The sequence below is a fragment of the Diabrotica virgifera genome, chromosome 10 (assembly GCF_917563875.1).
Source record: "Diabrotica virgifera virgifera chromosome 10, PGI_DIABVI_V3a".
Lineage (NCBI taxonomy): Eukaryota > Metazoa > Arthropoda > Insecta > Coleoptera > Chrysomelidae > Diabrotica > Diabrotica virgifera.
The window spans coordinates 110,255,184-110,531,931 of record NC_065452.1 but is presented as its reverse complement, the minus strand read 5'-3'; the positions used below and the strand labels follow the sequence as shown (position 1 = coordinate 110,531,931).

The following is a 276,748-nucleotide window of genomic DNA, read 5'->3' as shown; positions in this document are numbered from 1 at the left end:
ACAAAACTAGCCAAACTAGACAATCTAGAATCTTCGTCAAAAGTCGTGTTCCTCAAGTAGTTTTTGATTATTTTCAACAAGCTGAATGATCTTTCTCCAGATGCATTAGATGTCATCATGCATAGTAGAATGCGCAAAGCCGTGTCCATATTCAGAAATAATGTTGTTAACTGTTTTTGATGAATTAGTTTCAGATACTCCAAAAGTGTATTCCTCGGAGGCTTGGTAATATTGTTATCATGAGTTTCTCTTTCTTCATCAAATATACCTTCAACAAAGTCTGTGCACTGTACACACACACCCTTTTCCAAAGTCACCATCTATATCGATTCGATACTTTTTAGTCAAAATAGAAACTTTTACCCTGATTTCTTCATTGGAAATTGAACGATAAGTTGTTTAAAAATCAAAGTTCTTCATTAAGACTGAAATAAACTTCGGAGCTTTCATTAAATTCTGAATAAAGCGTGTCAATTACAACATTGAATGTATTAATCTTTAAGTTTTCTTTGCCATTAAAGTGGGGTTCAGTGGATTCACCTTCTTTGTTTTCGCCTTTTCTTTTCGGGGTTCTGTTTATTTCAAGAATATAGGTTTCATTTTTAGACAACTCTTCTCCTCATTTTTCATAGGAATCAAAGTTGTTTCTCAGACTCGATGCGTACTCCTTTAGAGATTTGTATGTTGCAATCACATTAAAGTAGCAGTTTTTGCAATGTTTTGCTACTCTTGTCAAAACGTTGTAAAATATTGTACCACGTGTTTAGTAGAATAGCCATTCTCTTATTTGAAAAATTGTTTCAATTAGTAAAAAATTTTTTACCAAAAATGTTTTTTTTTACAAAATGCTGCGGCCCCCTTTTGCTTGCGGCCCTAGGCCGCGGCCTAATCGGCCTAGTGCCTAGTGGTAAATCCGGCACTGAGAACTACTCACCCTTCGCTCAAGATATAACAATATTTGGCTGAGCGAGGCCATGCCATAAAAAATAGTTTATCACAAAGTGTCATCTTTCGGCCGACCGCAGCCGTCCAGTTGTCTGCCCGTGGTTAGGTATATTATTTTATTTTTAAATTGCGACAGCGAAGCAGATTTTGCGAAACAAGAAACTGAGTTAAATTCAAATAGTGCACTGCAAGTGAATTTAATTGTGACTTCATCAGTGTTTTTTCTAAATTTCTTTTAACATTTTATGAAGACACTTTCCAAATGTGGCATCTGTGGTGCAATAATAATTCTGCAGCTGAAGAGCCACTGGAACCCTCTAATCAATTGGAAGATTTACAAAGCTGTGTAATAAAACGTAAGCGACATTTTCAATAACTCTATGATGATGTCAAACAATACTTCGATTAATTCTTAAAGCCAATAATTTTAAGTACAAAACTATATAGGTCTGGATCCCGCGTATGAAAAAAATTTGATTAATAGCAAGCTGAAAATTTGTTAATAGCTTAAGGGTGTCTAGTCGGATAAACTTTGATATATGGGAACACTGGAATAGGGGCAGTTTTAATTGTGGAACAGGTTAAAAATTTGGAACGGTCAGACCACGAAAACGGCACATTTATTTTGTCCGACAGAAAGACTTAAACTCTCCGAACAGAGATTAAACTCTCATGCAAAAATCAGACTGCTATTTATCACCTGTCATAATTCCTGTCATTTGACATATTCTACATGTTCCACTCATTAAACGCCTATTTGGTGATAAATAGCAGTCTGATTTTTGCATGAGAGTTTAGTCTCTGTTCGGAGAGTTTAAGTCTGTTCTGTCGGAAAAAATACATGTGCCGTTTTCGTGGTCTGACCGTTCCAAATTTTTAACCTGTTCCACAATTTAAACTTCCCTGTTCCAGTGTTCCCATATATTTCAAAGTTGTCCAACTAGACACCCTTAAGCTATTAACAAATTTTCAGCTTGCTATTAATCAACTTTTTTTTCATACGCGGGATCCAGATACTAATAGATAAGCACCAGACTATTGAAAAGTATTACTAAGCTTTGTTTTTAAACCAAGGGGAGTACACTAAACAGACATATTCACACCCAAGAAAGTCACTAGAAATATCACCAAACACATCTTCTTTTTTGGTTAATCATATCGGCCTTCGACGGTTATCCATAAATATTATATTATGTATACTAATACGTCGCTAAAGCGTTACAATCTAAAGGTCGATAAAGGTATATCTATCAATGGAGAATTTTGGAACAACTTACGTGTTGCAGATGATACAGTAAAGGCCGGGACACACATATCCGCACCGAGCCCACACCGAGCACAGACAGCATGGCCAGCCTTGCTGTCTCTGCTCGGTGCGGGCGCGGTGCGGACACGGTGCTGGTTCGGTGCGGATATGTGTGTCCCGGCCTTAACAATAACGGATTAAGACAATGATTCAGAGAACGTAATGCAACACCTTAGTGAACGCTGTCATGAGTACGGACTGAAGATTAATTTAAAGAAAACTAAATGCATGACCATGACTAAATTAGCACACGCAAACATCCAATTGACTATTGAATATACTGTAATTGAGAGTGTGGATACTACAAATAATTAGGAACATGGATAACATCAAATGTGGACCAATGCAAAGAAATTAGGGAGCGTTCAAGTATTACGTAACGCGGTTTTTGAAGATTTTTGTCCCCCCCCTCCCCCTTCGTAACGCACCTTAATGGGGCGTTCACGTATTACGTAACGCAATTTTTGAAGGTTTTTAACCCTCCCCCCTTACGTAATATTTGAACGGCCCCTTACGACACGTATTGAAATAGTACGTGCATCATTCATTAAACTTAAAAAGTTTCTTTGTTATTAGGATATAAGGTTAGAACTACGCCTAAGGATACTTCGGTGTTACGTGTTCTCTACTTTTCTTTATGGCTTGGAAGCGTGGACACTAACAAGTCCATCAATTAGTCAAAAGATTACAATACCATGAAAGTTATCAGAGATAAAACAGGAAGGTTTACTACTTATGAGCAGTTGTATTACTAAAACGTATAAATTTGATCATACTTACTGTTTAATTATATGTAATAATTATTAATGTTATTGAGAATTTTTTATACAGATATTATTATTTTACAATAAGTTCAGTTCAGTCGAGTCGATTAGTGTTATCACTATGTACCTAGGTATATTACAGATGTTGATAACACCGATATTTTTTTATTTAAACTTTTTCGTAAAATAAAATATTTACTGATACCCACATAATTTGAGGAGATGCGATGGTCTCATTTACAATTTACACTTAAAATCAAATGTTTGCAAAATAATAACTTTTATTTAATTTAAATTAGATACCTACGCTACTGTTCACTAAATTGTCACCCTGGTCAATCTTAACAGTGTTGCCATTTTGCTAGTACAGTAGAGCGTCGATTATCCGAACGTCGATCAACCGAACGACCGCTTATCCGAACACGCAACTCCGTGCTCGCAATTTTATCAAGACTTGTTAGTTAGTTACTTCCGAGTAGCCGCTAGGCAATAAAATAAATTTTGTCTCATAAAAGTAAACACTGGATTGAAATTGCCAAACATAAGCGTGTTGTCCTTTCTATGAAAGATAATATGAGAGATTACAGGAAGGTAATCTGCAACTAAGGTATCCAATGAATACCAAATTGTTAATCTACCATTATGGATATAAATATAACAAGGGACGAGCAAGTAACTTTATGTCCCACTGTAAACTTGCCTCACACACGGGGTTAGATGATGCTGTATGTAAATGGCTTACCCAAGAAAACTGTTTTTCTGTTTGAAAAACCAGTTCAATTCAACGGAAAACTCGGAGATTCGTCAAATTTTCAAACAAGCACGATCGCCTTATTTTCGTAAATATTGTATCTAAAATAAAATATGTTTTGTTACAAAAATTAAACTTTTTTGTTTAATTCCTATTTGTCATTAAAAATATATATACATATATATAGTTTTGTTATTTCCTGACCGTGAATTTTTAAATAAAAACTTTTTAATTCCTGGGTTTTTCGGTCTTATAAATGAAATACTTTGTTATGGCTTAAACGTTTCGGCTACACGCCATTTTCAATAAGCACTTTAATTATTAATAATAAAGATTACATAAGTAGAGCACTAAAATTAACATTGCACTTGTTGGCTTGTCGTTTTGTTGTGGAATGTGAGCTTGGCTCTTGAAAACATATGGCAGAATTCAAATTGCCGTCCATTAAGGACCGTATTCCAAATGTTTGCCAAAGGTACATTTACAAAAATAGAATCAAATTATTAAATTAAGATATATATTGGAGAGATCCTTGATGTCAGTTCTGTTGTTTATACAACGTTGATCTTTCTTTATATGGATCATCTCCAATATACATCTTTTGTTATAGTTTTGTTCTTTTTCTAAAATCTGTACATTTTCAAAATCAAAAGCATGGTTATTTTCTATGGAATGTTTGGCTAATGCTGTAGTGTTAACTTTGTTGGTTTGTACACTATGTTTGTGTGCAACAATCCTTCTATTTATATATTGATGTGTTTGCCCAATGTATGTCGAATTGCAGTCTTTACAATTTACTTTATAAACAACATCTGACTGCTGGCCCTTAGTAACAATGGGTTTAAATTTTGAAAAACATTGCCATGATCTTTTAGACGCTTTATGTCCAACATTGATATATATCTTCTTTATTTATAAAATATCATCAACAACCAATCAAACTCCAATACCACTCCAAATCAAATCCAAACTTCACCTAACATTATCAATAGTAATATCACCAACCCAAATAAACACTACATATCTCTTCCATATATCAGTGGATTTTCCGAACAAATGTCGAGAATGTTTGCAAAATATGATATCAATGCTGGACATAAAGCGTCTAAAACATCGGGGCAATGTTTTTCAAAATTTAAACCCATTGTTACTAAGGACCAGCAGTCAGATGTTGTTTATAAAGTAAATTGTAAAGACTGCAATTCGACATACATTGGGCAAACACATCAATATATACATAGAAGGATTGTTGCACACAAACATAGCGTACAAACCAACAAAGTAAACACTACAGCATTAGCCAAACATTCCATTGAAAATAACCATGCTTTTGATTTTGAAAATGTACAGATTTTAGAAAAAGAACAAAACTATAACAAAAGATGTATATTGGAGATGATCCATGTAAAGAAAGATCAACGCAAGGGCGGATCCAGAGAGGGGCCATGGCCCCCATTGCCCCCTCTCTGGATCCCCATGGCCCCCTCCGAGAATTTAAAAAAATATAAATTTAAATATTTGCTATTTGCAGTTCAAATGTTTTTACTTTCAAATACATATTCCGCTTGCCACGTTCATAATGAATCAGGTTCAAGGTGCAAATTATTACTCTGTCATATTTGACGAAAGGACTGACGCATCTCACGTGGAACAGCTTTCTCTAAATTTGAGATACATACACAATAACAACATTCGTGAAGACTTTGTGAAGTTCATTGAAGCTTATGAGAATACAAAAATAATTAGTGAAAATCAAGAAAGAGGGAAACAACAACGCCTGACAGGAGAAGAATTGGAAAAAAAGTATTAAACTTGTTGAAAGAACTGCACTTGAGTTCGAAGACATAATGTGTAGGAATCAGTATTGACAGTTGTAGAGTAATTATTAGCTCTGAAGCGGTCGGTGCAGTAAAAGAAATAAAAAAGGTTGCAACAAATGCAGTTAGATGTCCTTGCCTAAATCATATTTTAAACAACTCCCTTTCAACTCCTATTAATGTATCGTCCATCAGAAACATAGTGGGAACGATGAAGTCAGTAGTTTTTTAACATGTTAGCCAAAAGAAATCAAGTTTTAAAACTGAAACTCGGACAAAATTTAACACGTTTGTATGCGAAACAGGATGCGTTGAGATGTGCCATGAAAACGTAATCCAGTTCAGATCTCGCATTTTACATATAATTGCAGCACTAACATCTATCTCAACATGAAAGTATCCAAAACTGCTACACTTGCATCACCTTTGATTAATTCTTTATGCACATCTGAGCTTCTAGTGTTAATGATGTCAATGATTAAAATTACTAAATGTTAATGTAATTGTTAATGATAACTAAAATTAACATTACCACTAAACCGACTTCTACAAACAAAATCTCTTGATGCTAATCTGGCGACTAAGGCTGTTTCCAATACCATGTTGACTTTGAAAGATGGAAGATCTAACTGCGAAGAAAGTTTTACTAAGATCTTTACCGAAGCTAAAGAATTAGCAGACGAATTGGGGATTAAAGTGAAGTTATCTAGATTTGCGGGTAGACGGACTAAGAGAGCCAATCATGCAGGTGGCCCAGAAAAATAATACAGACGTACAATTTACATGCTTCTTCGAGACAATGTTTGTACCGACTTAACGTCAAGACTACATATATGTCATCTCACTTATTTGTTTGGGGCTAAGGGGCATTATTTCCACAATCCTAGCTGATTCCCAAGGAGAAAAAGAAGTGGAATTATTAAAACCTTTGAAGAAAGCAGTTGAACAGATTTCACTTATCATGGATATTGGTGATACACAAACATTCTTCTATTGCCAGATGAAGTAAAAAAGGTGCTTGACGTTTGTGACGCAAATGTTTTTATGAGACTCAAAAGTGCCTGGAAAGTGTTAAAATTTACCATTTTAACCCTAATTTTTAAAAAATTTCCCCAAGACCCAGTGTACGCCCCCCCAAAAAGTTTATGGCCCCTCCCGAGAAGCGGTCCTGGATCCACCCTTGGATCAACGTTGTATAAACAACAAAACTGACATCAAGGATCTCTCCAATGTATATCATAATTTAATAAATTGATTCTATTTTTGTAAATGTACCTTTGGCAAACATTTGGAATACAGTCCTTAACGGACGGCAATTTGAATTCTGCCATATGTTTTCAAGAGCCAAGCTCGCATTCCACAAAAAAACGACAAGCCAACAAGTGCAATGTTAATTTTAGTGCCCTATTTATGTAATGTTTATTATTATTAATTAAAGTGCTTATTGAAAATGGCGTGTAGCTGAAACGTTTAAGCCATAACAAAGTGTTTCATTTATAAGACCGAAAAACCCAGGAATTAAAAAGTTTTTATACATATATATTATTGTGTTTTCAATTTTATCAATCAAAGGCAAAATAAAAATTAAATTAAATTTTTTTTAAATAACGCGGGCACATAAATTTGATACACCCTGTATATTGATCTGTAAATATTTATTAGAATTTAGTTTGGATGTAAGTGGATTTCTCTTTTAATGAGCTTTCCGATGAACCATTAAAGACTTTTGTGAATAATTAAAGTGAAAAGGACGATGTATTTAGATTTAAAATGGAAAAAGATTGTTTATTACGGGAACTATAGAATCCACAGGTAGAGGTAATTATCATTTTCTAGAAAAATGGTTTAAAAGAAAGTTTGGAATTTTAATATCTTTGTTTCAACCCGATTAAATGTTGTAGAGTTCCCCGAAAGTAATTAGGTTGGTCGGAATAATTTTGAAAATGACTGTTTGTTTGTCGAATGGAAAAGAGAAATGTTTCTGATTCTTGAAAAAGTGGTTTGAATGTTGAGTGAGTTTGAGAAAGAAGGCATTATGTTATTGGCATCGCTGAGGAGCAGTTCGACGTTTTCGTGGATAGATAGTTAGCAAGTACCAGTGGTTGTTTGATAGTGGAGAATAGTGCTGAAAAGTGGAACGAGAGACAGATCAAATTGAGACGAAATACCTCTTTGATTCTGTATTATTGTGAGAAGGAGAGCAGAGAATTTTTGGAGTTTTGTTTGAATCGAGTACTGGTCAAAAGAGGCCTGGCTTGTTGGAGAATTGGTGCTGGTATGCTGATAGTTTTGAAGCTGGAGAACGGAGAGGGCTTTGATGAGTAGCCTTTAACATAGTCAACGAGGGAGAGCTGTTTTGGGTCACGAGAAGACATCAGAGTGAGTGAAGCAAAAGGTCAGTCAACTTATGTGAAAGATATTTTTATGTTCGGAAACTAAAATTTTGAGTAAAAAGCGTAGGAATTAAAATTCCAATATTTCAGAAAGTAAATAGGGAGTATAGCTAATCTTGCGAATACATAATTTGGTTTTGTTTATTTTGTTGTACCAAAGTCATCGGGAACAAACCGATAAATTGTTTTTTTTTTAACTAGAATAAATTTAAATGGTAGAAATTTCATTCGGACATCTGTGTCCACAGGTTTTAGATTTGATAGATTTTTAGAGTATCGATTTTGATAAATAAAAGACAATTCTGTATATTTATTTTATATTTTGCTTTATTTCTTTTCCCTATTTTATCCCGATTAGGATCAACTAAGAGATACTGAACCCACGAGAGAAGATAAGTATAACGTAAGATAATTGAGACATTTTTTTAATATTATAAAAAGGCACCCTGAGATTTTTTATTCATTTTTTATGTATGATTTGCGACAATTAAATAATTAATCAAATAAATAATAATTAATATAAAATTAATAAGAAGCAGATCATAGCAATATGTATGTGCGTAAATATGGCTTTCATTCACCTGTATGGCTGTTTGGATAAATATATATGGCTAGTTCGATTATCCGAAAAAATCGGTGTTCCGAACACCCATGTCCCCCAATTAGTTCGGATAATCGACGCTCTAACTCTACTGTATCTTGTCCGCTATTGTTAGCGTAAATTTTACAACGGAATCCCGTCTTTACATACAAGATTTACTTACTATTCACATAACACATAACAGAAACACAAGATACTGTCTCCGTCGTTTGAGTGTAAAACCACCGATTTTGAACTTACTGATTAGGATAACAGAAATATTTTATGAGGATATGTTTAGCCGTCGTGTGCAAGGTGCATTAACTGTAACAGCCTCCTTACAGATTCCTTTATTAATTCCGCTATTCTAGCATTCACCGTATAGATGGCGCAGACAGTCAGTCAGGCTAAATCTTAAAATAAAAAATAAAACGAGTATTAATATAGGTACCAAAATATTTTAGAATATTTTATGGGCTTCTATTTCAAAATATTAAATTCAGTTTACAATAACTGCATAACTTGTTTAAAAACAAGCTAATTATGTTGTAATTTAGTCAGCAAAAAAACTATAAACGTATAAATAAAGTTTCTAATATTAAATAATAAAAAAAGAAAAAAACAATATTAGTTAAAACAAGTCAATTATATATTTTTGGTTTACATTCACTACTAAGTCGAACTCAGATTTAGGCCAGGGTAATAAGGAAAAAATATACCCTGTTCGTGACACTCGAGCAGCCAGGGTACTGAAGCGTTTTTTCGACAGGTAATACCTATGAGAACAAATTGTAACTATTTCCTGCGTAGGATCTGGTGGCCATTTTTATTTATAAACAATTTAATGTGGGAAAACGGCATTTTTTCCGTTTTTTCTCAAATCAATGGAAAGCAGTGTACCTTGTGGTTGTAGTTACATTGGTACAAACATCTTCGTGAGCATGGAAAAAGCTTTAAAATGACGTATTGCACATATTGATATACCTACTTATTTATTGTTAATATAATTGAGAAAAAAGGTCTCAATTGCAAAAAAATAATTTTGCAATAAATATTGTAAAAATTGGTGTACAGCTTTGAAGTTTTTGTTAAATGAGGGTTCTGTAGTGCGTAATATGTGATAAAAATTTCGAAGCGATTTATTTAATTGTTTATATTTTATTCAAATTGTTAATCCCAGAGAGCTTTTTTTTGCAATAAAATAAGTCAGAAAAACAGAATGTTAGAACCATTCTGCAGGTGTCAAATAAAAGAGCATAAGCTAAACTTTCAAACTTGTTTAAAAAAAGTTAATAAAAAGTGCATTTATTAGTAATAAATAATTATGCAAAAGTCTCGTCAATTTTTATTTCTATAAACAATTTGAATAGCTTTTTTGTTATGGCCGGTACAAACATTTTTTTACATATTCTACAAGATGGTATTTTTACACAAACTTAAAAAAAATAATTTAGCCTAGGTCCATTAGGGCCAAAGTTAGCAACATTTTTTTAAAAATTTACAGCTAATTTGTTTATAATAAATAAAGATCGAAAATAGCGCTTTTCACTTTTAAAGACACGAAGTATTCATAAAAAAATTTTGGCTCTTTTTGCTTTTCAAGGGAGTCGTCAATAAAGCTTCAGAAATGAAGTATGTAAATCCATGCGACCTAAAATTGAAATATTAACTTCAAAATCCTACAGTTTTTTGTATCTTGGGAACCAACCAATGGATTTTAATGTTTTTTTAATTTGTATGTACTTTTAGCGTACTTTACAAGTATGGAGTCAGTTGATTCATACATTATAATAACCAATATAATTTATTTAAACAAAAAAAAACAATATATTTAATTTTTTACCGTTTTTTAGGTGCACAACTACCAAGTATGTATATAAGAATTGATAAAAAATTGTTATGAATATAAATAATATATACAGGGAGGGGCTAAATTATGGAAAAAATTAATTTTCTCTAAAATGGAGGACTGTGGAGAAATCCCGAAACAGGTCGATTTTTATTTTTAAATTACAATGTTTTGGCATATATTTCATATTAGTGACGTCATCCACCAGAGCGTGATGACGTAATCGATGATTTTTTTAAATAGGAACAGCGGTCATGTGATACCCCATTTGAAAGGGTGTTCAATTCTCTATTCAGTAATATAAACATTAATATCATTATTTATACAGGGTGGCCAAAAAAATAATTTTTGAATTAAATACATTGACAAAAAAAGAAGAATGTATACAGTTTATTTATCTCAAAATACTTTCTATCGCTGTCAGAAAATTGAAAAAAAATGTTTATTTGGCAAATAAACATTGATTTTCGCTCAAATTAAATGTTAAAACTGCAAAGAGGTTGTTTGTGATTTAATTTAAGCGAAAAGAAATGTTTATTTGTGAAATATTTTTTTTATTTACTGACAGCAGTACAATGTATTTTGAGTTAAATAAATTACATACATTCTTCTTTTTGCGTCAATTAATTTAATTCAAAAATTATTATTTTGGTCACCCTGTGTAAATAAGGATATTATTGTTTATATTACTGAATAGACAATTAAACACCCTTTCAAATGAGGTGCCACTATTTGAAAGGGTGACCCCTATTCCCATTTAAAAAAATCATCGATTACGTCATCACGCTCAGATGGATGACGACACTAGTATAAAATATATGCCAAAAAATTTTTAATTTAAAATTAAAAATCGACCTCTTTCGGGATTTTTCTTCAAAGTCGTCGATTTTAGAGAAAATGGATTTATTCCATAATTTAGCCCCTCTCTGTATATATTATATAATAAAAGAAAAATTTCTATAAAAGTGCGACTTTTACTCTATAAGTTTGCTTACAGTTGCAGTAATTTGAATTTTGTGATTCATTGTTTATCAAATCATTTTTATGTCTTAGATTTTATATTTATATGAATAAAAAATATAAAGTTATTTTCAATTACAAATTTAAGATGATTTTTTAAAATGTACCTATAGAGTAACTATTTATACGAATTTTCTATTAAAAAACATTCCATGTGAGAAGAACTCATTTGGAAAGTATGTACAACAGATACTATTAAGTGGAGACATTTTTTACTTTTTTGTAAAAAGTACATGTAAACATCTATTTGTAAGCAAATTTTTGAAGTATCCGAATATCTCTTTTCTTGTAAGAGCTGTAAATAAAAACACTGCTTTAAAGGTTTATTTAATTAAAAATATCAAGCGCACTAAAATAAAAAAAAAACAAAATAAAATTAACAACAAAACGAAACAATTCAATAGTGAGTATGTCCATCTCTTGCAGCAACGACTTCTCGCAATCTGTTTGGCATCGAATAAAGGTGTGTTAATATTGCCTGGGGAATAGTCCGATATTCCTCTACCAAGGCCATAACTGTACCAAATTTTCTGGAGGCCTGGGATAACGGCGAATAGTTCTTTTTAATTCATTCCATAAATGCTTAACAGGATTGAGATCTGGGCTGCATGCGGGCCATTCTAATCTTATCAATCCGACGTCTATTTTATGAGTCAATCAGTGTTTTACTTACAAAAAATGATACAGCTCTTACAAGAAAAGAGATATTCGGATAATTCAAAAAACAAAATTTTAGTGATTTCTCTGGGATAATATGACAGGACTATGACACAAAATGAGCCCTTCCGTTTTTCCACAGAATTTTTTAAAGTTGCAACGCTAGAAAATACAACGCTTCCATTCACCTCTGTATAATGACATGCAAGCAATTTTTTTTGTTACCGGATAAATACGAAACGATATCAATATATGTATCTACAAATTGGTGCAAGAATCTTAAAAATCGGAGCACAAATAATAAAGTTATAAACTATTAAACTTAATCAAAAATTTTGGGTGGCCGAATTTTGTGCCGGTGAGTGTAGTAGTAATACATTTATTACAATTTTTTATCAATTATTACATACATAACATTGTAGTTGTTCACCTAAAATACGGTAAAAAAAATTTTTTTTAAAAAAATTTTTTTTAAAAAAATTAAATTGTTTATTAAATAATTTATAAATCAACAGACTCCATATTTGTAAAGCACGTTAAAAGTACATACAAATTAAAAAAAACATTAAAATCCATTGGTTGGTTCCCAAGTTACAAAAAATTGTAGGATTTTGAAGTTGATATTTCAATTTTAGGTCGCACGGATTTTATGCTTCTACTTCGTCGGTTGCAAGCGGGTCGCGTTTGTACTTCATTTTTGAAGCTTTATTGACGACTCCCTTAAAGAGCAAATAAATCCAAAATTTTTTCTGAATAGTTCGTGTCTTTGAAAGTGGAAGAGCGCTATTTTCGATTCTTATTTATCATAAACAAATTAGCTGTGGATTTTTAAAAAAATGTTGCTAACTTTGTACCTAATTGACCTAGGCCAGCGATTCTCAACCTGTGGGGCGCGCCCCCCTAGGGGGCGCGCTTTTAGTAATGGGGGGGGGGGGGGTGTGAGCATATAAAAAATACACCAACATCATTAAATAATTTACTAAACTCAAAGAAAAACAAAATTCTGACAAAATAAAAAATAAAATACACATAACACTGAATAGGAGTTATAACTCAATACTAAAAAGTAAGATTTTACTGTTTTTTGTCAAAATTATTGAACGAGGGGGGGCGCGGTGAAAATAATTATGGAAGATTGGGTCGCAAAGGGTAAAATGTTGAGAAACGCTGACCTAGGCTAACTTATTTTTTCCTAAGTTCGTATAAAAATGCCATCTTTTAGAATGTGCAAAAAAATGTTTGTACCGGCCATAACAAGAAAGTCATTCAAATTGTTTATAAAGAAAAATTGACGAGACTTTTGCATAATTATTTATTACTAAAAAATGCACTCTTTATTAACATTTTTTAAACAGGTTTGAAAGTTTAGCTTATGCTCTTACATTTGACACCGGCAGAGTGGTTCTAACATTCTGTTTTTCTGACTTATGTTATTGCAAAAAAAGCTCTCTGGGATAAACAATTTGAATAAAATATAAACAATTAAAGGAATCACTTCGAAATTTTTGTCACGTGTTAAGCACTAATGAACCCTCATTTGACAAAAATTTCAAAGTTGTACACTAATTTTTACAATAGTTCTTTTTTTGAAATTTAGACCTTTTTTCTCAATTATATTAACAATAAATAAGTGTATCAACCTTTGTAATACGTCATTTTAAAGGTTTTTCCATGCTCTCAAATATTTTTGTACTAATGTAACCACAAGGTACACTGTTTTCCATTGGTTTAAAAAATTACGGAAAAAATGTCGTTTTTCGACATTAAATTGTTTATAAATAAAAATGGCCGCCAGATCCTACGTAGGAAATAGTTACAATTTGCTCTTATAGGTACTACCTGTCTAAAAAACGCTTCAGTACCCTGGCTGCTCGAGTGTCATGGAAAAAACCTTATTACCCTGGACTAATTGTTGTGAAGTGATTCTTTACAGATTCTTTTTTGAATACAAATTACACAATAGAGTCAGCTGGCTATACCAAGGCAATTAAATTTTCTGTTTTCTTTCAATCCTTCTATTTTTTATTACCTATCAACATCAGGTACCTATATGTTGTTGAATATCCCCTTAATATACAATTGAAAATTGAAATGCAGTTTGATTACTAAGAGCAATAGGTAAACAAACGAAGGAATGAATGGACCAGGAAATAAGACTGAGATTGAAGGGACAAGGAGTATAGACATGCGAAGCAAGTGCCAAGTAGGTAGGTACCACAAGCCGCAACAACAGAAATGTCTGACTGCAAGACAGAAAAGAATAATGAGACATACCCACAGGGGCGTAACAGAGGCCCCCGCAGCGTGAAGCTTGCGGGGGGGGCCCCAATCGCTTAGGGGCCCCATCTCGTCATCTGATATTATGTAAAAATCTGTTATTGTTATATTATTTTACGTCGTGTGTTTAAAATTAAAAACGTAAATTTCTAAATAGACGTATTTGCCAAGTGAATCATCTCATAATAATTAGAAACTTAATCCCTTCTGGCCTACCGAAATTTTATGGTAACGACAATAAACTATAATGCTTTGTACTTGACTATTGAAAGATTTGAGAATTGCAATTTGCTGAATTTTAGAACAATATTTCTAAATCTAGAAATGGGTTTTCTCTTTAATCTTTACCTACGTTTAGTATTTCGATACAATTATCCAGAGGCGTAACAAAGGCCCCGCAGCATGAAGCTTAAGGGAGGCCCAATATGTCAAGGGCCCAATCTTGTTGTCTAATATAATTATGTAAAAATGTGTTGTTATATTACTTTCATACATACGTTTTTTAAGCAGTGCAGTATTGAAAATGAAGTTGTCCATCCGAATTAATAAAATTGTAGATATATTCGCTGATATTGTCCTTTTCATGAGCATTTTTCAGTGCGTAACAAATGACAGGAAAAAGGGTAAGTCCGTGATAATACACATTTATGACATTTATTCTAACATGATATTTTAGTTAAATCTGACAGTTGTCACATTTTATTTTCAATTTGGAATAAAAACAAATCAAATGTGTTTATTGCATTTATAAAATGGTATTTTCTTTGATTTGTATAGTCTTATAAATTATACAGGTTATATTTTTAATATTATTATCTAATTAAAAAAAATTTTTTTTTTATTATGGCGCCATCTATCGACAACTAGAATAACTAGAATAAATGTTGTAAATGTCTGTAATCACGGACGTGCCTTTTTTCTGTCACATACAATTTAATGCGTTAGAAAGAAATCGAAAAACTATGACGCACTGAAAGATGATCATGAGAAAAAGAATAGTAGATAGTGCACGAAGAAAGTTGTTCATCTCATAGAATAATACTAATGTAATCATTTAGTAAGTTCTGTTCTATTTTATTCTATACCAATAAAGCTGAAAAATGTAAGTCGTCATGAACAATGCATGAATACACCAATAGCTCAGTAAATGACAGTTTTGGAGTGAAATTATCAACGTCACGACGGACGTATTTGCTTGACAATTTGGATTTAGGTTCTAGTTACACTCCACTTCAAAGTTGGATTTATGCCGTTGGTTGCTTTTACTTCGGGGGAGGAGACCCTCCTTGGGGTGAAAAACATACGTTTAAAATAAGTCCGGAAATGTATAAATTGACTAATTATAAGCAACTTTTGTTCTATAGAGTTTCTTTTTCTATGCTAATACTTTTCAAGTCATTTGCGAGTGAAAATGTTTATTAAAAAAAACAACGTTTTCAGACGGGTTTTTCGCAAATAAGTCAAAAATAAGTATTTATCGAATTAAATATTAGATATCGAAAACATATTTGTAGCAAAAATGTAGCTTATAAGATACAGAAAATGGTGTACTTATTCATGAAGTCTATCGACACAGTAAAAGCACAGTTAAAGCTCATGAAAAATTATTCTTATTTGTCCAATTCCAAATCGAATATTTCGACCTGAAATAACCAAAAAATGAAGCAATTTTCGGGAAAAACTATTAAAGCTTTTTTAATGTTTCAAAAAAAAGCTTTATTTTTGTTTTTTATAAAAGTTTGTAGCACCAAAACTATACGAGTTATAGTTAAAATAAAGTTGGCCCGTTTTTTGGTAAAAAAAATCGTGAAAATTTGCCCCTATTTCACACCCCAAATAAAATTTATCATTAGCGCTTTACCATGTACTTTAAATATTTATTGCTTATATGATCTGTAAGTTTGACCGGTTCAAAGTTAGTATTTAAAAAAAAAAGATTTTTTATTTTCGAAAAATGCCTTTTTTCAAAATAACTTAAAAAGTATTAGTGATACGAAAAATCTCAAAGAGTAAAGAAATGTAGGTAGGTCTTGCTTTTATTTACAAATATTATGGCTTTATTTTGTTTTTCTGTAAGAAAAAATTTGGTTAAGACATGGCTGTTTAAAATTTGCATATACTCGTGATTAGTGACTCGTTCAAGCCCTTCATCTAGAACCCTTTTAAAAATAAGCACTTTGAACCGGTGAAACTTCATTTGGGGTGCTAAATAGGGGGAGATTTTCACAATTTTTTACCAAAAAATGGGATTAACTGTATTTTGAGCGTAACTGGCTTAGTTTAATGTTAGAAATTTTTGTAAAAAATATTGCTTCTTTTAAACACTTTAAAAAAGTTCTAATGAGTTTCCCCGAACAATATTTCATTTTTTGGTTATTTCACGTTGAAATATTCGATTTGGAATTTGACGAAAAAGGAAAACTTTTCATGAGCTACAAGTTTTGTCGATAGACTTCATTTTTGTTTCATTTTTTTTTATAAGCTAGATACAGTTTTGCTAACAATATTCTTTTCGATCGAATAAGTACTTACTCTTTGAACTATTTGCGAAAAATCGCCTAAAAACGTGGTTTTTTGTTGAACAATAAACATTTTTACTCATAAATAACTCGAAAAGTATTGAGTTGGCCACTTCGGTGGTGACACTGAAAATTACACGGTATCGCCATATTTTACGTTGATTTACTGGGCTGTAACATATATAGGTATTTGTTACACATGTCGTATTTATTCTTCTTCTTCCTCGCCTAGCCATTCACGTCCACATCTGAACATAAGCCTCTTCAAGTGTTCATTTCCATTGTTTTTTGTTGTACGCTACTTGTAGCCAATTTTTACTTGTAGTTTTACTTGTAGCAACAAGCTAGCTATGTACAACAACATAGCTTGTACAAGTTTTACTTGTAGCGACCAATGTCGCATTTAGTAATTTTTTAAAGGGGGCCCCATTTCCCATTCTGCGGGGGGGCTCCGACGGAGTTTGTTACGCCACTGCATACCCATAAACAATAGATATGGCATAAAGCAGAAGAAACGCAAAAGTTTCTTAAATTAAGTACTTAGATAATATTATAAGGGATGTAATGATCAGGATATTGTATTTATTGGACAGAACCACAGAACATGCCTTTATTTAAAAAATCCACAAGGAAAAGAAAAAGTTTTCCTGTAGTTGGCTGTATACCATCAATCACAAAATTGGAAAGAAATCCTTTGTAAAAGGTATAAATTTTTTTTTTATTAAAAATCCCTTAAAAGGGCTACATCACAACAAAACGTTTTCGATTTTATAAAAAATCATCATCAGTGTTCGATAAACTGGATGCTAGCTGAGCCACAAAAGAAAAATATCTGGGTAAAAACCCTTTACATAAAATATAGATGCCTTAAAAGTGCATACTTCAATAAAAAGGCCTGTGATGGTCACATGGCAAACAGGATAATGCCCTAAGGTAAGGTATACAGGTTTCCCAACACGTGGGATCCAAATTGAGTTGATCACATTTCAATGACTTAATGGCAACTCCGTGTTGGGAAACCTGTATACCTTACCTTAGGGCATTATCCTGTTTGCCATGTGACCATCACAGGCCTTTTTATTGAAGTATGCACTTTTAAGGCATCTATATTTTATGTAAAGGGTTTTTACCCAGATATTTTTCTTTTGTGGCTCAGCTAGCATCCAGTTTATCGAACACTGATGTTGATTTTTTATAAAAATCGAAAACGTTTTGTTGTGATGTAGACCTTTTAAGGGATTTTTAATAAAAAATTTTTATACCTTTTACAAAGGATTTCTTTCCAATTATGCCTTTATTTGTCTTAAATGAAGAAATTGACTATTTTATTCCTTTAACTCATCGCTTCCTAACGTCTATCTCCATATAAAATATGATTTCAAAGTGTCTACTGTCTATTAAGATTAGTAAACTATTTTTAATTATCTCTATCTGATTACACGTTTTGTCTTATTTTTATGTTAGCTGACATCGTTGATTCAAGTTTATTTCACGCCCTCTGCTTACAACATTACGACATACTACGCCTAGGGATCTAAGAAATTTGCCATGATATTGGAAAAATACAGAGAATATTGCTCTGAAGCTATTTTCTGGAGGCATTTATAATAAACTTACCTACAGGTACAAGAAACATGAAGTTAATCCAAATAGGCGGCTACAGTTTTGTAAGATTATGGCTGAGAAAATAATTCAAATAAAATTAATCCTAACTTCCTAATTCTATTTAATGTTTACTTTCCGGATGATTATCTTTTTTTTTTCTAAATAGCACTGTAAATCTAAACAATTGCCGTTATTGGACCGATAAAAATGAAATGGAATGAAAACGAAATGAACTGGAAATGAAACCTTTTCTTTTGCTTACCTATATCATTCATTAATTCTTGTTCCCTCTCATTCATTCGTATATTGTTGATATTATTAGTTGTATGTTTAAATGTTTGTTATCTATTAAACGATTTTTTATCTTAGCTAATTTGAAACGCACCTGTAGGTATGGTGTTATTGCTTTAGCTGGTACTAATTGATAGTTAATATTATTTCCGTTTCATTTCCTATCCTTCTAGTTACTTCTTCGTTTGACATTCTTTGAATCCATGATATTCGAAGGATTCATCTGTAACACCAAAATTCAAAGGCGGCCAACTTATTCCATTGGCATTAGACTAACCAACCATCAAATTGGCCTGAAGATGACGGTTAATTTACTGACGAGCATATCATCTGTTCCAGTAGATTTGCTCTCTTTTGTGTTTTTGATGGTAAAAATGAGTTCTTCTCGTAATATTGATGGTCCGGTATTCTCTGTAGTTTCTGCAGTTCTTCTCTTCCATCATTAAATAGTTGTTGGATGTACCTAATTGATCCAGTGATACTCTCCTTCACATTAGTAATAATATCCTCTTTATCATTTTTATTCTCTTTATCATTAAGAGAAAGATAATTTTTTCGAGGAGCTCCAAATACAAATTGATAATGGGGAAGAAAACATAATTTTTATGGGAGATCTAAACGGTAGAGTCGGAAAAAACAACAGCGGAATAGAGGAGTGCATGGGAAAAGAAGGAGAAGAAATACTAAACAGAAATGGTGAAAGAATAATAGAGATATGTATAAAGAACAAACTAGTTATAATAAATACAAAATTTAAACATAAAGAAGTACACAAATACACGAGAGTACAAGACAGCAGAAACGAAAAATCAATCATAGATTACTTTTTGGTAAGCAGCAACAAATGGAAAAGAGTACAGGATACGAAAGTGAAAAGAGGCTCAGAGATTGGCAGTGACCACCATCTAGTAATATTGAGAATGAGAACAACAGAGGAAAAAGAAGAAAAGAGAAGAAAGGTAGTAAACGAAAAAATAAAAAGTTACAAATTAAAAGAGGAAAGATATAAGAAGAAATTTCAAGAAAAATTAGATAATACTCTGAAAGGTAGGGCTAAAAATACAAATATAGAAGAAAAATGGGAATGTCTAAAAACCAGCATAATCAAAGCGGCTGAGGAAACTTGCGGGAAAGCAAAAATACCAAATACTAACATGAGGAGAACGGAATGGTGGGCGAAAGAAATACGAGAGAAAATAAAGAACAATAAAGACAAATGGAAGAGATACCTAAGCACAAAACACCCGGAAGATTACGAGACATATAAAGAAAAAAGGAAAGAGGTTAAAATAGCGGTGAAAGCAGGAAAGGAAAAGTCATGGGAGAGATTTGGACAAAAGATGACAAAAAATTATAGCGAAAACCAAAAACTCTTCTACGGCGCATTAAAACAACTCAGACAAAAGAAAGGGCACACAATGCCGAATATAAAAGACAAGAATGGAAACGTACTAACAGAAAAAAACAAATAATGGAAAGATGGAGAGAACATTTCAAAGAGCTAACTCATGCAGACACGGACAACATAGGGGAGATACAAGAAAGGAATGAAGAACAACAAGTGGAATCCATCACAAGAGAGGAATTAGAGAAAGCAATAGAAAGAGTAAAATTGGGCAAAGCACCAGGCAAGGATCATACCACCCAGGAAATGATAAAATTCATGGGGACAGAGGGAATGGATAGCATGAAAGAACTAATGAATGATATCATAAATAGAGCAGATACTGGAAGAAAGACATTATATTACCAATACACAAAAAGGGAGACAAGTGAAACTGTAATAATTACCGAGGTATCACCATATCAAGTGTCCCTGGGAAGGTATTTGCAAGAATAATAGAGACAAGAATAAAAACCCAAATAGAAACAACTATGGAAGACACACAGTGTGGATTCAGGAAGGACAAAAGCACGCAAGACTTAATATTCACATTAACACAAGTAAGTGAGAAGGTAATCAAGAAGAATAGAGAGATACATATGTGCTTTATTGACCTGGAAAAGGCGTTTGACAGAATCCGAAGAAAGGACGTATGGAAGACACTAAAAGAAAGGGGAGTCGACAGACACATAATAGAAGTAATACAGGATATATACAAAAATAATACAAATACAGTAAGAACCAATAACGAAGAATCCAGAGAATTTACTACAAGTCAAGGCGTCAAACAGGGATGCGTGCTGAGTCCACTGCTATTCTCAGTGGTACTGGATGAAGCGATAAAGAAAGCCAAGAGAAGAATGAGAAAACTAACATTAGGATACTGGCAAATGAAACGGACTTAACTATCGGAACTACTATTTGCAGACGACATGGTATTGATAACAGAAAACAGAGAAGACTTACAGAACAATCTTGAAATCCTAGAAGAAGAACTATCAAACATAAATATAAAAATTAATACAGAGAAAACAAAAACAATGATAATTTCAAATACGAGGAAGACACACGCAATAGAATTAGACGGAAAACAACTAGAGCAAGTGGAATATTTTAAATACCTAGGAGTAATAATCGAATCAAATGGTAAACAAGACATCGAAATAAACGAAAGAATGAGACTAACAGGAAGCTTATTTAACACTATGAAAACAATATTTTTGGGGAAAAAAGAGATACAGGAGAAAGTAAAAACGGCAGTCGTTAAATCAGTAGTTAGACCAACAATCATATATAGCAGTGAGACCTGGACGCATTGATGGGGAGACAAAAATACAGAGTCAATGCTATGGAAATGAGGTTCCTGAGGAAAATAGCAAACAGAAAGAGGACAGACAAAATACGAAACGAAACAATTAGACAAAACCTAAAACTAGAATCAATCAATGAAAAAATAGTAGAGGGACAACCTAGATGGTTTGGGCACGTGTGTAGAATGTCGAACGAGAGGCTAACAAAACGAGTGTTCGAAACGAGAGTGCAGGGGAAAAACAAAAGAGGAAGACCAAGAGTCATGTGGGTAGATGAAATCAGGAAAGAAGTCGAGAAGAAGGGATTGACATTGGAAAGTGCAAGAAACCTAACGCAAGATCGGAAAGCATGGAGACTACAATGCCAAACTCAACTTCACCAGCCTTACACCTAAAGGTAGAAAGGCTTAAGACTATAAGTAAGTAAGTATCATTTTTGAGGATATTCGTTCTTGTGCTTTTTCTATAACCTGTCATTTCTTTGATTTTTTTTTGTTTAAATTAAAGCCATCACACTCTTGATCTAGATCTTGTATTTGCTTATATTTATCTGTCGGAGAGTCTTCTCTGTTTTGCCTCTGGAATGTTCTTTCTGATGTTTCTCTAAATTTCTTTGTATTTATTCAGGTATCTTTCTTTATGTTTTCTTCATTCTTCCATAAGTTCAAGTATTTCCATTGTCACTCAAGGTTTTCTTTTTTCTTCCAGTGGCTTTAGGGTTTCTTTTCCAAGTGACACAAGGGCATATAGAATCAGATATATTCATCAGAGATATTAGGACACATTATTCCTACGACTTTATTAACACCTTTTTCTATTTTGCTATGCACAGGTAAATCTAATAAAAATGATAAATAAAACGCTTAAATAATTACTGCTATATTTATTTAGACAAATAAAATATAAAGTTATCACAAAAGTAGATCAGTCTGTTTTTGTAATGTTAAAAATAAGGAATATAAGTATACAACAATATAAAGTTTACATGGTATTACAATATTTTTCAGTTTACAGTAAGATATAAAGTTTTCATTACGCTGGAGTGGAAAATTTGTCCAAAAATACACATAGAAAAAATAGACCGGATATCATAAAAATAAAAAAAATTCATTATAATTAGTTTTCTTACATGTACTTGTATAAATATTGTGCAAAAAAGAAATGCGTAAAAACACATGCTCACAATTAAAAATATAAAAATATTTATTAAACTATTATTAAATTGATAACCAGTAAAATATACCTATACTAAAATTTACAATCAAGATTCAGTAGAAATAAACAAACCAGGACACGTTAAATGCTACTAGGAACACTCCCGAATCATAATTTACAATGTATATACATTGTAAATTATGATTCGTGAGTGCTCCTAGTAGCATTTAACGTGTCTTGGTTTGTTTATTTCTAATGCATCTTGAACGTAAATTTAGTATAGTGAATCTATTTTAACCTTAGACCTTAGGGTAGGAAAATTTTATTCAGATTCAGAGGAGGTTAATTCATAAAAAATTCGAAAATAGTTTTTTCGAATGTACAAAGGCTTACTTGGAATATGGAAACTCTCTGATACATAAAAGATATTTGTTGTAAATATGTATATATTTGTGAATGATTTGTCAAATTATTTGCCCTAAACAATCAGCAAAAAAATATTTGATATAAAAACTTAAAAAATAATTGAGATTACTATGACAGATGCAAGTTATAATGAAGAGACTAATACAATAATAATAATAAATCCTTATAAATAAGTAACTGGTAAATGTGAGTTAAGGTTCAGAATAAATACATGAATAAGTATTTGTGTTATCATTTTCTTGACTATTTTTGATTGTTAATCCTCTGGCTTCGCTGTATATTCATCGCTCTACAAAAAAAAAACACCGCGTGCGAATTTCTGCAATAACCACCGGCCAATAAGTATAATGAGCCACTTTTTAAAACTTTTCTGGAGAATACTACACACAAGATTATTTTAAGAAATGCGAATGTGGTCAGTGGCTAGAGTCAGTCTCAAGAATAGACTTGGAACGAGAGAGACGACATTAGTATGCAAACATTAATACATAATTGTTTAGATCACTGGGGATGTTTCTCTTTGTTTCTTCGATTATGAGAAAGCATTCAATAGCGGTAGCGGGTAGATACCCCGCTATGATCCCGATAGAGGGTAGACTTACTTCAGGCATTTAGCGTCCCTGCCCACGCGAGCTCCTGGGTTTTCCTACACTCCTCACTTAGAGGAAACCAGGCCTAAACCCCAGTATTATCCTGACCTAAACCCCAAATTTCTTCCCTATATCCCCCCACACTTGCCAACCCGTCTTGCCAGCGTGGCGAGTTATGGCTAACTCACCCCAAATTAGTTTTAAAACAAGAGGAACTGGGGTGTGCAATCCCACAACTCTAAGGAGGTCAGCCTCATGGAAGCTGGGGGAGGCAAAAACTCATTAAAACACCGAAAGCAACCTATTTATATTGCTAGTTTCAATGCCAAAACCCTCAAATCATCTGAAAGAATGGAAAAACTGGAAGAAGAAATAACTAGGATCAAGTGGGATGTCCTTGGTCTAAGTGAAACGAGACTGTCAGGAGAACAATGTACAATACTCCATTCTGGACACATGTTCTATCAGTTTAATAAAGAGTACAACACACATGTCGGCGGTGTAGCACTATTGATCCACAAAAAACTCAAACATCTGGTCACAAAATCTGCTGCAATCTCAGAGAGAGTCATTTACATCGTTTTTAAACCATCAGAAAGGTACAGAATCCAAATAATTCAAGTATACGCTCCCACTAGACAATCAACAGATGAGGAAATAGAGAAATTATATGAAGATATTTCTAAAGCAATGACAGAAAGAGTTCATTTTAAAATACTCACGGGAGACTGCAACGCCAAGGTAGGGAAGCAAGGAGAACGGTTACTAACATACACATAGGAGCAAAACCTATTTTGTATGAATACATTTTTTAGTAAATCAGATAATATAAGGTGGACCTGGATAAGCCCAGACGGGAAGACCAAAAACGAAATTGATTACATATTAGTCAACCAAAAACACATAGTAAAAGATGTATCGGTACTCAATAGATTCAGTCTTGGAAGTGACCATATATTAATAAGAGCAAAAATGGTAATCAATACAAAGTTAGAAACAAACAAAATGCCCTAACTATTAAAGAACTTATGCAAAACAGTACCAATTACCAGAAATATCTTGAGTCTAACCTAAAGTCAATTGAACAATTAAAAGAAAAAGACACAAACGATTTGGAAGAAACGATAAGAACGAGTGTAATTACTGCAATCAAAAAAACCCATACGATGCCGAAACCCAACAATAATAAATTAAAGACAGAAACACGGCAGATGATTAAGGACAGAAGCTGCATGGATGGAAATTCACTAGAATATAAGGAACTTAACAGAGCAATAAGAACAAGAATAAGACAAAACATGAGGGCCAACAATACCGAAAAAATCGAAAATATTGTAGAGAAAAACAGGAGTATGAAAGTGTTAAAAACGCTATATAGCAAAGGCCGACAACAAATACACCGCATAAAGAATAATAATGGGATCATTATAAACGACAAAAATCAGATAATAAACATTGTTGAAGATTATTATACAGAATTATACTCATCCAGCGTAGCAACAGCCGAAACCCATGATATGGAACGAAGAATACAAAATGTAGGATCTGAAACATTACCAGAAATTACCAACGAGGAAGTTGTAAATGTCTTGAAACAAATGAAAAATGGAAAATCTCCTGGAGACGATGGAATAACAAAAGAGATGATTACAGCTGGAGGTCAAATTACTTGGGAGGCAGTTAAAATTATGATGAACAAGTGCCTCTTTGGTGGTGCTATTCAAACATCCACTCAAACTAGAAAATTAAGGACCAATAAGCCTGTTACCACATCCATACAAACTGCTTACCAAGATAATTACCAACAGACTATCAAATAAATTCGATAGTTACCAACCTGCTGAACAAGCGGAATTCCGCAAAGGTTATCATAGAACACCTACAGACAATAACAACACTTATGGAAAAGTGTAACGAATACAATGAACCTCCTTATTTGTCATTTGTGGATTACAATAAGGCATTCGATTATGGAAGTTGGACAAATGCCAGACGAATGGAGAAGCAGTATATTAGTATGTACCTGTCTACAAAAAAAAGGGAGACATACAACAATGTAAAAACTACAGGGCTATAAAACTGCTTAGCCACACCATGAAAATATGGGAAAGAGTAATTGATAGACGGATACGTGAAGAAACCGAAATACCCGATAATCAATTTGGCTTTATGCAGGGCAGATCAACAACAGATGAAATTTTCATTGTAAGGCAACTGATGTAAAAATACAGGAATAAAGAGACCAACGCTGATATGGTATTCATTGATCTTGAGAAAGCATATAATAGAGTTCCTCGAGAGATTCTGTGGTGGGCACTCAATAAGAACGGAGTCCCAGGCGAATATATAAAGATTGTGAGAGATATGTATGAGGGAGTAACGACTAGTGTTAAGACTGGTGTGGGAGAGACTGATAAATTTCAGGTGAAAGTAGGATTGCAGCAAGGCTCGGTGCTTAGTCCTTATTTATTCTCATTAGTTTTGGACCAGATAACAGCGAAACTACAGGGTAACATTCCATGGTGCCTAATGTATGCTGATGATGTAGTGTTAATAGGAAATAGTGAAAGAGACTTAGAACAAAAACTGGAACAGTGGAGACAAGCTCTGGAGGAAAAAGGTTTAAAACTTAGTAGGACAAAAACAGAGTATTTGGAATGTTCATTTAAAGATGGAGTTACTACAAATAAAATGGCATCTTTGGATGGTGAAATGATTGTGAAAAGCAATAGTTTTAAGTACCTAGGATCGGTATTACAGAGTAATGGAGAAATAGATGAAGATGCATGCAGTAGAATTAGGGCTGGATGGATGAAGTGGAAAGAAGCGAGTGGTGTGTTGTGTGACAGAAAAATTCCAATGAAGCTGAAGGGAAAATTCTATAAAACAGCCATAAGACCGGCTATGATGTACGGAACTGAATGTTGGGCAGTGAAAAAGAAAGAGGAACAACGAATGCATGTGGCGGAAATGAGAATACTTAGATGAATGAGTGGAGTGACAAAGAAGGATAAAATTAGGAATGAGTATATTAGGGGAAGTCTAGGTGTGGCACCAATTGATGCCAAAATGAGAGAGCATAGGTTAAGATGGTTTGGTCATGTTCAACGTCGAGACGTTAATCACCTAATACGAAGAATAGCTGAAGTGCAGATTCCTGGGATAAGGCAGGACATGTTGGTAAAGGGGATGAACATTGATATGACCCAAGGTACACTAAGCATCAAAATTAACGCACCACCTTAAAAATGGGACATGTTGATGTCTCGTATTTCCTAAACCTGTTGTCCACTTTTAGTGATTTTTTTAGTATATGATTGCTATATTCTTCAAGAATATCGATGTAATAATATTATTGCAAAACAGGTAAGTGTCATTGTATACCGGGTGTAACAAAGCTAGTGTGTTTTTTCCTCAGTTTGGAACACCCTGTGGAATATTCTAGCGTATCTAAAATACTAAAATTAAAACCCAACTGTAGCCTTAGCCTTTTTTAACATTTTGATTTTTGATTCATTCGCTTATGTTGAATAGTAAAAAAGTTAGGTACTTTAATAACTAGCAATGTTATTCATCAATACAGGGTGTTTCTAAATAATTGCGACAAACTTTAAGGGGCAATTCTGCATGAAAAAATAATGACCGTTTGCTTGATAAACATAATATGTCCGCAAATGCTTTGTTTTCGAGATACGGGACGTTGAATTTTTTCTTACAAACTGACGATTTATTTATTTCTCTAAAACTGGTTGAGATATGCAAACGAAATATGGTAGGTTTTAAAAGGTAGTTATTTTGCATTTTTTGACATACAATTAAAAATTTTATATTCACCATTGGTGTGCGTACGGGATGTATCTAAAATATTTATACCCGTATGCACGCCAATGGTGAATATAAAATTTTTAATTGTATGTTAAAAAATGCAAAATAACTATCTCTTAAAACCTACCAAATTTAATTTGCATATCTCGACCAGTTTTAGAGCAATAAATAAATCGTCAGTTTGTAAAAAAAAATTCAGCATCCCGTATCTCGGAAACAAAGCATTTGCGCACAAATATGTTTATCAAGCAAGCGGTCATTATTTTTTCATGCAGAATTGCCCCTTAAAGTTTGTCGCAACTATTTAGGAACACCCTGTATTGATGAATAACATTGCTAGTTATTGAAGTACCTAACTTTTTTACTATGCAACATGAGCGAATGAATCAAAAAGCAAAATGTTAAAAATGCCTAAGGCTACAGTTAAGTTTTAATTTCAATATTTTATATACGCTAGAATATTCCACAGGGTGCTCCAAACTTTGAGGAAAAAACACACTATCATTATTACACCCGGTATACAATAACACTTATCTGTTTAGCAACAATATTATTACACCGATATTGTTGAAGATTAAAGCTATAATATATTAAAAAAAATCAGGTTTAGGAAATACGAGACATCAAAAATGTCCCGTTTTTAAGGTGGTGCGTTAATTTTGATGCTTAGTGTAGAATTATTGTGTGTAGAAATGCAATTAGGGAAGCCGACCCCGCATAGGGATAAGGCAAAGAGAATTATGATGATGAATAAAGCATTCGATTCCGTAGAACTCTGGGCCGTATTAGACGGAATGAATAACGCAAGGATTGATTCCAGATATATAATACTCCTAAAATACATAATACGACAATGTAACTATGCAAATAAATGTAGCAGAAAGCCTAACAACAAGCAGAATAAGAACGGAAAAAGGTGTTAAACAGGGAGACACCACATCTCCAAAATTATTTACTCTTGCATTAGAAGATGTGTTCAAGAAGTTCAAGAAGAAATTTATGGAAGAGAGACCATGACACTTACAGAGGTATCAGCCAATAGATTGAGAACGACTCAGAGGGCGATCGAACGAACTATGCTAGGAGTATCTCAGAGGCAGTGGCGACGAATGACTTTTTCTAAAGTGTTACCAAAACCAGATGTAAAAAAATCTTATTTAAAAAAAATATTTTGAACCTCCCAAATATAAGTTTTTGTTTTCAATCCTGTGGGATAAAATTAAACAAATCACTATTCCCAAATTATATGTATGTAATTATGTATATTTAACAGGTATAACAATAAAAATAATAAACAAACTAAACATATTATTCTACCATAAAATTTACATAAACAAATGAACAAGTAGGAAAAAGAACAGATTTTGAAAACTATTGTTTATATTTTAATTCTTCCATTTTCAATAATAACATTTTTTTCTTTAAAATAATATATAAAAAAATATACAAGTAGAATGACTTTTCAAATAGTTGATCAATTACGCAATACGTAGATCACTGTAATCTGTAATAGGTACTAAACCAACGTTACCAATCTTCAAAATGGTTACAATACTGATATGCACAGCGTGCCCGCGCGCCGTCTCTAGACCCGTCGCTCCTTCAAAATTTTCAGAGCTAGTCTCGAGCGATAGCGAGGTTTCTCCTGCGTACCGTTACCAGTGCCAGTATTGGTAACAGCATATGATAACGTGCCATTCACATATCTCGCCAATATTTTCGTGCGTGTAGTTGGCTATTTACTGAATTAGGTACTATTAACAAGTATTTCTGTTGGTAAAAAATATAAATGGAATTATTTCGTAGTAGTCATAAAATATTTATTTGCAAGATTTGTAATAACTGTTACCAATGGTAACAGTGGTTACATGGACGCTTCGCCACTGCTCAGAGGGAACATATACGAAATGAGGAAGTGCGAAGAAGAACGAAGGTGGAAAATGTAATTGGAAGAATTGTGCAAATGAAATGGAACTGGATAGGACACGTGGCACGTCAAAACAACTAAATGTGGACGAGAAATATTATACATTGGAGACCACACGAACACAGCCTTAGTAGAGGAAGACCACAAAAACGATGGCTAGACGACATCAAAGCCAAAGTTGGCAGAAATTGGCACCACATTGCACAAAACAGAGAAGAGTGAAGAGCTCATGGGGAGGCCTTTGTCCAGGAGTGGATGCAAACAGGCTGAATAAGAAGAAGATTCAATAACGTAAAAACGAACTATTAATAAAATATCTATAAGAGTTGGGATCGGCCGCCAAGTACATGAGAATTATCGCTAATTTGTACTGTAACCAGACAGCAACAGGTCTTTAAAATTTCGACGAAGATTTCTCCAAGTGGCAGACTCTAATAAGGGTTTTATTAAAATAAACGGCATATTTATCAACAAAATTAGGTATGAAGCAGTGGCGCACCTAGGGGGTTTTGGGGTTTAAAACACCTCCCATGGCTTATAAGAAATATACATATATTATTACAAATAGCTTATAAGAAATAAAGAATAGTAGGAAAATGTGACTTGTCGTTCACAAACAATACAAAAAAATTTGGGTGCCCAAGCCAAGCCAAGCCCCTCCCCCCTTCAGAGGAAAATTCTGGGTATGCAGATGATACAGCGATAGTATAAGATATAAGATCTTCAACGTCTTTTAAATTATCTAACTCTTGCAGATGAAGCTTTGGGTTTGAAATTAAATATCAAGAAGACAAATCATTGATTGTACGTAGAAATAATCACCCAATTGCAAAGATATATGTAACTGGAGAATAAACCGAGCAAGTCCAGTAACTTAAATACTTGGATTGTCTGCTAAACGATAGTTTGGACTCAGAGACCAAAATAAAGAGCAGAGTAGAACAAGCCAGAAATGTTTTATTGACACTTTGTAAATTTTTGACTGACCGCAAGTTGGATTTCAACCTGAGGTACAATTTGCTCAAGTGTTACGTTTGGCCTGTTCTCTTGTATGGAATGGAAGCATGGACTTAAAGGAAAAATCCATTAACAAACCATCCAAAATGTCTTAAAAAATCCATATATTAAAATGATTTAATCCAGGCTATCGAACAAATTTAATAACCTGATAATAAGAAAATGTAGGGTGATCTCATGCGCAGAAATGCATGGCACTTTAAGAAGAAGAAGAAAGCCTCTGGATTTTCTTAACTGAGATCAGAAGAAAATAGCAACATAGGCAAATAGTAAGGGTGGATAGTAAGGGTGGGTAGTAGTAGTGGACTGAGATTTCAATAATTTAGTTGAGTGCAAGTCGGTCTATGGGACTGCTTCATCTTACCTGAGCTACATTTTAATAATTAATTTGGTCATATAATACATAATAATATTATCTGCTCTTAATCTATTTCTAGTTCCACTGTGTTATGTACATTAATTTTTTATGTTTGCACATACCTACTACTTACTTATTAACTTTCTACTGGTTTTCTTTTTAGCGACATGTAATATTTCTTGACTACTCAATAACTCTGCCTTTATACTTTTTTTACGATAATAATGAAATTATGTCATTCTAGTAACTTTTAAATGTCCAACCATACAGCAAACTCCCTATAGTCCAGGGTAATAAGGTTTATTTCATGACACTTGAACAACCAGGGTACTGATGCGTTTTTTCGGCAGGTAATACCTATAAGAGCAAATTGTAACTATTTCCTGCGTAGGATCTGGCGACCATTTTTATTTATAAACAATTAAGTGTCAAAAAATGGCATTTTCCATTTTTTTCAAATAAATGGAAAACAGGGAAACTTATGGTTTTTTCAGTACAAATATCTTCGAGATTATGGAAAAAGCTTTAAAATGACGTATTACAAAGTTTGATATACTCATTTATTGTTAATATAATTGCGAAAAAAGGTCGGAATTGCAAAAAAAATTATTTTCGCAATAACTGTTGTAAAAATTAATGTACACCTTTGAAATTTTTGTCAAATAAGGGTTCTTTGGTGCTTAATATGTGATAGAAATTTCAAAGCGATTAATTCAATTGTTTAAATTTTATTCAATTTATTTATTACAGAGATCATTTAATTTGCAATAACCTAAGTCAGAAGAAAATGAAGTTAGAACCATTCCACAGGTGTTAAATGAAAGAACATGAGCTATATTTTCAACTTGGTTTAAAAAAAGTGAATAAAAAATGCATTTATTAGTAATAAATAATTATGCACAAGTATCGTAAATCTTTCCTTATAAACTTTTTATTTTGTTATATAAGAAATTATACATATTTATTACAATTTTTTATCAATTATGATATACTTAGATAACATTACTGGGTAGTTGTGCACTTAAAACAGGGTAAAAAAGTTAATTTTTTTGGAAAAAGTCATTCAAAAAGTTTATAAAGAAAAATTGACGATACTTTTGCATAATTATTTATTACTAATAAATGCATTTTTTATTCACTTTTTTAAACCATGTTGAAAATGTAGCTCCTGCTCTTTCATTTGACACCTGTGAAATGACTCTAAGGTAATTTTTTTCTGACTTATGTTATTGCAAAAAAATGCTCTCTGGGATAAACAATTTGAATAAAAATCCACAAGGAAGAATTTCCTGTAGCTGGCTGTATACCATTAATTAAGTACAAGTAAAATTTCATAAAAAATTTTGGTCTTGGTAAAAGGTATATTATTTTAAAAAGCCCTATAGGGCTACAAACATCGAACAAAACGTTTTCGCTCTAAAAAGAGCATCATCAGTGTTGCCTAAAATAAGTATAACCATATTAATTATCAAAATGTTAAACTTAAAATGATGACCAAGGTAGAAGCAAAGTTTGGTTATACTTACAAGAACATGGTGAGCCAACCAAAAAATACGAAGGTCAAAGCCTTTCAAAAATGGACTAAAAGTCACATCAAAATGCTAACATAGCAAATTCCAAAGGATGGATATAATCCCTAAGGATACGGCCCTAGGATAACATATGACTCCCACACGTTGTAAGTGGGTCAAAGGTAACAAATTAGGTCATTATGTTACAAGAGCTGACAGGCAACTAAGATGTGAGATATCAAAAGCGAATCTGTCTGATGTCAAGACAACAATTGTCAATGGAACTTGAAGTATCATGAAAAGTTGGTTACACAGCTACTAAATTTATAGTTGTTTATAGTACAAGCAATGATAACAGCTAACATCAGTGTGTTGGAATTATAAAAATAAAGAGTTAGTGAGAATAGATTATCTAGATGTAAAATAGAAGGGGGGAATTTGAGTACCCACAATCATCAATGAAGTGTACGTAAATTGATGAAGAAAGGTAGGCAACCTACCTACCTAACCTACCTACCTACCTAAGGTAGGTAGGTGCCTACCTTTCTTCATCAATTTACGTACACTTCATTGATGATTGTGGGTACTCAAATTCCCCCCTTCTATTTTACATCTAGATAATCTATTCTCACTAACTCTTTATTTTTATAATTCCAACACACTGATGTTAGCTGTTATCATTGCTTGTACTATAAACAACTATAAATTTAGTAGCTGTGTAACCAACTTTTCATGATACTTCAAGTTCCATTGACAATTGTTGTCTTGACATCAGACAGATTCGCTTTTGATATCTCACATCTTAGTTGCCTGTCAGCTCTTGTAACATAATGACCTAATTTGTTACCTTTGACCCACTTACAACGTGTGGGAGTCATATGTTATCCTAGGGCCGTATCCTTAGGGATTATATCCATCTTTGGAATTTGCTATGTTAGCATTTTGATGTGACTTTTAGTCCATTTTTGAAAGGCTTTGACCTTCATATTTTTTGGTTGGCTCACCATGTTCTTGTAAGTATAACCAAACTTTGCTTCTACCTTGGTCATCATTTTAAGTTTAACATTTTGATAATTAATATGGTTATACTTATTTTAGGCAACACTGATGATGCTCTTTTTAGAGCGAAAACGTTTTGTTCGATGTTTGTAGCCCTATAGGGCTTTTTAAAATAATATACCTTTTACCAAGACCAAAATTTTTCATGAAATTTTAATTTGAATAAAATTTAAACAATTGAATGAATCGCTTTAAAATTTTTATCACATATTAAGCACCAAAGAACCCTCATTTGACATAAATTTCAAAGCTGTACACTAATTTTTACAACAGTTATTGAAAAAATATATTTTTTTGCAATTCCGACCTTTTTTCGCAATTATATTAACAATAAACGAGTATATCAAACTTAGTAATACGTCATTTTCAAGATTTTTCCATAATCTCGAAGATATTTGTACTAAAAAAATCATAAGTTTCACTGTTTTCCGTTGATTTGAAAAAAAGGGGGAAAATGCCATTTTTTGACAGTTAATTGTTTATAAATAAAAATGGTCGCCAGAGCCTACGCAGGAAATAGTTATAATTTGTTCCTACAGGTATTACCTGTCGAAAAAACGCTTCAGTACCCTGCCTGCTGAAGTGTCACGAACAGGGTATATTTTTGTCTTATTACCCTGGCCTACTATGCATAGATTCTGATATAATTGGTGACTTTTAGTAAATGATTTGTGTTTATTTTATTGTGTTTTTATTGTTTAATTTATTTTATTGTTATTGTGTTTGCGTGAATTGGAGGTTATTAGGTATTAGGTGAAGGTTTTCCTGCAAATTAAACTAAAAATTTTCAAAAATGCCTACGGCTCTAGGAAGTTGTGCCCAGAAAATTGTTTTTAAAAGAAAAAACCAAAAAGTTGGGCTATTTGTGTTTAAGAAGAATCGAAAATGGAAAAATAGTTTTACAACGACGCACTTGACCACTGTGTGACGTCATTTCATTCTTATCGTAAAATAATTGTAGGGCTTGAATAAAACATATTCGTATCAGTATCACTAGCTTTATTAAAGTCGACAATGATAAGATTTAAGTTTAAATGTTATTCTTTGTTAAAACAAAAATTTGGTTAACGTGATCTGGCTTTTTTTTAATCCCCTCTGGTGTTCAACTACATTTATCTCGTTGCCAAGTTCTTTTGACTCTGAGTACACGGTAGCATGTCACGCATTACATCTGGAAGATTTATTGAAAGGCATTTATTTTGTCTATGTTTATACATCTGAAAATTTTCTTTTTGTCAAATTTTCAAAAGCTTCATATCAGAGTGTGTAGATTTTGTCCTCCTTTTGGGAGGCGTTTCTAATAGCCAATGACTAATGGGTTTGTTTTCAAGAACTACCCTCACAAATCTTTTTCTACTATATTTTTATATGGTCATACCAGAAAAAATGACATTCTCCCCTCCATCTATCTGTATCGTCCTTTGCATATATGTATATTTCTGATCCTTTCGATTTCTACTCTATTCCTACGACTCGTGTTCATTATAATTCTCAAAATATTCATCTCAATGGATCTTAATATCCTTTTGGCTTGGTTTGTATTGGCTCTGTATATAGGTCTTATACTTAATTTTATGTAGTTTTGCCGTATCCATTGCTATTTTATATTTTTATTTCTGCAGACATAACTGCAGCTTTATTTATTTGACGATTAATTTTGCGTAGAAAATCATGATTGGTGGAGTTGTGTGCTTCCATAAAGTTTTTTACTGAAAATGCTCATGAAGGATTTAGAAATATCAATGTAGAAACCAAAATACATATGAGTCTATTCTAATCTATTCTTAAGTATATTAGGCACTGGCTTATTTATTTTGTAATAAAATTCCGGTTAAATGTGTTTGTCTTTAACCCATTTCTGCCCTACGTGACCATATTGTCAAGAAATATCTCTTTTTAGATGTAACTGCAGATATCTAGTCAAAAATTGCTGTTTATGGAGATATTAGATACCCTATTTGGTATCTATTTATAGTAGATACTCTATATGTCTAGGTATTTTGGACATAAAACTAGAAGAAGAGAAGGCATGGAACGAATGATAGTTGAAGGCAACGCAGCGGGCAAAAGATTGAGAGGAAGATCTTCAGTATGATGGTCTGACTAAATAGAGGACATGACTAGTTACTCATTATCCGAAGCAAATCAACACGCACAGAAGAGAGATAATTCGACAGAAATAGTCAAGTAAATTACATGACGCTACTATCTCCTTAAGAAGAAGAATATATAGAGGAGGGGGAGATACTCTTTATAATTACAACAAGAACGATATAAAGGGTTGAAAAACACAAATATCTAAGAACCCGGATTTCAGAAAATAATGATCGAACAAGAAAAATATGGGCCAGCATAGAAATACAAATAAATGGGTTTGTAAAATTGAAAACAATTATCTGAAATAAAATCCTTTATTCGATTATTATTATTAGGTACTCGATTAGAACTAAGAGTACCTAAGAGCTCTGAAGTGTTACATGTTTTCGATACAACAGTATGGACTTGAAAGCTGGACACTGCAGTAAGAATACATAAATAAACTGAGGAATAAAAGAAAACGAGGAATAAAAGAAAAAGTTTTGTTAGCGAAGGTTCTGTAGTACTGTAGAAGAAATATTGCCTTGGACTTTTTATAGATTGTTTCTGTATTTTTCACACAAAATAAATATTAAAACTTTATTATTACTCCTTGTTACCATATGTTACCATGTGGTCACGGTCTCTAACTACCAAACCAAAATACTTAGGTAGTTAAATAAGATAATACATGCAATAGAATAAAGTCAGTTATTTTAAGCTAATGTAACCATTTTATTGCCTTCTAATATGTAATTCAACTTTTAAACAAATCAGAAAAATAAAAATTCGGCAGAAATTGGTTAAAAGGATTTTTTTTCGTAAATTTTGTTAAATTTTTATTATTTTGTTTTTAAACGTATAATTTTATTATAAAAATATTTATATTGATTTTATTAAATCTTGTTACTCGGTATACTAGGATCTCTGGACAAAGTAACAAAATTGGTTACAGTATAATATAATAATATACAGCTGTGTCACTGAATAGTTACACCTTTTTTTACATTTATTTTGATTTTTTTTTTATTTATTTATTTACCTTTTATTTTGATTTTTTAATTTTAATCAACCTATTCTGGGTCCGACACTGGTAATTAACGTCACTTTGACGTAAAAAGTGCGTTGGGTCGCAGCAAGGTAAAAATTCAAAAAATCGGCTGCTAGATATGTAACGGTGTAATCTATTCAGTGGCCGCAGCTGTACATATTTGCTATAATATATTAGCTATATTCATTTATCGGCAAAAAACTGTAATACATAGAGCGTTTTAGGAGCATCCTAAAATATTTATAATAGTTTCTTGTCAAAAAAAATCTGGTCAAATAAATTACGTCTTTTTTAGGTGTATTAAATATCTTGTTTAGAATAAAACCAAATTATAAAGTCTCTGAACCAAAATACAATTTGTAAAAAAAGAATTTACGAAAAAGCTTTCCGATTTGGAAATCAAAACAGAAAATACTATAGTAATTATTTTAAAATTTGTGTCTATTTAGAAACCAAACGAGTTTCAGAACAACATGTATATTAATATCTAATGTCTTTGATCATTTATCGCAAGATCTCTACTACTTCTACACAAAAGTTTTTAAAATAAAACCAACTACAATTGGCTTTTAGCCTATGTTATGAAACATATCTCCCAAATATTTAAAAAATATATTTAAACATATTTAAGTCCAACTAATCGCTTTAAACCAATACAACGTGGAAAGTTCGTATTTGATTATCACATTCGAAACTTAAGAAGTAGATTTTATCGAATTCATAACAACGAATTCATCATCGGGTTTGGAATCCTTTACATCAAAAGGTATTGAAACTGATATGTCGGAATGGTGGGTTTTCGTTATTGAAGGAATGGATAGATTACTGTCTGACTGCCTGCTACAACAATTAACCCTTAAACGCCCTTCAAAGTATCCTTGAAGCACGTAAATGAAGGGATCTAGCAGTAAGTATATGATCAATCCAGTATCAGCAATCAAAAAGAATTTTCTTAACTTTTCATCTGCTAAACTGTGCAACTGAAAGTACTGGGCAAGAGGTACTGTCATCTAAAAAATAATAAATATTTAAAATTACACTGAATAAGATTCCTTTTCAGATATATCGGAATTTGGTTGGTATATATAACCAGCGACCCACAATAATGTTCATCAAAACTATCCGAGTAAATTACGTATGTCTTGTATTAATCTGAATTTTTAACATCGATTTATAAATTGATTTTGATTAACAGTGTAACGCATTGCCCGCACAACACTCAAGTTAGAAGAAATGTATACCACATTCTCAAATGCCTCAAAAAATATGGGCCTGCAAGTAAACGAGGAGAAAACTAAGATGGTGGCATCACAACCCTACAATAGACCTAGACACATCGGTCACCAATTCATGGTTGGTAACTTTACCTTTAAAGTGATGGACAAATTCACATACTTAGGCTCTCTGATCACCAAGGAGAACGTCATGACGGAACAAATCAAGCGAAGGATAATCCTAGCAAACAAATGCTCTTTTGGACTAAGTAGATTTATCAGAAGCAGAAGTTTAAGCCAAAAAACAAAAATAACCATATACAAAACCCTTATACAACCAGTGTTGACACATGTATCGGAGACATGGACCATCTCCAAGGCAGATGAAAACCTTCTGCTTATATTTGAACGAATGATCCTGAGAGGAGTATTCGGTGATATATCTGTGAAAATGGTATTTGGAGGAGGAGGTACAACTACGTGGTATACCACAGATATTAATATACATTTGGTGGTAAAGACGTAGTATCTCTTATAAAATTGGTAGACTTAGATGGGCAGAACATCTAGCAAGATCACAGCAGAACAACAGTCCTAGAAAAATCCTTATATCACAACTTGTGGGAAGGAGAAATAGGGGTAGGCCAAAACTCATATGGAAGAATAGTGTAGATGAAAATGGTACAAAAATAGGCGCAGCAAACTGGCAATAGTTGGCAATGGATAGAACTGACTAGCGTAATAGACTTGGGTACGTCGAGGCTCTTTTATAGATCCGTGACCCGTCAAAATGTCCAGGTCAAAACAGCCCCGTCAAAAAAGCCCCGTCAAAATAGCCCGGATATAAAATAGCCTCGACAAAATACCCCGTAAACAAAATAGCCCCGACAAAATAAATCGCACACAAAACAGCCCCGGTGAAGACAGCCCCGGCTAAAACAGCCCCGGAGAAAACACCCCCAATAAAAAGTTTTACCTTTTAACGGAGTACCATTTATTTTAAATTAGGTACATTGTATTCTAATTGGAAAAGTAAGCCACAATTTAACTTAAAAAATTAATTTATTAACGTTTCGACTTCCACTTCGGACGTCATTGTCAAAATACAAAATATTAATAAATTAAACAAAAATGTTGTTGCTTGGTAAAAAAATTCTTCTAATAATTTAATTTAATCTGATTCATTCATATCGGCAATTCAGACATACAGTATGGATGGTGCAAGTGAAAGGAATAAATTCGATATTTCGTAAACCCGCGACGTTAAGGAAAAATCCTGAAACTGGTCGATTTTTTATTTTTAAATTACGATATTTTGGTGTATATGTCATACTAGTGACGCCATCCATCTGGGCGTGATGACGTAATCGATGATTTTTTTTAAATCAGAATAGGGGTCCTATTCTAGCTCATTTGAAAGGTTATTTAATTCTCTATTCAATAATATAAACATTTACATAATTATTTATATAAGGTGTCCAAAAACTTTTTTTAATTTAAATAATTTGACAAAAAAAAGAATGTATGTAATTTATTTAATTCAAAATACATTTTACTGCTCTCAGAAATCAGACAAAAATGTTTATATCACAAATAAACATTGCTTTTCGCTTAAATTAAATGTTCAAACTTCTAAGAGGCAGATGGCTGGCGGGAGCTGGCTTGAACATTGAATTTAATCGAAGAGCAGAACACATTTAATCGAAACAGAAGACAGTGTTCGAGTTCTCTGAAAAGGCCATTTTTATTTAATGTGGTTAAGATAAACATCTGAATAGAGGATAATTACCATTTCCGAAAAAATATATTTTTAAGGGATTATTTCATGATGAATTCTAAAGGGAGCTTTTTGTCGGTATTATTTTGTCTGGGCTATTTTGTAGGCGAGCTATTTTGTCTGCAGTCTATTTTGTCGGAGCTATTTTGACGGGGTACCTTATAGATCTGTAGCACCATTGATGATGATGATGTAAAACATAAAAAAATCAGACAAAACCTTTAACACAGAACTTTAATGAAAAATCAAAAAAATTAACAAAATTATAAGTAACAATAATAAATAAAATAAAAGAAGATGTTATATATGTCCACCACCAACATTTCTACATGACTCTTATTCTAAAATTTTCACGTAACTCTCATTGAGTCTATAACTCTCATTGAGTCTATAACATTGTTCAGGGCCCCCAGAGTATTATTTAATTAAATATTATTCCCTATTCTTTGTCTAAGATTTTCCAAATCCGCTACAGTAGTTTTAATAATCGAATTTTTTAAATGTGGCCACAGAAAGATACTACAGGTAGTCAAATCACAAGATCTAGGAAGGAATATAATAAGCATATTTCATATTTCATGTTATGACCCTATTGTCGAAAAAGTCCATAAAAAAATTCAAATTTTGCAGCGTTGTATGAATTCGAACCCCGTCTTGCTGAAATTATCTTTCTATTAATTCATCATCCATCAATTGATTTATAAATGGAGTTAAAATTTCTTGACGATATCTTTCAGCATTTAGAATCCCTTCTAAAATCATGGGTTCTACAATATGTCACTTGCTTATAGCAAGCTTCTGTGGCAAGTTTCCGTGGATAGCAAGTTTCTGTGGATATAAAAGCGTTTCAATAAAATAATGCGAGTTATCTGCATTCCACATCCTCATATTCTGAGAATCTGTGTAGCCAGAAAGATGAAAGCAACATTCGTCCGTAAAAAAGATTTTGCCCAATACATCATCATTATTATTGAGAGTGTTCAGGAATCAATTAAAGATGAATGGGTAAATTACTGCCTGACTGTCTGCTACAACAATGAACCCTTAAACGCCCTTCAAAGTATCCTTGAAGCACGTAAATGAAGGGATCTAGGAGTAAGTATGTGATCAATCCAGTATCAGCTATCAAAAAGAATTTTCTTAACTTTTCATCTTCTAAACTATGCAACTGAAAGTACTGGGCAAGAGGTACTGTCATCTAAAAAATAATGCATATTTAAAATTATAGCCATTTTACACGATGCAAGTAATTGCGCAATTAATTGCACAATTCCTTGTGCCAGAATTTGTTTCTGCAATAAAGTGATTACGCGGTGCAAATAATTGCATAAACTAACATGGAATAGATACAAATTTCTGTGACAGTTAACAGAGAAGAAACCCTCAAAACTACTCACATTGATTTAACCTGCATTTATTTCCAGTTGTTGTGCATTTCTGCCGTTTCCTTCTCAGCCACCTTTTTTCCATAATTACCATAATTACTGTTAAATTGTTACTTAAATAAAGGTTCAAAATTTACTCACTTTATATTATTATTTAACGTTTTATTGTACTTTCATCATTACCTACGTTATTTACAATCTTATTAAAATTGGTAACCAATCAAGCTTTGGAGAATGACAGAATGTCAATGTCATCAGAAGTTGTCAGAAAAGGAAAAACAGAAACAAGGTAGCCTTAAAAACACAAAGTTACTAGAAATATAAACAAATTGTAGAAAAAAATTACATGAAAAATAGCACAGGTCTATTTAGCTCCAATTTCTTGATGCAACAAGTTGCAGCAATGTTTTTGTGCAATTTTCGTAGCAATTTCTATCGCTGCAAGAAATTGTGCAATTAATTGTGCAATTACATGCACCGTGTAAAGTGGCTTTTAGGCACACTGAATAAGTTTTAATGGAATTATGTTTAAGATAAGAAGTGGTATGGAATTATTTCTTCCTGGCGTTTCGTCTGCAACCCAGTAAGACATTATCAAAGGTGATGTAGCAAAGTTCGTAAACTTTTTGCACTGTTTGATGATGTTACTTAAATCTTGGCGCTATTTATAGCCTTCCTGTTCGATTTTTGGTCGTGTATTTATTTTTTCAACGACATCAGGAACATATTACAAAATATTGTGAATGTTATGTTTGTACCTAATTAGTTAATTTTGTAGTATGTTCCTGATGAAGTTGAAAAAATACATAATCAACGAAATATCGAACTCCAGAAATAAATGTAAAACTGTAAATTTATTGTGATTAGAAATTAACAAAGGATAAATATTTCTTTACTTACAACTATAGGAGTATCTATTAATTTTTTTTATTTAAAACAGAAAGCCGCATCCTCTCGAAGGATATTAGCGACGAGTATCTAGTACTTACATGATTAAATTTTGTACAAAATATTGATACAAGATAAATATCCTGTTAGTTTTCTGTAATCAAAGTTCTTTCCCAGTAACGTTTGCAAGCTGTTCGGGATGTCATATAGATGTTTTTCAATAGTATAATTACGACAACCAATTAAGGAATGATCTATACTGTCTGCTACATTACAAACGGAACACTTTGGAGCTTCGCTGTTTGTGAATAGGTGTGCGTGTGTATACCTACTCTGGCCCAGTCTCAGACGTCTTATGATTATTTGGAATTTTCTGCTTATTGCTATTGGTTGCCATGGAGAAATGTCACTTTTAATCAGTTTTAGTTTCGAAACAGAATTTTGATACTCCCGGTTCACGCACTTAACACTGTATTTTTGAAAAAGGCTTTTAAATCACTTTCCACACTCCGATGTTCGACCTCCGATTCGTCATTACCAATAGCACCGCGAGCAGTTACATTTGCCAATTTATTCCCTTCGATACCACTTTGCGAAGGTATCCTCAAGAAGTTTATTCTTCTGATATTTTTTTGAGCTTTCTGAAGTTACAATTTTATCATTTTCTCTATGGGATGTTTCGGGTAGAGATTTTGCTTAGCTTTAATTGCGGAGAGGAAATCGGAAAAAATGATACTATAGATGTTTTTCTGTTAAAATATTGTAGTGCTTTGAACATAGCAAAAAGTTCTGATGAGTATATGGTGGAATAAGTGGGAAGGTTAAATTTTAAGGGACCGCTCGTTGCGGTCATTGCTCAGTAATAAGTAGTTGGAGAAATGCGAGGTGATGGAAAAATCCATCAATATTCCATTAAAGTAATGATGTGAATATTATTTTTGACTTAGTTGAGAAGTGTCACTATCAGAGTCAGAAATTTGTTTACCAAGGTAGGCATGAATTTTCTTCTTAATAGACGTTAATTTGCGCTTCATACTTCTGTCTTTTAAGTGGGGATATACTTTTGTGAACATATTAATTACACCGGTGTATTTTTTTGTGTATTCTTGAATGACACTAAAGGGATCAGCAGAGCCGGTTATGTTAGTTAGAAGCATATCCAGTTGGTTGTATTCAAGAACGAAAAATTGAGAATGATTTTCAATAAACGTTTTTGCGGGTTCTAGTAGCAATGATACAGAGTTACAACGACTTTCCGTTGAAACAAAACGAAATCCGTAGATTTTCTTATTTTGAAACAGTTTTAGTTTTCTTAATTTTTGGCCGAATTTTGGGCTCAAGGAACGACTTACATTCTGCTGAAGAAGACTCGATTTCAGGTGAAGTTATATCATCAACGGTGCGCTTATGAGAGTTAGATTCTTGAGCCAGTATTTGCTATCGAAGTTATTGTGTTTGAATCGTGGGATGCTAACGTTGGTTCTTCTAATAGTTGATGTACATGTTGAGAATCTGCATTGCTGGACACGTGGAAGAATAACATTTCTTCTGATAGTGTATGTGATTGTTGCGAAACTGCATTATCTAGGCTGGGTGAAGATATTTCATTATTTGAATGTTGATCTTTTAGAATTGTTGATTCGGAACACTGAGACGTTTTGTGGCCAGGCTTCTTGCAATTGTAGCAGACCAAACCATCTTGTGATATAAAAATCCTATATGACGTATTATCAAACTCAAGTAGAAATGATTCCGGAAGTGTTAAATTATGGGGAATGATATAATATTTATCTCTTAAAGCTGAGAATATGGTTATATTCAGATAAGGTGACACTAATTTTAAGGAATGTTATAGGTGAAGCCGGTACTAGACCAATATTTTGTAATTCGTTGATTAGTATTTCATGAAGTATGGTGGGACATACGTTGGAGAGAACAATCCTCTCTGCTGGTATTATTAATTTCCTAGCTCGAACAATTTCACCTTGAATTTCAATGTATCCACTGTTGGTCATGAAATCTTCTACCAGTTGTTTGCTAGATAGGTACATACAGATACGATTGTTAGATAGTCGAGAGCAGAATATAATATTTTTAGGTTGAATGATATTTCCCAAGGGGATGAGGTAGTCTTGGAGTTTGGTATTGTCTAGTCCATTAAAAATGATCACCTGTTGTTTGGATGGAAACTGAACTTTTGATGTTGCTAAAGAATATGTTTGTGAGACTTTTTTGATTTTGGATATTGGATTGCATTGTGGTAACATCATTTCCATGGTTAATTAATTTCATTAAACACTTTTTCTGAATAAAAATGATCCGACCCTGACCACCTGCAAAAACAGGTGTATGGGTCTGTATCACGACATGTGTAATTAACGTGAAACCACTGATAACGAGAAATTGTTCATAAGAGAATTACTAAACTGTCCCGTACCAGTAAATTAAATTCAAAACGTTTTTACAAAGAACTTAATTAAATCTTGTACACTTACAATTATCGACTATAATTAGGCAAAAATTCACATTTTATTACATTGATTTCTAAAATTATTATTTTTTATTTTGGCATATTTGGGAGTTATGGTAACTGCAATAAATTTTATTTTAATAGAATGTTGTCTAATATTGTACATTTTTTAGTAAAAAAATTTTACTTTGACCAATTCACTAAAAAATGTACAATATTAGACAACATTCTATTAAAATAAAATTTATTGCAGTCACTATAACTCCCAAATATGAAAAAATAAAAAATAATAATTTTAGAAGTCAATGTAATGATATGTTCCAAATCTAAATTTAATACTCTTTTAGTTGTAAGTAACGAAATATTTATCTTTTGTTAATTTCTAATCACAATACATTTAAAGTTTCTCCTGACGAAGTCACAAAAAGTGTGACGAAATATTGAGATATAACAAATAGAGTTTCATTTCCTAAGACCGAATTACCGATATTCAAAACAACAATATATACAGGGTGAGTAGGGAGGAACGCACCAAACTTTAAGACTGTATAATATACCTAATAATAATTAAAAATAACTAATATGTTGTTATTCGATTTGAATTTGTTTCCGAGATATGGGGTTTTAAAATTTTTCTTACAAACTGACGATTTATTTATTGCTCTAAAACCGGTTGAGGTGTGCAAATGAAATTTGGTGGGTTTTAAGACAGAGTTATTGCGCATTTTTTAACATACAATTAAGAATTTTATATTCATCATTGGCGCGCGTACGGGTAACGGTCTGAAATTTTTTTCAAGAAAAAAAAATAGTACGCCACTGAGATATTTCTAATTAAAAATTATTTTGAATTCCCTGTTCAATTTCTGACAAACAATCTATCTTCCCGTTTGTTCATACGACGCTTCGTTTTAATGCAAAAAATAAAATATCTTAACGCTTACAAAGTATTCTAAATAAACTACACACTCATATAGAAACTTCGTCGAAGAAAACTTTGTAAGCGTTAAATTTTTTTATTTTTTGCATGAAAACGAAGCGTCGCATGAAAAAAAGGGAAGATAGATTTTTCCTCAACGAGGAATTCAAGAATATGGTAAATATAATATGGCCAATGGTAAATATAAAATTCTTAATTACAGGGTGTTCAGAAACTCTACCGACAAACGGAGACAGAATATTCCTCAGATAATTTTAAGACAATTTAACCCAATTCACCTAGTCCGAAAATGCTTCTTAAGGGAGCTAGAGCTCTTTAAAGATGGCGTCATGAAATTAGTTTTTTTTAAATACCTCCAGAACGCTTCTATTTAGAAAAACGAAAATTGGTATACATATTTACTTTTCAGAGATGAATCGACTCTATACATTGCAAATTTCTAGTACCGGTCATAGGCGTCCGTTTTGGGTAGAGAAACGGGTATTTTATCGCATAACTTTTTTGCTCTTAACTTTAATGCATTTTTGACACCGGATTATTAAATTGTGAGGTATTTTAGTACTAAAAGGTACTCTTACTTTAAGTCGGTAGGACACACCGTTTTGTAGAAAAATCGATTTGAATGTTTTTCGTTTTTGGAATTTGAAAAAAAAATTGAAAGAGCTTTTCAACAAAAAACGAAGTATTTTACCAACATAAAGTAAGAGTAACTTTTAGTACTCGAATACCTCATAATTTAATAATCTAGTGTCAAAAATGCTCAAAAATTCAAGACAAAAAGTTATGCTATAAAATAATTGTTGACCTACCCAAAACGGACGCCTATGACCAGTACTAGAAATTCGCAATTAATGAAATCGATTTATCTCTGGAATATAAATAAATGTACCAGTTTTCGTCTTTCTAAACAGTTTTTTTTTGTGAATTTTTTTTTTAATATTCAGAAAGCGAAAAATTTTCAAATCGATTTTTCTAGAAAACAGTGTGTCCTACAGATTTAAAATAAGAGTACCTTTTAGTACTAGAATACTTCAGAATTTAATAATCCAGTGTCAGAAATGCATAAAAGTTAAAGATAAAAAAGTTATGTGATAAAATAACCGCTGCCCTACCCAAAACGGACGCCTATGACCGGTACTAGAAATTTGCAATGTATGGAATCGATTCATCTCTGAAAAGTAAATAAGCGTACCAATTTTTGTTTTTCTAAATAGAAGCGTTCTGGAGGTATTTAAAAAAAACTAATTTCATGACGCCATCTTCAAAGAGCTCTAGCTACCTTAGGAAGCATTTTCGGACTAAGTGAATTGGATTAAATTATCTTAAAATTATCTGAAGAATCTTCTGTCTTCGTTTGTCGGTAGAGTTTCTGAACACCCTGTATATGTCAAACACTGCGCAATAACTATGTCTTAAAACTCACCAAATTTCATTTGCACGCCTCAAGCGGTTTTAGAGCAACAAATAAATCGTCAGTTTGTAATAAAAATTTAACACCCCGTATCTTAGAAACAAATGAAAATCGAATAACAACATATGAGTTATTTTTAATTAATATTACGTATATTATACAGTCTTAAAATTTGGTGCGTTCCTCCCCACTCAACCTGTATACATTGGTAAAGAATGGGCCATAGCTTAACCTTAGATTTCTGGGCTTAAAATAGGTCGATTTAAGCTAACTTACTTTAGTACAAAAGTTGATAATAACCGAAATACAGGGTGTCAAAGTTAAACTTTTATTTTATTTATTCTTGAATATTTCCTGACAGGCATGAGATAACAACACGAAATTTGGTATGGGGGGGTTTTTAGGACGAGAAATCTAAATTTGCTACCAAAAATTATGTATTACCCAGAGGGCGCCACATAGGTACATCTTTCAACGTTCATTTAAAACGTTCAATTATTTTATCCCCCACTCTACATACTTTTTGAATCGAAACTTTCATTCTCATAATATTTTTACTTAAAAAAAGGTATACTACATTCATCTCGCTAAACTCAACCGTTTTCGTAATAAACGCATTTTAAATCTGGGATGCAACATAATTTTTGCATTATATCATTGTAGTTACACCCGAAAGTTAAACTTGAAACCATAATAATTGTGCAAGTTCTCATGTTTATGTCATTGCATTGCCAATTCCATTTGAAGAAATTTCCGGTACATTTTTGGAAATTATTATGGTTCTAAGATTATTTTTTGGTGTTTTACAATGATATTATGCAAAAAATTGTGTTGCATCGCAGATTTAAAATGCGTTTATTTTGAAAACGGTTGAATTTAGCGAGATGAATGTAGTACCTATATCTTTTTTAAGTAAAAATATTAAGAATAAAAGTTTTAATTCAAAAAGTATGTAGAGTGGGAGATAGAAAATATTGAACGTATTAAATGAGCGTTGAAAGACGTATGTGGTGCCCTCTGGGTGGGAAAATTTAGATTTCTCGTCCTAACAAACCCCGCTTACCAAATTTCGTGTTGTTGTCCCATGCCTGCCAGGAAATATTCAAAAATAAATAAAATAAAAGTTTAACTTTGACACCCTGTATTTCGGTTATTATCAACTTATGTACTAAAGTAAGTAAGCTTAAATCGACCTATTTTTAGCACAATAATCTAAGGTTAAGCTATGGCCCATTCTTTAAAAACCATTCCTAAAACATTCAATTTTCCTTGGAAAACATTAGTGCGGCTGTTTTTTGGACCCAAATATAGATAACAAACACTATTAATAGAGTCAACACGAAATTACCCTAAATTATTTTCCACTAATCGATGGGTAAATAACAATATACAAATATTTAACACGTAGAAAAATGTTGGTGGCAACGATCGCTGAACAAAACTTATCTGAATTCATTTTAAGTAAAATTCTAATAACAGATGGCCAAAAAATATTTCATCTGTTGTATTCTTGTATAACATTCATAATATTTATATCATCAGCTTTCTGCCAAAAGAAGCTAACTCCACTATTTAAACTTTTGAGAAATCAACGGTTTAAATTTTACTTTGAAATGAAAAAGTCATCTGAATTTAAAAATGATTTATGGCTGAAAACAACAATTATTAAAATATACGCAGGAACAAAATAAATAGAGGCGTGACACAGGGTGACCCAATATCACCGAAACTTTTCAATGAGGCTCTGAAATATATTTTTAAAAGACTAGAATGGGAAGAAAACGGTATAAAAATATGAGGACAACCCTTGAACCATCTAAGGTACGCTGATAAGATATTGATAACCGATAAAAACAAGAATTGTTTGAAATGATGAAAGAACTGGACCTAGAAGCTGGAAAGATAGGCCTTAATATGAATTACAGCAAGACCAAAATCATAACAAATACTGATGAGGATATCACAATGTGGATCGGACAAAATGAAATAGAACAAGTTCACGATTATAAATATCTGGGTCAAATTATAAAACTTAACAAGGAAAACCAAACAGCTGAGATCAAAAGACGAGTTAGACTGGCATGGGCGGCATTTGGCATGCTAAGCTACATCCTTAAAAACAAAAGATATCCACAACATCTTAAGACCAAGATGCGTAATCAATGCGTAATCCCTGTTCTCACTTATGGTTCCAAATGTGGACGTTTATAAAAGCAAACATGGACAAAATCATAAAAACGCAAAGAGCAATGGAAAGACAAATGTTGCACATTGATTAAAAGAGAAACCTAGTGGATAAGAGAGAAAACAAAAGTTAGGGATGTTAGACAAGAAGTTGCAAAATTGAAATGGGGATTTGCCGGACACAGTATAAGACAAAAAGAAGACTGATGGATCAAATTTCATTCAAAACCAAATGAGATGGACACATGATATCAAGAAGCACATGGGCTCCAGGTGGATGACTGTAGCGACAGACAGAGAAGAATGGAAAAGGATTGGGGAGGCCTATGCCTATGTCCAAAGATGGACCGAAAAAGGCTAATTAGATAGATAGATTATGGCTGAAAAATATTGTAGTAAATAACATTTTAAGCCAAAACCTTTGTAAAAAATTGTTAAACTGAAGTGAAAATAAAAAAGAAAGTCTGAAACATTTTTTTGCAGCACTATCTGGTTTTGACTGTGTCATCTTCCAGATTCCAGATCCTATCCACTTTAAATATACTGTGTTCTTTTAAACTGCTGAGCCGACGTTTGGAGTACATAATATATGTATTTTTTAAGTATATTGCCCTTAGATTAACAGGGCGACCTTCACAAAAATATTGTGCAGTCAGAACTGTACAACACAATATTTGGTTTGAATTTGAAATATTTCAAACATTTTATTTGTAGCCAGTTAACATTGTTTGTGTTTTTTGTCATATTTTTCATTATTACTTTTGCATCACATTTAAGTCAAAAAAGTTCTTATACTTGAGTTCTGCAATAGAAGGTTTCTTACCAGATTTAAATATCCTTGAAATACTGAAAATATTAAGCCACTGATGCATGGTGTAAACTGGAACATACTTTAGCACCTTTTCAATAGCACTGTATGATCCTCTCTGCTTCGGGTGTCAAAGAAGAGAGGTAGTTCAGTTACATCTGTGGTGAGTTTATTGCTATACCTTGTTGAGCACGTTTTGTTGTAGCTTACTTTTTACTTTTTTACCTTCTGTCATTGCCAACAAATAAACCGTCTTCTTATTTAGAATTAAAGGAATGTTTAACAACTTCCTTGCATACATAAGTGGCCTGCCAAGCTCCATTTAAGTTTGGCAACTTTTGTTGTTATGTCCTCGGCTTTTGTTTTTTATCTTGCCCAGTCGTTCCTCTTTTTATCTGACTGTCTTATACCTAACATTGCTCTTTCCATTGCTCTTTCTGTTGTGGCTAGTTTATTCATATTTGCCTTGGTTGGGGTCCAGGTTTGACACCTATATGTCATGATAGGAAGGATGCACTGGTTGAACACTTTGTTCCTCAAGTATTGGGGTATTTCGTAGTTCTTAAGTATCTAATTAAATTTTCCAAATCCTGCCTATGCCAGTCTTGCCCTCCTGGTAATTTTCGCACTTTGGTTCTCCTTGTTAAGTTTCAGGATTTGGTCTAGGTAGATGTATTCCTCGAATTTTTCTATCTTTTGTGTTTGTCATTATTTTTGTTTTCCTCGTATTCATTTTTAGGCCAAAGTGTTGGCAGTGGCGGATCCAAGGTGATCATGAACCCCCCAGATGAAAATAAATATCAATTCAATAATCCTAAAAAAAGGAAAACCGAGAGCCGTGAAACAAAAAAAAATTTAGGCCCATCCAAAAAATAATTGAAAACCCAACTTATCCTGGGAGTTGTATTTGGATCCTCCACTGCGTATTGTGAGCTACCTGCGAGTTCGTCCATCATAATTTGCAGTTCCTCGAATGAGCTCGCTATAATCACAATGTCATCAGCGAATCTGAGGTGGTTTAGCTTGTTGCCATTAACGTTATGCCATAGGTTGACCAATTTGTAGTTTTGAAGATGTCTTCTAGGGTCTTCTAGGAAAAGTCCCTATAGACTCCCATAATGATTGGTACATATCGTTTAGAACCTGCTCGTTGTTTCTTAACACTTCCTACTTTTGCTCTTCTTCGTTCAGGTACATGAAATTACATCTCTACAAATTAGCTTAGCCAGTGGCGTAGCTGAAGATTGGGGGCCCCCCCGCGACAATTTTTGTAGGCCCTCTTCATATAAACATAACGACACAAAATCATAGGCGTAACCAGGGGGGGTTGGGGGTTATAACCCCACCCCATTTGGATGTACTTTGAGTTTAACACCATTACTATTACATACCCCCAGAGACCATCCAGTAGTTGTAACCCCCCCCCCCCAGGATCATCCTGATTACACCGTTGCACCAAATTACAGTATAATTACTAAAATATGTGTAAAGGGCAAAAGTTGGCCTTTCTTTAATAAGTCTTCATCCGTTAGTGTTAATCGATTTTTTGGGAATAGGCATGAAAACCTATTATATATGCCTCTTAATCCGAAAAACCTATTATGTATAAAGTTGTTGCAATATTATATCTAAATTTACATTTAAAACATTAACTTCAAAACTTTTTTTACTATAAGTTATTTTTTCATCGCAGCTGAGCTCATCGTAAAATTTTTTTTATACGTTTTATCCATTTATTTTTAAATTCTGGTGTAATACCCGACTATTCTGCTATTCCTGCCGCTTCTGCTAATGTTTCGGAAAACGAATTTCTTATTTCTCGAAGATTAGTACATATGAGTTTTTTCAAAAAGTTGAAGGGCGACCGTTAACTCTGCCTTTTCAGAATGTAAAAGTTTTGATGTTAGATTAAGTTGAGTATTTTAGATTGAATTGTAATGTTAACAGCAAATTCAAAATTATTCATATGCTCTAATAATGCATTAGCTTCTAATTTTTCATCGTTTTTTTATATAGCAATGAAATTTTCGTTTAGATTTCATTACTTGTCGGAAAGCTCGACGCAAAGCCGTAACAGCATCATGTCTGGATGACCACCGGGTTTCAAATAACCTTTTAAGTGTTGGCAAACGCGATGAATCCAAAGTCATAATAGTACATAGTACATCCCATCTTTTAATTCTTGTGCCAAAAAACATATATAATCTCTTAATCATATCGTAAAAAAAAACAACTCTTGTTAGGGACGGTCACAAACTCGAGCTTAGCTCGGCTCGGCTCGTTTGACAAGCCGAACTTCGAGCTCAAGCCGGCTTGGCTCGCAAGAGACAAGCCGAGCTGAATTCGAAAAGGGTCGAGCTTTCCTCAAAGAGCTTGTCAATATTTTAGCTAATGCTTAATACTTTTTTTAATTCATTTATTTCTGCTACAACAGATACTTTTGTTTGAGAATAAGTAATTCAGACTACAAAACATGTATGTTTTAATATATCTACATATGTGTTCGTAAAATATGGAATAAGTTCCATCCGGCTCGAAATATTCGAGTCGAGCCGACACGAGCCACAAGCTGATCCGGCAGCTCGAAGTTCAAGCCGAGTTTCTATCTCGAGCTCGGCTCGACATTCCGAGCCGAGCTCAAGTTGTCAAAAGCTCGGCTCGGCTAAAGTCCATCCCTAACTCCTGTACACCAGCAACGGCATCATTCAACACTAGGTTCAGATTATGGGATGCACAATGAACATAGAAAGCTGTTTTTTCAATGTCAGTTATGCGCCTTTGTACGCCTGAATATACGTACACCACGCATATCGCTTGCCCTAGCATACCCCTTTGCTCTGCAGTTGTGTACGGAAATGTGCTTTGATTGAATAAATTTTAAAATTTTATTTACAAGACCGCCTGCACTTTGGTCCAAAATGCGAATAAATCCCAAAAAACTTTCAACATCTTCTGCTTTGGAAGGTAAATGGTAAATTATTTTCATTGCAAGTTAGTTTTACATAACGGAAAACAAAACAAAACTAAGCTGATCGTATTTTGAAATATCTTGAGTGGTATCAAGAATTATTGAATAAAAACAACTTTTTTTAATTGAATTGATTAATTTGTTTTCAGTTTCTTGAGCCAGCAAATTTATAACTTCGTTTTGTATTTGGGGGTTCAAGTTATTGTTTTTTTGTCGGTCTTGACGGTCCAGTTGGCTGGGGCTCAGTCTATCGACAAGTTTAGTGGATTTGCGATTTGCGGTCGCTGGTTCGAGCCTCAGCTAGGTCATGAAATTTATAAAAGGCCAACGCCGTAGTATAAAACTCAATAGAGTCTACGGCTTGGTCCGGATAAACTGGCGTCGGATCGGCCTATGGAGGAGCAGTACGGCAAGGGATAAGAGCTTGCGGCTTGGTGATACTCCTCCATAGATCCCTACCGAAGGGCGTTGACGCCTAAGAACGGTGTATACAGTTATTGTTTTTATCGATTAATTTAGCTGAAACAGGATCATATTGACCTAGTAAAAAAACCACCGACAAAAAATTACCTTCTTGGGATTCGCTTTCATCTAAACTACCAACATGTCCACGAAACGCTAAATTGCACCCGGAAGGGTAAGTGTTACGTCAATTATCCGCTTCATTACTTCGTTCCAAATTCTCTATTTTGATGCTTATTAGGTAAATATGTTTTGGTCCTTAATTTAAAGAAAGTAGAAGTATGAAGCTTGAAGGCTTTAAGGGGCCCCTCCTAACGTCGGGGCCCCCCTGCCTTGCGGGCCCTGCGGGCCTGTCAGCTACGCCACTGAGCTTAGCTCTACTGAGAGCTAAGTACAGTCATCACATAAATGTTGTATATTTATAACGAAATAGTACAGCGAAAATAACTGGCACTTGTAATGTTTTGGCAGAACCAGAATATTGTATAAGATAAAATATTATTTTATTTTAACATACAACTGCACATATTTGCTTTTAGTTGAATAAAGGTGTCATCATTTCATTAGATTCAGTTTAAATGTAGGAAACACCCACATTTAAACTTCGAAAGGCCCAGAATCCAAAAAGTGGAGTTAGCTTATTTCGGCAGTAACCTGACAATATATAAGAACATTGGTTTTCTTATTACTTACCATTTGCGGTGCCCAACATACAACATATATAATACAAACAAAGGCCATCAACTTTGCAAATGCGACTTCTTCTGGAGTCTGATATCTGGTAGCACCAATTCTGTTGCTGATTATCGATTTGCTTATTCTTCTTACTAAAACACGTTGCTGGGATCTTATCCTGGAAAGTTCGCATATCACAGACGTGTTACAAAAAGCTATACACAATAATAAAGTTGTTCCTAAAAATGTAAAATATGTTGAATCAAACCAAAAAAAACGTTGACTTGATCTTACCAAAAGCAAAGAAGATATAGGCATAAACTTTGTCTTTGGGTTGTGACCCATACCTAAATCTAATGCAGGTTTCTTTTGTGGCATCATAGTATATGCCAAATCCAAATAGAGGCATATATGTTAATAAAACTGCTGTTATCCATAGCCCAAACAAGAACTTTTTCAGCCTTTCATAGGTTACAAGCTAAAAAATGAAATACATAAGTAAGTATGTTTGAAAGGAAGAATTCAGTCAGCAAACAAATGTATGTATAGCCTCCAAAATACTGTTAAATCTAAGAGCCTAACACGAACATCAAAGATCAGAATATATAAAAGAGTGTAGACCGCTACTCATGTATGGGTGTGAGATGTGGACTCTGTCCAAAGCAAATAAAAGAAAACTTAGATGTTTTGAAAGATCCTCAAAAGAATATTTGGACCTTATGGCAACCAATACCGAATGAGATCAAATGCTGAGGTTAAGCAGATGTATAGGCCGAGCGACGTAGTCCCAGAAATTAAATCTCAACTTTCAAGATGGGCTGGCCATGTCCTTAGACTCCCTAATAACCGCCTTGCCAAGTTAATCTGGGAGGAAGCTCCCACCGGAAGAAGGCCCTTAGAACGCTCACGAATGCGATGGGGAGAAAATTATATGGTCAGAACCATGGGCCTACCCACTGACCCAAATATCATGGACCAGCGTTCGAGATGGAAGCGGGTTGTGCAGTCAGCCAAGACCCGTCCCGGGTTGTAGTGCTATGAGAAGAAGTAGATAAGTAATAGTATGGTATAACTAGATCCAAACCCAGACATCCAAAGTGAAAGTTATCCTCCAACACCAAATTGTTCTATATGATCCACATAATGTTCAGAAAAAAGTCACACCATTATAAGCGTCGGGTTTGGGGGTTTGGGGGGGGGGGGAGAGGGTAGAGAAATCAGTTAATTCGTAGTTTTTTTACGTTTTTCGTCAATATTTCTAAAACTAAGCGGTTTAGCTTGAATAACCTTTATTGTTCAGTAAAAAGTTACACCGTTTTGAGCATCCATTCTGGGGGGAGATGGGGGAGAAGTTGGTAAATTAGTATATTTTTTAGGTTTTTCGTCAATATTTCTAAAACTATGGTTTATCGTAAACAATGTTCTATACAAAAATGTTTTACATAAAATTTCAAACAAAAAAGGTCCGATACTTAATTGTTATAACATCAACGGTCCCAGAGTTACGGAGGGTGAAAAGTGGAGGTTTTCGATACTTTTTATATTTTTTGGGCAATTGATGACGATTTTGGGTGGTGAGGTTGACGTTTCTTCAAGGGCTTATTACCAACATACCATCGGCCACTGAAATAGCAAATTTTATTTACAAAACACAATCCTGTTAAAGAAAATTTCTTTCAACAGTAATAATATTATAAATTGACCAAAAAATATAAAAAGTATCGAAAGCCTCCAATTTTCAGCCGCCGTAACTCTGGAACCGTTGATTTTATGACAATTATGTATAGGACCTTTTTGTTTTAAATTTTATGTGGAACATTATTGTATAGAGCAGAGGTCGGCAACGAGGCGCCCGCGGGCGCCACTGCGCCCTTCAATAAATTTTAGTGCGCCCTTAAACTATTCTTAATTTAGACAAGAAATTCAAAACGTATATGTTTTATACGTTTATATTTATATATTTATTAGGTCAAAAAATAGTTGGCGCCCGCCATGAATTTTTAATTTAGTATTTCACTCTTTACATTAAAAACGTTGCCGACCTCTGGTATAGAGTATAGAACATTGTTTACGCTAAAGCATAGTTTTAGAAATATTGACGAAAAACGTAATAAAACTACTAATTTACCGACTTCTTCCCCATCTCCCCCCCCCCCAAACCGGACGCTCAAAATGGTGTAACTTTTTACTGAACAATATGTGGATCATATAAAACAATTTGGTGTTAAATGAAAACTTTTACTTTGGATGTCTGGGTTGGGCCTTTTTTGGACCAATTATACTATACTACCTCCGTAACTTTGGAACCGTTCATTTTAGAAGGATTATGCATACAGCCTTTTGTATTTCAAATTTAATGCAGAACATTTTTGTATAGAAGGTTGTTCATGCTAAACCGCATAGTTTTAGAAATATTGACGAAAAACGTAAAAAACTACGAATTTACCGATTTCTCCCCCCCCCCCCCAATACGACGCTCAACTCAAAATGTGTGACTTTTTTCTGAACATTATGTGGACCATAGAGAACAATTTGGTGTTGGAGGATAATTTTCACTTTGGATGTCTGGGTTATGCCATTATTTGGATCAATTGTATCATACTATAAGTGATGGATTCGGTCGTTAGTTGAAGCAAATACTATTGACTGTAATACATACAACTCTTGACATTTCCCATTATATTTGAGGAAGCAAACAATATAGCGCCATCTAGTGGTGTGCGGTGATAACCAGAGCAATCTAACCTTACATTTATAAAATTGCTTTATTATTGTTTTTGTATAAGTGTTTGAACTATTTTTATTTTAATTTAATTTAGCAAAATTAGCTCGTTATTCAAAAATTTATAAAATTAAATTTGGATGTTTACGTCAAATTTTACATTTTCAAAACGTAGTTTCACTTCAAGCCGACAGTGGCGCTAGAGCGCTAGTGGCAACGTGCTTCCAGTGCTTAGAGTCAATAGTATTTGGTTGAAGTTAATTTTATTTAAAAATCAATTACAGAAAACATGTTTTTTACACTTGCACAAAATTTATTAAAATTTATTATCACTACAGCTGTTTCACCAGAGTGCAATATTAAGTGATGTAATTTTACTATAACCTCTACACTGTATAGTCATTATCTGAATAAGTTGAGGAAGGGGGAGCTGTTTGTCTCAAGTTACCATTCAGAATTCTTTAAATGATTAATTTTAATAGATTCTAATAAAGATAGCTTAAGGCCTTTATTTTTAATGTGGCGAATGTGGCATTGGTGGTTAAAAGAACGATTATGATCTAGATCTAGAAGGTGAAGTGCGTACGTAGAATCAATTGTTCTATTACTGAAAGCCCTTTTTTAGACCGGTCTAGTTAGACTCAAAAATAGGAGTGAGGTTACAATAATTACCATCAAGCTGAAAATTGGCAGGATTGTTCAAAATACCATCATAAATGAAATCTAAAAAGTCCTCATAAATCCGGCCCGAGCTAAAAAATTTATGCGGGGTCAAAGATCACCAAATATGGTTTTAGCGATTTTCAGCGAAACGATAAGTTTTATCATAAAATTAGTTCTAACAAAAAATGTAGATTAGATAATTATCTATAAAAAATATTTTAATACGTTTTTCTCCTAAGAGCCACCGTTTTTGAGATACAACGATTCAAATAGTTGAAAGAGTTCTAATCCTCATAATATGTATTAGTCTTCTTCTTAACGTGCCCTATCAAGTCCCCTTGACGTTGGCGATTAACATGGCGAAACTGTCTCTGTCTCGAGCTATTCTAAATAGGTGTTCTGCTTTCTTTATTCCTGTCCAATCCCGGATATTCTTCAACCAAGAGGCCTGCTTTCTACCAATTCCTCTGCGTCCTTCGATTTTACCCATCATAATAAGTTAAAGAATATTATACCGGTCTCCCCTTACTACGTGTCCAAAATAGGCCATCTTTCTATATTTGACACAGCAGGGCTTCCCAAACTTATTCGTACTGTGACGCCCTTGGGACTTTCCTATTTTTTTGCGACGCCCCTCAACCCAACCAATACTACTTACCAATTTTAGTACTAGCCTAGTAAGAGGTTATTTATAATTTTTATAAAAATTAAGAAAGAAATCAAAACAGAGGCTCAAAAATAAAAAGGGATATTTATTTATGTAAGTGGCTGGTTAATGTGAGGGATGTGCTTGCTTTTTTGAGCATAGCTTATGAAACAGGGGCTCCAATTTGGAAATTGTCACTCTAATTTCTTTTTCTAAGTATGTTTGACCTGTACTTGTTTTTAATTACTGCAACTGCAGAAAAGCCCGTTTCGTACAAGTCTTCTTCTTTAAGTTCCATCTTCTATCGAAGGTTGGAAATCATCATGGCAATGCGGACCCTGTTGACTGCCGCTCTAAATATCTCTGCACTACTGCATTCGAACCATTCCCGTAAGTTCTTAAGCCAGGATGTTCTTCGTCTTCCCACATTTCGAAGTACAAGTACGAAGTCGCAAATGGTAATAAAACCTTTAATGCAGCAGTGCTGATGGCATGATAATAATTATATTATAATAATTATTAATAATTATATAATTATGAGAAACTGAGCTCCAAAATTCAAACAGGTCCTTGTCGTGTTGAAGATTTAGGCTGGGATCACAGGACAATTCTTTCGGTTGTTCTTCTTCCTCTGTTGAAAGTGTCGATGGTGTGAATGACTAGGGAGGGATTCTGTCTGACCCAGTCATATTGCTCCAGATTTTAGGGAAAACATTTCTCAGTGTTCATTCAATGATAACATGTGTTGTGTAAACATATTTTTTAAAGAGGAACCGAGGATTTCTATCGATTTTTCTTGTAGAATACCTTGTAAAGCAGGAAAACAGTCAATTTCTTGATCTTCTAATTTTCTCTTCCATAAGAGCAACTTCTGAAACCCAGTAATTTTATCTGCCAATTGCAGGATATGAGTATTATTTCCCTGTAAATACTTATTAAGATCATTTCTTTTGTTAAATATGTCACAGGGGTATGCTAATTTTATTATAAACTCTGAATAATAAAGTTTTGCGCATCATTATGGGATTCTGTATGACATGTAGATACATGTAAAATTTCATTTTTTTTAGTTCATATACACGTGCGAGTACATTGCCTTTGGACAGCCAACGAGAGTTGCAATTATAAATTAAAGAAGTGTGCTCGGCCCTTATTTCTTCACAATGTTTATGGAAAAGACTTGATTTCACGGGTCATGTTTTAATATAGTTCACCACTTTAATAATGCTATCCATCACAACACTTAATTCAGGTGTAATGTTCTTTGCTTCTAAGGCCTCTCTATGTATGCCACAATGTGTCCATTTTACACTTGGAGCCTTGGTTTTGATGAGAGCTTGTAGTCCTGCATACTATCCAGACAAATATATTTTCTGTATTAAAAGTCCGTGCTGACACGCGACGCCCCTGGGACAACGCCGCGACGCCCCAGGGCGTCGCGACGCACTGTTTGGGAAGCCCTGTGATACAGTATTAGTACACCACGTATATACATCACTGAAGCTGTAATACAAGTAAACATAATATTCTATAGGTCAACTAAACTTATATTAAACATAATAATATAAGATATTACAAATATGATGTTTCTACTATACAGCTTGCTGTCTACCGAGGGATGCAATGTATAAGCTGTATTATATCAGTGCCAACAAAAAATCTTTACAAAGTGAATGTAACGCGAAAAAATAAGAATTATTATTTCAATTTTACGGCTTATTCTAAAAAAAAAGGTAAATTGATATTACCAATAGTGAATTGATTATATAAGTATTAACTTATAATAATTCTTCTTACTTATGCATCTTATTCAATTTGTGAAGATAGGTTTTGTCGGAATAAACACGTTCTATCGGTAAGTCGGCTAATCTAAGCACCCTACCTATTATTTTCTCAGAAGAGTTTGATCATAATAATGAAAGCCAACTTTCTAGGCAAAATGTTGCAAATATGCTGTTGAAAAAACATACTGCTGAAAATATATCGGTAAATAATTAAGCTGACGTAATGATAATTGAAACAGCCCTAGAGCAATTCAATTTAATAAATTACACCTATTGTTTTAGGTGAAGATGTAGACTTGCTCGTATTACTCACTGCTAGAACTCCAATCGAAAAACTATCTTTTTTTTTAACTTGGAAAAGCTCAACACCAATCGGAAATATATTCATCGAAAATTTTATCTACTTTTGCAAAGTGTCAAAATTATATACTATTTTTACACGCAAGAGCTGGCCGTGATACATCTGCATTTTACAGGAGGGGTAAAGCGACTGTTTTTTGAAAATGTTTGAAAAACAAGATTTACTTGAATGTGCTGAAGTTTAAAAAAAAACGAATTCAACTCCACAAGAAGTTATTTCCAACGGAATTAGCTTTCTTCTCTCTATGTATGGAGCGCCTAAAAAAACTACGTGCTTAGATAAGTTTCGATATGCATGTTTCTTTAAAAATTCTCGAAATAAAAAACAAGTGCAGTTATCTTGTCTTCCTCCAACCTCAGCGGCTGCTCATCAACATCTTTTTCGGGTATATTATCAAGTTTAAGTGTGGCTTGGTTATCAGCTAGATCCAAAAGACTGGGGATGGAAATTAGTCGACAGTTCATTAGAACCGATTCAAACTTTACTCCCACCTGCGCCGGAAAAACTCCTGAACACAATTTTTTGCAACTGTAAAAAGGGATGTAGCGCTAAATGTGGTTGCAAAAAAGTTGGACTGTTTTGTTCGGTAGCATGCACTAATTGTCAAAACCGCTCGTGCTCCAATGTTGAATCACCAACAATTGAGGATTCATTTGATTCTATCAAGGAGCCATGCGATGTGTCATTAATGGGACAATTTACTTACACCCAGGATGAACAAGATGAAGAAGAAGAATAACTAGAAGGTGAAGAAGAAGAACAAGGAGAAGAAGAAGCAGAAGTATTAGAAAATTATGAACCAGTTGGATAAATTTCCCCTTTTTATAACTTTTATCATTTTTAACCCTTGCCAATATCAATTATTCAATAATTTTAAATTACACAGAATCATAAAAGACACGTAGAATAGGCCTACTGGGGAAACCACGTTAAAAAACGCACTAAGTACATTACCTCAAAGGTGGTGTGGAAACGTGTGCGCATATCATGACGATTACAACTTTTTGAATCGTTTTATCTCAAAACGGTGGCTCTTAGAAAAAAAGTAATATGACATTATTTATAGATAATTATCTAATCTACATTTTTTGTTAGAACTAATTTTATGATAAAACTTACCGTTTCGATGAAAATCGCTAAAAACTATATTTGGTGACCTTTGACCGCGCGTAAATTTTTTAGCTCGGGTCAGATTTAAGAGAACTCTTTAATTTTTATTTATGATGGTATTTTAAACAATCCTGCCAATTTTCAGCTTATGGTAATTTTTGTAACCTCGGATGTGTAAGTTGACCGGAGTATTTGTGTTCTTAGATACCTACGATTATTAAAGGTTCTGTCAGTTTGGCCGATGTAAGTTCTTGGACCACCACATGTAAGTTTGTATACCTACATTATTGTGTAAGTAAGAAACATTTTATACGTTAATAAATATCTTGTCTTAATTATAACAATTGATTGTAATTTAAGTTCAATTATAACAATGGGATTGCCTTAATTATAACGATCGCAAGCAAAAAATTAATGACTTTAACTGCTAAATTGTGAAAAATACTTAATATTATTTCAAATTACCAAAAATTATATACATTCCAAAGCATCTGGTGAACATAATTTTAGTGAATAAGAATCGTTCTTAAATGGTGGAATGTGGAATAAATTATTCTCTCACGATGTTGTCATATTTAGTAAAAGATTAGAAAGAAACTAAAATTCGAAGAAATCAATATTAATAAGGTGGTATAATAAATAAGGAAGTTAATAAGCTAATAAGCTAATCTTGCTCTTTTCGCTCGTATGTATAACCTAACTTATTCTAGTCTAGCTTAAACCAACCTAATGTTACGTTTACATTAAGAAAGTAGTAGATCCTATTTATCTAATAAAAATAACAGCAATAAAATTTCCAGATTATTTATTTGGTAAATTACTGGATCAACTGGATTTAAATTAACGCCACTGATAGTGCTCTAAGAGCGAAAGTATACTATTAGGTAAGATTTATAGGTTCTCGATATCTGCCTTTTATTTCAATAAATTTCAAAATAGCATTCAACCTTCTCCTATCCGACGAAACGCCCCTGGTGATGCTCTAGGAACGAAAGTATACTTCGGCAAGATTTAATATAGGGAGTGCATATAGATTTTCACTTCAGAAAAAATCAAACAAGATAGAACCTTTTGTAATTTCATTAAGAAATGTTTAATAAACAACATATCAAAAAGTTCTACTCGAGAAGTAGGTGCCTAATTTTTTTATTAAACAAATGAACTGAGAAATTCGATGTTTTTTTAAATAACTCCGAAAATATAAATTTTAGAAAAAAACTGACTTGACCATTGAAAATACAGAAAATTTTACAAAAAAAACCTTATACAAAGATTTTTCTAAAATTAAATCTGTAGCTTCTATAATTTTTTATTTATAACGCTAAAGTCACCCTTCTCACAAACATTGGCGCACTGTAAACTAGCGTTCGGCGAAGTGCACGGTTGAGTTATTTTAATGTAATTCTTTAACTAATAGATAAAATAAAATTTTACAAATTGGACACGAAAGAAGAATAATTAAGCTATCTTATGGTTATAATAAAAAGAAATAAAATATCTGGACATAAGTACGGTGTGGGCGGAAAGTGAGACTTACATGAATTTTGTATAAAAATGATTTAAAAATGTGTAACTAATACAATTTGTTGTATAAAATCCTTAATTTTACACAACTTACCTTTCAAATAACTTTATAAACGATGTTTCATTCAAAAAAAAATCTCAAAAATTTAATTCAAATGATACGACACGTCTCAAAAAATGTAATTTTTGAAAACTTCGTAGATTTACAGAATTACTACCACTTTTAGACGGCATTACTCAAGTTTGAACAAATTTATTACAAGTTTTTAGGTACTTTTTTAAAGCTTAGGATGTAATCTTTAAAATGAACTAAACAATTATACTGTAGAAGTGAAATAAACTATCTATTTCTTTTTGAGAAAACTAAGAAAGATAACACAAATGTAATACAAAAACCGAAAATTACCAGCTAAAAAAATGTTAATACAAAGTGATCAAAACTTTTTTCTGTAAAACTTACCTAAAATACATATATTAATAAGCTTCAGTAATAATAAATGTTCAACAAAAAATTTTTTTTTCAGCTCTTATACCTACAGTATGTCTGCGTAACTGGGAACCTATTGATAACTTTTTTAAAATGGGTTTTACGAAAAAAAGTTATTCTTTATAAAATACTCTGCATCGTTTATAATCTCAGATTCAGCCGTCAAGTATCAAATTTTATTAATTTCATACGAGGTATGTCAAAAAATATGAATTTTACTCAAGAGTAAAGTACCTTTATATTTCACATTATCGAAAATTGTTATTAAGGAAAGTTGTTTGGAATTAAAAAATATGTTTCAGTATTCAATTACTCCTTCTAGTTAAAATATTGTGAATAATAAAGACACTTAACTCTTAAGAAAAAATCAAATTTTTTACATACCTCGTATAAAGTTGAAAAAGTTTGATATCTGATGGTTTTATCTTAGATTTTAGACCAGGTAGAGCATTTTATGAAGAATAACTACTTTTTTTCGGAAAATTGATAATAAAATAGTTATCATAATTGTATTAAAATGATGTTGGCTATTTCCGTAATTTGAGAAAAAATTGATTTTTTTTTCGATTTGAGTGATGTAATTGTATATTAAAACATAGTTTTTAATTTCAAACAACTTTTCATAATAGCATTTTTTGATATTCTGGAATATAAAGGTACTTTACTCTTTAACGAAATTCATATTTTTGACATAACTTGTATGAAATTGATAAAATTTGATATCTGATGGTTGTGGTTCCTAGCTACGCAGACATACTGTATAAGAGCTTCTGTATAAGAATTTTCACATTGTAATGCCATATTCGGATTCAGCATAATCAAAAACAAAATTTAAACATGTTTGATCAAAGGAAAATGATTTTAACGATATTTTTAAAATTATTTATACAAAACAATTATTATTGTTTAAACAATTAATAAACAATTATCTTTTTACTTTAACGGGTATATAAACTAACAAAAATTTTTAGAAAAATATAGGCTTGTTTGATTTTTTCCGAAACAATGAATGTTTTCGTTCTAATTGCACTCCTCTAATAAACTAGGTGCTCGATACCTGTCTTTTATTTCAATAAAAAATTTAAATTAACTATTCTCGTTTCATATCCCTTGATTTGGCTGATGATAATAATATTGGAATAAATTTGACTGTAGTTTTTCTGATTGACTGACCATTTCCATTTTACAACTGACTATTTTTTTATAACTGACCTTTTGGCCAGAACTTACCCTTAGAATAAACACTGCATATTTTTAATTAAGTCATGTAGCTTTTTGTTCCTGTTGGACTGATATTAGTATTCTGTGTTTTTATGCATTACTGTTAGTAGTGATTTCAGCTAAGCTGATTTCGGGTTGTAGCCTGTAGGTACATATGGGGGAAAAAATAAATCAAAACACAAACACATCAAGGATACATCGTTTATATAAATAAACTGAAAAGATAAATAGAGTTGAACAGAATTACGAGAAAAATAAATTTTAGACCAAATATTTCTTATAGCGATAAAATAAATTTGTCCAGTTTCCTTATTATTTACAATGGAGTAACATACACTATGATGCAAATGTATAGAATAAATTCAATATTTCAGAAATACACGACTTTTAAAAAATCTTAAAACCGTCAAATTTAATTTTTAAATGGCCAATCAATTGCTACATATATTACTAGGGCAGTCCGATAAGTACTTAGCCTCTCCGTCCGAAGGCGCCACTATCTCGTAGACAGCTTATGTCAAAATTTCAGCCAAATAGAAATTATAGTATTGTTGTGATTGCGTGTGAAAATCAGCGTGTCCGTGGATTTTAATAAAATGGAAAAAGAGCAATATTGGTCAAATTTTTGGAAGGGAAATCAAGCAGCGAAATCAAAGAGCGCTTGGATGTTGTGTACAGTGACTCTTCTCCTTCGATCACAACTGTCAAAAATTGGTTTAATGACCTCATTTGGCAAAGAAAAAAAGGGCTCTTCCACCATGACAACGCACCGGCTCACACCTCCGCCATCGCCATGGCCAAATTGGTTTAATTGGGTTACGAACTGTTGCCCCATCCACCGTATTCTCCAGATTTGGCCCCGTGCGACTACTATTTGTTTCCAAACTTGAAAAAGACACTCGCTGGGCAGAAATTTAAGTCGAATGAGCAGGTCATCGCCGCCACGGAAGCCTATTTTGTAGACCTCGAGAAAAGGTATATTTCAGACTGGTTAAAGAATTTGGAGCATCACTGGGTCAAGTGTATCGAGCTAAAAGGAGACTATGTAGAGAAATAAAATTGCAACTTTTCCAAAATTTTCATTTTTCTTTTGTAGGCTAAGTACTTATCGGAGTGCCCAGTCGTCAGTGTGGGTGTAATGAAGTAATCGATGATTTTTTAAATGCAAACCGAGTTTCCGGGATACCGCTTTTGAAAGACCGAAAATGTAGTATGACCAGATCAGATACCCACTGAGCTAATTACGGCCAGTTTCACAATCTGTAATTAACCCTAGCGGTCAACTAACCTTTACCCATAGTCTAACTGACAGTTACTGTTTCACAACCACAGATTTAGTTATATGGTTAGTTGACCATAAGTTTTGTCTTATTTTTCTTATGTTGGTAGGAAATTATGGACAATGATCACCAGAAATAACATTTTTATGGAGAATTATCAGCCTGTATTATGAACATTGATCAGTTCAAATGAGTTTTAACTGATTTTTATTAGGATAAATTGAATAAATTGTTATATTTCTTTAGAACTTATTTATTAAGCGCAAAAGGCCTTGTAGGCCTAGAGCTAAAATGTTTACATTTCTGATTCCATAAACAATAAATAACTTTATATAACTTACATAACTTATAAATTTTATTTAATTACACTTCAGTCTATTTATACACTCCTTCACCACCTCCCTCCATCTCCTTCTGTTCATCTCTCAATGTTACTTTTCTTCAAGTTTTCATACACACTGTCCTTCCATCTTTTGCTTGGTCTGCCTTTCCTTCTCTTTTTTTATTAGTCTCCGTGGGAGTACCATTTTTGGCATTCGTTTACTTCCCATTCTCTCGATGTGTCCCAAATAACGTATTCTCTGTGCTTTGATCGTCGTCGTGATCGTTGGCTCTTGATAAAATTCTTCCAATTCTTTATTCTTCTTCTGACCACTGACCTTCTATTTTCACATATATTGCTCTTTGCATCTTTCTCTCCCACCTTTCTAAAAAAGGTCTGTTTCTGACTTTTTGAGCACCCATGTTTCGCATGTTACTGTAGGTCTGATAACAGTCTTATAAATTCTTATTTTTGTTTTTCTTGATACGTATTTGGATTTCAATAATGTGCGTAATGCTCCATATTTTTTATTTCTTTTAGCTATTCTTGCTTTTATCTCCCCTTCTTCATGACCATTTTCATCTATTTTGCTCCCAGGTAAATAATTTCTTTGGCTCTTTTGAACGAGTATGTTTTTTCTCCATCTATTTGTACTATGATGTTATTTTCTTTTTCTTTTTAGATCTCTCCCATTATCATATACTTTGTCTTTCCTTCATTTATTTTAAGTCCAAATTTTTTGGCTTCTGTTATTATGTTTTTCATTAACTTTTGTAGTTTTTTTTTGTTTGTTGCTAATAGCGTAAAATAAACAGTATTTACTATACGACAACACTGAATATAATGCTGATCTACTCACAGAGTGACGTAGCTATGTTGGCCCCGCCTACCTGCTCTTCTGTTATGTATTGTATCATGGGCACGATGTACTATGTAGGAATGTAGGAAACAACAATCCAGCTCATCTTTATGGAGTCAGTATTGTTCTGGACAGTCGCATAAATGATTCGATGATAAATTTTGTTCCTTATTCAGATAGAGTAATGCTGATACAATTAGAAGCACAACCGAAGAACATTAATATTATTCAGGTATATGCCCCTACAGCAGATAAGGATGACAATGTAATTGAGGACTTTTATACACAATTACAAGCGGTCCTCAAAAGTATACAGAAAAAGGAACCGATAATAATAATGGGTGATTTCAACGCCAAGGTGGGTCAGGGTAGAGTGGAAGATTGTGTTGGAGACTATGGGTTAGGAGACCGTATTGAACGTGGTGACAGAATGGTTCAATTTTGTCAAAATGAAAAATTTGTAATTACAAACACAATGTTTAAACTCCCGAAGCGTAGACTTTACACATGGAAATCCCCTGCTGATGGTAACGGGAGGATGATTAGAAATCAAATAGATTACATTCTGGTTAACCACAGATTTAGAAATTCTATACTATCAACAAAGACCTACCCAGGTGCGGACATTTACTCTGACCACAATCCGGTTGTATCTGTGTTAAACGTAAAATTGAAGAAACTAAAAAAGAAAAAACGACTCGGATAGATTTCAATAGACTAAAAGATACAAGAACAAGAGAAGACATAAAAGAAAAAATTAATAAAAACTTGAAAGAAATTAATAGCGTGAACTCCGAAGAAGTTGAAAATAATTGGAAACAGATAAAGGCAGCACTAACAACTACTGTTAAAGAGACGTTGACTCCTAAACGAACTGAGAGAACTAAAAGAAAGGCATGGATGACAGAAGAAATTCTTAATTTAATGGATGAGAGACGTGCCTATAAGAACAAAAACAAACAACAATATGATGCAAGAAATCGAACCATAAAGGGAATGATCAAAGAGGAAAAAGAACAATGCAAGGATATTGAAGAATGTGAGAGAAGGTACGATAGTTTCGGCATGCATAAGAAGATCAGAGAAATGACTGGTACAAAGAAGAAGCCTCATAATGGAATGGTAAATGATTCAGAAGGCAAGATTATAATAGATTTCAAACAAAAACTCACAAGATGGAAAGAATACGTAAAAAAACTTTTTGACGACGAAAGAGAATTAATAACAGTGAAACGAGAAGAAATGAAGGGTTTAAGGATACTTAAACAAGAACTGGAATATGTTTTAAAAAACACCAAGGATTGTAAGACACCAGGGCCTGATGAAATGCCGGTTGAAGTATTAAAACTTATTAATGGAGAAGTGATGAACATGATACTCGAGGTATTTAACAACATATATGATACTGGAATAATACCACAAGACTGGTTACAAGGGCGGATCCAGGGAGGGGGCCATGGGGGCCATGGCCCCCTCCGAGAATTTATGAAAAAATAAATTTAAATATTTGCAGTTCAAATGTTTTTAGTTTAAAACACATGTATACAAATCAGGGATAAATATATTCTCTGGACTAGAATTGAACGAAAGGAGTAAAGAAAGCTTTAAGAATGACATAGGATATTTTGTAAAACAAAATGTTGACAATTTTACAAATTGCCAATTGTCAGAACGACCTTTCCAGCCATCAAAATCGTATCAATTTCCATACTTTTTACACACAAATAATCAAAAAGAAATGGAACGATACTTGGGTCACCAGCACTTACAACAAAGGTGTTGGTTGGTACTTTCCAACAGTCAAAAGGGATTGCTTTACAAGTATGTATTGTGTTTTATTATTCTAATGAAAAATATGGTCGCAATAAAGGGATAACAGCCGAAGGCCTTGTCACGAAACCTTTAACATTTTTCGCCAAACTCATGGGGAAAGATGGAACTATAACAAGCCATGAAAAAACATCATACCACAAGGAGTGAGTTCAGGATGGACTGGATTTTCTACAAAGTTATCGCAACCCACAAAATTCAGTCATTAACCAGATAGACTCTCGGAGTTCTAAACAGATACAAGAAAACAGACCAAGACTACGACCAACAGCAGAGTCCATAGTGTCCGCAGGTCGACAAAATATTCCTCTAAGAGGCCATCGTGATGATAGCCTCCGGCTTCTGGATGAAGATAATGGACCTAGCAATTAGGGGAATTGTTAAGGTTTAAAATCACATCAGGAGATAAGACTCTTAAACAACACCTATCCATAGCAACTTCCCAAGCAACATACATTAATAGCACTAGTCAAAATAAATTATTGATAACATGTTGTGGTAAAGATATAATTGAACACATAAAGAATCAGCTTCAAAGTGCAAATTATTATTACTCTGTCATATTTGACGAAACGGCCGACGTATCCCACGTGGAACAACTTTCTCTAAATTTGAAATACATACACAATTAAATACAACATTCGTGCAGACTTTGTCAAGTTCACTGACGCTTATGAGAACATAAAAATGGAAGAACAAGGCCTGACAGAAGAAGCATTGGGAAAAATGGTATTAAACTTGTTGAAAGAACTACACTTATATCCGAAGAAATTTGTAGGAATTGATGCTGACTTTAATAATACTTTAATAACGGTAAGTTTTGAGTGTCTTTATGGTACTCAAAAGTGTGTGAAAAGTACCTTAAAATTCACCATTGTAACCCTAATTTTTAAAAATTATCACCAGACCCCCGGTAACCCTCCCCAAAAAAAGTTCATGGCCCCTCCCGAAAATCGGTCCTGGGTCCGCCCTTGACTGGTTAAGGTCCACATTCATTTTAATACCTAAAAAATCAAATGTAAAAGAGTGCTCGGATTACAGAACGATTGCCTTGATGAGTCATATGCTTAAAGTTTTGCTAAAAATCATTCATAATAGAATTTTCCGCAAACTTGAAGAAGATATAAGTGAAACACAAATGGGCTTCAGGAACGGCCTTGGTACGAGGGAAGCGCTCTTTGGTGTGGGCGTACTATTTCAGCGGTGTTTGGATATCAATCAGGATGTATACGCCTGCTTTATAGACTTTGAGAAGGCCTTCGATAGAGTCCGACACGACCGACTGAGACAACTTCTAATCGAAAAGAACATTGATGAAAAAGATATTAGAATAATAACTAATTTGTATTGGAACAAGTCAAAGGTCGATGATGAAATGACTGAGGAGATCAAAATATGTAGAGGAGTAAGACAGGGGTGTATTCTGTCTCCTCTTTTGTTTAATTTTTATAACGAAGTCATATTTATAGAAGCTCTGTCGGAGGTTAGTTGTGGTGTAATTATCAACGGAAATACAATCAATAATGTGAGATACGCTGACGACACAGTGATATTAGCAGACAATCTTGCAGATCTGCAACGACTGATGGAACGCACTAATCACTACTGCAACAGCTACGGACTTACATTAAACTTCAGAACAACTAAATGGATGGTAATAACAAAAGATCCACACGCCGGGAATGATTTGGTTGTCAATAACACCGTTATAGAAAGGGTATCCTTCTATAAATACCTTGGAGCTTGCCTGGATCATACAGGCGATCAAACAAAAGAAATAAGAGCAAGAATAGAAATAGCTAGATCAGCATTTAACAACATGAAAATATTTCTCTGTAGTCGTCACATAAATCTTGATCTGAGAGTGCGTATGTTGCGGTGTTATATCTTCTCCACTTTATTATATGGAGTTGAGTCATGTACCATGAAGATGGGCAGCATTTAAAACATTGAAGCTTTTGAGATGTGGTGTTACCTGAGAATGCTCCGTGTATCTTGGGTGGACCACGTGACGAATGCCGAAATTTTACGTCGGATCGGAAAAGGATGTGAAGTTGTACTTACTGTTAAAAGAAGAAAGCTTGAATACTTTGGCCATGTTATGAGAGGTGACAAATACTCGCTGCTGAGTCTGATCATCCAGGGTAAAATCAGGGGTAAGAGAAGTATCGGTAGGCGCAGAATACCTTGGTTAAGAAATCTGAGGGGATGGTTCGGCTGCAGTTCCATCGACCTATTTAGGGCGGCCGCCAGTAAAATAAGAATAGCTGTGATGATTTCCAACATCCGATAGGAGACGGACTTTAAGAAGAAGAAGTACCATTTCAGGGCTCTACTTTTACTACCACAACTCTTTTGTAATTGAGCATTCCACTTCTATTCTGTTTCATATTTCCTCTGTTCTTATTCTATCCTACCTGGTAATTTGTAGACACCTTCTCATAAACTCCAATTCAACTGTTCGTATGTTATTTCGTATTATTGTTGTCACTGGCTATTCTTCCGCTCTTGTAGGGTAATATTCAGCACTATGCCCTGAAAAATTCTTTCTTGTTTTCTTTAGTTAGAGTGTTCTTCCATATCACTCCATGGGGTGCTTTCGTGGCTTGTTTTCTCCGTACTAAATACTTAAAAGTCTTACAACTCTTAATAGTGTCTTCTAAAATTACGTTTTAATCAACAACGAATCTGTAATCAATTACTTTCGACTAGATTAAATTGGTTTAGACTAGGACTAGGCTAAACTAGTTTATCCTGATATAAAAACACACTTTAGGATAAACTAGTTTGGCCTGAAGTGTGCGTCTTTATATCAGTATAAACTAGTTTGGCCTACGCAAGATAGGACAAACTAGTTTGGCCTAGGCCAAACTAGTTTATCCTGAAATCGAGTTTGGCCGGTAACATATATGAAATATATCGATGTAAAAGCGCTTAGGAGACCTTTCAAATGAGGTGTTTCGTGACCTCGGTTTTTATTTAAAAAATTGTCGATTACGTCATTACAGTGATGACGTAATATCCAAACATATAATATAGGAATTGATGGTCATTCAATAATTATAATTGACCTGTTTTAGGATTTTTTTTAAAGTCGACTGTTTCTGAAATAATTCATTTATTCCATACTTTTCCATCATACAGCATATAAGATTTTTATAGTGATGATTGGATTTTATATAATATGTGATGTGATCAATCTATGCTGACTTGTCTTCCATAGATTTATGTATTAAATCTTATTTCATGCTATCAAATGAACTATCCTCAAATAAAGTCGTTTCAGGAACGCGGCCCAAAAATACTATTAAATCCATTGTAAGATATATTTTAAATTATTTAAAGTTTTAATATGAATATATTTTCTAACAATACAAAACAGAACAGTTTAATAAGGATTGCATTTTGAAAACTCCTTACCATCTTGAAATTTAAACTTTAAATAAAGAGTTTGTATTACAAGTTGTAGTTTACTCCTAATAAGATATTTGAAAAACAATTCAAATGCTACAAACAGACAAGCTCTGACAATAACAATTTAACTATTGATATAATAAACAATCAGACGGAATTTATATGAAATAAATGAATCATAATTTCATTTCCCGAACAGTAATTGCAATTTTTCATGTACAGCATATAAATAGGTGCTTGCAACTCGTAACCTACGATCTTTACAACCTTGCAACCTACTATTTACCAATACCGTCAGTATACCACCGCAATTTATCTACTGGAAAGTAACAAGCAATGCGTCGGAAAACAATTGCTTTATGATTAATCATACATTATAAAATAAAAAGTTATTTGCAGTTAACACTATTACAACTACCTAACCCAAACCCAGGCAATTAAAAAACTTAAAAATAATAAGGCACCAGATAGCAATGATATATCTGCAGAGTGCTTAAAACACGGAAGAGAAGTGTTATAGATGGTCTAAGAGCTAGGCAACGTTTTCGAGAAACTATTTTAAGACAGCTGATTCTTTCATATATTGTTCCCTATGCTTCCTCGAACACCGTACCGGCCATCAAGCTGCTGATAGGGTTGCGTTCATTACTGCGCAGCACGCCCGTACAGGTAAATACAAAATCAGGGTGATTGATTAGTGTGATACAGCTTAGTACAGCGATTCTCAAACTGTGGTACATGTACCACTGGTGGTACAATTCATTACTTGCGGTGGTACACAAAACACAAAAAAAATTTAAAATGTTACTTAGTAAGTCTTGATAATACACTCTAAAAATACAGGGTGTAACAAAAATACAGGTCATAAATTAAATCACATATTGTGGAACCAAAAATAGTTCGATTGAACCTAACTTACCCTAAATACAAATATGCACACAAAAAAGAGTTACAGCTCTTTGAAGTTACAAAATAAAAATCGATTTTTTCCAATATATCGAAAACTCTTTGAGTTTTCTTATTGAAAACGGACATGTGGCATTATTATGACAGGAAAATCTTTAAAAAAAATTCTGCACCTCATAAAAATTTTATGGGGGTTTTGTTTCTTTAAACCCGCCAAACTTTTGTGTACGTTCCAATTAAATTATCATTGTGGCACCATTAGTTAAACACAATGTTTTTAAAACTTTTTTGCCCCTTAGTAATTTTTTTAACTAGTTTTTATCGAAATATTGTGAATATTTGTCAATTCCACCACATATTTATATACTGTTAAGTACGATTATAGAGACCCTATAATAATATGAAAATTTATTTATAAATTACAGATTTTATAAATATATTTTGAACCATATTAAAAAAGAAGCCACATCTCGATAAAAGGTGCCTTATCGGAAAAATACTAAGAGGCAAAAAAGTTTTAAAGACACTGTTTTCAACTAATGGTACCGCAATAATAGTTTAATTGAAACGTACACAAACATTTGGGGGGTGTAAAGGCAGAAAATCTCCATAAAATTGTTATGTTAACATATTAAAAAAGAAGCCGCATCTCGATTAAAACTGGTATATCTAAAAAATACTAAGAGGCAAAAAAGTTTCAAAAACATTGTGTTTAACTAACGGTACCACAATAATAATTTAATTGAAACGTACATAAAAGTTTGGGGGGGCTTAAGGGAACAAAACCCCCATAAAATTTTTATGGGGTGCACAAATTTCACTATAATTTCTTTTTAAGATGTTCCTGCCATAGTCATGCCACATGTCCATTTTCATTAAAAAATTTCCAATAGTTCGATATATCGGAAAAAATCGATTTTCATTTTGTAACTTCAAAGGGCTGTAACTTTTTTTTGTGTGCATATTTGTAATAGGGTAAGTTAGGTTCAATCGAACTATTTTTGGTTCTAGAATATGTTATTTAATTTATGACCTGTATTTTTGTTACACCCTGTATATGTGGTACCAAAAATAATAAAAAGAACTGTAGGTGGTACATGACTCAAAAAGTTTGAGAACCGCTGGCTTAGTAGATCCGCTATAGTAATAGATTGCAATAAAGGTTAATAACAAAACTTGTAGCCAACTTTGAGCTTCACATTAAAAAATTAGTTAGAATGTTACAGGGTGTTCGATATCATAGTGACAAACCAAACTTATGTTTTTTTTAAATGAACACCCTATATTTTATTTTATATTCGAAATCTTGTTAACTTCTGCATCAAAAAATATAAAGGTTTGTTATGTTATACAGGGTATTTACAAAGTTATAACCAATGTTCTACGAAAATCGTCATAAGTTCAGCTCCCTGTATAAATAAAAATAAGCACAGCAGCAATGGTTTATTGGGGTCATATTTTTTTGTTGATTGTCAGAATTTTTAAAAATGGTTGATATTGCGAATTTTCTTTATATCCAATACAGAATGAGTCAAAACGCAAGTACATTATTTTCTCAGTAATTTGAAATAGAACACCTTAATTAATAACTTGCTCTGAAAAATGAAAATATCTCGAAAACTAACAAATTTAGGCATAGGAAATATTATACAAAAATTAAATTACGGTAATGATACTTTTCGATGGTGATATAAAATACAGGGTGTTCCATTTAAATTTCTGAGAAAAGAATGTACTTGCGTTTTGACTCACCCTGTATTCGGTATAAGGAAAATTAGCAATATCAACCATTTTTATAAATTTTGATAATCAACAAAAAATATAGCACCAATAAACCATTGCTGTTGTGCTTATTTTTATTTATACAGAGAGCTGAACTTGTTACGTTTTTTCATAAAAAATTGGTTATAACATTGTAAACGCCCTATGTAACATAGCAAACCTTTATATTTTTGTGGTGGGAAAGTTAAAAGAATTTCGAATATAAAATAAAATATAGGGTGTTCCATTTAAAAAAACATAAGTTTGGTTTGCCACTATGTTATCGAACACCTTGTAACATTCTAACTAGTTTTTTAATATAAAGCTGAAAGTTGGCTACAATTTTTGTTATCAACTTTTATTGCTATCTATTACTATAGCGGATCTACTGAGCTTTATCACACTCATCAATCACCCTGTATATTGAATTTAAAGTATTTTGGGACGAAACATTTTTTGTCATTACTTTTTAAACCACAAAAATGTCTGGCACTTATAGTTCATATTTCTAATAATGTTTAAAAAGTAATGACAAAATAATTTTTCGTCTTACAATAATTTTAAATTCGATATGTTTACCTGTCCAAAAATGTGCTGCGCAGTAATGAACGCAACCTGTATCAGCAGCCAGATGGCCGGTACGGTGTTCGAGGAAGCATAGGGAATAATATATTAAAGAACCATTTGTCTTAAAATAATTTTTTCCGACGTTGCTAGTTCTTATGCAACCTAATTCAAGACATTTGGCGAGAAGAAACAATGCCAGGTGAATGGAAAGAAGGAGTTATTGTACTAATCCACAAAAAGGAAACAAAAAGCAATGTATTAACTACCGGGGAATAACGCTCTTAAATACCACCTACACAAAGTCATTGCAAATATCATTCTAGTAGAAAGAACCAAAACATAGGCAGAAGAAATCATTGGGGATTCTCAATGCTGACTTAGACCGAGCCGCTCTACTATTGACTAGATATTCACAATAAAACAGATAATGGAAAATGCTGGTATTTTGATCGTGAGCTTCATCAGATGTTCATAGATTTTAAATAAGCATTTGATAGAATATGCAGGACCAGACTGTGGACAGCGATGGAGGAACTTTGCTTTCCAAAAAACTAGTCAGTTAAATACGAATGTGTATGGAACAGTTACAATGTAAGGTGAGCTTTTGACGACCATACTCGGAGAGATTTGAAGTAAACAATGAGGTAAAACAGGGATAGGCACTTTCAACACAACTCTTCAACTTAGCTCTGGAACACATAATCAGAAGTGCAAGAATCGAAAAACCGACTCCAGTATTTCATCGAGAAGGACCAAACTTACTATTGGCATTTGCAGGCGATATCGATCTAATAGGAAACACCAGATTAGGGATGAACGAGACTTACATCTCGAAAAACAGCTGTACCAACGATATGGATGAGAGGGAAATCAATTGTAAGAAAAAGTAGAGGAAATCAAGCCCGGACTGGGCCGCCACGCCGGCCCATCGGCCCGCGAACCGGTGCGCCTTTTGTTTTTGCTTATATTCCATTAAAAAATTAAATGCTGAAATTTTTTTAAAACTTTACACAAAGATTTGTTGAAGCAAAGATCAATTGGGCATAATGTGGTTAATCAGATAATCAAATTCTAGCATACATAGCTCGAAAATGGCATCCAGGGATTTGTGTTAATAGCTTAGATGAGACGAGCGGCGCCCTCGATGCGCCTTTCGCCTGACTATATTATACCTACATACTTGATTGTTGCGTTTCAGAATCATACATAACGAAGCCAGTAGATACCATAAAATACCCAGCACCCAGGGTATTAAGTTAATAACTTAGATACGAAGCGGGGCGCCCTTGAAAACCTTTCTGGCGCCTTTTATAGGTATCAATATCCGCCGATTCTGTTATAATATAAGAGTGTTACATCCCATACTTGGCTTAAAATATACAGGTTCAGTTTTCTGCGCTCCCTAACTACATTATATTATACATATACAGGATTGTTGCGCCCCATAGTCCTATATAACGAAGCCAGTTGATGCAATAAAATAAAACTCGTATACTCGTATCAGGTATCAGATAATCAAAGAACAGCATAAATAGCTCGAAAATGACACAGAGTTTTGCGTTCATAGCTTAGATACGACGCGTGCGTCCTCGAAGATCTTCGGGCACTTTTTGGATCAAAACTGGATCAAGGATGTCTGAGGCATTTAAGGTCACGAAAGGATTGAAGCAAGGTTACAGTATTTCGCCTACTATTTTCAAAATTTATCTGGGACAAGCACTCAAGCTGTGGAAAAGAAAATGTAATGGCATGGGAACCCCTCTCAATGACGAAACAACATTATGCACTTTATGTTTCGCTGGTTACCAAATTCTGATTGCTCAGTTTCATGACGACTTGAGTTATATGACGCGGAAGCTAATAGAAGAATATAACAAATGAGTTCTCACAGTCAACATTAAGAAAACTGAAGCCATGTGTATTGGAGCGACATGGACAAAGCAGTCCATTACATTAGATGATGGGGTAGAAAAACACTGTGATGAATACAAGTACCTGGGCATGAAGATAACTCAAGATTGAACACTCGATGCTGTTATATAAAAGACAGAAACATGGAGGGTAGAAAATAAGTATCAATTCTGTGGGACCAAACAATATCTAAAGCGACAAAACAGCTCATATACAATACTATACTTAAAAGTGTAATCAATCACATATAACAATCAAGTTTGGCCAGTGAAACAAAGAACAGAGAGAATGTTACTAGTAACAGAAATGAACTTCTGGAGAAGAGCAGCAGGCAAATCATGAAGAGATCAGATACCAAATGAGAGAAACGAGAAATTATGGGAGTCAAACGTACAATAGTTGATGACATAAAAACAAAACAACTAATATGCTACGGTCATGTAAAGAAAATGCCATATAACAGGATCCCTAAACAGATTTTGGCGTGGACTCCACAAAGGAGAAGGAAAAGAGGAAGGCCGAGAGGAAGCTGGAGGGAGGAAATTGAAATAGAACTAGAGGAAAGAGAAATCCCTCCAGGTATATGGTTAAACAGAGAAGAAGGGTGGTTAGGAGTCGGAAAGCGTCGAAGAATTCTGTTAACCAATAGTAGTAGTAGTAGTATATTAGTCTGTAGCAGTAGTTGAAAAATTACCCACAATTTTCAAAAAATAGTTTGTAGTCTCCATAGAGTACCAAAGAGCGTAACGGATTAAAAGAGATAGGTACGTCCAACAAGCGAGACGTGGCGGCTGAACTTCTCGTATTGTGTATTTATCGCTGTGTATTTTCGCTCAAGGTCAGCCGTCAGCTATCGTTTGTCCGATTGTATCTACTGGGAAACTGAAGCTATATTTTTGTGGCATCTTAATAAGTTTATTCTAAAGTAAACCTAATATAACTTAGAAAATTCACAAGCAATATTGATTTACTGTACACACATTAGGATTTCAAAAAAGTTTGTTGTAAAAACTTTAGGAGGGGGTGTCTAACGCTTTTCTTGGGAGATTAGGTTGGCGTCTTTTTTAGAATTTGGGTTGGCGCCTTTTGGATGGGCCAGTCCGGCCCTGAAGGGAATAAGTTAATTGTGTGAGACAGACTGTGGGAAAGAAGTTCTAATAAAAAAAACAAACAAAACAAAAAGAAACCCAAATTTTGGGACCAAAAAAGGGGGAAAGGGGGAAAATAAGGGCCTCCTTGCTGACAGGCTGTGGATGAATAAAGGTAAAGTGCTTCGGAAGCGATGTCTAGCTTGCAGCGGCCATTCCGCTTTCGGAGCGCTAGATGACAGACGAGGGTCTGGTTTAGCAGGTAGGTATTCGGCATAGCCTTGGCCACGAGAGGGCGCTTTAAAATATCTCGGGAACTATCGCTGGGGCTACGAAGAATGAATCCTGCACTAAGGTCAGTCAGGCGGCGTTCTGGACTGAGATGTCTTTTGAAGATTCCAGACCCCCCTCATTAAAGATGAAAAAAAAGTTGTTTTAATGATTTTGAAAAAGCATTTGACAAGGTAGAGCACGATAAACTAATTAATATCTTAAAACTGAAAAACGTCGACAGCTGCCATATCAGAGCAATTTCAAACTTCTGCTGGAACCAAAAAGTCAAAATAAGAATTCAGAATCAAGTGTCGGAAGATATAGAAATTCTTCGGGGTGTAAGACAGGGCTGTATATGGTCACCACTAGTGTTTGATATAAAATATAGTGAAGCCGTCTTCCAAGAAGCTTTAGGGGAGTATAAGAATAGGATGCTCATAAATGGTGAAATCCTTAATAATATAAGATATGTCGATGACATTGTCATATTTACTTCAACTCTACAAAGTCTGACAAACGTACTGGAATGGCTGAACGAAGGGTGTACCATAATATATGGTATTAAAATGAACTTAAAGAGAACAAAATTCATAGTCATTGCAAAACATTCAAAAAACAACGAGACAATCAATATTAATAATATCCAGATAGAAAGGGTAGATAAATACAAATATCTGGGACCATTGGCTAGTCAAAACGCAGAACAAATACAAGAGATTAAAAGCCGTATAGAAATAGCAAGGCAAAATTTGTGAAAATGAAACATCTACTATGTAGTAGAGATCTAAGAATGGATCTAAGGATAAGGTTGTTGCGCTGCTACTAACCGAAGAGCTAGAGCCGAAAAATCATCGTCATACGTAATATGGAGTTTGTCCTGTGAAATGCTTTCAGTGTATATTAATAATTATGATCCCTTTCACGCTGACACCTCAGTGGATACAGGAAGTGGCAATAAGGGGTAAAATGGGAAAACTATTGCAGTAACTAAAGGTTTTCACCACCGATTTTATTGAATCTCCATCGATTTGCATGAAAATTAGTGAGCAGTTAGAGTATACCTCAAGAAACAAAAGTGACAACTTGCGCTTTTACCCTGGGTGTGGATGCCACCCCTTCTCGGCAGTGAAAATTAATTTATCAAAAATAACCCCACAAATCGATAGAGGGACAAATTTTAAGCAAAATTTGTTATATCTAGTTATTAAAATAAATCAATACTTTTTGAGTTATTAAAAATCAAAAATTTGAATTTTTCGTGAAAAAAATGCATGGTGTAAAGCGGATTTTCATATATAATTCAAAAACTATAAGTTTTAACAAAGTAGTTGCAATTACCAAAATTGAAGATAATAAAAAACTGAATAGATTTCGTACTTGAAAAATCTTTTACAATTAATTTAAAGCGAGTTATAGGTGATTTTTTTCGGCTAGTACTCAAATCTGGAAAACGATGTATTTTATAAAATATACTTACCAAACACTTGTCAAAGTACTCAAAATTACCTATCAAATGAACTCCAGATGAAGTTGATAGCATCAAATCTAAACAAGTTATAATGAAAATAAGAGAACCCTTTCGATTTTTTTAGGAAAAACTGAAAAATAAAACATACGCTTTTTCCATAAAAATTAAAATTTATAGTAGGCAATATAACACTTCCTTTACTTTAGCATGAGTAATAACCTCAAACATATCCACCGGTTTAGAAAGCAAATTAAAAAAAATAATTTAAAAAACCCGAATTTTTAAATTTTCGTAAATTTCATTTTCTTTTGATGATAACTCCAAAAATGATACGTAAAAAATAATAAAAAACCAAATTATAGTTTTTCCTTTAGCAAATATTTTACCTTTTTTAAATATTTATGTAGGACAAAAAATAACCGAGATGGAAACGTTTAAGAGGTAAAAAAACCATGCAACCGGGGCCCGTTAACCTTTTATCATTAAAAAAATAAGGGATATAAAAGATTAAGTTTAATACTATTTTATAGCCTTTGAAATTAATTTTTAAACGGTTTTTAGCTAAACTTGATATCATAAAAATTAATGGAGTTATTCTAAAAAAGAATAACCTTTTTTTTTAATTTTTGGAGCATAAATTTTGACAAAATTTTGGAACATAAATTTTAATGCTATCAACTTCTCCGGGAACTCATTTGATATACATTTTTGAGTATTTTAACAAGTGTTTAGTACGTTTATGTCATAAAATACATTGCTTTCCCGTTATTTAATCTTGAATACAGTATTGAGTAATGGCCGATAAAAATACACATTCAATCAATTATAACTCACTTTTAGTTAATTATAAAACGTTTTTCAAGTAAGGAATTTTTTGATCTTTTATTATCTTCAATTTTGGTAATCACAACTTTTTTGGCAAAACTTACAGTTTTTGAATTATTTATGGAAAACCGCTTTACACCATAAATTTTCTTCACGAAAAATTCAAATTTTTGATCTTTAATAACTTAAAAAGTATTGATTTATTTTAATAACTTGATATAAAACATGTTGCTTATAATTTGCCCCTCTATCCATTTGAGGGGTTATTTTTGATAAAATATTTTTCACCCCCAAGAAGGGTTGGCATCCCCCTAAGAGTGAAAGCGCAAGTTGGAACCATGGCACTTTTGTTTCTTGAGGTATCCTCTAACTACTTGCCAATTTTCATGCAAATCGATGGAGGTTCAACGAAATAGGAGGAAAATGCTTTAGTGACTGCACTAATTTTCCCCTGCTTCCTGTATCCACTGAGGTATCAGCCTGCAAGGGATCATAATTATCATTAATATACAATGGACGAATTTCACAGGATAAACTCCATATTACTTATGACGATGATTTTTCGGCTCTAGCTCTTAGTCAATGCGTTTTTACAACTTTGCTCTACGGATCAGGGTCTGGACATTGAAGTAATTAGAGATTAAGAAATTGGAAGCTTTTGAGTGTTGGTGTTATCGAAGAATGCTACAAATATCATGGGTAGACAAAATTAGCAATATTAAAATTCTTGATAGGGTTTATAACCGGGGAGAAATTATACAGACAATGAGACGGAAGCTTGAATATTTCGGTCACACAGTAAGAGGTCATCGTTATAGTCTGCTGCGTTTGATTATAGAGGGCAATATAAAAGGTAAAAGAGATGTAGACAGAAGACGAACCTCCTGGTTACGAAATCTTAAGGGAATGGTTTAGTTTGAGCTCTAACCAACTATTTGGAATTTCTGTAAGTAAAATAAGAATTACCGTGTTAATATCCAACCTTCGATAGAAGATAGAACCTTACGAAGAAGAAGATTGTTTATACTATGGTATACAGTCATCCTTTTAATTTTTTAAATACAATTTGCTTATCATCATGACGTACGCTGAAAATAAAGCGCCTTTCCATAACAAACTAATTGAATGAGGAATCAGTTTCTAATATTTACTCATTAATATACTTTGAGCATGAAAATTATCATAAGATTAAAAGATGTATTGACATTTGTATTCCGAATTGGTGTCGATCAAATCACATTCATTCATAGAAACTTAATGGTGGCATTATTAACTCTAAAGTACCGCGCGGCATTTAATTGGAAAAACGTGCTATCCAAGGACGTTTGTTTAATATTATTTGAAATAAAATTTACGATGATTTTTAACTATCAACTGAAAAGATCTAAACCACTCTGATATTTTCTTCAGGGTCTATTTTACCAGTAGACCCGTGAGGCACCTGTCTCGGGCCCGCATTTTAATGGGGCCCGGAAAGATCGCTCAATTGTAATTGTTTAAATATGAATTTTATTCATTGTTAATACAAATTTAAATTTTTGTTGTAACTATATTTCTATTAAATAATTAATACATTTAAAAAAAGTTGTTATTATTAAATAATTATATTTAGGGGCCCGAAAATTGTGTAGTGCCTAGAGATTTAAAATTTCCGGTAAAATTGGGTGAAGAAAAAACCTGTTTTTCCGGAAAAAAACAGGAAAAAATGGAAAAATACGGAAAAATTGACATTTGTCACAATATACTAAACAAATTCTGCATCCCTTATCAAAATCGATAAATTTAGTAGAATTCGATAGATCTATATTATCAGAAGTGCCTTTTGTCTTTAAGTAGGTATCCAGGGTGTCCAGAAACTCTACCGACAAACGAAGACAGGAGATTCTTCAGATAATTTTACGATAATTTAACCCAATTTACTTAGTCCGAAAATGCTTCCTAAGGGAGCCAGAGCTCTTTGAAGATGGCGTCTTGTAATTAGTTTTTCTTAAATACCTACAGAACGCCTCTATTTAGAAAAACAAAAATTGGCATGCGTATTTATCTTCAAGATATAAATCTAATTCATCCATTGCAAATTTCTAGTAGCGATCATAGGCGTCCGTTTTGGGTAGAGCAACTGGTATTTTATCGCATAACTTTTTTGTCCTTAACTTTTATGCATTTTTGACACCGGATTATTAAATTGTGTGATATTCTAGTACTAAAAGGAACTCTTGTTTTAAATCGGTAGGACACACCGTTTTCTATAAAAATCGATTTGAAAACTTTTCGCTTTTTGAATTAAAAAAAAAATCAAAAAAAAAACTGTTTAGAAAGACGAAAACTGGTACATTTATTTATATTCCAGAGATAAATCGATTTCATTAATTGCAAATTTCTAGTATTGGTCATAGGCGTCCGCTGTGGGTAGGTCAACAGTTATTTTATAGCATAACTTTTTGTCTTGAATTTTTGAGCATTTTTGACACTAAATTATTAAATTATGAGGTATTCGAGTACTAAAAGTTACTCTTACTTTATGTTGGTAAAATACTTCGATTTTTGTTAAAAAGTTCTTTAAATTTTTTTTCAAATTCCAAAAACGAAAAACTTTCAAATCGATTTTTCTAGAAAACGGTGTGGCCTACCGACTTAAATCAAGAATACCTTTTAGTACTAGAACACCTCACAATTTAATAATCAGGTGTCAAAAATGCATAAAAGTTAAGGATAAAAAAGTTATGCGATAAAATACCCGTTGCTCTACCCAAGACGCACGCCTATGACCGGTACTAGAAATTTGCAATGAATGAAATCGATTCATCTCTGAAAAGTAAATATGCATATTAATTTTCGTTTTTCTAAATAGAACCGTTCTGGAGGTATTTAAGAAAAACTAATTTCATGACGCCATCTTCAAAGAGCTCTAGCTCCCTTAAGAAGCATTTTCGGACTAGGTGAATTGGGTTAAATTGTCTTAAAATTATCTGAGGAATCTCCTGTCTTCGTTTGTCGGTAGAGTTTCTGGACACCCTGTATAGAAGACACAATATTAAAAAATATTCCCCAACAAGTTAACCAGACTAGTTCTCTTATCGAAAACTTGCTAAAATATGGATGTTGAAAATCGCTACGAATTTTGTTCTAAGCTGATTCACTTTGCAGCCTCTTGATGCTCGCTTATTAAAGAAGAATATTGAATGAAGTCCAACTAATGGAAGCCATAGATTTCATTTCTGAAATGGCTTGTTCAATAAGAACCGATCTTTTCACCTCCGAATAACTAGTTATCGGGAACTTTATTTGACAGATTTACATGTAATCTGCCGGATAAACTTCCCGATAACTATTTATTCGGAGGTGAAAAGACTGGGCCTAAACCTAGATGTAGGGAAGGTGGTGGCAAATCTAGCTCAATTTAGAACAAAAACTGGATTTTTAGTCGCAATTCTTTATGGGATAGTGCAAATATGTAGTACTAATCCCGTTATATGGTAGCAAGGTATATGTACATCGCAGCCACTTATGACAATTGCCCCCGAATTTTAAATGGACCTCCCATTTTCCGCCTCTTCAGAAAGAAACTGGTCTTTACACGGCCTCATATATACAATCAAAGAAAATATGTTATCACAGGATAAAATTATAAGTTGTTGCTATTCATTTAAATTTTTTTATAAACGAAAAACAGAAATTTATTTACGATACTAGACCAGATCCACTTTTAAAAGGGACTGACAAAAATCATGTTGTTTGTGTTATCCGTTCAGGATGGTGAAGCGGAGATCGAGTCTGAATCAGATGCTTGGTCTGAAGATTCAGATTCAGACTCAGATAAAAATATACCACTAAAGCAATTTGGTTAAATAATGTGCTTTCTACCTTTGAAGTTTCGGTTTTGACACTTAAAATTAAAGTCTCTTAGTTTAAGTACACTTAAGTCTCAATTAAAATGTATTTTCAAATTTTCCCCATTTTTTCCATTTTTTCAAATGGTCTGAAAAAAAACGGAAAAAACCTGTTTTTTCCAATTTTTCCCGTTTTTTTCCGATATGTTAATTCTCTAGTAGTGCCTCGGGCCTGATTTGAAGTAAAATAGGCTCTGATTTTCTTGCAGGACATTTTACTTTTTTTGTGAAACTAAAGGTGCGCTTACATGGGTAACAAAAATTACTCGATTATGAGCAATAATTGTCGATTACGACGTGACAAAATATCAAGCAATTTACGTCAACGACAACAGGTATCGATTTGGTAAAATGTTTAGTAGCTATAATATTGAGCGATATGGCGCAACTAGACAATACTTTTTTGTATTGATGACATCTTTCTTGCAGCGGCAGCTTGGAGCTCTTATACTATCATGAGTCAAAAACAAAAACAAAATAAGCTGAACAACAAGGTTTTAGGTCGGGAAGATTATGTACCGACGCTATATTTATAATAAGGCAAGTTCAAGAGAAATAATCATTAAGTGGGTGATCGACGTACGAGCCATAATACCGCGGTTTTAAGAACGACGGTTTTACTCGCGGCTCGTTGGTGCTGATCGACTAGCGAGCCTGATCGTTGAGAAATTCAAGCTCCTTATAATACCATAATTTTGGCAGATACAAATCTTCAATTCCGGAGCCTGTTCTCATGCTTGCCGTAACCTTATTATGTTATTTTCTATAGAAAACTCGTACTACAAATTATTTTTTAAATGCTTTTATTTAGTTCAATCGTTTGCGTCAAATCTTTAGACGTTAATTTGACTGACTTTTCTGCAATGGAAATGAATGAAATTTTGCAGACATATGGATTCGCGGGAACAATACACGAATAGTCGATCAAACATTTTTTTGTTTATGAATTTTTTAAATAAAAAAAACGATTTTAATGGAAAATGCTTAAATTCTCCTGTTTTTTACAATGTAGAAACTTCAATCTTTTGCAGATTGTAGCTAATTATATGAACTATACATAATTTCACTTTTTACGTTATTTGTTTACGTTATGCTTCATACATAAACAATAAAGTTTCAAATTTATCCAGTTTCTGTCCGATTTCTATCCATTTTTCAGCGAAAAAAGTTATTTCACCGCAGAGGGACGAATGCTGCCCTTAGTATTGTCGTGGGCTTCGACTGTCCATAAAACGCAAGGTTCGACTGTTGACTACGCTGCGCTGTCGTGAACTTGGGCCCGAAAGTGTTTGCGTTAGGACAGGCTTAAAAGCCTGCATTGAGCCTGCAAAACTTACGTTTCATTAAGCCGAGTGCGATCATTAAGGTACGTGTCCATACAAGGGTGAACCCCGCTCGGTGTAGCTGCTCAAATAAATACAGCATGCGCTCCCTTACATATAAACCGCAAACCGGTTGAAACGAAGAGTGTACGCGCCAAGCGGCGATCACCGACGTATCCACTAAGTGGAGCTACTACACCGAGCGAGGTTTACCCTTGTATGGATACGTACCTTTATACGGCTTGCACATCGAAGAACTGCATTGCGAGAAATTAACAGCGTCTACCTACACCGTGCAATAGTAAAGTATTACAAGAGATGGAAATACTGCGAAAACTGTAATAGTCGTAAATAATGATTTTGAAATGTATGAAGAAATTACAGAAAATGTACAATATATGTATCAAAAGTTAAAATAAATGCATGAAAAGGTATCTGTCATATAGCTACATCCTTTTTTTTAAACATGATAAACATCCTTTTTTTAATGTTTGAAAAGTGTAAGACTAAAAAGTAAAAAATAAAACAATATGAAAAAAAATTTTTTAAGAAACGCTTTTATTTAGTTATAAGTGACTAAAAGTTAAAATATAAAAAAATCAACTACAAAGCAAAAATAAAAAAAATCAAACTCGACGGATTATTCGAAAAAAACGTTCGTTAAAAAAATGAAAAAATCTAACACATTCGTTAAAGAAAAGCGTGGGGCGTGTCTTCATCGAATAAACGGTTTTCGCCCCACGCTTTTCTTTAACGAATGTGTTAGATTTTTTCATTTTTTTAACAAACGTTTTTTTCGAATAATCCGTCGAGTTTGATTTTTTTTATTTCTTTTTGACATCGGCTATAGTTGCGTTCAGTTCATATTTTTTATGATCTCCACAATATTACGTACATATTTATGCGGTACCTAAATCGAATTTCTATGTTTTTGTCTTCTGGCGATGTAGATTTCCATAAAACGGGACAGTCTCGTAAGCCATACATAAATTCCAATACAAAATCGTAACTGAGACTTCGCATATCCATTATTAAAAATAGTCCTTCCACTTCAGTGGTCACCGAAAACTGCCGGCTCGGCTCTCCAGCCGTGATCGACGCGCGGTTTTAAACAGCGAGCCGAGTAAAAAATAAAACAAACTGACGAGCCACGAGCCAGGCTCTTCGGTATATAAAACCGCGGTATTGCAATGATACACTGGCGAGCTTTACCGACGAGCTACAAAACCGCGGTTTTACTCGCCTGTCGATCAGGGCCTTTAGAATACAACAAACCGGCATATTTATATTTCGTGAACCTTCAGAAAGCATTTGACAGGGTCCAATTAAAGGACATTGCCCATTTGTCATACTCAAGAGACATATCCAATAAACTGACCCAATTGCATCTTTTATTGTTCAACCTGATCATGGATGATATAATAAATAAAATAAGAACTCAAAAAGGATACCAAATGGGAGAAAATCAACTTAAAATAATCTGCTATGCAGACGATGCAATATCAATCTCTCAAAGTGAAGATGCTGTCACTTACAACGTATGCTGCACCAATTTAATATAGCCAGAAAATGTTAATTGCCCCAAAAAAGGCAAAATGCATACTTATAATAGCAAATCCAATAAGATCTAAATTGGAACTTGACGGTCCGATAATAGAGTTTAAATATCTAGGCACCACACTATCTAGCTACGGAAAGCTCGAAACAGAAGTGAAAGATCAAGTGAATAGAGCAAACAGGGCCGCAGGTTGCCCGAATGACACAATATGGAAATATAAAAATATCAGTGAAGATGTAACGTTGCAAACGTCACATCTTTGATATTTTATTTTTAAATAATTATTTTACTCTATCTTCTTTAATATTTCATTAATAATTTTCTTTTATTTGTTTAACCTGTTTTCTTCGTTAAAAACTCGTTGGCGCCCTCTTTTATTATCCTCTATTTCCTACCTCTATTTTCATTTAAAATCTAAATCATCAACTGAACATACTGAACGTACCCCGTATATCCTTACTCTGTAGATATCTGTCTGTTAATACGGAACATGCTTATCGCTTAGCCTACCTTTCTACAGTTGTTCACGCTGTCATATCAATGAGTGTCACAATTCTCAAAATGGAGGTGGTAATGTTATAAAAGCCAAAGAAGTTTCAAAATTAAAACATTTATTTCTAGACTTTAATATTCTCTTGGGGTGAGTTTTTCATACCTAGCTTTTTATAATATTTTTTATAATGATTTTTTTTTCTATACCTAACCTTCCATGTCGAAAAGCACATGTTTCGTATTTTACATTCTCGCTATTGATATGCTTTTAGTAATCAAATTTTATCTAGTAATAATTATTCTTGATTCCATTTATGTACCACTTGCCATCTGCTAATTTTGAATACTTTTTGGCAAGGGTACCTTTTCTTCTTGATGTCAAACTTATACCCGTTTTGTATTCTAGTTTTTGGGAATAACTCAACTTTTCTCCCTTCGGGAGCCTCAAGCCGTCAACATCACCGGTGATGCTACTTATAAGGCGAAGACAACATGACATCTAGATAGACTGCAACGACTACCATCTCCAGTGTTTTACTCTTATAGTTTGTGGGATAAAAGATCACCGTTCTCTATCCAGGAGTTTCAACAACCCTCAATCGCCGCCGATAGAACAACGAGGACAAAATCATCTAGACTGCAACAATGAACTTCATCTAGACTGCAACCAACCAACACCTGTAGGCCTGGTGGCCCTGAACACCTACTACCCTAGAGCCCGTTGCAGAACCTACAGCAGTACCATTCGACATCAAGAAGTTACCAGCGAACCAGATACCAGCGTTTCAAAGAAATGAAAGGTAGAATTTACAAAACAGGCATCAGACCAATAATGACATGTCGCAGAAACACGACCTGACAGAGAGGACAAAAATAGATTGCTTGAAACAGCTGAAATCAAAACCTTTCGAAAAATCTATGGTAAAACACTACGGGACAGAGCAAGAAGTACAGATATACAACGGAGATGCAAGGTGGACAACACTAATAACTGGGTAATAAACAGAAGAGTAGAATGAAACGACCAACCACATAAGCCGAATGACAACAAATAAAGTAGTAAGGACGGCGAGAGACTGTTCCTCCATAGGAAGACGATCAGTGTGAAGACCACGAAAACGATGGAACGACAACTTACTGGAGGACATTGGAGAAAACAGACTGAGTCATGTCTATACAAAAAGAAGAAGAAAAGAAGAGCAAAAAAGAAATAAATGGAGGTGCGAACGTTTTGGGCAAGATGGAAGCAAACTTCATTGTTATTGTTTTGTGACTTTTTGTTAGATAATATTTTATTCAAAACAATATGAGAATGTCCCGAAGTGATGTGAATAAAGGTAATTAATTACGAAACATATGGGATGCAATAAAGCAGCTAAAAAATAATAAATCTCCAGGAAGTGATGGTATATCCGCGGAACTTGTTAAATATGGAGGTGCTACTCTGACTAATCAAATATATAAAATAATACTAAGAGCCTGGAATGAGGAACAAATCCCGGAAGAGTGCTGTGTTGGAATCGTTTGCCCGCTACACAAAAAGGGTGATCAATTGGAATGTAGAAACTATATGGGAATAACCCTCCTTAATACAGCTTAAAAAATATTTTCGAGTATCTTATATGGTCGCCTAAGTGCACATTCAGAGGAGCTTCTTGGAGAATATCAAAGTGGTTTTAGGCCTGGTCGATCAAAAACAGACCAGATCTTTGTGCTAAGACAAATACTGAAAAAAAAACCAATGAATTCAATATCTACACATATCATCTATTAGTAGATTTTAAATCGGCCTATGATAGTGTCCTAAGAAATAAATTGTATGCAGCCATGGATGAATTCCACATCCCTGATAAACTGATAAGATTGGTTAAGGCTGCAATGCGTAAAGTTGTTTGCAAAGTCGAAATACAGGGCGAACAGTCACAGGCGTTTGAAACGAATGTTGGGCTGCGACAGGGAGATGTATTGGCGTGTCTCCTCTTCAAAATAGCTCTGGAAAAGGTGGTCAGAGATGCCCGAATAGACAACAGAGGAAATATTTTAATAAATCATCCCACATTTTGACATATGCAGATGACGTGGACCTAGTTGCCCGCACAACACGCAAACTAGAAGAAATGTATACAACTTTCTCAAATGCCTCAAAAAATATGGACCTGAAAGTAAACGAGGAGAAAACTAAGATGATGGCATCAACACCCAACATTAGAGGCAGAAACATCGATCGCCAATTCACTGTTGATAATTCTACCTTTGATGTGGTGGACAAATTCACATACTTAGGCTCCCTGATCACCAATCCTAGCGAACAAATGCTATTTTGGACTCAGTAGACATATGAGAAGCAGAAACTTAAGCCAAAAAACAAAAATAACCATAATATACAAAACCCTTATAAACCAGTGTTGACATATGGATCGGAGACATGAACCATCTCCAAGGCAGATGAAAACCTTCTGCTTATATTCGAACGAAGGATCCCGAGAGCAATATTCGGTGGCATCTGTGAAAATGGTATTTGGAGGAGGAGGTACAACTACGAGGTATACCACAGATATAAATATATATTTGGTGGTAAAGATGTAGTATCTCTTATAAGAGTAGGAAGACTAAGATGGGCAGGACATCTAGCAAGATCACACCATAACAACCCCCCTAGAAGAATCCTTATGTCACAACCTGTGGGAAGTAGAAATAGGGGTAGGCCAAAACTTAGATGGAAGGATGGTGTAGATGAGGATGGGAGAAAAATAGGCGCAGCAAACTGGCAACGGTTGGCAACGGATAGGACTGACTGGCGTAATAGACTTGGGAAGGTCGAGGCTCTTTCATAAGGCTGTAGCACCATTTATGATGATGATGATGATTAATTACGAAATAGATGACTCATGTGAGAGAACCTATTCCTGCATTAACAGAACTTTCCTAACCCTTGCAGAATAAATAAGGGGATGAGAAATGTAAAACAAATTAAACAAGTGAAAGTAAAGATGATGAGACTAAGTTAAAACCTAAAAACATAGTAGAGGCTCTGTTCTGTAATCAAGTCTGAATTATCTTTACTTTCATTTTATTTGTATTCACTTTTGTGGGTATAAAAGGACCTAGTTGGCTACAGATTGTTATCACGGTGAACGACAGGTCGTGGATGCAATTATAGATTCCCTTGTCGACTAATTCATCACTCTGTTCTGCTTGGTATTTTAGATCTTTAAAAGCGTAGAGGATAACAATTCGAATTTTAGTTCCTGCCTCTTGTGACTAAATTAACAAAGGTTCTGAAACTGCTTTCTTGTGGCATATCTAATTTGAATATTTTATTTACATGGGATTACGCCACAATTAATTATAATAGGCCGTAGAATTTCAATTGAAGTTCAGCTACAATTTTAAACCTTATGTCGAAAGAGAATGTATGGAAAACTATCATCCCGATGAAGATATAGACTTCACAGAAGAAGTCGAACGAAGTTGTAGAATTCTAAAAAGAAGAAAGGGCATTATAGGTATTACACATACCTCCCCTGAAGAGGTTAGACAGCTGATTAAGCGTACTAATGCCAAAAAAACTCCAGAACCGGACAAGATTACGAACAGAGCTCTGAAAAATCTGCCAGGAAAAGCGATAGTCTACAAACATAAAAAATTTAATAAACATCTTAAGACTGAGACATTTTCCTGACAGATGGAAAAAGCTCACGTAATCATGATTGAAAAACCAGGAAAATGGCACATTTCCACAGAATTATCGATCGATAAGCTTATTACCAACATTAAGCAAAATCACAGAGCGGGTCATACCTATTAGCCAGGCTAAAAGAAGAATCTGAAGCAATCGGAATAATGCCTGAAGCACAGTTCGGATTCAGATCCGAGCACTCGTGTGAACTTCAAGTGCTGAGGTTAACAGAATATATCACGAAAGGGTTCAACGAAAAGAAATATACAGCGGCCGCCTTTCTAGACGTTAGTAAAGCATTCGACAGAGTCTGGCACGATGGCCTGCTGTACAAAATGAACCAATATGGTTATAGTGAGGCGATGACGTGTCTTCTCTCGTCATACCTAGCCAACAGGAGGTTTAGAGTTCGGATAGGGCCAACCCTGTGCGAAGTTGGGACCATGGAGGCTGGTGTGCGACAGGGGGCTGTGTTATCGCCATATCTATATATCAGATACACGGTAGACACCCCAACTCAACCCAGATCGTTGCTAAGTCTATACGCAGATGATACAGCGATAGATTTTAGCAGTACCCAACCAGATTTTGCAACAAGACACCTACAAAGAGCTCTTGACGAACTACAAGGATGGTGTGTGCAGTGGAAAATAGCTGTCAATCCTGACAAAACACAGGCCGTCATATACCAAAAAAGAAGAGGCAGACCAAATGAGGTACTATCCCTATTTGATACCCAAATTGAATGGCTAAATCAAGCCAAATACCTAGGCGTAATGTTGGACAAAAGGCTAACCTTTACAGAACACGTAAAATAAACAGTTAACAAAGCTAAAGCCCTTAGGAGTCAACTCTCATCGGTAATAGGTCGAAAAATAAATTGAGATTTAAGACAAAGATTAGGATGGCAAATTCTATAATTTTGCCAACACTGACATACGCCTCAGCCGCATGGAGGCACACGTGTAAAACCAACAAGAAAAAAAATACAAACCATCCAAAACCACATGATCAGGGAAGCTCTGAATATACCTAGATATGTCCCATTAAGATACGTATTTGGACATAGGCAACAAAAGAAAGTTCTGACAATGATAGACGAAAGAGCACACGAAATATTCGACAATATCAGGAACCATCCCAGCAGATTATTAAGAGAATTGACTTACTATGACGAATACCAAAGAAAGGTACATAGATGGCCTAGACAGCAGTTAATTGGATATAGAGGAAACCCTTAAGAATGAAGAATTGAGATAGTCACAGGATAATCGAAGCACAAACGTCGCCCTTCTGGCACTAAGTACCCTTCAAGTAGATCAAACGGACCATAGTCGCGGAACTTGAGCATCGAGGTCACGTACCGACAGACGTGGGATTGATGGCCACACCTTTCGGGAGCTCAGTTGTCGAGGAGAACACAATTTATTTTGCCAATTCGGCGGCTGAGTGACCGAGCACACACGATCTGGACAGCGAGACACCGATTTAGATCGGTGCTTTGATGTCTGGAACACATTTTTTTTAGGACACAAGTCCAAAGTAAAGTAACAAATTAACTAAGTCATTAATAGGGAGAAAAGCTCTTCTAGCTACCCCTAAAGTCAGGTGGCTTAACCACATGAAGTAATTCAGAGGATGTCCCATTACCCAGGGCATCCAAAGTAATGTTAAATTCAACGCCTCCCCATTCGGTATGTCCTTCGATTGGGAGGGGTGGTGGTATAGCTTGGGGGTCAGATAGGTACCACTCCATTACTTGGTGTGACCGGTTTGATCTTCGGACATGTGGATCCCACTTTTCCATGGGAACACACATGTCCCCCGGGGCTAGGGTTGATACGAGCGTGTGTGTGTGTGTGTGTGTGTGTGTGTGTGTGTGTGTGTGTGTGTGTGTGTGTGTGTGTGTGTGTGTGTGTGTGTGTGTGTGTGTGTGTGTGTCCTTATGTCCTTGAAAATACTGAAATATGAAATCAAGGAGAGTAAAATAGGTAAGGTTAAAACTGTGGGATTTCCTAGGGAAATCTACGTGAGGATAGACTTTTCTTTTGTAAAAAAAATAGCATGTAATGTGGCGATTTTTCCTTGTTCCATTTTATGAATCTGTTTACTGTTAACCTAAGGGTGTAAATTGTGACTTAAACGTGTAATGTTAATGGGTCAATGTCCATGATTTTCTTCTTCATGTCACTTGAAACTTTAATAGTTTTCTGGATAACGAACCAGCAAAAAAAGACAAAACAGAAGGTCATAAAAGAGAAAAATTATAGCTTGGAAAGTGGCGGAAAATAAGAAATTCGATTTTCAGAAAAACGCATCAGATTCAACTCTAAATTCTCTAAGTTCTTCGGTTACCTTTTTGTTAGATTTATTTAAGATCTTCCTTTTTTCTATTTGTTGTACTATTTCTTTGTCTAATTCATTGTGTGTTGTTTTTGGTTCTTTCAGTTGCAGAATGCTTGCAGAATGCTGAAATTCACTATTTTTTATTTCTTCAGATGTCCATTTGTATCTTTTTTCATGTATTCTTTTTCTTTCTAGTTTTTTGTTTATTATTAGTTTTGTTCTTATTAGTCTTTGGTCGCTTCCTAGGTCAAACTGATTCAATACCGATACGTCTTTTACTAGGTTTCTATTTTTCGTTAAGACATAATCTATTTCATTCTTTGTCTTTTTATCGGGGCTCATCATGTCCATTTTCTGCTCGGTTTTTTATTGAAAAATGAGTTGAGTTTTATTGAGTACATGTTATGTTCATTCATGAAATTAAGAAGCATTTCTCCTCTATGGTTTCTTTTCCCCTAGCCATAATTACCAATTAAATGTTCATAATCTTGTTCTTCTTTTTTGCCCAATTTAGCATTAAAATCTCCTAATAGTATTTCGTAATTTGCTTTATTTGTTTCTATAACTGTTCTTATTTCATCATAAAATATTTCTACTTCTTCTTCATCGTGGCTTTTGGTTGGAGCGTATACTTGAATCATTTTCAGAGTGGTTCTTTTATTAATTCTGATGATGAGATATGCTGCTCTGTCTGATATGGGCTTGAATTCTTCGATACGCTGTGGGAGGCTTTGTTTTACCATGAATCCCACTCCAGTGTATTCGCCACCTTTATGCATAAAATGTGCGCCATTTTTTAATATTATATACTCATCACTTTTCCTTCTGGTTTCGTATATACCAAGAATATCCCATTTTATATCCTTTAGTTCATTTTCTATTTCTGGGAATCTATTGTGCAATTACGGCTTGAGCAATTACTGCTCAAAAAATGGCCTGTATAAGCGCAGCGTAAAAAAGATTTAGGTATATGCAATGGACGTTAATGGAAAGAAAAATCAATTACTTTTAAAATGGCCAATAGACTATTTTAAAGTACAGAAAATTAGATCTCTTTTTTAGATAGCGATATATCCACCTAAATGTACAAGGAACGGAGTTTTTGTACAGAAATTTAAAAAATAGTTGGCAAAAATCGTTCAAACTAGAAAACTTTAAGGTACCATATTTTGTTTAAAATTAGTTTTTAAACCTTCTATAATAGACCATTAAAAAGGCAATTGATTTTTTTGTCTATTGAATGTAGTTTTGCATATACATAAAACTACGTAGAAAAAAGTTATAGAACAATGTTTGCTAAATAATAGGGAAAATGACATGACCCAAAAATGAAGTGAGTGGAGAGATTTGAAAAATTATATCTCGGACGTTCGCTCTTTAACAAAATACAATCTAAGAAGATATAAAAATGAAATAATCGACGAATATTAAAGAGGCTTCCGAAAAAGTAGATAAAAAGTCGATCAAATTTTTACGGTAAACTATTTAACAAGGAAATTCGCAATAATTAGAGGGCTCAGGGGAGCAAACTCACTATCTACAAAATTCTTTGGCCTGATTTTGGAATATATATTTTACGACAGTTCAGTATATACACCGGGGAGGTGATATATTACATTAAACAACAAATTACTTATCTTACGGATGATACTGAATTCATCAAATGAAACCTGGAAAAAATGTTTAAAATAATATGATCAGGGGCCAAAAAGTTTAGAAAAAAAAACAATAAAAACAGGGAAACAAATGACAACAGGATTTGTAACATCAAAGGGATTGAAGGAAGGATGTGGCCTGTTCCCCACTTTATTTAAAATATAATATCTCAAAAGTTCTTTAAAAGGATGGAAACAAAAATGTAGAAAAATGGCGATACCACTCACCAACACTATGGCATATGTTCGAATAATTATTCGAACATATAAAAAGATTGAAAATATTTTTTATAAGTAAGTCCATCTTTGAAATCCAACATTGTCAACAGTGTAAATGTAAGGACAATTTAGTGTTACGTGTGTGTGCTTCAGCGCAAAAGACATATGGTCCGGGAAGACTTTCTCTTCGAAACCTCAAAGTGTCACCCCCGCTTTCCTCTTGGACCCATTGATGGACCAGGGCAAAATCGCCTTTTTATGGTAGTGTGTCACAGGCCGAGGTCCATGCGACATGCCTGTCGCTCCCTCAAGAAATTGGACACTGTCTCAGTACGAGATCTCAGCAACACACCGTTGCCAGACTCGACTCTCAAAAGTGTAAGGTGTGCTCCAGTTCGAGGTAGTTGCAACACGCTCGTTTGCTCCCTCAATCCACGTAAAAGTGTTTTCAATAAAGATGCAACACTCCGTTGCCTTCAACCACACCGTTGCCACATCGTCTCCAGACTGGATCGTGGAACAAGTGAATTTTGGACAGACAATATAGTGCGTACACGGACTGAAAGACTCATTGGTAGCTCGTAAGTACTTCTTGTAGTTTTGTAGTAGGTATTTTGTTTTCTCTGGATCAGCACTAGTGTTGCATCCAACCATTTTGTTAATTGTTTTGCTCTCTCTCTCTCTCTCTTTCTCTCTCTATCTCTCTATCTCTCTCTATCTCTCTATCTCTCTCTATCTCTCTATCTCTCTATCTCTCTATCTCTCTCTCTCTCTTTCTCTCTCTCTCTCTCTCTCCCTCACTCTCTCTCTCTCTCTCTCTCTGTCTCTCTTCTCTCGATCAACGCTAGAGTTGCATCCACGCATTTATGTTTTATATGTGTTTGTTCTATTTTTCTCCTAGGTTTGTTCTTACTCTATTTTGTATGTATCTCCTTTTAATAAATAGTTAGCATCCCTTTGTAGAAGCTCTTTTTTAACCTTAGTGTTTAAAATCCCTCTCCCACCCCCTTTATTACAGTTACAATTAGATAACCTAATATATTTTGTGTACAACCAGCACCTCTATAATAGTAGTACAGTTTCTCTCTCTTTGTTAGGACGATCTTTGTGACGTCCTATTGTCATGTTGTGATAGCTCTTATCTCAACAGCATATACACACTCAACTTTGCAGACGATCAAGTACTAGTGGTTCAACATTATGATGATTTATATTATATGGCTCGAAAATTAAATGAAGAGTATGAAATATGGGGTTTAGAAGTCAATACAAAGAAAACCGAATACTTGTGCATTGGAGGACAGATATCTAGGTGTCAATATTTCGCATGATGGTACATTAGACAAAGCCATAAGGGAAAGAAATACGGCAAGTAGAAAAGCCATCACAACATTAAACAGTATTTTGTGGAACCAGTCCACCAGCAAATAAAATAAAAAGAGGATATATGAGACTATGGTAGGGTGACCAAAACATAAACTTGAAAAAACGGGACACATACAAGGAGCAGTAGCGCACCTAGAATTTTTCTCTGGGTGAGGGGAGGAGGGATTTGGCTTGGGCGTCGAAATTTTTTTGTATTGTTTGTGAAAGACAGGTTACATTTTCCTACTATTCTTTATATATTTTTCATATGCCCTGGGGGAAAGGGGGTTTAACCCCCAAAACCCCCCTGCTTGCGCCACTGCCAAGGAGGGTTTGGAGCGATACCCAAACAGGTAGGGGAGATTGAAACATAGTCTTTTAGCTAATTTGGGACCTATAAATTGTTTTCAATTTACCTATGAATGTGTAATTTACGTACGATCAAGACTGCGAATCAAACAGAAAACTAAGAAACTCCGCCAGAATGACATGGATCAAAAACCCGCCAGAACAAAACAGGAAGGAATACAAAACAGCGAGAAACAAAGCCAACTCAACAAATAAAAAAGAAGAAAAATGACTGGTTTCGCTAGAGAATATTGAAAAAGACAGAGAAAACCATCAAATACAACAATTTTACAAAAAAGTCAGAGAAACAAAAAATACGCCCATCATTAAAACAAGAGGACTAAATAACCAACAAAGAGAAACCGTGTTTGAAGACAAACAGATCACCAGAATATGGGAAGAATATTACGAAAAAATGCTATCCACTATGTATAAAGGATGTACTGTGATGAAGAAGTAAGGCCGTACAAGATAAAGACGATGTAGAAATTTTCACAGAAGAAGATGTACAAAATCAATCATTAAAAACCTAGAAAACGGAAAAGCAGCAGGAGAAGATGAAATAACAGTGGAATAAAATAAGGAGGAAGAGAATTGCATAAAGCAATAAACCAGCTAATACAACAGATATGAACAAAACAGACTACCAACCGATTGGAACTCGGGTATTATGTACCTCTTAAACATATATAAAAAAGGAGATCGGGAGGAGTGCGAGAATTGAAAAGCAATAACTTTATTAAACACCACATATAACATTCTAGCAAACATACTAAATATAAGACTCATGTGCTGAACGAATATCTGGTATTCTAGGAGAATACCAGAACGGGTTCAGACCGGGGAGGTCGAATACAACTGAAAAATGCACCTAATATTCATGGATTTCAAAATCGCTTTTGATACAATCAATCGGACGAAAATGATGGAGCAGCTAGAGAATGTTGCAATCCCAGAAAAATTAAGACATATGCTAACATTGAGCCTAAAGAACACCAGAGCAATGATGAGTTTCAACGGAACAACTTCTAAGGAGATTAATGTAAACAAAGGCGTGAAACACGGTGACTCTATCTTTCCGACATTATTTAATCTGATATTGAAAGTAATCATGACGAGGACAAACTTTGCAAACAAAAATATTATTACAGATCAACTTCAACTACTACGACACTTATAAAAGCAATTGGAAAATTACATAACGAAGCGAAGAGAATAGGACTAGAGAACCAGCACAAAACAAAATACATGACGATAGGGAAGGATGACACAACAACTCAGAAATATCTAATAACACAGAACCATAAATTTGAAACTGTATCCACCTTTAGCTACTTGGGAGTAACAAGAGGGAAAATCGGAAAAGACAGAACCGAGGAAAGAATTCTGAAAGGCAGAAAAACATATGGAATTAATAGAAATCTGCTGAGAAGCAAGACTCTAAGTATAATATCAACCTATATGAAGACCATAATAAGGCCTGTTGTTACATATGGGATGGAAACAACGACAATTAACAAGAAGAGAGCCTTCTGAAATTTAAGAAAAAAATATGTAATGAGAACAATACTGGGCCACAATATAGCAAAAGAGGGAGAAATAATAATGAAGACACATGCCAAAATTGAAGAAAAATTAAAGAGAGAAAATATAGTCAGTTACAAAAAATCAACCCAAAGCAAATATGAGACATTTAGGCGTCTCGAGAGATTTTTTCGAGACCCCGGGACAAATGGTGAAAAAACGGGACAATCCCGTTTTTACGGGACGTTTGGTCACCCTAGAATATGGCGAAAAGTGTCAATCTATACAGCTGCGAGGTTTGGTCACAGAAAGAATACAGTCAACGCTGAAGGATTACCAACGAACGCGTTGAGAAATAGTGGGAATCAAACGAACAATTGCAGATGACGTATCAACAAAACATCTTATCTGGTTCGGACATATACAAAGAATGGGAACAGCGAATACCAAAAGAAATGCCAAAATAACAATCAGAAGGAAAGAAAAAACGGGGTAGACCGAGAAAAGTTGGAGCGCAGGAATAGATAAAGAACTGAGAGAAAAACCATAGAAGACGACCTAGGGAATAACCGGAGGAAGTGGTAATTCAAAGTCAGAAAACGGCGGGCAATATTATAAACTGACATGTAGTCCGTTCTTTAACGGTAAAATATTGCAAAACCTCTAAATTTTAAAGAACCGCTTGGATTGACATGAAATTTGGCATACACATAGCTAACAAGTCAAAGAAAAAAAGTGATATTGTGCCGATATGTGCTTTTGCCCTGGGGGTGATTTTCACCCCCTCTTAAGGGTGAAAAAATATTCGTCCAAAGAAAGTCAGGAAATGGATAAACTGGCTAATTTTAAGTAACTTTTGTTCTATAGAGTTTTTTCACTAAGTCAATACTTTTCGAGTTATTTGGCAGTGAATATGTTCATTTTTTCAACAAAATAATCACGCTTTTAGACGGTTTTTGGCAAATAGCTCAAATAGTAAGTATTTTGTTGAAAAAACATTCTTAGCAAAAATATAGCCTGTAAAAAATTTAAAAAAAAATGGTGTATATATCACGTCTCTGCACCTAGTAGAAGCAGAGTTATAGCTAATGAAAAATAGGTTCATATTCGTCAAATTACAAATGGAATACTCTAACGTGAAATAACCAAAAATGAAGCACATTTCGGGGAAAACTCATTACAACTTATTTAAAGTGTTTAAAAAAAGCATCATTTTTGTTTTATAAAAAAAATTCTAGCATCAAAATTAAACAAGTTATGCTCAAAATAAAGTTAGTCCCTTTTGGTTTTGGTAAAAAAATCGAGAAAATCACCCCCTAATTAGTATCTTAAATGAACTTAATCGTTACGACTTCACAATTTTCTTGACTCGTATATATATTGTTTATATGATCTGTAAGTTTCATCGGTTCAAAGTCCATATTATTGAAAGGGCTGTAGTTAAAAAGGGTTGAACGAGTCACTGATCACGAATGTATGCAAATTTAGAAACACCAAATCTTAATCAATTTTTGTCTAACAGAAAAACAAAACAAAACAGAAATAAGAATGAAAACACATGCCAAAATTGAAGAAAAATTAAAGAGAGAAAATATAGTCAGTTACAAAAAAAAATAAAAATACAAAAAAAATACATGATATTCAGAAAAGCAAATCTGACTATTTTTGTTTTTCGAGATTTTTGGTATCTCTAACAATTTTTAAGTTATTTTGAAAAAAAGCATATTTTTCAAAATTTTAATTTTTAAAAATTTTACTTTGAAACCAATTTTTTTCAAAAATAAGCACATGGAATCGATGAAACTTACAGATCATATAAATACAACATAAGTAAAATAATTTGTGGAGCGGTAACGATTAATTTCATTTGTTGCTAATTAGGGGGTGGTCTTCCCAATTTTTTTTTGCAAAAACAAAAGGGACCAACTTTATTTTGAGCGTAACTTGCTTAAATTTAATGTTTAAAACTTTTTGTAAAAACAGGAATAAAGCTTTTTTAAACACTTTGAAAAAGTTATAATGGGTTTTCCCCAAAAAGTGCTTAATTTTTTGGATATTTCTCGTCGAAATATTCTATTTGAAATTTGGTGAATATGAATCTATTTTTCATTGGCTATGACTCTGGTTCTACGAGATCCAGAGACCTAACGCGTACACCATTTTTTTTTACTTTTTTACAGGCTATATTTTTGCTAAGAACATTTTTTTCGACAAAATGCTTAGTTTTTGAGTTATTTGCGAAAAACCGTCTAAAAATGTGGTTAATTTGTTGAAAAATTAACATATTCACTCGCAAATAACTCGAAAAGTGTTGACTTGACGAAAAAGCTCTATAGAACAAAAGTTACTTAAAATTAGTCAGTTTACCTATTTCCGGACTTATTTTAAACATATATTTTTTCACCCCAAAGAGGGGGTGAAAGTCACTCCCAGGGCAAAAGCACACATCGGCACAATATCACTTTTTTTCTTTGACATGTAAGCTATACGTATGCCAAATTTCATGTCAATCCAAGCGGTTCTTTAAAATTTAGACCAAAAACCGTGAAAGAACTGACTAATGTAGTAGTAGAAATGAAAACAATAGGATTACTACAGAAATGTAAAAATATACTACAGAAATAAAAATTTAGTATGTATATTGAAAATAAAGAGTGATATTTCGAACAGTTTAATCAATTTAATGGACTGAGAGTGACAGAAACAAATAAAGTTCATGACAATATGGAAATAGAGAAAAGAATAGCAAAAGGAAGTAGTCAGGGAAAAATTTTATGAAAATGTTTCCTGGTGACCTTTTAGTGTTTGGTCCAAATAGTCCAGGGGAATAATAGGGTCCAAATAGTCCAGTCAGGCAAACAACAGTTGTTATGAGTGGTGTAGACCTCTATTAGTAATAACCTATATGTTTCCTGCAGTAGATTTTTTAAACTTAAGAAACTAATAGGTCATATAAAAGCCTTCAAAATCGTGTTTTTTTTAAATGTTTCTATCCTTATTTATTGCTTAGAAAATTGCTAAATAAGTCGGTTTTATAAATAATATCTTCTTTAAAAATGAAGTTAGAGCCTTCATATTACATGGAATGTTCGGTTTTGTGCTACTGGAAATATGCTCAATTTCAAAACGAACGGTCAACTAGTTTAAAAGATATTTTATTTGTTAGTGTAAGCAATGATTTTAAAATGTTTCAAATTAAAAAAAAGATGCAATGACAGCATCCTAAATGGATTCTAAAAAACAAGATATGGTCATATATGAAAAATGAACAAGACTTTTCAAAAATATTTAAATTTTTTTAACATAGGTGAAACTTTAAACATTAATAAATAAGCAGAAATTATATTTATATCACAATAAACTACCATAAAATTCTCGAAAATTCAAGTAAAAGCAAAAATATATTTTTTCGCGTTTGTCTACTTACTTGGTGATATAAAAACGGTCTTGTGAGAGCCAGCCATCTTTCAAGTGCCATAACAAATGCTACACATCCAGAACCGAGACCAAAAGCCCGAACCACCACAAAACTTGGACAATATATAGATGCATGGAAGTAAGTATAAGTTGATGGATTTGTAAGAATAACCATTCCAATTTGGGCCATTATGTCATTGGCAGCTAAGCATCTCAGCATAAACAAATGCTTCTTATTTCGTCTAGAGGCCGTTTTGTAGAGGATCCAAAGAGCAAATAGATTGGCGAGGAGGCCTATGAGAAAAGCCAGTTGCATAACGTAACTCCAAATACCGTTCACCATTTTGTAAGTTAGTTAAACTTCTTTTTCACCGTGAATTGATTTCTAAGTTATTTAGCAAAGGCAATACGGCATAGTACCGTCGTCAATACCGGTACAGCGATTCTTCAACGAAAGCTTCTGGCAGACTGAGATTCTAATCAATGCAGCACTACGAAGATATCTGTAAAAGAAACATTAATTGTTAAATATGCACTACTGTGATAAGTACTGATAAGCGCGGTTTATATGTATGCAAATCTAAAACTCCAATCAGTGCATTTGACGCAATTAGATTTTTATTAATAGATCTAATTAGTTTTAATATTATTAGTCTTTATTAAAACCACATCTATAGTCCAGAGAAATAAGGTTTTTGTCGGGACAGTTGAGCAGCCAGGTTGCAAATGGGTTTTTTGGGTACTATATACCTAATACATTATAAATACCAAAATGCCCGTCACAGTTTGGACGGGAAATTTAGTTATTAACAAATAATGGTCAAAATGGCAGTTATTCGTTTAAATCGCTACAGGTAAAAATCGGGTAATTATATAAATTATTTAGAATATTTGTATTTTATTAGATCATCAAGGTTTAAAATGGCACTTTTTGAATTTTGGTCCAATGATTTTTTGCTTCGGAAATTGCAATTTAAGACTAAAATTTCAAAAATAACAAATGTGCTATAACTTTTGCGAAAATGGCCTTAAGACTTTAATATTGCACGAAAAATTGAGTCAAATATTCCATATAATGTACAAAAACATTAAAGACGATTCGTCAATTAGTTTAAATTTTATTCAAATTGTTTATCGCAAAGAGCTTTTTTTTCGCAATGTTATTGTTCAGAAAATAATAATGACATAGAAATTCTGTGAAAACTACATGCAAGAGGAATAGTTATGTTTTCAAAGTGTTGAAAAGAAACATTAAAAAGTCGTTTTTATCACTCCGAAAAAAGTTTAGTAAAATAGAGTCATTTTTGGCTTATAAACAATTTGAATAGCTTTGTTAATATTACCTATAGAGTAAATCTACTTTAGGATTTCAAAAGCTGGTATTTTTAAACGAATTTTTGGAAAAAACTTTTTGCTTAGGTTAATTAGGCTCAAAGTTAGCCACTTTTATTATTTTATTTGCAGTTACTTTTATATACATCAAATTCTCCTGTAACAGTGTTAGTTACCATACTACTCCGATTTTTATGAAATTTTACACGTATATCCTATAGGAGGAGAAGGGGTTTTAATCTATTTTTTATACCCATAAGTTATAAGGGGCGCTGCCCCCCTGACATTTTTTTTGGACAAAATTATCTACCTTAATTTTTCATGATGTAGAATTAAAAAATACATACAACCCTTAATTTTTACTCTTTTATCACCAACCCCTATCTGTTAATAGCAATCTATATATTTACATCTATAAAATTCTCCTGTCACAGTGTTAGTTTCCATACTCCTCCGAGACCGCTTGACCGATTTTTATGAAATTATATATGTATATTCGGTAGGTCTTAGGATCGGTCCTAATCTATTTTTCATATCCCTGAGTGATAAGGGGAGTTCCCCCTAACATTTTGTAATGTTAGGCGGGGATGTGTGTACATAACGTACTCTATAAGACTACGAGTACATACAAATTAAAAAAATTATGATCAAAATCCATCAACAAGCTCCAGCGATATTAATTGCAGCGTATTCTTGCAGAATCAGTTTCATTTTTTGAGTGCACGGATTTTATTTATTTACCCCCACCGACCACGGATTAATTCCGTTCGGACGCCATTTTTAAAACTTTATTAACCACTCTGTTGAGGTTCAAAGTTTACTCAAACTTTAACACATAAACTATATATCTTCAACTTTAAAATAGCTCCAGTTAAGTTGGTTAATTGTTATAATCAAAGTAGCCGTCAAATAAATAAAAAAAGTGGCTAACTTTGACCGTAATTTACCTAGGCGAAAAGTTTTTCTTTGAAAATTCGTATGAAAATATCAGTTTTTTAAATCCCGTTGTAGTTTTAGCCTACGGTCAATATTAACAAAGTTATTCAAATTGTTTACAAGCCAAAATGACTATATTTTAATAAAATATTTTCTGAGTGATACAAATGACTTTTCAAAGATTTTTTAAACGGTTTGAAAACATGACTATTCTTCTTTTATATTGTTTTTACGGAATTACTATATGATTATTATTTTCTGACCAATAACATTGCGAAAAAAAGCTCTTTGCGAAAAACAAATTGAATAAAATTTAAACTAATTGAGGAATCGTCTTAAAATTTTTTGTGCATTGTGTGGACTGTTTGTTTCAACTTTTCATGCAATATGAAAGTCTTAAATTCATTTTCGCAAAAGTTATAGCAAATTTTTTATTTTCGAAATTTTAGTTTTATTTTGTAATATCCGAAGCAACAAATGATCGGACCAAAATTCAAAAAAGCGCTATTTTAAACCTTGACTCATCTACTAAAAGAAAAATATTATTAATAATATATTTAATTACCATATTTTTACCTGTAGCGATTTAAACGAAAAAACTCCCATTATTGACCCTTATTTGTTAATAACTAAATTTCTCGTCCAAACTGTGACGGGCATTTTTGTATTTTTTATAATATATTAAGTAACTATATAGTACCCAAAGAACCCATTTGCAACCTGGCTCAAGTGTCCCGAACATGGTATATTTGTGTTGTGCCTTATTTTCCTGGTATACTAGTGGTCTGATTGAAAAGGTATTTGGTACCATACAAGAGGAAGTTAAAAATTTTTGACTAGAGTAATAGAAATAAAAAAAGTTTTTACGGTATGTAACTTATACTTGGTCCATCTTATGAGGCCCCTTTCGTATGAAAAAACTTCTGATTTGGTTTCTTTGCGGATTCCCCTGTCAGAATCAGAAGGGTGCCAGGCGAACTCTTTAGGCAGAAATTAAACAACTTTTTAAAACAAATTCAATGGATCACCTTTTTTACTATGGAAAAGGTGCATTTTTTAAATTTTTTGGATCATTCTAAACGAAAAAGGACTCCTGTCATTTTTCTCAAAAATTGATAATTTTCGAGTTATAAGCGATGTAAATCAGAAACATGGGAAATTACGAATTTTAGAGACTTTTAACCCTCGTAAGGCGGTGCTTAGATTCTTACGTAAACAACGGTGCGGGGTGCATTTGCGCCCCATCCGTATATCCATTTTTTTATATGTTAACGTTGGGGAAATTAATTTGAAAGATAATTATGACTTGTTTTTCATATTATGTGTCTCAGAGTGGTAGTTGGCTTCGGACGTTTTTCATATTATGAAACATAATTTTACAAACAAAGTACTCATTTCTTCTTAAAAACAATATTATCGCTGCAAGACAAACACATGAAATTTTTCACAGAATGAGCAACACAAAGTTTTTACACACAATACAGTTATGCCGGGACTTTCGGTCTATTTTTCTGACATAAATAACACCGACATTGTCCCATAGCTCTATTAGTTCCAGGTGGAACAGCAGAAACATCTAATTCAGCATGAAATTTTCATCATTTGCACCTTAGTCATTTTTCCAAAAAAAAAAGTAAACGCAGAGTTTTAAATGCTGTAATGGGTGGAATGCGTTTAGAATTTAATTTAATGCGAATAAAAAAATGGACAAAAATCAAAAAAAAATATTAAAAAAGATAGGTGAGAAAAACGAGGTCTGGGGTGCAGCTGCACCCCGCACCGCCTTACGAGGGTTAAACTCAGACTTTTAATAGTCATTGGACCCACATATAAAATTATTATTTACGACCACACCGTCGAAATTTTTTGTACTTGTTATTTGGGCGGAGTCGGACAAATTTGGAGCTTGTCGCATTATGGTAGTGGGGTGTTTGTCTGTCAAGCTGTCACGAAGTTGTCAATTTTATGCAAGAAAAAAATTTATAACCACATTGGTCATTTTATTTTAATCAATGGTTTTTATCATATAAACTAAAATTAATTTATTTAGACAAATATTTAATTTATGTTAGCACCCAAAAAACTGATTAATTCAAACTAGAAAAAAAAATCAGGTCCGGCTTTAAAAAATTAGTTCATTTGGGCGTTAGAAAAAATTTCACACTGTATACGCTTTTTGAAAACTCTAATATGAATTTTACAAATTAGACAAATAGGGAATTAAAATGGCATATTTATTTTTCCTCACACGATTACTTAATTTTTTATAAAAAAATCAAATTTGACTATGAATAATTAAAAGTTTGATAAAGTGAACCATAGATTAAAAAAATAACTTTTATTACAAAAATTATATTTTTATACAAATATTTAATTTATGTTACCACCCAATCAACTGATCTATTCAAACTAGAAAAAAAATCAGGTCCGGCTTTAAAAAATTAGTTCGTTTGGGTCTTAGAAAAAATTTCACCCTGTATACGCTATTTGAAAACTCTAATATGAATTTTACAAATTAGACAAATAGGTAATTAAAATCGCATATTTATTTTCTCCCCACACGATTACATAATTTTTAATAAAAAAATCAAATTTGACTATGAATTAAAAGTTTGGTAAAATGAACCATAGATTTAAAAAATTAACTTTTATTACAAAAATTAATTTTTTTAAAACAAATATTTAATTTATGTTACCACCCAATCAACTGATTTATTCAAACTAGAAAAAAATCAGGTACAGATTTAAAAAATTAATTCGTTCAGGTATTAGAAAAAATTTCACCCTGTATACGCTTTTTGAAAATTCTAATATGAATTTTACAAATTAGACATATAGGCAATTAAAATGGCACATTTATTTTTTTCCCCACACGATTACTTAATTTTTTATAAAAAAATCAAATTTGACTATGAATAATTAAAAGTTTGGTACAGTGAACCATTCATTTAAAAAAAAATAACTTTTATAACAAAAATTGTTTTTTTTTAAACAAATATTTAATTTATGTTACCACCCAATCAACTGATTCATTCAAACTAGAAAAAATCAGGTCCGGCTTTAAAAAATTAGTTCGTTTGGGTCTTAGAAAAAATTTCACCCTGTATACGCTTTTTGAAAACTCTAATATGAATTTTACAAATTAGACAAATAGGCAATTACAATGGCATATTTATTTTTTTCCCACACGATTACTTAATTTTTTATTAAAAAATTAAATTTGTCAAAATCGCAATTTTACCATAAAAATAAAAAAAAATTTAACACCATTTTTCTTTTTTTTTTTTATTTAGAAATAACCGCATTAACCACGAAGGTCATCAGCGGGGTAACGAGAATACAATTAATAAGTTTACAAAAGTATGAAATTGTGTACAATTAAATCTTACTTGCTAGGTTACATTTATTAAGGAATTGAAAAAGAGGTTTACAGTCGGTTTGCAGGTTAAGAATGTCTTTCATATTGTTTGAATAACCAGATATAGATTGTTTGTAAGCGGCAAATTCATCACATTCTGTTAGCACATGTTTTACTGATACTGGTATATTACACCTTCTGCATTTTGGTGCTTCGGTATGGGTAATGAGATGTTCATGAGTAAGTTTACAGTGTCCTAACCGAAGACGAGATAAGATGACTTGGTTCGATCTGTTGGTTGTATGTGGATTCCATGGACCAGTATCTTCTTTAACGTCTCTTAACTTGCTCGTGGATGTTTTCCATTTTTCACTCCATAAATTGAGAGTCATTGATTTTAGTAATTGTTTTGTATCTGCGGCTGGAATTGATTGTTCTGCCAATGTTGGTAATTGCGCAGCTGTGTAAGCCCAACGATCAGCGTTTTCATTTCCCTCGATTCCATAATGAGAGGGAACCCATAGAAAAACTATTTTTGAGTCTGTTTGATGCAGACTGTGTAATATTTCTTTGATTAATATGACTATAGGATTTTTCGTGAAGGTTTGTTGTATGAGTCTCAGTGAATTGAGTGAGTCAGATATTATTAAGGAGTGTTTGGTTTGTGCATTGGAAATGTGCTTCAACGCTTGTAATATGGCATAAAGTTCACCGTTTAAGATACTGTAGGAGCTGGGAAGCTTAAATAAATATTTGGTTTCAATGGGTGCGTTCACCAGACCAGTGCGCTACGTCAGCGCTCTGAAACTGTTTAAGATTTTTCGGGTGAACGTCATGTCAATTTAGCCTAAACTTCAACGTGTTGACGAAGCGGTCGCCATTTTATTGAACGTAGTATTTGTATCGCTTCAATATTGAACGTGTTTAAGAAATATATTGTAATGGCGCGATTATTTGAAAATATTTATTTTACAATGGTTTAATTATAAAGTAATTGAAACTTAGGAGATACATACCTAATTGTACATGCTCACGAAATTGTAAATCTGTGTATTAAGGAACAATATTTTCAACATAATTCATATTTACGTGATAATTATTATTTATTTATGGTGGGTCATCCAATGGTTTTGCTCTGCCAAGTCCAGCACAGCCAGCAGCACCAAAAAAATTATTTCTTGTTCATTTCATTATCAAATATCAATAAAGGTAGTATATTATCCATTTTTGAATTAAATTTGTTTAAGATACGTCAAATTTATCGTTGAACGATAAGTATAATAAATCAACAAAAACTACGAATCTCGTTTTAGGTTAGGTTCATACATAGAACAGGTGGGAACACAAAAAAAAAACCAACTATGAAAGTGTCAAACGGAAAAATACCATTCACCAGACTAAACGTAGTTTTAAAGCGCTGCAACATAGCTGTTTAGTTGAAACTTAAACCGATTATTTCTGGTGAACGCAGCCATTGTTTATGTATACTGCTGCTCCTACACCTTGGGAAGACTTAGATGAATCAGTGAATAAGTGGGTATAATTTTTATATTTTGCGACTATTTGTTTATAATTTTGATATATAAGACGTGGATTGGTATCGTATTTATTATATTTCGTCAATTGGGTGTTTACATGTGGGGTTCTGATAATCCATGGAGGAATGCTGTGTTCATTCATTAACCACGTTCTGGGGAAATTTTGGAGATTTAACGTTGATATATACCGGTGAATTCTAACATAAAAGGGTGGTGGAGAGGTGCTATGTTGAAAAGTTAATTTGAAACGATTACAGAACGTGTTTTTGTGCGCAGGAATTGATGGTATTGATGCTATTCTGGAGGCATAGGATAAACTAAGAATTTGTCATCTGAAAGATAGAGCTGGTTCGCCCAGTTCGCAGTATAGGCTTTCTACAGGCGTTGTCCTGTAAGCCCCTAGAATTATTCTTATTGCGGTGTTGTGTATAGTATCTAAGCATTTTAATATTGAAGGGCGAGCAGATGTGTATGCAATACATCCATAATCAATTTTCGATCGAATAAGGCTTCTGTATATTTTTAGCAGCATTAGACCATCAGATCCCCAAGACTTGTTTGCTAAGCATCTTAATAAATTTAAGCCCTTTTGACAAGAAAGAGTTAGTGTTTTAATATGATTTTTCCACGACAGACGTTCGTCGAATATCATGCCCAGAAAATTTATGTGTGGAGTATAGCTTAGTTTCTGGTTGTATAGGAATATTGATGGTCGATGCTGCTCTGGTATGTTTCTTTTTGAGAATAATATGCAATTTGTTTTGTTTGGGGAGAAATTGTACCCAGACATTATAGACCAACGTTCGAAGGATGTTATGCATTGCTGAAGGCTTTGAGCCATGGTGCTAAGACATCTTCCCTTGATAAACACGATCATGTCATCTGCGTAAAGTCTGGCTACAACTGGTTTCTTTAAATCCTTTCAGACATCATTCATAGCAATTAAAAATAAAGTTGGGCTGAGAATTGATCCTTGTGGTGTGCCGTTTAATTGTTTCTTGGTTGATGATATTGTTCCAGAAATTCGGACTTGGAATTCTCTTTGAGATAAAAAATTGCGTATGAAATTTATTATATTGCCTTTCAATCCCCAGTGATGTAGTTTATTTAGGATGATTTTATGGCATGTAGAATCAAAGGCTTTATTAATGTCAAAATAAATTGCTAGACATTTATCTTTAGTAGCAAATGCTTCGTGAATATGACTTTCTAGGTCAATAATGTTATCAAGTGTGCTTCTAGATGGTCGAAATCCGGATTGTTCTAGAATTAATAATTTGTGAGTTTCCAAAAACCATATTAGTCTCTTGTTGATTATTTTTTCTAGCAATTTACTCATGGAGCAGGTTAGGGAGATTGGCCGGTAAGATTCAGGCAAGAGTGAAGATTTGTTAGATTTAAGTATGGGGATGATTGTTGCTTTCTTCCAGATTAAAGGGAAGTCACTATTATTCCACATGTGATTAAAGATATTAAGCAGGATTTGTTTCGCCATTTCTGGGAGATTTTTTAGAAAAACTGGAGGGATGTCATCGGGACCAGAAGAACTGTCTTTTAGTGATGAGAGAGATTCCTCCATTTCTTCTTTTGTCAGTGGCTTGTTTAGAGAATTAAGGTTTTCCAGCTCTTTGAATTCTGTAGGGAGGGCAATGTTATCATTAGTTATATTTCTGTTTATGGAAAGCTTATGATAATAGTCTGCGAATGCTTCACCTATTTCTTTTGTTTGGTTTATTCGTTTGCCGTCATAATCTAATGCTTTAATGACATGGTAAGTTTTGTTTCCATAAATACCTTGTATCTTCCTCCATGCCGATGATATTGTAGTGTTTCTGTTTATGCTTCCTACGAACTTCTTCCATGACTCTTTTTTACTTTTGTTGGTAATATATCTTGCTTTTGCCCTATGTTTTTTGTATTCAATTATACTTGTTGCGGTTTTCTCCCTCCTACATCTATTTAGAGCAGATTTGCTGTTTTGTATTGCTTCGGCACATTCGTCATTCCACCAAGGCACAGGTTTAAATTTCTTGATATGTTTTGTTTTTCCTATTGAAAATTCAGCGGCTTTTATGATTATTTCGTTAAGTTGAGTTACTGCTGTATTTGCGTCCTTCCACTCATTAATTTTGTATATGTTATTCTCAATGGTTTTTGAGAAAGAGCTCCAGTCGGCTTTCTTTATTTTCCATTTCTGATGGATACTATCTCCGTTTGATATTTTGTCTTTTATAATTGAATTCGTTAATTTTATAGGAAAGTGGTCACTGCCTAGTAAGTCATCCATAACTCTCCATTCAAGGTAAGGACTAATAGTTGGGCTACATAATGAAAGATCGATGCAAGAAGAATTGCCAGTAGCTATATTGAATCTAGTATTGCTGCCATCGTTCAGTAAACTTATGTTCATGGTGTTGAATATGTTTGATAGAATTCGTCCCCTTCTGTCTGTTTTTTGAGAACCCCAGGAGTAATTGTGGGCATTAAAATCTCCTAGAAGAATGAAAGGAGTTGGAAGTTGATTAACTAGAGACTCCAGTTCATCCTCAATTAAATAATGGTCAGGAGGAATGTATATGTTGCAGATGGTGTAATTTAGTTGTGCTTTAATTTTTACGGCTATCGCTTCTAGGTTTGTATTTATTCTAATTTGTGTTGCTTGTAGATTCTTTGAGACGTAAATGGCTACGCCGCCACTCGCAACTTGTACATTTCGGTTTTTAACGAATTCATTGTATCCCCTCATTTTGTGGACATTTTCGTCTCGGAAGTGAGTTTCTTGTAGACACAATATGTCCAGAGAATGGAGGGCTATGATATGCTGTAGCATATTTAAACGGGTATAGTACCCATTTAAGTTCCACTGGAGTAATGACTCGAATGTATTTATTGGGTATCTTGAGATGTATTTGAGATATCAGATTGGGTATCACTTAAATCTTGGGATTGCTTTAGTAATTTCTTTTTTAGCCTTGTGACACGAGTTTTTAGTTTCTTAGTGTTTGCGTGAGGATGAAGTTCTTCTAACATATCTATTAGTTTTGGAATATCTTCTGTGAAGTCTTCCGCAATGCTAAGAACATCCTTCGATCCGTATGTATTTTCTAGGAGCTGTTTAAGCTGATGGATGTTGATTATGAAGTGAGGAGAATGAGAGTCGATATAGTTTATAATAGATTCAGTAAGTTCTATTTCTTGATCTGATGTATTAGATTTGGGTTTTTTGTTTTTCTGAACGACTGTTTGGGGAAGAGAGAAGGTAGAAGTATTGGGTGGCATTTGTTCTTCTGGAGTGGCTGGGGTCATATCTTCAGCTGTTCGTTTTGTTGCGGATGAAATTGTTGACTTAGTAGTTTTGTCCGAAGTTGGGATATTTTCAGATTGAGCAGTGTGATCTGGATTTGTTACCAGATTGGATGTGATCAAAGCAGTATTGGCGACTTTTGCACAATTTTCTACTACTGAGGAACTTTCGGGTAGAATATTATTTATTGAGTGAGAATTTAAGTCATTAGGAGATGTTTCATCCGGTTGAGATATTGACGAGATTCGAACATTATGTGTGGGTTGTGAAGATTGTTGGGAATGTGGGTTAATATTGCCCGAAGTGCATTAGGATGCAACATGACCCGATAATTTGCAGGTGAAGCAGCGTTGACTGTCTAGGGCTAAAAAGATATGATATGATAGATTATCATGTGTTATTTCTAAGAATTCGGGTATGGTAATATCTGGGGAAGGAGCGATATACACCTGTCTTCTGAAGCTGAGTATGTGTTGGTATTCTGGATTTGATGCACCTATTCTAAGAAAGTTTATTGGAGAAACTAATTTTAATCCAATATTTTCCAGTAAGGTTACAAGAGTTTCGTGTGGGATCGTTGGGCTTACATTCGATAATACTAGTCTGTCTGCTGGTGAAATTAGACGTCTTGCTTTGATGACTTCATTATTGACAACAATTTGACCATGATTAGTTAAAAACTCATCAAACAGTGATTTATTGGTTAGATAAACACATATTCTGTTGTGTGAAATTCTGCTACAGAAAATGATGTTTATTGGTTTTACCAGAGGTCCCAATTGGAGAAGATAATCTTGAAGTTTTGCTCCCTGAATGGAGCCGAAGATAAGTGCCTGGTCTTTGTTAGGATACTTGTAGATATTTTTTGAGACAGTGCTTGCATAAGATGTGTTGGAGGTATTCATATTATTTAAATTATTATCTGGGTGAGTGTTGGTGGATGAAGATTGATTTGTAAATGTTGGTTGTGACATTTTATTTAAAATATTCAAATTTGCTAAGTTATTTGTTAAATATAATTATTGTCCAAAACATTTTTCCCAGGCCGACCCTGTCTTTTGTTGTTAAAAATTCTTTATTTCGTTAGGCGAGTTTTTACTAGCTAATTACTTTTCAGTCGTGTGTATCTGATATCTAACCTCAATCAGCCTAACAAAAATCGTCTGGATGCAGTTAATATTAAAAATTTACTCACAGTTGCTGTTCTTGGTATTTTATGTCACTGCACTAGTAAAACTTAACTATTAAAAGGCTTTTATTTAGCGGTAATTTGTTTAAATCGACCGTAAATTATAAAACGTGTGTTTACAAACAGGTCTCACAAACAAGTCACCATTTTTCTTAAAATTAAAAGTTTCACAATTTTTTTTTTTTTTTTCTATAACACGTCTAGATCTAAAACTCCTTATACACTTCTCTTTGGACTCTATAGTTTAACATAGACGTGATCAAATAGATAAATTTTAAATTTTTTCACTTAATTTTTGCGATTTAACTTTGCAATTCACGAATCTGCACCTTTTATTTTTAAAAATTTATAACTTTTAAGAGAAGAAGACTGGGAGTCTACAACAATTTTCATAGTCTTCACAATGGTAAGAGATATGTGCTGTAAAAATTTCAGAAAAAAAGTATTAAAATGGAACAGAGTTGTAGCGAGTTAAACCGTGATTTCATTTTTTTTTTCATTTTTAGGTTAAAATTCCGATTTTGACAAATTTGATTTTTTAATAAAAAATTAAGTAATCGTTCTGGGAAAAAAATAAATATGCCATTTTAATTGCCTATTTGTCTAATTTGTAAAATTCATATTAGAGTTTTCAAAAAGCGTATACAGGGTGACATTTTTTCTAAGACCCAAACGAACTAATTTTTTAAACGAAATGAATTTCGACTCAATTCAAGCTTTCTGCTTAACCCAGGTATAACATACCAAAAGGCACCGCCAGGAAAACATTCCACTTTGCGGTTCAGAGAGCCCATATGAAACGAGTCTTTGTACTCTATGCAGAGTATGGCATTAACAAAATAAGAAAATCTACGGTTCGTAGATTTTCTTATTTTGTTAATGCCATACTCTGCATAGAGTACAAAGACTCGTTTCATATGGGCTCTCTGAACCGCAAAGTGGAATGTTTTCCTGGCGGTGCCTTTTGGTATGTTATACCTGGGTTAAGCAGAAAGCTTGAATTGAGTCGAAATTCATTTCGCTTATTCCCCGTTAGAGGGCGTTCTATCCATACTGCGATATAAATTATTTTAATTTATATCGACAATCTACGGTCGGAATGGTAAAAATCTGTCTTCCTTAGAGCCTCCTTGACAACAGGTAGACCTAGAAATAGTGCTATCGGGGGATGGAGGAAGACAGATATTAATCAAAACGAAACCGTAGATTTTCTTATTTTGTAAATGCCATACTCTGCATAGAGTACAAAGACTCGTTTCATATGGGCTCTCTGAACCTCAGAGTGGAATGTTTTCCTGGCGGTGCCTTTTGGTATGTTATACGTGGGTTAAGCAGAAAGCTTGAATTGAGTCGAAATTCATTTCGCTTATTCCCCGTTAGAGGGCGTTTTATCCATACTGCGATATAAATTATTTTAATTTATATCGACAATCTACGGTCGGAATGGTAAAAATCTGTCTACCTTAGAGCCTCCTTGACAACAGGTAGACCTAGAAATAGTGCTATCGGGGGATGGAGGAAGACAGATTTTAATCAAAACGAAACCGTAGATTTTCATTATTTTTTAATTTTTTAAATCCGGGCCTGATTTTTTTCTAGTTTGAATAAATCATTTAATTAGGTGGTAATAGTGTAACGATTGACCAAAATAAGGGATACATCGATCTGACCGTTCAAAAATGATGACGAATACAAATTTCTGTCAAAATGCGAAACTCGCCCTGTATATTATTAAACAATGGCAGCAGACACTTTTTAATGGTCATTTGATATTCTTCATAGGAGCCTCTATACGAGGTAGGAGTATATACAGTTCCTCATGACTCACCCTGTATGTATAAGTAAGTAAATATAAGTAAAGATGTAAGTAAATTTGAATTTTCTAGAAGACAAATCAGCCTTGAGTTGATAATTTTTTCTAGTAGCTTGCCAAGATAGGCTTATTGGCCAGAGACGCAGAGACATAAATTGCGATGTATACGCATATCTGGTTGATTACGAGAAAGCTTTTGATCGAGTACAGCACGCCAAGATAATGCGAATACTAAAAGAAGCAGGAATTAACAACCAATATCTGAAAATAATTAGAAACCTTTACTGGAACTAGGCCGCAAATCTCAGAGTTGAAGTTGAACACATCTCGAATATGTAAAAAAGAATGTGTGTGTGTGTGTATGTGTGTCCCTTGTACGCACGTAAGGAGTTATACTTCTATTATATGATTTCAGCGAACTAAAATATTTTTAACAGTTTATTTTTATTTTATTAAATATTAAACTGAGTTTAATAGTTACTTACCACTTTCCAAAAATCCAAAAATTAAAAAAAAAAGACAGCAATTGTGCGCATTTGAACCCGGGACCTCTCGATTCGTAGTCGTATGCTGTACCAACGAGGCTACGAAGGCATTGTCTTGAAAGTTTCTTGGACATTATGACAAAGCACGGTAACAAATTGACGAAGTGAAGTATTAAATAAAAATGTTTTAATAATACCTATTACCTTAATCCCGAGGAAGACAAATCCAAAGACACAAAAATTATAATAAATATAATTACTAAAAACACTAATATATTTTTTCACACCTTTTTTGGACTGATACATATAACTTAAAAGATTTAGTAACGAACAACATACTGTCTCTGTGCGCATGCGCGCAGAATAATAAAAATTCACTCCCTATCGCGCCTAAAGCAGTATAACTTCAAAAATCATGCGTCGAGTAAGGAATAGAATTTTGTTTTGTCTAATCTTCAGTCTCTATTATTAAAGAATATTAATCGAAGCTTTGCACGAAATAGTATTTTTGGACAACCAATAAGAACTACAAGTCCTTATGAATAAAATCACGTATTACAGTCAACAATATAGACTCAATACAAACGTAATGAAGACAAAGCTCATGATGATTAACAAGAAAAATATAACCGAAGGGCAACTCTACACAACTACCTCGGCACCATAAGAATACAATAAAGAATGGACCAACAACCAGGAGATAAGAGCACGCATCGGAGAAGCTAGATCTGCCTTCATCAGGATGGGCCCTTCTTCAAGAGTAACAACCTCCCTCTGGTATAAAAGAACGCTGCGATGCTTCACATTCTCTTTCCTTTTTTATGGTGTTGAGTTGTGGACCTTGAACGAAGATATGTGCAGATGGAAGTATTTGAGATGTGGTTATATCGGAAAATACTTAAGATTCCGTGGACTGACTGAGAGGAACAACTGAAAGGTACTGACCACAATCAAATCTCGAAAGTTACAATATGTCGGACACACTATGCGCAGAGCCGACGCTAAAAGTTTGGCCGCCCGCGTGCAATTCCAATTATGCCGCCCCCTCTTTAACTATAACTATTTAGATTGGCCTTTCAGAAAGTCCCTTAGTTTTCTTACATGCATGCAGAGGCGGCTCTAGCCCATGTAGCGCCCGTGTGCAGTCGATGTTCTGGCGCCCTTTGGTTGACGCGCAGGCGCAGTCAAAATGGAATAGTCGAATAGGTACCTATAATGCCTAGTACCTGTACTAATAGTACATAGAGTATTAGAGGGTATTAGGTACGCTTATAATGTAAATAAAAATCCAGATGCAAATAGTGCAATATTAAATTATGTCGGGAGCCAATAGGTATTCACGGCATCAGAACAACCTACCCAAATATGTTAAAAATATTTAATTAAAAATGAACTTATCTATGAGGTATAAAGGAAAATTGGTTAAGGAAATTTGACAGGTTTGAGTACACGAGTAAATAGTACTTTTATGAAGGAATTGGTTAGATGAATAACAAAGATCAAGTTTGTGATTATTTAAAAAAAATAATAATATATTAATTATTAAAGGACGCACATAGGCACTTACTACAACATATAATAATTATAATTATAAAAAAGATACTTTTCGTGCTTTTAAATTATTCTAGCAAAATCTTGAAATAGTATCACTTACTTTAATTTTTATTTCATGTTCAATACTTACTAGTGATAAATTTGTCAATCGACTTTGCGACAATGTTGACCTTAGATAATTTTGAATTATTTTTAAATGAGAAAATGATCATTCACTGTGCTCAACTGTCAATGGCAATGTGACGTAAATTCTAAGAGCAGTGAACAAAGTTGGGAACACTGAATGTAATTTAGTGGTATACAAGCAATTTAAAATGAAGCTGGACCTTGAATGCTGCATCAATGAAAAACTAGAATCATTCGAGCTGTGAGTGTACAGAAGAATTCTGAAAATATCTTGGACAGAACACCTCACAAACAAAGAGGTTCTGAGAAAGATGAATAAAGAAATGGAAATCTTAAATTTCATCAAAACAAGAAAATTGGAATATCTCGGACATATTACACGTGGAGAGAAATATAACTTGTTTCAATTGATTATGCAAGGAAAGATTCAAGGAAAAAGAAGCATAGGGAGACGCATAATATCGTGGCTGCGCAACCCGAGAGAATGGTGCGGATGTACATCAAATGAACTTTCAGATCAGCCGTCTCTAAAATCCGAAAAGCTATGATGGTTGCCGACCTCCGTCGCGGAGATGGCACTTAAAGAAGAAGAATTTAAAATATCCAAAGGTGTAGTAGAATCATCGATAAAGATTGGTAATAATTGTATTTCATTAAAGAGCTCAAACCTATCTACGTCTGAAGAGCCAACATGACACAATTTATTTTCTAAATTAGAACAATATGCTCTTTTTGTATCTAAATCTAAATCCTTCCAGTGTTTTAATTTTTGAAGGAACGAAAAAGTGTCACTATTTTGCTTTAAAAGTTCAAAGAGTTCGTCAAACTTAGTAATTGCGGTATCTAATAGGTAATAGTAAAAGTTTATTAATGTATTTTGGCGTCAGTTACTGATTCATCTTCCGCCTCATAATTAAAAAAAATTAATATTTTAGTTGAAACAAAGTAAAGGACCCAGGACCCGCTCTTTGGCGCTTGGCGCCCCCCAACATCCCGGCGCCCGTGTGCACCGCACACCCTGCACAATAGGTAAAGCCGCCTCTTTACATAAGCGTGTGAAAAAAGAAAAAGAATACTTCACAAATAATAACCATTTAATAATGATAATTTGCAATACAATATTTTAAAACTATACATTAATATTCTTAAGAAACACTTCCTACAAAACAAAAATGTAATTATTATATTCTTAATAATACAAATTGTTACAAAATTAATTAAATGATTGCTTGTTTTAAAAATACGTTACAATAAAAGTACAAATTTTTATAATTATTAAAATTTAAAAAATAAAATAACTCAATATGTAATTATTTTATAATTAAAAAATGGTTTTAAGCAAAATGCTTTAGAAACATAGCTTTAAAATTTAATGAAGCTCCAATAAATGAACGTGAAATCTTGCGATACCCTATAATTTTCAGGGTCAACTCCTTCCTAATTGCATGAAAATTTGGATTTAGGTTCTACTCATCCTCCACTTCAAAGTTGAACTTGTGCCGTTGGTTGCTTTTACTTGGGGGGTAAAAATCACTCCTTCTCGGGGGTGAAAAAAATATACTTTTAAAATAAGTCCGGAGACAGAAAAACTGACTAACTTTAAGCAATTTTTGTTCTATAGAGATTTTTAACTTGGGTACTAGGTTAATTCAGTAGTACTAGAGTCATTTGCAACTAAAAATGTTTATTTCTCAACAAAAAAAAACACGTTTCCAGACGGTTTTTCGCAAATACTCAAAAAGTATATCGTAGCATATAAAAAAACCGAAAAAATGGTATAGTCGTAGTCTATATAATCAGTAAAAGCAACTTTGTAGCTCATGAAAAAGACGCTCTTATCCGTCAAAGTCCAAATCGAAAATTTCAACCTGAAATTACCAAAAAATGAAGCTCTTTTCGGGGAAAAGCCCATTAAAACTTTTTTTAAAGTGTTTACAAAAAGCGTAATTTTTATGTTTTATGCCTAAAAGTTTCTATGTCCTCCCACCTTGAATTTACAGTATAGGGAACATGGGCAATCCAGTCCTTATGAGAGTTTTAGCGCGGTTATGCAGATTTTATTAAAAAGGATTTGTATTAGAACATTAGAGAGATTAAATTAAAACTGTTTTAGAAAGACAATCTACAATTTTAAGATTCATATGCGTAATAACTATAGTATATAAAATAAACTTAAACGCATACAAATCCTAAAATTGTAGATTGTCTTTCTAAAACAGTTTTAATTTAATCTCTCTAATGTTCGATGATAAATTCTTTTTAATAAAATCGGCATCACTGCACTAAAAACTCTCATAAGGACTGCATTGCCTATGTTCTCTATACTGTAAAGTCAAGGTGAGACGGACTATAGCATCCGGTGAGAACCGGTGAAAGTTACAGATCATATAATATATATATATATATATATATATATATATATATATATATATATATATATATATATATATATATATAACAAAGGAGCACTCGTAAGTGTAGGGTTTTATCGGTCAAGTGGGTGAAAAAAGAGACAAAGAATTCAGCTACTTCATCTATTTATTGAAGACGTTTCGTCTACTGCTCAGTAGACATCATCAGTTCATCTACAAAAAGAGTGGTATAAGAAACAACATCCAAAAGAGAGGTAAAAAAGCACTAGCGTTACCTTAAAAAGACATGTAGCAAAAGATAAGATGTATATAGTAAAAAAACCTTATCCATGAACCAACGTAATGTAAAAGTATATAACATTTAAGTGTATAGTTAATATTTAAAAAACTTTAGTACAGCCAAAGACAAGACCATGTGGTAACAGTCACATATAAAAAACAAGTGTAAAAAAGCCGGCTTGCTTTTTTAAAGTCAAGAATGAACCAAGAAAAAACCAGATTCACACTTCCAAAAACTTAGTAGTATTTAAGCATACTTCATTTTAACTTTAGGTAACATCATTAAATAAGTAGAATGCTAATATGCAACTTTGAAAATTTAAAGTTAAATAGTTACCAGCAGGTCATCCGAGCCCAACGGACACACAAAAGAAAATGGAGTTTGAATTATCAGGTGTAAACTGACATCTCGCCAAGAGGCAGGCAACCTTTAAAAGATTTATAACAAAGAGTGACTGACAACTGCAGTGCAGCGCGGTAAAATTTAAATTGATGTAATTAAAACAGTTATAAAAGTGTTTAAAAAGTGAAAGTAATATCAAGAAGTAATCAAGGGATGTACCTTATACCTCGTAGACAAGAATCACAGTTTATTTTAAACAAGTGAGGGCACTTCACACAATTATATGAAAAAGTGCCTACGTTAGTACTGGTAATCCAGTTAACTAACTAATATATTAGATAGTACAACAGTATAACTCCCATATATCGCAGCTCAAAAAGCAAGAAAAAATATGCAATAATTTAAGAAAATTTATAAATCAGTTTAGCAAATTGTAATTTATAATTAATATCAATAATGCAAAATTTTATCCTATGGAAAATTTTAAATTGTTCAATCTATTAAGTAAACTGTTATTATCAAAAAAAGTGGGAAAAGCTTGAAAAAACCACCAAAAACTTTTTTACAATAAAATAATTTAAGTGTAATAACATCGACTGATTCCGCAAGATCAATATTAAAGAAGTGGGAAAAGCCTGAAAACCACAAAACTTTTTTACAATATAATAATTTGAGTGTAATAATACCAACTAATTCTGCAAAATCAATGCATGGTATATTTGACTCAAGTTACTGATGTCAGTTCTCTTGTTAAGTACATTAGAGGTTTTTAATATGAAACACATCTCTAAGAACTGTCTTTTCGACAGGTTGCGTTCATTGCAAAGGATCTTGGCTTCATCAAAGTCCACCTTATGTTTTGTATCTATTGCATGTTGGGCTAAGGCACAAGTTGGTTTTTTCAAATTGATATCACTACGGTGTGAAATTAAACGTGATTTTAAAGCTCGCTTTGTCTGCCCTACATAACATGCGTCACATTCAGCACAAGGTATGTGGTAAACCACATTAACTTGTTCTAAAGGGGACAAGAGTGTTTTAGTCTTAGAGAACAAATTTCTGACTGTTCTTGCGTTCTTAATTGCAATCTTAACAGGAATATTATTATTTTTATATAGTTTAATAAGTTTATCAGTAACCTGAGGAAAATAAGGAAGTGAAGAAAACTGGGAAACAGGAGTCCCAAGATTAGTAGTAGGCAGAATTGTGATGTTAACAGTATTATTCGATATTGATCTAAGTTGGTCACCATTGGGTATGTCGTTCAGAGAAGAACCGTAGCTTTGGGAAAAAAGAAATTTATTGATAAGGGAGGAAGGGTAGGAATTATCTACCAATATACTTCTGAGTAGCAGAAGGGATTCCCTTCGATTAACCGGATGTGTCAACCTATGTAGCCTACAGCTTAAAGCTTTAATAAGATTTATTTTATATTTAAAAGGATGACAAGAATGGTAGTTGAGAAACCTATTAGAGGCCATTGGTTTCCTATACCAACTTGTACAAAGTGTGTTATCTCCACTTCTAGTGACACGCATGTCCAAGAAGGGGATACTATGGTTGTTGGGGTCCTCGAGTTCACATGTGAACTGCAAATGAGGATCAAACCCATTAAAGATGGACAAGGTGGCCTGAGTCTTGTCTGGTGGTAAGGCTAGTAATAGGTCGTCCACATAACGTTTAACAAAAGGAACTTGAAAATCTAAATAACCCAGACGGTCAGAAACTAAATCATCCAAAACATAATTCACTAGGATGGGTGAAATCGAGGAACCCATTGGTGTCCCAAAAATTTGTAAATAAAATTTGTCGTTGAAGACCAAAAAATTAGTGTCAAACACTAATTGGAGCAATTCTGCAAACACTTCCCAGGAAACTGGAGAATTAGGTTGGATAATATTCCAATGATTTCTTAGTGAAGTAAGGACACTAGCCAAGGGAAGGTTAGTAAAAAGTGAAACTACATCAAAACTCACCAAAATATAACCATGTGGTAGCTTAAAGTCATTAATAAATTCACTAAATTGAAAAGAGTCAACAATGTTGTAATCATTATTGTAATTATAAGATTTTGAGAAGATATCAGTCAAAAATTTTGCAATATGTATGTTAGGTGAATTAATTGAGGAAACAATAGGCCTCATGCTCAATGTGGGCTTGTGAATTTTGGGCAGACAATAAAATCTTGGAGCATAACCATCATAATTATGTAATGACTTAGCTAAAGTTTGATCTATGATCTTAATATTTTTTAAGTGAGTAATGAATTTATTAATTTTGTTAGAAAATTTTGAACAGGGGTTTGAAGTAAGAGGTTGGTAGTACCTAACGTCATCTAACAATGATTGACTGAGGCTGATATATTGATCTTTATCCATAAGAACAGTGGCATTGCCTTTGTCACTGGTGAGAACGAGAAGATAAGGGTGGGTTTTTAAAAACGATACCGTTTCCCTATAAATCTTATCAATTTCAGATATGGACTGCCTAGGGCGGTTGGTATAATTCAACACAATGTTATTAGAAGATGACCTTAGGGAAAGAAGATCAGCATTGTCTGCATGAGACAATATATTTTCTACATCTGCAAGGGTCCTACTGATTGAATAATCTTTGAAGGTAGGTTCCAGACCAAATTTAGGGCCCAAAGATAATAGCTTTAGAATATTTTGAGGAACATCCACATTAGAAAGATTCTTTATCCAATTAGGATTAAATGGAATTTTGTGGAAGTCTGGTGCACCCAATTTATCAAGCTTACTCTGTAGATGTAAAATAGTTTTTTTATAAACGAAATTAAATTTCTTGTGTAAAGAGGTCTCAAACCTATCTAACAAAGATGCAGGTAAAGTGTGATCTAAGAAATCAGTGACATTATTTATTTGACCAAAAATGAATTTAATATCTGAATGAACCTTCGATATATGGAAATTAAGTAATATGTTTGACACTAATTTTTTGGTCTTCAACGACAAATTTTATTTACAAATTTTTGGGACACCAATCTGTTCCTCGATTTCACCCATCCTAGTGAATTATGTTTTGGATGATTTAGTTTCTGACCGTCTGGGTTATTTAGATTTTCAAGTTCCTTTTGTTAAACGTTATGTGGACGACCTATTACTAGCCTTACCACCAGATAAGATCATAGATCAAACTTTAGCTAAGTCATTACATAATTATGATGGTTATGCTCCAAGATTTTATTGTCTGCCCAAAATTCACAAGCCCACATTGAGCATGAGGCCTATTGTTTCCTCAATTAATTCACCTAACATACATATTGCAAAATTTTTGACTGATATCTTCTCAAAATCTTATAATTACAATAATGATTACAACATTGTTGACTCTTTTCAATTTAGTGAATTTATTAATGACTTTAAGCTACCACATGGTTATATTTTGGTGAGTTTTGATGTAGTTTCACTTTTTACTAACCTTCCCTTGGCTAGTGTCCTTACTTCACTAAGAAATCATTGGAATATTATCCAACCTAATTCTCCAGTTTCCTGGGAAGTGTTTGCAGAATTGCTCCAATTAGTGTTTGACACTAATTTTTTGGTCTTCAACGACAAATTTTATTTACAAATTTTTGGGACACCAATGGGTTCCTCGATTTCACCCATCCTAGTGAATTATGTTTTGGATGATTTAGTTTCTGACCGTCTGGGTTATTTAGATTTTCAAGTTCCTTTTGTTAAACGTTATGTGGACGACCTATTACTAGCCTTACCACCAGACAAGACTCAGGCCACCTTGTCCATCTTTAATGGGTTTGATCCTCATTTGCAGTTCACATGTGAACTCGAGGACCCCAACAACCATAGTATCCCCTTCTTGGACATGCGTGTCACTAGAAGTGGAGATAACACACTTTGTACAAGTTGGTATAGTAAACCAATGGCCTCTAATAGGTTTCTCAACTACCATTCTTGTCATCCTTTTAAATATAAAATAAATCTTATTAAAGCTTTAAGCTGTAGGCTACATAGGTTGACACATCCGGTTAATCGAAGGGAATCCCTTCTGCTACTCAGAAGTATATTGGTAGATAATTCCTACCCTTCCTCCCTTATCAATAAATTTCTTTTTTCCCAAAGCTACGGTTCTTCTCTGAACGACATACCCAATGGTGACCAACTTAGATCAATATCGAATAATACTGTTAACATCACAATTCTGCCTACTACTAATCTTGGGACTCCTGTTTCCCAGTTTTCTTCACTTCCTTATTTTCCTCAGGTTACTGATAAACTTATTAAACTATATAAAAATAATAATATTCCTGTTAAGATTGCAATTAAGAACGCAAGAACAGTCAGAAATTTGTTCTCTAAGACTAAAACACCCTTGTCCCCTTTGGAACAAGTTAATGTGGTTTACCACATACCTTGTGCTGAATGTGACGCATGTTATGTAGGGCAGACAAAGCGAGCTTTAAAATCACGTTTAATTTCACACCGTAGTGATATCAATTTGAAAAAACCAACTTGTGCCTTAGCCCAACATGCAATAGATACAAAACATAAGGTGGACTTTGATGAAGCCAAGATCCTTTGCAATGAACGCAACCTGTCGAAAAGACAGTTCTTAGAGATGTGTTTCATATTAAAAACCTCTAATGTACTTAACAAGAGAACTGACATCAGTAACTTGAGTCAAATATACCATGCATTGATTTTGCAGAATTAGTTGGTATTATTACAATCAAATTATTATATTGTAAAAAAGTTTTGTGGTTTTCAGGCTTTTCCCACTTCTTTAATATTGATCTTGCGGAATCAGTCGATGTTATTACACTTAAATTATTTTATTGTAAAAAAGTTTTTGGTGGTTTTTTCAAGCTTTTCCCACTTTTTTTGATAATAACAGTTTACTTAATAGATTGAACAATTTAAAATTTTCCATAGGATAAAATTTTGCATTATTGATATTAATTATAAATTACAATTTGCTAAACTGATTTATAAATTTTCTTAAATTATTGCATATTTTTTCTTGCTTTTTGAGCTGCGATATATGGGAGTTATACTGTTGTACTATCTAATATATTAGTTAGTTAACTGGATTACCAGTACTAACGTAGGCACTTTTCCATATAATTGTGTGAAGTGCCCTCACTTGTTTAAAATAAACTGTGATTCTTGTCTACGAGGTATAAGGTACATCCCTTGATTACTTCTTGATATTACTTTCACTTTTTAAACACTTTTATAACTGTTTTAATTACATCAATTTAAATTTTACCGCGCTGCACTGCAGTTGTCAGTCACTCTTTGTTATAAATCTTTTAAAGGTTGCCTGCCTCTTGGCGAGATGTCAGTTTACACCTGATAATTCAAACTCCATTTTCTTTTGTGTGTCCGTTGGGCTCGGATGACCTGCTGGTAACTATTTAACTTTAAATTTTCAAAGTTGCATATTAGCATTCTACTTATTTAATGATGTTACCTAAAGTTAAAATGAAGTATGCTTAAATACTACTAAGTTTTTGGAAGTGTGAATCTGGTTTTTTCTTGGTTCATTCTTGACTTTAAAAAAGCAAGCCGGCTTTTTTACACTTGTTTTTTATATGTGACTGTTACCACATGGTCTTGTCTTTGGCTGTACTAAAGTTTTTTAAATATTAACTATACACTTAAATGTTATATACTTTTACATTACGTTGGTTCATGGATAAGGTTTTTTTACTATGTACATCTTATCTTTTGCTACATGTCTTTTTAAGGTAACGCTAGTGCTTTTTTACCTCTCTTTTGGATGTTGTTTCTTATACCACTCCTTTTGTAGATGAACTGATGATGTCTACTGAGCAGTAGACGAAACGTCTTCAATAAATAGATGAAGTAGCTGAATTCTTTGTCTCTTTTTTCACCCACTTGACCGATAAAACCCTACACTTACGAGTGCTCCTTTGTTATATATATATATATATATATATATATATATATATTATATGATCTGTAACTTTCACCGGTTCAAAGTGCTTATTTTTGAAAGGGCTTTAGTTGAAAGGGCTTGAAAGAAACAGCCATATCTTAACCAATTTTTGTCTTACAGAAAAACAAAATAAAACTAAAATATTTATAAAAGCAAAAACTACATTTTTTTACTCTGAGATTTTTTGTATCAGTATTACTTTTTACGTAAAAACCGACATTTTTCCAAAAGTTTAAAACATTTTTTTTTTAATATAAAACCAATTTTTTTCAAAAATATGCACTTCGATCCGGTCAAACTTACAGATCATAATATAAACAATACATATACCTGTAAAGTAAATGGTAAAGCGGAAACGATTAATTCCATTTAGGGTGTTAAAGTAATAAGGGTTTTCACGATTTATTTTTACAAAAAAAAGGGGCCAGCCAACTTTATTTTGAGCATAACTGGACAAAAATAAACCTTTTCTAAAACACTTTACAAAAGTTTTAATGTATTTTCCCCGAAAAGTGCTTAATTTTTTGGCTATTTCACGTTAAAATATTCGATTTAGATTTTGACGGATAAGAACGTCTTTTTCATGAGCTACAAATTTGCTTTTACGCTTTAACTGGTTCTACAGACTTTACGAATATAACATTTATTCGTTTTTTTACATGCTACATTTTATCTAAATAATTTTTTCGATAAAATACTTACTAAAAATTTCATTAGTTACAACTTTTTCGTTTTTTTATTTGCTACATGTTTTTGTTGAAAAATAAACATTTTTCCTCGCAAATAACTCGAAAAGTATTGACATAGTTAAAAACACTACCTATAGAACAAAAGATACTTAGATTTAGTAAATTTATCTATTTCCGGGCTTATTTAAAATGTTTATATTTTCACCCCCGAAAAGAAGCGACTTTCACCTCCCAACTAAAAGCAAACAACGCCTACGGTACCAGTCCAACTTGGAAGTCAATTATTATTGGGCTATTAGGTTTAACGCAAATAAGTTGCTACCCATATCAAAATGTATTTTATCTCGGTTATATTAATATAATTGACGAATGTAAGGTATTAGATTTTGTAATAAAAAAATTTGTTATATGCCTCCGTTTGATCGATGAATTAAGCTGCAGTCGCTTTAACACCGCTAGAAGCGGATTTGAAGAATTGCCGCCCCTGGGCTATCCACAAGTTGTCGTTTCCCTCCACCGGCATTTTTTCTATTCTATTAGCCTTGCGACATCCAATATTGGATATAGGCCTCCCCTTCGCTCCTCCATCTTTCTCTATCCTGAGCCATGTGCATCCATTTTGAGCCTGCTTGGTGTTTTAGGTCATCTACCCATCTCATCTGTGGTCTTCCTCTCTTTCGTTTATATGTCCATGGTCTCCACTCTGTAATAATTTTATTCCATCTTTCGTCTTTTTGTCTAATCGTATGACCGGCGAATTTCCATTTTAGTTTAGCTGTTTGACGAGTAGCATCTTTAACTTTTGTGATATTTCTTACCCAGGAATTCCTTTTTCTATCTGACAGTCTTACGTTGATCATTTGTCTTTCCACTGCTCTTTGTGTTTTCGCAATTCTGTCCATATTCGCTTTTGTGAACGTCCATGTTTAACATCCATATGTAAGGACCGGAAGAATACATTGGTCGTAGATTTTCGTTTTTAGATATTGAGGGTATTTTTTATTCTTCAATATGAAGCTGAGCTTACCAAACGAGGCCCACGCTAACTTCGTTCGTCTCTTTATTTCTGCTGTTTGGTTGTCTCTATTCAATTTTATTATTTGTCCCAAGTATATGTATTCATTCACTTCCTCTATTTGGTTATTAAAATTTTTTACTTTACCAAAATTTTCGCCCCCTGAATTCTGCCGCCCTGGGCTATAGACCATTCATCATCATCAACCCGTACGCGTCCACTGCTGGACATAGGTCTCCCTCAGCTCTTTCCATTCATCTCTATTTTGTGCGGCTTGCATCCAGTTACCGACAACATGTTTCAAATCATCGGCCCATCTGGTTAGTGGGCGTCCTCTGCTCCGTAGTGCTTCTTCTCGCGGCCTCCACTCGACAATACGTTTTGTCCATCGGTTGTCTGGCAATCTGGCGACGTGTCCTGCCCAATTCCACTTAAGCGACGCGATTTTTTCGACAGCGTCTGTTGTTTTTGTACTACGGCGTATTTCTTCGTTTGGGATTCGGTCTCTCAGGGAGACACCCAACATCTGGCGCTCCATAGCCCTCTGAGTTACGCGAATCTTGTTCACTACCTTTTTTGTTAGTGTTAATGTTTCGGCTCCATAAGTGAGTACAGGCAACACACATTGGTCAAAGATTTTCCTTTTGAGGCATATGGGCAAGTCCGATTTAAATACATAGTTAAGTTTACCAAACGCTGCCCAGGCTAATCCTATGCGACGTGGGAGTTCGCACGTCTGGTTATCTCGTCCCAACCGAATTTCATGTCCTAAGTACTTATAAGATGCAGTCTGCTCAATATCCATTCCATCAACAACAATATTACGATTTAGCACCAGATTAGTCATTATTTGCGTCTTGTTGATATTAATCTTTAGTCCGACCTCTAAGGAAGCGTAATATAATTTGTTCAACATTATTATTGCATCATCCATACGATCGGCTATAAGGACAATGTCATCTGCGAATCTCAAATGACTGAGCTTCTCTCCATTTATATTGATACCATATTCGTTTAGATCTGCCTTCTTAAATGTGTGTTCTAAAAGGGTTGTGAACAGCTTTGGTGAGATGGTGTCTCCCTGCCGTACTCCTCGCTGTATACAGAATGTATTTGTTTGTTGTTCAGACAGTCTTACGCTAGCCGTTGCCGTTTGGTAGATATATTTGATCATGTTAATGTAGCGATGGTCTATTCGGCATTCTGTCAATGCTTTTAACATTTTCTGCTGGCTTATGGTATCAAATGCTTTCTCGTAGTCCACGAATATCAGTGCCAATGGTTTGTTGTATTCCGCAGACTTCTCTATTAGATTTTTTATTACCAGTAAGTGGTCGTTAGTGCTATATCCAGATCTAAATCCAGCTTGTTCTCTAGGTTGATAGAAGTCTAACTTAGCCTCCAGTCTTTTTTTGATAATTTTTGTGAAAAGTTTATATATGTGTGATAGCAAACTGATAGGACGGTAGTTTTTCAGATCTGTTATGTCACCCTTTTTGTGTAATAAAACAATGACTGCATTGTTCCATTGAGAAGGAGTTTTTCCTTGGTAAATGCATTGGGTGAAAAGTTTGGCCAAAGCCTGGATAATTTTATTTCCACCTTGTTTGATTGCTTCGATTACTATTCCGTCATCGCCAGGGGATTTATTATTTTTCATTTCTGAAAGTGCCTTTTTAACTTCATGTGGTGTTACTTCTGGCATTAATTCTGATCCCTGGTTTGTGATTTTGGGCAGGGGCTGATCTTGCCTTTCGTTGGTGCTCTCATACATTTCGCGATAAAACGATTCGACAACCTTGAGGATTTCGGCTTTATCCGTGGCAATATTGCCATCTTTGTTTCTGATTTTGTACATATTTTTGTTACTGATGTTATTCGTATTACGCCTCAAAACTTTTAAACCTTTGTTGTCTTGAATTATGTGAGTTATTTCTCTTGTGTTGTTTTCTCTTATGTCTTTTCGGATTGATCGGTGGATATCTTTATTTAATTTCTTCAGTGTTGTGTAGTTGGAGTCGTATTTTTCCGTCAATTGTCTTCTTTTACTTATTAACTCTTTGGTATTTTGGCTTAATTTTTCTTTATGGGTCACGACAGTCGGGCAGCACTCCCTTTCTGTTTCTTTTAGTGCTTTTGTTATGACATTATTTGCTTATTCAATGTCTTCTATGTCGTTTTCAAGGTCTTGTATACGTCTGGTTAGTACATCTTCATAGAGGTTGTTGTTTCCTGGGGGAATCCATTTCGTCTTTCGTGTTTTGAAGATCATCTTGGTTCTTTCGAAATTGACATTTAATCGTATGTTTGCTCGGATTAATCTGTGGTCGCTTCCTACCGAAAATTTGTTAAGTATTTCAATGTCTTTAATGATTTCTTTTCTGTTTGTTATGATAAAATCTATCTCATTTTTGACACTGCCATCTGGGCTTATCCATGTCCATTTACGCTGAGGCTTTTTATCGAAAAAAGAGTTCATCATGGATAAATTTTCCTGGTGTAAGAAATTAAGCAGTCTTTGTCCTCGTTCATTTCTGTCGCCATACCCATACTTGCCCATTGCTACTTCTGCATCATCTTGTTTGAAGCCAATTTTCGCATTAAAGTCGCCCATAATTATTGTATAATATGCTGGTGTAGTATGTAATGCTGTTTCTAGGTCATCATAAAATTTTTCAATTTCTTCATCGGAGTGGCTTGTCGTTGGAGCATATGCCTGGATTATCTTAAGGTTATATCTTGCATTTAGTTTGAAGATGAGGTATACAATCCTGGGACTTATGCTGTTAATTTTAGTTATATTTTGGGTGTGTTTTCTATGTATAATAAATCCTACTCCACCGTGTGAAGTGTCTTCTTCTCCTCTAAAATGAAATAAATGTCCCGATTTAAGAGTAATTTGGGCTTCTCCTCTTCGTCTGATTTCGCTGAGGCCGATGATGTCCCATTTTATTGTTTTCAGCTCTTCCTCCAGTTCCATCATCTTCTGGTCCGATATAAGGGTTCTAACATTGTATGAGGTGATATGCATTTGTCGTTCTTTGTGGTAGCCTGATCTTTTCCGGGGATTCTTAGCACCCTCTGCTCCAACCCTTTTCCATCCGCTACCTTGGTTGGGGGTATTGGAGCGGCCGGAGACTGAGGGCCGTTCAGTACTATCGTCTTTCATGAAAATTTGCCTTTGGGGTTTTAAGCCATTAAAACGCCACGCTTGGCTAGTGCGTGTTGGTTAGACCATTCAGCCCATATGTAAATCCACCACGAACACTAATATTCAATTATTGTCTTATTTTTAAAACACTCACAATAAATTCACAATCACAAAATATTTTGACATTTTTAGAAATTTATAATCCACACTCGTATTCGTATCGTAGATCAACTTGATGACTAACAGAAAAAGAGTTTAGGGACAAAAGCTCAGCATCAATTAATAAGGCGATAAAAAAGTGTTTAATAGTCAATGAAACAGAGGCAAATATAATGTTCTTGAAATTTATTACCTAAACAAATGCGAGTGGATAAGTTAAGTGCTATTTTTCTTATATCGCCGGTTCTGAATAGTTATATTTTCGAACGTACGTATTCAGCTGTAATGAAATCAGATACATTGACAGACTTTTATAAAAAATAAGCTATAACATTTCCAGTTGGTGATTCCACTGATGCTATATTTCGAATAAGATGTAGTAATTGCTCTCCGTCCTTTCTTGTTCTGTTTGTTTGGGTTTTGATTTGCCGCCCCTTGGACATGCCGCCCTTGTGCGATGCGCCCCTTGCCCGCCCGCTTACGGCGGGCCTGACAATGCGAACTGAATCGAAATGTGCCCTCTTACAAGCCATCTGCAAGGAAAAATATTTGGAAAGCAAGGTCCAGGAAAAAGATGAACATCCTGATTAAGGAACCTCAGAACCTGGTTTAACACAACATCTATGCAGCTTTTCTGCACTGCCGTATATCAGATAAGATAAGATAAGATTTCCATGATGATCGCCAAAATTCGTCACGGATAGACACATCGAGAAGAAGAAGAATAATAAATAAATTCCTTACCTGAACTGTTTATTGTGTACGCTTACGATTCAGTATCTCACAAACATAAATATTTAAACATTTGTCTAACATTAAGAAATGAATTATATAGTGTATTGCCTATAACATATAACTCCCAAACGTAATAAGGAAAAATAAACAGTAAAACATTGCGAACGCATATACTTAAGCGATTTAATTATCAAAATATGATTGTTCAATAATTATTTTATTCATGACTCAAAATAAATTACTAACAAGGCATTTTAACTATCGTGATCAAACATTATGGAATGTGTGGTATTCATAAAGACCAATCATATGTTGTCATTTGTTGTTGAATAAGGACTCTTGTATTAAGTTGATTTTAGGAATTGATATTAACTGCTAACAGACCCAAGAGATAGATATAACGATTTGTCTAGGCTGGGCAGCATATGGCAGATTGAAAAACATATTCAGCAGTGAAATTCCTTTATGACTTAAAAGGAAAGTATATAATCAATGTGTTCTTCCAGTCATTACGTACGGAGCTGAAACACTAACATTCATCATAATCATACATCTCCAAGTGGAGCAAATGGCCCTTGCGGTGTTTCAAGTAGCATGAGGAATGATGGTGAGGTTGCTAGTCCCTCGCATAATCTGTTGAGTTCCGTCCAATTTTGTTTACTAGTTTTCTCCATTTTCTTCTGTTTTTTTCTATCTTTTTACATCGTTCCATGTTAAATTATTTTCTTTGAGTTCTTTCTCTATTGTTCTTTTCCATGTATAAGATGGTCTACCCTTTCTTATTTTGCCTTGACCATTGTAATGTAGAGCTTGTCTAGCAATATGTGTTGCTGGTTTTCGTAAGATGTGTCATATCCACTGCCATTTCCGTTTTTTATTGTATGTTCTATCATTTCTTCATTTGTTATTCTCCACAATTCGTCAGTAATTTTGTTTGGCCAAAATATTCTCAGTATAATACGTAGGAACATGTTAATGAAGGATTGTATTTTCTGAAAGAATTGTTTATGGTGTTTCCATGTTTCTGCTCCATATAACAGGATAGACTTTACATTAGTTTCAAATAATCGTAGCTTTGTTCTTCTGCTGATGTTTGTCGAGGCCCATATCTTGCGTAAGGAGTTGAAAGCGTTTTGTGCCAAGCTTATTCTTTGTGTTATGTCCTTTTCTGTGCCTCCTGTTGTGTTTACCAGACTGCCCAAATAACAGAAATCTTTCACTTCTTCTATTTGTTTCCCTTCTAAATATATATTGTTTCCGTTCATTTTCCCATTTGATAATATTTTCGTTTTTTTGTGATTTATTTTTAAGCCGGTTGTTTTTGCTATGTTGTTCAATCTGGTAATTTTGTTTTGCATGTGTTGTCTGTTTGATGTTATGAGGCATATGTTGTCAGCGAACTCTAGATCCTCTAGTTTTTTAAATGGTGATCATTGTATACCTGGTTTTTATCTTCAGTTTGTTTCATTATCCAATTTATGACTATTATAAACAACGTCGGTGACAAGACACAACCCTGTCTTACTCCTTTTTTGATGCTTATTTGTTGGGATAGTTCCCCTTCAAATGCTTTTTCGAAGCCTACAAAGTTGACATAAACTTCCTGATTCATTTCCGCTGATTGTTCCAGGATGGTTCTTAGGGTATTTATATGGTCAATACAGGAACTGTTCGACCTGAATCCTATTTGCTTAATTCTTAATTTTTCATTTATCGAATCTTTAATTCTCTACAATATTATCCTGGCCATTATTTTGGTAGCTATAATGAGAAGAGTGATTGGTCTCCAGTTTTCGCATAGTGTGAGATTTCCTTTCTTTGGTAGCTTTATTATAACTCGTTCACCCCAATCTTTTGGTATCTTTTCTCGATTCAACTTTTTTTAAATAGTAAGTAGTACATATCCACTGAGAAGTTTAAGTGTGATTTTATCAGTTCTGCGGGAATTCCATCAACATCAGCCGCTTTGTCGTTTTTTAAAAGGTTTATAGCATACCTTATTTTGTCCTTAGTAAATTCATCTTTTCTAATGATTATTGTTTCGTTTCTCTCTGTTTCTTCCATCTCTATTTGTGATTCAATTCCTTCTTCATAGAGTTCCGCGAAGAATTGTGTCCATCTTTGGGCGATTTCTTTTTGAGTTATAAGTGTTTCTCCTTTTTTCCCATTAGTTTCGTCCTTGGCTTGCTCTTACCCCATTTAATTTCTTTTGTTATTGAGTAAAGTGTCCTTGTGTCATGTATTCTCGCTGCTTCCTCTGCTTTTTATGCCATTTGTTCCATATACAATCTTTTATCTGTTCTGGCTTGTTTTTTAACTTCTCTATTTTTTTCTGTGTATTTTACCTGCAATTCTTTTTGTTTTATTGGGTTTGATGTTCTGATCAATTCGGTTTGGATTGCTCTTCTTTCCTTGATTTTTGTTTTAGTATCCAGCGTTATTAATGGTTGATCAGCTTTCCCCTTGTACCCTAATATCTCTTTACCTGCTTCCATGTACGCGTTATTATAATATATATTTTCCATATACCTTTAATGCTAGATTTTCCTACTTGTTCCAAGTTTTCCATATGCCTCTCCAACGTTTCTTGGTATTTGTTTGTTATGTTAGAGTCTCTTAATTTATTTGTATTGAATTTTCTATGTTTTTGTTTGATTTATAATTAGTTCTGAGGCTAATTTTTATTTTTGCTCTCACTAATTCGTGGTCTGATGCACAGTCGGCTCCTCTTATTGCTCTCACATCTTGTAAGGAATTTTTCCACTTCTTTTCAATGAGAATGTGGTCAATTTGGTTCTTAAATTTCCCTCCTGGTGACGTCCATGTTGTTTTATGGATATATGTTAGAATAGTGTTCCCCCAATCATCAAATCATTTGTCGAGCAAAATTCTATTAATCTCGTGCCATTGTCATTCCTTTGTCCCATGCCATGATTTCCCATTATACGTTCCTTTCCATTATTATTAGATCCTACTTTGGCGTTCCAATCCCCCAAAACGATTTTTATATCCCGTGTGTATGTTTCTTGTATTTTTGCTAGCAACATATACATCTGGTCGTAGAACTCTTCCTTTGTTTCATCTTCTTGTTGATTTGTTGGAGCATACACATTAATTATTATTAGGTTTCTAAATTTGCTTCGAAATCTTCCCCATATAATTCTCTCAGAGACATTCTCCCACTCCACCAAAGCTTGGGTCGGTGCTTTATTTAACATTAATGTCACCCCCTTTTTCTTTGTCTGAGTTTATATCTTCTTTGCCAGAATAGATGACAGTAGTTCCACACTGTAATTGGATTCGTCCTGACCCATTCCATCTAGTTTCACTGATCCCTAGAATCCTTATGTTGTATCTACCCATTTCTGTTGCTATCTGATGTGCTTTACTTATTTCCGCCATTGTTCGTACATTCCAACAACCTATAAATATGGTTTCCCTTGTATCAATTTCTCCTTCTATTGATTTCCAAGTTTTGTTTCTGTTTCTTTTTTTCTTGCTATTTACCCTATTTCTCCCTATCTTGTTTATTTTACTTGTTTGCAAAACCATGCTCATATCCATTTCGCGCGATGTTGTCTCCGTATGTTGTTTTGGTTTTAATCTTAGTTTTTTGCTGGATGAGTTACTTTCATCACTTTTTCTCTTTGGTCATTTTCCATGTGTGGGGATCTATCACTCATTGTTCTGGCTCTAGTTTTATCTATGGGAGTTTCTATAATATTTTCCTTTCTTCGTTCATTCGTTGGGATATTCCATGTTTTGACTTCTTCTATTCCGTATTCATCTCCGTTTATTATTAGCTTGTCCTGTTTAATCTTCAAATTATATCCTTTTGTTCTTGCTTTTTTCATGTGCTTTAAAAGTATTTTCCTTTGTTCCAAGATGGTTTTTGGGTAATCCTCATTCACGAACCATTTTGTTCCTTTTAATTTCCCGTTTACCTTTAGGATTTCCATTTTTTTACTTCCACTTGTTATAGCTCAACACTAACGTTAACCAAAGCAAAGATGTCAAAGCTTAGAATAGCGCAGCGGAAAATGGAAAGATCCATTCTAGAAATAAGACTTGCGGATCGAGTGAGAAATTTAGAAAAAAGGCAAAAAACGGGGGTGCAAGATATCATAGAAAGAATTACCAGATTAAAATGGAGTTTCGCCGGACATATAGTAGACCAGGGCGCATTTGTAAAAATATTAGTACATTTGGACGTTGAAAGGTGACTCAAATTATTTTGCAGAAATTGCTTGAAAATAACTCAAATAATAATATCTGAGTTATCCTCCCTCTCAAAAATGTTCGGAACTTTGTTTAAATAATCAAAATGTCAAAAAATGAATGGAAAATTCGATTCTTTTCTTCGTTTTTTGATTATAACTTTAAAAGTATGCATTTTCGAGGAAAGTTGTACTAACATAAAAGTTGCGTAATTAAATTTCCTATAATATAGAATTGGTTAAAAATTTTAGAAATAGTCACCCTTGTTGCAAAATAGCAATAATTGCGAAAAAAAACCATACAAAAACGAGTATTCGCATTTTACGTTTTTCAACCATTTATGCTACACTTAGGACCTTCATGTTTCATCCAGAAAAACTTTATTGTACAGTAAAATAATACTGTAAATTTCATTAAGATCGATTTTATAGATTTTGCAAAATAAATTTTGCAATCCAGCTTTCGCAAAAAAAATTCATTTTTTTGAAAATGTTACAGGACTGAAAATAGAGGACATAGAAAGTTGAATTTTTTTTTCATATAGAAGTGTACTGTACCTTTTATTTACAATTTGCAAAATTAAAATCGATTAACTACCACGGCGTCAGGATTTTTTTTAATAAACATTAATTATTGGTGCTACGCGCAGGACAGCGGATAGTTTGCTCTGATTGGGCATTCCAATGACCTTTGATCTCAATGTACCACATATATAAATGTAAGTAAGCAATGGTTGATAAAACTATAAGAAAACATGACTGGCCTTTTAGCTATGCCAGTGCCATTAACTTAGTAAAAAAATGACCTTTGATAATGATTGATACATTTTAATTTTTATTGCATTTCGATATAAATAAATAAATTTGTTTATTGCAAAATAAAAACACATACTCTATCCTTTGAAATAACACCTTTTTAGCAAAAACTTTCTTCGTTCATATATTTTAACTTGAGAATAAAAGTTTATTATTTTTAAACATCTGCAATTACAAACAATATTTCACAAACAATAATAAAATTAGTTTGATTTTTGTTGAATTAAAATATTAAAATACAACAAAATATAGAGTAAGAAAATAATATATTAGATAAAGATTGGAAGAAATTTTGATGGAAATCAACTTGTGTAAATCGAACACCGCTGTCCTGCGCGTAGCACTAAAAATTAATTTTTATTTAAAAAATTTCCTGACGCCGTGGTAATTAAACTATTTTAATTTTGCAAATTGCAAATGAAAGGTACAGTACACTTCTATAAGTAAAAAAAATCAACTTGCTACCTGCTTTATTTTCAGTCCTGCAACATTTTAAAAAAATGAATTTTTTTGCGAAAGCTGGATTGCAAAATTTATTTTACAAAGTCTATTAATTCGATCTTAATAAAATTTACAGTGTTATTTTCCTATATCATAAAGTTTTTCTGGGTAAAATATAAAGGTCCTAAGTTTAGCATAAATGGTTGAAAAACGTAAAATGTGAATACTTGTTTTTGTATGGTTATTTTTTTTTCGCAATTATTGCTATTTTGCAGCTAGGGTGACTATTTTTTAAATTTTTAACCAATTCTATATTGTAGGAAATTTAATTGCGCAACTTTTCTCAGAAATGAACAGTTTCAAAGTTATAATCAAAAAACCAATAAAAAAATCGAACTTTTCCTTCATCTTTTGGCATTTTGATTATTTAAACAATGTTCCGGACCATTTTGAGTGGGAGGATAACTCAAATATTATTATTTGAGTTATTTTCAAGCAATTTCTGCAAAAAAATTTGAGTCACCTCTCAACGTCCATCTCAAAACAGATGCGCCCTGGACTATAGCGAGACTTCAGGATGGCCGGTGGACAAAAAGACTGTTAGAATGGAGACCTCACATGGACAAGAGAAGTAGAGGCAGACCACCAACACGCTGGACAGATGACATAAAAAGAATGGATGGTAGACGGATGCAATTAGCACAAGATCGAACCTCCTGGAGACGTGATGAGAAGGCTTATGTCTTGCAGTGGACAAGAAGAATCTGGATGATGATGATGATGATGATGATGATGATGATGATGATTAACTGCTATCTTTAAATAAAGTCGTTCCAAACATGTAGGTACATTAAAAATACTAACAATACGGTTTTAAGGTATTATACTTCAAAATGGATAATAAAATATCTACTTCTAGTCTAAGTAAGGCAGAGAAACATCTTCACTAAGGCATCTTCTTCTTCATTAAGTATTTTGTTCTCCAAGAACATTTGCACCCAGTGGCATGATGTTTATTCCGTCCTCAGAGAACCAAAATAATTTCGTGGTGTCATGGTTCTGACTCATACCACTTACGGAGACTCTTGTGCCAGGATGTGTTTTGTCGTCCAGGCCCACGTTTTTTTTTTCTATTTCTCATTGAATAATTACATAGTAATAGTAATTCATATTTTCAGGATTTCTCATCTTCTTCTTCTTAAAGTACCCTCACTTTAATGGAGGTTGGCTACTACAATTGGACACTCTTCTCTGTCTTCTTTTTAGCTGTTCAAAATTTAGCTCTATCCATTATCAGATGTTTCCTAGCCACAAGTATTTTCATTCCAAGTCCTCTCTTCCCTGATCTCTCCTTTCACTATTAATTGAGCTTATTATTTCTCAGTACGTGGCTTAGGTCTGATGTTTTTCTAACTCTCACTGTGTTGAAAAGTTTTCGTTTTTGCATATTCTATGCAACACTTCTTCGTTTGAGGTATGCGATATCCATGAAATTTTGAGGATTCTCAGATAGATCTACATTCCAAATGCCTCCAACTTATTTACGGTTACTACCACTACTTTGTTTCTTATTTTAATTATGATTTAATATTTTCTAAAATATGTGGCACCCCTACTTCAATAGTACCATAACCACAGGCGCTCATACCCATGGCCCATGAGCAGGGGGCGTTCCCCCTAGCTTTTCGGGTGCTTTAAACTATAGATTGTCGTCCAATGTATACAAAATGTAATGTGCAACATCTTCACGTCTGGCCCGCCTAAAAATTTTCAAATGGGCCCCCATGACCATAACCCTAAAAAATGAAAAATATGTTTTTTGGTCTAACACGTTCCTTTAGGCGTTGCTTTCATTGTGGAATAATCTCATATAATTTAGTTATCGTAGAATCTACATAGTGTGCCTGTGTCGTTATTACCATTTCCGATTTTGGCCCTCTCGATATTTCCCTAACATGTGATAATTTTGTTAATTTGTTAGCCAAGAAAAATTACTGACATAACCTGTGAGAGTTATGGCACTAGAAAACCTAAGCCTCGAATTTTGAATATGGATACCTTAGCAATAGCGCCCTATCATATTTATGGGTGAATTTCAGGTTAAAGCAATGTCAATAATTAAAAATAAATACTAGCATTAGATAAATACACACATAATCAACAGAAATGGGTTTACATAAGTGCAAAATTTGGTTACCTTAGATAAGGACGTTGCAGAGAAAAAAATTAAGATTTGCTCTCCTGAAAAGTTTGCGATTTTAGGGTTATGACAGTAATGAAGTCGGGGTGCGATGTATGAATACGAAGATGACTTATATTCAGGGCCTATTTTACCACTGGGCCCGTGAGGCACCTGCCTCGAGTCCGTGTGTTAATGGTGCCCGGAAAGATTAAAAAAAAAATGTATTACAATATTAAAATAAATTTTCAAAATTATTTCACTTTACGAACAGGAAATGATAACAATAAGAGTTATAATTAAACAATGTATAATTGTTTAAATATAAATTTTATTTATTGTTTAAATTTAAATTTCTAGTGCAACTTTATTTTTATTAAATATTTTTTTTATTTAGCTAATGCCTCGACAACTATAATGGCCATTGGCAGGTACGGTGAATTTTTGCAGTTAGGTACCTAGTATCATGTGTAGTGTGTGTGTTGAGTAAGTGTCTTGTTACTTTGCAAAGTCGACGTCAAAGAGACGCTAATTGTATCCGAACGTCTGCGGTCCCTCCGGTGAGTACCGGTCCCACAAGGACAGAAACTATTTTCATTTATTAATTTATAATAAACGAAAAATCTCTAACTTTGGTGAGATTCGAACTCACGACCATTCGGACCTTTCGACCCAAAGGTAGGCGCTCTTACCACTGAGCCACAGAGGAGGCCTATTAAATAATTAATACATTTAAAAAATTTATTATTATTATTATTATTAAATTATATTTAGAGGCCCAAAAATTGTGTAGTGCCTCGGGCCTGATTTGAAGTAAATTAGGCTCTGCTTGTAGCTGTAGTAAATTTCATTCCATACTCCAACAGAATTATCCTCTTACAATTAAATCAGAATAAACCCAAATTAAACATAATACAAGTTTATGCTCCGACTGCGGACAAACCAGAGAGCGATATTGAAACTTTCTACGAAGACCTAGACAATATTTTAAAATCCATTAAAATGCAGGATGTTACAAAAAGTAGAAGAATGTACAGGAGGATATGGTCTGGGCAACAGAAACGAAAGAGGTGACAGGCTTATCGAATTTTGCCAAAACAATAATTTTGTCATAACTAATACATTGTTTAAAATGCCAAAGAGAAGACTATATATCTGGAAGTCACCAGCAGATCAAGAAGGGAGAATTGTAAGAAACCAAATATATTATGTATTGATTAGACAAAGATACAAGAACGCAATTATATCTTCAAAAACCTATGCAGGTGCCGACATAGGATCAGATCACAACCCAGTAGTAACCAAAATTAGGCTCAAAATGAAAATAATAAAACGCAGAACAACAGATGTAAAAATCGATACAAGTAAACTAAGAAACCCACTCATAAAACAACGCCTGACAGATGAAATTAATAACCGTTTAATGAATTTTAAAGAACAAATCCAGCAAAATACTGAAACAGAGACAAAATGGTTATTAATAAAGACAGAAATAGATAAATGTCAAAAAGAAATTCTTACACCAACCAGATACAAAAAGAAACAATGGATGACGGAGGAAATCTTAGATTTAATGGAAGAAAGACGTCAGCATAAAAACAAAGATAATCAGATGAACAAAAATGTGGATAAACAAATAAAATCCAAAATTAAACACACTAAAGAACAGTGGTTAAAAGAACAATGCGCAGAAATAGAAGAACACCAGAAAAGACATGATAATTTTAACACACATAAAAAAATTAAGGAATTAACGCAGATCAACAGAAAAAGAAAACCGGGAATACTAAAAGATACAGATGGGAAACTTGTGTTGAGTACTAACGAAAAATTAAAGAGATGGACAGAATACATAAATGAATTGTTCAAAGACAATAGAACAGAGCAGATGGAAGTCGAAGTAGAAGATGATACGGTTTTGAAGATATTAAAAGAAGAAATTAAATCGGCATTAAAAAACAGCAAAAATGGTAAAGCAGTAGGTCCAGACCAAATCCCAGTAGAAAGCTTAAAATGTATAAATGATGAAACCTTAGACATTATCGTAGACTTGTTTAACACAGTGTACAAAACAGGAAACATACCAAAACAATGGTTACTCTCAACCTTTTGTGCTATCCCTAAAAATACAAACGCTAAAGATTGCAGTGAATACAGAACAATATCATTAATAAGTCACATTCTCAAATTATTCTTGAAAATAATACATGGTCGTATAAACAAAAAACTAGAAGAAGGAATAGATGATAGTCAGTTTGAGTTCAGAAACGGACTAGGAACCAGAGAGGCGTTATTTGCATTTAATGTGTTAGCTCAAAGATGCATGGACATGAATGTGGATGTGCATGTTTGTTACGTTGATTTTGAGAAGGCTTTTGACAAAGTAAGACATGAAAAATTAGTCCAAATTCTAAAGACAAAAAACATAGACAAAAGGGACTTACGAATAATAACAAACCTTTACTGGAATCAAAGAGCACAAATTGTAATAGATAACGAACCCAGTCCAGAAATTGAAATCAGGAGAGGAGTTCGGCAGGGATGTATTATGTCTCCATTACTCTTTAATGCATATAGTGAAGCCATTTTTGAAGAAGCATTGCTATCTCAAAGTGAAGGAATAATAATTAACGGAAGATCTATTAACAACATAAGATATGCAGATGACACCGTGATTATAGCAAGCTCTGCTGAACAATTCCAACTACTACTGAACAAAACAAACAATTTCTGTAAAGAATATGGATTAAAAATGAATATAAAAAAGACCAAATACATGATAATAACTAAGAAAACAAACATACAAACAAGCATACATTTGGGAAATGTACCGATAGAAAGGGTTGATAAATACAAATACCTAGGAACCTGGATTTCAGAGAAAAATGATCAAACAACAGAAATAAGGACCAGGATAGAAATAGCAAGAAATGCGTTTGTAAAAATGAAAACAGTTCTCTGCAACAAAGACCTTAGCTTAGAACTGAGAGCAAGAGCTTTGAGATGCTACGTGTTCTCGATACTACAATATGGACTTGAAAGCTGGACATTAAAGCAAGAACACATAAATAAGCTACAGTCATTTGAAATGTGGTGTTACAGAAGAATGCTTAGAATAGCATGGACACAGAGGAAAACGAACACGGAAGTACTGCGAGAAATGGGTAAAGAATGCGAAATAATAAACACAATAAAAATAAGAAAGTTACAATATCTGGGACACGTAATGAGGGGACCGCGATATGAAATGCTAAGACTGATAATACAGGGAAAGATAAGAGGCGGAAGGAGTATAGGAAGAAGGAGAGTGTCATGGTTAAAGAATTTAAGGGACTGGTTTAGATGCAGTTCTATAGAACTCTTTAGAGCAGCGGTGGATAGAGTAAAGATAGTGATGATGATATCCAACCTCCGATGAGGAGACGGCACTTGAAGAAGAAGAAGGCTCTGCTTATATTTTATATTCCCAGACATTCAACCTTAATAATTACAGTTGGTAGGTACTCAACTGCAGATACCGCACTTATAAAAATCAGTATGACTAACATTCAAGCTATGGCAGTGTTAGTAGAAAAGTTACTGATTGACATGGCTCTATTATATTTTGTTTATTATTTGGGGAATAAAATTATTCAAATTTATTTCGCTATAATAAAATAAATATTACCTACCTTTAATATCTTAGAATAAAACAACAAACATACACTAACCTAAACTTGTCCATTAAAAGTGATGTAATAAACACATAATAAATTCAGCCCCCCACTTAACCATACTTATTCAACAGACTGCTTAACCATAGGTATAAACACAGCGTATAAACAAACACATCTCTGAATCATATCCTCACATAGGAAGGGAAGGAGTTGACAACTTACTAGACATCCAAAAGTCAAAACAAAACTAGAGTTGAGTATGGCTAAAAAATCTACCCAAGGAAGGTGTAAGTTTAATTATTTATAAAGGTTGTCCCAACATTTGCCCAAGATTAATTATATTGCAGGCATCTCCATATATTTCCCCATTACTCTGTAATACCGATCCTAGGTATTTAAAAAACTCAATTCTCTCAATTATTTCACCATCCAAAGTATTATTTTATTTGTACTAATTCCATCTTTAAACGAACATGCAAATATTATTGCAGAAGATCGAGAAGCCTTCGCAATGGTGATCGCCAACGTCGGATAATTCTTACGGCACGTGAAGAATAAGAAGGTGAATCATCATGAAACATAACAGTTGTTTAGGTATATACATTCATGCATACATAGAATCAGAGATTACGACATATATCTACATTTCTTGTCTTATTAGACAAGAGAAACACAATTATTATATACAAAACACTGCTGAGACCGGTCCTCACATATGAGGCAGGAAAATGGACTCTAACGCCGAAAAATGAAAGACTTTTGGGAATATTGAGCGTAAAATACTCCGCAAAATATTTGGAGCTATACAACCAAAGCCAGTAGCGCAAACGGGAGATATAATTTCGAATTATACCAACTGTTTAATGAACCAGACATCGCGTCGTAATGTTGATTAAAACATAGCGACTTAGATGTGCTGGATACTGATACATAATAATACGAATGCCAGACAACTTCTTCTTCTCCTTTAGAGGAGGTTAGCGACTACACTGGCAAATCTGTCTCTGTCCAATGCAGCTCTAAATAAGGATGTTGAATCGAGGCCGGTCCAGTCTCTGATGTTTCTAAGCCATGAAATCTGGGGCCTACCGGAACCCCGTTTCCCTCAATCTTACCCTGGATGATCAGTTGCGCGAGACGGTACTTTTCGTTTTTTCATTATGTGTCCCAGGTAGCTAACTTTTCTGACTTTAATGATTTTCAGCAGTTCCCTATCTGTACCTATTCTCCTCAGAACATCTTCGTTGGTGGTGTAGGTTGTTCAAGGTATTTTCAAGATTCTCCTATAAACCCAGAATTCGAAAGCTTCTAACTTATTCATCAGCGTTATGTTAAGTGTCCAGGCCTCCGTTCCATACAAAAGTATTGACCATACATAGCAATGCATAACAATAAGGCTGATATTAATGCTACTGTTACAAAATAAGTTTTCATTTTGATAAAGCCTTGTCGACCTACCTCGATTCTCGCTCTTACTTATTGTTTATAATCAAGTTGATTGTTAAACCAGCAGCCAAGATATTTGTATTGATTTGCGTATTCAAGCTGTTGGTGTTTCACATATTTGGAAGGGGTAAATTTTTGTTCCTTGATATTTTCATAACTTTGTTTTTAGCAGTAGCAACTAGCAGTTTTTAGCAACTTCATCCCCATCTTCTCACAACTCTCAGTAACCTTATTTAACAGTATCTGGAGACTATGGTCCGAATCAGTTATTAAAACAGTATCATCTGCTTAGCGGATGTTATTTTCTCTCTGACCGTTTATCCCGATTGCTTCTGAAGAGTGCGATAAAGCGTTCACAAATATTACCTCAGAGTAGACGTTAAACAGTATCGGTAATAGCACGCAACCCTGTCTGACACCTCGTTGTACTTGGCCTTGGCAAGAAATTGCTGAGAATAGAAAAGATTTGAAATAAGAATGAGAGTCTAATATGCAAATATGGTTTATTATAAAAAGTAGATAATCAACAATAATTTTAAATGCATATAACAAACTTGATACTAAACTAAAATTACAATAAAGATGCACTAGAAATAAACAAACCCAGACACGTTGAATGCTACGAGGAGCAATCCCGAATCATGATTTACAATGTACAAATGTGCATCTTTATTGTGATTGTAGTATAGGTGTCACTACATGAATGAGATCTTTAAAGTATATTATAAAAACATTTTTAAATAGAGTATAGGTGAAGCAATAAAGCACTAAAATAGGCCTTACCTCCGAAAAGAAAAACGACAAGACGGATCTTAATAATTCTTTCGATTTGTGAATGCGCCAGAAAACTTTGTGACCCATAGCTATGAGATAATATTGAAAAACTGAATTTGTGCATACAAAAAATGCATTCTTAAAGTGCATCTCAAACAGACAATAATAAAAAAATTCAGAACTCGTCAATTATCGGCGGAAATGAGTTCAGTTTTGTTACTAGGGGGGTTTTTGGCGTCGCTGGGATCGGAAGTGGCCTCCGGAGTAACTGCTGCCCAGGGTACCTACTGTTTACCTCGTCTTTTGGAGTTTTCGGCAAATTCATTAAAAAATTAATCAAAAATCATTGCTCTGGGGTTTTTAAGGTCGCTGAAAACGAATATGCCGTCGGAAGTTATCTCCGGAGTACCTGGTGCCCAGGGTTGCTACTGTTTACCTCGTCCTTTGGAGTTTTCGGCAAGTTCATTAAAAGATTAGTCAAAAATCATTACTTGGGGGGTTTTTGTGGTCGCTGAAAACGAATATGACGTGGGAAATTATCTCCGGAGTACCTGTTGCCCAGGGTACCTACTGTTTACCTCGTCTTCTGGAATTTTTCTGCAAATTCATTACAACATTAGTCAAAAATCATTACTCAGGGGTTTTGGTGTCGCTAAAAACGAATATGACATCGGAAGTGATCTCCGGAGTACCTGGTGCCCAGGGTACCTACTGTTTACCTCGTCTTCTAGAGTTTTCGGCAAATTCATTAAAAAATTAGTCAAAAATCATTACTCGGGGGTTTTTGGGCTCGTTGAAAAAGAAGATGACATTGAAAATGATCTCCAGGGTACCTGGTTCCTAGGGTACCTGGTTCCTAGGGTACCTACTTTTTACATCAACTTCTGGAATCCCCTTGGAACCCCCAAGTATCAAGTTTTGACTAATTATCAAAATTATCGAAAACTCTGGGAGACGAAGTAAACAGTAACTGAGTACCAGGTACTCCAGAGATCACTTTCGATGTCATATTCGTCTTAAGCGACCCCAAAATACCCCGATTAATTAATTTGCCAAAAACTCTAAAAGACGAGGTAAACAGCGACCCAAAAACCTCCGATCCGAGCGACCCCAAAAACCTCCCTAGTAACAAAACTGAACTCATTTCCGCCGATAATTCACGAGTTCTGAATTTCTTTTTAATGTCTGTTTGAGATGCACTTTAAGAACGCATTTTTTGTATGTGTTATAGTCGAATCCCGAATTTCAGGCACTCCTAGGTTTGACTAGGCAATCTTCAGGTCTGACTGACAGTCTTAGTCAAAGCCCGAAATAAATTACAGACATTTTAATATCTGATCGGGGTTTGACTAGTCAAACCCCGATTTCATAAACTTAAATTTCGACCTTTGCCTGCCCAACTTAGTCCCTCCTAGGTTTGACTAGCCAAAGGCCGAAATTGTAATTTATTTCGGGCTTTGACTAAGACCGTCAGTCAGACCTGAGGATTGCCTAGTCAAACCTAGGCGGGCCTGAAATTCGGGCTTTGACTATTATAACATATGTACAAATGCAGTTTTTCAATATTATATCAAAGCTTGGGGTCACAAAGTTACCTGACGCATTCACAAATCGGATGCAAAAAGAATAGGGAACTTGCATAACTTTTTAAATATTAAAATGATATTAAAGAACATAACGTAACATGATCTTAAAACGCTTGCATGCGAAAAAAAAACAAATATTTTTAACCCGTACGCTAATTACGACGCTTTGAAAATGCTATAAAGTACAAATATGTTAGGAGGCTCTTGAACGTCCTTCTATTGGTCCGACGTCACGGGCCACGGTCAACGGGACTTAGCAGTCGGAAACAACGCGATTAGGGTAGGTATCACGGGTATATTACATTTTAATCGTCTTTAATGGAAAATTCCTAGGTATTATTTATGTTCATCTTATATACCGGGTGTCCACTTATATTTTCCCCCATTTTAACTGCCTATAACTTCTAAACGGCTCAAGATAGAAATATGCGGTTTTCGCTGAAATGTTTTATTTTAGTGAAAGTTTTGTCTGAATGGATTGAATTTTTTATATCGCTATCAAATACGAAAAAAAAATGGCGGGTTTTTGAAAAAAAAACTGTGTTGACTTTTTTTTAATGGAACACCCAGTATATTTTTTTGTAAATTGAAAGAAAGGTCATTCACCTATCCAGCGATATAAAGGTTTTCAAAATCGGTTGTCAAATCACTGAGTAATTAATTTTTAAAATGAGAGGTGCAACATGCATATCACATACCTAAATAACATAACTAAGCAAATTGATATTATGTTATGATTGTGATTTCCACATTGCATCTCTCATTTTAAAAATTAATTGCTCAGTCATTTGACAACCGATTTTAAAAATTTTTATATTGCTGGATAGGTAAATAACCGTTTCTTCATTTTTTATATCGTTTTTAAATAAAAAATGGCGGATAAAAAAAAACGTTGTTGACTTTTTTTATTAAAACACCCAGTATATTTTTTTGTAACTTGAAAAAATGGTCATTTTCCTATCCAGCAATATAAAATATTTTAAAATCGGTTTTCAAATGACAGCAATTCATTTTTAAAATGAGCAATGCAATGTGGAAATCACTTAACATAATATCAATTTGCTTAGTTATGTTATTTAGGTATGTGATACCCACGTTGCACCTCTCATTTTAAAAATTAATTATTCAGTGATTTGACAACCGATTTTGAAAAATTTTACATCTCTGGATAGGTGAATGACCTTTCTTTCAATTTACAAAAAATAAACTGGATGTTCCATTAAAAAAAAGTCAACAATGTTTTTTTCAAACATCCGCCATTTTTTTTCGTATTTGAAAGCGATATAAAAAAATTCAATCCATTCAGACAAAACTTTTACTAAAATAAAATATTTCAGCGAAAACCGCATATTTCTATCTTGAGCCGTTTAGAAGTTATAGGCAGTTAAAATGGGGGAAAATATAAGTGGACACCCGGTATTGTAATAAGTAGTTCCCCAATCAGCTTAGTTTTAAACTGAAATTGATAAAGTTGAGTGCTACTTTGTAAAGAGTTTAAAACGCATAATATGACGGACGAGGTTAAGTCTGACAACTTCCCTACTGTTGATGTCTTCATGGTGGCAACTTTTATAAAAAGTAGTGAAAGCTATTCTATTGGAGAAATGCGAGGTGTCAAGGCAAATAAGTAAGAGTTATTAATAAGCATGTTTAAACCGTTTATAACAATAGTTTGGTACCATTATATTATAGTATACGGTTTACCCCGTGGGTTTGATCTACCTACCTCTAATCGAAGGATTTCGTATATCCTGGAAAAGATTACGGTGTAATTTGCATTATAATAAAGATTATATTTTATTGTAATGTTTATTAGTACCTACTGAAGCCTTTAATTATTGTGTTCAAAGCCTTCTGAGAAAAGATTATGGTGATTAGCAGACGTACCGATAGAACTTGTACATAGCCAACAAAATCCTTCTTTACAAAGTTAATAATACGCATAAATAAGAAGAATCATTATTGTAATTTTACAAGTTAATATCTTTATCATCTCAGCTTATACTTACACCGCATCCCTCGGTAGACCGCAAGCTATAGTAGAAACCCGACTGTATACCGCATACTATAGCAGCACCAATACTTTTTAGTTACTCTTACTTTTATTACTAAAAGTTTTGTTTATTTTTAAGTTACTTTTTTCTTCTTTGTTCTTCAACACAAGAAACGACAAAAGTAATTTCATAAAACTTTTTGATACATGTCAACAGAGATAAAATGTTAATATTTTGCCTGTCACAGAAAAAATCATTTTTGCCACAGAGTAAAACAAGATATTTCAACTATATTATTTATCTATGGGCAAACTGCATTAAATGCAATAGCCCACCGAACGGGCAAACGATACGAGTGGCCTATGACATCAGACCCCAGCTATCGCTTTCGAAGTTGTTTGAAACGGAAATTTTAGGCGCGGAACTTTGATCAGATGTTGTACGTACACTATTCATTGTTAAGATGTAATATTTTAACTATAACATTTTAAAACATAAATTAACAATTTTATGCAAAAAAATTTTTTAGTGCAAGATTGTCAATTTAGCTTGTCAACCGATGCCTATCTAATGGCATTGAAAAGGTTTATAGCACGTAGGGGCAATCCTGCCCTTATATGGAGTGATAATGGTACAAATTTTTCTGGTGCAAGTAACAGATTCGTTGAATTGCACCACTTTTTTGCAAATAATGCAAACTCTAATTGCATCTTGGATTTCTGTGCAACAAATAGAATAGAATTTAAATTTATAGTACCTAAGGCACCACATTGAGCAGGTCTTCAAGAAGCCGCCGTAAAAAGCACGAAACGGCATTTATACCGAATAATGAAAAATCTCACAGTTACATATGAAGTTTTCTCTACAATCGTGACCCAAATAGAAGGTATTTTAAATTCGCGTCCTCTCTCCCCACTTTCTGATGACCCAAATGATTATGGCTGCCTTTCCCCTGGGCATTTTCTTATTGGAACTACATTAACTTCTCATCCGGAAAAAGATCTCTCGCAACATAATTCGAATAGGTTGAATATATATCAGAAAATTTGTCAAGCTCGACAACTCTTTTGGAAAAGGTGGAAGTTAGAGTATCTTCATCAACTGCAACATCGACCTAAATGGTGTAAACCTGTTAAAAATATACAGATTAATGATCTAGTTATCTTACGCGACGACGATTCGCCTCCCCTTTGTTGGCCACTTGGACGTGTGATTGAGACATATCCCGGTAGCCTATACGTAAACTGCAGACGCACAAGGCATGGGCGAACGATTCGGCTTTTTCCGATTAGCGGGTAGTAGAGTGCGCTACACTCTAATACCCGAAAGTTAAGTTAGGACCGAAGGGTTGGGTCTTCCTCCTTTCCGAATTCGTAAAATTCGATATTTGTACATAAAGATAATTAAAAACGTTGATAATACGAATATATACTGTGTTTTATTTACATTTTTTAAACAGGCTTAAATAATTGTAGACGTATATTGGCATCACGATCAATCGTAGTAAACAGCAGACGTATAAAGGCTAAGTACGTCTGCACTCTACTACCCGCTAATCGGAAAAAGCCGAATCGTTCGCCCATGCCTTGTGCGTCTGCAGTTTACGTATATGCATCCCGGTAAGGATGGATTAGTCCGATCTATTAAAGTTAAAACTTCATCCGGGGAGTATGTTAGGCCCATTACACGTGTTTCACTTCTCCCGATTGTTGATTCCAAACTCATGGAAGTTGGAATGCCATAGCCCAGGACATGATAGTCTAGTCATATTAGTAGTAGAGGTATTAAGATTCAATTTTAGTTTTTAGCATTGTTACACAGTAGTATAAGATTTAGTTTACGGTTACATTCTGATCCATCTGGGATCTGGTCCTTCGAGATTTTTTTTTGTTCTTGTTTTTTAGTTTATTAATGTATTTAGACATTTTGACAAGACATCGCCTTGTCAAGGCCGGCCAATATGTTCGAAACCCTCACAAAATATTCACAAAATTCAAAGAAGTACGTTCCTTATTTATATTATTGTACATATGCAGCATTTCCCATCTCTAGTGACGTCAAAAATATGATTCTGTCACGTAAAGCAAAAACCCAAAAACGTAAAAGTGACAACATAGAAAAAATTCATCTCCCGTAATTAGTAGATCATCTCGTTCAAGAAAGAAATTAGAAAAATAACCCCAAAAGAGACAAATATTTGTGTTTCTCTCCACATTTATAATTTAGAGGATAATTAAATAGAAGATACAAATATCCAGAGTCTCTCCCGTTAAGTATTTAGTAATCGTAAATTTGGTCATCTGATTCGTAGCAAAATTTGAGTGGAAATTCTCGTCATACCTAGGCAACTGGTATTGAGTTGGAGGTAAGGACATTATTTATATTTATGAGCTCATAATATAAAAACATATCGGTCAACGGACTATTTTAGTAACATTTATGTAAGTTTAGATACAATACCGTAGTTTTTCTCGTAGTTTTCGTTCGGACATTTTCATTAGATTTAGTTTATAAAATCTGTCATTTTTGTTTACTGTTCATAATTATTTATATTTAGGTACATATTATTTTATTTATACGTATATATCTTCTTCTTTTTCATACAGAGGAAGAATTATTTATATATGTATATATTTTTCACTTCTCTTTAATTTCATTGTTTGATTTAGAATAAATGTGTTAAATTCTTATCTTATCATAATTCATTGCTCTAAATTTATCATTTTTGGAAGCAGTCTCGCTGGTACTTTTAGTGGTATCAGCTAATTACCTTTCTCAGCGAACCAGCACTTGTAGAACCTGAGATTGGAACAATTTCATTAAAGTGGGGTCTATTTACCAGCCTCATAACTTCCCTATTATTAAGATCCGTCTTGTCGTTTTTTTTTTCAGATATTCAGTGCTTTATTGCTTCGACGAGTAAATTATTTTTTTTTTCTATAAAAATAAATGAGTGTGTAAAGAAAGTTACAATAAATCTCATATTATTATTGTAAATAAAAAATATGAAATTTTTGAGCAAAGCATTGATCCTAGGTACAATACCTACTTATATGTACTCTTTATAAACACCAGTGTCGCAGTGTCTCTATAGTTATACGTCCATTAAATATAACTCTATATAGGTATCAAAGTTTGTTTTACGATAAAGAAGCTATTGAAGATACATAATATTATACATTGATTAGGTATTAGGACTTTATTTATAATATAATATAAAGAAAATATTATTTGAAGAAAAGACTTCACTGAGTATAATAATTATAATCTAACAGAGAATGACTATAAATTTTAAACAGTTACAATTTTTGTCAATAAGTTAAAAATTCTTACCTGTCATTAAACAAAAATAAAAACACACTTACTACATTATTAATTCATTAATATAATGATTGTATGCAATCACATGGAATCTCAATATTTTACGATTTTAAATATTAGATTTGTTGTTAAAAATAAAATAGATACCTTAATCTATCTTCCTAATCTTTATCTATTAATATCGCAAAAATGATCTTATACCATAAACGACTTAATATAAACATAACAAAACAAAAGTGTTTGAGAAACGCTTGTAAGTACATAACTTTTCTTTGCATATTGGACAAGGCAATGAAGAAGTAAAAAAATCAAAACCTACCAATTTTTTGCAGTTGGATGGTCTCAATAAAATTTGTTGCCTTCATTTCGTAAGAGCGTTAGGAAATATTGGGAACTAAAGTAATAATGTCGGAATGAAAATTGCATTGGTGAACAAGAAAAATATATTTTCCAAAGTGCATTTAAAAGTGGTGAAAAATAATAAATTTTCAATTCGGAAATAATTGACGGAGCTAAGTTAAATATTACTACTTTGAATACAAATATTATAATGGCGATAGTCTCCGAGGTACATGGTACCCAGGATGGGCCGAGTCTCCTGGAGTTTTGTACAAAGGACCCCCCGCAGCTCCTTATTTAAAAGTGGTCCCGGTCAAATTTAACGAAACTTTGGGCAATGATAGTCCTCAGTGAGTAGATTAAAAAAGTCCATGGCACCTAGGTCTGAAAAACTATTATTCTCGAGCTACAGCCTTCTGAAGTTCTTAAATTCAGGTACTCGGTTTACGTTAAGTTCACTAATTCACGGTCAAGTGAATGAAAATATCTATTACTGAAAGAAGACAGACTCATTTTCTTCATGCATATTTGAGTGTTGCATACAGTGCAGTGGAATAAGTGTTGCCCCCTCCCCCTGTTAACTTGTTTATTTTAAGAGTATAAGCAAAACGCTTGGACAAATCGATTTTTAAACTAATCATAGTATATCATAGCATCAACGTTTCGAACTTTACGTGATACCTCTTCAGGTGACAGGCATAACTTTCATTTTTTTAAACGGTAAAGTACATCATGTGACACCTCATTTAACAGCTTTTAAAATACTTATTTCAAAAATGTATAATACTTTAATCATTTTTGAGATCGCAGGCCCAAAATTTCGGTCGAACTCTTTTTAAACGCATTTATTTTTTTCGAATTCTGAGAAAACTAATAAGTATTTTTGAAAAATTTAAACGCAGAATGAAAGATTAGATTATTACCGAGGGCTGACAGTCCCTTAGAATAAGCAAAAAGTTTCTTTTGAATGATATATTTGAAATTAAAATCACACTAAATTTTCTCTTTTTTCCACCACTGTGACTTATTAAAATAAACATTATAGGAGTTCTCAGGGACTTTGGACCATCGATAATACTGTAATATTTCATTCTGCGTTTAAATTTTTCAAAAATATTTATTAGTTTTTTCAGGATTCGAAAAAAATGATTGCATTTAGAAAGAATTCGACCGAAATTTTGGGCCTACGCTCTCAAACAGGATTAAAGTATACATTTTTGAACTCAGTATTTTATGAGCTTTTAAATGAGGTGTCACATGATGTACTTTCCCATTTCGAAAAATCATAGTTATGGCTGTCACCTGAAGAGGGATCGCGTAAAGTTCGAAACGTTGATGCTATAATATACTATGGTTAGTTTAAAAATCGACCTGTCCGAGCGTTTTGCTTATATTTTTAAAATAAACAAGTTAACAGGGGGGGGCAACACTTATTCCACCGCACTATATAAATTTGTAGTCAAAAATAGATGCATCGTATTTTAGTCTTCAGAAAACCTCCGAAAAGTCCTCAGAAAACTGAAGAAGTGCGATAGAAAATGTGCTGCTAGAGTGACATAACAATTATCATATTCTCATGAATGCTTCACACTTATCCAATACCAGCATAGCTGCAGTTCCACCTTATCTTTAGAAAACTACTGGACAGTGCTGGATTTAGGGGAGAGGAATAGGGGAATTCCTTCCGTAACACGGTCCAGAATTAAAGAAAAAATTGTTGAAACATGATTATTACACGTTGAAATATGTTAGCTTACATGGAAGTTATTACAGACAGACAGATTCAACCCAACTAACTCGACAGTTAAAAAAATTAAGGGAACTTATTGCACATGTTATTATCTATGTCTTGTAGTTTGAGTTTATCTATTTTATGTATTTAGGGGTTGGTGTTTTATTCGAAGTCGCTCCCTCTTCCAAGGCAAATGTTCCGCCACTGCGACTGAAGCGCCATCAGAAAATTGAGGAACAACCACAATAAGTGCTGCTAGAGCAGAACAAGACATCTCACGAATGCAGAATAGAGTGCCTCTAAAAATCATTAGATATGCCGACGAAGCAGTAGTTTTTGCAAATAGCTAACCTTAGATGATTTGCAAAGAAAAAACTCCAGCATATGAGTGGAGAAAATGGACTTTATACGGAGTATAAAGACTTAAGTAGGAGAAAATGGACTTTATACTGGAGTCTCAATACGAAAAGAAAAAAAAGTACATACATGGTATTAGGTGAACGCGAAATATTAATTACAATCTTCTATGGAAAAATCGGGTTTATGTCATGTTCGACTATCTGTACGTTAAGATTTTGCTGATTTCGGTTAGATGCATCATAATATGTCGTGTTAACTAACGACCTATCAGGATACTTCATTAGCAGTGGCGGAACATCTGCCTTGTGGGAGGTGGGCGACTTCAAATAAAACACCAGGTGGGCGACTTCCAATAAAACACCAACCCCAAAATATATAAAATAGATAAACCCAAACTACATAAAAGACATAGGTAATAACATGTGCAATAAGTTCCCTTTATTTTCCTAACTGTCGAGTTATTTGGGGTGAATTTTTCTGTCTGTAGTAGATTGCATGTAAGCTAATGTATTTCAACGTGTAATAATCATGCTTCAACAATTTTTTTCTTAATTCTGGTTACTGGAGGAATTCTCTTATTCCCCCCTAAGTCCGCCACTGTTCGGTAGTTTTCTAAAGATAAGGTGGAACTGCAGCTATACTGGTATTGGATAAGTGTGAAGTATTCATGAAAATATAATAATTGTTACGTCACTCTAGTAGCACATTTTCAGTTTTCTGAGGACTTTTCGGAGGTTTTCTGAAACCTTAAATACGATGCATGTATTTTTGACCACGAATTCATATGCAACACGCAAATATGCATAAAGAAAATGAGTCTATCTTCTTTCAGTAATAGATATTTTCATTCACTTGACCGTGAATTAGTGAACTTAACGTAAACCGAGTACCTAAATTTAAGAACTTCAGAGGGCTGTAGCTCGAGAATAATAGTTTTTTAGACCTAGGTGCCATAGACTTTTTAATCTACTCACTGAGGACTTTCATTGACCAAAGTTTCGTTAAATTTAACCGGGATCACTTTTCCATAAGGATTGCTGCGGGGTCCTTTGTACACCAGGGAAATAAGGCAAAAATATACCATGTTCGGGACACTTAAGCAGCCAGGTTGCAAATAGGTTTTTTGGGCACTATATACCTAATACATTATAAATACAAAAATGCCCGTCACAGTTTGGACGAGAAATTTAGTTATTAACAAATAAGGGTTAAAATGGGAGTTTTTTCGTTTAAATCGCTACAGGTAAAAATAGGATGTTTAAATATCTTATTTATAATATTTTTCTTTTATTAGATGAGCCAAGGTTTAAACTAGCGCTTTTTGAATTTTGGTCCGATCATTTGTTGCTTCGGAAATTGCAAAATAAAACTAAAATTTCTAAAATAAAAAATTTGCTATAACTTTTGCGAAAATGAATTTAAGATTTTTCATATTGCATGAAAAGTTAAGTCAAACAGTACGGACAACGCACAAAAAATTTTAAGACGATTCGTCAATTAGTGTAAATTTTATTCAATTTGTTTTTCTCAAAGAACTTTTTTTTCTCAATGGTATTGTTCAGAAAATAATAATGATATAGCAATTCTGTGAAAACAATATGAAAGAACAATAGTCATATTTTCAAAGCATTTAAAAAAATCAATAAAAAGTAATTTTTATCACTCAGAAAATATTTTACTAAAATATAGTCATTTTTGGCTTATAAACAATTTGAATGGCTTTGTTAATATTGACTGTAGGCTAAAACTACACTGGGATTTGAAAAACTGGTATTTCTATACAAATTTTCAAAGAAACACTTTTCGCCTAGGTTAATTACGGTCAAAGTTAGCCACTTTTTTTATTTAATTGACGGCTAATTTGTTTATACCAATTAAGCAACCTAACTTGAGCTATTTTGAAGTTGAAGATATATAGTTAATGTGTAAAAGTTTGAGTAAACTTTGAACCTCAACAGAGTGGTTAATAAAGTTTTAAAAATGGCTCCGAACGGAATTAATTCGTGGTCGGTGGAGGGGAATTAATAAAATCCGTGCACTCAAAAAATGAAATTGATTCAAACATATGCTGCGATTCATATCGGCGGAGCTTGTTGATGGATTTTGATCATAATTTTTTTAATTTGTATGTACATGTAGTCTTATAGAGTACGTTATGTACACACATCCCCAACTAACATTACAAAATGTTAGAAGGAACTCCCCTTATCACTCAGGGATATGAAAAATAGATTACGACCGATTCTAAGACCTACCGAATATACATATATAATTTCATAAAAATCGGGCAAGCGGTCTCGGAGGAGTATGGAAACTAACACTGTGCCAGGAGAATTTTATAGATGTAAATATATTATATGGCTATTAATATATATTATATATATTATATTATAATATATATTATATATTATAATATATTATATAATATATTATATAATATATATTATAATATATATTATATTATATTATATGGCTATTAACAAATAGGGGTTGGTGATAAAAGAGTGAAAATTAAGGGTTGAATATATTTTTTAATTCTACATCATATAAAATTAAGGTAAATAATTTTTTCCAAAAAAATAAAAAAAGATGTCAGGGGGGGCAGCCCCCCTTATAACTTATGGGTATAAAAAATAGATTAAAACCTCTTCTCCGTCCTATAGGATATACGTGTAAAATTTCATAAAAATCGGCCAAGCCGTTTCGGAGTAGTATGGTAACTAACACTGTTACAGGAGAATTTGACGTATATAGAAGTAACTGCGAATTAAATAATAAAAGTGGCTAACTTTGAACCTAATTAACCTAGGCAAAATTTTTTTCTAAAAATTCGTGTAAAAATACCAGCTTTTGAAATCCTAAAGTAGATTTCCTCTATATCAATATTAACAAAGCTATTCAAATTATTTATAAGCCAAAAATGACTCTATTTTGCTAAACTTTTTTCGGAGTGATAAAAACGATTTTTTAATGATTTTTTTCAACACTCTGAAAATATAACTATTCTTCTTGCATGTGGTTTCCACAGAATTGCTATGTCATTATTATTTTCTGAACAATAACATTGCGAAAAAAAGCTCTTTGCGATAAACAAATTGAATAAAATTTAAGCTAATTGACGAATCGTCTTAAAATTTTTTGTGCATTATATGGAATGTTTGACTCAACTTTTTATGCAACATGAAAGTCTTAAGACCATTTTTGCAAAAGTTATAGCACATTTTTTATTTTTGAAATTTTAGTCTTATATTGCAATTTCCGAAGCAAAAAAATGATCGGACCAAAATTCGAAAAGTGCCATTTTAAACCTTGGCTGATCTACTAAAATACGAATACTCTAAATAATATATATAATTACCCTATTTGTACCTGTAGCGATTTAAACGAAGAAACTGCCATTTTTGAACCTTATTTGTTATTAACTAAGTTTCTCGTCCGAATTGTGACGGGCATTTTTGTATTTATAATGTATTAGGTATATAGTACCCAAAAAATCCATTTTCAACCTGGCTGCTTAAGTGTCCCGACAAAAACCTTATTTCTCTGGACTATTGATACAAAATCAGTGCAAACTCTATGAATGTTAGAAACAACTCTTCTCCTTCTTCTATTTTTCTCTTTATCATTCTTCTTAAATTGAATATGTTGTCATTAGTCTGTCTTCCAGGTCTGAATGCTCCTTGTTCTTCTTCCAAATTTAGTTCTACATATTCTCTAAGTCTTTTTTCCAATTTTTTTGTGTATATTTGATTGTGTAACTTGTGAAGTTACTTGAGCTAGGCAGATTGCTCTGTAGTTGTCACAAAGAGTTTCCTCGCCCTTCTTATATATTGGTAGTATTAAATTGTTTTCCCGATGTTTTGGGATCCTTTTCTCCTTCCATGCATCTTTGCATATTGTCCTTGTATAACGGAGCAAAAAGTATGATAGTACATAGGTTTAAAGTCATTCCTTGTATCGGCATCATTTAGTTTACTGTTACCGGGACCTGACAATGCTTTGCATATTGTAAAAAAGCGAAACCGGTAGTCCGGAGTAAATAAAAATTGATTTAAATCTATTAATTTATTTCATGTATTATTATTTCACCATTTTTTATCATGTATTAAGTTTCATTAAGATATATCCAATTGCAAAAAATTGTTAGGTTTTTTGCTTTATTACCTCGTCTATGTATATCGTTATAATATCTTATTAATCAGCAACGAATCCATCTTGATTTCAGTGTAGGAGATTGCTCTTTCATCAAAATAAAGCGATCAAATACAAGCTAAAACTATACTAATTTGTTTACAATTCAGGATTAATTACAGCTCGACACAGGCTTGGCATATTTATTTCATTTTGAGGTAATTTCGAGTAAAGTTATATTCGTGTTCGACAAAATTAAGGTCTGGAAAAGCGGAAGCTAAATTGCTTTATTATCAAACCTACACTTTACTGTTGCCGCTGCATGAAACCTTAACAATATTCTAATAAGTGCCTTCAACAATGACAAATTGAACAACAATAACTCCTAAAATACCGTCAGCGTATTGATAATTCGATAATTAAAAATAAACTGAGAAAGAAATACGTTAGGTAGAAAAGCCATCACAATGTTAATCAACATTTTATGGGACCAATCCATCATATATATACTAAGGATTTCCACAGTTTTCACTGTATTTCTTCACTCAACCTTTCTCTCCAGCTCTTTCTGTCTTGCCAGTCCCCTTCCTGTAGATTTATTCTCTCCATTGCTTCATCTACTTTATCTCTGAAGAATCTTCGGGGTCTGCCTCTCTTCCTTTTTCCTATCGGACTCCACTCTGTTATTCGGTTTATCCACCGATTTTGGTCTGCTCTTCTGACATGTCGGTACCAGGTTGATCTCTTCTGTTCGATGTAGTATATTATTATGTCTGAGTTCACTTCCATTCTTCTCTTAATCTCTATGTTATTTATTCCATCTCTTCTTGTTACTCTGCAGCTTCTCCTTAGAAATTCCATCTCTGTTGCTCGTATTTTATTTTTGGTTTTCTTATTTATTGTCCAATTTTCACACCCATAAGTGAGGATACTTCTTGTCATGGTATTATATATTCTTCTTTGTGTTCTTATGCTGATGTTCTTATCCCACAGTATCGGGTTCAATTTTCGTATGCAGTCTCTTGTTTGTCCTAGTCTATTATTTATATCTTACTCAGTTGTTCCTTTGTTTGATATTATAAAACCTAAATTCTTGTACTTATCTGTTCCTCTGATTGGTTTACCTTCGTCTATTTCCAGTTGTTTTATTTCTGTATTCTCCGTTGTTAGGTGTTCAGTTTTCTTTAGGTTTATTTCCATCCCATTCTTTGTATATTTCTGTTCCAGTTTCCTCATCATAAAACTGAGGTCATCTTCGTCATGTGCGATCACTATTTGGTCGTCAGCAAAACTTAGGGTATATAGATATTCATTCCTTACTGGTATACCCATTCCTTCGCACTTTCTTTTCCATGGTTTCAGGGTCTTTTCCAGGAATATTTTGAATAGGGTAGGGGATGTGGAGCTGCCCTGTAGTAGTCCCTTTGTCGTCTTAAATGGACTGCATATACGATTACCCGTTTTGATAGCTACTGTGTTATTTTTGTAGAGTTCTTTACTGCTTTTATTAATCTTCGTGGGATTTCGATGTCTTCCATTGCTTCCCATAACTTGGTTCTAGGTATCGAGTCATACCCCTTCTTAAGATCTACAAATGCCAGATGGACGGATCTATTTTTGGCCATTCATTTTTCTATTAGTTGTTTGACCGTGTAAATGTGATCCAGGCATGCTTTCCCCGCTGTGAATCCTGTCTGGTCTTCTCCGATTTTATCCTGTATATATATATATATATATGTATATATATATATATATATATATATATATATACATATTTCTAATTTTTCCTTTATGGTCTTTCCATACAGTCTGCCTATAGATCAGGGGTGGCCAAAATGCGGCTCGCGAGCCACATGCGGCTCTTTAAAGGGTTACTGGTGGCTCTTGATGTAACCGAGTTCCTTTTCAATTTTGTGTTATTATTTAAAAAAATTATTATAGTTCCTTATGTGTTTCCGAATGTCTTTTAAATCACTGACAACTAATATGAAAGAACAAAAATGCAACTTTGTAACCAATTCCATTTACATCCAAGCTAAAAATGATATGACACATCGAATACTGCGCGAACGAACATTAAGAGTGGCACGACATAAAAGTCAGAAATCAACTACTGACTCCAGACCGATTTGTATAACTCCTGCTACGGATATAATTTGTAATTTTGATTACACATTTTAAGCATTTTACTCGACTTAAACAAATTTGTTACAATATTAAATTAGAAAAACGTAACCAGTATATAAAAAAGCCAGAAGGATTGACCGAACTCCAAAATAGATTTTAAGACTTAAAATGTGATAATTCGTCTCTTCTTTTTTTTTCTGAATTCATTTGAAATGAACATACATAGTTCATAAGGTGAATTTTTATTGCCAATATATGACCCAAACAACACCTGGAAAATTTAGATTAATAGAGACGTAAGAAGATCAAGCTCGAAAATAAAACATATATAAGTCAACTCCGATTGCCGAATTTTGGTGTACCAGAATCGAAGTACCCTAAATTAAAAAAGGTTGCTTGTCGAATTATTTCCATATTAGGAACAACGTACTTGTGTGGACCATTTTATTCCCTTTTAAAAGTCGTGAAATCCTAACACCTATCAGTATTAAGTAAACAGCATTTGAAAGAATTACTGAGAAGTGTTGTCACAAATTACTCACCAAACTTTAAAGAATTATCAAAAGAAGGAAAACAAAAAATGTAATCACTCTATGCAGCCGTGAGGTATGGCCACTGAAACAAAGAACACTAGCAAAGCTGAGAGCAACGGAAATGATTTTTTGGAGAAGAGCTGCAGGAAGATCTAGAAGAGAAAGGATTACCAACGAACACACTAGAGAAATAATGGGAATCAAACGAACAATCACCGATGACTTATCGACAAAAGAACTTATCTGATTCGGACATATACAAACACAAAGAATGGATGAACAACGAATACCAAAGGAAATACTAAAGTGGCAACCAGAAGGAAATAGAAAAGGAGGTAGAACGAGAAAAAGTTGGAGAGAAGGAATAGACAAAGACCTGAGAGAAATAAACATAGAATAGGACCTAAGGAACAATCGGACGAAGTGGCAATTGGAAAACGGCGGAGAACGAGGACTATGGCGTATAAACCGATATGTAGTAGTACTAAAATGAACTGATGATGTGACAGTGAAAGGCAGTTTATATTTCGATTCATATTAGAAGTGACCAATCATCCTCTTACGTACCCTCTTATGGATTTTCAGAGAGGCTCTATGGTCTACTATAAACTGTCTCTTATTTTCATTTTCTATTAGTTTTACTCTTATCTGAGTACAAGACTTCACCAAGATTCGATGGAATTTGTACCTAGATAAATAGACAGGTTTTGCAACGCGAATATGTTCATTTCTCAACAAAAAAAAACACGTTTTTAGACTTTTTTTCGCAGATAACTCAAAAAGTAAGTATTTTTCCAAAAAAAAAATTTTTCTTGGCAAAAATATAGATTATAAAAAAGTGTAAAAGATGGTGTATGTGTGAGGTCGGTAGACCCAGTACAAGCGGAATTGTAGCTAATGAACAACAGGTTAATTTTCGTCAAATTCCAAATCGAATATTTCAACAAAAAATAAACAAAAAATGAAGCACTTTTTAAGGAAAACTCATTACAACTTAAAAAAATCTTTATTTTTGGGTTTTAAAAAAGTATCTAGTATCAAAAATAAGCAAATTAGGCTAAAAATAAAGTTGGTCTCTTTTTATGGAAAAAAAATTGAGAAAATCACCCCCTAATTAGCATCTCAAATGAAATCATTACCGCTTCACAAGTTGAATTACTTATGTTGTATTTATATGATCTGTAAGTTTCGTCGGTTCAAAGTGCTTATTTTTGAAAGGGCTGTAGTTGAAAAAGCTTGAACGAGTCACTAGTCACATCTTTGTCTTCAAAATCAAAATCTATACACATTTTTGTCTTTGTCTTACAGAAAAACCAAAAACAATAATATTCAGAAAGCAAATCCTACATGTTTTTACTCTTTGAGATTTTTGGTATCACTAACAATTTTTAAGTAACCTGGAAAAAAAGCATTTTTTTCAAAATTAAAAATTAAAAAAATTTACTTTAAAACCAGATATTTTCAAAAATAAGCACTTTTGAGCCGATGAAACTTATAGATCATATTATTATAAATGCAACATAATTAAAGCAACTTGTGAAGCGGTAATGATTAATTTCATTTGAGAGGCTAATTAGGAGGTGATTTTCCCGATTTTTTTACCAAAAAAAAGGACCAACTATATTTTGAGCGTTACTCGCTTATTTTTGATACTAGATACTTTTTTAAAAAACAAGAATAAACTTTTTATTTTAAGTTTAGAAAAGTTGTAATGATTTTTCCTCAAAAAGTGCTTCATTTTTTGGTTATTTTATGCAGAAATATTAGAATTGGAATTTGACGAATATGAACCTGTTATTCATTAGCTACAACTCAGCTTCTACTGGGTCTAGAGACCTCACACATAAACCAGTTTTTTCACTTTTTTATAGTCTATATTTTTAATGAGAAAATTTTTTTTGAACAAATACTTACTTTTTGAGTTATTTACGGAAAACCGTCTAAAAACGTGGTTTTTTTGTTGAAAAATCAACATATCCACTCGCAAATAACTCGAAAAGTATTGAGTTAGTGAAAAATCTCTATAGAACGAAAGTTGCTTAGAATGAATCAGTTTGTCTACTTCCGGACTTATTTTAAAGGTATCTTTCTTCACCCCCGAAAAGGGGTGAAACTCACCCCCAGGGTAAAAGCACACATCGGCACAATATCACTTTTTTTGTTTGACATGTTAGTTACGTGTATGCCAAATTTAATGTTAATCCAAGTGTTTTTTTAATCTAGAACAAAAACCGTGAGTAAACGTACTATAAACAGTTATTTTTGCAATAATTTATTAAAAACAAAGTCGGAACGTGGTAAGATTTAAGCTATCACGATTAGTGGTAATCGACTTAGCGTATAAATATACTATGAAAATGACTACAAACTTGCTGTAGCGAACAAACAATTATTTCGTTAACAAAATAAGAACCCCCGTGTTGAGCTGCCCCCCCCCCACTTGCCAAAATTAAAAAACAAATAGCCCTGATTTATGAGCTATTTATGAGCTTTCATATTCCGCAAACTAAAAATTTTGAGCTCGTTCCACTGAGCAGGAATTTAATAATTTATTGGGGGGGGGGGGCTGAGTCAGCCCCCCCCCCCACTACTTAAAAATAGGAATATTGAATCGGTTTTTGCGGCAGAATTACGAGCTATTTATGAGCTCTTGAAATTATATAGTTTCGATTTTTGAGCTCATCCCCTTCACCCCCAAACAACCCTTTAATTTATTTAACTTAAGAGAAAAATGCTGAGAAAACTTAAAATATATCGTATTGCCGATATAATTCCTATAGCGTATATACTCTAAGAATAAACTATTAAATCACGTGCATTTCGATTATTGAGCTACAACCCCTTCGCAAGAAAACCACCCTATCTTCCCGGCTTAAGAGAAAGTTGTACTTAAAATGCATTAAATTAATTATTTGGCGACTACATATCATTTAATAATTTATAAGGTTCCAAATTACGCGCATTTAAATCAGTAAATTGCAATTTATTTTGTATAGTGCAGTCACTGAAAGTAAAAATCAACGATTACCTTCAATTTCGGTGAACCTTCATCGATTTTCACGAAAATTGGTCTGTGGTTAGATGATACCTCAAGAAACAAAGGTGACATGGTACCACCTTGCGCCTTTACCCTGAGGGTGGATACCGCCCCTTCTCGGGGGTGGAAATTATTTTATAAAAAATAACTGCACAAATCTATAAAAGAACAAATTATTAGCAAAATTTATTATATAAAGTTATTAAAATAAGTCAATACTTTTTAAGTTATTAAAGATCAAAAATTTTAATTATTCGTGAAAAAAATGCATGTTTTGAAGCGGTTTTTCGTAAATCACTGAAAAACTGTAAGTTTTTACAAAAAAGTTAGTAGTACTTTTATTCGTATAGCTTATATTCTAAGAATAAACTCTTAAATCACGCGCCTTTCGATTATTGGGCTCCAAACCCCTTCGCAAGAAAACCATCCCATATTCCAGGCTTAAGAGAGAGTTGTACTTAAAATAATTTAAATAAATTATTTGGCGACTAGATATCGTTTAATAATTTATGAGCTCGCAAAATATACGCATCTCAATTATTTAATTGCCATTTTCTTTCTATAGTGCAGTCACTGAAGGTAAAAATCAACTATGACCTTCGATTTCGGTAAATCTCCATTCATTTTCACGAAAATTGGTGAGCGGATTTTGATGCTATCGACTTTTTCTGGAGCTCATTTTTGATAGGTATTTCTAAGTACTCTGACAAGTATTTAGTACCTAAGTGTTATAAAATGCATCTCTTTCCCGTTATTTAAGCTTGAATCCTTAGATTTGAATAGTCGCAGAAACAATATACATTTAATTACCAATAACTTACTTTAAATTAACATTAAAGAGTTTTTCAAGTAAGCAATTTATTATATTTTTTATTAGCTTCAATTTTAGTGATGAAATTTTTTTTGTAAAAACTTACAGTTTTTGAGTTATTTATGAAAAATCGCTTTAAAGCATGCATTTTCTTTCACAAAAATTAAAATATTTGATCTTTAATAACTCAAAAAGTATTGATTTATTTTAATCACATTATATAACAAATTTTGCTTACATTTGTCCCTCTCTCGATTTGTGAGGTTATTTTTAATAAAGTAATTTTCACCTCCGGGAAGGTGTGACATATACCCCAGGTTAAAACCCCAAGTTGTTATTGTTAATTCGTGAAAATGAATGGAGATTTACCGAAATCGAAGGTCATAGTTGATTTTTACCTTCAGTGACTGCACTATAGAAAGAAAATGGCAATTCAATAATTGAGATGCGTATATTTTGCAAGCTCATAAATTATTAAACGATATGTAGTCGCCAAATAATTTATTTAAATTATTTTAAGTACAACTCTCTCTTAAGCCGGGAATATGGGATGGTTTTCTTACGAAGGGGTTGTAGCTCTATAATCGAAAGGCGCGTGATTTAAGAGTTTATTCTTAGAATATAAGCTATACGAATTAAACTACTATTAACTTTTTTGTAAAAACTTACAGTTTTTCAGTGATTTACGAAAAACCGCTTCATAACATGCATTTTTTTCATGAATAATTAAAATCTTTGATCTTTAATAACTTAAAAAGTATTGACTTATTTTATTAACTTTATATAATAAATTTTGCTTTTAATTTGTTCTTTTATTGATTTGTGCAGTTATTTTTAATAAAATAATTTTCACCCCCGAGAAGGGGCGGTATCCACCCTCAGGGTAAAGGCGCAAGGTGGTACCATATCACCTTTGTTTCTTGACGTATCCTCTAACCACTGACCACTTTTCGTGAAAATCGATGAAGGTTCACCGAAATTGAAGGTAATCGTTGATTTTTACCTTCAGTGACTGCTCTATACAAAATAAATTGCAATTTACTGATCTAAATGCGCATAATTTGGAAGCTTATAAATTATTCAATGATATGTAGTCGCCAAATAATTAGTTTAATGCATTTTAAGTACAACTTTTCCTTAAGCCGGGAAGATAGGGTGGTTTTCTTGCGAAGGGGTTGTAGATCAATAATCGAAATGCCCGTGATTTAATAGTTTATTCTTAGAGTATATAAGCTATAGGAATTATATCCGCAATACGATATATTTTAAGTTTTCTCAGCATTTTTCTCTTAAGTTAAATCAATTAAAGGGTTGTTTGGGGGTGAAGGGGATGAGCTCAAAAATCTAAACTATATAATTTCAAGAGCTCATAAATAGCTCGTAATTCTGCCGCAAAAACCGATTCAATATTCCTATTTTTAAGTAGTGGGGGGGGGGGCTGACTAAAGTATCAAATTCCTGCTCAGTGGAACGAGCTCAAAATTTTTAGTTTGCGGAATATGGGAGCTCATACATAGCTCATAAATCAGGGCTATTTGTTTTTTGATTTTTGCAAGTGGGGGAGGGGGCAGCTCAACACGGGTAATAAGAACATTGTTTGAATAATCGCGACTAGTCGCATTCGATTCAGCGGCCAAAATACATCAGAAAAGAACTTACCACTATCAATTTTTTACAGGGCTTCTAATAATACCTGGAAAATGGTACACGACAATTAGACCGAAATCATTAGGCCGAAAGCAGTAGACCGAACTCATTGGACCGAAAAGTACTTTACCGAAACCTCACTAGACCGAACAGCATTAGACCGAAATGGTACATACATTAAAACAGATGACAGTAAATTATGCTAAGATTTTGTATATCTGTCTTTTTGTTTATTGTATTTTTTTGTATTATTTTATAAATAGACTGTGTAAATTTTTACTTTTTACAGTCTGATATGAAATAACTTTCATCCAAACAAATTAGTGAAGGTAAAAATAAATTAAGGGTAGAGTGACGTTAACACCATTTTTACTGTTTCTAATAACCATCCAAATAACATTTAGTTGTAATTACATTTAATTACATTAACATTTAGTGTTGTACATAATAAATAATAAAAAATATGAAAAAAAAAATTTAAGAAACGCTTTTCTTTAGTTACGAGTGACTAAAATTAAAAATATTATAAAAAATCAACTAAAAAGCAAAACATAAAAAATAATGAAAAAATCTAACACATCCGTCAAAGAAAAGCGTGGCGCGTGTTCATCAAATAAACGGTTTTCGCCCCACGCTTTTCTTTAACGAATGTGTTAAATTTTTCATTTTTTTTATGTTTTGCTTTTTAGTTGATTTTTTATAACATTTTTAATTTTAGTCACTCGTAACTAAAGAAAAGCGTTTCTTAAAAAAATTTTTTTCATATTTTTTTATTTTTTACTTTTTAGTCTTATACTTTTTAAACATTAAAATATATCGTCATGTTTGTTAAAATATGTATAAAACATATGATGTACTAACATGAAAAGTAGTCGGAATCGGCAAAAAATTTGGGACTTTATTGTTTATTAATGAAGCATAACGTAAACAATTAACGTAAAAAGTGAAATTATGTATTGTTCATATCATTAGCTATACAATCCGTAAAAGTTTTAAGTTTTTACATTGTAAAAAACAAGAGAATTTAAGCGTTTTCCATTAAAATCTTTTTTTTTTTTTCTATTTAAACAATTAATAAACATGAAAAGATTTTTTTTATTGACTATTCGTGTATTGTTCCCGCGAATGCATATCTCTGCAAATTTTCGTTCATTTGCATTGAAGAAAAGGCAGTCAAATTAACGTCTAAAAATTTGACGCAAACTATTGAACTAAATAAAAGCATTTAAAATATAAACCAAAAACAAATAAAAACAAAAAAATTACCAAAAAACAAAGCAAAAAAAACAACCTCTAAACTCGCCAGTACTTTGTGCTGCCAGCCCTATGCCTGGATAAAGGGTTAAGGGAAGTTGATGTTACCCTTGGTCAGATTACAATTCTATTTGAACACCCTGTATTATGTACCTAATACTTTTCGGTCTCCTACTGTTCGGTCTAGTGAGGTTTCGGTAAAGTGCTTTTCAGTCTAATGAGTTCGGTCTACTGCTTTCGGTCTAATGATTTCGGTCTCTTTACAGTAAACCCTGGAAAATACCTAATTTTACCATAATTTGTTAATAACAATTTAACGGGTAATATATGGGCTTCCAGACCACTTCCAATGGATTCAGCGACCCAAAAAACCTATCGTACCACTATCAAATCACGGCGAGCTTGAATTTCCCACGGGATCCCTTATGCTGCAACTAGACTAAGATGCGCGAGATATGCTCCGGTCCACAGCTCTTTTCCAGGTCCAGTTTTTCCCTAGTTGATATACTGTCATGTTTATAACGAGCCAATTCAAGTCGCCATCGTTGTATTTTTTAAATTTTGATCTTGATGTTGAACATAATGTTACAAATTTTGATCAGTGATGAGTGTGAAAACCTTCCCTTTTTTACTTTTTTAGAGATTCAACGATAGCGTATGCTCCTTTCTCTCCAGCAGAACGGTTTAACTTGCTAGAGGTATGTGATATTGAGAAAAAAGCAACGGGTCAGGAATCCTGACTCAAGGTAGCAGCAATCGAGTGTTCTGAACCATCATTTTCACCAGTTGTTTCAACAACAAATAGCATATTTTCGTCGATAGCGTAAACGGACGACTTTGCGACACTAGATTTAAGATTTTCAAAACATGACAAAGCAGTTCCGTTCAATGGAAATTGTTGACATAAGCTATAATGAATAATGGTCAAACATACATAATACCCTTGGAGAGATAGTGTCATTTGGTGGAAGCATTTTAACAAAAGTTGTAGTCTGCTACAATTATACTCTCTGACATGATCTGGTCCTACAATATAACCAAGTAAGTTTATTACTGTCTGATTGAATTTGCTCCTTGTTTTGTTTATAGCCAATTCATATCTCCAGGTAGTTTTCAGAAGAAAGTTCTCAAGATTGTTCTAATGTTTTGCCTCCGTCTTACCACAAACAGTTAGGTCATTAAGGTAGGGGTATGTCCCTTCGAGGTTTTCTGTGCGTATGAGCCAGTCGATTATTCTTTGGAGACTATCTACATCATTGTAACACCAAACAGAATACGACGAAATTGGTTCAGTTTCTTAGCGGCTTTAAAGGCTTTGTACAGCTTTTTATATGGAAGTATAGGTAGTATGCACTTTGGAAGTCGATTGAACCAAAGACAATAAATTGTGATAGGTACTTTAGACACCATTTCTTCGATATTCGGTAGTGGATAGGCATTAAGTTGAATGAATCGATTAACTGTCTAATAATAATCAATGGCAAGATGTGAGGTTCATGTGAGTTTCGTTTTTGGTGAAGAGTTGCGCTCTTTAAGGGGATTGACTCTCTTCAATAATGCCGTCGTTTAAAAACTTCATCACCTCATATTTAATAAAAATCTGATCCTCGGCACTATGACTGCGTGATTTTACAGCGATATGTTTACAGTTCGAAATCAGGTTACAAAAGAAACTGCAGGAACTCAGGCTTCCACTACACTGCATACCTTGAATAACAAGGTTCTGCAACTGCTTTCGTGGGGTATGTCAAATTTAAGTATTATAAACTGCTCGTCAAAAGTTAGGGATATAGAAAATTCGGCTGAGTTTTTATAGTAGATTTTTTCGTCAACAAATTAACGGATTCCGCTAATTTTTTTTATTATTTTAGACTTTTCTTTAGTATTTACACAGTTATGCAAAGGTTTACTCAAACTTTTTTTTTGTACTTATACCGGGTGGAAGAAAAAAAATGTTTTTCTTATGTTAAGTTTGAGACGCCCTGTAGGGAGGACGAGGTACAAATGGGAGTATATATTGAAATCGTATTGTAGTCTTATGTTTTATGAACATTTTGTTTTTTGAATGTCCCTGATATCTTTAGAAATGAAAAAAATATACTGTTTTTTAATTTAACATGTGTTTTAACTGAAACAAAAGTTTGAGACACCTTGTAGGGAGGAAAAGGCACAAAGGTGAGTATACCTCGATATTTTGTTGTAGTCTCATATTTTTTAAATATTTTTTTAATTTCTCTGATATCTTTAATAACAAAGAAACTAGACGATATTACTCTTTAATATGTGTTTTAACTGACGACATGCGTCACATCACACATGTGAAACATAGAAAAACATATTAAAGAGTAATACCGTCTAGTTTCTTTGTTATTAAAGATATCAGAAAAATTAAAAAATTAAATATTCAAAAAATATGAGACTACAACATAATATCGGGGTATACTCACCTTTGTGCCTTTTTCTCCCTACAAGGTGTCTCGAACTTTTGTTTCGGTTAAAACACATGTTAAATTACAAAACCTTAAATTACTTAGGGGTAGAGGGGGCTCCTTAGCTGTGGTGAAAGCAACCTCTCTAAGAGAAGGAACTCTGAAATCAAACCCTGGTCCTCCAAGGTGGGGGTTAAGGCATCGGGCTAACTCCTCGGTACTTGTAAAAAAAATGACTGAAGTGGGGTAGAGAGGACTCGTTAGCTGTGGAGAAAGCAACCTCTCTAAGAGAAGGAACTCTGAAATCAAACCCTGGTCCTCCAAGTTGGGGGTTAAGGCATCGGGCTAACTCCTCGATACTTGTAAAAACAAGCAAATGTTAAACGACCCAATAATCAGACTCGGATGAATGGACGGATCACTCGGCAACGAAAAAAGCGACGAAAAAGGACTATGAATTTTGGAACATGGAACGTTCAAAGCCTCTCAAATAAAATGGATGAAGTTATATTAGAGCTAAAATACATGAAAATGGACATCGCAGTGGTGACAGAAACTAAGAGGAAAGGCCAAGGATCACAGAAATTGGGCTACTATGATCATTTTTATAGTTCCAAAACACATAAGAGCTCAACAAGGAATATCGATCTTCATACGCAGAACATTAAGAAAGCACATAACATCGTGGGAAGGAATAAATGAAAGAATGATAAAGGTCAATATGAACATATATGGCTATAGAATAACTATTTTGGGAGTATATGGTGTAAACGAGGACGCACTGGTAGCTAACAAAGATGAGTTCTATGAACAGCTCAACGATGAAATCGTCAAAATAGGAAATGCCAGAGAAATTATATTATTAGGAGACCTAAATGGCAGAACAGGCAATAAAAAACAGGATGACGTAGTAGGCAGATACGGCGAGGAAGTACTCAACAATAATGGAACAAGAATAATTAACATCTGTAAACAGAATAATTTAAGAATTATGAACGGCTTCTTCCAGCATAGATGCATTCATAAATATACTCGGACCCAACCTACTATGAACCAGAAAAGTATAATTGATTATCTTTTGATAAAACAACGGAGTCGAATGAAAATTAACGATGTAAGGGTTTATAGAGGAGCAACATGCGGCAGTGACCATCATCTTCTAAAAGCGGAAGTACTGTTCTCCGGAATGAAATCTCAAAAAAATCTAAATCCACGAGAACAAGGAGGAAACAAATTGGCACCAAAAAAGAAATACAACCTAGAAAGCTTACAACAAACAAGCATAAGAACGTTATACGAAAAGCGACTGGACGAGAAACTGAAAGGACAATATACATTTATAAATACGGAACATCTTCATACACATATAACACAATGTATACACGAAGCTGCATATGAGGCATTGGGGGAGTACAAAGACAACATAAGAAATAAACCATACTGGTGGGACTTAGAAATAGCCACCGAAATAGACGATAAGAGAGAAAAGTACCGGAAATATATGAGTACACAGAAAGATTCCGATAAGGTTTTATACAAAGAAGCACAAGCAAGAGTGCGGAAAAAAATCACACAGAAGAAAAACGAAACGTGGACAAACAAATGCAATCAACTTAACGCCTATATAGGGGGGACAAGAAACACAGAGAGCTGGAAATTCCTTAAAACGTTGAGAACAGATACCAAAAGGGATATAATAACACCGATTACTCTGGAAAAGTGGGATGGCTATTTCAAGCAGTTACTAGTAGAAAATAGAGAAGATTTTATTAAAAACGAAGATCACGAAAGTTTCAATGTAATTGTCAGTGGCTCACCGATTCGGTTAAGACTGGAAGAAGTATGAAATGCATGCAAATCCCTAAAAAATAGAAAAGCGTCAGGGCCTGGCAACATAGCACCAGAACTGCTCAAATACGGTAGCAACACCCTGTATGAATACCTAAGAGATCTATTTAATAGATGTATGAATGGCGAAGTCATACCAAAAGAATGGCAATTGTCTGTAATTTCTACAATACACAAGAAAGGCAGTAAAAATATATGCGATAATTACCGGGGAATATCTGTCACAAGCACCATCAGCAGAGTTTACGGAAAAATTATCAAAAATAAAATAGAAGAAGAATACAAGGACTTAGAGGCCGAAGAGCAAGCCGGTTTCCGCGCTGGCAGATCCACCACTGACCACCTATATTGTGTAACACAGTTAATAGACAAACAAATAGCCTACAATCAAGAACTGCATTTAGTGTACATAGACTTAAAAAAAGCATACGATACTGTACCACAAAGTAAACTTTGGGAAGCCCTCGAAAAAACTAACATCAGTCTGAACCTCATTAAAGCTGTAAAAAATCTATACCAACATAATATAGCAAAAGTTAAGCTAGGCAAGGAAATCTCGTCAGGATTTGAAGTGAATAAGGGTCTTAAACAGGGCTGCTGTCTATCGCCGACACTATTTAAAATATATTTAGAGCAAGTTTTGAAATCCTGGAAAAGGAAATGTAAGAATATGGGTATACCGCTAAATGATGATAACATGCTATACACTCTATGTTTTGCGGATGATCAGATTCTTATGGCCCAGGATTATCACGATATTGAATATATGACCCGAAAAATCATAGAAGAGTACCGGAACTGGGGTTTAGAAGTGAATACCAAGAAAACGGAATATATGTGCGTTGGAGGTATACAGCAGGATCTAGCGTTGGAAAATGAAATAACTATTAATCACTGTCAGGAATATAAATACTTGGGTCTTACAATTACACAAGATGGAACGTTGGACAAGAATATCCAGGAAAGGTGCACACAAGGAAGGAAAGCTATCGCATTATTGAACAAAATCCTATGGGACCAAAGTATCTCCAAAGAAAATAAACGTAACATCTATAACAGCATTGTTAAGAGCATTATAACATACAGCAGCGAAGTTTGGCCACTTAAAGAAAAATCCGAAAATATGCTCAGAACAACTGAAATGGACTTCTGGAGAAGATCTGCTGGTATATCAAGAATACAAAAAATCAGAAATACAAGAATATTGGAGATAATGGATGTAAAGCATACAATAATGGACGATATAAAAACAAAGCAACTAAGATGGTTTGGCCACGTACAACGTATGGAAGAAGACAGATTACCCAAGCAAGTGCTACGATGGGCACCAAAAGGACGGCGGAAGAGAGGAAGACCTAGGAAAAGCTGGATAGAAGGAATCCATAGGGAAATCGGAGAAAGAGGCTTGAACGAAGACATGTGCTACGATCGAGAGCAATGGCGATTGGGAATCGGAAGACGTCGTAGAACGTTATAAACCGATTATATATATATATATATAAATTACAAAACCGTCTATTTTTTTTGTTTCTAAAGATATCAGGGACATTTAAACAACAGCATATTCACAAAACATAAGACTCCAATATTATTCTGATGTATACTCACATTTGTACCTCGCTGTCCCTACAGGGTGTCTCAAATTTAACACAAGAAAAACATTTTTTCTTCCACCCGGTATAAGTACAAAAAATAAGTTTGAGTAAACCTTTGCACAACTATGTAAATACTAAAGAAAAGGCTAAAATAAAAAAAATAGCGGCATCCGTCTGTTCGCGAAAAAATCAACTATGAAAATCAGCATAATTTTCTATATCCCTAACTTTTGACGAGCAGTTTATTTATATAGGATTGTGCCACAATTATTGATGTAATAAAAATTACATTTTTAATTAATTAAAGTTTGTAGTTTCAATTTCCAATCTGGAAATCGTTTTCAAAAAAGATTATTCCTAAAATTCTGGGCAAGATACAATCTTCAGACACTCAAAATTTTTTAAACTATTTACGCTAAATATTTATTTTTGTTTTCCTGAGAAATTCAATTACTAGATCATAACTGATTAATTCTGGACTTGAGTGGTTAGATAAACCATCATGAGAAATTATCATATCGGCGCAGAGATTTTTAACTACATATAAATAAGTTAAAATCAACTTTTCCAAAACACAATACATGATCTATCTTGATCTAGATAAAAATATCTCAACTAATGGTACGCAAATTGAATAAGTGTACACCACCTACCTGTAAATATCTGGACCGGCAGATTAAATTAGGAAGAAACTATCAAACAACTATCAACAACGGAAAACTGAGAGAAGTCTTTAGATCAGGGGTCACCAATTGGCGGACCGCTGTCCGCATCCGGACCGTAGGCTAGTTTTGTGCGGAACCGCAATTAAATTCAGAATATAGTGCTTTGCAATTTTGAAAATGTTTGGCCATGAATTTGTGTACTATGTTTGGCTCAACTTATGTGTGCAAAGCCGCTTTTTCAAGAAAGAACTTTATTAAAAATCGGTACGGATCTCAGCTAACATATGAATATCTCAACTCCCTAATGAGAATCAGTTGCACTAAACTCATTCCAAACTTCAGACAGGTTGTACATTTTTTACATTTTTTTACATAGGAAACAATTTTTTTGAAACAAATTCAAAATTACCTTCTTGCTCCGAAAAATGAATTTTTAGGTTTTTTGGAAAAATGTAATTTTAACCAAAAAAAGGTCTCATGATATTTTTCTCAACAGTTGATATTTTTCGAATTATAAGGGATTTAAAATCTGAAAAATGAGAAAATAAGCGTAATTATTTTCGAGGCTTGAAAACTCAATGTAAATCATTAGTGTTCAGGTTGACAAGTGCCTAAATTGAAGCTTATACATTGAATTTCAAGATTATTACGAGTATTCGGGGTTTACTTCAATATAGACCTTTGTTTTTTAATTGTTAATAGTCGCGCATCGCAAACAGGTGTTATCATGGTCTATCAAAGTACTTATCTAACAAACGTCTGTCTCAAAAAACTCGTATAAGGCTGTATAGAACATTGATAGTCCCCGTTCTCACATATGGTTCAGAGGCATGGACGCTAACTAAAACAGATGAATCCGCTCTATCAATTTTTGAAAGAAAGGTACTAGGCAAGATATTCGGAGCGGTTTGTGAGAACGGAATGTGGAGGCGTAGATATAACTTTGAACTGCAGAATATCTACAAGCAAACGTTTGGTGGAAAAGATATTATCACTATAATTAAGCGAAATCGCCTGCAGTGGGCAGGACATGTAGCCCGAGCCCCTGAATCGAACATGATAAAAAGGATTCTAACAGCTCAACCCGTGGGAATGAGAAGACGGGGTAGACCAAAGTTGAGGTGGATGGACAGGGTAACACAAGATGCCGAGAAGATCGGAGTCGGCAACTGGAAAGTGCATGCAAGGGACAGAACACAATGGCGTAGAACGCTTGAGAAGGTCGAGGCCCTCTAAGGGCTGTAGCACCATGATGATGATGATGAAGTCGCGCGTCGCACTTTATGGTGCGTCTCTGTTGCACGTATACATATATGCACTTATGTTAAAAATTCTCAATAAATACTTGACATTTATTAAAATTTTATAATAACATATTTTTTTAAAATAATATATTGATTTATTCAATTAATTGTTGCCAATGTACTAATTAAATACGCCAATCATATAGTGCGATACGCACCATATACTGCGACGCGCCGCCGCGGCGCGCATAATTCACAATTAAAAACAACTTTAATATTTAAACTTCAATTTAGGCACTTGACAACATCAAAAATAATAATTTGCACATGAGTTTTCAATCTTCAAAAATGTTTATTTTCGCATTTTTCAGATTTTAAATCGCTTAAAACTCGAAATCTATCAACGTCTGAGAAAAATTTCAGAAGATCTTTTTTGTTTAAGATGACCCAAAAATGTTAAAACATATTTTTGGTGGCAAAAAAGGTGATGTTTCTGAATTTGTTACAAAATTTCACCCGGCACCCTTTTGATTTGTTTATAGGGGATATTTTTTAACAAGAATCGGCAAAGAAACCGAATCCGACCAACTAGACACAGGTAGCATTAAATCCGGACCCCGGAAGTGTCATAGCTTTTCGAAACGGATCCTCGGCGAACATAATTGGTGGCCATTGCTTTAGATCACAAGACATATTCCCATGTGCTTGAAAAGGAAGGTATTTGATCAATGTGTACTCCCAGTGTAGCAGAAACGTTGACCCTTACCAGAAAAGTAATCAATAAAATACAAGTGGCACATAGAGCAATAAAGAGATCAATGTTAAATATATCCCTCGGAGGCAAAGCTTCAAATAAAATAGGAGAAAAACTGGTGTTACGGACGCAGTTAAAATAATTACGATTTATGGTCGCAGCATTTTATCATCATAGTTTCCGAAAATTATTGATTTTATTGGTTTGAAATATGAACAATTCACACTGTCTGGAACGTATCGTATCAGACAGCTCTCTTTGTAAAATCAATATATGCTGCGACCTTTAGAGCGTCATCATTCAAGAGATCTAAATACACTAAGTACTCCAAGAAATTAACGCACCACCTAAAAATGGGTCATTTGATTTTGTTTTTTTGATTCAGTCCCTTATGTTGGATAATAAAAAAATTAGGTAATTTAACAACTAGCCATGTTTTTCATCAGTACAGGGTGAGATGGCGGTTTTTGACAAAACACCGGTTTTCGGTTATACCGTTTTTTTTTGCTTGCGGTTTAACCTGGCGATTATAACCGGCCAAAAAAAAAAGAATGTGTGTGTACTTTGTACGCACGTAAGAAGTTATACTTCTATTATATGATTTAAACGAAATTAATATACTGTTTATTTATATTTTGTTTAAATATTAAACTAATTTATACTTACTACTTCTCAAACATTTTTATTAGAACAGTGCCAAAAATTAAAATAATAAAAGAATAAAACACACACAAACACATTAAACAAGCCACAAATGATGTCTGAACATTAATTGTCGAAAATTTTTTTAACTAAATACGTATTTTCTGAAAATACAATTATATAATAAATATACTTACAATCATAAAATGTATTAAAAAAAACAAAAAAGAAAGTTTCTATTGGGACTCGAACCAGCGCTGATAAGAGCGGTTGCTATTGGAATTCATTTGCCTTCTCCGCTTAGCCACGGACACTATGTGTCATTATTTACGAAGATCGACTAACTAAACGGATTAAACTTGTGATATTTTGATATTTTGAAAATTGATCAAATTATTTTAATTTTGAATTGAAATGATTTAGAATTGAAAAAATACAACAAAACATAGAGTAAGAAAACAATATATTAGGTGAATATTGATAGAAATTTTGATGGTAATCAAATTATATAAATAAAAGTATTACATACTATGTATTTTGGCAGATCAAATAGGTAGGCTTATACCCATGATACATTAACAATTATTACGTACCTGTTGCTTTTAAAAACTATTTAAAAGTCACTACAATATTATAAACTTTTTTGTTTCTGTCCTCACAACAATAAAACTAATATATTATACATTTGTTTACCTTTACCTTTACCTCCAAACCACAGCTGCCATATCGGATAATTTTTGACATGTCATTTGAACATCCAATCAGAACAAAGTTATAATGCGCATGCGCCGGGCTGATAGGTTTTAACATATAAAAAAATCACCCTCTATCGCCGGTAAAGAAGTATAACTTCAAAAACGGTTTTTGGAAAAACCGGTTTTCAGTTTTTTTAATCCAATAGATTACAAAGTTACATTTACAATACACTTTAGTTTGCGATACTCCATTCGACTCGATATCAATATGATCAAAATTAGTACTATCGAAAGGACATGTATTACTTTTAGCACGTTTGTATATTTGTAGAATAGGTACATTTTAACTCATTTAATACTTCCTGTGTGAGTGTATCGTTTTGAAAACGTAGCGAAATTCTTGAAGATTCGTATTCGTAATCAGTAATTTGATATTCATAGTCAGAGCATTATTTTGGTAATCAGAAAAAGTCATTTACCCACTTTCAATGTCAAGAGTTAAGTGTGAAAAATAGATGATGTTTGCGTCTAATTAAACCAGATCATATTATGATTACAAATACCTTTTCAAGGAAATATTATAATAAAACTTAATAATTGTTTCTGGCTGATGTGAGATTGCACCTTCAGTTTGCTTCTGTATTTTATAAAATAAAATAAAATTTGAATTATGGTTTTGTTTGGAATAATTACTTGAGAATAATAATTATGATTGGGATCCAAAATAATACCTAACCTAATCCTAATCACCGTAAAAACCTAATAACCGGTTTTTACTTTAAAAAGAAAAAACCGGTTATAACCGGGACAAAAAACAACCGGTAAAACCGGTTATTGCGAAGTAAAAAAACCGGTTTGAGGTTTAAACCGGTAGGTTTTCCCCATCCCAAAGGGTGTACGACAAACTTTAAGGGGCAATTCTGCTTGAAAACGAAATGACAGTTTGTTTTATATACGTATGCCCACAAATGGTTCGTTTCCGAGATACAGGGTAAAGAAATTTTTCTCACAAACTGACGATTTATTTATTGCTCTAAAACTGATTAAAATACGCAAATGAAATTTGGTAAGTTTTAAGAGGTAATTATTGCTCATTTTTTGACATGCAATTAAGAATTTTATATTCGCCATTGACATATTACTCATTAATGACAGTACTTAAATCAAAAATACTCTCAAGACCGGCAAAAATAAGAGTATATAAGACAATAATTCGCCCACAATAACGTATGGAAGCGAGACATGGACTCTGAACCAGCGGAAAACAACAAAATTACTGGTACTTGAAAGAAAGATACTGCGGACTATCTATGGGCCTTGCAGAGAAGAGACAACAGGAGAATGGAGAAGAAGACACAATGATGAACTCCAGACAATATATGGAGACGAAAACATAGTACGCTACATCAAAGCAAACCGAATAAGATTGAGTGACGAAAGACTTCTGAACGCCATATTCTGGGAAAGGTCCGATGGCAGAAGGTCAGTTGGTCGCCCAAGAAAGAGATGGAAGGACGCAGTAGCCTGTGATCTACGCAAAATGGGAGTACATCAATGGGAAATAGCTGCTCAGGACCGACAACAATGGAGGGAAATAGTAAACGCGGCCAAGACTCACATAGAGTTGTAGAGCCAAATGATGATGATGATGATGATGAGGATGATATTCGACATTGGCGTGCATCCGGGTAATATGACCCGTAGGCGCGTCAATGGAGAATACAAAATTCTTAATTGTATGTCAAAAAATGCGCAATGGGAGGCCGATCCTGACTGTATGTCGGAACGGTGTGTTTATTTTGGCTCTACAAAATAGTTCAAATTAAGTGAGAATAAGTTTTCAAAATTTAACCAAACTTGGTGAAGTTATTAGTGATTAATTGAATCTCAACTTTCCAAATTTGTAAGTACAGTTTTACTGTAATTTGCTTGACGTTAAAATCTGCTTGACTTTAAACAAAAACATTTAATTACCATCGACTTGTGTGTCCACTCGGCTTTTTTCCCAGCCGGGTACAGGTCCGTACTTCGTGATGTTTAAAAATCTATCAAGATGTCACAAAGCCATGAAATAAATTTACCAGGAAATTCTCAAATGGATAATTCTACACCAAGAAGTTACTCTACCGTACTGATTCAACAAAAACATCACTTAAAACGCCAGGCAATAATTTTTAATTCCATTGAAGATGCGAAAATACAAGATTACCTCCTACCGCTGGGAAAAATCATCTATCCAAAAAATATACTATTCTGCTCTAGATTATCAAACAATCGAATATGTTTGCATTTATCATCTGGAAATATCGTAGAAAAATTCATGAATAAAAATAACGACAACATTGAAGTTGATATTCAGATTATACAAGCTCGAAGGTATATAACTCCTTCCGAAAGAATTATTCTCTCTAATGTTTGCCCAACAATTCCTCATAATGTATTAATTAAAGAACTCGAGTCCATGGGACTTGTTATTCAATCTACAATGTCCTTTTTAAAAATTGGTGCACCGTTACCTGAATTTGGTCATATAATGAGCTTTAGAAGGCAAATCTTTATCAGCCCAACAAATCTTACAATTCCAGAATCGTTTTTAATCAACTACGATAATACTTCATACAGAATCTTCTTATCAAGTGGCAACTTAACATGTTACAACTGTAAACAAAATGGTCATACGGCAACTTACTGCAAAAACCCTATCAATCCAAACTCAAATCCTATCGCTCCGACCACAGCAGAAAAAATCCCAACATTTACTCCTCCAGAAATATCAACCAGCACACCAGCACCTATCAATCTAAAACCAAATCCTATTGCTCCAACCTCAGCAGAAAAAAATCCCAATATTTAATCCTCCAGAAATATCAACCATCACACCAGCACCTACTTCAATTCTACCTCAACTACGAATAGCCAACTGAACCCCAAAGAAACTGAGAGCGAATCAACTACCTTACATATGAAAATTGAGTCTTCACAAAACAGTTCAAAAAGAACGATTGACGATACCTTAAGTCCTTCCCCGTCTCCTAATGATACCATTGATAAACCGAAGTTTAGCAATCCAGCAGAAATAGCACTTAATCCTAAGAAAAACCAAAAACAAAATAAAGGAAAATCTCTAGAAGCATTCATAAACCAACAGTCGCCACCATTTATTCTAAGCTATATTCAGATAACAGACTTATTCGATAACATAAAAAGTTCACCCGATCCGCTTATTACCGTTGAAAATTATACAGATAACTTCACAGCTCTCATCGATATGTTAAACAAAATATATCCCTATACTCAAGACAGATCTACAAAGACCCGAAATACAAAATTGAAGAAAATTCTTCTAAAACACTTACAGATGCAAATCCCACAGGACCTAGTATCCGATACAGAAAGTGACTCCTCACAAACAAATCAATAAATAAATTTAATAAATTAAAATGGAGTGTAATAAATTAATAGAGGTGGATATAAATGGCTATTTCAATAATTTACCTATGCTACAGATCATTCTTTCAGAACAAAATCCAGATTTTGTATGTTTACAAGAGATTCATTTTAAACCAAATCAAAATATAAACTTAAGAAACTATGTTTGTCATAATCAAATAAGACTTAACCAAAACATTGCTAGTGGCGATGTATCAATTTTAATTAATAATTCATATGATTCGATAAGAATACCTCTAAACACTAACTTAGAGGCCATTGCTGTCACCTTTATGGGAAAACTAATATAAATATTTGCAATCTATATCTACCTCCTGGAGCAGTAATTTCCAGAAACTAACTAGTAATTACATCTAGGGATCAGCATATAAAGACCAACGGGGTACCACAATTGAAGAATTTGCTAATTTTGCGGGTGAGTTGGGAGATCAAAAAGCCAGGGATGAGGTAAAGCAACAAAAATTAATAGAGCATAAAGGGAGACAAAGAAGAAACAACTTGATTTTCAGGGGATTGCATCATTCCGGTACAGAACCTTGTATTCCTGTCATTAAAAGTTTTTTTTCAGATATGCTTGGAATGCAGGAAGAAATCAGAGTGAACAGGGCACATCCACTAGGTCCATCCAGGTTAAACGGTCCGATCATTGCACACATTCCTTGGGATGACGACATAGCGCATTTAAGAATGTAAAGAAACTTAAAAATACCAAGATTTATGTTGACAGAGACTATACAAAAGAGGTTAGGTGGAAAAGGGCAACATTAAGAAAAGTCATGAAAAAGATTAAAGAACAGAACAGTGAAAGTATGGTGAAACTCGTATTTGATAAACTTTTGGTAGTCAGTGCGATATTCTTGGGATGATCAGTTGGGCCTAATGTGCGGTACAGAAAATGGGTCTGAAAGGTTATTAAAGGACTGGAACATCAGTTTGAACTTAAACATGGACACGAAGCAACAAGTAAAAGATACCATACAGATGGAGTCGGGGGAAGGGTCAGTGTAGAAGGCAGGGAGAGTTATTTAGAGTCTATCGATACTTTTGAAACATTTAGAATATTGTATTATAATGCAGGAAAAATTAAGACATTGCTCAGGGCACCAGAATTTAATGATTATGTGAGTAGTTTTCATATATTTATATTAAGTGAAACTCACGTTGAGAAGGTCTCGAATTCTGTATATGATAATTTATTTGATAGTTTTAGGACATTTGTTGTGCATGCCACTAGAACAAGCTCATTTGGTAGGGCTAGTGGGGGAATGATCTGTGGGATGAAGCTGGAATTGAAACCTAGGTATATCTAGTTAGAGGGAGAGATGGTAATTCAACTGGCCATGTTATCTCATGATATAGATATAGTACCCGTATATCTAAGACCAGGAGAAAAGTGGGAGAGAAATTTTTTTAATTTGGAAAGGGTTGTTGTTGACATCACAGAGCAGAGAGGTGGAGAGTCGATTGTAATAATTGGAGATGTAAATGGAAGAATAGGAGAGAAGAGTCTAGTCTAGATATAGGGATAGAAGGGTGCGAATACGTTGGTGTATTGGAACCGGTAAGAACATCTAAAGACAAAATAGCCAATGCTCAGGAAAGGAGGATTATAGGACTTTGTGAGGAAAATGATATGGTAATTTTGAATGGTAGGACTCCAGGTGATTATAACGGTGAATTCACTTTCGTAGGTACTATGGGGAGCTATGGATTTATCATTAGAATATTGCTGTATGATGATGATATGGTAGTGTTAGCAAGCAGCCCGAGAGTTTTACAAATTATGATCAATAAATTAGGGGAGTATTGGAGACCATGGGATTTGAAGATCAACATGGACAAGTCAAAAATTATGGTGTTTAGACAAGGGGGTGGAAAAATTAAAGAAGAGTGGAAAATAAATGGAGAAGTGGTGGAAGTTGTTAATAATTATGGCTATTTGGAAGTGAAACTAATACCGCGGCTATCTTTTAGTTCCTACTTTATCGAAAAACGACGAGCGACTAGAGCAGCTATAAACATGGCTTGGCGACAGGTCTTAGCTAAGGCGAATCTTCCACTATCATCTAAGGTGTGTATTTATGAAGGGGTAGGCCGATCTATTCTGACTTATGGTGCTCAAGTTTGGGGATTGGCGGAATTTAAGGAAGTTGAGGAGGTAAAAAGGTTTTAAAAAAAATGTTGAATATTCCGAGTTACTGTCCAAGCTATATGTTGGATTTAGAAACCAACATTGAGCATGTGTATCTATTTACGATGAAGTTGCATAAAAAATATGTCAAGAAAGTGTTAGAGTATGAGGAAGGACGTCTGCCTAAATTTCTGCTTCAGGAAATGATAAGAGCTAACTGTGGTTGGAGAAGAGATTGGGAAAACTTGGGAGAGAGATGGGGAGTGGAATATAACACAGAGTGGGAAAATAGGATTTTTTGGGAGGATAAGTTGGAACAGGTGATAGGAGCCATTCGTGTTGGGATAAGGGAAAGAGCATTGGAGAGAGCAACTAGATCAAATTAGTTATATGAGGGATGAGGTGAGTTTAAATGATATAAGGTGGATATTCAAGATTAGATGTGGAGTATTGTATCTCAATGATAGACCTGGTAGAGCCGATGATAGTAAAAAGTGTGCTTTGTGTAATGAGAGGGAGGTGGAAGATATTTTGCATTTCATGGGACGATGTCCGATACTACGAGAATACAGAATGAAGTGGTTCTGAAAAAGTAGATTAGATAGGGAAGAATTGTTGGAACTTATGAGAGGTTTGGGCTGGAGGGAACTGGTTGGATATGCAAGGGATGCATGGAAGTATAGATACAATCTAGTGTTGGAATATAACTATTAGACTCATGACATTCTATTCTTCTTCTTCATGTATTGTGCCTCTTCACCAGTTCTTAACCGATTTTGAGCTTGTATTTACGACATTCTAATAGGTAAAATTTAATCTATACTTCTCAATTAATGAGTGACCTTTTATGCTTTACTAAATCTTAATTAATATTTGATTTAATTTCACTGGAAACTATGATAGTTATCATTTTTTTTCATATTCATTAGTTATATTTTTTATTAATAATTGTTAATTTTATTGTTAGTTATAGAAACAAAAAATGTTGATTTATATTTTGGCCAACCCCCCCGACGACCAATGGTCATGGGGGAAAATGTTTTATTAGGTGAGCTATTATGTTATTTTAAGCATTACTGTAGTTAAAAGCAATAAACATTTCTGAATCTAAATCTGAATAAAGAGTTCACCCGATCCACTTATTACCATTGAAAATTATACGGATAACTTCACAGCTCTCATCGATATGTTAAACAAAATATATCCTTATACTCAAGACAGACCTACAAAGACCCGAAATACAAAATTAAGGAAAATTCTTCTAAAACACTTACAGATGCAAATCCCACAGGACCTAGTATCCGATACAGAAAGTGCCTCCTCACAAACAAATCAATAAATAAATTTAATAAGTTAAAATGGAGTTTAATAAATTAATACAGTGGAATATAAATGGCTATTTCAATAATTTACCTATGCTACAGATCATTCTTTCAGAACAGAATCCAGATTTTGTATGTTTACAAGAGATCCATTTTAAACCAAATCAAAATATAAACTTAAGAAATTATGTTTGTCATAATCAAATAAGACTTAACCAAAACATTGCTAGTGGCGGTGTATCAATTTTAATTAATAATTCATATGACTCGATAAGAATACCTCTAAACACTAACTTAGAGGTCATTGCTGTCACCTTTATGGGAAAACTAATATAAACATTTGCAATATATATCTACCTCCTGGAGCAGTAATTTCCAGAAACTAACTAGTAATCATATCTAGGGATCAGCATATAAAGACCAACGGGGTACCACAATTGAAAAAATTATAGATCATCTTAATTTGTCTCTCTTAAATGACGGAAGCCCGACTAGATTTAATATAAGAACTGGAGAAGCTACCCCACTTGATTTAACAATATGTGACAGTGACCTTTACCCACATTTGTCTTGGTATCCAATGCAGTACACATACAACAGTGGCCATTATCCATTAATTATAGAAAACCATCAACATAAACGCACCACCCATTTCTCTCCCAAATGGAAAATAGATAAAGCCGATTGGAAGCATGTCGCCGAACAGATAGAATCATATATAAACAAGTACTCGACAACAATAAATGTCGAAGAATCTCTAGACAACTTAACCCAAATAATTATTAAGGCAGCTGAAAACTCAATCGGTAAAACAGCTCCAACGAAACATTCAACACAAGTTCCATGGTGGAACGAGTCTTGTAAAAAGGTCATTACAGAAAGTAAAACTGCTTTTAATAAATATAAAAGATATACCTAACAATAAAACACTGAAAACTTTTGTTTTCTATACTTCCACAAAATTTATTATAACTATGTGACTACAACTGTTTCGGCAGAGTGCCTTTCTCAAGTGATTTAGTTTACTATGTGTTTGGCTTTTTAAAGTCTTTAACTGAAGAGATTAAGAGATTAAGAGATTAATTTCCATAGATTCCAATAAACATAGATTAAGGTCGAATCCATCAAATATAAAAGAAATAAATCACTTGAAAACCAACTAGAATATAAGAGAACTCGACCCATAACTAGGCAATAAAGACAGCTAAACGTCAATCCTGGATTGATTATGTTTCTAAAATAAACAGCTCTATGAGTGACATTATGGAAGAAGATTAAACGAATATCGGGAAAAAGTTTGAATTTAAAAATCAACTCACTAAATATTCAAGATAAGGTTATTACCTCCGACAACGAAATCGCTGAAGAAATGGCTAACACTTATAAACACAGATCTAGTAATACCCAGTATAACCAGAGCTTTATCACACTTAAGCAACATGAAGAACGTAATCTAATTAACTTGGACGAGATAGATAAAAGTCCTATAAACTTTCCTTTTTTAATGGAAGAATCCAACGATGCCCTTAACTCATTTAAAGATTCGGCAGCGGGACCTGATGATATTCCGGTAAAATTTATAAAAAATTTACCTTCAAACGCTCATCAGTACTTACTAAGGTTATTTAATTTAATCTGGACTCAACATAAATTTCCACCAAAATGGTCAGAATCTATTATTATACCAATTTTAAAACCAAACAATCCAAAAAGTAATCCAAATTCATATAGACCAATATCTTCGACATGTGCTATGGGTACATTAATGGAAAAAATTGTAAATAAAAGGCTTTTATGGACTCTTGAGAACCGAAACCTAATCATTCCAAATCAAAGTAGTTTCCGTAGAAATCGATCAACAATAGACAATATTTTAGCATTAGAAAATGACGTACTTGAAGCTTTTGCTGCCAATCAAAAATGCGTCGCTATATTTTTTGACATTAAGGGAGCTTATGATGCCACTTGGAAACACCTAATAGTCAAGAAACTACATAATTTAAATATCAGGGGACACTGTCTAGCATTCATTAACAATTTCTTAACCAGTCGATCATTCCAACTTAAAACTAATGGTATGCTATCACCAATAACAAAACTAGATAATAGTATTCCCCAAGGATCAGTGTTAAGCCCTGCACTTTTTTTAGTAGCAATAAATGATGTCCTAACCAATATGAACTCACCACTGAAAGGTCTCTTATACGCAGACGACCTTGTTATCTATGCGAGAAGTCAAAATATGGAAAACGTCACGAATATGCTAGAAACGTTCTTACATCAACTAGAGAAATGGTCGCAAAGTTGTGAATTTTTATTTTCTACAGAAAAAACACAATTTATATTATTCTCAAAGAAAAGCTACCCTAATCACCCTTCACTCTCACTATATAACAATCCTTTAGTTCGAAAAAATATTGTAAAATTTTTAGGAATGACATTCGACCAACATCTAAATTGGAAAGAACATATTAAGAAACTGTCAATCGAATACCAAGGAAGACTTAATATCATTAAATCATTGTCAAAAAAGACTGGGGAGCAGATAGACAAACTATGCTCTCTCTCTACAGAACTCTAATCAGATCTAAATTAGACTATGGCGCGACAGAATATTTATCGGCTACTGAGTCTACCCTTAAAATTTTAGATTCAATCCACAATACTGCACTCCGCATTGTCTTGGGAGCTTTCAGAACCACACCAATAGAAAGCCTGTATTGTGAAGCAGCTGAAGCATCACTGTATTACAGAAGAATGTACTTAAAGTTCACCTATGCAATTAAATCAAATGCAAATCCTAATAACCACGACCTTCAATAAATATGATCACCTTAACCGATTATTAACATTTTTCTCCAATAAACCACGTCTACACAAACCTTTCTACCACCGAATTAAAATGGATCTCTCATCTCTTAACACCACCTGACCTCCTTGCTATCCCGTTAGTTTTGAACCTGCTACGCCATGGAATTTGGGAGTACCAAAAATAATTATCACATTAACTTCATTGGACAAGCATACTACTAACCATAGTATAATATATCAAAATCTGCAAAACTTATTATCAAAGTATACAAACTTCTCTCCAATATATACAGATGCTTCAAAATCAACAGATGGCGTGGGAACAGCAGTTATGTCCTCGAATATGTGCCAAAAATATAAGTTGCCAATACACTACAGTACTTTTAATGCAGAATTATATGCAATATACGGGGCACTGACATATATTATATCCTCACCAAATCAGAAATACATCATTTTGGCTGATTCACTAAGCTCACTACAATCCATAGGAAAAATATACCCAGAGAATTACATTCTGGGAAAAATAAAACAAAATTTGCTCGAGATACAAAATCGTTATAAGAAGGTAATCTTCATCTGGATCCCGTCACATATTGGTATTAGAGGTAATGAAGAAGCAGATAAGTGTGCGCGTAAAGCCGTCAACTCAGCTGACTCTACTATCATGCAATATGTGACAACTAGTGATGTTTCAAGTGTTATCAAATCGCGTATCCTAACTGAGTGGCAAAACCGGTGGCAATTTTCAGTGTCCAATCTTTGGAATATTAAACCTAACATTAAACCATGGACATGATTCCCCACCAAAAGAAGGGATCAAGTGACAATAACCCGTCTTAGGTTAGGTCATACCAGTGCCACAGACAAGTTCTTAATAACAAAAGAACCCGAACCGAAATGTGACCAGTGTAACGTTAAACTCTCGGTGAAAGATAATAAAATTGTAGACTGTCCAGTTTTCTCCACAGCAAGAAGAATTTACGGTATTCCAACAAACTTAGAGAAAGCACTTGGTGCAAATTGTTCGTTCACAAATATGTTAAACTATTTAAAAGCTACCTATCAATTTTGTAAATATATAATATTTAATATTGTAAATCTGCTCCTCGCTAATAACCTTCGGGTTGATGCGAATTTCTCAATAAAAAAAATGCGCAATGGTCTTGAGACCTACCAAATTTCATTTGCACATCTCAACCGGTTTTAGAGCAATAAATAAATCGTCAGTTTGTCAGAAAAATTTCAACATCCCGTATCTCGGAAACAACGCATATGCGGACATATGTTTATCAAGCAAACTGCCATTATTTTTTATGCAGAATTACCCCTTAAAATTTGCCGCACTTATTTAAAAACACCCTGTATTGATGAAGAACATGGCTAGTTGTTAAAGTACCTAACTTTTTTATTATCCCACATAAGCGAATGAATCAAAAACAGAATGCTAAGAAAATCTGAGGCTATAGTTGGGTTTTAATTTCAGTATTTTATAAATGCTGGAATATTCCACAGGGTGTGGTGAACTTGGAGAAAAAAAGACAGTTTGATTGGTACACCCGGTATACAATGGCAATTTCCCTGTCTAGCAACAATGCTATTACAGCGATATTGTTAAAGAATAAGGCTATAAAATAATAAAAAAATCACTTACGTCGGACAACAGGTTTAGGAAATTCGAGACATCAAAAATGACCCATTTTTAAGGTGGTGCGTTAATGTCTTGGAGTAGTGTATCTTTAAAATCACCTTTGTTTAAGATGACTTACGTAAAATGAATACAAAATAAACTCTAGGGTTTACAAATTTTTTTTTCGTGAAAAGAAAAAATGTTTTGTAGGGCACACTGTATAGAAGCCTTTATTTAAAAGCCACTGAATGTAGTTTTTTTACTAACCTGGATACGTACTTCATTTCTTTTCTCTTAAAAGCTGTAAAACCTTTTTGCTAAAAAGTTTTTTACCGCGGTAGTCTACAAAAACACCATTTTTCTCTTTTGGTTAAAATTGATATTCTTGAAATGCACAACGAAAAAGTCTCAAAGAAACCAGACTGTCTGGAAAACTTTGCATTTATTATAAAATTTTATAGGGGTTTGTGACAATTTTATTATTTATTCTATAATTTATGATTACTATATAAAACTGAACATCCAATCATCTCGGGTACATTTAATTCATAGCAACTGCCCATTAGTTTGTGATTTTACAGACGTACAAACAACGTGACGTCCTAATGACAGCTATTTCAAAAGATGCAAAACAACATTAAATAAACATAAAAGTTCATACAGAAGTAAAAACTTCAAGTTGTATATTGGTATAAAATAGTTTATTACAAACTTCTTAAAATGTCATCCAAACGGATTGCAAAACGTTTTCGTTTCAAATTAGAACATCTTCAGTGCCTAGAGTGAAGTATTTCCACGTTACATTAAAGCAAAAAGTTAAAATTGTAACTGTTAATAAGAAAAAACATGTGGAAAATACTTACATTCTGCTGAGTAGTTGGAACTAGCACACTATTTAAAGTGGTAACCTCAGAAAATATGATTTACATAGTATTGTTTAATAAAATATAGTGACTACAAGTCGATGTTAATGGATTAAATTATATACATGCTCAAAGGGTAACATGGTTCCCTGCTCGAAAAAATGCTAGGTTCTTGCCAGTTCAATGGGCACAGACCAACTGAGAAAGTAGGAAATAGACGTTCATGATGACAAGAGTGACATGACAAGACAGGATAAAGCCAATTTTTGGTTAAGAACTTCAAAAAGTGTAGTTTTGATTTCGGATTTTAGTTAAACTGTAATGGTTGCTAATAAATTTGATTTTAAACATAAAAGTATCTGCAACTGAGATAGTCTCAAAATATTATAATACTGCTTTAAAAAAATCTGGACACCTTAGTAAGCGTTGATATATTTACCATGTACTTTCAATTGAATTGGAAACACTATTTTGAACCTAAACCCCTTCTTTTTGTGGCTATGTTTGATGTTAAAAGATTCTTTAATCCACAGTATGATATAAGTCTGTTAATTTCTGCATATTATTATGCAGTGACTGTATTACTTTGGTTGATTTGTGAGCTTAGATATATGAGCTCTCTTACTCCTTAGTAAGTAGATGTTCCCACCGTTATATTTTCGGGTTTTTCTATTTGCTGTTTATTTGCCACCTTCATATACTTATTTTTACCAGTATTAACGTGTAACCCCATTATTTTTGCTGCTGCTTCCAATGCCGCGAACGATTTGACCAAGTCCGTCTTTCTTCTTGCTATGATATCCATGTCATCCGCATTTGATAGTATAAAATGGTTCCTCTTTTTGTTATTCCAAATTCTCTAATGTTGGGCAATGTTGAATAAGAGGACGATAGGCTATCTCCCTCTCGAAGTCCTATTAGTGTCTGCAAAATTCTTAATACTCCGTTCTGCAGTTTAACCTTACACTCGGCTCTTGCGAGAGATGCTTTCATCGAGAGTAAATGTATTGAGATATTTAATTCTACCATGGCTTTGCATAGTGTGTTTCTGTCTACACTCAGTGGCGTAGCTGACAGGCCCGCAGGGCCCGCAAGGCGGGGGGGCCCGACGTTAAGAGGGGCCCCTTAAAGCGTTCAAGCTTAATTTCTTTACTAATTCTAAAACTTCCTTTAAATTGGGGATCAAAACATATTTTTCCTAATAAGCATCAAAATAGGGAATTTGGAAGGAAGTAATAAAACGGGTAATTGATGTAATTCTTACTCATTCCGGGTAAAATTTAGCGTTTCGTGGACATATTGGTAATTTAAATGAAAGTGAATTCCAACAAGGTAATTTTTGTCGGTGGTTCTTTTACTAGTTAAATATGATCCTATTTTAGGTAAATTAATCGATAAAAACAATAAGTTAAAAACAAATTACTAGAGCCCCCAAAAGTTATAAATTTGCTGGCTCAAGAAATGAAAAATAAATTGCTAATTTAATTAAAATAAGTTGTTATTATCCAATAATTTGATACCACTCAAGATATTTCAAAACACGATCAGCTTAGTTTATTTTTCGGTATATAAAAATAACTTGCGATGGAAATCATTTACCTTCCAAAGCAGAGGTTGCTGAAAGTTTTTTGGGATTTTTTCGCATATTAGACGAAAGTGCAGAAGGTCTTGTAAATGAAATTTTAAAATGTATACAAACAAAGAACCTTTCCATACAAAACTGCAGAGGAAAGGGATATCATGGGGCAAGCGTTATGAGGGCGCATAACCGACATTGAAAAAAACAGCTTCCTATGTTCATTGTGCATCCCATAATCTGAAACTAGTGTTGAATGATGCCGTTACTGGTGTACAAGAGTTGTTTTTTTTTTTTAAACATAATTAAGAGATTATAATGATTTTTATTTACTCTATCTCATATTATGTATAAGTTTTTAGTTTGTGAAAACTGTCATTATAGATAGCAGTGCGTGAAGAATTTAAAGTGTGCGTAAAGTAACAATGTATTTTAAATGGGATTTACTTTTTTGCACTGTTTTTTGGCACACTTTCATATAATCAAATACCCTTAACTTTCGCGCTGTCGTGGTAATGACATGTGAGCATTTCCGACAAGCAATGAAATTAACGAAAATTTCATTGCTGTCTAAAAACACGACGAAAAATTAGAAGCTAATACATTATTAGAGCACATGAATAATTTTAAATTTGCCGTTAACATTACTATACAATTTAATATACTTAACTTTATTAATCTAACATCAAAATTTTTGCAATCTGAAACGGCAGAGTTAACGGTAGCCATTCAACTTTTTGAAAAAATTCGTGATAATCTTCGAGAAATGAGAAATTCGTTTTCCGAAACTTTAGCAGAAGCAGCAGAAATAGCAGAATAGGTGGGGTATTATACCGGAATTTAAAAAAATATATGGATAAAATGAATAAAAAAATTTACGATGAGCTCAGCGCCGACTAAAAAATAACTTGTAGTAAAAATAGTTTTGAAGTTTCATTTTCTGAACAGTTTCATTTTAAATGAAAATTTAGATATAATATTGAACAACTTACTAATAGGTTTGTCGGATTATAAGACATGTATAATAAATAGGTTTTCATGTCTATTTCCAAAAAAATCTATTAACACTAGCTGATGAAGACTTATTAAATAAAGGCCAAATATTGTCATTTAGACATACAGAGTGAGTTTTATGTATGGAAACACTCAATTATCTCGAAAACGGCCTGGACCATTTTTATAGATTTTGATAAGAAGGGGTTTTCTAATGCGGCCGATATTATAGTGCTAATTCCATTGTTGTCATATTTTCCGTTTTTCTGGAAATCTAATAAATTGTCTTATTTCAAATGGAACACCCTGCATATTTTTTGCGGTGTGAAATCCTTAAGAAATACTGATTATTTTTCATGTTACATTCCCTATACCTAAATGCCATAATTTCAGAGTTATTACTACATTTGTTTTAAAAAAAAATTTAAACAAATTTTAAAAATCAATTTTTTTGGCCTGGATAAACACTATTTTAGGTTGTTTGGATTTGTTTGGTTTTGTTTAAAACTGAAAAAAATCGAATAATGACGATTTTCAAGGTTCAAGAACACAATTAAAAAATATAATTTTTGAAATTACAAAGTACCTAAATTCAAGTCCAACTATTCTTCTAATAGGTTGCCATAAGATTTTTTGCCTCGTTTTATTCTATAACATTGCTTTTAATTTTGAATGAAGTGCATATGAGAGGACGGGCGATCGGGCTGCATTAATAACTAAAAAAGCAATGTTTTAAAATGAAACAATATCAAATTACTTATTGGTAACTGATAAAATAAGGCTTGATCTTGAATTTGCGTACTTCGCAGTTTCCAAGCTAACATTGTTAATTTGTGTTCTTGAACCATGAAAATCGTCATTATTCGATTTTTTTCAGTTTTAAATTGTTTATAACTCGGAAACGATTAATTTTAGGGAAAAAATTACAAAAGATTTTTTGTTCCCAACGATACAAACAACCTAAAATAGTGTTTACCCGGGCCAAAAAAATAGATTTTTATAATTTGTTTAATTTTTTTTTAAATAAATGTAGCAATTGTGGCATTTAGGTATAGGGAATATAACATGAAAAATAATCAGTATTTCTTAAGGACTTCAAAACGCAAAAAATATACCATTTGAAATACGAAAGTTCATTAGATTTCCAGAAAACCGGAAAATATGAGAACAATGTAATTAGTTATTATAATATCTTAGTTATTACAATATATTATTATATATTAGTAATTATAACATTAGTAATGTTATTATAATATCGGCCGCATTAGAAAACCCTTACTTTCCAAAATCTATAAAAAATCGTGCAAGCCGTTTTCGAGATAATTGAGTGTTTCCATACATAAAACTCAATCTGTATTTTAGTAATTATACTGATATTAGTTGTCGTTATGTTTATAATACGGGGGCCCACAAAAATTGTCGCGGGGAGGCAGTGGCGTAGCTAGCGTGGGTGACACCCGGGGCGGTAATCGATGGTGTCACCCCAAATCCTAAAAATAAAGATTGTTAAAATCAACGAAAATCCGATAAACGTATGTTTTGAATAACGAAAAAATTAAGAATTATAGTTAAGGAAACTGCAGTAAATAGTATATCATCATCATCGTCTAACCGCTATCGTCCACTGCTGAACATAGGCCTCTTTTAAGTTACTCCATGTCTCTCTATCTTGAGCTACCACTATCTAGTTCCCGGCAGTTCTATATAACAGTTTATTTACTTTTTTGGTTTACACTATGTGAATGAATTAAAATATTTTTTTAGCTTTACTAGCGACAAACTCTGAAATTACATTTTCTATATTTATGTTTTGTGTTGCTTCATGTTCGATAGTTAATCATCATCCAGCCTCAAAAGTCCACTGCTGAACATAGGCCTCCTCCCCTCATTTCCAACCCCATCTATCCTGAGCCGCTCTGATCCAGTTTGTTTAGCTTTCTTAAGTCGTCAGTCCATCTTGTAGGCGGTCGACCGACGCTTCTCTTGTCTTTTCTTGGCCTCCATTCCAGTAACCTCTTCGTCCATCTCCCATCTGTCGTTCTGGCTATGTGTCCTGCCCATCTCCACTTCAACCTGGCTATCCTTTCGAAGACGTCAGTCACCTTTGTTCTTCTCCTGATTTCTTCGTTTTTGATTTTGTCTCGCAGAGTTATTCCTAACATTGACCGCTCCATTCTCCTAACATTGACCACTCCGTTCGATAGTTAATAAACCTAGGTTATTTAGCCTTGTTGACGTCATTGTTTCTCGTAAGTAATTCTTGATTGATTTTAGCTTCCCAAAACTTCTCTCACATGAAGCAAACGATACAAAAATGGTCATAAACAATTTTAAGGCGACCATTAAGTTTGGGAGAGATTCCATAAAATCCCATTCCACAATGAATTTTAAAAAGTCTACAGCTAACTATTTAGATGCTGTAATACTGGTCGCTTTTAAAAGTTTTCTGAGCCTTGGTATTTCTAGCAGGAGGTCTTCTTCTGATACCTCTTCATGGTAAAAGTCACAAAATGTTGAAACAGCTAATTTCAAGTGTTCACTGTTCGTGGAAAAGCAAAGTGTGCGTCTGCACACCCTCAAACAATGAAGCTATATTAATGGACTGATCTGGTTTCGAGTTCAACATTGAATGTCAAAACATTCCAACATAATATTATCTTTTTGAAGTTCTGCTCGAAGTGTAAGTCCTATATAGGTAGCTAACTCACCATCCATTCGTTTTCTACGTCGAATTAGTTTTTAGGTGGAAATGTCGTCGTCCTCATATTTTGTCGTGGCAAAATCTATGTATTACTTTATTTATAAGATGATTACGTTTTTCTTCAATATAAAGACGAAGTGCCCCTATTTTGGTCATGACTGATCAATGCCTTTAATTACACAAAGCGGGCATGGGGTTATGTGCAGCACCTCTGGTGTATACATTTTCTTGTTGATAAGAGAATTTGTAAATTGAAGCAACAACGCTATAAAAATGTTCTGCCAATGCTTTAACTGCAGCCAGCATAGTGCGCAGTGACTGAGAACTCCAATGCGTGGTGAAAGTCGCTTAACAGATGTTTTGCTGTGTTTAATAAGCACTTCCTAGCAGCTAATGGAAACATAAAAAAACTTAAAAAATTGCTTCTACAGTAGTTCTGAAAAATGTTACACACGATGTGTTTTGTGCAAAAGGGTGCTGGCCACATAAATTAATTAAATGATCAATAGATCCGAAGAAAATGGTTTTTTTGATTTTTGCTTTAATAATAGCTTGTATTCCTCCATGTACGCCGCTCATAACAGCTGCATTATCGTATCCCTGTGAACGGCACTTCATAATATTTCTACACCATCAATTTCAAGTTTCTTGAGAATTTCGTTACTTAGATCAACTTAGATTGACTGCTTTTTTCCTTTTAACGGAAAAAAATCCAAGAAATGCCTCTTTGACCTCGACTTCTCTTGGTTTCGTCACAGTATAAAGAGGAACAGTAACATTTATTCTATGTAGGCACTTTGATTCAAGAAGTACTACTGTACTACCGGCAGACTACGCAATTGGTAATTCACCAGTGGTGGATAGTTTTCCCTGTTAACCTGTACGTTTCTACGCGACCAGCAATGCGAGAGTGGTGCAATGCGCCTTTTTTACTTCTTACAGGAGCGTCATTTGAAATTTTGATTGGGGGGGGAGGCAAGCATTATATATACAATACATTATATATGATGTAATGATGAACATTGATGTATTTTTTGTAAATTTCAGTCATTTTCAGGGTCAGGGGGGGCAAATGCCCCCCTACCCCCTATCAAATGATGCACCTGATTTCTTACTTCTTTACTTTACGATTTTACTTCCAATTTTTTGGAGAGAATTCTACTGTCCCTCTTTATACTGTGGTTTCGTGTGTTCACAAAATAACATCGAACTTTAGATTGATACGTGAGTAAAGTCCAAATTACCGATTTATTCTTTTGTGATCGGGTCTCTCGGGTGTCACACCCCTGACTGGGTGACACCCGGGGCGGATCGCCCCCCCCCCCCCGCCCCACCCTAGCTACGCCACTGCGGGAAGGCCCCCAATCTCCAGCTACGCCACTGTCTACACTGTCATAGGTACATCTAAAATCCACAAACAAATAGTAGTATCAATTCCATACTCCAATGTTTTTCCCAAAGCTTGCCTTAAAAGGATTATTTTTATGGATAGTCGATGTTTATTTGCAAAAACCCACACTGGTATTTGCCAATTACGTTTTCAGAATATCCCGATAGTCGATCGTAAAAAATGTAGGCCAATATTTTGTAGGTCGCGTTTAAAAGGGTGATTCCTTTGTAGCTATTACAAATTGTTTGACCTCTTTTCTTGTGAATACATACAACTATACCTACGGTCTAATCTTCTGGTAGTTTTACCTGTTTCCAAATAAGTTCTACTAGTCTATTTATACTACACGTCAGATTTTTACGATATGTTTTAATAGCTCAGGAGAAATGCTATGTATTCCAGAAGCTTTGTTTTCTTTCAATTTTTGTACAGCTTTGATGACGTCTTCTTCTTTTGGGATGGTATATTTCTTTCTTTCGTCTTCCATGCCTTTGAGCTAAATTTTTTTTCTTGTAATCTCATCTCACTTCTTATACACTAATCACAAAAAGAATCGCATAATTTTTGAAACAGAAATAAGTTTAAAAATAATTTTTAATGTTTAGCAGAATGCTATAATTCTCGTTTATCGTCTACTTTAGGTGTCTACAAACCCATAATATTTCAAGTTAAAGCGTGTTTTTGCAGAAAAAAACAGTAAATAAAACGTTGTTAAAACAGAATATTTATTTTGGACATTTGTGTTCGAGAATTTGATCTGTGCACTATGTTTGCTTGAGTTTTCAATGATGAGGTGCGGTTCTTACAAAAAATGAGTAATATAACGTCAGAATAAGCAGCCCAAATTGTAAGTTTAATTGGAGATGGACGATTGCAGCAATATCTTGCTGATGTTATGGGAATCCACCAATCCAGCGTTTAAGAAGGTATAGAGAAAGTGGAGGATATACAAGAAGACCAGTTCCAGGACGTCGCAGGTGCACGAACCCCGCAGATGAACCTTGTTTACATCTGCAGACTTTGCGTACACATTATGTTACAGCTAGACAACTGCGAAATGATCTTTCCACAGCCCGTAATGTTCGAATAAGTGCCAATTCGGTGAGAAATAGATTAAGTGAATTTGGAATCAGAGCCAGAATGCCTGCTACTGCTCTACTGTTAACGAGGGCACATCGTATGGCACATTTAAGTTTTGCACCAGGACATGTCGAATATTAGTCCAGTCGTTTATATCTCAATCGACATGATCTGGTACAAAACTTAAACGTGCTATACGGTGTGCACTCACATTTCGCAGTTGTCTAGCTGTAATATGATGTGTACGCAAAGTCTGAAGATGTAAATAACGTTCATCTGAGGGGTTCGTGCACCTGGAAAGTCTTGGAACTGGTCTTCTTGTGTATCCTCCACTTTCTCTATACCTTCTTAAAATAATTGAAATGCTGGATTGTTGGATTCCCATAACATCAGCAAGATATTGCTGCAATCGTTCATATCCAATTAAAGCTACAATTTGAGCTGCTTGTTCTGACGTTATATTATTACTTATTTTTTGTAAGGACGCATCTCCTCATTGAAAACTCAAGCAAACATAGTGCACAGATCAAATTCTCGAACACAAATGTCCAAAATAAATATTCTGTTTTAACAACGTTTTATTTACTGTTTTTTCTGCAAAAACACGCTTTAACTTGAAATGTTATGAGTTTGTAGACACTTAAGAAGACGATAGATGAGTATTATAACATTCTGGGAAAAATTTAAAATTATTTTTAAACTTTTTTTCTACATATTTCAAAAATTATGCGATACTTTTTGTGATTAGAGTATTTAATCTAATACTCATCATTACCAAAATCCAGGATTTGGTGGACAACAAAGCCCGATGAAATGTATTACTCCTGCGACGAAGTAGTGCATCCGATCAAGCAGTACTTACAAAGAAATATAAACCGAGCCGTAAAAATTCGAGCAGTATGGTATTTTTAGATCTTTTAAATATTTAAAAACATAAAATGTTTAAAATAATTTAAGTCTCTAATAATAAGCAATTTATTAGCAAAATCTTATACTTTCATTTTCAGAAGAGTTTTTCCTTTACACCTTTGGTCCATTAACCACAGGAAACTTGGATACTCAAATTCAGATACCCAGATATTAAATAATGACCCGATGATGAGATAAAATAAACTGCTTTCCCCATACTAAATCATAAAATAGGATTGTACCAAAGTTTAGAGGTTCTGAAACTGTTTGCTTGTATCATGTATAAGTTAAATATTGTATTTATATTTTTTGTAATGAAAATTACCTTTTACAATTTTTGCTTTTGACGTTTTGATGTCAAATCCGGAAATCGTTTTCAAACAATATATTAAATTAAGAAAATGATTTCATCATTATCTTTGCCTTATCCCTATGCGGGGTCGGCTTCCCTAATTGCATTTCTCCACACAATTCTATCTTGGGTCATATCAATGTTAATCCCCTTTACCAACATGTCCTGCCTTATCGTCTCCCCCCAGGTCTTCTTTGGTCTTCCTCTCCTACTTCTTCCAGGAATCTGCACTTCAGCTATTCTTCGTATTGGTAATTAACGTCTCGACGTTGAACATTACCAAACCATCTTAACCTATACTCTCTCATTTTGGCATCAATTGGTGCCACACCTAGACTTTCCCTAATATACTCATTTCTAATTTTATCCTTCTTTGTCACTCCACTCATCCATCTAAGCATTCTCATTTCCGCCACATGCATTCGTTGTTCCTCTTTCTTTTTTACTGCCCAACATTCAGTTCCGTACATCATAGCCGGTCTTATGGCTGTTTTATAGAATTTTCCCTTCAGCTTCATTGGAATTTTTCTGTCACACAACACACCACTCGCTTCTTTCCACTTCATCCATCCAGCCCTAATTCTACTGCATGCATCTCCATCTATTTCTCCATTATTCTGTAATACCGATCCTAGGTACTTAAAGCTATTGCTTTTCACAATCATTTCACCATCCAAAGATATCATCTAATTTGTAGTAACTCCATCTTTAAATGAACATTCCAACTACTCTGTTTTTGTCCTACTAAGTCTTAAAACTTTTTCCTCCAGAGCTTGTCTCCACTGTTCCAGTTTTTGTTCTAAGTCTCTTTCACTATTTCCTATTAACACTACATCATCAGCATACATTAGGCACCATGGAATGCTACCCTGTAGTTTCGCTGTTATCTGGTCCAAAACTAATAAGAATAAATAAGGACTAAGCACCGAGCCTTGGTGCAATCCTACTTTCCCCTAAAATTTATCAGTCTCTCCCATGCCTGTCCTAACACTAGTCGTTACTCCCTCATACATATCTCTCACAATCTTTACATATTCGCCAGGGACTTCTTTCTTATTGAGTGCCACCACAGAATCTCTCGAGGAACTCTATCATATGCTTTCTCAAGATCAATCAATACCATATCATATGAGCGTTGGTCTCTTTATTCCTGTATTTTTTCATCAGTTGCCTTACAATGAAAATTGCATCTGTTGTTGATCTGCCCTGCATAAAGCCAAATTGATTATCGGATATTTCGGTTTCTTCACGTATCCGTCTATCAATTACTCTATCCCATATTTTCATGGTGTGGCTAAGTAGTTTTATAGCCCTGTAGTTTGTGCATTGTTGTATGTCTCCCTTGTTTTTGTAGACAGGTACTAATATACTGCTTCTCCATTCGTCTGGCATTTGTCCAACTTCCATAATTCTATTAAATAGACCTGCTAGCCAACTTATTCCTGTCTCTCCCAATGCTCTCCATACTTCCCCAGGAATATCATCTGGTACTGCTTTTCCTTTCTTTATTTTCTGAAGCGCTTGAGCCACTATCTCGTTTGTTATTCTGATAACCATTGCTGTTACTGTCTCCGTCAACTCCGCAGGCTGTCTGTCAAATTCTTCATTAAATAAACTGTCAAAATACTTTCTCCATCTCTTTTTGACATCCTTTTTTCGTGACATCCTAAATTAAGAAAATGATTTCCGGATTGGAAGTCCAAACGTTAAAAGCAAAAATGTAAAATGTACTTTTCATTGATATTCATTGTGGTTTAATCCCATATAAATACAATATTTTACTGTACCAAAATTGAGTAAAATTTTTTACATATTTGGAAAGAGAAAAGGAAAAGTAATATAGAAATCATAGTATCAGCGGTTTAAGAGTAGTCCGCAATCCCAGTCCCATTTTCACCATTTATTACTAACAAGCTAATTTTTCGTGAATAGCTTCATTTTGACGAGACGCTCAACTTTTACCCTTATAAAAATTTTCGTTTGTGGTAGCTAACAAGGGTAGCACGGATAAAATGTGTCGATTTGATGATTCTCAAAAATTTATTACTGGATTTTTTCTTGTTAATTCTCAAGATAATTATCTAAATTAACCTTATAATGATCTAATTAGATAATTATCTCAATTAAAAATTGCCGAAAAAATATTTGTCCTACAAAATTTAAGGTTTTATCAGAGTCCCCTCTTTCAGATGAAAAATCAGATGGTTAGTAATACTTTATTACTTCCTCGTTAATGATACATGTTGGACAGGAGAAATTAGGTCTCAGTAGATTTCGTTCATACTTTGGGAAAATACTCTTTGAGGCATCCTGATAAAAAGTTCTCATGGGCACAACTCAATCGTATGAAGGATTTTCAAGATATAGAGGCACAAACTCGGAAAATTATAAGATTTACTGGGTATTCCAATTCCCTGAGTTACTGGTTATCTGACAACATGTAGAAGTTTGGATGAAGGAAAAGTACTAGTAGACCAGGATTTTTTCCTGGCTACCCAATGGCGACCTTTACTTTGACCTTGACCTTCAAAGGACGTCATCTTCTAGAGTTTCGAGGGTTTTCGGCATTAAATTGATATAAACAGATTACTCATGGGATTTTGGGATCGCTAAACACGAATATGCCATCAGAATTTACCTCCGGAGGACGGGGTGGCCAGGGTCACTGCAAGGGACGTCATCTTCTAGAGTTTCGATGGTTTTCGGCATTTAAGTGACGGAAATGAATTTCTGGAGAGTTTTTTGAGGTCGCTAAACACGAATATGCCACCAGAAGCGACTCCTGGAGCACCTGGTTTCCAAGGTCAATGAAAGGGGCTCCTGGAGTTTCGAGAGTCTTTGGTACTACATTAATGCAAACGGATTAGTTATAGGTTTTTAGGGTTGCTTAACACGAATACGTGATCAGCACAGACACAGGAGCACCTGGTGCCTAAGACAGGTTATCTTCTGGAGTTTTAGAGGAATCAAATGGAGGAATCAAATGGATTACTCTTAGGTTTTTAACTCCAGAAGATAACCTGTCTTAGGCACCAGGTGCTCCTGTGTCTGTGCTGATCACGTACTCGTGTTCAGCAACCCCAAAAACCTATAACGCATCCGTTTGCATTAATGTAGTACCAAAGACCCTCGAAACTCCAGAAGTGCCTTTCATTGACCTTGGAAACTAGGTGCTCCGGGAGTCGGTTCTGGTGGTATATTCGTGTTTAGCGACCTCAAAAAAGCCGCCAGCAATTCATTTGCATCAATTAAATGCCGAAAACCATCGAAACTCTAGAAGATGACGTCCCTTGCAGTGGCCCTGGCCACCACGTCCTCCGGAGGTCAATTCTGATGGCATATTCGTGTTTAGCGATCCCAAAAACCCATGAGTAATCTGTTTATATCAATTTAATGCCAAAAACCCTCGAAACTCTAGAAGATGACGTCCGTTGAAGGTCAAGCTCAAAGTAAAGGTCGCCATTGGATAGCCAGGAAAAAATCCTCGTCTACTAGTACTTTTCCTTGATCCAAACTTCTACATGTTGCCAGATAACCAGTAACTCAGGGAATTGGAATACCCAGTAAATCTTATAATTTTCCGAGTTTGTGCCTCTATATCTTGAAAATCCCTCATGCCATTGAGTTGTGCCCATGAGAACTTTTTATCAGGATGCTTCAAAGAGTATTTTCCCAAAGTATGAACGAAATCCACTGGGACCTAATTTCCATAAGGTTTATGCGGGGTACTTTTTGAGAATCTTAAAATCGACATATATTTCATTCCTGCTAACCCTGTTAGTATTAGCTACCACAAACCACTATTATTGTAAGGACAAAAGTTAGGCATCTTGTCAAAATGAAAATACTCACAAAAAATAGTAATTGACAGAAGACATAAAAAACTTAAAAAAAAGTGTCTCACAGTTGCCTCTTTTATGATATTTTATAGAAAGTTCTAAATAATGGACTAATGCACCGTTTCCCAACCGGTGGGTCGCGACCCACTAGTGGGTCGCGGGCGGATTTCAGTTGTTTCGCGGCGTGACTCTTACAGAAGCTGAGTAGCGTATAGACCGGTGTACAGTTTTTTCAGTATTGATAATCATTTTTCCCCGGCGCCAGTCAGACCGGTTTTCTCCCACTCGCTCTCTTACTCGGACCCAAACCAAACACTTGGTTCTTGTTCTCAGCTCTTAGTCTGTCTCAGGTATTTGTCCGAGTAATAACATACGAGAGTGACTGATACTCTTTCTAGTCTTTCTAGCGTTGTTTTCGTTTAAAAGTAGTGACATTTCCACTAATTTTTATACTATTTAACGATAGACAACTGAATGAAAAGTGGTTCTTGTGTTAAGAGGAAACTTCAATCTACTGGCGAAGGTGAGCTTAATCGTCCATCTACTAGCAATGACGCTAAGGTGCCCCAAGTATTTTCAAATGGAAATGGAAAGGGAAGATAATGGTACAAAATATTGTCCTGAATACCTTCAATACGGATCACAGTTCATAGATACGGAAGAAGAACCTATACCCCTTTGTTTCGAAACCTTGGCTAACGAAAGTATGAAGCCTTCAAAACCTAATTTTCACCATATTTCATCTAAACATCTAGAAACCTCAAATCAACCGATGTTTTTTCAAAGAAATAACTTCAACTCAGTCAAATATGGAGAATATGTGGCGTCGAGGCAAGGTAATAAATAAAATTACCATGGCCTCTTACCAGCTGTGTTTGGTAATATCAAAAAATAGCGCTCCGCACATATCGGTCAAGAACCTTATTTTGCCCGGGGCAGAAATAATTTCATCACTTCTGTTTGACAGTTTGACGAAAAAGCAGGTCAACAGATATGTAAAATACCCCTATCCCACACTGCAGTGAAAAACGACGAAATGTCTGTTAACGTAAAGGAAAGTTTAATATCTGCTATGAGAGAAACTGACTTTTATTCTTTACAATTTGACGAAAGTGCAGATATTGCTGACAAAGTAAATTTGTTATGGTTAGTAAGCTTTAATTTCAATGGAACAGTTGAAGAAAAAATGTTATTTTGCCAAAAACTAAACACCACCACAACAACTGGCCAAGACATTTTGGATTTCTTGGATAGTTTTATTCGCGAAAATGTAACTAATTGGTCCAAATGTGTCGAGCTTACAACAGATGGAGGTGAGGGATGGATCGCGAATATGAAAAAATATCAGAAGGTTGGGAACACTAGGGGGAACACTGGGGGAACAAAAAAGGTTGGGAACCACTGGACTAGTGCATTCCAGCTCATAAGAAATAAAGCTGAAACTTCGTGGGGTGATGAGGATGAAACATTGTGTTCTCATATTATAAAACGCAATACAGAATTGTCAAAATTTCTTATAAAAGTTGATTATCTTTGACAATCTTTATAAGATAATGTTATAAAAACTGTTTCTAAAATATAATGAACTGAATAGCCCGAATTTTTAATATTTAAAAAGGTCGTAAAGGTAAAAATCGACTTCCTCTTGTATGTTCTGATATCCATATATATTATTTCATTTTTATTTTTCATGTCATTACTAGCACAAGATAGTATTATTGCATAAATACTTGGTCTATAGGATGAATACCATGATTGTTTGGATTATCTTGCAAAAATAATTGAAAATATTTGATTTGGGTCGTTAATTTTATTAATTTAATGTTTTTGGACTACGTGATAATCTGTATCTAAGAACAAATAACAAAAATGCGGCCTAAAATAGAATTCCAGAAATTAAGGTCATTTGATTTCTTTTATTTTGGTTTATAGTTTATTTATCATGATTGCAACATTTGTCTCCTAAGGTACGTGCCACTACAATTATGGACTATGGGCAAAAAATGTTATTTTTGAATCCAACATATTGTTTTTATTATTATAATGCTAAAAAGGCCCAAAAAGTCAAATTGTTCTCCTATGAGTATCATTGTTGTTGCTGGTTGGTCTTCAAAATGGTACCCATAGGAGAACAATAGTTGGACTTTTTGTCTGTTTTTTATTAACCCACTATTAAATGCTTTTAAACAACAATTGTGCAGTTCATGATGTTCCCCATGGCGTTTGAAATCCAGCCACTTTTCCTCCAATCAGACTCCATTTGGCTTCTCCTGCTCTACAAGACTGATTATGAGAATTACTCCGAAACGCCTCCTGAATTCCATTAAATAAATATTGTTTTAAAATTTATGGTTTCACTCTGAGGCCTAACAGGGGCTGCTTTCGTAGATTTGACAGCAGCCTATGATAGAGTGAGGCACAAAACATTGCTTCACAAATAGAACGACACTGTCAATGACCACCATCTGGGTAAGGTCGTATTCCTTACTGCGAAACAGATGTTTTTCCGTCATGCTGAAGGGCAAAGTAAGTAGGTGGAGAGGTAAAAAAACGGCCTCCCATAGGGAAGTGTTTCATCACCAATGCTTTTTAATATATATACAAACGACCAACCCACGCCGACTGAAACCAAGCGATCTATCAAGCTCTATGCTAACGATCTCAAAATATGTGCTCAAAGAAATAGTTTTGAAGAAGTGGAGGGGAAACTCGAAACTACCTTTAAAACAATGACGGCGTACTACTCGCAAAATTCCCCGAGACCCAGTCCTTCTAAAACCCAAATATGTGCCTTCTTAAACTATATATATCTTAGAGTACTCCAGGGGAGTCGGTGGATGCATATATCACTGAACTTCATAGCCTTGCAGGGGAGTCGGTGGATGCATATATCACTGCACTTCATAGCCTTGCAGAGCATTGTAGAAGCGAGAGATTACAACTCCAAAAGAATCTAACATTAGGGGACGCTGTATTAACAGTACGTCAAGCCGAGCTGCAGAATTCTCAAAACAAGATTCTTAATCAAGAACGAGTACAAGAAGTAGCTACGGTCAATGCACACAGAGGTAACTACTGGTCACAATCACAAGCAGAACCAAATAAATATGGACAACAGAATACACAGGGGAAATCCAACATAAACAACAAATGTACATACTGTAGTGTACCAAGCTGCAACAGCAGAGAAAGATGTCCAGCAAAAGATAGTCGTTGTCGATTATGTGGAAAGAAAGGACATTGGCAAGCTAGGTATAGATCCAGCAGGAATGTAAGAGTAGTTGAAGGTCAAAACTGTGCTGAAAGTGAGGTAGGAATAGAAAATGAAATCGAAAACTTACAGGTAAATAACTTTGATTTTCATCTAGGACACATTTACACTAATGATAAAGATCAGTGGTTTGCAAAAGTTTTAGTTGACAATAAATATGTTATGCCTTTTCTTGTTGATACAGGTGTTGATGTAAGCTGTGTTTCTAGAAATATGTTTTTCTGGTCTGATTTTTACAAAAATAAAGTATATGTTTGCCAGGAGTCCATAGAGGGTCCTGATAATAAAAAACTAGGAATTGAGGGTAAAATTTATGTTAATTTGACTTATAATATCAATATGTGTTCAGAATCTTTATATGTTGTAAAAAATCTAAAGGTGCCTATTCTTGGTCGGCCTGGAATAATAAAATTAAAAATGTTCAATATTAATAAAAATAGTTCACGTTATATTAATAATTTAGTATCTAAAAATATAAATGCATTTGGGGCAGAATCAGAGAGCTACAGTTATAGCAAGTACTCATTAGAAACGATAGCTGAGTCATTTCAAGAAATATTTGATGATATTGGGGAATTTAAAACAGAAATGAAACTTGAGCTAAAATCTAATGTTCAGCCATTTGCCCAGTCAGTACCACGAGTAGTTCCATTACCACTCATGCCCAAGTTAAAAGTTGAGTTAGACCGTCTACTTCAGTTGGGTATAATAAAACCAATTGAAGAACATACCAGGTGGGTAAGTCCTATTGTTTGTGTACCAAAAGGTGACTCTGTTAGGTTGTGCGGAGATTACACAAAGCTCGACACAACTAGTGGTTACTTCCAAATTAAACTGAAACCAGAAAGCCAATTGCGAACTACATTCATCACACCATTTGGTCGATACTTTTTTACACGTCTTCCCTTTGGAATTTCATGTTCTCCAGAATATTTTGCACTTAGGTTTTCTAAGATTCTTTCAGGTATGAAAGGGGTAGTCTTTTATATGGATGATATTTTAATCCATGCTAGTTCAGTCAAAGAACATGACGAAATTTTAAACCAAGTTCTAATAAAATTACACAATGAAGGTATAACCCTTAATAAAAACAAATGTGTCATTGCTGCTAAGTCAGTCAAGTACTTGGGGCATGTCATCACTACTTCTGGGGTTAAAATAGATCCTGAACGGGTCAGGGCAATTAGAGAATTCCCAGAACCAGAAAATAAAACAGAACTTTTAAGATTATTATTATTAGGTATGATTAATTTTACTGGTAAATATATTAAAAACAAATCTGAAATTTTAGAACTTTTAACATCTCTTATAAAAAAGTACTCAGTATTCTTATGGAGACCTGCTCAAATTCAAGCTCTAAAAACCCTAAAAAAAATTGTTAGAAAGTTCCCCAAATTTATCATATTTTGATGCGAACAAAACTATTGTTGTAAATTCAGACTCTAGTTGTTTTGGTATAGGAACTTGTCTGATGCAGGAAAATCTAGATAAGTCTCGCGAAATAGTGGCATTTTCATCTCGATTATTAAGTCAAGTAGAGGGTCGATATGCACAGATAGAAAAATAAGCCCTGGCAATTACGTGGGCAGCTGAAAAGTTTGCTGATGATATAACAGGGGTCAAAGATTTGATTTTTGAAACAGACTCAAAACCCCTTGTTCAAATTTTACAGACGAAAAATTTGGATGAATTAACTCCTAGGTTGCAGCGGTTTCGGATGAGATAAATGCGTTACAATTATAAAGTAGTTTACATCCCAGGAAAACAGTTGGTTTTGTCGGACGCACTAAGTCGAAGTCCCATAAAAAATTCTGTACCTAGTAATGATGAGTTGACAGGTATTGAAGTCGAGGGGTATGTTAAATCTGTAATTCACAATTTACCCATAAAAGATCGGTTTATAAAGCAAATAATTAAGGAACAAAGCAATGGCCCTGATTTACAAATAATAAAACAATATACGTTGACACCATGGCCAGAAAAGTCTAAAATTCCCGTGTATGTTTTGCCATATTTTCAATTCAGATACGATATTTCATTTTGTGAAAATTTGTTATTAAAAAGTTCTCGAATTATTATACCAGCAGCTGTAAAACTTAAATGTCTAGAATATATTCACACAGGTCATCTGGGGGTAGTCAAATGCAGGGACAGGGCCAAATCTACAGTGTGGTGGATCGTCTGCTCAAATAGAAAATATGATAAGAAATTGTCCCAGTTGTGTGGAAACTCGTGAAAATATAAAAGAAACTTTTTACAAAGAAGAATCATGTACGGTTCTTGATTGTCGTGGACTACTACTCCAGATATTTTGAAATATTTGAGCTCAGTTCCATGACTGAAATTGTTATTATAAATCACTTGAAAGGTTTATTCTCTAGATATGGTATTTCCAATATTGTGCGTAGTGACAATGGACCACAGTTTTCAACATTATTTAAGAAATTTGCTTCAAACTATAATTTTATTCATGTAACTAGTAGCCCATACTTTGCACAAAGCAATGGATTAGTTGAACGGGCAGTTAAGACTGCTTAAGAACTAATCAAAAAGAATAGTGAAGATATATTTTTAGCGCTCTTAGCCTATAGGACTACACCTTTAAGGTGTGGACTTTCACCAGCAGAGCTGCTTTTCTGTAAAAAATTAAGAACTAATCTACCACAGTTGTCATTAAATTTGGAACATTCGGTTGTTAAGGGGGGAGTGTCATTAAGAGAAAGGGAAAATAAGGAAAAACAAGCAGATAATTATAATAGTAGACACCGAGCCAGGGATATGCAACCTTTAGGTGTGGGCGATTCTGTCTGGGTTATTGATATTAGGCAATATGGAAAGGTAATTGAAATTTGTGAAGAACCACGCTCTTATGTTGTTCAAACTAATAGTAGTCAATTCAGACGTAACAGATGGCATTTGGTCCAGGCACCTTACTATACTCCTGATACCAGTAACCAGTTAGTTCCTAAGAAATTTGTTGACGGCAGCGACTTAGCAACTCCAGGCTTCTCGACCCAAAAATAAAAGGAGAAGGAATAAAAGAATATAAATAGTTCCTCTGATACTTTAGAGACTATACATGGGAGTCAGAGTTGTGGAGTCGAGGCTTCACCTAATAAAAGTGATGTCCAAAGTGGACACTTACCTGTACAGGAACCTGATCTGTTATTCAGGCCTAAAAGGAACATTAAAAAGCCGATTTACTTGTCCGACTATAGTTGTTAAGTTATGTATATTATGTTATGTTATTTTCAAATTTTCATAGAGAGCTCTGTAGCTTAACTCATTTAAAAAGAGGAGAATGTAGAGTCAGCTCAGTATTCAACCACTTATATGTTTCCTTCAGAAACGTAGTCGGTACTTGAGACAGAACCTCTTTGGAGAGGATTATTGCTTGTAGATATAATTGTAATAAAGTGCTAAATAAAGATCATTTCAATAATACTACAATAACTATCCCTTAAAACCTACCAAATTTCATTTTCATAGCTCAACTGGTTTTAAAGCAATAAATAAATCGTCAGTTTGTAAGAAAAAATTCAACATCCCGTATCTCGGAAACGAAACATTTGCAGACATACGTTTATAAAGCCAACTGTCATTATTTTTCATGCAGAATTACCCCTTAAAGTTTGTCGCATTTATTTAGAAACACCGTGTATTGATGAAGAACATGTCTAGTTGTTAAAGTACCTAACTTTTTTATTATCCAACATAAACGAATGAATCAAAAAACAGAATGTTAAGAAAACCTGAGGCTATAGTTGGGTTTTAATTTAAGTATTTTATAAATGCTAGAATATTCCACAGGGTGATGTGAACTTTGAGAAAAAAACACAGTTTGATTGGTACACCCGGTATACAATGAAAATTTACCTTTTTAGCAACAATATTATTACAGTGCTATTGTTAAAGAATCGGGCAATAACATGTTCAAAAAGTCACTTAAATCGGCCAACAGGTTTAGAAAATATGAAACATCAAAAATGACCAAATTTTTAAGTGGGTTGATTTCTATGCACGTAAGTTTAGATGTACTCACGCACTTTTAAAAATGTTAATGTTGATAAATAAATAAATTAAGAATTTTTAAACTTGGTAAAGTTATCTCGGCAAAAACAGATTCTAGAATTTTTTTTCTTTTGTGAATGTGTCAAAAACTACGAGAAACACGAATATCGAAAAATAATTTCAAAATTTGTAATACCGGCGATGTTATTAAGAAACAAGTTTTAAACAAATTACACCAATTTTCAAACGCCATTTTGGAGGAGTGTTTAATTTAAATTTTGGTTTGTCGATACATTTATCGAAAATATACATAAAAGCAAAAAAATGAGACCTTAAAAACTTGCATATTCTATCGGCAACAACCGCGTTTTTGCAATTGAAAAAATAGTAATTTTTTAAAGACAAGTTAAATATCTCATAAACTTCTCAATATATATATTAACCAATTTTTTTTCATTTTATAGTGGTACCATAGCGCAACTTTTTTTGTAAAACAAAATGTTTCATGTGCTTCATTATAATATATGCAACTTATTATGCTATGCAAATATTATTGCAAATAATATTTTTTTGGAAATTTGTTTTTCAATTTTTATTTACAATTATTTAAATACATTAAGGGTCAAATTTAATTTAGTAATTCTCATATAAAAGATTGTTTCTTCAGTTTTGCAGAAAAAAATTGAAAACCCCTTAATAAGAACATGAATTACCGCAGCAGTTAAAACATAAATTTTGATCAAAAATTACCCATTTTTAATTATTTAAACCCTGATCCCCTCATATGAATCATATACTTTCTTGAAAATATCTTTTGTTTTGACCTAAATTTTGATAAAAAATTTATTTCAGCCTGTACGGAATTACATTTTGATTTACATGTATTGTAATTGATCGGTCTAAGAGGAAAAGTAACAACTAGGAACATACATACTGAAAGATAACGGGAAGTAAATGGGGTGCATGCTCTGGTGTCTTAAGAACAACAGCACAGGCACTGTGTTTTTCAACTGCTGAATATGCGTGCCCCGTTTGGGGCAAATATGCCCACACCAAACAAGTTGATACGACCCTAAATGAGACATGCAGGATAGTAACGGGGTACATGAAACCAACGCCACTCTCAAATCTTTATAGAGGCATGCCCTATAAATAGCTCGAACACCACGAAAGCCACTAAAATCCTGGAAATGCTTCCTTGGAACAGAGCAGGATGAACCGCCTGAGTATTTTTCTCTTCCTCAGGTTGAATGGACGGCCAATCTCTAGACTTTAAAATGTGGAATAGGATAAGAACGGGGGTCGCTCCAGTAAAATCAAACATGGTAAAATGAAGGAAAGTAGACCAAGGTGACGTGAACTGTGACTGTGAAGAAATACAGAATATGGAACATCTTCTTACATGTAGATACTGTCCTCATCGGTGTACCCTCGAAGATTTGTGGCTCGACAACAAAGATGGAACCGACGAAGTCCGATACTGGCCCAAAATTCTATGAATGAGATGTTCGGACACGATAAAGTAAAGTAAAGTAAAGTAAAGTAACTAAAATTTTACATATATGGATGTTTTTCATTATTTTGAGGTCACCAACGAAGATTATAACACGGCGATATTATAAACAACTGACAAGTACACATTTAAATGCATAATGAAGAACTGAATAGATTTGCAGCATAACATTTTTTATTGATAAATTCTAGTAAATAAAAATTTACATAGTCTAAAGTACATACATACTTCTGTTTAAAATTTGACAAGCAACATAAGCTCTTATTGTTTATTATTATTCGGTTTATATTATGCTACCTGTACCTAAAATATACATAGTTTCAAAAGTTATGCATCACCAAAATTGGTTTACTGTAAAGAGGCCGAAATCATTAGACCGAGAGCAGTAGACCGAACTCATTAGACCGAAAAGCACTTTACCGAAACCTCACTAGACCGAACAGTATGAGGCCGAAAAGCATTAGGTACATAATACAGGGTGCTCAAACAGGTTTGTAATCTGAGCAAGGGTAATCAACCTCCCTTCGCCCTTTATCCAGGCTTAGGACTGACAGCAGAAAGTACTGGCGAGTATAGAGGTTGTTTTTTTTGCTTTGTTTTTGTTTTTTTTTTTTGTTATTATTTGTTTTTGGTTTATTTTCTATTTTTATTATATACAATACTAAAAATTAAATACTAAAAACAGTTTAGAGGATGTTCTTTTTTGCTTTGTTTTTGTTTATATTTTTGATTTTATTTGTTTTTGGTTTATTTTTTTATAAATTAGAAGGTAATAAAATTTACCCTTAATTTCTTTTTACTTGTCGCAGTTAAAGAGATAAGACAAATGTTATTACAACTAAATGTTATTTGGATGGTTACTAGAAACAGTTAAAATGGTGTTAACGTCACTCTACCCTTAATTTATTTTTACCTTCACTAATTTGTTTAACGGATGAAAATTATTTCATGTCAGACTGTACAGAGTAACAATTTACACAGTCTGTATATAAAATAATACAAAAAAATACAATAAACAAAAAGACAGATATAGTCCTTCGCTAAACTCAGACACAACTGGCTAGTGATTTTAGTAGGTAATTTTTTTGTTTTTGGCCAATTTTGCGGAAATTTGCCAAATTGCTAACTATTTAGTAATTATTAATTATTTAGTAATTATTTTTTTTTGCCAATTTTACCAAATTGCCAAAATTACCTACTAAAATCACTAGACAGTTGTGTCTAAGTTTAGAGAACCAACATATACAAAATCTTAGCATAATTTGCTGCAATCTTTTTTAATTCATGTACCATTTCGGTCTAATGCTGTTCGGTCTAGTGAGATTTCGGTAAAGTGCTTTTCGGTCCAATGAGTTCGATCCACTGATTTCGGTCTAATGATTTCGGTCTAATTGTCGTGTACCCCTTAGGTTATGCTCATTTTCTTAGTTGATTATTTCGTGAATAAATTAACGGATTCCGCTAAAAAAAATTATTATTTTAGATTTTTCTTTAGTATTTACACAGTTGGGCAAAGGTTAACTCAAACTTCTATTTTGAGCTTATACCGGGTGAAAAAAAAAGGAAATTTTTTTCTTATGTTAAGTTTGATAGACCCTGTAGGGAGGGTAAGGTACATGTGTGGGTATACATCGAAATCATGTTGTAGACTTATATTTTGTGAATATTTTGTTTTTTGAATTCCCCTGATATCTTTAGAAACAAAGAAAATAGATGGTTTTATTCCTTAACATGTGTTTTAACTGAAACAAAAGTTTGAGACACCATGCAGGGAGGAAAAGGTACAAAGGTGCGTATACATTGAAATCGTATTGTAGGATTATGTTTTGTGAAAATTTTATTTTTTGAATTTCGCTGATATCTTTCATAACAAATAGACTAGACGATTTTACTCATTATTATGTGTTTTAACTGACGACATGCGATACGTGAGAAGGCCTTGTCTTATCATACACTAAGATGAAATTATTTCCTATATATAGTGCGAAAGGAACAAAGTGTTCAAAGAAAGAAAATCTGTGTAATGTACTTCCCGCTATTTAAAGAGCCTCCACGTATAGACACCAAATCCGTACCTACTCTCAAGGAAATTCCAGACCAAAACATCACAGAGACTCCATTAAACAACCTCGTCTCTCTTATGTTGCGCTGTGCATACCGCCACCTGGTCAACAGATAACTCTAATAGGTGTCGGTCAGAACTGTTTACGTTATGTGCCTTTCTGTTTTTATAGTTTTGTTAACTGTTATTTTTTATCGTTATTTAGTTTTGTTTCAGTTAAAACGAATGTTTTAAAGAATAAAACCGTCTATTTTCTTTGTTTCCAAAGATATCAGGGACATTAAAAAAAACAAAATGTTCACAAAACATAAGACTATTTCGATGTATATCCACACTTGTACCTTGTCCTCCCTACAGGGTGTCTCAAACTTAACATATGAAAAACATTTCTTTTCTTCCTTCCGGTAACAGTTCTAGTAGTTTGAGTAAAGCTTTGCCCAACTGTGTAAATACCAAAGAAAATCTAAAATACTTAATAAAAAAAATTAGCGGAATCCGTTAATCTGTTCACCAAACAATCAACCTTCTAAAATGAGCATAATTTTAGGTAATGCATAACTTTTGAAACTATGTGTAAAAAATATCTCGTCATATCCCAAATATATTGAACCAATAATGACTAATAAAGAGAACCAATGACAATAAGCAGCATTATATTGATGGATATGCAAAACTCGTATTTGTAAATGGATCGTTATATCAGTTTTCAACGAGTAATCACCACTTATGAAAACAAAAATAATAGGTATGTCAGGGTTGTAAACATAGTTATAAGATATTTGAAACACATTTGCTTTTTTGCTTTCCTTATTCTTGTGCCTGCTATATTATTTATAAAACGACATATTTATAGTTAAGTATACAATAATTGAAAGATAAATTGGTGTATTTGCAGGTCTTCTCAAACGATGACGATCACGACTAATGACTACACAAGGGGAGGCATTAGTGCCAGGAACTTCAACTACTCATTTGTAGTAAGAGATACAAAAAATTATTTAAGTAAAAGTCGAAGTGTAGATAGGACCATACTTTGAAAATATTTTCAAATATACAGGGCCATTATCGACAAAGTGGAACAAATTTATCTTTTTTTTAATGGAACGCCCCATATATTTTTTAACTCTTCTCGATGTGTTCGTTTTTGCAATACAGTCGAACCCGCTTATTGGAATAGCCTTCGTGCCAAGCAAAAGTATTACTATAACCGGGATATTCTGATAACCGATCATTGGTTACTGGTTGAAACGTTTCGGGATCTCAAATTTCTATTCCTTAAACCGGGATATTCCTTTAACCGGTATTCTAATAAGCGGATTCGACTGTATAAGGTTTTGAAATATTATAAGGTGTAGCTTAAAAGATAATTACGATTTTTTATTAATTTCGTAGCAATATTAACACTGTGTAGAATTTTAGAGATTTGATATAAAAAAATATATTTATGTTCAGACGATTTTTAATATAGTCTACTAACATAGCAAAATATTTAATTTTAAAAATGTATAAACATTCTCAATTTCTTTGCAACACGAAAATGCACCATCTGCATAATAATATGGTCAAATCTGAGAGTGCAGGAAGAGTCTATACCGGTTTCGGGGGTTGTTTCCCCCTCATCAGTAGTCCCATATCCTCCTCTCTCAGATTCTTCCACGTACCACACTTTGGGCCCTTCCGAATTGCAAAGAAAGAAATGTCACGGATGAACTAGGGCCATCTACCGAAAAACAAAGTAAGTTATCAATCGAAGTAGCACAGAAAACGACAATAAATATAGTCTCCATACCACCAAATTGACAACAGGTGGAATACTTTCTTTGGTTACACCTCCCGAGATTTTCAAAATTTATAAATCATACAGGATGCCGAGGAAATTAAGATGAGAGAATTTTAAATAATTCACAATTCATCTGCTCAGCTTGGTAAAAGCTCCAACAAGAAAGATTCCTTAATACTCAAACAAAGAGTAAATGAATTAAAAATGTATAAACATGATTAATTTCTTTGCAACACGAAAATCCAGCAGCTACATAAACTATGGTCAAATCTGAGAGTGCAGGAAGAGTCTATACCGGTTTCGGGGGTTGTTTCCCCCTCATCAGTAGTCCCATATCCTCCTCTCTCAGATTCTTCCACGTACCACACTTTGGGCCCTTCCGAATTGCAAAGAAAGAAATGTCAAGGATGAACTAGGGCCATCTACCGAAAAACAAAGTAAGTTATCAATCGAAGTAGCACAGAAAACGACAATAAATATAGTCTCCATACCACCAAATTGACAACAGGTGGAATACTTTCTTTGGTTACACCTCCCGAGATTTTCAAAATTTATAAATCATACAGGATGCCGAGGAAATTAAGATGAGAGAATTTTAAATAATTCACAACTCATCTGCTCAGCTTGGTAAAAGCTCCAACAAGAAAGATTCCTTAATACTCAAACAAAAGAGTAAATGAATTAAAAATGTATAAACATGATTAATTTCTTTGCAACACGAAAATCCAGCAGCTACATAAACTATGGTCAAATCTGAGAGTGCAGGAAGAGTCTATACCGGTTTCGGGGGTTGTTTCCCCTTCATCAGTAGTCCCATATCCTCCTCCCTCAGATTCTTCCACGTACCACACTTTGGGCCCTTCCGAATTGCAAAGAAAGGAATGTCACAGATGAACTAGCTCCATCTACCGAAAAACAATTGAGAATGTTTATACATTTTTAATTCATTTACTCTTTTGTTTGAGTATTAAGGAATCTTTCTTGTTGGAGCTTTTACCAAGCTAAGCAGATGAGTTGTGAATTATTTAAAATTCTCTCATCTTAATTTCCTCGGCATCCTGTATGATTTATAAATTTTGAAAATCTCAGGAGGTGTAACCAAAGAAAGTATTCCACCTGTTGTCATTCTGGTGGTATGGAGACAATATTTATTGTCGTTTTCTGTGCTACTTCGATTGATAACTTACTTTATTTAATTTTAGTTTATGTACATGATTGGTCGAAATTTCATAATCATCAGTGGCGTTACAGCTCTTTATGAGCCAAGACCTTCTTCAGAACAACCCTCCATTAGCCCCTGTATCTGGCCTATGGTATTATGTTTGTACCTAACTGTTAGTTAATTTTGTAGTTTGTTCCTGATGAAGATGAAAAATTAATAAATACTCATCGAAATATCGAATTCAACAGAATTAAATGTAGTTTCAATCTAAGCCACAGACCGCATTTCCCGATAATTTCAACACTGTTTTATAGTGTTATAGAATATATTTGCACGGTCGATAAATACATCGGATTTCGAATCCAGTTCTATATATATATATATATATATATATATATATATATATATATATATATATATATATATAAATTAAGGATCACTCGAAGAGTGGAGGGTTTTTCGGTCAATAGGTGGAGAAATAAGACAAAGAAGGTGGCTACTTCATCTATTTATTCGAAGACGTTCTTTGTCTTATGAACTACTATGAAGTAGCTTATGAGTGGCTACTATGAAGTAGCCACCTTCTTTGTCTTATTTCTCCACCTATTGACCAAAAAACCCTCCACTCTTCGAGTGATCCTTAATTTATATTGGATTAACGGTCGTACTCCTTTTCTCGATATATATATATATATATATATATATATATATATATATATATATATATATATATATATATATATATATATATATATATATATCTATATATATATATCTTTCTTTCTCCCCTTCCTTATACCCTTTCAGGTGTCGGATTTGGGTTTAATTTAGCTACATATTCACCCATCTCTTCCATTCTTTTCGGTCCTGTGCTATTAGTTTCATTTCTTCTAGCGTTTTCTGTTTGATTTTTCCTGCTTCTACTATTTGCTGTATCCATTTTTTCTTCGGCCTGCCTTTTTTCTTTTTTGTAATATTCCTTGTTTCGTGAATTTTCCTTGCTAGTCTACTAGGTTTCATTCTCATCAGATGTCCATACCAGTTTAATTGCCTTTTTATTATTTTATTCATTATTGGTTCCTGTTTAGTTATCCCTCTTATTGTCTCATTTCTTATTCTATTCCATTTGGTCTTTCCGGCTATAGCACGTAAATGTCTCATCTCAATTGCATTTATCCTACTATTATGCTTTTTCTGTAAAGTCCAATTTTCGCTTGTATACAGTATCGTCGGTATCACAATCGTATTATATATTTTAATTTTTGTTTCGTGGGACAATTCTTTTTTCCTCAGAATTGGCGCTAGTGCGTAGTACAGTTTATTTGATTTTTTAGTTCTGTTTGTTATTTCGAGGTCTATTTTCCCATCATTGGTAATAATACTTCCAAGATAATCATATGCTGTAACTATTTCCAGTTGAGTATTTTTGCATTTTATAATTACTTCATTTTCTTCCTTTTCGCCGATGACCATTATTTTACTTTTCTCGATGTTTATTTCCATTTTTAATTTCTCTATTTCTTCTGTCCATATATTTATGAGTTTTTGCATTTTTGTCACGGAATCTGCTATAAGGACTATGTCATCCGCATACAATAGGGCTTCTATTTTTATTGGCTGTAATCTTTGGTATCCTATTGTTGTCTGTATTTGGTTCGTTCTTTCTCCAGTATTTCTAGTCAATTCATTCATGACTATTATGAATAGTAGCGGACTAAGACTGTCTCCTTGCTTGATACCTCTTTCCCAACTGAATTCTTCAGATCTTTCTCCTGCTATCTGTACACGTCCTTTTACTACTCCGTATATATTTTCAATTATTTTTATCAGTGTACTTGGTACTTTCATGTTCTGCAAGCATTTCCATATAATTTGTCTTTCTATAGAGTCGAATGCTGCCCTTAGATCTATGAATGCTAGAATGAGCTTTCCCCCCGAGTCAATACTTCTTTCTATTATATTTCTAATGATGTAAATGTTATCGTTTGTCTGTCTTTCTGGTCTAAACGCTGCTTGTTCTTCTCCCAGTTCTTTTTCTACCTCTTGTCTTAGCCTCTTCTCTACTATTTTCGTGTATATTTTAAAACATACCGATGATAAACATATTGCTCTATAATTTTCGCAGTTGACGTGTTCTCCCTTTTTGTATATTGGCACTATAAGGTTACTTTGCCAGTATTTTGGGATTTGCTGCTTTTCCCATGCCTCTTTGTATATTTTCAACAACCAGTTTATCCCTTCTTCTCCCATGTACTTGACCATTTCCGGGTCTATGTCATCATCCCCTCCAGCTTTACCTATTTTTACGTTTGATACTTCCAATATTACTTCTTCTCTATTTATTTGCTCTAATTCTTTGTTCTCGTTATCTTGATATGTTTCATTTCTATCATCTATTATTGCATTTCTAAATTTGTTTTCATAGTATTCTTTCCATACTTTAGCTATTTGTTCTGGAGTTGTTTGGATTTGGTTTGTTGTATCCCTTACGGCTGTTATTTCTTTATGTTTTCCTTTCTTCATATGTCTGATTGTTGTCCAGAAGCTTCTATTATTTGTTCCATAGTTTTGTTGTAATTCTTCTCCAAACTCTTCCCACGTTTTTGTTTTTACTTGTTTTATGGTGTTTTTCGCTAATCGTCTCAGCCTTTTGTATTCTTCTTTATCTTCTTCCAGTTCGGTCTCAGTGTATTTTTTCCATGCTATTTTCTTTTTCTTCACTGCTGTTTTAACTTCATTGTTCCACCATCTCGTTCTTTTATGGAGTTTGTTATGTTTTCTGATTCCACATATTTCTGTTGCTGTAGACTTTATGACTACTTTGAAGGCGTTCCATCTTTCTTCCAGTGTCCATGCCTCTTTTTGGTTTTCTAGTTGTCTTAATCTTCTATTTGTTTCTTTTTTGTAATGTTCTCGCACCTGTTCTAATTTGAGCTTATTTACTTTTACTCTTTGGTAATCTTTTCTTTCCACCTCCTTTATTTTTTCATCCTCGAGTTTTGCAGTAACCATCCTGTGCTCTGTAGCTAGTTCCGGTTCCTTTTCAGTTAAGACGTTATGTATTTTATCTTCTAGGTTTATCGTATAAACTATGTAATCTATCAAACTTTTCGCTCTTCTCTCTTCCGCCACGAACGTATATTTGTCTTCGATGTTTTGGTTTGTAAATGTGTTTCCTATTAGTAGGTCATTTGCTTGGCAGAAATCTAGCATTTTGACACCATTCCTGTTCAAACATTCCTCTCCGTATTTTCCAATGCATCCTAATCCTTTGTTGACATCCTTGCCCACTCTTGAATTCCAATCTCCTAAAATTATGATTTTCTCTCTCGATTCTCTTAATTTGTCTAGTGCTCTTTGGAGTTCATTATTGAATTCTATCATCGTTTCTTCATCTCTGCCTTCAGTTGGTCCATATAATTGTATGAATCCTATTTTGTCTTTTAGGTCCATTTGGATTGTTATAATTCTAGATGATAATGTTTCATAGTGTGTTATTCTTGGTTCTAGTCTCTTATTTACTATTATACCAACTCCTTCCTTTGCTCTTTGTCCCTGCGGTACTCCTGAATAATAAAGACTATATTCCTCATTTAGATTTATGTGCCCTCCTCCTACTTTTTTTGTTTCACTTATTCCCATTATTTGGATACCCATTTTTCCATTTCTTCTATATATATTCTATAACACTATAAAACAGTGTTGAAATTATCGGGAAATGCGGTCTGTGGCTTAGATTGAAACTACATTTAATTCTGTTGAATTCGATATTTCGATGAGTATTTATTAATTTTTCATCTTCATCAGGAACAAACTACAAAATTAACTAACAGTTAGGTACAAACATAATATTACAATGATATAACTTACGAATTGTTGTAGGTATGTTATATAAAGCAATTTAACTTAAAGCTATGCATGTCGTTTCACGAGAACGTCGAGGGCGGCACTGAATCAGGTATCTTTTCTCACATGTGTTAAGGGCCAAAAGTTCCAATATCGAGCCATCTGTTTAATATTCTGCTATTTTTAGAATTTTAAAACATTGCAGTAAATTTCGCTTAATCTACTTTTGTCTGATTTGTAATTAATTGAACGTTTATTACTGTTTATGTGGTACATCTCGAGGAACAATTTTTCTTATAATTGCTTTCTGAATCTAAGATCTTGATATCTGACAAATTAAATTGGTGTCCTGTTGTTATGGAATGGTGTGCTGCTGCACAAGTATTTTTGTGTGTTTTGCAATCACTTTTGTGCTGCGTTATTCTTTGTTTCAACCATTGCGATGTTTTTTGTCCTATATACTGCCCATCACATTCGAGACAAGAAAGTTGATATATATATATATATATATATATATATATATATATATATATATATATATATATATATATATATATATATACAGTATGTCCCTGTAAGTTGTATCCATATGGAAAACTTTTTTATTATTAGTTTTACGAAAAACAGTTATTCTTCATAAAAAGCTCTGCATGGTCCAAAACCTAAGATTTAACTATCAAATATCAAATTTTTTGAATATTATACGAGGTATGTCAATAAGTTTGAATTTCACTCAAGAGTAAAGTAGCTTTATTTCTCACAATATTGAAATTTGCTATTATGAAAAGTTGTTTGGAATTAAAAAATGTGTTCTAGTATGCAATTACATCCTTCTAATTGAAAAATTATTTTTTGAAAAATTATGGATAGCTAACATTATTTTCAGTTATTTCAATTCAGATAACTCTTTTATTATTAATTTTACGAAAAAAAGTTATTCTTAGTGAAAAGTTCTCCATGGTCTAAACCCTAAAATACAACCATCATATTATGTCAAATTTTATCAATTTTATACGAGGTATGTCAAAAATATGAATTTCGCTCAAGAGTAAAATACGTTTATTTTTCACAATACCGAAAATTGTTATTATGAAAAGTTATTTAGAATTAAAAACTATGTTTCAGTATGTAATTACATCCTTCTAATTGAAATATTCTGAACTATAAAGGTACTTTACTTTTGATCTAAATTTATCTTTTTTGACATACCTCGTATAAAATTGATAAAATTTGATATAAGCTGGTTGTATTTTAGGTTTTAGACTATCCAGAACTTTTTATTAAGAATCACTTTTTTTCGTAAAATTAATAATAAAAGAGTTATCAGAATTGATTAACTGAAAATAATGTAATTTTTCAAAAAAATTGTTTTTTTCAATTAGAAGGATGTAAATTCATATTAGAGTATAATTTTTAATTCCAAACAACTTTTCATAATAGCAATTTTCAATATTGTGAAAAATAAAGCTACTTTACTCTTGAGTGAAATTCAAATTTTTTGACATACCTCGTATAACATTCATAAAATTTTATATCTGATGGTTGAATCTTAGGTTTTGGACAATGCAGAGCTTTTTATGAAGAATAACTTTTTTTCGTAATATTAATAATAAAAAAGTTTTCCATATGGATACCACTTACAGGGACATACTGTATATATATATATATATATATATATATATATATATATATATATATATATATACTTGTTACTGACAAAATCGACAGAATTCTTAAACCACGAGGAATAAAAACAGTATTTACCCCCCAACAAAAACTTTCATCTCTTGTCCGATCCGTCAAAGACAACATTCCAAATGAACAACACGGAGTTTATGAAATTCCTTGTGCAGACTGCCCCCGATCTTACATAGGACAAACCAATCGTAGAATCCAAAATAGGATTTATGAACATTCCATATCTGTTCGCAATTCCGATTCAGTTTCAGCCCTAGGCCAACACCATCTTCATACAGGTCACAAAATTGACTTTGAAAACTCCAGAACCATAGCCCCCATCCGCTTCTATAAACAAAGGATTATCCGAGAAGCCATAGAAATCGAAAAACGGCCAAGTTGTCTCAATAAAAGAGATGACGGCATCCGTTTACCTTCGACTTGGAGACCCCTCCTAAAGAAAACATCGTCCGCTCCATCTACAAATACAATTCCAGCCGTCAAAAATCTTCGCGCCACTCCAAATAGTCTTCGCGCTAATTCCCACTCCGCCACGTCATCGACAGCCACGTCAGTCACATCAGTCCACGGTATAAATGACCGCCCCAGCGTCAGCAACAACAGTATTGCAGTGAGTAGTGAAGTGGTGAGTAGTGAGTGTAGTGTCTGGAGCCTCAGGAGACTGAGACCCCGGAAGCCCTGAAGATGACGTCAGAGAGGACGTCGAAAGCTCGGCCTAGAAACCAACGACGCGGTTCAACCCGGAAGCCTGGTGAGTTTAATTTTAATATTAATTCTTTTGTTGATATTGATTTTAGCTTTAAGGTTCATATATATATATATATATATATATATATATATGGTCTTTTGAACATTTATATTTAGTCCAATTCTCTGTGCAGATGTTCTTAACGACCAAAATGCTTCAGTAAGAGATTCTGTGGACCTACCTATGATGTCTATGTCATCTGCGTATCCGACAAGTTGTACTGATTTGTTAAAGATAGTACAATTCGTATTAATCTGTGACTCTCTAATTATTTTTTCTAATGCCAGATTAAATAAGAGACACGATAATCCATCACCCTGTCTTAGTCCAATTTTGCAATGGAAGGATCTTGAGAAATCGTTTTGAATTTTTACCATGCTTTCTGCTCCTGTGAGTGTAAGTTCAGTTAATTGGACCAGATGAAGCGGTATTTGAAATTCTGTCATAGCAAGTAGAAGTTTACATCTATTAACTGAGTCGTATGCGGCTTTGAAGTCCACAAATATCTGGAGTGTGTCGACCCAGAACTCTAGGGTTTTTTCAAGGATCTGCCTCACTGTAAATATCTGGTCCGTTGTTGATTTATTACCTCCCACTATGTTCGGCGTAGGAGAGTAGTATTTGTACAATACGTTAGACAACACTAAGTGTTGTATTATGCCATATTGAGTAGAGTCGCCGCCGTTTTTGAAAAGTTCGGCAGGGAGATTATCCGAACCGGGGTTTTATTATTTTTCAGTATCAAGAAGGCTTCTCTAATTTCTTGTTTGGTGGGGAGTGACTGCCGATCATCTTTATTCATTTGAAACATGGGACCCTCAATCTCGCCATTTTCATGATTGCCACTAAGCAGCTCTTCAAAATGTTTCGCCCATCTGTTTAATATCTGTTCCTTGTTACTAACTATAGTGCCGCCCCTATCTTTACAGACTATTATTCTGGGTTTGAATTCTTCTCTGCAGCTGTTTATCTGTTAGTAGAATTTTCGTGAGTCTTTTCCATTGTGGTAGTTAATAATTTCGTTTAAGTTAATAATTTCGTATTGTTCTTTCTTTTTTCTTCTAAACATTTTCTTTTCTTCTCTTCTAAGATTTTCATAATCTGCGTTGATCTCGTTCTGCACTGCTGAAGTCTCTTATATGCTTCATTTTTTTGTTGGTTAATATATCTACACTCTTCGTGGGACCACTCGGTTGAAATTTGGAATGAATATTTTTTGAGTTTTCTTAAATGGAACACCCTGTATTTAACTATTTTAATAAAATATTATTTTATGGGATCTATTTTATTATTTCTCAAGTATTCTCTATACCTAATTGCTTTAATTTTAGAGTTATTCGTGATACTTTGAGCCAAACATTAATTGCAACAATATTTAGGGGAAATTTTATTAGGTAAGTCCGCACCTACATTGGTTCCGTATTTCTCCGATCCGATCCGACGTCGGCCGACGTTGGATTAAAAAATAAACCCATAGTATTAAATTGGGTTGCCTACATTGGATCGGTTTTTCTTTTCGATCGATATCGGACGATTGATAGGAGAAGCTACAGCAGAGAAGCAGTTCGACGTCGATCGATATCGGATCGGATCGGTTCGGATCGGAGAAATACGGATCCAATGTAGGTGCGACCTTAGTCGTGAAAATATTCAATCAAAAATAATTTTTCGAAAAAAAAAATACAAAAAAATTTAGACTGATCATCAATTTGTTAATATTGGATGATACGTTAAAATACCTAAATAGTTAAGATCTTTGGTGCGTAAAATATTAATAAAACAAGGTATTCTACCTATTATATATATATATATATATATATATATATATATATATAATAATTTATCATCGGCAATTCTGTGATAGACGACAACCAAGAAGAGAAGCTTTTCAAAGTTTGCTAGAATAGAACGGTTCCAATGGATTAAATACGTAGATTACAAGGACTCTGATCGAACAAAAAATACTGTAAATGAAGAAAATTAATTAAATGTAATACTTAGTTTCACCGATAATCCGCATATTAGTATGAGTGAAATTGCAAATGGTTTTAAAATTAATGGTCGTAGTGTTGGAAGAATTTAAAAAAAGAACAAGGTGCATCTTTATCATGCACAATTGCATCAAAAATTTAATGACTATAATATAAGAGTAGAATTTTTTCAGTGGGCTTAGGAAGAAATTCAGAATAATGCATATTTATCGAATAGGTTATATTTGAATAGATTTAGGAATAGCTATTTGTAGGAGGAAAGTGCTACTTTTCCTCCCTTTACTGCCCGACGCGTAGCGGAGGGCAGTAATCATTCAAGGGAGGAAAAGGCACTTTACTCCCATGTCCACCTTCCTCAAAAATAACAAGTCATTTTTTCATTTTTAAATAATTTATTTATGTAACTAACCAAAACAATTTATTAGAAAACTAACACTAACAAGTAGGTACAGCAGAACTGTCAACTGTCAAATATAAGTCAAATTATTAACGTAAACATTGTTAAATCAAAACTATTTACTGTTTTTTCATTCTGCAAAATACAGGGTGTTCTATAAATAAACGTTAAAATGTATAGATACTTAGGTAATAGATAATAGAATATTGTATAGGGCGTCAATAAGTTATTTCATCAATGACATACCATGACTTCACTTTTACTTTTCCTCCCTAGGGAGAAAAAGTACTTTTATTCCCTAGGAAGGAAAAGTAAACCTAAACTGACAATTTCCACTATTACTCAACTTCTAATCCACAGCACATTCTCACCCATAAGTCAAACAAGATGTTCGTTGAATATTTGAGCTGGACTTATTAGAAATTATACCTTCGGACCTTCCTTTTTTGAGGATCGCGTAAATGGAGAAATTTATCTACGTTTTCTGGACACCTAATTGCCGGAATTATTGGAAAGCAGTACCGTTACACATACGTTTAAGCCAGCCACTCACGATACTGTGATGTCGTTCGACAAAATCGTCGATGATATCAATTCTGCAGTACTGCAGCATAGAGACCAGTTTTTCTCTGGTAAAACTGTAACGATTTTGTTTGATGCACGGTCACACACGATCAAAATTTTTGTCAAATAGTCAAACTCGACAAAATTGAACGACGCTGCAGTATCGTGAGTGGCCGGCTTTAGAGGATGTTAATACAGTAAAACCTGTGTTAACGGCCACCTGTCAAAACCGGCCACCTGAACTAGCCGGCCAGTTTCAAAGTTCCCCAAACCAAAATTTGTGGACTACAAAACCTGGTATTAGCGGCCACCTTTTTATATCGGCCAATATTTCTGTCATTTTTAGTGACCGTTATTGATAGGTTTTACTGTATTACATGACGACGCTACTGTACATCACAATTTTTTAGTGAATGAACATTTAATTCACAAACAACAAACAAGAGAAAAATAATAAAAGATAAAATTAGAAGCTACAAACTAAAAGAAATAGAAGGTAAGAAAAGATACCAGAAATGTCTAAAGGAACATAGGAAAAGAGAAAATAAGTACCAAAATATAGAAGAAAGATGGAAAGATTTTAAACATAGTCTATTAGTAGCTGCAAAAGAGAGTTGTGGAGTAACAAAAATAAGTAATAACCCCAAAAAATGCACAGCATGGTGGACAAAAGACCATGGTGGACAAGGAAAAAATAGTACCAAAAAGGAAACAACTGTGGAAAAAATACCTAACAAACAGAAAGCAAGAAGGCTATGACAAGTACAAAGTGAAAAGAACAGAAGTTAAACAGATGGTTAAAAATAACAAAGACAAAACGTGGGTAGAATTTGGAAATAAATTAACAGAAACATTCGGTGAAACCATAAATTGTTCTATAACACATTTAAAAGTATGAGGCAACCACAACCAAATACATTGAAAAACGTGAAGGATAAGAATGGAACCATACTTACAGAAGAGAATAAGATTATGGAGAGGTGGAGAGAATATTTTGAAGAACTCTTGGAAGTGGAACAAGTAGAAGGAAACAAGATAGAACAAAATAAAAATCAACACACCCCACAAAAGCAATAGGAACAAATAGGAAATATAACACAAAAAGAATTAACAAATGCAATCAACAAAATCAAGATGGGCAATGCACCAGGACATGACGATATAACTGCAGACATGATCAAATACATGAATGAAGAAAGACAGCAAGAACTACTAAACATCATGAACCAAGCTAAGAAAGAAAAGAAAGCACCACTAGATTGGCAGATAGGCATTATAACACCATTGTATAAAAAAGGAGATAGCAAAGAATGCTCAAACTATAGAGGAATAACACTTGGAAGCACAGAAGGAAAACTTTATGCTTTTATACTAGAAACCAGGCTAAGAGAAAAACTAGAAAACATCTTTGAGGAGAGCCAGAGTGGTTTCAGAAAAGAAAGAGGGATGAACGATCAGATCTTCATAATGAGACAAATAGCAGAAAAGGCTCTTAAAACAGAAAAAGAAATACATGCAAGTTTCATAGATATGGAAAAAGCTTTAGACAGAATTAAAAGAGAAGATATTTGGAAAATACTAGAGGAAACATGAAAATAAGCAAGGAAAACTTAAAAACAATGATAATTGGAAGACAAAAAGGAAAACATAAAATAGAAGTAGATGGCAAGCAACTTGAACAGATAGACGGATATAAGTATTTGGGAGTAATCATAAGCCGGGATGGAAACTTAAAAGATGAGATAAATGAAAGAATTGCAAAGAATGGTAAGCTGTAAAATAATATCAAGAGTAACTTTTTAAATAAGAAAGAAATAAAAAAACGGAAATAGTAAAAAAGATTGTGAAACCCACTCTAACCTATGCCTGTGAATCTTGGGCATTAACAAAAAGACAAAAGAATAGACTAATAAGCACAGAAATGAGATTTTTGAGAACAATAGAGGGAAAAACAAGGAAAGATAAACCTTTAGAGAAAATCTGAAAATACACCCAGTTACAACAACAATGGAACAAGGACAACTTAGATGGCTCGGACATGTACTGAGAAGAGGAGAAGAAAAAAATAGTAAGATAGATATATGAAGCGAAAGATATGGGAAGAAAGAAGAGAGGAAGACCAAGAAAGACGTCGACAGAAGAAGTGAGGGAAGCGGCCGACAAACGAGGAATAAAATGGGAGGAAACAAAAGCATTGGCCATGGATACAAGGAAATGTGGAAGGAAACGACGGAGAACCCAACGCCATAATAACTCACACCGAAAGGTAGACGAGTTCTGGATTAAGTAAGTAAAGAACATTTAATTGATGGATTGAAGAGGATGAGCCAGAAAGTGGCCTCCACGATCTCCAGTGTTAAACAACCTCGACTTTTTTCTGAATATAAAAGATAAAGTGTATAAAATACCAGTCACAACTAAAGAAAATATGAAGGAGATAATTAGAAATGAATGTAACTAGTGTAAGTCGCTCTTTTGATGATCGCTTGCTCTATTGACGTCTACGGAGGCCATTTGGAGCATTTATTATATTTTGTTGTTTGCTTGGATTTATATGACTGCGGACACTAAATCCATTCACCAAAGTTTATTATATATTCAAGGATTTTATGGTAATTTTAATGGAGATGAAAATTGAAGAGGGATGTTAAACTATGCTAATTTCTCATGTTCGAATATTTTACTGTAATGGAAACATAGCGTTGATGTCAATATACCCTAATGGGCTATGTTAATACATAATTATTTCTCATGTAAGAATAGTTTGCTAAACCGTGACTTAACCGAGAACGTAATATCTGTGAACAGATCCTTCAGTTTATCAACTCATATTGTTGAAATTGTAAATTTTTTCTATTAAGCTGATGAAAAATATAGTGTCTTAAATTAACTTATTCATCTTCCATAATTTTGGTGACCTAATTTAACATTGTTATTTTATGTGACGAATATTCTCTGTTTCGAATTTAGGTTGTCTATATTTTTAGTCAAAGCGTGTATAAGTCAAATTATTTAATTAAGAATTCTCAACGCTGCTGGAAGAAAGTCAGTATCGATTTTCAATTTTCTCGAGTTTGTTTACAGCAAACTAATTACCAAGACGTGACTAACTCTGGTCTATAAAAATTGCACTATTTTACAGAATAAAAAAATATAAAAAAAATATTTTTAAGAAACGCTTTTCTTTAGTTACGAGTGACTAAAATTAAAAATATGTATTATAAAAAATATCAACTAAAAAGCCAAAAATAAAAAAAAATTCAAACTCGAAGGATTATTCGAAAAAAAATGTTTACACAGATTAAATACAAAAATCTTTATCCGTCGAGTTTGAATTTTTTTATTTTTTGCTTTTTAGTTGATTTTTTTTATAATATTTTTAATTTTAGTCACTCGTAACCAAAGAAAAGCGTTTCTTAAAAATGTCTTTTTTCTTCATATTTTTTGTTTATTACTTGTTAGTCTTACACATTTCAAACATTAAAATATATCGCCATGTTTAAAAAAAAGGATGTATATGATAGACACATTTTTTGCAATTATTTCAACATTTGATGCATACATTGTACATTTTCTGTAATTTCTTCACACATTTCTTAAATCAAAATCATTATTTACACGTATTACAGTTTTCGCAGTCTTTCCATCTCTTCTAATGCTTTACTATTGGACGGTATAGACCTTGTTAATTTCTCGCAATGCAATTCTTCGATGCGCAAGCCATCTAATGACTAGACTCAATACAACGTACCGGTGGTTTTTCTAAGACTACGTTAAAAACACGAATTTTTTGCATTCGAGTTTTGGTTGAAGTTTTGTTTCGTATCGTATAGAAATTTGACACGAATAAGCGCCGATGTTTATATAAGCAAAGATATGAGCGTTCAAAATCGTCGCCGCTTAGGATGTTTATAAACATGATGTACAAATATACTTATTTCCCATATAAATAGTTAATCATAAACATGTCACAAGGAAATAGCTTCAGAACAACATGATGTACAAACATGAAAAGTAATCGGAATCGGCAAAAAATTTGAAACTGTATTCTATATTTATGAAGCACAACGTAAACAATTAACGTAAAAAGTATTTTTATTTTTAAATTAGGATTTTTTGACGTTTACGCCATAATAGTGACGTCATCCATTTGAGCGTGATGACGTAATCGATGACTTTTTTAAAAGGGAGTAGGGGTCGTGTGGTAGCTCATTTGAAAGGTTATTTAATTGGGGTTAATATCCCAATTGACATGTTCTGGTACAAAACTTAAATGTGCTATACGGTGAGCACTCGTTAACAGTGAAACAGTAGCAGGCATTCTGGCTGTGATTCCAAATTAGCTTAATCTGTTTCTAAACGAATTGGCACTTATTCTAACATTACGGGCTGTGGAAAGATCATATTGCAGTTGTCTAGCTGTAACATGATGTGTACGCAAAGTCTGCAGATGCAAATAACGTTCATCTGCGGGGTTCGTGCACCTGGGGGATTCGTGCACCTGGGACGTCCTGGAACTGATCTTCTTGTGTATCCTCCACTTTCTATATACCTTCTTAAAGCTCTTGAAACGCTGGGTTGTCTACAGCTAATGTCGTTTCTCTTCCGTCAGCCAGGACTTCCATTTTTTTTCGATCTTCCCAGTTTCTGTCTTCCAATCCTTTCTTAGACATGGTTTCGTCGACTTCATTTTTCCAAGATCTTTTCGGTCTTCCTGTCATTCTTGATCCTCTTGGGCTCCAGTCTGCAACCTTGTTTATCCATGTGTTTTCTGCTCTGCGTACGTGGCCCTACCATTTAGTCTTCTCTCGTCTATCTATTGCAGGGCATCTTTTTCAACTTACATTCTTCTCCTTATCTCTTCATTTGTTATTCTGTCTCTTCTGGTGAGACCACAGCATCTTCTCCAGTATTCCATTTCGGTTGTGAGAATGCTCTTTTGGGTTTTTTGTTTATGACCCAAATTTCTGACGCATATGTCATGATGCTTCGTACTATTGTTTGCAGGGCCGTAACTAGGATTTTAGGGGCCCCGGGGCAAAGGTGATCTGGGGGCCCCCTCCCGGGGGGTCTGGGGGTTTACCCCCCAGCGGAAGGCGGTGTCCGGAAAAATTTTTGATATTTAAATCCTTGAAAACGCATTTTAATGGATTCTATGACTGAAGTTTCTTGAACCTACATATTGCTATTTTAGTTGACCAACACAAAAAATTTTTAAATCACCTTATTTTTTATTCGCTTTAAAAAATTTAAAAGAAAAACAACAAAATGAACAGATAGTAAAACAAAATGAGGTAATATAATGAAACAATAAAAAGAAAATTTCTTGAAACTTCAAAACCGAATGGAAAAATATGAAGATATGAAGGTTTATTTAGAGAAAATGCAGGAAGAGGTAAATCAGATTGCTGAGGAGATAGAGAAAATTGAAATGGTGGAATAAAAATTCAAGAATGCGGTAAAATTCGATATGGAAAAAGTGGAAGAAAAATTGACGGAGATAGGAAAATGTCAAAAAGGATGAGACCGTCAGGAAGTAATTGTATACAGCTCTAATGAGAGCAGAATACTATTTGACGAGGATATTAGAAAACGATATCCGGTACCTTCAGCAGTGGTACTCTCGAAGGCGAATACCGTCACTGCTGTTAGATTTATTATGCTGTGGTACTGGTAGGGCTGATTCCAATGTGCTCATTCTCACATAAAGAAATAAAAAATATTTTATGGATAAACTTTATTTTATCAAAGTTTTATTTCATTTATTTTTAATAATCAGCAGAGCCAAATAGATGAAGGAATGTTTGGTATATCATTTTTTTTTTGTTTTTTCCTTGATACTCTTATTCCAGATTACATTATGGAGTTGTCTGATACAAGATCTTGTTTGCCCCAATCTATTTTTTATTTCTGCTTCTGTTGTTCCGTTTTTCGACATTATAAAACCCAAATATTTAAAATTCTTCGTTCCTATTTTTATTTCTACTTGTTCTTCTTTCCCAAATTTTTGACGTATACTTCCGATATTGCTAAGTATTCCGTTTTGTTCATATTTATTTCCAGGCCCACCTTTTTGTATTCCTCTTTTAGTTTTCTTACCATGTAACTGATATCCTCTTCATCTTAAGCCATCACCACCTGGTCGTCTGCGAAACACAATGTGTAGAGATAATCGTCCCTTATCGGTATTACCCAGTAATATGGAAGAGAGCAGAGTATTCCGATTTTTATATTTACTTTATTTCCACTGTATATGTTCTTGATTGCTTGTGTTAGGTTAAGTAGTATCCCTATTTTAGTCATTGCTTTGTACAGTTCTTTCCTTGGCACGGTGTCGTATGCCGTCCTAAGGTCTACAAACGCCATGTGTATATCTCTGTTCTTAGCTCTTTTCTTCTCTAGTGTCTGTTGTATTGTATGGATATGATCTAGACATGATTTCCCTGCTGTGGAATCCTGCTTGCTCTTCTCCGAATTTACTTTCTATATTTTTCTCTATTTTGTTCCTGAGGATCCTGCCATATAGTTTCCTCATTGTAGCGATGATGCTTATCCCCCTGTAATTTTCGCATTCTTTTCTGTTCTCTTTTTTGTATATCGATATTATGTAGGCTTCCTGCCATTGTTTAGGGATGTCCTCTCCATTTGTTGCTGTTTCCATGATTCGGCATATCATTCTTCTTAATTTCTCTGTTCCGTATTTGATTATTTCCTCCACAATTCCTCTTGATCCTCCAGCTTTATTGTTCTTCATGGAATTTATTGCATGAGTGGATATAATAAAGCGAAAACATTTTTTAATAACGATAAGAAAATTAAAAATCATCGTTTTAATTTTTTTTAGAAAATTTCATCTTTTTTGCTACTTCTATTCTTTTTTACCATAGAATTTTATTTTGACGTATCTCTATCTCCTATTAGTTATGAAAACAATAATTGTATACATAGCTCTCATTGCGTGACTGTTTTTGCTTATTCTTATTCTTAAATCGTCTATATAGGTTACATTTTGTTTTGTAGTGGAATTGTTCTTTAGCTTTGGATAGTCTTTGCATGTTAATATAAAATTAAATTTTCTATAACGGATCCGACAATTAAGAAAAATGTTTTCTTTACAGAACGGATGTTTTGCACCAATGACACGACCTGTAAGGGATGGTTTAGGTAAAACTAAAAAAATGAATATCCTCAATTGAATGTATAATTCAAAAAGACATTCTGCTCAACAATAAGGATCTGCAAGCGACTTAAACAATAATTTAACATAAAATGTTGGCATGTACACGTGTTGTTTGTGTAACGAATATAAAGTACTATTAATTAAAATTATTTTCAAAGGAAGTACCCGAACATATTAAAATGTATTTGATGTTTAGCTACATAAGATTATCTTTATTTCTTTACAAATTAGATTCTGCAAATAGTTGCTTAATATGGAAGAGGGGTTTTTGGTTCATTTAAATATTTAAAAAACACTTCCATATCTCTAAAATCGTAAAAAAAAATTTCTGACAAACACAATACGAAGAAAAGGATCAAATGTATACGAAAATTAAAAATGCACATGTGTGCTCTCATATCCTTAGACTCACACACTTCCACTGGCGAAGCGTCCATGTAACCACTGTTACCATTGGTAACAGTTAAAAATCTTACAAATAAATATTTTATGACTACTATGAAATAATTCCATTTATATTTTTTACCAGCAGAAATATTTGTTAATACGTAGTACCTACCAAATTCAGTAAATAGCCAATTAGACGCACGAAAATATTGGCGAGATTACATGTGAATACATTTGAATCCGTTGCAGGGTTGCACGTTATTATATTCCGTTACCACTTCTAGTTCTGGTAACGAAAGATGATTCTCGCTATCTGTCGAGACTGAAAATTTTGAAGGAATGACGGCTCCAGAGACATGCTGTGTATATCAGTATTGTCACCATTTTACAATATGGTAACGTTAGTTTAGTAGCTATTGTGCATTTGAATTTGAACATGGAAGAATGTTGCTGCGTAATCGATCAACTACTTGAAAAGTCATTATCCTTGTATATTTTTTTTATATATAATTTTGAAGAAAAAAATGAAATTATTGAAAATAGAAGATATAAAATATATAATCACTAGTTTTCAAAATATGTTCTGTTCCCTACTTGTTTATTTTTAATGTTAATTTTATTGTAGAATAATCAGTTTAGTTTGTTTATTATTTATTGTTATACCTATTACATGCATATAATACATGTATACATGATTACAAAAACTTATATTTGGGAGGTTCAAAATAATTGTTATCTACTTTTTATGTCATATTATGTATAAGTTTTTAGTTTGTGAAAACTGTCATTATAGACAGCAGTGCGTGAAGGGTTTAAAGTGTGCGTGAAGTAACAATGTATTTTAAATGGGATTTACTTTTTCGCACATTTTCAATGGGTTTTTTGGCACACTTTCATATAATCAAGTATCCTTAACTTTCGCGTTGTCATATTTATGACAATATGAGCAATGACTTACAATAGCCTAGCCGAACGTCCCGAAAAAACGATATTTTCCCGTTTTTTAACGATTTGTCCCGGTGTCCCGAAAAGGTCTCTCGGGACGCCTAAATGTCTCGTATTTTTTCTTCAATTTCAATTGTTTCTTCAATTTCGGCATTTGTTTTCGTTATTATTTCTCCCTCTCTTATTATATTGTGGTCCAGTATTGTTCTCATTATTGTTCGTTCAAATTTCGGAATGCTATGTTCCTCTTTCTTATTAATCGTCGTTGTTTCCATCCCATATGTATCAACAGGTCTTATTAAGGTATTATATTATTTCATATTATACTTGTCTTGTTTCTAAACAGATTTCTAATCATTCCATATGTTTTTCTGCCTTTCAGAATTCTTTCCTCTGTTCTCTCTTTTTCGGTTTTCCATATTGTTACTCCCAAGTAGCTAAAGGTGGATACAATTTAAGTTTGTCCTCGTTATGCTTACTTTCAATATCAGATTAAATAATAGTGTCGGGGAGACAGTCACCTTATTTCACTCATTTATTTACATTTATCTCCTTAGAAGTTGTTCGTTGAAACTGATCCTTGCTTTGGTGTTCTTTAGGCTTACTGTTAGCATAATTTGTCTTAATATTTCTGGGATTCCAACATTCTCTATCTCCTCCATCATTTTCGTCCGATTGATTATATCAAAAGCGCTTTTAAAATCTATGAATATTCGGGGAATTTCTCTGTTGTATTCTCTAGATTTTTGAATTATTTGTTTCACTGTATGTGTGAAATTGTGAAATTAATCATCGACCTCCTTGGTCTGAATCCATTCTGGTATTTTCCTAATATTCGTTCAGCGCATTATTTAAGTCTCATGTTTAGTATGTTTGCTAGAATGTTATATGTGGTGTTTAATAAAGTTATTGCTCTTTAATTCTGGCACTCCTCCCGATCTCCTTTTTTTTCATATATTATAGGTACTATAATACCTGTGTTTCAATCGTCTGGTAGTCAGTTTTGTCCATAATTTGTTGTATTAGTTGGTTTATGTCTTTATGTAATTCTCTTCCTCCGTATTTTTTTAATTCCACTACTTTTTCATCTTCTCCTGCTGCTTTTCCGTTTCCTAGGTTTTTAATATTTGTTTTTGTACTTCTTCTGCTGTGAAAATTTTGACTTCGTCGTTATCTTCTACGGTTTTAGTTCTTCATCGCAGTGTGCTTCCTTCTTCATAGTGAATAGCATTTTTTCGTAATATTCTTCCCATATTTTGCTGATCTGTTTCTCTTCAAATACGGTTTCTCCTTTCTTTTGTTTTGCTTGATTTAATGCTGGGCTTATTTTTTGTTGCTCTGACTTTTTTGTAAAATTGCTTTATTTACTGTTCAGTTAACAACTGTTTTGTTCTGACGGATTGTTAATCCATGATATTCTGGCTGAGTTTTTTACTTTGTTTCGCAGCCTTGATTGTACGTAAATTACATATTCAAAGGTAAATTGAAAAGGATTTGTAGGTCCCAAATTAGCTAAAAGACCATGTTTGATGCTGCCTATTTGGATATCGCCCCAAACCCTCCTTGGCAGTGGCGTACCCAGAGAGGGAACTTGGGGGTTAAACCCCTTTTCCCCCCAGGGCATATGAAAAATATATAAAAAAAGTAGGAAAATGTAACTTGTCTTTCACAAACAAAACAAAAAAATACGCCAACCCCCCTCCCCAGAGAAAAATTCTACGCTACTGCTCCTTGGATGTGTCCCGTTTTTTCAAGTTTATGATCTGGTCACCCTAACTTACAACAAAATTTTTGACAGTTTTGTGGTTTGAAAGTAGTTAGGATTTTTAAATGTCAAAGTTCTAAAAATTGTAGAATAGAAATGAATTCCAGTGACGAAGAGTTACAGTTTTTTTATTTGTTTATCGTAGATAAAATATTATATGAAACTGTGCGTGAAGTACTTTTTGCGAACTTATTCGATGTATAGCACTCGCTCCGTTGTCGCTCGTGCTCTAAATACCGCGTGCGTTCGCAAAAAACATACTTCACGAACTGTTTCATAAATAACTATTTTTCAATAAGATTTTTTTACATCTAGTTTTGGTAACACTTTAGAAAAAGTCACGCTTCGCCACTGCACACTTCTTATTCTTCCTCTTTATAAGCAATTCTGCTTGTTCATTGGCGGATTGATACCTCTATGGAAGGTTGTCACTCCATCTTTCGCGCGGTCGGCCGATACTTCTGCCGATTGGTGATTTATCTCGTGCTATTTTGACAACACGTGTCTCCACTATTCTGCGTATGTGGTTAATCCATTCTTTTTTCTATTTAGTCTACATTCGTTTATACACTGTGCGTTACATTTTTCTTCTAACGTCTTCACTCTCTTTCGATCTCTCAGCGTATTTCCTGTAATTCTTCTCAGTACGCTCATCTCTGTCGTTTTCAGTAATTTTTGTGTTATGGCTGTATCGGGTCTTGTTTCTGATGCATATGTCCTTATTAGTCTTACACTGGCTTTATAAATTCTTGACTTCATCTCAGTGTTAATATCGGTTTCGCCAAATATTGTTTCAGTGTTATTAAGGCATCCTGCCAGTCTATTTGACATTTGTACTTAATTTCTCACTTTTTTGTCCAGGTCTCCGTAGTGGGACAGTGTAATTCCAAGGTATTTAATTTCCAATACTTGTTCAATACTGATGCCTATTTCACATCAGGTTGGTTGTTTACTGATTACTATTGTTTTAATTTTCTGAAATGAAATTGTCATAGTGAATTGAAGTGGACTAATATTTGCCAATCGCGGATCCAAGGGGGGTCAATGGGGTCAATTGCCCCCTCCTTGAGACTTCGCCTGGTGTCTACTGACAGTTTTTTTTTTAAGAAAGAGATAATTACGATTGAAAATAAATAGCGAGTTTTGTGTCCAGTTGATAACTGAATAACTGAAACATAACACAGAATTCCTTGGAATCAAAGATTATTAAAAGTCTTTAGAACATAATAAATGAAAAATTCTCACAATAAATCTATATATTACCATCCAATGTCAGAGATCAGATATCAATAGTAATTTGTTTTGTCTTTGTGGCAAATTAATGAGTCAGTTTAGTTTCAAAAAATGTCATTCTCATCTGAGACTATTTTAAGATCTGAAGTACAAACAGTAAAAATTCAGTCATGCAAAGCTTTAAATTTTGCGATAAAGATGTGTTTCCACATTGTAAAATACTATTACAAATATTGCTTTTTTGGCTTTTAGTATCGTTTTCTGCTTTTAAACGCCTTAAAACTTGGCTTAGAAACAAAATGAGTCAGGATCGATTGTTACTGTTTGGTCTATCTTTACTTCATGTTCATTTTGATTTAAAATAATATAGAAATTAAATAAAATTAATTATATAAAATTAACGATCGTTTTCTGATTTCAAACGCCTTAAAACTTGGCTTAGAAACAAAAGGAGTCATAATCGATTGTTAGGTCTAGCTTTACTCCATGTTCATTTTGATTTAAAATTTGTGTGATTTATGTAGGTATGTGATATATTTCGAGCGATACTGCGTTTTCGTCTAATAGTGATTAATAGAGTCCGGATTTCTAAGCAAAATGCTTATGGTAAATAATACAAGCAGGACTATTTTCATTTTAAATATGAACGAAATGTGCAAAAGTAAGTCATTTTGACACCACTTTTTTATGCTTTTTTTTGCTTTTTTTTTCTTAATTTTTATGCCTTTTTTTAACTTTCGTGCATATTTGGTGCTTTTTTATAAATAATTATCATTTTTGCATTTGCGAACAGCAGAAATTTAATTTTGATTTATGCAGTGTAATTGTGGACTCTGTCTCCCATTAAATAAATTGCAAAATGAAAGTTTTAAATCATTTTTGGAAAGGTACCAGCAAAGACATGTGCAGGATGAAAGTACTCTGCGAAAAATATGTTAATTGAGTTAACAAGGAAACCAGAAAAAAAGTAAAAACACTAGTGGGGAACAATTACATCTGGTTTGCTGTGGACGAGACTACGGAGATTTGTAGAAGATAAATACGTCGCTAATTTAATCATAGGCGTACTTCACGAAGAAATCTTGACCAAAGGTTATTTAGTGTGCTCAAAAGTACTAGAAGCAACAAATAACAATACAGTTCCAAGATTCGTAAATCAAGTTTTAAAAATTTTTATCTTCCCGAGGCTGTGCCCACTAACAAAATAGTATTAATGCTTTCCGACGCTAAATATGATCAAAACAGCATCAAATCTTAGTTTTATCCAAATATAATTCACTGTACTTGTCTAGCACACGTCCTGAATCGCGTTGCTGAGACTATACGGCTGCAATTTCCACTTGTTAATGAGTTGATAAAAAATGGGAAAACTTTTCATTAAAGCTTCTTTAAGGGTGCAACTTTTTAGAGACAGATTCCGTAACACTTCGTTACCACCGGAACCAGTGTTAACTCGGCGGGGTACATGGTTAGATGCAGCTTTATACTACTCCGAATATTTCGAAAATTTTAAAAGCTTCGTATTGGAACCTAAATATACTGCTAGCAAATCGATAACAGATTGTCAGGATGTTTTAGGTGAAATAGAATTACAAAAAATCTTGCTTTTATCAAAAGCAAATTTTGTTTTTTGAGTGAAACCATAAAAAATTTGCAGAAACAGCAAATGTAATTAGTTGAGTCGATCCAAAAAGTTTTGAAAAAAGATATCCCTGGAACCCCAAGGCATCCCAAGGTATCCCCGGAAAAATTGGTGAGATAGTGTTAACAAAAGTCAAAGATGTATTAACAAAAAACGAAGGATTTCAAAAGATTAAGAAAATATTTTCAGTTTTAAATGGACAAAACGTTGGAGATATAAATATGGATCCGGCAGTAGTGGCAAAGTATAAGTATGCACCGATAACCATTGTGGACGTTGAAAGACGTTTTTCGATATACAAAAATGTTTTGAGTGATAGGCGCCGAAACTTTTAAATGGCCGATGGAACATTTAAATGAGTATTTAGTTATTTCGTGCTTTAACCAAAAATGATATATTTTCCTTCGTCCAAAGCGTGTCGATAAAAAAATCGGTTAAAGCATTTTTGTTTCAGTTATCTATTTTTTTTTGTTTATTCCTTTTTATTTTTAAATTTTTAATAGTTATTTACTAGTTCTTAAGCTAAGCCTACATAGAATGGGTAAAGAGCGCGAACTAGTCATAACCATAAAACGTCGCAAACTGGAATACCTGGGCCATATAATGCGCAATGAACAATGATATGACCTACTTCGGACCATACTTCAAGGTAAAGTGCATGGAAAAGAGGTCCAGGACGAAGAAGGATATCCTGGCTGCATAACCTGCGAAAATGGTTTAACTTAACCACTACCGGACTTTTCAGGGCAGCAGTCAACAAAGTCAGAATAGCCATGTTAGTTTCCAACATCCGTAACGGATAGGCACCATAAGAAGAAGAAGCTAAGCCTAGAGATAACTATAAATTGTTTTCTTAAAAAAAATGGTTTATCAAAATTTATATGCTTATTTTCATGCTTTTTTTTTGTATAATAAAATGCTTTTTTTCATAAAATTGTTATGCTTTTTAAGCGCTTTTTTTTGTTTTTCTTTATGCTTTTAAATCCGAACTCTAGTGATTAAATAACAAATATAGTTGGTTTTTATGGTACTACTGATAAAATTTACCAAATTACAAGTTTTACTATCTTTTAAAAAATAATTATTAAATGTTATTAAGGTAACTTTAAATAAATTTACAAACTTTGGATGTATGTCCATTTTAATTAAGTATATTTAACAAAGCATAGTTAGTTAAATCTATTTGATCATTTACTAAAGACCCTCCGAATAAAAGCCGCTTTTAGAAGGATATCCAAATTATTATGTAACAGAGATCTAAAATTGGCATTAAGGATGCGCCTACTTCGCTGCTAAAAGCGAAGTACCTACATGTTCTTGGTCTTACTGTATGGTGTACTTGGACTGTGAATAAAATCAATCTAAATCGCCATGAGGCTTTCGAGATGTGGTGCTATAGAAAAATTTTAAGAGTTTCTTGGTTGGAGAAGATTCGAAACTCCTCAATACTAGAACGTTTCAGCAAGACCACTGCGATTATAAAAGGCATCAACAAGAGAAAGCTGGAGTATTTCGGACATGTAATAAACGGTAGCGGGTAGATACTCTTTTATGTCCCCGGTGGAAGATAGATCTACTTCAGGGATGCGACCTTGCCCACGTGAGCCATAATTATCTCCCAATCTCCTGGTACCTGGGAGAAATTATGTCCTAAACCCATTCTCCCACCTAATTACCAAAGTTTCCCTTTCCATATCCTACTCTGTCAGACAGCAGCATCAGAACCAAAATAGAGCGTAAGGGAAATGATCCTGGATCGGTCTATTATTGGATACTGGAGCTGTTAGAATAACCGAACGATTGCCGGTATAAGTAATCACCCACTTGTTGGTCAACAGCTACGGGTGGAAGAACCGATACGTGGTAGGGCACTTCATTGCCCTGGAGTCGAGAAATTAACTCCGAAGGCGGAAGAGCTAAATTAGTCAACGCCATTGAGATGTGGAAAGCCACGGGATGACCACATTAAAGTTCCGCGTGGATATCCTTAGTAAAAATCATCATGGACCCTCTAATTGATAATTTACTTAATGATCATGGAGCTCGGAATCCAAGATCCGGCAGGGGAGGACGATCAGATTTAGACGACAGGGTCTCTCAGGTCGTCATCAAGGTAAATCCCTGTCAAAGAAATAAGAATAACTCTATAGTATTGAAAATTGGAACATGGAACGTAAGAAGTTTATACCAATCAGGCAAAATCGATAACGCTGTGTCGGAAATGTGCAGAATGAAGATTAACATACTGGGCCTTAGCGATATACAATGGCCCGGATCAGGAAAATGTAACACCAGAAATGGAACACTGTATTATTCCGGAAACAACGACCCCAATCACAAACAGGGAGTTGGAATTATAGTTGACAACAATTCTCGGAAAGCCGTTTGTAACTTTGTTCCTTACTCTGATCGAGTATTAATGCTGTCTCTCAACTCTCATTTAAATCGTAAAATAAATATAATCCAAGTATATGCACCCACTGCAGACAAGGATGAAGACACCATAGAGGCCTTCTATGAACAAATTGGCAATGTCTTAAAGCTAACTAAAAGACATGACATAAATATTATAATGAGCGATTTGAACGCTTAAGTCGGTCAAGGAGAAGTGGAGAATTGTGTGGGGCGATATGGACTCGGGGAAAGAAATGAACGTGGCGATAGGCTTGTTGATTTCTGTATCAATGAGGAACTCATAATTGCAAATACCTTGTTCAAACTTCCTAAACGGAGACTATATACATGGAAGTCACCAGCTGACAATAACAACAAAATAGTCAGAAATCAAATAGATTATATTATCGTCAACAGAAGATATAGAAATTCTATAATATCATCTAAAACTTATCCAGGAGCGGACATATCCTCACAACCCGGTTGTTTTGTCTATGAGAGTGAAACTAAAGACGATAAAGAGCCCTAGCTCCAATAAAATCATGGATACAAGGCGGCTCAAACAAGACAAGACCTATGCGGAAACGAAATTTAAAATAAACGAGAACTTAAGGAAAGTCAAAGAAGATAGTGAGGAAACTCTGACTGTTGACCAAAAATGGGGAAAAATTCAACATGCCTTAGTATCAGTTGGAAAAGAAACCCTCAAACCACTTGGAGAAAAAACAAAATCTTGGATGACAGTAGAAATTCTTGAACTTATGGAAGAACGAAGAAAACATAAAACAAAAGACCCGAATAAATACAAAGAAATTCAGAGAAACATCAGAAAGAAAATTCGAGAGGCAAAAGAGAGGTGGCTCTCCGACAGATGCAAAGAAATAAAAGACCTGGATAAAAAGTATGACAGCTTTAATTTACACAAAAAAATCAAAGAAATGACAGGTTCTAGAAAAAGCACAAGAACGAATACCCTTAAAAATGATAAAGGGGTAATTATTACTGACGTGAAGGAGAGATTGTGTCAATGGACCAATTACATCCAACAACTCTTTAATGATGAAAGAGGAGAACTGTCATTAGAAATCACAGAGGATACTGGACCACCAATATTAACAGACGAAGTCATCTATGCCATCAAAAACACGAAAGATGGTAAAGCTACTGGACCAGATGATGTGCCCATCGAATTATTAAAACTGATTGATGAAGATGGTATTGATGTAATGGTTGAACTCTTTAATCGAATATATCAGACTGCCACAATCCCCAAACAATGGCTGCAATCGACCTTTGTAGCAATTCCCAAAAAGTCAAGTGCAACAACCTGCTCGGATCACAGAACAATATCTTTAATGAGTCACACACTTAAAACATTTTTGAAAATAATACACAGTAGAATTGTTAAAACTCTCGAATATGAAATCAGTGACACACAATTTGGCTTTAGAAATGGTATGAGCACGCGAGATGCTTTGTTCGGCTTGAATGTGCTGGCCCAGAGATGCATGGACATGAATCAGGATATGTACTTATGTTTTGTAGACTTTGAAAAGGCATTTGATAAAGTTCAACATAAAAAGCTTGTAGATATATTAAAAAGCAAAAATATTGACAGTCGTGACATGAAAATTATATCTAATATATATTGGAATCAAACTGCCAAGGTAAGAGTTGACAACCAGGACACCCAAGATATCAAAATACAGAGAGGAGTCCGTCAGGGTTGCGTGCTGTCTCCACTACTTTTCAATGTCTACAGTGAAGCGGTATTTCAAGAAGCGCTCTCAAATTCAATAGAAGGTATATCTATCAATGGAGAAGTTTTGAACAATTTACGTTTTGCAGACGATACAGTAATAATAACAGATAACAACAATGATTTACAAGAATGTTATGCAACGCCTTAATGAACGCTGTCATGAGTACGGACTGAAGATGAATTTAAAGAAAACTAAATGCATGATCATAACTAAATCAGCACAAGTAAACATCCAATTAACTATTGAAGATACTGTGATTGAGAGTGTGGATAACTACAAATACTTATGAACATGGATAACATCAAATGTAGACCAAACCAAAGAAATTAAGACACGTATTGAAATAGCACGTGCATCATTCATTAAACTTAAAAAGTTTCTTTGTTGTCGGGATATAAGGTTAGAACTACGTCTAAGGATGCTTCGATGTTACGTGTTCTCTACTCTTCTTTACGGCTTGGAAGCGTGGACGTTGAAACAAGTCCATTTGAATAAGTTGGCCGCCTTTGAATTTTGGTGTTACAGAAGAATCCTACGAATATCATGGATTCAAAGAATGTCGAACGTGGAAGTAACTAGAAAGATAGGAAATCAACCGGAAATAATACTAACTATCAAAAGACGAAAACTTGAGTACTTGGGACATGTGATGAGAGGGCAAAAATACTCATTATTACAATTTGTTATGCAAGGCAAAATCCGAGGAAAGCGAAATGTGGGAAGAGGAAGAACATCCTGGCTTAAGAACTTACGGGAATGGTTCGAATGCAGTAGTGCAGAGCTATTTAGAGCGGCAGTCAACAGGGTCCGCATTGCTATGATGATTTCCAACCTTCGATAGAAGATGGAACTTAAAGAAGAAGAATAAGGGACCGTTCAAGTATTACGTAACGCAAGTTGGGGGTGGGTCAAAAATCTTCAAAAATTGCGTTACGCTCCCTAAGAGGTCCCAAATAAAGGTTGCTACAAAATATTATGCAAGTGAAAATATAAGACAAACGCAGTCCAGGACGAAGAAGCTCTTCGTGGTTCATTTAGGGTGGCAGTGAATAAAATTAAGATAGCTATGATGCTAACCAACGTTCTGAAAGAATATGGAACATGAAGAAAAAGAAAGTAATAGCCCATTCCGCAAAAGAATCCTGCCTACGCCAGTGACGAGAAAATTTTTATTTCATTGCCCCCACCTTGCCAGGTTGCTGGATCCGCCATTGATCTTTGTAGACTATCTTCATCTTGGACTATCAATATTGCGTCGTTCGCGTAACAGAGTATTTTTACTTCTTTGTTTTCCATTCTGTATCCTCTTCCTTTGTTGACGCTTTTGATGATTTAATATATGATTAAATTACAAAGCATGAGGCTCAATTAGTCCCCTTGTCTTATTCCGCTGCCTATATCTGTATAGGTTCTGTAAGTTACCCATCTATTCTGACTTCCATTTTATTATATTAGTAGATGTTTTCAATAGTTTTTATGATATCTAGGAGAACTTCTCTATTATACAGAAGACGCATTACATCTTTGAGTCTTAGGTACTCTGTCAAATGCTTTCTTCAGGTCAATCAGGCATATAAATACTAGTTTATTATACTCTAGTGATTTCTCAGTAATTTGCTTTAAGACGAACATTGCATTTATACACGATCTTCCAGTACGAAAACCCTGTTTTTCATATGCTAAACTTATACTCTGATGCATTAGTTCTTGTAAAATTTTTTTCTACAACCACTATTCAAAATCCACTTTTTTGCAGTTTTGTTAACAAACTTGATATTTTCTCACGGTATAAGATATATGACATTAGTGTGCAGAAAAGTGACGTTTCTGTGCCGGAATAGTATATTGTGCAACAAGTGCAGAAAGGTACCTACTAATTTCTCACGAGTTTGAAAAGCTGCGGTACGATCGCAAGCGAGTGCCGCAATTCAAACGAGTGAGAAATTACCTTTCTGCATGTGTTACACACTATACTTTTTCTACAACCACAGGTTTTGCTAAAAATAAAAATCACAATTTCCAAACGAAGATTTATTATAATAATAAATTATTGATTTTAAACTGTATTTAATTAATACGTTAGAATGAGACCTATTTTCAGCAGTCGAGACATATCATTAAAACCAAAATACCGTCTGTTGAAATGCTACATATTCACAGTTCTACTCTACGGAATAGAAGCGTGGACACTAACTGTTGCATCTATGAATCGGCTCGAAGCTTTCGAAATGTGGTGTTATAGGCGCATCTTACGTATTTCCTGGGTTGACCGAATTAATAATGTGGAAGTCCATCAAAACAAAAAAATTAGAATATCTAGGACATGTAATGAGAAATCAAGAACGGTACGGCCTTCTCCAACTGATTCTCCAAGGGAAGGTAAATGGTAAAAGAGGACCGGGAAGAAGACGCATTTCCTGGCTTCAAAATTTACGAAAGTGGTATAACACCACTACCACTGAACTGTTCCGCGCTGCGGTAAACAAAGTCAAGATAGCCATGATGATCGCCAACATCCGGAACGGATAGGCACTTTAAGGAGAAGAAGATTTAATTAATACTAATCAATTTAAATTCATTATACCTAAACAAATTAAACAGAAATCAGTTAAAAGATTAATGCACAGTTAAAAAGATTAAAATTAATAATTTAAATTTGTTTGAATTTAAACTATTTTAAATAATTATTACAAAATAATGTCACATTTGACGTTATATTTATGCAGTCACGGAGTTCCACCAAACCTACTTCATTCGACGTATCTTGTTGAGGTTGCTAAATCCTTATTGGTTAATTGATAATTATAAAATGTTTATTAAGAATAAAATTGTAAAATAAAACATTTGTAACATCCATAATTTAATTTCTATTCTATAGTTAAAATAATAATTTTGTCTTATATGTTATATACTTATTTGTCTAAACTTTAACCACGGATGTAAACAGAATATTGACGTTACTCAGAATGAGGTAATCAACTGTACAGAATAGTATATTGTGCAACAAGTGCAGAAAGGTACTAATTTCTCACGAGTTTGAAAAGTTGCGGTACGAGCGCAAGCGAGTGCCGCAATTCAAACGAGTGAGAAATTACCTTTCTGCACGTGTTTCACACTATACTTTTTCTACAAGCACAGTTTTTCCTAAAAATAAAAATCACAATTTCCAAACGACGATTAATTATAATAGGTACCTACCTATGTGATAAATTTTAAACTGTATTTAATTAATACCTACTAATCAATTTAAATTCCTTATACCTAAATAAATTGCACAGAAATCAGTTAAAAAATTAATGCACTGCCTTAATTTGTTTAAATTTAAACAATTATTACACATTATTGACATCATATTTATGCAGTCACGGATTTACACAAAACCTACTTCATTCGACGTCTCTTGCACAGGTTGCTAAATCCTTATTGGTTATTTGATAATTATAAAATGTTTAATAAGAATAAAATTGTAAAATAAAACAGTTGTAACATCCATAATTTAGTTTCTATGCTATAGTTAAATATAATAATTGTCTTATAGGTTATATATTTGTCTAAAGTTTAACCACGGATGTAAACAGAATATAACGTTACTCAGAATGCGGTAGTCCACGGATGTAAACAGAATATAACGTTACTCAGAATGAGGTAGTCAACTGTGCAGAAAAGAACTTTGCGGCACAGAAACGTCACTTTGCGGCACAGAAACGTCACTTTTCTGCAGACTAATGTCAAATATCTTATACTGTGAGAAAATATCAAGTTTGCTACCATAAAACCGTGCAGAAAAGTGCACTTTGAATAGTGGTTGTAGAAAAAAGAACTTTCCGGCACATAAATGTCACTTTTCTTCACACTAATGTCAAATATCTTATACTGTGAGAAAACATCAAGTTTGCTAACATAAAGTGTGCAGCAAAGTGCATTTTGAATAGTGGTTGTAGAAAAAGTTCTTTTCTGCACAGTTGACTACCTCATTCTGAGTAACGTTATATTCTGTTTACATCCGTGGTTAAATTTTAGACAAATAATAACCTATAAGACAATTATTATATTTAACTATAGAATAGAAATTAAATTATGGATGTTACAACTGTTTTATTTTACAATTTTATTCTTAATAAACATTTTATAATTATCAAATAACCAATAAGGATTTAGCAACCGCAGCAAGATACGTCAAATGAAGTAGGTTTGTTGGACAGTGGTGTCATGGTGACGGAACGCACCGGAACGCCGTTCCGGCACTGGTTAAGAAAAAAACAACACTTAAAATAAAATAAAAAGCGACAATTCCAGAATTTTAATATTTTTGAATTAAGCAAAAGCATATACATTTTAAAATGTGCAGACGTAACTTGTATTAAAAAAACATCAAGCAATATTTTACTTGTCAAAAAGTTAGTAAAAGTGTGTTCCGGCACTGCTAATTTTGCCATGACACCACTGTTGGTGGAACTTCGTGACTGCATAAATATAACGTCAAATGTGACACTATTGTGTAATAATTTTTTATATATATACACCGGTATTTTAGGCGTTAACGCCCTTCCGGTAGGGATCTATGGAGGAGTAGCACCGAGCCGCAAGCCCTTATCCCTTGCCGTATTGTTTCCTCATAGGCCGATCAGACGTCCGCATATTTCCAGTCTAAGCGCCAGATTCATATTTAGAATTTTATACTGACGCGTTAGCCTTTTTTTTCCGATGACCTGGCTTGGGCTTGAAGTCACATACCTCACGTCGAAGTGAAGTGGCGGTCAGCCGCTAGTCCCACTGAGCTGTCCGATCGACCGAATATTTTTTAAATAGTTTAAATTTAAACAAATTAGGGCAGTGCATTAATTTTTTAACTGATTTCTGTGCAATTTGTTTAGGTATATGGAATTTAAATTGATTAGTATCAATTAAATACAGTTTGAAACATATCACACATTATTATAACTAATCTTCGTTTGGAAATTGTGATTTTTATTTTTAGGAAAAACTGAGTCTGTATAAAAAGTATGGTGTGTAACACATGCAGAAAGGTAATTTCTCACTCGTTTGAATTGCGGCGCAACTTTTCAAACTCGTGAGAAATTAGTACCTTTCTGCACTTGTTGGACAATATACTATAGTTTTAAGTATTAGGATAGTATTTATCAAGTTAATACCTCTGTAGTTTTCTGGTCGTTTTTTAACTCCTTTTTGAATAGTAGAATTAGTTCGCTTATTCTCCATTATTCCACTATTTTATTGTGTTTTATAATTTTGTTATTTAATGTTGTTAATCGTTCTGTCATTGCTGCTCCACAATACTTCAATAATTCGTTACCTGCAGCTTTTCCAAATGTTTTTCGAACTTCGTGTGTAGCTACATTAACTTCTTAATTCTTGTGGTCATTTCTGGTGTTTTTGGTTGTTCTAGCGTCATTTATTCTTCCTCTGCATGGAGCCTTTTTTTAGATAGGCAATCCATGTATCCTTTTCTATGTGTGTTGGTTCTACTAGTTCCTTTACCTTCGTTCTTTGACCTTATCACAACACTAATAGTATTAAGAATCTTTGGACCTTATTACAACACTAATAGTAACTAATACCGAATGAGAACAAATGCCGAGGTCAAACAGATGTATAGGGGTAGCGACGTAGTCCAAGTATTAAGTTCCAACGTCTAAGATGTCCATATGTCATGGGCTGGCCATGTCCATAGAGTCCCTAATAACTGTTTTGCCAAGTTAATCTGGCGAAAGACAGGACATTAGGAACGACAGGAAGAAGGCCCTTAGGACCTTTGCGAATGCGATAAAGAGATAATATATGGTCATATTTAAGAACAATGAGGCTACCCATACCATAGAAGGGCTGCAAAACTTAATGAACAAAATGACGGAATCAATTAGAACATATGGATTAGATATAAACACCAGCAAAACCAAACTAATGATCACCAGCAAGCAAAGCGTAACTGGAGCAAATCTGTATGTGAACCAAATGAGAATTAAACCTGTCTCACAATACAACTACTTAGGAACTATAATCAATGAGTCCTGGGATAATACTCAAGATATTAGATGGTCAAAAAGTGCATTCTTGACTATGATCTCTGTGTTCAAGAGCCATGACCTCACCCTAAAAACAATAATAAGGCTCCTTAAATGTTACGTGTACTCAGTGGTTCTATACTGAGTAGAAACGTGGACATTGAAGGCAGAAACTCTATCGAAACTTCAGGCTTTTGAACTATGGTTGTACAGAAGGATCCTGAAGATACCGTGGATAGACAAAGTTACCAATGAAGAAATACTACGGAGGATGAACACAACCGCAGATTTAGTCAACATCGTGAAGTGCCGTAAGCTGCTGTACTTGGGACATATAATGAGAAATCAAGGCAGATACGAGCTACTCCAATGCAGTATACAAGGTAAAATTGAAGGAAAAAGGCCCCCAGGACGAAGAAGAATATCATGGCTTGCTAACCTGAGAGCATGGTATAGAAAGACCTCAACGCAACTATTCCGTATAGCAACCAACAAAGTCATCATAGCCAGAATGATCGCCAACGTTCGGAACGGACAGGCACCCTGCACACTAAGAAGAAGAAGAGGCTATCCACTGACCTAACTGTCATGAACGGCCGTTCGAGATGGAAGCGAGATGTGCAAGCCAAGACCCACTCCCTGTTGTAGTGCTACGAGAAGAAGAATTTCTTGGCGGCAAAATCTACGGAACTACCACTCAGCTGTATGGCAAATCAATGTAAGATAGTCATGATGATCGCTAACATCCCGAACGGATAGACACTTTAAGAAAAAGACTACTAAAATGATGATAACTTTGAGTAGGTAGAATAGGTTTAAGAAGTAATCGTTTTGGATATATGTCATCGGTATTATAAAACAATTGAGAATTAGATTAGGATGTGAGTTTCCAATGAAATTGAGTGGTAAACTCAGTGCCGGATTAACCAATAGGCAAAGTAGGCATATGCCTAGGGGCCTCGGCCCCAATGGAGGCCTCGCAGGGCCCAAAATTAAAAAATAATAATTAGATTTAAATAAAAATTATAAATCATATTATGTTGAAAATTCAAATATCGCGCAATACTATAAAATTGATGGTGGACGTATAAAATTACATTACAATGCATACTTTTGTTCATATAAAAAGCCTATTTTGTGTGAATAAGTCGCTAATGAATGCCGTTTGGTAGAAGGAACAGTACTGCCTATCAGTCTGCACGGTTTCTTAGAAAAGTAGTAAGAGCAGGAGCAACAAATAAGTTAGTGCCCACTCCCTACCCTCTCCTTCACTACCCATGCCTTTCGCTACATGCCAGGCAAATACAATGATCTCCAGGCTCATTTATCTAAAATTAACAAACTTCTAATTTAAAAGCAATTTACATTTTTTGTGCCGCACACTCGCTTTAGTCGGTGCTAAAAGTTGCGTTGGACCCGTTGCAGCTGGAGCAATATCATATTTTGAATTTGTTCAGTCCGTGTACAATGTTTTTTCAGCCTGAGTCTCTACCCACCGTTGGGAAGCTACGATCAAATGCTTAAATGAAACTCAACTACGTGATCCCATTGGTCACGATCTAAACCTTGTTCTTAAAAGAACAAGCAGCACTAAATGGACTGCAAGGGCTGATGCAACCAGAGCTTTGTCTAAAGGTTACAACGCCTTCAAATCTGCTCTTCATACTCTTACTGAAGACCCTAATCAGAAAGCTGAAACAGTTCGTGAGGCTAAGTGTTTGTTGAAAGAAATGTCAAAACAGAAACATTTTTAGAACTCATCAACGCTGTCAGTAAATCATTACAGAGAGAAGAGATTGAACTTGAAACTGCAGTTCGGCTTCTAAAATTACTTTTGGAGTTCTTAAAATCCCAAAGAGATAATTTTGCTTACTACGAGCAGAAGGTCTGCGATCTGCGATACAGTACTCTGAATATACCGACGAGAGTAAACAAACGCGAGCAAGAAAACTACATTTTGATGATGATAAATTCCAATGAAGTTTTTCTACAGGGTGGAGAAAAGTTAAAGGTTGCAACGAATCTACCAATTTCGGATAAGCTGATTATTGAGCTGAGTCGTCAGTTGACAGCGTACGAGTCAGTAACTCAGTATTTGGTATTTTGTGTGTTTTTCCAAAACTGAATGATACTCAGACAAAGGAGTGTGCTTCATAACTACATGAAAGCTATACTGATGATATTGAACCTGAAATTTAAGATGAACTACTGCAGTTCAAATATTTTATAGTCCATCTTCAGGATTTGTAGAGAAAGCAATTTATTCCTGCTTTATAGTCTCTTTGGGTTATTTTTATGAGAACAAATTCGAATCGAAGTTTCGAAATTTTTCTGCTTATAAGATTTATCTTACGCTAATAATTATTACAAATGCAACAGACGAACGGCCATTTCCAAAATGAAAATTATTAAAAACTGTCACCGTTAGACAGTGGCACAAAATATACTAGCATTTCCCTCAATTATGGCAATTGAGAATGATGTGCTCGAAAATTTGAAAGTAGAAGATATTTTAAGTAGTTTTGTTTCTATGAAATTTAGAAAAGTTGTTTTATAATAATTATAAGGCTTTGAAAACTCAAACTATATTTAATCCAAAATTATTTATAATTACATAGTTATGTAATAAGTAATGGCATATTATTCAACGAGCATGTGATGATGGGTATTACTCACGATGATGAAGTTTGCGACACGAGCCGAAGGCGAGTGTCGTTATTCATCAGAGTGAGTAATAGCCAATACATGTGAGTAGAATACTATGCTTTTCTACGACCTTCTTTTTTTTTCATTATTAGAAAAATTATTATACTTTAAAATGAATCGTTCGTTTATGGATAACTATGACAAAAAAAAGACTAAAATAATTTTTTATTGCAAAATTGAATCAAAATTATATAAATAGTTTCTTGACTATGTATTTCTTTTTTTTTTTTTTCTTTAAGCAATACGTTTTACAAAATGAAACAAAAATTTTAAGTTTAAATCTACAAAATGTCCACTAATATTAATATATCAAAGAGATGTCGCTCGGAGATGGAGCGGTTATCAGGGGCTTTTGGAGGGAAAAGATAAAAGTTTCTTGAGGGGCGTCCTAGCTTGGGTTGCCTGGGGGCCTCAAGATTCTTAATCCGGCACTGGGTAAACTATATAAGCCTGATTCAAAACGAATTATACAGTCTACGCGAAAAGTATGGAAACATAAAGATATCTGTGACACCCCGTATGATATAGTAACAAAATTTTGGTTATGTATATTAGATGGGCTCGTTAAAATTTTACATTTTCGAGGTTGCCAAATGTACAGTTTCTGAGATATACGGATAATGTTAGTATTTTATTTTTAAATGTCACCCGTATATTTTGTAATCTTCTGTTACAGTTTTTTATTGCCAATGCAGCATATAATAAAATAAATATATTGGACGTAAATGTGTTATACCAGCTGTGCAAAAGTGAGGGAACAGAAGTTAAGATCGTTAAAACACTTTTAACGTTAACATGTGACACGAAAGATTCTGTAAAGTGGATTAATATTGATATAAATCAAGGAGGGCGAGAAGAAATATAATTAGAGAAGCTCACCACTTATGTGAAAAAAGGTAAAAACAATGATGAGGAACTAAATTTGGGATAAGTCGACACTTTTATTATTGTTACGTTTGAAAAAGTTGGTCTTTTAGAAAGCACCCAAAAATATAGGCGTACAAAAATATAGGGTGAAAGGCACTTATGAAATAAAATTATTTCTGTCCTTGTTTTAAAAAATTATAAAAAAACACTGAGACCCGTCGATTTTTATATATAAATGTGCGCTTTTTAGATATAAATTTAAATGTACAGAGTGATTAACGCAATCCTAGTATAGTTCATAAGCTTTATTTTTAATGGCACACCCTGTATATTTTTATATTTTTAAAAGCTGCTTAATAACCTGATTTCAACGAACTTCATAACAGTATATAATACACTTTTTTGAGATGAAGTTAATAATTACCTTCTAAGAACATAAAAATATACAGGGTGCTCCATTAAAAATAAAGCTTATGAACTCTACTAGGCTTGAATTAATCACCCTATGCAATTAAATTTATGTTTAAAAAGAGCACATTTATACAGTGTGTCTGCGTAACTTGGAACCATATGGAAACTTTTTTATGATCAATTTTACGAAAAAAAGAATGTGTGTACTTTGTACGCACGTAAGAAGTTATACTTCTATTATATGATTTCAACGAAATCAATATACTTTAAACAGTTTCTCTACTACTTTCCAAAAAATTTTATTAAAACAATACCAAAAATTAAAAAAATAAAAGAATAAAACACACACAAACACATTGAAAAATGCCACAAATGGTTTCTGAACAATAATTGTTGCCAAAAATTTTAATTAAATACGTATTTTTTGAAAAAAATTATATAATAATATACTTACAATCATAAAATCTATAAAAAAATAAAAAAATTATATAACTTGCATTGGGCTTGAACCTACTTCCCGTGTATCCCGCCGTACGAGAGTCGAAGCGATTTCAAACTGCACCACCTTTGCGTATACGTCATGTGGGAATATACACAAACTGATCAACTTTTTGACATTTTGTTTATATGAATTTTTATTAGTTTGATTTTTGTCGAATTAAAATACAACAATATATAGAGTAAGAAAACGATACATTAGATGAAAATTTGTAGAAAGTTTGCTCGTAATCAGATCATGTAAATTAAAGCATTGCCTACTAGGGGTATAGCATAGCAAGTACTAGGTAAGTACATTATTTTTTTTTACATTTTCCAAATAGGTATGCAGATAATTTTTTATTGGAATACAACTGAAACATTTAGAATTACGTACCTGTGGCTTTTCAAAACTATTTAAAAAGTCACTATAATTATAAATTTGATTTTATTTCTGTCCTCACAACAATAAAAACTAATATATTATACAACATTTTTGTTTACCGATAACCTCCATATTGAACAATTATTGACAGATCATTTCAACGCCCAATCAGAGCAAGTATAAAGACTAATACCAAACTGTCGGTGTGCGCATGCGCGCAGATCAATATAAATTCACCCTCAATCTCAATCGCGCCTAAAGAAGTATAACTTCAAAAAAAGTTATTCTTCATAAAGTGCTCTGCATAGTCTAAAACCTAATATGAAAACATCAGATATCAAATTTTATCAATAATATACGAGGTACCTATGTCCAAAAATGTGAATTTCGCTCAAGAGTAGAGTGCCTTTATATTTCACAATATCAAAAATTGTTATTAAGAAAAGTTGTTTGTAATTAAAAATTATGTTATAATATGCACTTGCACTCTTCTAATTGAAAAAAAATTGAAAATTTTCCTTAAATTTCGGATATCCAACACCATTTTTATTTAAGATAACTCCGTTATTATTAATTTTGCGAAAAATTTCGCTCAAGAGTAAAATACCTTTAAAGTTCACAATATTTCAACTAGAAGGATACAATTGCATATTGAAACATAGTTTTTAATTCTGAAAATTTTTTTATAATAACAAATTTCAATATTGTGAAAAATAAAGGTACTTTACTCTTCAGCGAAATTCATATATAGGTACGTACCTCGTATAAAATTGAAAAAATTGAATATCTTATAATTTTATCTTAGTTGTTAGACTATGTAGAACGTTTTATAAAGAATAACTTTTTTTTCGTAAAATTAATAATAACGGAGCTATCATAAATAAAAATGATGTTGGGTGTCCGTGATTTGAGGAAAATTTTCGAAAAAAAAATTTTTCAATTAGCAGAGTGTAAATGCAGATTATAACATAATTTGTATTTAAAAACAAGTTTTCTCCATGACAATTTTCGAAATTGTGAAATATAAAGGCACATTACTCTTGAGAGAAAATCATATTTTTGGCATACCTCATATACTGTTGATAAAATTTGGTATCTGATGATTGCATCTTAGGTTTTAGGCTATGCAGAGCATTTTATAAAGAATAACTTTTTTTCGTAAAATTGATATCAAAAAAGTTTCCCATATGGTTCCAAGTTACGCAGACACACTGTATATAAAATTAAAAATCGACGGGTCTCAGTGTTTTTTATAATTTTTTTAAGCAATCACAGACATAACTTTATTCCATAAGTGCGTTCCACACTGTATAAAAATGGTGTGTGACACTAATTTTATTATTATTAATGTTACTGTTTTTGGATACTGTAACACGTTGTTTTTATAAATTTATTTTTTTAAATCACATTTATCCACTGTTTTAACAGACTGTCACACAGATTGTGCTCACACCAAAGTAGATTGAATTAAATTTTTTATATCGAGTGATGTTTTTACGATTTGTACTAAAATATTTTTTCAGATCCACCTACGCTAATTTAATTTCAGAATTAGCAAAACTTTATTTTAGTTATCGTAAAAAATGTTATCAACATAATGTTAGAATCTAAAATTGATACCTACTATTTTACAGTTCTTAACAATTTCATTTACAGTGAATATTTATTCACTGTTTTAAAAACATTGTGGTAACCTGACTAACCCAAAATATATCTAGTAGAACCCCGTGTATAACAGAAATTTCTTCTTCTTCTTCTTAAAGTGCCCTCTCTCCAATGGAGGTTGGCTACTACAATTATTGCAAACTCTTCTCTGTCTTCAGCTGTTCTTTTAGCTGCTCAAAAGTTAGCCCTATCCACTGTCGGACGTTTCTTAGCCACGATAGTCTTTTCCTTCCCAGTCCTCACTTTCCTTTCACTATTAGTTGAGCATATTGGTACTTATTATTTCTAATTCTGTTTAATGAAGTATATAAAACCGGAAAAATCCCTCAGAAATGGTTGGTGTCCACCTTTGTAACAATACCAAAAACAATATACGCCAAAGATTGTTCGGACTATAGGACAATATCACTAATAAGCCATACCCTTAAAATATTTCTAAAGGTGATTCATGGAAGATTATACAGAAAGCTAGAATATGATATGGATGATATCCAATTTGGGTTCCGCAAAGGACTTGGAACAAGAGAGGCATTGTTTGCGTTTAATGTCCTCTCTCAAAGATGCTTAGATATGAACCTGGATATTTATTCCTGTTTCATCGACTTCGAAAAAGCGTTCGACAGGGTCCGACATGAAAAACGGACATGGTACGCCAAAGATTGTTCGGACTATAGGACAATATCACTAATAAGCCATACCCTCAAAATATTTCTAAAGGTGATTCATGGAAGATTATACAGAAAGCTAGAATATGATATGGATGATACCCAATTTGGGTTCCGCAAAGGACTTGGAACAAGAGAGGCATTGTTTGCGTTTAATGTCCTCTCTCAAAGATGCTTAGATATGAACCTGGATATTTATTCCTGTTTCATCGACTTCGAAAAAGCATTCGACAGGGTACGACATGAAAAACTAATAGAATTATTGAAAAACAGAGATATAGACAGACGAGATTTACGAATTATCATCAATCTGTATTGGAATCAAAAGGCCAATATAAAGATAGAAGAACAAGAATCCGAGAATATTGATATAAAGAGAGGAGTAAGACAGGGTTGTGTTCTGTCGCCGCTACTGTTTAACCTGTACAGTGAAGCCATATTTCAGGAAGCGATAGCGGAGCTAAGTGATGGAATCTCTATAAACGGAAGAATAGTAAATAACATAAGATTCGCTGATGACACCGTTATAATGGCAGACACCCTGGAATCGCTACAAGAATTGCTAAATAGAATTAACGATTATTGCATTCGATACGGACTAAAAATAAACAAGAAAAAACTAAATTTATGATTGTCTCAAAAACAGAACATGGAAATGAAAGGTTAATGATAGAGCAAACCCAAATAGAAAAAGTTAAGACATACAAATATCTGGGAACCTGGGTTGATGACAAAAATGACCAAAGCAAAGAAATTAAATTCCGAATTGAAACTGCAAGGCAAGCATTTATAAAATGAAGACACTGCTTACAAACAAAGACCTTCAGTTGCCTCTCAGATTGAGGGCTCTAAGATGCTACATATTTTCTATATTGCTATACGGGATGGAAGCTTTGACATTGAAGAGACAACACATAAGAAGAATAGAAGCGTTCGAAATGTGGTGTTACAGAAGAATATTGAAAATTCAGTGGGTTCGAAGGATTACCAATGTTGAAGTGCTAGGACGTTTAAATAAGGAGTTAGAAATTATGAAAAGTATAAAGACTAGAAAACTGGAATATTTGGGTCACATTACCAGAGGAGAAAAATATGAGTTGCTGAGAATTATTATGCAAGGAAGGATCCAAGGAAGAAGAAGCATAGGAAGAAGACGCATCTCCTGGCTGAGGAACCTTAGAGAATGGTTTAACTGTAGTTCATTACAACTATTCAGAGCAGCAGCCAACAAAGTGACCATAGCCATTATGATATCCAACCTCCGATAGGAGAGGGAACTTTAAGAAGAAGAATTTCTAATTGTGTGGCCTAGGTATCATGTTTTTCTAACTTTCTAACTAATGAAGGAATCATTTCCGGAACTTAAGTTTTTGGCAACATGGTACATTTTCATCAATAATGAAACGATAACATTGGCAAGACTTTTTATTGACATGTAATCAAAAAAAAGTTAATAATGTGTTTGGCGACCCTCTAGCTGAATACACTCCTGTACACGTCTAGGCATTGACAAAATGAGATGATCGATGTCTGCTTGTGGCACCTCTTTGCAAGCAACTTGAATTTCATGGATTAACTGTGCCAGAGTCTGTGGATGATGGTGCAAAGTGGACAGTCTCCTCACCATCATATCCCACACATGTTCGATAGGATTTAAACCCATTGAACGGGGTAGCCACGGCAAAAAATTAACGCCACCTTCTTGGAGAAAGTCCATAGCTCGACGAGCAATATGACGACGCGCGTTGTCTTCCTAAAAAAGGGCATTTCGACGGCCGTCTAGATAAGGCAGTAAAGTGGTTTGTAAGATGTCATCAACATAACGCGCATCTGTCATACTGCCTCGAATAAACAAAAGTGGTGATCGGCTACCATAGGCAATAATCCCCCAAACAATTGTAGATGCCTCTCAACAGCAAATCCGATATCTCGACGCTCTCCACGGCGGCGTCTTATCATCTTAAGACCATCATGCATACTTAAACAAACTTGCGATTCATCGCTGAATGCTGCATTATGCCATTCTGTCGCCAAATGCTCCCATTCTCTGCACCAATTCAAACGTTGATGACAGTGGTCCGCAGTCAAAGAAGGCACTCGTCGTGGGCGGAATGAAACCAGTCCAAATGCTCGAATGCTACGGTATAGGGTACGTATAGTAACAAGTCTACCTTCTACTCCAAACCATTGGTCAGCGATTTGACGCGTAGTAGCAAAACGGTCTCGCAGGGTTAGGAGTCTAAAGCGCCTCTCTTGACACCCTGTGGTACGCCTCGGTGAACCAGTTGGTCTTCTTCGTGTTCCTCTACCTTCGTTTGTCGACACACGACACACTCGCATAACTCTCATTGCCATACAATTAACACGACGGCCAAATTCGCGATCCGACAAACCTATGACTCTATAGCAGGCCTGTCCAACATACGGCCCCCGGGCCACAATGCGGCCCGCGTAGGCCCTTCATCCGGCCCGCGAGTCCCTTCTCACCGAACCCACACCCACGCAGAGCCACAGAGCTCACGCACATCCAGTGATGCCACAGCTACCGATTTTTCGGTAGATCTACCTGAAATGTCCGAAAACCTGTAAAATCTACCGTTCTACCGAAATCTCCTTTTTTCTACCGCAAAAACAAAATTATTACAAAATTTCTTTAGCGGATAGATTTGACAACAGAGTTTGGTTAATTTTCAAGAATTTTTGAATCACTTTACTTAAATAGCTTGTAACACGTGCGAGCCATGCAGCAGATATCAGATACGGATTTACTAATACTTTTATGACCACTGACCAGTCCTTTGTGCTTTTATAAATACGATTTTGGGGGTAAAATGTATCTACCTGAATGAGTGAATAGTGAAGGATTGTGGCTTATTTTGATATAGAAGATAATTCCAAACTAAAAATAGTATTTACTATTAAAACCTTAAACAGGAGAAACTTCTGTACCTGTACCTTTTAACTTTATTATTTATACTCGCGTATAAATACGGCTAACGGTAAACGTGCAGATACAGTTCCAGTTCGGAAACAAAGCGAAGATCAGCGAATACTTAAGGGCGATACAAGCAATTATAACGGACTTAGTGAAGATTCTTTTGGCGATTTGGTTCATTTGTGTTGCAGTGTTGATTTGTGTTTGTTGCAGAACATGATGTCATCAGAAAAAAAACGTAAAGTTGACAAAGAATGTCGAATATTTAAAAACAGTTGGACTGACACCTTTTTTGTCATAGAACAAAATGGTAACATACTGTGCCTCATATGTCATGAAAAAATATCAGTTTGCAAGGAGTACAATATAAAGCGGCATTATTTCACAAAACACGCTTCTAAATACGATGAATACCAAGGTCAAATTAGAATCGATCGAGTAAATTCGTTGAAAAAAAATATGATCGGTCAACAGGCGATGTTCAGAATACCAACAGAAAACTCCGAGACAGCCACAAAAATTAGCTTCATGATAGCAGAAGCCATTGCCAAGCGAAGCAAACCCCTATCAGACGGAGAATTTGTCAAAGAATGCTTGGAGATGTTTGCATCGGTAGCGTGTCCGGAGCAAGAAGCATAGTTAAAAATATAAGCTTGTCACATCAAACCATAGCAAGAAGAATTGATGACATGACCAAAGATATTGAATCGTCTTTAAAAACGCAATTTAAGAAATGTGTTTTTACAGTTTCGCACTCGACGAAAGTACTGATGTATCAGATACCGCACAGTTGGCAGTTTTTGTAAGAGGGGTAACAGAAGACTATACCGTGATCGAGGAATTGCTTGATTTGCGTTCAATGAAATATACAACCACCGGAAAAGATATCTACGAAGAAGTAAAGAGTTGCATAGAAAAATATGAACTACGAATCGAAAATCTTTGCGGATTGACTACAGACGGTGCGCCAGCAATGACAGGAAGAACAAGTGGTTTTGCAGCTTTAATGCGCAAGAACGTCACACATACAATCATACAGCATCATTGTATTATTCATCAAGAACAGCTGTGTGCAAAAGTACTTGAATTGAAACACGTGATGGATAAAGTAGTGCAGACAGTTAATTTTGTACGTGCAAGAGGACTGAATCACAGACAGTTCCAGGCTTTTCTGTCTGATGTCGGTTCAGATCACGAAGACATCGTGTACTTCAGTAGCGTTCGCTGGCTCAGTAGAGCATCCACACTTAAACGATTCTATTCGTTGCTCGACGAAGTAAAGATTTTTCTTGAAAACAAAGGTCAAGAAATTGATTTCCTAACTGATGAGCAGTGGTTGGCTGATCTGGCCTTCCTGGTTGACATTACTAAGTACCTCTGTGATCTTAACTTAAAACTGCAAGGAAAAGATCAATTATGCACGCAGTTATATGAACACATTCAAGCTTTCACAAAGAAGCTCGTATTGTTAGAAAAACAACTGGAACAAAAACAGTTAGTTCATTGGGAGACTCTATCTGCCAGAAATCAAGAAATGTTGGACTTAGCCAAGTACGTGTCATTGTTGCAAAGATTGAGGAATGAGTTTGAAGAGAGATTCGTAGACTTCAAATTACAAATTCCTAACATGAAAGTGTTCCAAAATCCGTTTGAAATTGAAATTGATGGTGCTGTGCTGAACTTACAGATGGAATTGATTGAACTGCAAAGTGACTCTCTTCTAAAAACGGCATATCAAAGTTGCCTTCCGAACGGATTAATTGAGTTTTATAAAAAATATATTAATCGGAACCAATACCCAAACCTTAGCAAATTAGCTCTTCAACAAATATCTTTATTTGGTAGTACATATATTTGCGAGCAGCTCTTTTCTCGCATGAAATATAATAAATCGAAAACGAGATCATCTTTATCAGACAATCATCTGACAGGCATTCTGCGCATAGCTACTTCTAAAATACCAGCTGACATAGATACACTGTGCAAACAGAAAAAATGTCAAACATCTCATTAGTAATAAGGTTTTTAGAGTGATAAGTAAAACTAAGGTTTTCTTCCATAATAACGTAGGGACGTAGAAAATATTCTTGTATATTTTTATTAACTGTTGTTTTTTTGTTAAATATTTCATTGATTTCAATTTGTTATTTATTGATTTTCTTTTGTTTGTATATAAAAAATACCTAGGTATTTGAAATAAAGATATCCAACTTATTTACTTTTTTTTTCTAGGTACTTATATTATAAGTACCTACTTCCTATTTAACCTACTTATCTACTTAAGTTACTGTTTTTTACTAAAAAAAGGTAGTTTATCTTTCAATACTTGCTGCCCATACTTAAAGTATCACTTTTTTGCAATGTAATAGCAAAAAAAGCAAAAAATAAAGACTACCGAAATTTGACGATTTCTACCTAAAAAAATCTACCGCAATTTGATGGATTCTACCTGAAAATTAGCAGCAGCCTACTGAAATTTTGTCCAAGACCTGTGGCAACACTGCGCACATCCATCCATCCAATAGTCAGTCGGCCCGCTACAGTTACAAAATTACAAATCCGGCCCTCCACAAAATTATGTTGGACAGGCCTGCTCTATAGGCAATAATTCTACCCCTGTCAAAATCGCTAAAATGGTGGTAATTTTGGTGTCTTCGAACTCTAGGCATACCCTTGCACTGAATACAATTAGACCGAGGAATAGTAACTAAAAATTTCTGTGCCAACCGGTCTTCATAAATTGGTCTTTTCACAAAAAAATTTGAAGATAAAACTTTATTTTTACAAAAAGTATAAAAGATCAAACATTGATATTGTTATCATAGCATGCTTTAAATGTAGTCATTGTGCTGCCAAAAAATTAAGTTTAAGAAATGATCCCTGCTGGGTATAACACTTCTAATGTCACTGAGTATATTTACGGTTGATATTTTAAAGATCCATGTCTCAACGTATAGAGAAGAGTCGACCAAACGTAGCATTTTAATAAACGTAGTCGAATTTCGAGTTTTATTCGAGAAGCACATAGCAGCCTTTTGATTTTTTCGAAAGATTTTCTGGCCTGTTCTATTCTCGATATTTCTAGATCAGGATTTAGGTTGCTGTCGATCCAACATCCCAGATACTTAAATTTATTGACCCGTTCCAAAATGATTATTGTGCAAGGTTGAGGTACATTTTGGTTTCTTCGGATTGACAACACTTTCTTGAAATTTCTTGCTATCCTTTATACTGTAATGTAAATATCTAATAGCCCTTGGGCCCACAAATAAAATTATTATTTATGAGCACACCGTCGAAACTTTTTGTACTTGTTACTTGGGTCTCTCTCTCCTGTCGTTTCCCCATTACTGAGGATCGTGATTTCTTCCAATATTCCTAACAATGTTCCTCCATTGGTCTCTATCTTCAGCTGCTCTAAGAGCTTCGCAGAATGAGTTTCCACCTGAATGCTTTGTTTGGTCAGACCATCTAGTTGGTGATCGTCCTCTTGATCTTCTTCCTGGAACGTTTCCAGAAACAATTAATCTCTCCAAACTGTCGTCACCTCTGCGAACCACGTGACCAAAGAATTGCAGAATTCGTTGCAGACATATTGTGGGCAGCCTTTTTTTTAGTATTGAGTTGGTTTAGAATGGAAACGTTTGTCCTATGAGCTGTCCAAGGTATGCGCAGCATTCTTCTCCAGCATCACATCTCAAAGGCATCAATTTTTTGGCGCTCGCATGCGCGAAGAGTCCAAGTCTCTGCTCCGTATAGAAATATTGAGAATACAAGGGCATTCACCAGTCTCATTTTGATATTTTGAGAGATAGATCTGTCTTTCCAAGCTTTAGTTAGGCGACTCATCGCATTTTTTGCCATACCAATACGTCTCCGAACTTCGGATTCACAGTTACCATCGTTAGTTATACTAGACCCGAGATAGACAAAGGTGTTTACTATCTGGTATTCCTGTAATATGTTAGTCAGTTGAATAGTGAATCTGTCGACCACCATTATTTTTGTCTTAGCTTTATTGATTTTCAGACCAACTTTATTGCTTTCGTACTCAACTCTTCGCAGAAGATCAAACATTTCTTGTTCATTTGCTGCTATAAGTGTAGTGTCATCAGCCAATCTTAAATTGGAGATTTTCCTACCAGCTACTGTTACTCCACCGGCCCATCCTTCTAAAACCATCCTCATGACATGTTCACCATAAATATTAATTAAGTCAGGTGACAACACGCATCCTTGTCTAACACCTCTCTCGGTCTTGAATTGGTTTGAGAACTTCTGATCTAGTCGTACTGTCGCTGTATTAGACTGGTACAGATTTTTAATAAGTATCACCAGGTGCATTGGTGCGCCCATTTCTATTAAAATTGACCACAGATTTATCCAGCTTACATAATCAAATGCCAGCATATAATCATAGGTACTTGAAATTCTCTAGACTTTTGAATGAGTTGTCTCAGGTTCAGGATTTGTTCCCTTGTACCTTTACCATTTACAAACCCCGCTTGTTCCTGAGGTATTTGGTACCTAATGTAGATAGGTTTTTAATCTGTTTTTGATGATATGCAACAAGATTTTACTAGCATGTGTTATTAGTGACAGTGTGCGGTAGTTTTCACATCTGGTAGTAGGTCCTTTTTTGTGTAGTGTAGTTATTTGGGTGGAGTCGGACAAATTTGGAGCTTGGCGCATTATGGTAGTGGGGCGTTTGTCTGTCAAGCTGTCACGAAGTTGTCAATTTTATGCAAGAAAAAAATTTATAACTACATTGTTCATTTTATTTTAATCAATGGTTTTTATCATATAAACAGCAAAAACAATTTTGTTGGACAAAAATATTGGGCCATATGACGCGTCGGACACGCTAAATATGTCAAATTTATGAAAATTATAAATTTATTACCACATGGCTAACTTTAACAGAATCTACCATAAAACCTTTTTACAATAATGTGGTAACCTTGTCGGACAATTTTCACGGGGCATATGCGCAGTCGGATGCGTCGAAGATGTCAATTTCCTGGTATTTTTTTATTTATTACCACAGATGTCATTTTTATTTTGTACTGTTTTTTTTACATTTGTCATATTGGATCACTTGTCGGACAAAAATAATGGGTCCAAAATTATCAAAACATTTTCCGAAAATTTTCCTCTTGTCGGAATTTTTTTTTTTTTAATTCGAGAAAAAAACTACAGAGCGATGTTTGTCATTGTTCAAGGAGTATGTACACAAATTTTCAGATCAAAATTTTTCCAAAATTTTCCCTCTTGTCGGAAATTTTTTTGGAAAATTTTCGGTACAACTCTACGTCACGCCCTTTTAAATGTTGTACTTAGTGTGTGTACCAATTTTCAGCTAAATCGATTCAAAAGTAACCGAGAAAAACTGCTTTAAAATTTTTTTTGACATTACCTCCTCTTAAGGAAGTTGATAACCTAAAATAATTAAGTTTTCTGTTCGTTTGCCCCAACATTTTTGTCAGACGATTACATTTTTTGTTTAAGAATATAATTTGTAACCTACTACTTTTGTCGGAAAAGTGGTTGTAAATAAAAATATTCCAGGAAATTGACATTTTCGGCGCATCTGACTGCGCATAAGCCCCGTGAAAATTGTCCGCCAAGGTTGCCACATTATTGTAAAAAGGTTTTATGGTAGATTCTGTTAAAATTAGCTATGTGGTAAAAATAAATTTATTATTTTGTCCGACAAAATTGTTTTCGCTCTTTATATGATAAAAACCATTGATTAAAATAAAATGACCAATGTGGTTATACATTTTTCTTGCATAAAATTGACAACTTCGTGACAGCTTGACAGACAAACGCCCCACTACCATAATGCGCCAAGCTCCAAATTTGTCCGACTCCACCCAAATAACAAGTACAAAAAGTTTCGACGGTGTGGTCATAAATAATAAATTTATATGTGGGCCCAAGAACTATAACTAGGGTCTAAGTCCTGAGTCCTGAGTCCCAAGTGAGTCCTGTCTATGTCAGATTTGTTAACTACCATAGATTTCCGTTTTATACAGTGCGCTGGAATAAGTGTTCCCCCCCCCCTTATTAACTTATTTTTTGTAGCACATAAGAAAAACGCTCGGATAGGTCGATGTTTAAAACAATTATAGTATATTATAGCATCAATGTTTCGAACTTTACGCTAACCCTCTTCAGGTGACAGGAATAACTTTGAGTTTTTTAAATGGAAAAGTACATCATCTGACACCTCATTTTGAAAGCTTTTGAAATACTGATTACAAAAAGGTATAATACTTTAATCCTTTTTGAGAGCGTAGGCGCAAAATTTCGGTCGAATTATTTTTAAATGCATTATTTTTTTTTCGAATCCTGAGAAAACTAATAAGTGTTTTAGAAAAATTTAAACGCAGAATGAAATATTACAGTATTATCGAGGGTCAAAAGTCCCTGAGAACTTCTATAATGTTTATTTTAATAAGTCACAGGGGTGAACAAAAGAGAAAATTTAGTCTGATTTTTAATTTCAAATATATTATCATTCAAAAGAAAATTTTTGTTTATTCTAAGGAACTTTCAGCCCTCGGTAATAATGTAATCTTTCATTCTGCTTTTAAATTTTTCAAAAATACTTATTAGTTTTCTCAGAATTCAAAAAAAATAAATGCGTTTAAAAATAATTCACGAGGAAAAAATTTTTTTCTTTTTTAAACCTTTTAATCCTTTTCCTTTTTTAAAAAGAATTCGACCGAAATTAAAAAGGATTAAAGTATTATACCTTTTTGTAATCAGTATTTCAAAAGCTTTCAAATGAGGTATCACATGATGGACTTTACCATTTAAAAAAATCAAAATTATGGCTGTCACCTGAAGAGGGATCGCGTAAAGTTCGAAACATTGACGCTATAATATACCATGATTATTTTAAAAATCGACCTGTCCGAGCGTTTTGCTTATGTGCTAAAAATAAATACGTTAATAAGGGGGGGGTAACACTTATTCCAGCGCACTGTATAAGGTTCACTGTATAATATTTATTTAAAACATATTCATTATTATTAAAGGCTTTTTAAATAAAGTAAAAGGAGGTGTCAAATACCATGATTCGATTATAGTACAAACAGAAGTGTTAAATACAGGGTTGAGATAAAGTATGCAACCTACTAATCAATATTTGAAACAAAAAGACGTTATTCGTGGAACTTCGCATGCAAGTACAATGACATATAATGCATCTGACACCATATGTTTTGCTACTACTCTACTTCCGATTTCACTGGAAATACCCTTAACTTTTAAAAGAACCTGTTATTTTAAAAGAATCCTGCAAACATATTGATCACCTAATGTAAACATGTGATTTTAGATAACTCCAAAGAAAAAGCTAACGGATTAAGGTACAGAGAACGAGCAGGTCAATATTTTACCTCCAGTCCATCGATTTGGAAAATTTGCATTCAAAAAATTTCTAACTCGTCGATAATAGTGAGGAAGTGCTCCATCTTTTTAAAACCAAAATTTTTGTGGTAACTGGTCATTCTGGACAAATGCAAGAATAATTTGATCATTTGGCACTTGTCTCCAGTCAAATTTCCGTCTATGAAAAACAGCCTATAAAAAATGTCTATTTAAAAAATAATTTCCATAAGCCTATTTTGGACAATTTCCATCAAAATATTTAACTGTTTCATAACCGATAATGGTTTCAATACGACCTCTTTCACTTACGTTAACCATTTTATTCTACAACTTATTACTATGAATTGGTCGGTCAACAGTTACCTAGTATTAGACCGGGCTGTATCATCACCCCCGCTAGCAAAATTATTCCGATTCGATTTTTTTTGCACAAACTTACTCAAAAAGAGGTCCGTATAACATATCCACAGGGTTCCGGGCGGTGCCGTGGTCGAAAAATTGTTTAAACAATTCTTTTTAAACAAATTCACAAAAATAATTTTTTCATTTCGAATAATATTTTTTTAAATAATTCTGAGCAAAAAGGTCTCTTATCATTTTTCTCTAAAATTGATTGTTGTCGAGTTATATGCGATTAAAAATTTGACAAATGCAAAAATAGCCATTTTCAAGGCTTAATAACTCGATCAAAAATTATTATTATGGAATTCAAAAAGTGACCAAATTAAGTTTCAAACAACTTCTTCAAGGTCCTGAAGCGATTTTTTTCATTATTTTATTACAAAGCTGCTATTTTTAATTACTAACAATTAGAGCTATAGTCTAACTGTATCGTCGCCCCCGTTAGCGAAACTATTTCGATTAGATTTTTTTGTACAAACTTACTCAAAAACAGATCCTTATAACACATCCACAGGGTGCCGGGCGGTGCCGAACGATTTTTTTTTAGATAATTTGGGTTATTCTGAGCAAAAAAGGTCTCTTGTGATTTTTCTCTAAAATTGATTGTTGTCGAGTTATATGGCCATTTTAGCAATCAATTTTAGAGAAAAATCACAAGATACCTTTTTGCTCAGAATGTCCCAAATTATCTAAAAAAATTGTTCGAAGTGAAAAAATTATTTTTGTGAATTTGTTTAAAGAAATTGTTTAAACAATTTTTCGACCACGGCACCGCCCGGCACCCTGTGGATATGTTATAAGGACCTTTGAGTAAGGCTGTGCAAAAAAATCGAATCATAATAATTTCACTAACGGGGCGACGATAAATCCTGGACTATAGCGCTAACTGTTAATTATTAAAAATAACAGCTTTGTAATAAAATAATCAGAAAAGTCTCTTCAGGACCTTGAAGAAGGGGTTTGAAAATTGATTTGGTCACTTTTTGAATGTCATAATAATAATTTTTAATCCAGTTATTAAGCCTTGAAAATGGCCATTTTCGCATTTTTAATCGCATATAACTCGACAACAATCAATTTTAGAAAAAAATGACAGGAGACCTTTTTTGCTCAGAATGACCCAATTTATCTAAAAAAAATGTTCGAAATGACAAAATTATTTTTGTGAATTTGTTTAAAAACATTGTTTAAACAATTTTTTGACCACGGCACCGCCCGGCACCCTGTGGATATGTTATAAGGACCTCTTTTGAGTAAGTAGTAAGTTTGTGCAAAAAAAATCGAATCGGAATAATTTCGCTAGCGGGGGCGGCGATACAGCCCGGTCTATATATACACTATATAGTACTCGTTTATTTCTTATGACATTGTTTGAATACAAAAAAAACATAAGACACGAATTTACTTTTTTACTCTTAGTATTAGACTAGTAAATAAATTAATAGGTTTACACATTGTGAAGTTGTGAAGCGAGAATTTTGAACACTTAAAGCGACTTTTATAAATTATTATTCCTATTGGTATTGGGAAATAAATGCAACTATTCTTTAACTTTAATGTGATTTCTTATTTTAACAAATCTCTTCTACCAAAAATGGTATATTTGACTGAGGAATAACCAGCTTTTTGAAGTCTGCACAAATATACAGATTGTTTCATTTAAATTAAATAAGTTGAGAGTATTTCCAATGAAACCAGAAGTAAAGTAGTAATAAAAAATATGGCATTAGATGCGTTATGAGTCATTGTCATAGTCAAAGACTGTCATGGATGAGAGATGACCAGAGCCAAGAAGATACAAAAACAACAAAGAAAATATTACAATGCAAGTCGATAGGAAGGCAAAAAAAGGAAGGAGGTGGTTGGATAATATGCAAGACGACCTGAAAACTAAGAATGTATACAGGGCCGCCGCTACCATGTGTGCAAAGTGTGCATCGCACACAGGCGGCCAACAATAGGGGCGGCCAAAAGCAGGCCACTGAGGATACTACTTTTTTAAAACGCAAATAAGTTCAAATAATTAAATAGTAATGTTTCAGATAATTCTAATTCTAAAGTCTAATATTCCAAACAATAATTATTATTATTATTACCTGATAATACTAAAATGCGCTTCATTTAACATTTATAGTGCTTTTTTTCGCGAATCTAAATATTTTTCTATTATATTAGATTCTAGCCCAGATATAACGCACGTAGAACAAATAAATAACAATAAATTATTGTAGTAAGGTGTGTTTCAACTTCAACGCCAGTTCCGATATTTTTTCTCCTGAAACTGACGTAACTGGACAAGGTCTCTTTAATATATAGAGAATAAACTTGAAGAATTAAAACTAAATATTATGGATAATATGCGTGGACACGATAATGGAGCCAATATGCGTGGTAGACACATTGGATTGCAGAAAATCCTCGAGAGAAATATCCTCGATCATTTTTTATTCCCTTTTCTGCACATAGTTTAAATCTGGTGGTGAATGATGCAGTAAAATTAAGTTTTGAGAATAACAATAAATTATTGTAGTAAGGTGTGTTTCAACTTCAACGCCAGTTCCGATATTTTTTCTCCTGAAACTGACGTAACTGGACAAGGTCTCTTTAATATATAGAGAATAAACTTGAAGAATTAAAACTAAATATTATGGATAATATGCGTGGACACGATAATGGAGCCAATATGCGTGGTAGACACATTGGATTGCAGAAAATCCTCGAGAGAAATATCCTCGATCATTTTTTATTCCCTTTTCTGCACATAGTTTAAATCTGGTGGTGAATGATGCAGTAAAATTAAGTTTTGAGTGGGTGGAATTTTTTAATACTGTAGGTACAGGAACTATATGTATTTTTTTCTTCTTCGAATATTTGAAGGAAAATTTTATTAAAGCACCTTCCAAAGTGGACATTAAAAGCATTGTTGGACATGCGATGGGAGAGTCTGATCGATGTAATCGCACCTTTAAAAACCCAGATAAGTAAAATATATGATGCTTTAGAAGAATTGCAAAATGATAACAAAAGGGATATGAATTTGGAAATTCAATGGATAAACATATTCAATTGTGAGAAAGTGTATAAAGCCCTTACTACAGACATAAACAGCTCGGGGACTGACATTAGTGCAACCGAATTATATAAAGAAATTAAAGCTATTCAACCATATTTTACCGCAGAAAAACGTCCTGGTAATATTCTTGAATACATTTACGAAATAATATTATATCAACATTTCCAAACTTAACTATAATCGTACGTATATTCCTAACTCCACCCTTTACTGTAGCTAAGGGTGAGCGGTCGTTTCAAAACTTAAAATTATTAAAAATTATTTGCGATTTTCAATGAAGCAAGATAGACTTTCTGCTTTAGCAATGTTATCTATCGAACATGAAGTGTGTGCGACATTGGATATTAAAAACAAAGACATTGTCAAAATTTTTCCCGAAACGGAAGCCAGAAAAGTTTGTTTTTAGTTTCTTTATGTGTTTATGTTATATTATTCACGGTTTATTTTAATTAAATGGAAGTTTAAATTAGGATATACAATATACATATAATGGGCGTTGGATCATGGATATTACTCAAATTGTTGTATTTATGTCTCAAATAGTATTTATCTATTTACAACTTATTATTGTTATGCATCTTCTGCACATTTCTTTAAATATTAGTATGTACATATTTCTAAAGTGTTGTAAGGGGGCGGCAAATATTAAGTAGCACACGGGCGGCCAACATCTCAGCGGCCGCCCTGAATGTATGACAATGTGGGAAAAGGGCACAAGAGAGATCTGAATGGAAGGATATAGCCAGACAGGCAAAGAACCATCCAGAGTTATAATGCCAAAAGCAGAAGAATGTGTCATTGTAGTTGCATACAAAATTTCATTAATATTAGATATTGGGCCCACGATTAAAAAAAATTATTACCTTCCTCATGAGACTTTTTTTATTCAGTTATTCATGTCAAGTCAGACAACTTTTCTATTTCGGAAAATTTTCGGGATGAGGGCGTTTCGTAAATATAGAGTTTCTAAACTCTAGTAATTGATAAAGAGGTATTGAATGTTGTGTGTGTGTGTGTGTATGCTCCTCAAACAGGTCTGGGTGAGAATGAAAGAAGAGCTTTCTATGACCAATTAGGAGACGTACTGAGTGATATTCCAGCAGAGGAGAGAGTTATAATAGGAGGTGATTTCAATGCACATGTGGGCCAAACCAAGACAGGATATGAAACAATACATGGGGGATTAGGCTTTGGAACTAGAAATGAAGCTGGAGATGACATGCTTGAATTAGCAACAGCATTGGATATGGCGATTGTTAACACATTCCTTAAAAAGAGAGAAACTCAACTTATTACCTACAAAAGTGGACAACATCAATCCCAAATAGACTACTTCATGATAAGGAAAGAAGACATACGTGAATGCAAGGACTGCAAGATAATAGTCAGTGAGACATTAAGCCAACAACATAAGCTGCTTGTTCTGGACATCGAAATAAAAAGCGAAACTAAACAAAATATCAGAGAGGACCACAAAAAATCAAGTGGTGGATGTTAAAAGATGAGAAAGAAGGTCTATTCAGGGAAAGAATAGTAGAAAAAATGTGTTGGAACATGAAAGGAAGCTCTAACACAATTTGGAGAAAAATGGCCAATATTATTACAGAGACGGCTATTGAAATACTTGGGAAAACATCAGGAAAGAAGTTTGAGGATAAACAGACTTGGTGGTGGTCAAATGAAGTACAAGGAAAAATAAAAGAGAAGGGAAAATTATATAAAAAGTGGCAAGAAACCAGATTGGACATAGATCTTCAAAACTATATGGTCGCCAAAAAGGAAGTGAAAGTAGCAGTAGCAAAAGCTAAAGCAGAAGCGTATTCAAACCTATACGATCAACTTGATACCAGGGAAGGCGAAGCAAAGATATATAAAATAGCCAAACAGAGAGCAAAGAAAGCAAGACATTTTAATCAGATTAGATGTATTCGAGATGAAAATAACAAAATACTAATTCACAAAAGGATGTCAAAAAGAGATGGAGAAAGTATTTTGACAGTTTATTAAATGAAGAATTTGACAGGCAGCCTGTGGAGTTAACGGAGACAGTAACAGCAATGGTTACCAGAATAACAAACGAGGAAGTGGCTCAAGCGCTTCAAAAAATAAAGAAAGGAAAAGCAATCGGGCCAGATGATATTCCTGGGGAAGTATGGAGAGCATTGGGAGAGACAGGAATAAGTTGGCTAGCAGGTCTATTTAATAGAATTATGGAAGTTGGACAAATGCCAGACGAATGGAGAAGCAGTATATTAGTACCTGTCTACAAAAACAAGGGAGACATACAACAATGTACAAACTACAGGGCTATAAAACTACTTAGCCACACCATGAAAATATGGGAAAGAGTAATTGATAGACGGATACGTGAAGAAACCGAAATATCCGATAATCATTTTGGTTTTATGCAGGGCAGATCAAAAACAGATACAATTTTCATTGTAAGTCAACTGATGGAAAAATATAGGAATAAAGAGACCAACGCTCATATGGTATTCGTTGATCTTGAGAAAGCATATGATAGAGTTCCTCGAGAGATTCTGTGGTGGGTACTCAATAAGAAAGGAGAAAGGAGAAAGGAGTGTGGGAGAGACTGATAAATTTCTTCTGAAAGTAGGATTGCACCAAGGCTCGGTGCTTAGTCCGTATTTATTCTCATTAGTTTTCGACCAGATAACATCGAAACTACAGGGTAGCATTCCATGGTGCCTAATGTATGCTGATGATGTAGTGTTAGTAGGAAATAGTGAAAGAGACTTAAAACACAAACTGGAACAGTGGAGACAAGCTCTGGAGGATAAAGGTTTAAAACTTAGTAGGACAAAAACAGAGTATTTGGAATGTTCATTTAAAGATGGAGTTACTACAAATAAAATGGTATCTTTGGATGGTGCAATGATTGTGAAAAGCAATAGTTTTAAGTACCTAGGATCGGTATTACAGAGTAATGGTGAAATAGATGGAGATGCATGCAGTAGAATTAGGGCTGGATGGATGAAGTGAAAAGAAGCGAGTGGTGTGTTGTGTGACAGAAAAATTTCAATGAAGCTGAAGGGAAAATTCTATAAAACAGCCATAAGACCGGCTATGACGTACGGAACTGAATGTTGGGCAGTGAAAAAGAAAGAGGAACAACGAATGCATGTGGCAGAAATGAGAATGCTTAGATGGATGAGTGGAGTGACAAAGATGGATAAAATTAGAAATGAGTATATTAGGGGAAGTCTAGGTGTGGCACCAATTGATGCCAAAATGAGAGAGCATAGGTTAAGATGGTTTGGTCATGTTCAACGTCGAGACGTTAATTACCCAATACGAAGAATAGCTGAAGTGCAGATTCCTGGAAGGAGTAGGAGAGGAAGACCAAATAAGGCAGTACATATTGGTAAAGGGGATTAACATTGATATGGCCCAAGATAGAATTGTGTGGAGAAATGTAATTAGGGAAGCCGACTCCGCATAGGGATAAGGCAAAGAGAATGATGAGAAGAGGTTTCTAAACTTTGCTGCGTTCGACAACTGGAGTAACCTTAAAAATTGTCGTACAATATTACCAGTTAATTGTAAATATTTTTATCCAACAATCCTCCAAAAATCAGCTGTGAGGGTATAAATTTTCTGACTCTGTATAATGCATTAACCCTCCCCCTCCCCCCCTAGCTATATGGGCAGCACTGTGGAATCATAGATGATTTTTTTCAGGATTGTTTGATAAAAATGCTTCCAATTTACTGGTAATATTTTCCGACAAATTTTTAAGGGTACTCCAGTTGTCGGACACTCCAAAGTTTAGAAACCTCTATATTTACGAATTGGCTCCCTCCTGAAAATTTTCCGAAATAGCAAAGTTGTCCGACTCGACATGAATAACTGAATAAAAAAAGTTTCATGAGGGAGGTAATTTTTTAATGGTAGGCCCAAGGACTAAATCGTCTTTTTCGTTTTAGAGATATTTACTTGGTTCTATACTTCATCCCAACCCTGTAGCTATAGAATAACGCATAAGCTTAAACATGTTGTATTCATCCAGGAATTCCAAACTGAGAAGAGGAAACTGAGGTCACGAAATATCAAGCATTTATGTAAAATAAACTAAGAAATATATCTCTCTATTTACTCAATAATCATTAGAAAAAAAAACAACTTTACTAAAAATCAAGAATAAAATATATTATATGGAAAGATACAACTAATTTTAATGTCTTTATTGATAATTTTTCTAAATATGCCCTTATTATTTTCGACTAAAGTTGCAAAAACAAAAAAAGATGAAAGAAAAAATAAAAGAGAGCGTTCTTAACAATTGTTAAATATGACTTAATTATTAATAAATCAATGTTTTGTAATCAAAAATGTTTATTCAACTATCTAAAAATTATTCAACAACCTGATATTGAATATTTGCATATTGTTATTTATTTACGAAAATACTGTATGTAAACAAAAATAAGATCATTAAATGAATCACCAAAACGAAATATATTTTTATACAAATAGTGTATGATAACCTCCAGACACAATATTTATTAAATAAAGTTTTTGAGTCCATTTTGAAAATGATTATTGTGTGACATAACTTACTTGAATTTTTGAATCGAGAAGTTCCGAATATTATCCTTATATCACCCTACAGAGCACCAACAACTAATGTAATTAGGGAATTTTTTGGTCGACGTATAGACGTTCCCGCTAGCACATGACAGACCAGTGTAATTGTCGCAGGCGTAATATTCTTATTCCGAGACGCGATCCATCATTATTGCAAATAATATTATGCTATCCAAAAGCAACTTTATTTTATGGATACGCCACCGATCATCGGTTTAAAATTCGAATTATTTTTATTATAACTATTTTAAATTCAGACAACGTTTTTGATTCACTATTTGCTTTGTGGTTTTTCTCATAGTGTAATAACAGGCACATATCGTAATAATATTGTTTATTAGTGTTTTATTGTGATTGTTTATTGTCACAAAATTGATATTGATATTAATAAAGAACCAGCTAGTGTTACTATACTGTTAGCTTCCTGTTCCAATCTTCGTTATTAATTATATTCGTCCATATTTTCCGGTCCTTTGCTGTTTATCTCCAATCTTTCACTCCTATTTCTGACAAGTCTTGCTTTACTGCTTCCAACCATTTCTTCTTTGGACGTCCTCTCCTTTTTTTCCCATTTCTTCTTCCTTCATATTGTTTTAACATTTCGATTCTCTGGCATTCGTATAATGTGACCAAGACATCTATCTCTTTAGTCCCG

At 33.8% G+C, this 276,748-nt stretch overlaps 3 protein-coding genes across 5 annotated transcripts; 1 reads left to right on the top strand and 2 right to left on the bottom strand.

Annotated features, from left to right (window-relative positions):
• Nucleotides 1–34,320: 34,320 nt before the first annotated feature.
• Nucleotides 34,321–276,234, bottom strand: LOC126893316 (rhodopsin, GQ-coupled). Of its 3 annotated transcripts, none has more exons than XM_050663357.1 (5): nt 276,067–276,231; nt 102,493–102,985; nt 53,940–54,123; nt 53,664–53,884; nt 34,321–37,473 (listed from the first exon to the last, which is right to left on the bottom strand). In XM_050663357.1, exons 2-5 carry the CDS (start codon nt 102,823–102,825, stop codon nt 37,159–37,161), a joined length of 1,053 nt encoding a protein of 350 aa, XP_050519314.1. In that variant the 5' UTR covers nt 102,826–102,985; nt 276,067–276,231; the 3' UTR covers nt 34,321–37,158. The 3 variants fall into 3 exon arrangements, with proteins under 3 accessions (XP_050519314.1, XP_050519315.1, XP_050519316.1); XM_050663358.1 differs by lacking the exon at nt 276,067–276,231 and adding an exon at nt 153,246–153,333; XM_050663359.1 differs by lacking the exon at nt 34,321–37,473 and adding an exon at nt 39,672–40,652 and having other exon boundaries at nt 276,067–276,234.
• LOC126893318 (uncharacterized) lies at nt 200,361–200,884 on the bottom strand. Its single transcript, XM_050663361.1, has one exon. It carries the CDS (start codon nt 200,848–200,850, stop codon nt 200,521–200,523), a length of 330 nt encoding a protein of 109 aa, XP_050519318.1. The 5' UTR covers nt 200,851–200,884; the 3' UTR covers nt 200,361–200,520.
• Nucleotides 261,709–262,623, top strand: LOC126893136 (general transcription factor II-I repeat domain-containing protein 2A-like). The gene has a single exon (XM_050663086.1). The coding sequence runs from the start codon at nt 261,709–261,711 to the stop codon at nt 262,621–262,623; it is 915 nt and encodes a 304-aa protein (XP_050519043.1).
• Nucleotides 276,235–276,748: the final 514 nt, after the last annotated feature.

What these genes read in the sequence shown, in the direction of transcription:
- LOC126893316 (XM_050663357.1), bottom strand. Translation starts at nt 102,825, where the DNA reads ATGGTGAACGGTATTTGGAGTTACGTTATGCAACTGGCTTTTCTCATA. An exon ending in GACCGTTTTTATATCACCAA is followed by an intron (nt 54,124 to 102,492) that starts GTAAGTAGACAA and finishes TTCATTTTTTAG; the next exon opens with CTTGTAACCTATGAAAGGCT. An exon ending in CTATATCTTCTTTGCTTTTG is followed by an intron (nt 53,885 to 53,939) that starts GTAAGATCAAGT and finishes TTACATTTTTAG; the next exon opens with GAACAACTTTATTATTGTGT.
- LOC126893318 (XM_050663361.1), bottom strand. Translation starts at nt 200,850, where the DNA reads ATGAAGTGGAAAGAAGCGAGTGGTGTGTTGTGTGACAGAAAAATTCCA.
- LOC126893136 (XM_050663086.1), top strand. Translation starts at nt 261,709, where the DNA reads ATGGATAAAGTAGTGCAGACAGTTAATTTTGTACGTGCAAGAGGACTG.